At 45.3% G+C, this 288,358-nt stretch overlaps 1 protein-coding gene across 2 annotated transcripts; it reads right to left on the reverse strand.

Moving 5' to 3' along the window:
- Nucleotides 1-42,809: 42,809 nt before the first annotated feature.
- Nucleotides 42,810-227,108, reverse strand: trpc4b (transient receptor potential cation channel, subfamily C, member 4b). Of its 2 annotated transcripts, none has more exons than XM_070892375.1 (11): nt 226,487-227,108; nt 149,162-149,566; nt 137,776-138,294; nt 74,386-74,722; nt 65,816-65,955; nt 63,605-63,927; nt 60,910-61,105; nt 57,803-58,009; nt 57,629-57,670; nt 52,586-52,675; nt 42,810-45,912 (listed from the first exon to the last, which is right to left on the reverse strand). In XM_070892375.1, the coding sequence occupies exons 2-11, from the start codon at nt 149,537-149,539 to the stop codon at nt 45,154-45,156; spliced, it is 2,991 nt and encodes a 996-aa protein (XP_070748476.1). In that variant the 5' UTR covers nt 149,540-149,566; nt 226,487-227,108; the 3' UTR covers nt 42,810-45,153. The 2 variants fall into 2 exon arrangements, with proteins under 2 accessions (XP_070748476.1, XP_070748477.1); XM_070892376.1 differs by lacking the exon at nt 226,487-227,108 and adding an exon at nt 180,137-180,164.
- Nucleotides 227,109-288,358: the final 61,250 nt, after the last annotated feature.

The following is a 288,358-nucleotide window of genomic DNA, read 5'->3' on the forward strand; positions in this document are numbered from 1 at the left end:
GCGTGTGTTAACGCTAACCTTGTTTGAGTCTAACCGTTATTCGATCTAACTAACATTTTATTGGATTTGAATCCAATGCATTTTTTTCAGCAGACTAACTTGTTCATCCAACCCCACATTCCAGCTGTTTTTCCCCCCACTTCTGTTCCACTTCATTAACGAATGTTGATTAATTTCAGGAACGCGATACTTTATGATCGGCTCTATATGTGTAAATAACCGTCCCCCGTGTTAACACAAACAATTCAATACAAGTTTAACAGTGAATCTAAAAGTCATCAAATTAATGTCCAAATTATACTATGCGAAGAATGTCAGTGCTTTGGAATGGTTCCTTTTTGCCCAGCATTCCCGGGGTTAGAAGTATTATGAATGTAAAAGTAACATATGTTGCAGTAAAAACGGATGAGATATTTCTGTCGGGTTTTTTTGTTTGTTGTACAAATATTACAATTTATTTTACATTTTCCAAAGTATCGCCTCTGCGAAGCATTTTGGAAGTTTTACCTGTATTACATTTTATGACATGCTAAATAAGTGTAACTTTAGATATTATTTTCAATAATGATGTTACTGGAATGTCGTCGTTTTCCTTGTCACAGCCTAAACTTGGTTGTAACTGTGCGACCCTTCATCTTCACTCCCTGATGGGAAGATGCGGCACCACCATCTCCAGACAGTTTGAATCTGCCTCCCTCTACTGGCTGAAATCTGTGCTTAAAACCTGCTCCCAGGCAACGATTACATTCCACACTGTAGTTGTAAGTCTAGTTTACCAAAAATGTATTCCTGTTTCCAATTAAATTCCACATTTTAAGTTATATTGATGTCTGCTCTTAGTTTAAATTAAAACCTTCTCTTAGAGCAGAAATGTGGAAAAAAATACTGTAGCAATTTCCTAACATTCCAAATATGTAGCTGTAAGTGCACTTGTTGGTGTCTTCCTGCCAAGGAGCTGATGTTGCAAATTCAGAGAACCAGCATTCAAATCCACCACCACAGTGAGTGGGAAGGCATTTTCTGTATGCTGATATCTATGATAAAATGGTATGTCTGGTACAAATTTTTATGTCACATTCCAACCATCACGCTTCAGGTGTCACACATGAATATTTGGCCTTCTCCTCTCTCACCTTCGAATGATCAGTCCTCAGCAAAGGCCTGAGCTTCATTCTTATACGCTCCCACCTCAATGAATTTCGAGTTCAGTGCAACGCTGAGCTCTTTTTCTGTCACCTGCATCTCTGTGCCCACTTCTTTGGCCAGGAGTCTTCCTCCGAACGAGGAACACCTCCATTCAGTCCGCAAGTGTAGACCCTGAGCTTCCGGTCACCTGTCACTTTAATTCTCCGTTCCACTCCCACTCTGACCTCTCAGTCCTCGCCTCTTACACTGTTCCAATGAAGCTTTATGTAAGCTCGAGGAATAACACCTCATCTTTCTATTAGGCACTTCGCAGCCTTCTAGAGGCAACATTGGATTCAACAATTTCAGACCATAACCTCTGCCCCCAGTTTTTTCAGATGGCAGTTGTTGATGATGCTTTCCCATTAACACCTCTTCCAGACCCATCTTTTGTCTCTTGACTTGTCCTATTATCTCCTTTTGTCATTTAATCTCTCCTGCCTTCCACCCTATCACAGACCTTCCCTTTTGTTCTTTCCTCCCCTCCCACCTTTCCCTGCACTTGCTTAAAATCTGCTATATCTCTAACTTTTTCCAGTTCTGACGAAGGGTCATCGACTTGTAACGTTAACTCTGTTTCTCTCTCCACAGATGCTGCCTGACCTGCTGAGTATTTTCTGAATATATGCAAATGTCTTACAATTGATTGGCTCAAATTTTATATTCATAAGTCACAACAAATCACAACTGAAGAGGTAGAAAACATACAATTAGTCAGTAGCAAGCAAGAATGGAAACCACGAAAATACAGCCTTAAATAAAAGAAGGCGGCAAACCAAATTGCTCAATATATTTTTTGAAAATCTTCTTGGCCACCACATTGGACTCCTACTAACTGAGAATCTTAGTACAGTACTGGAAATATGATTCGTAACATAATAAATATATACAACTTTTCCAAAAAATGTTATATCTATCTATTCTATAGCATTTTCTGTATTTAAAATATGTATAGCAATGTTTGTCATCAGATGCCTAAACATCTCAGAGTCTGAGGCTTGTCGGAACTATCATCGGCAACTCACGAGATTTAACAATACAATTGTCAATAAGGAGCAATGCTTACAATTAGAAGCATACTGAAGTCTGAATGTATACACTGTGGAGCAAACACTGAATGTATACACTGTGGAGCAAACACTAACTGTATACATGTAGAGCAAATACTAAATGTATACACTGTGGAGCAAACACTAACTGTATACATGTAGAGCAAATACTAAATGTATACACTGTGGAGCAAACACTGAATGTATACACTGTGGAGCAAACACTGAATGTATACACTGTGGAGCAAACACTAAATGTATACACTGTGGAGCAAACACTGAATGTATACACTGTGGAGCAAACACTGAATGTATACACTGTGGAGCAAACACTAAATGTATACACTGTGGAGCAAACATTCAGCATGTATCAGAAAATCTACAGTATAAGTAAAGCATGAGCAAAGGCACATTATAAACAGCAATTAAGAGTTTGTTTTTCTCAAAACATTCAATACAAGGTAAAGCATAAATATTGGAACTTTCTGAGCTAAGTTTTGACAGAAACTATTTTCTATGAGTTTTTTATTGACTGATAGAGGGAATGACGGAGAAATGAAGAGAAAGAAACAGAGATAGACCAACAGTCAGTGATAGAGAGAGAAACTGACAAAGAGCCAGACAGAGATAGATAGAGACAATAACAAATACAAAGAAACACGGGCTGCAACTTTGCTCTCCTTATCACCCTATTTTTGCTCAAAATGGGGTGATTATGGGAGAAAAATAGTCTATTCTTCCTTTATTGCTGATCTTGCAAGTGGCCTGATATTTCGGATAACATTTCTGGTGGCCACCGAACTCCCATCTAAAACATTCAGGAACCAGGGGATTACAAAGATGCAGAAGATGAGAGATGGCATCATGTTCTTTTCCCCTTGCTTGATTGCACATGGTGCCTGGCTGTGACTCAGCACTCCTACTCATTTTCAGGAGAACAGAGTCTAGACCTATGATACGAATGAAGTCCGTATTTAGTTACACTCCCAGCCTATCTAAGGTGGAGGATGTGTGCGAGCCTGGAGCCTGCATGGGTCGAGTTCATTTCCAAGTCATAAACCATCCTTAATTTGAGACATATATAATCCTTCCTTCATTGCCACGGGATCGAGATTCTGGAATTCAACACCTAACACCATTGTGGGAATACAGGACTGCAGGAAAAGACCCACCATCATCACCTTTCAGTGCAACTAGAGATGGGCAATAAATGCAGCTTTTCCAAGAACAATTTTTTAAAAATTAAAATAAAAACATTTACAACTTCATAGCTAATGTGCAAACAGGAACCTCACAATTGTGTGTTTTCAAGTCTGGCTGCAAATGTTCCTTGATGTAGGTGGAAATGCCACCAATGAATTGTTAGCTTGTGGCTTGTTAGCTTTTGTGTGGCAGAAGGGGAAATTTAAAAGCGAAAGGATCAAAAGAACTAAGCAATTGATTGCAAAGTGAGCAATAGAATACACTATGGTGTCTTTTTTGAAACAGTATTGAAGCTACCAAACTACTTGAACCCAGAAAATCAGCTGGTGTTAAGAGTGCATTGTGGTGAGCAGAATGCCTACCATTCCAAAGATCTGCTAGGATGCCACATTCGCATGACATCAGGGCCACAGTGTCTGCAACACAGAAAATTACTTTCTCCATGAAAATGAACGCAGCCATTTCCAGTATTTGCATTCCTAACAGTGCACTTACATAAAATATGATCCAAAGAGAGATCATGGCATTTATTGCAATTCACACTAACTGAGTGTAATTCATCAGTTTTAGCACATGTCTCTACACCCATCAATTCTGTGCGCATGCTCATTTTAACTGACTCATTCTATTAAGAAAAGCTCTGTATTGTACTGACTTTAATGTTCTCAATCTGTTATGTGGATTAAGAACTGGTCCAAAATCCAAAATCTAATAGGGCACACCCTCACCACAACCTTTGATGCCTTTGTCCCTATTAAAAAGATTACTCTCTCCCATGCTAGCTATTTCCCCTGGTACAGCTCTCATCTTCGCTCCCTCAAGTCCAAGGGACGCAGACTTGAATGGATGTGGCGAACAATTGGTTTAGCCATTCACCATCAGATCTGGCTCGAACACATAAAACATTATTGGTTCCTACTCTTGTCTTCAAAAACTGCTCACTATTCCAGGATCATTCTGGATTGCAAAAATAACCCTCGGCTACTATTCTCTACTGCTAAACGTCTCTTAAACCCCTCTCCCATATCTCCATCACACTCACCTCCAACAACAATTGTGAGGAGCTCAAGAACTTCTTTGTCTCAAAGATTGAGACCGTCTGATCAGCTGCCTCTGCGAGTTCCCTTCCTTCACCTAGTCCTCAGGGCCAAACTTCATCTGATGCTCCCACCTGCCCTAGTCCCAAACTCACATCTTTCTCTAGTTTCTCTTTGACCTCTCCATACTCATCTTGTCCATGAGACCCACTTCCTGCTCCCTTGACCTTATTCCCACTAAACTGCTGGCCACCCAACTTCCTGTTTTGGCTCCCATGTTAGCTGACATTGTTAATGATTCTCTCTCCTCAGGTACTGTTCCACTCTCCTTCAAATCTGCTGTCAGCACTCCTCCCCTCAAAAAACCAACCCTTGACCCCACTTTGCTTGCTAGCTATCGCCCGATCTCCAACCTCCCTTTCCTGTCCAAAGTACTTGAACGTGTTGTCGCCTCCCAAAGCTGTGACCATCTTTTCATGGATTCAGTGTTTGAATCCCTTCAATCTGGTTTTCACCCCTGCCACGGTACCGAAATGGCTCTCATCAAAGTCACAAATGACATCCTTTGTTAGTGTGACAAAGGTAAACTATCTCTCCCCGTCCTCCTGGACCTGTCTGCAGCTTTTGACACAGTTGACCACTCCATCCTCCTCTAACGCCTCTCAACCATCGTCCAGCTGGGTGGGAATGCATTTGCCTGGTTCCATTCTTATCTATCTAATCGTAGCCAGAAAATCTCCTGCAACGGCTTCTCTTCCCACTCCCGCATCGTTACGTCTAATGTCCCCCAAGGATTTGTCCTTGGTCCCCTCTTATTTCTCATCTATATGCTGCCCCTTGGCAATATCATCTGAAAACATGGAGTCAGTTTCCACATGTACACTGACGATACTGAGCTCTACCTCTCCACCACTTCCCTTGACCCCTGCTTGGTATCTAAATTGTCAGATTGCTTATCTGACATCCAGTACTGGATGAGTAGAAATTTTCTACAATTAAATATTGGGAAGACCGAAGCCATTATTTTTGGTCCCCGCCACAAACTGCGTTCCCTAACCACTGACTCCATCCCTCTCCCTAGCATCAATCTGAGGGTGAACATGATTGTTCACAACCTAGGTGTCATATTTGACCCTGAAATGAGTTTGCAGCCACATATCCACGGCATAAGTAAAACTGTCTTTTCCCACCTCCATAACATCGCCCGCCTCTGCCCCGCCTCAGCTTTTCTGCTGCTGAAACCCTCATCCATGCCTTTGTTACCTCTAGATTTGACTAATCCAACTCATTCCTGGCTGGCCTCCCACATTCTACTCTTGAGGTCATCCAAAATTCAGCAGCCTGTGAACTAACTCGCACCAAGTCATGATCACCCATTACCCCTGTGCTTTCTGACCTACATTGGCTCCCGGTTAAACAATGCCTCGATTTCAAAATTCTCATCTTTGTTTACAAATCACTCCATGGCCTCACCTCTCCCTATCTCTGTAATCTTTTTCAGCCTCACAACCCAACAAGATGTCTGTACTCCTCAAATTCTGGCCTCTTGAACATTCCTCATTATAACTGCTCAACCATCGGTGGCCGTGCCTTCAGCTGTTTGGGCCCTAAGCTCAGGAACTCCCTCCCTAAACCTTTCCACCTCTCTATCCTCCTTTAAAATGCTCCTTAAAACCTACCTCTTTTTATCAAGCTTTTGGTCATCTGCCTTAATTTCGTCTTTTGTGGCTCGGTGTCAAATTTATCTGTTTTGTCTTGTAACACTGCTATGAAGTGCCCTGGGACATTCTACTATGTTAAAGGTGCTATATAAATAAAAGTTATTATTCTTTACCGCAGTCAAGTCCACCTACGGCCCAAGCACCCAAGGCCCCACGCCACTGCTGGCCAAGAATGGGGAGACACTCATCAAGGACACCGAGGCAGTCAGGGTCCATTGGAAGGAGCACTTCAAAGATCTCCTTAATCGAGATTCTGCCTTTGACACAAGTGTCCTCGATTCCATCCCGCAGCAAGCTACCCACCACCATCTCAGCAAAACCCCAGCCCTGCATGAGGTAGAAAGGCCATCCGTTAGCTCAAGAACAACAAGGCATCAGGAGCAGATGGAATCCCCGCTGAGGCACTAAAGTATGACGCGAATGCATGACCTTATCTCTCTCATCTGGAAGGAAGAATGCATGCCTGGAGATTTCAGAGATGCCGTAATCGTGAACATCTTTAAAAAAGGAGACAAGTTCGACTGCGGCAACTGCAGAGGAATCTCCCTGTTGTCAGCCACTGGGAAAGTCATCGCTAGAATCCTCCTCAACCGTCTTCTCCCTGTGGCTGAAGAGCTCCTCCGAGAGTTACAATGCGGATTCCATCCACTACAGGGTACAACGGACTTGATCTTCACGGCGCGATAACTGCAGGAGAAATGCAGGGAACAGCACCAACTCTTGTACATGGTCTTCTTTGGCCTCATAAAGGCCTTTGACACTGTTAACTGCGAGGGACTATGGAGCGTCCTCCTCCATTTCGGCTGTCCTCAAAAGTTTGTCACCATTCTCCGCCTGCTCCATGATGACATGCAAGCCGTGATCCTGACCAACGGATCCACCACAGACCCAATCCACGTTCGGATAGGGGTCAAACAGGGCTGCGTCATTGTGCCAACCCTCCTCTTGACCTTCTTTGCTGCAATGCTCCATCTCACACTCAACAAACTCCCTGTTGGAGTCCACTAAACCATAGAACCAGTGGGAACCTGTTCAACCTTCGTTGCCTCCAGGCTAGATCCAAGGTTGTCCCATCCTCTGTCATTGAATTACAGTATGCGGACGATGCTTGCGTCTGTGCACATTCAGAGGCTGAATCCGAAGTCATCGTCAACATCTTCACGAGGCATACGAAAGCATGGGCCTTACATTCGTAAGACAAAGGTCCTCCACCAACCTGACCCCGCCACACAGCACTGCCCCCCGGTCATCAAAATCCACGGCGCGGCCTTGGACAATGTGGACCACTTTCCATACATCGGGAGCCTACTATCAGCAAGGGCAGACATCGACGACGAGGTCCAACACCATCTCCAGTGCACCAACGCAGCCTTCGGTCGCCTGAGGAAGAGAGTGTTCAAAGACCAGGCCCTGAAATCTAGCACCAAGCTTATGGTCTACAGGGCGGCAGTGATACCCACCCTTCTGTATGGTTCAGAGACATGGACCATTTCAGTAGACACCTCAAATCGCTGGAAAAATAACACCAACGATGTCTTCGCAAGATCCTGCAAATCCCTTGGGAGAATAGACACACCAATGTCAGTGTTCTCGATCAGGCCAACATCCCCAGCATCAAAGCACTGACCACACTCGACCAGCTCTGTTGGGCGGGCCCCATCATCCACATGCCCGACACAAGATTCCCAAAGCAAGCACTCTACTCGGAACTCCTAAATGGCAAGTGATCCCCAGGTGGGCAGAGGAAACGTTTCAAGGACACCCTCAAATCATCATCATAGGCAGTCCCTCAAAATCGAGGAAGACTTACTTCCACTCTAAAAGTGAGTTCTTAGATGATTGAACAGACCAATATGGGAATCACAGTCTCTGTCACAGGTGGGACAGACAATCGTTGAAAGAAAGTGTGGGTGGGGAGTCTGATTTGCTGTATGCTCCTTCCGCTGCCTGCGCTTGTTTCCTGCATGCTCTCGGCGATGAGACTCAAGGTGTTCAGTGCCCTCCCAGATGCACTTCCTCCACTTAGGGCGGTCTTTGGCCAGGGACTCCCAGTTGTCGGTGGGTATGTTGCATTTTATCAAGGAGGCTTTGAGGGTGTCCTTGAAACATTTCCTCTGTCCACCTGGGGCTCACTTACCATGTAGGAGTTCCGAGTAGAGCGCTTGCCTTGGGAGTCTTGTGTCGGGCATGCGAACAATGTGGCCCGCCCAACGGAGCTGGTCGAGTGTGGTCAGTGCTTTGATGCTGGGGATGTTGGCCTGATCGAGGATGCTAATGTTGCTGTGTCTGTCCTCCCAGGGATTTTGCACGATCTTGCGGAGACATCGTTGGTGGTATTTCTCCAGTGATTTGAGGTGTCTACTGTACATGGTCCACGTCCCTGAGCCATACAGAAGGGTGGATATCACTACAGCCCTGTAGACCATGAGCTTGGTACCAGATTTCTGGCCTGATCTTCGAAAACTCTCTTCCTCAGGCGGCCGAAGGCTGCGCTGGCGCACTGGAGGCGGTGTTGAACCTCGTCGTCAATGTCTGCTGTTGCTGATAATAGGCTCCCAAGGTATGGAAAGTGGTCCAGCCCTGCACACCTTCAAAGCCTCCTTAATAAAGTGCAACATCCCCACCGACACCTGGGAATCCCTGATCAAAGACCGCCCTAAGTGGAGGAAGAGCATCCAGGAGGGCGCTGAGCACCTCGAATCTCATCACCGAGAGCATGCAGAAACCAAGCGCAGACAACGGAAGGAGCATACAGCAAATCAGACTCCCCACCCACCCTTTCCTTCAATGACTGTCCCACCTGTGACAGATACTGTAATTCCCATATTGGTCTGTACAGTCACCTGAGAACTCATTTTTAGAGTGGAAGCATGTCTGCCTCGATTTAGAGGTATTGCCTATGATGATGATGATGATGATTATTAATAATAATAAATAACTATTCAAAATTTACAGTGGGACTAAAGCTAAGTGTATCCATCCTCAATAATTAGCTAAGTTAATACTTATTAATATTGTAAACCAATGTCAGAATTTGCAAACTGCCATTAACGCTACTCAGCTTTGTTCAATTTTTCATATACCGCAGTAGTAAATTGGTATCGAAATTTTGCTAGTCAGAGAATTACCCCTACATGCCTTGTATATTAGCAATGCGTCATCTAGTACATAATTATATAATTTATCATTAAAGAAAAGAGTAGTAGCCTTCCTAATTTCTTTAGTGGTTACATAATTGTATTTTATGAGAAATGTCTTCATTTCTTTGTATTTTACGTGAAAAATAAAAACCTGTTCTCACATTCTTTGGAAATTATTTCCACTGGTGGCTGCAAAATCACATATGTTTTTAATAGGAATGAGAAATTTCTTTTCCCTGGGATTCCTCTGGTTTGAGTAGAGGGAAGCTTTGGTATTCATGCTCTTCAATCCAAAGATTCAACACTAAATCAATCAATGATCATCCAAATCTCTCTAGACTAAGGATTATAGATACACCCTGTAACAAAAAATGAGTGATTTAACTGTAGTTTATGGACTTCCACTTTGTACTGCACATTTTAACTTAACATATATTATTTTAAAGAAAGGTACCAAACTTAAACATTTTTTTGAAATGGCTTCTATTCTTTTGGCTGTGCATGAAATATACAAGGAAAAAGCCTGCCAAGCTAATACAGTTAATTATTGGCAGATGTAAGTGTCTGGATAAACAGTGATCGAACATCGACAAGTGCTAGACACAACTAACATGATCTAATCAGGATAGTCCGAACACAGTCAGGCCCTGTCAAACTCGACAGGGTACATCACTATGCTTTTGTGTATGTGCTATTCAGCTTCCTGTTCAATGCTCAAGTAAGAAAAATAAATCAGAATCTGAGAATTATAGGTCGGTGAATTTAACACTGGTTGTAGTAAAACGGTTGGGAATCATTACACAGGGTGTGAATTTTGAACACTTGTAAAGTTCTGCTGAAGCATCAGCATTTAGCAAAGTGAATACAAGGATTACTTGAAGTAAGGGCTGGTGACTGCTCGGTCACAGAAGTAATCATTGATGCCTTTACAATCCATCCATCTTACAATTTTTTCTCTGAACTAGAAAATCTAAATAGTTAAAAACATTTTGAAAGAATTATATTTTTGCTGTTATGTGTCAATTTCTTTTGGGGAGAAGCGAGATAGGTCAGTTATTTCACTTTTGATGCCAGCACAGAACAAATTCAGAGCAAAAAGCATCCCTCCTCTGCTCCAATAACTTTGTCAAAAACCAACTGAAAAGCATTCCTATTGCATTGGTGTAATTTCAGTCCTCCTCACTAGTCAGCCTCATGGCATTGGAATGAGCTTGCAATAGATCCAACCACCTTGAGCTGAATAAGGTCCTTCAGTGGAAGGACTCGAGTGAATTCAACATGTGTTCTTTTACTGAACCGGCTTGTGCTGCTCCTTGCAGAGGCTCCTCCTCTTGTAACCCTGACTTGCAGCTTGTGTGCCCCGTAATAGGGGCCCAGGAGAGGCGTGAAATCGGGGCCCAGAAGAGGCGTGGGCCCAGGGGCAGCACGGGCCAGCCCACACTGCGATCTATGGACAGTAGGAGTATGTGGGTGCACTAGGTCTGTGCAGCAGAGCTTGGTCTCCAGTCGTCTTGGTTAACCCTTGCCACTGGACCAAGACCTTGCTCTGTCAAGCCCGTTCAGTGGCTGATGTGCAACGGCCACCCCATGTTAAAAAAAATCCACGCACAGGCATCTTCCACCCTTCAATATGTAGTTCGGGACCTGGAATATCAGGTCCTTCATTGAAACACCTGTGAACTCATCCCTTTTTAGTGTGGAAGCGGGTCATCCTTGATGCGAGGGACTGCCTAAGAGAGAGAAAGTTCTGCTGTTATTTGAGATTCTCTGCAAGGCTTCAGGAAACATAGTTCCTGTATTATCAACTGGGTAGAATTTTTCGAGGAAGTGACTGGTATAGTGAGTGATGGTGCTCCAATTGATGTGTACCTTGATTTCCAGAAAGCATTTGCATGAAGGTCATTCATTAGAGTCATTAGAAAAGGGAATAGTGCTAGAGGACTGGCGGACAGCTAATGTGATTCCTATATATAAAACGGGAGATAAAACAAGTCCAGACAACTGAAGACCAATTAGCTTAATGTTAGTGATAGGAAAAATAATGGAGTCCTCACTCATTCATGTAATATAACAACATCTAGAATTTGAAAATATAATAAAGATTAGTCAACACGGATTCCAAAAGGGAAGGTCAAGCTTGACTCAACCTTATCGAATTCTTTGAAGAAGTAACAGAAAGGGTAGATCAGGGTATTGTAATAGATGTAATATATTGGGTTTCCAAAAAGTCTTCGATAAGTTACTGCATAGTAGACTCGTGACTAAGATCAGAACATGTGAAATCAGGGGACAAGTAGCAGAATGGATAGCAAGCTGGCTACAAAACAGAAAACAGAGAGTTGGGGTTAAAGGTAGTTACTCAGATTGGCAAATGGCGGGAAGTGGTGTTCCACAAGAATCGGTGCTGGAACCACTGTTATTCACCATTTACATGAACGATTTGGACTTGGGTATCCGCAGTACAATTTCAAAATTTGCGGATGACACCAAATTGGGGGGTGTAGGTAATACAGAGGAGGACTGCAACAAAATTCAGGAAGACATTAATAAACTTGCAGAATGGGTGTACAATTGGCAAATGAACTTCAATATAGATAAGTATGAGCTAGTACACTTTAGCAGGGAGAAAAGGAGGCCAAGCAGAGTCAGCATGGTTTTATGAAAGGGGAATCATGTTGGACAAATATGCTGGAGTTCTTTGAGGATGTAACGAGCAGGGTGGATAAGGGGGAACCAGTGGATGTGGTGTATTTAGATTTCCAGAAGGCATTCGATAAGGTGCCACATAAAAGGTTACTGCACAAGATAAAAGATCACAGGGTTGGGGGTAATATATTAGCATGGATAGAGGATTGGCTAACTAACAGAAAACAGAGAGTCGGGATAAATGGGTCATTTTCCGGTTGGCAAACAGTGACTAGTGGGGTGCCGCAGGGATCAGGGCTGGGGTCTCAATTATTTACAATCTATATTAATGACTTGGATGAAGGGACCGAGTGTAATGTAGCCAAGTTTGCTGATGATACAAAGATAGGTGGGAAAGCAAATTGTGAGGAGGACACAACAAATCTGCAAAGGGATATAGACAGGCTAAGTGAATGGGCAAAAATTTGGCAGATGGAATATAATGTGGGAAAATGTGAGGTTATCCACTTTGGCAGAAAAAATAGAAAATCAAATTATAATTTAAATGGAGAAAAATTTCAAAGTGCTGCAGTACAGAGGGATTTGGGGGTCCTTGTGCAGGAAAATTAGTATTCAGGCACAGCAAGTAATCAAGAAGGCAAATGGAATGTTGTCCTTTATTGCAAGGGGGATAGAATATAAAAGCAGAGAAGTCCTGCTACAACTGTACAGGGTATTGGTGAGGCCACACCTAGAGTACTGCGTACAGTTTTGGTCTTCGTATTTAAGGAAGAATATACTTGCATTGGAGGCTGTTCAAAGAAGGTTCACTAGGTTGATTCCGGAGATGAGGGGGTTGACTTATGAAGATAAGTTGAGTAGGTTGGGCCTATACTCATTGGAGTTCAGAAGAATGAGAGGTGATCTTATCAAAACATTTAAGATAATGAGAGGGCTCGACAAGGTGGATGCTGAGAGAATATTTTCACTCATATGAGAAACTAAAACTAGGGGACCTGGGGCTAGATTTTCCATTATTTTTGCATGCATACTCCCACTTAATGTCCATTTTAATGCTGAAATGAGGTGTAACACTCATATGTCGCCCATTTAGCCACAAAATGGAAAGTAACACCCATTTCTCAGTAACTTATCGCCAAGCGTTACTTTCGGCATGTACGTAACGGCGATAAAAAATAATACCACCCGCCCGCTTTTCTTGGGCGGAAAGATCAGAATAGGCGACACCAACGGCCATAATATCGTCCAGCGTTACTTTCGGCAAGTAATTAACGCCGAGATTTAATAATACCGCCCGGCCACTGTTTTTTGTCGTAAAGATCACATTTGTTGAAACTAACTGTTATGTTCAAAATAAATCCACAAGCTGTTGTGACCTTGGTCTCTTTATTCCGACTGCAGAGTGAGAAGCAGCATGGTGAATCATCTTTTATACCTGCTTGGCCCAGGGTGCATAGGTGACCCTTAGGTTTCCCACAGGTGTGCCCCCTAGTGGCAAATCTTACATATTAGTGAGGTTTACATACATACATAAAACGAACGCCCAGAAAATCGCCCATCCTTACTTTCGGCACCGCGCACACATCTCACCGACAATATCGCTCGCTGAAAAAAATGCTGTGCAATAGTTGAACTGACCGGAACTGCTCACAGTGGTATAGACGCCATTTTCTCCGGTCGCATCATTTAAAAGGCTGCTTTGCTTCAACTTCGGGAGTGTTTGGATGTACTCTGGAGGTGTTTTGAGGTGATGTGAACATCTGAACAAACATCATACTGTAGATGATTGGAATTTACTTTAGGTGTCTTTGTGGGGACATTCATTGTTTGTGAACAATCGGTGTGATACAGATAGCCATTGGAATGGGGCCTGTCATTTCTCAGCCTCTCTTGATGACCACGAACATGCTGCTTGAGATGGCAGAAGGTACAGTCGACAGCATCATGTGCCCAATGTAAGACGTGCCAGTCTGATGAGGAGGACCAGACGTTACACCCCACGCCCTTACAGGGAGAAGCAGTCTTACATCAACTTGTCCGACACCACATGTCTTCTGAGATTGTGCTTTCACAAAGAGATATGCCAGCTCATCAGGGGAGATCTTCAGCCTGCCAGTACCATCAGGATTGCACTGTCCGTTGAGATCAAGGTCACCGCAGCACTTTCGTTCTTCGCGTCGGGTTCCTTTCAGGCCTCAGCTGGTGACATTTGCGTTATTTCTCAGCATGTCACACATTGCTGCATTAGACAGGTCACTAAAGTCCTTTACGCATGCAGGATGGACTTTATCAAGTTTCCCTATGACCAGGGAGGCTCAGTCTGAGAGGGCTTTAGGATTCTACCGAATTGCTAACTTCCCCAAGGTGCACGGAGCAATAGACTCTACACACATGCGATGTGGGCACCTTTTCAGGATACAGAGGTTTTTAGGAACCGCAAGGGATTCCACTCCATGAATGTGCAACTCGTTGTCGACCACAAGCAAATTATTATGGCAGTGAATGCTAAATTTCCGGGCAGCATCCATGATGCTCACATCCTGTGTGAGAGTGCTGTATTATCTAACATGTTTACCAATCAGCAACAAGGTCAATGCTGGATGCTTGGTGACAATGGATATGGCCTCGCCACCTGGCTGATGACCCCCTTGCGTGACACCCACACCGAAGCTGAGAAACGATACAACGAGAGCCACAGATCCACTTGCAATATCGTCGAGAAAACCATTGGCGTGCTTAAGCAGCACTTTAGATGCCTGGACCACTCAGGAGGCGAGTTCCAATACCACCCTGAGCAGGTAGCTCAATTTCTGATGGTGTGCTCCATGCTGCACAACTTGGCTATCAGGAGGGGACAAGAATTGACAGAAGGGTCTGATGGTCCACTTCAGGAGAGAGCGGAAGAGGAGAACAAGGAGGTGGATGCTGACCTTGGGCCAGACAATCAGGCTGACGCTGAAACCATGCCCCTGCCCCCCTCTAGACCGCAGGAAAGTGCCCGTGGTGGCTATATAGCTGCAAGACTCTTACATCAGCAGCTCATAAATGAGCACTTTGCTTGAAAGAACGTTGACAAATATTGACAAAGCTGACACACTACTGGGTATGCAGGTCATATATCAATGGTGTGCATCACCTTGGTGACAGTTAAAGTTTAAGTTGATTCAAGTTAAGTGTAATTATGCCCTTTCATATTAAGGAATCACCAGTGTGTAACGGTGCAGCTATCTGAGACAATGCGCTACAAGGTTATGTTAAATAAAAAACATTTAATCCGACCATTTGTCTGAAAACATAAGTATATCTGTAAAAAAACACCCCACCCCATCTCCACCCCACCCCACAACAAATTGATCACATTTACATCATTACAATGGGTCCCAATTTCCTGCAAAACAGAACGCAAATGCAAACCAACAAGGTAGCCCCCTCACCCCTTGCCCCAACCCTCCCACCAAATTAGCAGCAGCAACCTAAAAATATGCCCCAGACAATACCTGCGGCCATGCACCTAATTTTCCTTCCCTGCCTCTACCCCTTCCCTCCTGACTCCAAGCCGCCTGGTCGAGGAGCTCCTCAGGTGATGCTTCATTGGTGGGGGATGACGACAGAACTGTTGCTTGGACAGATACGGGAGAGGACGGTCCCGAGGTGGGAATGTGCTCTGAGCCAGAAGCAAGGTGTTGCTCCTGGCTCTCATGTGTCGCTGGCAATGGGGGTGCGGCACCTTGGGGTGCAGTGCTGCGCTCTGGGACCACTGGGAGCCCTCTGCCACCAGTGTTTCTGGCTAACAGCTCCAGGGCCTACTCCATCCCTTCCATGTTATATATTATTTGTTGGACAAAAACTCGGTGCTAACTGCGTTCTTGGTGCTTAGTAGGCTTTTTGCTGCTGGTGAATCTCCCGCCTGCCTCCCACAACAGCCAAACAAGGATACGCCACAACCACACACAATTTCAGTCCCTCTCTGATCCCTCTCTGTCTCCTCTTCTGCGCATGTAATGATGATCCCTGACCTCGTGAATCGCGGGAAACGAGCATTGCCATGTCGTTGCTAAGGACAGCGACACTTTACGGCAGAAGGTCAGAGAGATTTAACGCTAACGCCCATTTCAGATCACTCACGGTAATGCCCATTTTTTAAAATGGAAGCTAGGGTGTTTGAAAATGGCCGATAATCCGGCGATCTGAAAACCCATATTTACTGCCCACGCTGGAAATAGCGCCTATTTTGGGGCGATTTGCACAAAATTTAAAATCTAGCGCCTGGTCTCAGAATAAGGGGCTGCCCATTTAAAACTGAGATGAGGAGGAATGTCTTCTCTCAGAGGATTGTATATCTATGGAATTCTCTGCATCAGAGAGCTGTGGAGGCTGGGTCATTGAATCTATTTAAGGGGGTGATAGACAGATTTTTGATCGATAAGGGAATAAAGGGTTGTGGGGAGTGGGCAGGGAAGTGGAGCTGAGTCCATGATCAGATCAGCCATGATCTTATTAAATGGCGGAGCAGGCTCGAGGGGCCAGGTGGCCTACTCCTGCTCCTATTTCTTATGTACTCTTTGGAAAGTAAGTGCCTAAATGGGGTAGAGGAACAGAGGGATCTGGAGGTACAGTTACACAGATTACTAAAAGCAGTGATGTAGGTTGATAAGACCAGTTAAAAATCAAACAAAGCACTGGGGTTCACTTGGGGTGCGATGAACAGTTCTGGTCTCCATATTATAAAAAGGATAAAGAGGCACTGGAGAAGGTGCAAAAAAGATTTACTATAATTATACCAGAACTGAGAGATTATAACTGTCAGGAAAGATTGAACAGGTTGGGGCACTTTTCTCTAGAAAAGAAAAGAATGAGGGGTGACCTAATAAGGTCCTTAAGACTATGAAAGGGTCGAAACAATCCAGACAAGTTAGAGGACTGGGCCCATGCTTGGCAGATGGTGTAAAATTAGGGTTGCCAAGCCTTGTGAATTACCTGAGCGTCTCTTGGAATAGGGCATGGATCTCCCGGGCCCCTCTGTTAGTAGCCCAGAAAACCTTTGTGCTTTAAATTTCCCGCCGCTGTATCGGCCTGTTCCCTTGCGTCGCTGGTGCCCACCGCAGAGATGAAGGAATGGCATAAACAATTGAGACTCGGGAGTCAGGGAGGGGGATCGGGAGTCAGGGGAAATCAGGAGTCGGGAGGGATCAGGAGTCGAGGGTGAATCAGGAGTTTGGGGGGATTGGGAGTCAGGGACATTGAGAGTTGGAAGGGGATCAGGAGTCTGAGTCGGGTGGTGTTCGGGAGTCGGGGAGATTGGGAGTTGGAAAGGATGGTGAGAAGGGTGGGCATCAGGATGCGTGATGATTGAGAAGGGATTGGGGGTCGGGTGATCGTCAGTCTTGGGAATTGTGAGATAGGGGGGCATTGGGAGCCAGGAGGACTGGGAAGGGATTGGGAGTCAGTGGGGTCAGGAGTGAGTAAGGGATCGGGAGTGGAGAGGGGATCGGGAGTCGGTGGGGTCAGGATTGGGGAGGGAATTGGGAGTGGGGAGGGGATCGGGAGTGGGGAGGGGATCGAGAGTCGGGGGGAGGGGGGCAGTGGAGACAGGGACTGGGTAATGGAGATGGCCATGGGGACAAGCATTTTCTGCAGAGCTGGGAGCAGCAGACGCACATGGTGAGTGGGAACTGTGTTGAGTGAGAAGCAGTCAGTAAAGGGGTGAGTGAAAGCTGGGCACTTTACTGTGGGTAAGCAATGAAAGATTGTTTCTACTAGTGAGTGAATGGGGAACGAGGAATCAGAGACTGAGGAATCTCATTGGAAGAAGCGAGGAAGAAGGGAGAAGGAAGGTTCTTGAGCTGTTAGACTATGTGATGCTTCACCACAAGTGGCTATTGAGATAGAGTCTAGAACATCATTTAAAAGTGAATGGGATAAATATTTGTAAAGGAGGAATATAAAAAGACCTGTGGGGGGTGGGAAGGGATTAGGGAAACAGAGAGAGCGCCAGCACAGGCAAAGGCACTGGGGGTTGAATTTCTATCATTCAATGAACACTTTTCTTTATTGATTCGGAGCCTAGGGAATGGGTTAGAATTGTTGGTGCTGAACTGAGCAGAGGACGATATGCCCCGTGAGAACTGCCCCAAACACTGAGCCCGCTGCCCTTTGCGCGATCTTTCGGTTTGTTTCAGCTCAGTTTGTGGTGTCCGGTTTTGACATGTGAACCCCAAGTACAAATTGTTTGGGATTGTTTGTCCCAGTTCAGAGTTGTCGTCTTTACACAGAACCTGTCCAAGCCAAAGTCCAAGTAGATAGGGAGAGAGATGGGGCATTAAATGCAGCATTGACTGGGGAGATGCACCTGTGCAGGGGGCTCCAGGCTATAGTTACAGGGTGAATATCAGTGGGTTAAATGATTAATATTAGTTACAGCTAGGATATTGGGGCATTACTCCTACTAGTACTATGACATTTACAAAAAGACTATCAGAAGTGAATTATTGTATTACTGTTGGTTATGAGGGAAATCTAAGTGTTACCAGTATTACTATTAATTATTGGCACAATTTTGGTCAGTTATTAATGTTACTGGTGGATGCAAAGTTCCTCCTACCTTTGGTTTCCCCCTCTGCAAATCACTCCTCCTCTTTGGTTTCCCCTCTTCCCTGCTCTTAGTTTTCCTTCTTTACCTGCTCTCGTGTGGCCTTCCGGTTCTCGGAACTACTTGCACAAAACCACGAGACCCAAGTTTAAGGTAAATGCAATAACATTTGCAGTTGTCACTTGGTCAGGTAGTTAAACCTCCAGGAATCACCAGGTGATTCTGGGATGTCAACCCAGATTTAAATCTGGTTCCCTAGTCTCCACTCTTTGAGACAGTTTGGAGCAGCGTTTCAACTCTTCACTTTTTGACTCAGAGGTGAGAATATAGCCACCAAGCCAAAGGCTCGCTCCATTCCATGGTTACAGGGTATGTCAATGTTATGCGTGGTTACAATGCGTCTGGATGGGGTTGGCTTGATGGTCTTCTTCCTGCTGTTCTTTTTCTATGTTTGTATGTTCATAAAGTACCTCTGTATTACAGACTGATGTCTCACAGGTAAGATTTTATTACAACGGGTTTTATGGATATAAGAATCTGACACCTTTAATATAGCAATCATTTATAAAAAAACACTGCCTTATTCAAAATAGCACTTAAAGTAATCCTCAGAAACAAAGGAAGTACAGAATACCTGTCAGGTACACCGGTCACCATCATCAATTGTACATCAGTACTGGATTGAGTAATTGACCTCACGTGGTCATAAATTCATGAATAGGTAAGATATGATTTGAATTTATATTTATTTAAATAGCGGGGGAAAAATTGCGGTTGGAGGCTTCCTTCGGACGAACGCCTCTGACCTGAAAATATGTTACGAAAGTACCTGGTGGTCCCAGATGCACCTTCGATTCCGGTCGGAGGCCTTCATTTGATGCGCAGCATACATGGAGATAACTTCCCCGTATGTAGGGACATGCTAGAGTCACGTGAGCCTGGACCACCAATCACTTGGTAGTATTCTCATTGATAAAAATGGGAGCTGTTTGTGTATGGTCTCCCAACTAAACTACAGAACCAATGGGAAGCTGTTTAACCTACACCGCCTCCAGGCCAGGTCCAAGATCACCCCAACCTCTGTCGTTGAGTTACAGTACGCGGACGACACCTCCGTCTGTGCACATTCTGAGGCTGAACTCCAGGATATAGTCAATGTATTCACCGAGGCATATGAAAGCATAGGCCTTACGCTTAACATCCGTAAGACAAAGGTCCTCCACCGGCCTGTCCACGCCGCACAGCACTACCCCCCAGTTATCAAGATTTAAGGCGCGGCCCACGTCAACGTGAACCACTTCCCATACCTCAGGAGCCTCTTATCAACAAAGACAGACATTGATGCGGAGATTCAACATAGTCTCCAGTGTACCAGTGCAGCCTTCGGCCGCCCGAGGAAAAGAATGTTCAAAGACCAGGCCCTCAAATCTACCACCAAGCTCATGGTCTACAAGGCTGTAGTAATACCTGCCCTCCTGTATGGATCTGAGGCATGGACGATGTACAAAAGACACCTCAAGTCGCTGAAGATATATCATCAATGATGTCTCCGCAAGATCCTGCAAATCCCCTGGGAGGACAGGCGCACCAACATCAGTGCCCTCGCCCAGGCTAACATCCCCGGCATTGAAGCACTGACCACACTCGATCAGTATCGCTGGGCAGGCCACATATTTTTCATGGCAGACACGAGACTCCCTCGGCAATTGCTCTATGCGGAGCTCGTTCATGGCAAACGAGCCAAAGGTGAGCAGCGGAAACCTTACAAGGACACCCTCAAAGCCTCCCTGGTAAAGTGCGACATCTCCACTGACACCTGGGAGGCCCTGGCCAAAGACCGCCCGAGGTGGAGCAAGTGCATCCGGGAGGGCGCTGAGCTCTTCGAGTCTCAACACCGCGAGCGTGAAGAGGTCAGGCACAGGCAGCGGAAGGAGTGTGTGGCAAACTAGTCCCACCCCCCCCCCTTCCCCCGATGAATGTCTGTCCCACCTGTGACAGAGTCTATGGCTCTCGTATTGGACTGTTCAGCCATCAAAGAACTCACTTTGGGAGTGGAAGCAAGCCTTCCTCGATTCCAAGAGACTGTCTATGATGATGATGATTACTATCAATGAGAAAACCCTCCTAAAACAAGAAACACAACATCATAAATAAAAAAAACACCTCACATATTTAAAATTAATTGAAATTAAATGTAATCAAATGTTTTAGAAAAAATTGGGGAATTTTTTTTTAATAGGGTTAAAAATAAACTTACCTTAATGGACAAGGTTTTTAACATAAAATTAATAATTAAATTTAATTTTTATTTGTTTTAAAACTCTTACATTGGCAAAAGTAAGCTATGCGCCTGCTTTTGCCAGGCGTAAAAGTTTGAAGGACATTTGCTGGGCATGAGTTGGGCAAATAGCCCAATCTCTCCCGCACGAATGTCTTTCTCCCGGGATGCAAAGGATCTTTCAAGAGAAATCTTGACAGATCGGAAAAGCTGGTTTTCGGTGCTTGCGCATCGCGCCCCAAAAACTGGCTTTTGCAAGGCCTTGCCAGGTCCGTGCGCGAGGTCAGAATTTTCGGGCCAGTATTTTCTAATGGTATTTTAAGAGAAACAAGAGAAACAATGGCCTGGATTTTCTGGTGCATCAGCTGCTGTAAGTTCCCTGCAAGTTCCTGGGCTGCACATGCACAAAAACCTGGAACATGCGATCTGTCAAGTTTCAGCTTGACAGCTCCACTACATCCCCAGGAAATGGATATTCGTTGGCGGAGAGTTAGGCTCTTTGTCCAACTACTGCCCAACGAAGGCCTGTGAAACTCTTACGCCTGGTAAAAACAGGTGTAGAGCCTTCTTTTACTAGCATAAGAGTTTAAATAAATATTAAAATAATTTTTAAAAATTATTTAAACGTAAGAAAACTTTTGAATTAGTTACAGATTATTTTTAGCCCCGTTAAAACGTTTACATTTATTTTTCAAAAAATTTACATTTTTGTTTTAAATGTTTAATTTAATTGCATTTTAATTAATTTTAAACATGTATTAATTTATTTTTAATTAACTGGTGTGTAATTGTGTTTTTTTAGGGGATTCCTATTCATGCTTATGGGCATTCGGTGCAAAAATGGAATCCTCATAAGCATTATGGGAATCCGCCATTTTGATTGATTGGCCTGGTGCACATGATCCGGGGGTGCTTGCGAACCGCATGCGCCCCCGAGATACGTGGGCCGTTACGCATGCGTACGCGTAGAGGCCCAGGACCGCGAGTCTATGACCCTCTGGGACCATCAGGTAGGTCCGTACTTTTCTTGCAGTTCGGAGGCATCAGCCCACAGGAAGCCCTCGACTGCAAATTCAGGCCCAATGCGAATTTGTAAGGTTAGTCTTACTTTGTGGAACAATGGTTAGCAACAACGTTGTCAGTTATATACAATATTGGTTGTTGGTTATAAAGGTAAAAGTTACCATAATGCTCTGTCACATTTTAGCTAATCAAGTTAAAGGCTCTTATCTAAAAAAATAATTGTGTTACTTAGAATTTAATATAAGTAATGATTACTCTTATGGGTAGAAATTTCTATTTCTCCATGCACTATTTTTATTGAATTGTTTAATCGGGTGGGTGAAATTCTTGTGTTTTCTATTTTAATGTACTTATTCAAATGGATTAACATCTTTGTTAAAACAGTGAATCTGTTTACCATTCATTAAAAACTGCACATAGAGGATTTAACCTCCTAAGAGCTAATTTTATGAACCTATACGACTGATAGAGAACTTTTCACGCAGGCTGCATACATTGGGACATCACGAACACTGCTTTTCAACTATTTCACAGAGATGGTTCCTCATTGTAATGTTTGTCTACTGCCATCCAGTGTATATTAGCATCCATTACACATGGGGCTTTTTAGTTGTATATTTAGTAGGTTAAAATTTTGTTATATATTTTCTACTATAATTCAGATTTTTTTATAGAAAGGTTGTTTCTCATTCCCACAGGGTGTTAGTTGGGAAGTGCATTATGAGCATACACCTAAACCCTTGCAACTGATTTTGCAGAGTCAGTATTAATTACATAGTGTGATGCTCCAATGTGGCCTGACAATGGAATGTTTCCGGGGTTGGAGATAGAAGCAAATTTTATATAAGCAGCTATTTAAGGGGTGATGGGTAAATATTTTAGTGCATGCTTTAGTCTTTTTAAAGAAATTTTGAGTGACAAAGGTGTCAAGCAGAACCAAATGGTTGGGATTTTAAGGAGAATCTTAAAAGAGGACATGGAGGGACAGGAAGGCCCCAATTCTGGGGCAAAGGAGTAGAGAATGCCCAAGAATAGGCCACCCACTGACATGAAACTAGGTGTGGGCAAAGGAGTTCCAGAAGGTTATTTCAGGAGAGAAGGGGGGAGTCCGGGGGCAGGGAAGACTATATCTTTGCCTCTGGGCCAGAAGGAGCACTTCTGCACCCAATAGTCCCACTAAGGAAAGTATAAAACTTACCTGTTAGTGCCTTTTCATCTTACTGAGACTTCCTCACTCAGGCCCAGGTTAAAATCACAGTTAAAATTAATAGCATCATCGGTCCCCAAACTGCATTTTTAAGGAAGGGCCCTTCTGGCTGTCAGTGGGCAGCTTAGTCACCCATCCAGAAGACTGAGGAAAAATCCCAATCAGCAGGATCTGCGCGATTTCCAGTGGGAAAGTTGTTATGTATGTGAACCTCACTTGTGCGTAAGACTTGCCACCAGAGGGCACACCTGTGGGAAACCTATGCGTTACCTGTGTGTACCCTGGTGCAAGCAGGTATAAAAGGCAGGCCACCACGTTGCTGCCACACTTTGGAGTTATATTAAACAGACCCAAGCTCACAATGGTTTAAGTTCACAACACAGCCTCATGGAGTTACTCTAAACATAACAACTGGCGACAAGTTACAGACCACGAACTTTCATGCGGAAATGGCTACCGTTGGTATTCTTATGAGATTTATTGAGGGTGATGATTGGGAAGCCTTCGTTGAGCGCCTCGACCAGTAATTTGTGGCCAATGAACCAGACACAAGTGAAACAGAGATCAAGTGCAGGGCGATTCTCCTCACCGTATGTGGGTCATCGGTATATGGCCTCCTTAAGAACTTGCTGGCACTGGCCAAACTAACGGACAAATCATACGCAGAGCTGTGCACGCTGGCTAAGGAGCACCTCAAGCCCAAGGAGAGCATCCGGATGGCCAGGTACCGCTTTTACACGCACCGTCGCTCCGAGGGCCAGAACGTGGTGAGTTTCATCGCCGACCTTAGACGCCTTGCAACTTTGCAGGATCCTTGGGAGAAATGTTGCGGGACTTTTTCATGCTTGGAATTGGCCATGAAGGTATCCTTCGCAAGCTGCTGTCTGCCGAATCCCTGGATCTGAGCAAGGCCATCACGATAGCCCAGGCCTTCATATCCACGAGCTACAACACGAAACAGATATCTTCACAGAATTGAGGCACACCGACAAGTACTGTGCTGAAAATAATGCCTTCAGCAGGCAGGACTGCACGCGATAGGGCTCACACAGCCGCAGAGGCCAGGCCCAGGGTGACTCAGAGGCTGCTGGGGCGTGCTAATGTGAATCCATTAATGCCATGCTGGCACTGTGGGGGCAGTCACAGAGCCCATCAATGTCGTTTCTGTTATGTATCTGGACTTGTATATACTGTGTACAGCTACCAGAGGGCTCATTCCCCGGAGTCCCAAAGGATCTCATAATCCCTTGGGAGCGCAGGTATTTAAGAGTGCCTCACAGGTTGGAGATGCATTCTGGAGACCTTCAATAAAAGTCTAAGGTCACACTTTACTTTGAGCTCACAGTATTCAGTCTGACTCTTTCTCCATACACGACAATTGGCGACGAGATACAGATAGCGAACCCAAAGATGCAGAGAACAGTGGGCATCCTCGAGAAATTCTTGGAGGGAGATGATATGGAAACTTTTGTGGAGCGACTCGACCAATACTTCGTGGCCAACGAGCTAGATGGGGAAGAGAGAGCTGCCAAATACAGAGCGATCCTCCTCACTGTCTGTGGGGCAACAATGTATGGCCTCATGAAGGATCTGCTCACTCCAGCGAAACCCACGGAGAAATCGTACGACGATTTTTGCACACTGGTCCGAGAGCATTTGAACCCGAAGGAAAGCATTCTGATGGCGAGGTACCGTTACACTTACAAAAGGTCTGAAGGCAGGAAGTGGCGAGTTATGTCGCCGAGCTAAAATGCCTTGCAGGACATTGCAAATTTAAAGGACATTTGGAGCACATGCTCAGAGACTTTTTCATACTTGGCACTGGCCACAAAACTATACTTCACAATCTTTTGACTGGAGAGACCCCAACCTTGAGTAATAGCCCAGGCATTCATTGCCACCAGTGACAATACGAAGCAAATCTCTCAGCGCGCAAGTGCTGCTACAAGTACTGTGAACAAAGTGATGTTGTTTTCGAATCGTAACGTACAGGGCAGGTCACACATACCTGCAGCTACACATCTGCAGATGTCTCAGAGTCCACCATCAAGGGTGATGAATGCAAGGCCATTAACACCTTGTTGGCGCTGCAGGGATGATCATCATTTCCATTCATGCCGATTCAAAGGATACATTTGCAAGGGCTGTGGAACAATGGGACATCTCCAACGAGTGTGCAGGTGAGCTGCTAGGCCTGCTAAATCTGCAAACCACCATGTTGAAGAGGAGGACAGATCCACAGAGGATCTGATAGAGGTGGCAGAGGTACATGGGGTGCAAACATTCACCACGAATTGTCCCCCGATAATGCTGAAGGTTGAACTAAATGGACTCCCGGTGTCAATGGAGATGGACATGGGCACGAGCCAGTCCATCATGGGTAAAATGACTTTCAAAAGATTGTGGTGCAACAAGAACTCAAGGCCAGTCTTAACTCCAATTCGCACGAAACTAAAAACTTACACTAAAGAACTGATTCCTGTAATCGGCAGCGCTACCGTAAAGATCTCCTACGATAAAGCGGTGCACAAGCTACCACTCTGGGTGGTACCGGGCAATGGTCCCACGCTGCTCGGCAGGAGCTGGCTGGGAAAGATACACTGGAACTGGGACGACATCCGAGCGCTATCGCCCGCTGACGACACTTCATGTGCACAGGTCTTAAACAAATTTCCTTTGCTGTTCAAACCAGGCATCGGGAAATTCCACGGAGCAAAAGTGCAGATCCAGCTAATTCCGGGGGCGTGACCCATCCATCACAAGGCGAGAGCAGTACCGTACATGATGAGAGAAAGGGTAGAAATCGAGCTAGACCGGCTGCAATGAGAGGGCATCATTTCACCGATCGAGTTCAGCAAGTGGGCCAGTCCTATTGTCCCAGTCCTCAAGGGAGATGGCACCGTCAGAATCTGTGGCAATTACAAAGTAACTATCAATCGTTTCTCCCTGCAGGACCAATACCCACTTCCAAAAGCCGACGACCTCTTTGCAATGCTGGCGGGAGGAAAGACGTTCACGAAGCTGGATCTGACCTCAGCCTACATGACGCAGGAACTGGAGGAATCATCGAAGGCCCTCACCTGCATCAATCGCACAAAGGTCTTTGTTTATAACAGATGCCCATTTGGAATCCGATCAGCGGCTGTGATATTCCAGAGAAACATGGAAAGTTTACTGAAGTCGGTCCCGCATACCGTGGTCTTTCAGGACGACATCTTGGTTACAGGTCGGAACACCGTCGAGCATCTGCAGAACCTGGAGGAGGTTCTCAGTCGACTCAACCACGTGGGGCTCAGGTTAAAATGCTCGAAGTGCATTTTCCTGGCGCCTGAAATGGAGTTCCTGGGAAGGAGGATTGCGGCGGACGGCATCAGACCCACCAACACAAAGACGGAGGCAATCGAGAACGCACCGAGGCCACAGAACGTGACGGAGCTGCGTTAGTTTCTGGGACTCTTGAACTACTTCGGCAACTTCTTATCGGGTCTCAGCACCCTGCTAGAACCACGACATGTCTTACTACGGAAAGGGGGCGAATGGGTTTGGGGCAAAAGCCAAGAAATTGCCTTTGTAAAAGCGAGAAAATTGTTATGCTCAAACAAATTGCTTGTGTTGTACGATCCATGTAAGCGTTTGGTACTAGCATGTGATGCGTCGTCATATGGCGTCGGGTGTGTATTGCAACAAGCTAATGATTTCGGGAAACTGCAATCGGTTGCTTATGCATCCAGGAGTCTGTCTAAGGCCAAGAGAGTCTACAGCATGATTGAAAAAGAAGCGTTAGCGTGTGTCTATGGGATAAAAAAAAATGCATCAGTACCTGTTTGGGCTAAAATTTGAATTGGAAACTGACCATAAGCCACTTATATCCCTGTTTTCCGAGAGCAAAGGGATAAATACCAACGCATCGGCCCGCATCCAGAGATGGGCGCTCACGTTGTCCGCGTACAACTACACCATCCGCCACAGGCCAGGCACAGAAAACTGCGCCGATGCTCTCAGTAGGCTGCCATTGCCCACCACCGGGGTGGAAATGGCGCAGCCAGCAGATCTAGCCATGGTTATGGCAGCATTTGAGAGTGAGCAATCACCCGTCACTGCCCGGCAGATCAAAACCTAGACAAGCCAGGACCCCTTATTATCCCGAGTCAAAAGCTGTGTGTTTCACGGGAGCTGCTCCAGTGTCCCAGTGGAAATGCAGGAAGGGTTAAAACCGTTCCAGCGGCGCAAAGATGAAATGTCTATACAGGCAGACTGCCTTCTGTGGGGCAATGGAGTAGTGGTCCCCAAGAAGGGCAGAGACACCTTCATCAATGACCTCCACAGTACCCACCCAGGCATCGTAATGATGAAAGCGATAGCCAGATCCTATGTATGGTGGCCCGGCATCGATGCGAATTTAGAGTCCTGTATTCACAGATGTAATACATGCTCGCAGTTAAGCAATGTACCCAGAGAGGAGCCGTTAAGTTTATGGTCGTGGCCCTCCAAACCATGGTCTAGGATACACGTCGACTATGCAGGCCCGTTCTTGGGCAAAATGTCAAAATGTTCCTTGTGGTTGTAGACGCGTACTCCAAGTGGATTGAATGTGAGATAATGTCGGCTAGCACGTCCACTGAAACCACTGAAAGTCTGCGGGCCATGTTTGCCACACACGGCTTACCCGATGTCCTGTTGAGCAACAACGAACCATGTTTTACCAGTGCTGAGTTCAAAGAATTTATGACCCGTAACGGGATCAAACATGTCACATCTGCCCTGTTTAAACCAGCATCCAATGGTCAGGCAGAGAGAACAGTGCAAACCATCAAGCAAGGCTTGAAGAGGGTAACTAGAGGCTCACTGCAGACTCGTCTCTCCCGAGTCCTGCTTAACCGCACGAGACCCCACTCACTCAATGGGATCCCACCTGCTGAACTGCTCATGAAAAGAGCACTTAAGACAAGGCTCTCGTTAGTTCACCCTGATCTACATGAACAGGTAGCAAGCAGGCGGCTTCAACAAAGTGCATACCATGATAGCACAAATGTGTCACGTGTGATTGAAGTCAATGAACCTGTATTTGTATTAAATTATGGGCAAGTTCCCAAGTGATTTCCAGGCACTGTCGTGGCCAAAGAGGGGAGCAGGGTGTTTCGGGTCAAACTTTCAAATGGACTCATTCACAGGAAACACTTGGACCAAATCAAACTCAGATTCACGGACTATCTTGAGCAACCCACCTTGGAGCCTACCTTTTTTTGATCCACCAACAGACACACCAATGGCAACCGACACCACGGTTGACCACAAAGCAGAACCCATCATCCACAGCAGCCCAGCGAGGGCCCCAAATGGCTCAACAACACCAGCCTTCACACCGAGACGATCAACCAGAGCAAGAAGGGTCCCAGATTGACTCACATTGTAAATAGTTACACTATTGACTTCGGTGGTGGAATGTTGTTGTGCATCTGGACTTGTATATACTCTGTGCAGCCACCAGAGGGCTCATTCCCCGGAGTCCCAAGGGATCTCATAATCCCTTGGGAGCACAGGTATTTAAGAGTGCTTCACAGGTTGGAGAGGCACTCTGGAGACCTGCAATAAAAGACGAAGGTCACACTTTACTTTGAGCGCACAGTGTTCAGTCTGACTCTTTCTCCATACACTACAGTTTCAAGCACTACGTGTACAGGGGCTGTGGAACAATAGGGCACCTCCAGCAATTGTGCAAGCGACCTCGGACTCACCACGTGGCAAATTCAGCAGAGAGCGACCGATCCAGCATGGATCACGCTCAACGAGCAGGAGAGGCAACTCAGCTGGAGGATGAGAAGGAAGTGTAAGGTCAACACACCTTCACCACCAAAAGCCCTCCAATAATGTTAAAAATCAAACTTAACGGCATTTGCAATCTCCATGGAACTGGACATGGGAGCAAGCCAATCGATAATGAGCCAGAAGGCCTCTGAGAAACTGTGGAGTAACAAGGCACAGAGGCCAAAGCTGAGACCGATTCACACTGCACTGCGCACTTACACCAAAGAAATCATACCTGTTATCAGCAGTGCGGCAGTGAAAGTATCGTATGACAGAATGGTGCATGATTTACCACTATGGATTGTACCAGGCGATGGCCCTACAATGTTCGGCAGGAGCTGGCTAGGCAAGATCTGGTGGAAATGGGATGACATCAAAGCCCTGTCATCGGCGGATGACGCCCCGAGAGCCCAGGTGCTAAACAAAGTCCCGGCATTATTTGAGCCAGGCATCGGCAACTTCACAGGTGCCAAAGTGCAGATCCACTTTGTTCCTGGGGCACGGCCCGTTCATCACAAGGCCCAAGCAGTCCCATATATGATGCGAGAGAAAGTCGAAATCGAGCTGGACAGACTTCAATGAGAGGGAATCATATTGCCAGTCGAGTTCAACGAGTGGGCCAGTCCAATCGTGCCGGTGCTAAAGAGCGATGGGACGGTCAGAATCTGCGGGGACTACAAGGTGACGTTCAACCGAGTCTCGTTACAGGACCAGTACCCACTACCCAAAGCAGAGGATTTATTCGCAACGCGAGCAGGGGGGAAGTCATTCACCAAGCTAGTCCTCACCTCTGCTTACATGACGCAGGAGCTGGCTAAACCGTCAAAGAAGTTGACGTGAAAAAACACGCACAAAGGACTGTTCGTGTATCACCTTTGGGATTCGCTCGGCGGTGGCCATCTTCCAGAGGAACATGGAAAGTCTGCTGAAATCGGTTCCATGTACAGTGGTGTTCCAGGACGACATCTTGATCACTGGTCGAAACACCACCGAACACTTGCACAACCTGGAGGAGGTTCTAAAGCAACTGGACAGAGTGGGACTCAGGCAGAATCGCTCCAAGTGTGTTTTCCTGGTGCCAGAGGTCGAATTTCTGGGGAGAAAGATTGCGGCGGACGGCATCAGACCCACGGCCTCCAAGACGGAGGCCATCAAGAATGCACCCAGACCACAAAATGTGACGGAGCTGCCTTCATTCCTGGGACTCCTCAACTACTTTGGTAACTTTCTACCGAGGTTGAGCATTTTGCTGGAACCTTTGCATTTGCTGCTACGTAAGGGTGATGACTGGGTTTGGGGTAAATCTCAAGAAACAGCCTTTAACAAGGCCAGGAACCTGCTATGCTCCAACAAATTACTTGTATTGTATGACTCATGTAAATGTTTGGTACTAGCATGTGATGTGTTGTCGTACGGGGTCAGTTGTGTGTTACAGCAAGCCAATGGGTCAGGCAAACTGCAACCAATTGCATATGCATCCAGAAGTTTATCCAAGGCCGAAACAGCCTACAGTATGGTTGAGAAAGAAGCGCTGGCTTGTGTATATGGGGTTAAGAAAATGCACCATTATCTATTTGGTCTCCGGTTCGAGCTTGAAACCGACCACAAACTGCTTTCATCACTGCTCTCAGAAAGCAAAGGTATCAACACCAATGCTTCGTCCCGCATATGACTATGTAATCTGCCACAGACCAGGCACAGAGAACTGCGCTGATGCCCTCAGTCGGTTGCCATTGCCCACCACCGTGGTGGAAATGGTGCAATCCGCAGACTTGCTTCTGGTAATGGACATCTTTGAGAGCAAGGGGTCGCCCATCACGGCTCACCAGATCAGGTCCTGGACTAGCCCAGACCCACTGCTATCACTAGTAAAAAGATGGATCCTCAATGGGAGCTGGTCGGGGGTTCCCGGGGAAATGCAAAAGGAAATCAAGCCATTTCACTGATGCAAGGATGAACTGTCAGTCCAGTCGGATTGCCTCCTATGGGGGAATCACGTGATTTTGTCCAAAAAGGGCAGGGAAACGTTTAGACGCGACCTACATAGTACCCACCCAGGCATAGTCATGATGAAGGCTATCACCAGGTCGCACGTCTGGTGGCCCGGCATCGACTCCGAATTAGAGTCATGCGTACACCAATGCGATACTTGCTCACAGCTGAGCGACCCACCAAGGGAGGCCCCACTGAGGCTGTGGTCATGGCCCTCCCAACCATGGTCCAGGGTCCACGTAGACTTCGCTGGCCCCTTTCTAGGGAAGATGTTTCTAGTAGCAGTGGACGCTTACTCAAAATGGATTGAATGTATAATAATGTCATCATGTACGTCCACTGCCACCATTGAAAGCCTCAAGGCCTTGTTCGCCACCCATGGGTTACCCGATGTCCTTGTCAGTGACAATGGACCATGTTTCACCAGCTCGGAATTCAACGAATTCATGACTCGCAATGGCATCAAGCATGTCAGGTCTGCCCCATTTAAACCCCACTCCTCGTAACTCTTTATGGCCCTTACGGCTAAAGGGATTAAGGGATATGGAGAGAAAGCAGGAAATGGGTACTGAGGGAATGATCAGTCATGATCTTATTGAATGGTGGTGCAGGCTCGAAGGGCCGAATGGCCTACTCCTGCACCTATTTTCTATGTTTCTATGTTTCTAACCCGCACCCAACGGCCAAGCAGAACGGGCAGTCCAAACTATCAAGCAAAGCTTGAGACGTGTAACGGACGGCTCCCTGCAGACCCGGTTATCCAGGGTTCTGCTCAGCGACTGGACGCGCCCCCACTCGCTTACCAGAGTTCCCCCTGCAGAATTGCTAATGAAGAGAGCACTCAAAACAAGGCTCTCCTTAGTCCACCCGGACCTCGATGATCACATAGAAACCCAGCGGCACAGGTATAACGTGTATCAAGATCGCGCGGCGGCCTCGCGTGACATTGAAGTCAATGATCCGGTGTTTGTTCTAAATTACGGTCACGGTCCCAAGTGGTTTGCTGGCACTGTCTTCACCAAGGAGGGGAACAGAGTGTTTGTTGTGAAATTGTTGAATGGGCAAACGTGCAGAAAGCACTTGGATCAGACCAAACTGCGATTCACGGACTACCAAGAACAGTTTGAGGAAGACCCCACCATCTATGATCCACCAACACACACCCAACCAGCAAATGACCTTGCTGTCAACCACGAGAATGAACCCACCTTGCCCCACAGTCCGACCAGGCCAGCCGACCAACTCCCCCATGCCGGGATGTCAACTCAGGTGATTGACCAGGGAACGCTTCACCCTGTAAATAACTTGTACTCAAGACTTTGGGGGAAATGATGTTATGTATGTGAACCTCACTTGTATGTAAGACTTGTCACCAGAGGGCACACTTGTGGGAGACCTATGGGTCACCTGTGTGTACCCTGCTGCAAGCAGGTATAAAAGGCAGGCCACCACATTGCTGCTGCACTTTGGAGTTATATTAACCAGACCCAAGGTCACAATGGCTTAAGTTCACAACATGGAGTTATTCGAAACATGACATATGTGATCTATTTCTGCCAAGTGGTTAGGGTTAATATTGCTCCTAGCATGCCAAACAAGCAGTATTACAAACACAGAAGCAGTAGAGGGGTCGGGACAGGAGGTGTAGATGTAGAACTGGGTGTTATTAGCTTATATTGGCAAGGAACAGCATGCAGATGAGGAAGAGGAGGGGACCAATCATTGCTGGAGATGGTCTATATAATTTAGAAACATAGACATAGAAACATAGAAAATAGGTGCAGGAGTAGGCCATTTGGCCCTTCTAGCCTGCACCGCCATGCAACTTCAGTACCCCCTTCCTACTTTCTCGCCATACTCCTTGATCCACCGAGTAGTAACGACGTCATCTAACTCCCTTTTGAATATATTTAGTAAATTGGCCTCAACAACTTTCTGTGGTAGAGAATTCCACAGGTTCACCACTCCCTGGGTGAAGAAGTTTCTCCTCATCTTGGTCCTAAATGGCTTACCCCTTATCCTTAGACTGTGACCCCTGGTTCTGGACTTCCCCAACATTGGGAACATTCTTCCTGCATCTAACCTGTCTAAACCCATCAGAATTTTAAACGTTTCTATGAGGTCCCCTCTCATTCTTCTGAACTCCAGTGAATACAAGCCCAGTTGATCCAGTCTCTCTTGATAGGTCAGTCACCAGGATAATCATAACAATAAAAGGGCAAAAGGCTGGGCAGTTGGTAGCTTGAAAGTGCAAATGGAGAAATACATGAGGATGTGGGTGATGACAGATTCAAGGAAATGGTCAGAGATGGCCTTGTCTGTGTTGGACACCATGGGAGCCAAGAGAACATGACAGGCAGATGGCAAGATTAAGGCACTGGCTGTGTATATGGATAGAAACATAGTAACATAGAAAATAAGTGCAGGAGTAGGCCAATCGGCCCTTCGAGCCTGCACCACCATTCAATATGACATGGCTGATCATGCAACTTTAGTACCTCATTCCTGCTTTCTCTCCATACCCCTTGATCCCTTTAGCTGTAAGGGCCACATCTAATTCCCTTTTGAATATATCGAACGAACTGGCCTCAACAACTTTCTGTGGTAGAGAATTCCACAGGTTCACAATTCTCTGAGTGAAGAAGTTTCTCCTCATCTCGGTCCTAACTGGCTTACCCATTATCCTTAGACTGTGACCCCTGATTCTGGACTTCCCCAACATTGGGAACGTTCTTCCTGCATCTAATTTGTCCAATCCCATCAGAATTTTATATGTTTCTATAAGATCCCCTCGCATTCTTCTAAATTCCAGTGAATATAAGCCTAGTCGATCCAGTCTTTCTTCATATGTCAGTCCCGCCATCCTGGGAATCAGTCTGGTGAACCTTCGCTGCACTCCCTCAATAGCAAGAATGTCCTTCCTCAGATTAGGAGACCAAAACTGTACACAATATTCAAGGTGTGGCCTCACCGAGGCCCTGTACAACTGCATTAAGACCTCCATGCTCCTATACTCAAATCCTCTCGCTATGAAGGCCAATATGCCATTTGCCTTTTTCACCGCCTGCTGTACCTGCATGCCAACTTTCAATGACTGATGTACCATGACACCCAGGTCTCATTGCACCTTCCCTTTTCCTAATAGGAGAATTGATATGAAGGGAGAGGTTTAGGTAGGATGTGAGAGCAGTGAAATCAGCAGAGAGAAGGCAAGATGAGTTGGGTCGGTGATTGCAATCACCAAGGATGAGGAGTCCCCTACAGTGCAGAGGCTAAAGGAGCAAAGGAGGGAAGATATCTCAGAACAAGGCATCAGGGAGAGAGTGGTAGAGAATCAGGATTTTGAAGAAGCAGGAAGAATGGAACAAGGTGAGGTGATCGAAGGAAGAAAACGTACCCAAGGAGTTGGGGGAAGAAATCAAGGTGCGATTTGGGGTGATAAAGGCAACACCGATAGTGTGACGGTTTGGACAGGACAGTTGATGGAACGTATAGCCAGGTGGGGTGGCTTGAGTAACAGGCAAAATGTCACCGCTTGGGACCCAAAGGGCTAGACTTTCCATTTAGATCGCGAGTGCCCAAAAAATGGGCGATGTTCCAGTCTTAGTGATGTTTCAGCCTTCATGATCGCTGGAACATTGTCCATTTTTGGCATCACAACTTTCGGCATTTCTTTGGGGCGATAGCCTAGCGATGCGAAACGAGCCTCAGCAATGTGGAAAGCAAGGCTTCCCTAGCAACGGCCTTCTGCGCATGCGTTATTATTATTTTTTTGGTAAACAGGTTTTCCCGTGATTCGGGAGGTCAGGGGTCATTCACGCATGCGCAGAAGGCAAAGGGAGGGGGAGAGAGAGAGAGAATAGAGGAGAGGAAAGCAGAGACAGAAAGCCTCCTCTTCCTCCTCGTCTGCCTCTTCCGCCTCCACTCCTTCCTGAGATGGACCGGCAGCCCCATCTGGCAATTGTTGTCCTCTCCTTTTTGCTAGGTTATGCAACATGCAGCACACCACAATAAACTCAGCGAGCTGGTCAGGGTAGTATTGTAGGCTGCCTCCAGAATGGTCCAGGCATCTGAAGTGCTGCTTCAGGACTCCAATTGTTTTTTCGACGATATTGCGTGTGGCTATGATGCTTTCGTTGTAATGCTTCTCGGCTTCCATCTGGGGATTACGCAGAGGGGTCATGAGCCAGCTGGCAAGGCCATATCCTTTAACCCCAGCATCCAACCATGACCTTGTGGCTGACTGTTAAACAGGTCTGAGACAGAGCTCTCACGCAGGATGTGCGCATCATGGATGCTGCCTGGAAATTTAGCATTTACTGCCATGATTATTTGGTTGTGGTCGACAACGAGCTGCACATTCAGGGAGTGGAATCCCTTTCGGTTATGAAACACCTCCACATCCTGTAAAGGTGTTTTCAGGGCGATGTGCATGCAGTCTATTGCTCCCTGCACCTTAGGGAAGTTTGCTATTCTCGGGAAACCCAAAGCCCTCCCGTTCTGTGCCTCCCTGGTCATAGGGAAGCTTATAAAGTCCTTCAGTCACCTGTCGAATGGAGAAATGTGTGGTGTGCTGAGAGATACCACAGATGTCGCCAGCTGAAGCCTGAAAGGAGCCCAATGCGTAGAAGGATAGTGCCACAGTCACCTTTACCTCAATGGGCAGTGCGGTCCTGATGGTGCTGTTAAGCTGCAGATCTCTCTTGATGAGCTGGCATATCTCATCGATGACCTCCTTTCGGAAGTGCAGCCTCCTAAGGCATGTGTTATCAGACAAGTTGAGGTATGATTGCTTTTCCCTGTAAGTTCATCGCATGTACGTTCTCCTCCTCCGCCTCTACATTAGTCTGCCACCTCTGTGATTGGGTCCTTCACTAAACCCAACTTCAGACTCCAGCATGTGAGCATTTACAAGCAATGGTAGAGAAGTTACAGATCCCATCACTATCACTATAAATGCCTTGTTATTAAAATAAATATAAACATAACTGTGAGTGGATCAATCAGTAACTTAAAGGCCTTAAATAATTCACAAATTATAAGCCCCTTCTTTAAGTAGCCTCTCACTTCCTCCGACATTCAAAATGGCATCCGTATGCCGAGTTCTGTGAGGAATGCCAGGTAAAAAGAGCAGCTTTTCTCCAGCGATCCTCTCGACGAGTGATCAGCCCGGTGATGTGCCGAATGTTGTGCTGGGCGATGTGTGGGCGATCACCTCATTGATGTGACACGAAAGTTGGGCTGGCAATTTTTTGGCGATGTTCCGGCCCAACTTTCCACTTTTTAAGCAAAATAGAAACATAGAAATTAGGTGCAGGAGTAGGCTATTTGGCTCTTCTAGCCTGCACCGCCATTCAATAAGATCATGGCTGATCATTCAACCTCAGTACCCCTTTCCTGCTTTCTCTCCATACCCCTTGATCCCTTTGGCCGAAAGGGCCATATCTAACTCCCTTTTGAATATATCTAACGAACTGGCCTCAATAACTTTCTGCGGTAAGAGAATTCCACAGGTTAACCACTCTCTGAGTGAAGAACTTTCTCCTCATCTCAGTTCTAAATGGCTTACCCCTTATTCTTAGACTGTGACCCCTGGTTCTAGAACTCCCCAGCAACAGGAACATTCTTCCTGCCTCCAACCTGTCCAATCCCATCAGAATTTTATGTTTCTATGAGATCCTCTGTCATTCTTCTAAACTCCAGTGGATACAAGCCCAGTTGATCCAGTCTCTCCTCATATGTCAGTCCTGCCATCCCAGGAATCAGTCTGGTGAACCTTCGCTGTACTCCCGCAATAGCAAGAACGTCCTTCCTCAGATTAGGAGACCAAAACTGAACACAATATTCCAGGTGGGGCCTCACCAAGACCCTGTACAACTGCAGTAAGGCTTCCATGCTCCTATACTCAAAGCCCCTTGCTATGAAGGCCAACATACCATTTGCCTTCTTCACCGCATGCTGTACCTGCATGCCAACCTTCAATGACTGATGAATCATGACACCCAGGTCTCATTGTACCTCCCCTTTTCCTTATCTGCCGCCATTCAGATAATATTCTACCTTCGTGTTTTTGCCCCCAAAGTGGATAACCTCACATTTATCCACATTATACTGCATCTGCCATGTATTTTCCCACTGACCTAACCTGTCCAAATCATTCTGCAGCCTCTTAGCATCCTCCTCACAGCTCACACCGCCACCCAGTTTAGTATCATCTGCAAACTTGGAGATATTACACTCAATTCCATCATCCAAATCATTAATACATATTGTAAAGAGCTGGGGTCCCAGCACCGAGCCCTGCGGCACTCCACTAGTCACTGCCTGTCATTCTGAAAAGGACCCGTTAATCCCGACTCTCTGCTTCCTGTCTGCCAATCAGTTCTCTATCCACGTCAGTACATTACCCCCAATACCATGTGCTTTGATTTTGAACACCAATCTCTTGTGTGGGACCTTGTCAAAAGCCTTTTGAAAGTCCAAATACACCACATCCACTGGTTCTCCCCTGTCCACTCTACTAGTTACATCCTCAAAAAATTCCAGAAGATTTGTCAAGCATTTGATTCCAACATTTTGCTCACTACTGATGTCAGGCTAACCGGTCTATAATTACCCGTTTTCTCTCTCCCTCCTTTTTTAAAAAGTGGTGTTACATTAGCAACCCTCCAGTCCATAGGAACTGATCCAGAGTCAATGGACTGTTGGAAAATTATCACCAATGCATCCACGATTTCTAGGGCCACTTCCCTGAGTACTCTGGGATGTAGACTATCAGGCCCTGGGGATTTATCGGCCTTCAATCCCGTCAATTTCCCGAACACAATTTCCCGCCTAATAAGGATATCCTTCAGTTTCTCCTTCTCACTAGACCTTCGGACCCCTAGTACATCTGGAAGGTTATTTGTGTCTTCCTTTGTGAAGACAGAACCAAAGTACTTGTTCAATTGGTCTGCCATTTCTTTGTTCCCCATTATAAATTCACCCGAATCCGACTGCAAGGGACCTACGTTTGTCTTCACTAATCTTTTTCTCTTCACATATCTATCGAAGCTTTTGCAGTCATTTTTTATGTTTCCGGCAAGCTTCCTCTCGTATTCTATTTTCCTCCTCTTAATTAATCCCTTTGTCCTCCTCTGCTGTATTCTAAGTTTCTCCCAGTCCTCTGGCTTGCTATTTTTTCTGGCTAATTTGTATACCTCTTCCTTGGATTTAACACTATCCTTAATTTCCACGGTTGAGCCACCTTCCCCATTTTATTTTTACTCCAGACAGTGATGTATAATTGTTGGAAGTTCGTCCATATGAATTTTAAAGGTTTGCCATTGCCTATCCACCGTCAACCCTTTAAGTATCATTTGCCAGTCTAATCTAGCCAATTCGCGCCTCATACCATCAAAGTTACCTTTCCTTAAGTTCAGGACCCTAGTTTCTGAATTAACTTTTTCACTCTCCATCTTGATAAAGAATTCTACCATATTATGGTCACTCTTCCCCAAGGGGCCTTACAACAAGATTGCTAATTCGTCCCTTCTCATTACACATCACCCAGTCTAGGATGGCCAGCACTCTGGTTAGTACCAACCAAAGTGGATAACCTCACATTTATCCACATTATACTGCACATGCCATGCATTTGCCACTCACCTAATCTATCCAAGTCACCCTGCAGCCTCTTAGCATCCTCCTCACAGCTCACTCCGCCACCCAGCTTAGTGTCATCTGCAAACTTGGAGATATTACATTCAATTCCTTCATCTAAATCATTGATGCATATTGTAAATAGCTGGGGTCCCAGCACTGAACCCTGCGGCACCCCACTGGTCACTGCGTACCACTCTGAAAAGGACCCGTTTATTCCAACTCTCTGCTTCCTGTCTGCCAACCAGTTTTCTATCCACGTCAATACATTACCCCCAATACCGTGCGCTTTAATTTTGCACACTAATCTCTTGTGTGGGACCTTGTCAAAAGCCTTTTGAAAGTCCAAATACACCACATCCACTGGTTCTTCCTTGTCCACTCTACTAGTTACTTCCTCAAAAAATTCTAGAAGATTTGTCAAGCATGATTTCCCTTTCATAAATCCATGCTGACTTGGACAGATCCTGTCACTGCTTTCCAAATGCGCTGCTATTTCATCTTTAATAATTGATTTGGGTGATATATGGGCAATAGCTTGCCTTTTGGGGCGATATATGGGCTCTAGCCCAGCGATTTCATGTGGAAAGTCTAGTCTTTCAGTCAAAGTCAGGATGTCGATGCATTCATTCAGAGTTCGGCCATGAATAGAAAAGGCCTTCATTGTGAATGAATTGACATTTTGGACAGAAATGTGAAAAGGGACTGCGATTGTTGATCAGAGGGGGCAGTGGTGGGTAGGGTGAGCGGGATGGGATAGTGGTTGACGAGATTACTCCCAGTGAGTGCACTGGGAGGAAAGATTAATGAAAGAGTAGGGTAGGGCAGTTGAGGTTTCTGCTTGTATGGAGTCAGTGAGTAGTGCCTTAATGGGGAGAAAACAGAGAAAGACACACAGGGTAGCTGTGGCCTTATCAATGGGGGATTCAAGCCTGAGACAGCTTTTCCTGTATCCTTTTAAAAAGGAAGAATTTAGAAGGATACCAGGCAATATATGGCAAATGGGGTTAAAGTAAGTTGAAGACCCAGCACCAGTACAGGCACAATGGGCTGAATGGTCACTTTCTGTGTTGTAATTTCTATGATTTAATGACATAAGGTATTTTGCACTTCAAATTTCAACATCCCTTTGTTCAATTATTGTAAGCCAAAAATCTCACATTGCATAATTTAAACATAAGTTTGCCTTTCAAAGTTACATTAGATGTAAAAGCAACTTCAGCATAATACTTCCACCAAATGCCAACATTTATAAACAATTGCATGTCAATCAAGGTCTGTGCTTTTTCAGTATCACAGTATAATTAGGCCACATAACTAGGGGTGTTGCAAAATGTCTCAGGAGACTAGTTTTATTGCTTCCAAGGAGAACAAAGGCAAATTATAGTTCTTATAGCTTTCAAAAGTGTAACAATCAAATTATAGTCGTACATCAAAGTAACTTTCTCTAAACAATGAGTAAAGCATGGAAAGTATTCGTAAAATATATATGTTATGGTGTTATCTTTAGGCTGCTGCAATGAATTTCGAACTCCTTAGTTAAGCACGGTTATTTAGTGTTCACAAAGGCTGTGCTTAGCAAGCCTATTTTCAAAAGGAACCACATCTATTGAGAGAAAATCAGCAGAATTCATGTCTCAAATTTGATGAACATAATGGTTTAATATACTGAGATGATGTCAGTGTTTACAAATATACAGAATGATGCTCTCAGTGTCAAATGTGATCTAGAGTTTGATGAAATATATATGGTAAAATACAATAAAGCTGTATGAAGGTTATGAAGAGGCAAATCAGAATTCATCACAACTTGGGCGATGCACATAAAGTTTTTAGTACTACTATAATTTTTTTTTTTTAAAACATTTTTTTACAGTGATTCAGACAACAAATTAGTGTTCAGAGCTGCAGCCAAACTGTTGAAAAGAACCCAAATATAGCTTGGTGTTTTTTTATAAGTTACTGATTCCAACTTAACAATGTTTAGAAAATCTAGATATTTGCTTACATAACAAGAGTCACTGCACTTCAAAATAATTTATTGTATATGAAGCACTTTGGGATAATTCTGAGAGACGTGATAAGGTGTTACATAAATGCAAGTCTTTCTAAAATACGATATACAGAAAGTTCATAACATGCCCATTTTTATTAGAAACCAGTCTGATGAGTAAAAGTCATTAATGTGGTTTGGTTAAAATCTAATAAAAAGTTTTGTATATTATTGAGCTGACAAGTTAATGCACACAGAGGGGTGGTAGACAGGCAGCATTAGCACTAGTGACACTGGAGATAGGAAAATCTAAACTCTGGAATGAAACAATAAGCCAACATGATAATTACCTTACATTTTTTTAAATCCTCAATGTTTACAGCAAATGTCAAATTGGAATCTTACAACAAGGTATACAACAGAGGGTAGAATTTAAGGCACTTTTAAAATGTTGATAAGAGAGAGAATGCAGACCTTCTAGTGGAAGGTGTCAAAGGGCCGATAGCTGTTATCATTTGCAATATTTGAAAGATGAACCCTTTGGGTTTCTTTGTGCAGAATGTATTTTTTATTTCAGAAAGGCATGCATTTAATATCCACATCTTATACAAATTGATGACTAAGTATTAAAGATGCAATGCATACCTAACCTTTGCAAAATGCAAACATGCATTTTATTGTTTTACTACCAATAAGTATGAAGGAGACTGACATAATGAAGAAACAAATGAAAAGATATGGACATAAAATTAAGCTGTGTGATACTTGCGGCTGAGCACTTAATATGTTCATCTGAAATTCTTCTCTGTGCTATTTTAGTGGAAGTGTTAACCCATTTATTTCAAATTGGTTAATGTGTCCATTAAGATTCTGGAGACAGGGACATTAGACAAGTGCATTGGCATTTCTCCACTGTTTACCCTATGGTGTAACTTCAGAGCCAAAGTATTCCTGTGCACAAAGTTCTGCGCTATTCAAGATTTAACATGAGGTAACTACTTTTCCTCTTGATGCGTCCGTTATCTAGATTTCAGAATAAAACATTAAATCCCAAAGTTATTATAAGATTGTCACAGTAAACCACCGTGTGGCTAAGCTGCTGATCATACATTACAATAAATTATTTATTATAATATTGAGACAGAAATTAGAAAAGGCGTTCTTTGCCAGCAGTAGTGCAATAATTATATATGACAGTTAAAAATAAAGTTTAGAGAGTTTATTTTAATACTTATTTTGAAGGTTTCGTTTTCTCTTTAAATAGCGGCACCTTTGAAGGTACCAAGACTTAACAGTTTTTTGATGTGATCAAGGTGAGGAATGAAAGTACTGGAAAAATAGCTTCTGCAAATTACACCTAGTGATAAACTGAAATAGCTAAAAGTATTAACTTCAGTATGTATCTATCCAACAATTTTAATCAACAACACTGAAAAGCCACCCTGTACCGGATCCTAACTTCTGTTTCATTCTTCTCATTAATAGTTACTGCCTCTCAGATCTAAAACTGCAAAAGATATGCCAATTACAGGACAATTATTTTGTTAAAAATTCATTCACAGAGATTTATAAAGCTAGAGCTCACCAGTTTATATTCGACAGAATTTATGTGAGGGTTCCCAGATCTCCTGCCATAATTTCAGAAAATTGGGAAAACTCCCGTGGAAATTCCAGGTAATGCTGCCTATGTTTAGAGCTATGATATGAAGAAGTTGCGAGAAGTTAATAGTTAATGGTTTTATGGTTACGAGAAGTGTTTTGGCATGACATAATAGAGTCCTTCTCTGACTAGTTTCTTGGACACCATTCAAAATGATTCATTTCTGCAATCTGGACATCATTTAAAATATTACACTGAAGCTGTTGTACATTATAAAATGATTGTATATATCCTTATATACATGTGCACAGCTAATCAGTTAACTTACACTACTATTAGAATATATGAGTATTTAAATACTCATTGATGGTACTATTTGCCATAAAACAAATGATGTTACTTAGTCCAGTAACTCCAGCATAGGTATACTGGGCTCATGTTGAGATGCCCAACATGGAGTTTCACTACAGTTTTGACTGCAAGTTAAACTTGACTACCTTCTATGTCTGAGTTCTCATTATTGTTGGATGGAGGTCTTCTAGTAGCAGAACCTTCAATTTCAGAAGAAGTCAGCAGGAAGTCATATCCTGTCCATCTTTTTATTAGCCATTGAGAAGCAACTTTGACCGAGACCCAAGTTGTGTTGCTCAACAAGTTGATGGAAGAACTGAAAGAGGGCAGCAACTGGGAATAATGCAAGTGGTAATTGAGAAAATCAATGCATTTTTAAGTTTTAAATTTCTACTCATAATTTCAACCGAACCAAACATTCAGGATACAGTTATACTAATTGTTTCTGGTTTGGGACTGGTATCTGCTTCGCTGGACTGTAGTTAGAATGAAACCAAAGTGACGTAAGACTGCCTCATAGAGGCACTTCTTGTGCACTTGATACTTTAACACTGGATTTTCTACACAGAATTCAGGAAACCACTGTTCTGCTATAGCTCAAATTAGGAATCAGACACAAAGGTTTTAGAATTTTTGTTTACTTCAGTATTTTAGCCAGATATGTGGTAGGGTGGGATGAGACCTCTGCCCGCTCATTTGCACTTGCATTAACTCTGTCCCAGATCACAGGGAAAGGGACATTTTGATAACAGGGGCTGGCACTCATACCAATAGCACCAGGAGCACCCGCCCCGAGAGTATGGCATTGTGCGACCTGGGCCTGTACAATAAGTATGCCTGCTCCACCTCAACAGTGATGTTATGATGGGAATGTAGGTTGGGAGGTAGGAAGAAGAAGCGCTGGCCTCACCACCATCAGAAATTGTCTTTGGGAACCGAAAGGAGCGGAAATCCAGTGAAAAAAAGTACTGGTTCAAACTACTGCCCCTCTGCTTCCAGATTCCTGCCCTATCCCCAAATATTTCTACCATGATATGTTTTCATAAACTGAATCCTTAACCACTATATATTTTCAACATACATTTTTGAGGAGACAAAATTACTTAATTTTCACCAAAAGTTCCCGTTGTCTCCTTGGCCTACACAAAGTGTGGCCAAGTATGGTCTTCTATAGGCCTTGCCAATGCCACTCCAAGGTTGGCTGCAAACACATACCAGAGGAGAATGTCACTTGAATTCTGTTTTGCTGCTTTGGGGGAGACACCTGCCATCTTCTTGGCCCCACAAGCAGCAATGCAGCCAAGTCCAGGAGTTCAGTGGGAGTGGGGACTTGAACCTATAGGACACCACTGCATGGTTCAATGCTTCAGTGTGACACATCATTGTGTCACTTCATTTTTAACAATGACACATGCATAACTGCTAATATTTTTGATTGGAAATGTATAAATAATTATTTCCTTTTGATTTTTACTAATGTTGTGGAACACAATATCATAAGGGGAGACTAGACAAGTATATGAGAGAGAAGGGAATAGATGGTTATTTGGATAGATTTAGATGAGGAAAGATGGGAAGAGTCTCGAGTGGAGCATAAACTGGTTTGGCCAAATGGCCTTTTTCTGTGCGGTATATCCTATGTAATCCTATAGTGTTTAAGAATATTATTAGAGGCTTAAACTATGAGGACAAGTTGCATAAACTTGGCTTCTATACCCTTGCGTATAGGAGATTGAAGGGTGATCTGATTGAGGTGTTGAAAATGTTAAAAGGATTTGACAGGGTAGATTGGATAATGTATTTCCTCTAGTGGGGGAATCAAGAACAAGGGGAGATAATCTTAAAATTAGAGCTAGGCCATTTAGGAGCGAAATCAGGAAGCACTTTTTCACACAAAGTGTAGTAGAAATTTGGAATAGTCTTCCCTCAAAAGGCTGTGAATGCTGGGACAATTGGAGCTTTCAAGACTGAAATAGATAGATTTTTGTCAGCTAAGGTTACGAAGCGATATGGAGCAACGGTGTGAAATGGGGTTGGGGTGCAGATCAGCCATGATCTAATTGAATGGCAGAGCAGGCCTGAGGAGCTGAATGGCCTACTCCTGTTCCTAATATTTTGATTACATGTATTGTACTACTGTGGTAATTTTAAGCAAATGTTTGTGCTTAGTTTATACTATGACCTTTAATTAAAATGCTGATGATGTTAACAAAACCTATGCTGCTCCTGATTTGGTATCTGGGCCAAAACATATTAGAAAAGACTTATACATTTCTAGTACTGTCTCCAACTACATACTTACAAGTGGTGTATATGCGTGACTTCAAAAATAATTGATAAAGCTTTATATTGCATTTATTTGTTAAGCTTAGCAATAGAAATGAGACTGAATAGATACTGTACTCCAGATAGCAGTTAGACTTCCACTTTCAATGGCTGCAATATTTCTTAGGAAATATTAACTGTTCCTCCCTGATTTTTACCCATATAAATTATGGATTGTCAATTACATTTTTACAGAGTTCTACAGACTTACTCAGGAACTCAGGTTATTTGCAAAGACATATATGAGCACTGATAGAACAATCAATAACTTAAAAAAAACAAGCATTGCTAATATGAGGGTTTACCATGTCTTCTTAATATAATTCCTTTATTATTATTCTCAAAAGCAATCTGCAAAATAAATACTGTTATAATCTGGTCGTCACATAATCACCCTGTGTCACAGTCCATTGATTCACACTGTCTTCATTCCCTGAATCGTTTGCCAGAGTATCCTCTGTTGTTTCGAATGAGTGAGCACTGGTGATGCCATCTGGAGACTGTCTGTGTGAAAGTACATGAATATTTTCTTCTGTTTCTGGCTTCCATGTGTTACTCATATTTAGGTCTTTTATGTTTGAGTCAGTGTCACTGACCAACATTTGGTCCAAGTCTCCTATGCCCTCACAGTCAGAGCTTTCTCTCTTTTTCAGTAGGCTTTCCTCTTGGGTAATTTCCTCAGAAACTGTGTAAATCCGATTGCAATTCTGCTCCGCATTGCATGGTTTTGTTCTTTTTCGAAAGAATCCTAAATTTTTGAGAGAGTCTTTAACAATGCTTTTATTGTTTTGCTTTCCCTTGGATACGTCAGTTGCTTTAGGCGTGGACCCGTTGCTTAAGGTACTACATGCTGCTGGAGTGTCTGATATTTTAGACATTGGTTTGGGGCAAACTAAAGATGTTAAATCAAAGAAGCTTAGCTTGTTCTTCTGTTCATTTGCACATGTTATTTTCTTTTTTGCAACAGTCATGTGTTCAGTTGCTCGATCTTCAGTCTTGAATACTTCATTTGGATCTGATATTCTGGATGCTGTGCTTAAGCTAGCAGCCTGTACACCTGGAAGCTTGTTCCCTTTTAGAAGACCCAAAACTTCATAGCGGAAGCTGGAAATATCCTGTTTCAGTTCCTATAACCCCAATAAAAATAATTTATTTTTAAATATTCAGTGATGTCAAAACACAGTCAATACACAAATATTTTAGCAAAATGATAAGGAAATATCCATTTGCCAATAATTAATACTTCTCTGTTAACACCTTGCTACCAGAATCAGTAATAATCGGGAAAAGGTCATTTTGCACAACCACACTGGGTATCCAGTGTGCAACTTTTGTTTTTGTGGCTGAACCAGAAAAAGGTAATAATGGCTTGGAATTTACTGTTGGGATGACGGCAAACTGGTAGCATTCACCGTCATTCCGCCTTTGAATCTGACCGCAACTTTGGGATTTGGGTGCGTGCGTAGGCGCATGTGGAAATCCTGACGCTGTGCTCCCACCCAGAGAGCCGGCAGTCTGTGTAATCACCCAAATCAGGGAAACTGTGATGAAAATTCTGGCTCTTCCGCAGTAAGTACACTGTTAAATTCCTATAACCCCAATAAAAAGTTAGACCCAAAGGAATTAGCTGTAATGGGGTTTTGACAACATTATTACTGCTAAACAAATGTTAAGGGCCTGGAAAACTAATTTTGATTTTGTGCAGTGTGAAATTTGTCTATTTTAATAAAAATTTAAATTAAGAATTAAAAAAAAAAATGTTTTTAATATTTTTTGAAGACGTTTGTCCATCTTTATTTCAGGTTTGTCTTTTCCTCATATGGAGCCCCAATCTTTGTTTTGCTCTCTCTAATATTTTTAAAAAGTCATGCGTGGAAATTGGGCCTCCCTGGTGCAAGAGTCAAGGATGTCTCGGAGCGGCTGCAGGGCATTCTGGAGGGGGAGGGTGAACAGCCAGTTGTTGTGGTGCATATAGGTACCAACGATATAGGTAAAAAACAGGATGAGGTCCTACAAGTTGAATTTAGGGAGCTAGGAGTTAAATTAAAAAGTAAGACCTCAAAGGTAGTAATCTCAGGATTGCTACCAGTGCCATGTACTAGTCATGTGCCTTGAAATAGCAGGATAGTTAAGATGAATACGTGGCTTGAGGAATGGTGCAAGAGGGAGGGATTCAAATTTCTGGGACATTGGAACCGGTTCTGGAGGTGGGACCAGTACAAACTGGACTGCCTGCACCTGGGCACGACCAGAACCAACGTCCTAGGGGGAGTGTTTGCTAGTACTGTTGGGGAGGGTTTAAACTAATTGGGGATGGGAATCTATGCAGGGAGACAGATGAAAGTAAAATGGGGGCAAAAGTAAAAGATAGAAAAAAGATAAGGAAAGGTGGAGGGCAGAGAAATCAAAGGCAAAAATCAAAAAGGGACACATTACAACATAATTCTAAAAGGGCAAAGAGTGCAATAAAAAACAAGCCTGAAGGCTCTGAATCTCAATGCGAGAAGCAATCGAAATAAGGTGGATGAATTAACTACGCAGATAGCTGTTAACGGATATGATGCAATTGGGATTATGGAGGCGTGGCTCCATGGAGACCAAGGCTGGGAACTCAACATCCAGGGGTATTCAATATTCATGAAGGATAGACAGAAAGGAAAAGGAGGTGGGGTAGCGTTGCTTGTTAAAGAGGAGATTAACGCAATAGTAAGAAAGGACATTAGCTTGGATGATGTGGAATCTGTATGGGTAGAGCTGCGGAACACCGAAGGGTAGTGGGAGTTGTGTAAAACGCTCGTGGGAGTTGTGTACAGACCACCAAACAGTGATAGTGAGGCTGGGGACGGCATCAAACAGGAAATTAGGGATGCGTGCAATAAAGGTACAGCAGTTATCATGGGTGACTTGAATCTACATATAGATTGGGCTAACCAAACTGGTAGCAATACGCTGGAGGAGGATTTCCTGGAGTGTATAAGGGATGGTTTTCTAGACCAATATGTCGAGGAACCAACTAGAGAGCAGGCAATCCTAGACTGGGTCTTGTGTAATGAGAGAGGATTAATTGGCAATCTTGTTGTGCGAGGCCCCTTGGGGAAGAGTGACCATAATATGGTAGAATTCTTCATTAAGATGGAGAGTGACACAGTTAATTCAGAGACGAAGGTCCTGAACTTAAAGAAAGGTAAATTCGATGGTATGAGACGTGAATTGGCTAGGATAAACTAGCGAATGATACTTAAAGGGTTGAACGTGGATAAACAATGGCAGACATTTAAAGATCACATGGATGAACTTCAACAATTGTACATCCCTGTCTGGCGTTAAAATAAAATGGGGAAGGTGGCTAACAAGGGAAATTAGGGATAGTGTTAAATCCAAGGAAGAGGCATATAAATTGGCCAGAAACAGCAGCAAACGTGAGGACTGGAAGAAATTTAGAAGTCAGCAGAGGAGGTCAAATGGTTTAATTAGGAGGGGGAAAATAGAGTATGAGAGTAAGCTTACAGGGAACATAAAATCTGACTGCAAAAGCTTCTATAGATATGAGAAGACAAAACAATGTGAAGGCAAATGTAGGTCCCTTGGAGTCAGAATCAGGTGACTTTATAATGGGGAACAAAGAAGTGGCAGACCAATTGAACAAATACTTTAGTTCTCTCTTCACTAAGGAAGACACAAATAACCTTCCGGAAATACTAGGGGACCGAGGGTCTAGCGAGAAGGAGGAACGGAAGGAAATCCTTATTAGTCAGGAAATTGTGTTAGGGAAATTGATGGGATTGAAGGCTGATAAATCCCCAGGGCCTGATAGTCTGCATCGCAGAGTATTTAAGGAAGTGATCCTAGAAATAGTGGATGCATTGGTGGTCATTTTCCAACATTCTATAGACTCTGGATCAGTTCCTATGGATTGGAGGGTAGCGAATGTAACCCCACTTTTTAAAAAAGGAGGGAGAGAGAAAGCAGTGAATTATAGACCGGTTAGCCTGACATCGGTAGTGGGGAAAATGTTGGAATCAATTATTAAAGATGAAATAGCAGCGCATTTGAAAAGCAGTGACAGGATCCGTCCAAGTCAGCATGGATTTATGAAAGGGAAATCATGCTTGACAAATCTTCTGGAATTTTTCGAGGATAACTAGATGAGTGGACAAGGGAGAACCAGTGGATGTGGTGTATTTGGACTTTCAAAAGGCTTTTGACAAGGTTCCACACAAGAGATTAGTGTACAAAATTAAAGCACATGGTATTGGGGGTAATGTATTGACGTGGATAGAGAACTGGTTGGCAGACAGGAAGCAAAGAGTAGGAATAAACATGTCCTTTTCAGAATGGCAGGCAGTGACTAGTGGGGTACCGCAAGGTTCAGTGCTGGGCTCCCAGCTATTTACAATATACGTTCATGATTTGGACGAAGGAATTGAGTGTAATATCTCCAAGTTTTCAGATGATACTAAGCTGGGTGGTGGTGTAAGCTGTGCGGAGGATGCTAAGAGGCTGCAGGATGACTTGGACAGGTTAGGTGAGTGGGCAAATGCATGGCAGATGCAGTATAATGTAGATAAATGTGAGGTTATCCACTTTGGTGGCAAAAACAGGGAGGCAGAATATTATCTGAATGGTGACAGATTAGGAAAAGGGGAGCTGCAACGAGACCTGGGTGTCATGGTACATCAGTCATTGAAAGCTGGCATGCAGGTGGTGAAGAAGGCAAATGGCATGTTGGCCTTCATAGCGAGAGGATTTAAGTATAGGAGCAGGGAGGTCTTACTGGAATTGTACAGGGTCTTGGTGAAGCCTCACCTGGAATATTGTGTACAGTTTTGGTCTCCTAATCTGAGGAAGGACATTCTTGCTATTGAGCGAGTGCAGCGAAGGTTCACCAGACTGATTCCCGGGATGGCAGGACTGACATATGAAGAAAGACTGGATCGACTAGGCTTATATTCACTGGAATTTAGAAGAATGAGCGGGGATCTCATAGAAACATATACAATTCTGACGGGATTGGACAGGTTAGATGCAGGAAGAATGTTCCCGATGTTGGGGAAGTCCAGAACCAGGGGTCACAGTCTAAGGATAAGGGGTAAGCCATTTCAGACCGAGATGAGGAGAAACCTCTTCACTCAGAGAATTGTGAACCTGTGGAATTCTCTACCACAGAAAGTTGTTGAGGCTAGTTCGTTAGATATATTCAGAAGGGAGTTAGATATGGTCCAAACGGCTAAAGGGATCAAGGGATATGGAGAGAAAGCAGGAATTGGGTACTGAAGTTGCATGATCAGCCATGATTATATTGAATGGTGGTGCAGGCTCGAAGGGCCGAATGGCCTACTCCTGCACCTATTTTCTATGCTTCTATTTAAATTATCTCTCAACAAGGCAATAATCAGCTTAATTGGGTTTCCTGCTGCTGCCTGTAGGGTCTGGCGTGAGTAAAAAAAAAATTCCCACCCAACCCACCACCGATCCTGCCCGCTGACACCTCGGGAAATTTAGCCCATCGCGCCTGTGCGGCCAAAAAAGAGCCATCTAGCCTAACCCCACTTTCCAGCTCTTGGTCCGTAGCCCTGTCGGTTACGGCACTTCAAGTGCACATCCAAGTATTTTTTAAATGTGATGAGGATTTCTGCCTCTATCACCCTTTCAGACGGTGAGTTCCACACCTCCACCACCGTTTGGATGAAAATATTTCTCTTCAAATCCCCTCTAAACTGCCTACCACATACTTTAAATCTATGCCTCCTGGTTGTTGACCCCTTTGCTAAGGGAAATAGGTCCTTCCTATCCATTCTATCTCGGCCTCTCATAATTTTATAAACCTCAATTAAGTCTCCCCTCAGCCTACTCTGTTCCAAAGAAAACAACCCCAGCTTATCCAATCTTTCCTCATAGCTAAAATTCCCCAGTCCTGGCAACATCCTCGTAAACCTCCTCTGTGCCCTCTCTAGTGCAATCACATCTTTCTGTAATGTGGTGACCAGAACTGCACTCAATACTCTTGCTGTGGTCTAATTAATGTTTAATACTGCTCTAACATAACCTTCCTGCTCTTATATTCTATGCCTCATCTAATAAAGGAAAGTATCCCGAATGCCTTATCTACCTGTCCTGCTACCTTCAGGGATCAGTGGACATGCACTCCAAGGATCCTCTGTTCCTCTACATTTTCCAGTGTCCTACCATTTATTTTGTATTCCCTTGCCTTGTTAGCCCTCCCCAAATACATTACCTCACACTTTTACAGATTGAATTCCATTTGCCATTATTCTGTCCACCTGACCAATCCATTGATATCTTCCTGCAGTCTATAGCTTTCTTCCTCACTATCACCCACACAGCCAAATTTTGTATAATTTGCAAACTTTGTAATCATGCCCCCTACATTGAAGTCTAAATCATTGATATAGTCTTGTAACTACAATTTAAAAAAAATCTCTTGTATACCAACAAAAATCTTAACTGAAAAATCTGGCTGAATTTTCAGAACATTCCAATGCCTTTTTAAATCAAAGCCACGGAACTGAAAAATATCTGTTTCTGTGTAATATTTTGTATGGGAGATCTCTGATGTTGGAGTTCGTACATAATGGGAAGCAGGGGTCGGGGGGGTGGGGGAGCGCGGGGACCAGTAAACATGTTCATAATGAATACTTCTTTACATCTAATGGGGCCAAATTTTTCCCCTTCCATAAGCTTCATTACTGCCTCTAAGAGGCGGGAATGGGGAATGGAGTGGAGAGGCCTTACTGACTGGGGGTGTATGGATGGGCCGCGACGATCAAATCTGCCAAACTGCCACCGGGCCAGAAGCGGCGGGAACGGATTTCCGCTCCGCTCGTTTTCCTGCCGCTTCGGGCAAGCTGCAACCCCCTTTTTGACCCCCGTGGGAGACTGCCGCGCGAGAATGTGCCCCATGCAGAATTGTCCCGCGGGAGCGGCACTGCCGCTGGTCGCTGCCGCTGACAGCTTTCCCCGTCGGGGAGCTATCTGAGGCTGGGCGGCCCGGCTGCCCTTAAAGAGGAGGTCACACGACCACGGTCACTATCTTATTTTTTTATTGTTGCCCTCTTGGGTGCCAGGCCGCTGGCCCAGCCGAAGCCCTCCCTGGTGGCCCCATGGAGCCAACTGAAAACTCTGCAGAGTTCGCAGCGGCCCTCCCTTTCAACTGAAGGGGAGGGATGTGATGACACGTCAGCGCGACACGTCCGAACCGCGTGGCGCTGATGACTGGTTGTGGCGACTGACCCGTTGCAAGGGTACTTCTGCCACGCAGCCACCACAACATCCGTCCCCACCGGAAAAAAAAACCAAAGAAGTGAATTTCTCCCGATTCTCCGCCCCATAGATTGGGGAAGAGAAAAACTTTAAAAATCGGGGCTCAATTCCGGCCCCAGTATATTTAACCATAGTGACTGTTGTATTGCAGGTATAATCTATATACATACTCCCCAGATAAATAATCAAATGTTTTAATAATTATAAATGGTTGATGCAGTGCTGGTCACCTACTTCATCATTTAGGATAGTCAAGGTTAAAAAAGAGCTTCCAACCCTTACAGATAAGTTAGAAGTGGAACAATTGGCAAGAGTGGAAACTGAACAATGTGTGAACTGGCACAGAAGCATTGCTACTCAGAAAAGGATTGAGGTTTTACAAACTGTGTTCATCTTGTCCTATCGCATAATCATTTCCTTGCAACTGGCACTTTCATTGCCAACTATTAAATTAGTGCAACTGTTGCTGTAATTATTTTTCTATGTACTGAATTTGGCAAACAGTAGCCAGAAAATTACCTTGAAATTCTCTTCAGTCAGCCCTTCTTCAGTTTTGGCATTTCTGATCATTGCTGCAACGTATCTTTTCACCAAATTCCTTATAACTTCCTGAATGACAGAAACAGGCAAAAGAAGAATTACTTTATCTTACAGATGATAACACAATAGACCAAGGGGCTGAAATTCAGATGCACCAGAAAGCTGGCGCACCCATGAGTTTTTAGCTGGTGCTCACCACTGGAACTCTTGGTGCGGTGAGTAGATCCATTTTCAGGACTTTGAATTTTTTTCAAAGTCCTACAGGAAATGGATCCTACTGGGGGTGGGCCTTAGACTCAAAGTCAGGCTGACTGGTTGAAAATGGGTCGGTGGGGCCGTCCGCTGATGTCAATCAACGTGGTGACATCACAAAGCGTGGGTCACCATGCTCTCTCCCCTCCATTAAAGGGGAGCGATTCGATCATTTTTTAACTTTGGCCACTGGGCCACCAGGGAGGGTTTCAGCCGGGCCAGTGGCCTGACACCCAACAGGGGGTGACAGGCTGCCATTTGGTGTCCGGCCGAACCCGGGGGCAGTATTTTGCCGGCCGATCAGCAAGTTGGTCGGCAAAATTTTTTGCATTGCGACCGCAGCAGTGGGCCCTCCCTTTAAGGGTGGCCACACTGCCGGCCACACACCGTCTTCAGAGAGTGCATCGGCAGAAAAATCTGCTGGGGGCACCGCGCGGTGGGGGATTGACAGGTCGAGCTGAAATTAGCTAAGTATTTATTTTATTTTAATATGGCCGTGCATCTACTTGGGCGGGATGGGGTCCAGGCCAAAAAATCCCCAACCTGAATTTAGGTTGTGTCGGTCTGTTGACCCCAAAGTGGCGGTCATTCAATTTTTAGGAATGGCCACTGCAAATGGGCATTAGCGGGTCTCTTTGAGACCCTGAACTTTGGCCCCTTGATGTCATATCGTTAGCACTTTTGAACAAAATTTTACGCTAGTGTATCTTTGCCTTTATACAAAATTATCACTTTAAACACATTAATAAAATGTTATCATTATAATGAAAATAACTACTTTGGTGCATACCTATGGCTAACATGTCATCTAGGATAAGAACAGGAGACTGGGAGGAGTTACAGGTTTGTTGAAAAATTCTAACTGGGAAGTTGTGAGGTGATTGAAAATCGATGAAGAATGCAAAATTTCTACTAATTCAAAGAACATGTACCAGCCCTGTGCACTGGAAGTGTCCTCATCGGGTAGGGTTGGAAGAGCATACCAATTTTCTGCTCCCTGTGATTAGCATGAACAAGGTGTTCTCCATGCACAGGTTGAGCACAGCCAAAAATGTCTTCATAATGTATCTGTTTTAAATTTATTTCTCACTACTTTAAATTTATGTCCTAATTTTCAGCCTAAATTTAAAGTAATATTCTGGGTGTATCTAATCTTTATGTTGTATAACATTTGTAAAGCTCAATGAAGCTTCCAATGCTTATAAATCTTTTGTGACATGGTGATCAGAACAGAAGACAAATACTCAATCTCTGGTCTGATGAGTAAATTGTAAATCTTTGCATAATTTCTATGCATGTTATTGTCTCTATATCCCAGCAATCTATTAGCTTGTTAAATTGTTTTGCTATATGGCCTCGTCATTGAAAGTCACGATTGAGCTCTCACTCACTTTCTATAACATCACAGTGTTCCTTATGTTACCACATCAAATTGCATTTATATAGTTCCTTTAATGTAACAAAACATTATAAAGAAGAATTGGACACTGAGCAGGAGTATCTGAGGAGGGCAAGGAGAGGTGACTGAGGTGTAGATGAAGATGTCGTTTTTCAGGAGGACTGATAAAAATGGAGAGATCTGTTGCAAGGCAGAACGTTCCAATGTGAGATCACTGAAGGCTCTGCTACCAACGGTGGAGTGGAAGGAATGGACTAATCACAGAAGGCCAGTTTTGCAAAAATTATTGGTCCATGAAAGAATGTAGGGCTGATGAATGTCCCAGAGGTAGGATGGGGCAAGGGCTATTTATAGACTATTTGGACTTTGACATTGATGTGCTGGGGACAATGAAAGCATTGTAGGTTGGTGAGGACAGGGTTGATAGTTGAGCCGGAGTTAGTGCAAGATAGAATGCCGGTGTTGGGTGAGTTAGAATTGGTGTAAGGTGCAGCTTCGGAAACCAACAAGGGGAAAGTAAGAGAAATTGAGCCTGGAACAAACAAAAGCTTGAATAAAGAGTTTGTTAATGGTGCAAATAAGGTAGGAATGGAAGCAGACCATATTGTGGAGGTCGAAACATAGAAAATAGGTGCAGGAGTAGGCCATTCGGCCCTTCGAGCCTGCACCATCATTCAATAAGATCATGGCTGATCATTCACCTCAGTACCCCTTTCCTGCTTTCTCTCCATACCTCCTGATTCCTTTAGCCATAAGGGTCATATCTAACTCCCTCTTGAATATATCCAATGAACTGGCATCAACAACTCTCTGCAATAGGGAATTCCACAGGTTAACAACTCTCTGAGTGAAGAAGTTTCTCCTCATCTCAGTCTAAATCCTTAGACTGTGTCCCATAGTTCTGGACTTCCCCAACATCGGGAACATTCTTCCTGCATCTAACCTGTCCAGTCCCGTCAGAATTTTATATGTTTCTATGAGATCCCCTCTCATCCTTCTAAACTCCAGTGAACACAGGCCCAGTCAATCCAGTCTCTCCTCATATGTCAGTCCCGCCATCCCGGGAATCAGTCTGGTGAACCTTCGCTGCACTCCCTCAATAGCAAGAACGTCCTTCCTCAGAGTAGGAGACCAAAACTGAACACAATATTCCAGGTGAGGCCTCACTAAGGCCCTGTACAACTGCAGTAAGACTTCCCTGCTCCTATACTCAAATCCCCTATCTATGAAGGCCAACATGCCATTTGCCTTCTTCACCATCTGTTGTACCTGCATGCCAACTTTCAATAACTGATGTACCATGACACCCAGGTCTCGTTGTACCTCCCCTTTTCCTAATCTGCCGCCATTCAGATAATATTCTGCCTTCGTGTTTTTGCCCCCAAAGTGGATAACCTCACATTTATCCACATTATGCTGCCATGCATTTACCCACTCACCTAACCTGTCCGAGTCACCCTGCAGCCTCTTAGCGTCCTCCTCACAGCTCACACCACCACTCAGTTTAGTGTCTTCTGCAAACGTGGAGATATTACACTCAATTCCTTCATCTAAATCATTAATGTATATTGTAAATAGCTGGGGTCCCAGCACTGAGCCCTGCGGCACCCCCCTAGTCACTGCCTGCCATTCTGAAAAGGACCCGTTTTTCCCGACTCTCGGCTTCCTGTCTGCCAACCAGTTCTCTATCCACGTCAGTACATTACCCCCAATACCATGTGCTTTAATTTTGCACGCAATCTCTTGTGTGGGACTTTGTCAAAAGCCTTTTGAAAGTCCAAATATACCACATCCACTGGTTCTCCCTTCTCCACTCTAGTAGTTACATCCTCAAAAAATTCCAGAAGATTTGTCAAGCATGATGATTGTCAGCCATGAAGATGGCTGTCTTGTTGATGGTCTGGACGTGTTTGCTCGGGGTCAGGGATTATGCATTGTCAGGTTCAGTCTGATCAAGGATCTGGGAAAAGAGATGCAGTCAGATGCTAAGGTGTACATTTTCTGCTGGGGCCGGAAAGGGTGGACTGAAAAGATTGCTTCAGTTGAAGGAAGTTTCGGCTACAATATGCTCAATGGTGATGGTGTCTACAGGCCTATAAGGTGTGCCTGGGTCTGTACAGACAGCTGCATGGGGAAAGGGAGAGAAGGCATTCTGACTTTGGTACAAATTAACTTCCTTTGCATCCCTCCTTTTCTTGCCCCTCCAAAAAAAATTACGGACAGAAATGCACAAAGGATATCTGACATTCAGATTTAAAAAATCTTTCTAACAAAAATAGAGGCAAAATAAACAACAGACTAGAATTCAGTGAAAATCAAATCATCAAATCCAGTAGTCTAGAATTTTTTTGGAGTTGCTCCACAGTAAATTTTCCGGAAGAGCACCAGAAACCAAATTTACATGCGTTAACAGGATTCCGCCGCACTTCTGGAAATGTTAAGGTAGCAGAGTGGAAGTAGGTCTTTGGAAATTCCACGGTGTGGAAATTGCCCCACGGCCGGCTTTGGGCACATAATTTAAATTAAAGTTTGGGTCTTAGATCAAAAAAAATGTGTAGGGCGGTAACGGGGCGTGACTCTCAGCGCTACGCTGAGCACATCAATTTGACGCTGATGATGTCAGCGCAACGCTAACGTACCATGCCACGTTGACGTGTCACAACATCCCTCCCCTTCTATTAAAGGGGAGGGCTGCTGTGCACTCTGCAGCCCGTTTAGTGGCACCCACTGGTCGTCCAGGGAGGATGTTGGCCGGGCTACGGGCTGGCACCCAAGAGTCAGCCGACACAGAAAAGATGGCGGCGCGGCACTATTACCTCCCCTTTAAGGGCGGCTGGGGTGCCCCATCCACCACAGCTTCTCGCCCCGCGATGCTGTCGGTGGCATTGCCCCATGCCAACCTCATGTCCCGCGGGGCAGTTTCCCCCACGAAGCGCAAAGGGGTCGGTACAGGGTGATAAGGGGTCGGCGCGCATGGCGGTGACATCATCACAGTGCTTGCGCCGCGCTGCTAATCACGGGGTGCGCGCAAAGTCCTTTTTGTGTGCCGAGCCGCTGGGGCAATTCCGCGGGTAAGGTGCGCGCTGGACACCGCGCACGGGAGAAAACCCTTTAGCGCCTCCTGGAGGCACTAACGGGCCTTTCACAGAGGGTCAATTTTGGCCACTTGTTCTTTAGACCTCACAAGGAACAAACAGGTTTTATTAACAAAACAATGGTTTACACATGTATATGATCTATGGTAGCACTTTATGTGAAAATATTACAGGTAAGAAAGGAAAGGGCGAGATTTCTCAGTCGCAGTGTAATCTTGATGCTTTATTAATTTAGCTGTTGCAGATACCAAAACGTACTTTAAAGATTTCCCTTACCTGGTACTGGTTATTTCGTCTCAGATTGTTAGCTGCACGCCTCTTCAATAAAAGATAAAATATACACATTGAGTAAATAAGTAAAGGAATATGCTTTGAAAATACATTTGAACATTTTAGCTTTTCAGATATTGACATCTGGAAAAATATACAGGAAGAAAATACATTTCTTACCCCAAGGGACCCAAGACTTTCAGGTTTCCTTCGCTCTTGCTTGCAGCAAATTTTGAGGCATACATTTCTTCTAATCCATGTTATTAAGTACCAGACAGACTTTGGACTTGGAATAATATTAAAGGGAGTTGGAAGAGTTCCACCTTCTTCAAAATAACTCATCCAAAGCTTTGTCCTAGCAAATTTCCACTCAATATCAGCATGGTCCTGCATAAATCAATCAAATCAGTATGGTGACACTTGTAAATAGCCTGTTGTAATTTACAAGAATCACAGCTACCCATACAAATTTGTGTTTCACCGTTGAATAGAAACAGGCGTCGGAACTTCTACCATAAATAACTGATAAATCCTTTTTTGTAATGGTTTATTACCACAGTGTCAGCTGTGCGCAGTTGGTATCACTCACAACTCTGAATCAGAAGGTTGTGGATTCTAGTCCCACTCCAGAGACATGTGCACAATAATCTAGGCGGACACTCCAGTGCAGTACTGAGGGAGCACTGCACTGTCGGAGGTGCCTTCTTTTAGGTGAGATGTTAAACCGAGGCCCCACCAGTTCTCTCAGGTGGATGTACAAGATCCCATGGCATTATTTTGAAGAAGAACAGGGGAGTTATCCCCGGTGCCCTGGCGAATATTTATCCCTCAATCAACATCACTAAAACAGGTTATCTGGTCATTATCACATTGCTGTTTGTGGGAACTTGATGTGTGCAAATTGGCTGCCGCGTTTTCCACATTACAATAGTGACTACACTTCAAAAGTACTTCACTGGCTGCAAAGCGCTTTGGGATGACTGGTGATCATGAAAGGTGCTATATAAATGCAAGTCTTTCTTTTTTCCATATTTTTCTGTCACTTGTTTTTAATTTAATTTGCAATCATGTTTAAAGCCTAAATGGTAATTCTATTGTTGCAGCTCCATAATAGCAAATTCAAACCGGTTTAGTTTAAACATAAATAAAATAGAAAATACTGGAAACGTACAGAATTAAGTCAGCATATGAAATAGAAAGATAGCTGAATATTTTGATTACTATCAGAAATGGTCAACTGGGTCACATTTGAAATCCGCCGGGTCTGCCTGTGCTTTACAGACCTGACACTACCCGGCGGATGAGCCAGCTGAGATAGTTAAGAGGGTCTTTAAAGGTAGATGAACAGTATTTTACTACCTATTAACCATTTTTCTAGCTTTTTGATGACAGTCACGGAGCTCGGTGATCACATCAAATAAGTACATCATGTTTTCAATGACTCTCCATTTGTCTGAATAGGAGACAACTGCAAAAGTGGTATAAAAGCTACCATTTCATGGCTGTTCACTTTCCAATGTTAGAGGCTGGAGCCTTCATGATTTGGAATACTCTTTTGACCTTTATATAGTTTGGATGTGTTTAGAGTATGCTGTTTATCCACTGTTACCTCCTTGGAACATCATCATCATAATCAGTCCCTCGAAATCGAGGAAGACTTGCTTCCACTCTAAAAGTGAGTTCTTAGGTGACTGAACAATCCAATACAGGAATTACAGTCTCTGTCACAGGTGGGACAGACAGTCATTGAAGGAAAGGATGGGTGGGACTGGTTTGCTCCTTCCTCTGCCTGCTCTTTGTTTCTGCATGCGCTCGACGATGAGACTCGAGGTGCTCAGCGCCCTCCCGGATGCACATCCTCCACTTAGCGTGGTCTTTGGCTAGGGGCTCCCAGGTGTCGGTGGGAATGTTGCATTTTATCAAGGAGGCTTTGAGGGTGTCCTTGAAACGTTTCCTCTGCCCACCTGGGGCTCGCTTGACAGATAGCTGAATATTCTGAACCTATCTCACGATTGACAGATCGCTTCTGTCATCTCAACTTCAGCTGCCATCTATTCCATCACCATCGGTGCCCTTGAAAAAATCTTACATTGGTCCTCAGAATCTCACCACGATCAGCCCCAACACCAACATCACCAGGCAACACCACCAACCTCTTCCGCAATCAGCACAAGACTATATTTCTGCCCGGGAGGCCAGGAATGGCCTCACCATGGCCAGATTTACCTCACTTGATGCTGTACACTCTGGCTGCCACATGATGCGTCAGGTTGGCACCACCCCACACCAACACCATAAAGCATCCCCACAATGCCCAAGCCATTCCTTCCACACTCATCAACATTGCAGGGGGGGGGGTACCATTATGTCTCACCATTCACTACAACTCACTAAGCCACTTCCAAAGGAGCACACAAATCTGTCTAAGAAGGCAAAGTGTCGAAAATAAAGATTTCAATGTTTGACAAAACATATTAACAGAAACTTGACATCTTGACATGAACATTGGCGAAAACACCCAATTGCCTACCCTTGTGTGTTGTTAGCTGGTATGCTTGCACAATGATGAGGGTGTGTGAGGGGTGGATAGTGAGATGGGGATGTGATACTGTAGATAGAGGGAGAGGGATGGCTGGAGGTGCAAGGTATGTTGGTGTGCAGGAGTGGAGTAGGGAAGGCAGAGTGAAGGGGATGTGATGAATGGCACAGTAGGATGAGGTTGAGTGTGGCTTTGCAGTAACGTTTCATGATCTACTGAGATCATCAAAAGCTTTGTGCTACTGCAGCCAGATCCTCCTGACGACACCCCTGCTGTGCCTATAAGCATATGGAGGGAGTCATGGCAGAGCCTTGGTTCAGCCGTGCACCTTTGTGTTGTGCTTGTCAGTGTTTGCAACACCTCGATGCTGCAGAACAGTGACAGCACAACTGTCAAAATGAATGTGGACATGGTCCCTTTAAGAAAACCTTTAAGGAAATCATCAAATGAAGTCATCAGACCTGCTTCCTTTTAACTGACTAGAAACCTCGTAGAGTGGGCTGAACAAGCCCAATCAGGTGAAAGTCGTAGGGGAAACCGGCATGGAGATAGCAGCGAGATTGGAATCCACATCCGACATCGCCCGCCTCTCTCCTGACCCAGTAGGAAAAATCGAGCCCTCTGTTTTCATTTCAAATTTCCAGTATTTAATTTTTACATCTTGGTTTATGCTTAGTTCTGTGTCTGAGTCTGTGTATAGATAAGATCATGTTTCTTAAACAGTTGGAAATATACAGGAAAAACTCACCGCAATAAGCTGATACGAATTGTTCATCATAGCTATCAGCATGTTGAGCAAAACCACAAGAGAGATAACATTGTATGTTCCAAACATGGTGGCACCTACAAACTCTGTGAATTCATGACGAGCCTTCACATTTGTCACGTATAGGTTAATGAGACCAAATATTGACCAGAAAAGTGATTGGAGAGTTTCAAATAACCTGCAAAATTAAAGAGTTGACCATCTAGTCAGTGTACATTTTACTTTTCAAAAAATGTAAGATCCTGAACACTTGGCACGTTTCATCAGTTTATAAAATAAACAAAACAGCAAGTAATTTTAATTTATCAAAGCTGCTGTAGAAGAACAGCTGTAAGGCTGGCGGCCAAACAATTAGCAGATTGTTCTGTTACTCATACAGTTTGAAACATAGAACAAAATCAGCTAATTATGGCTATCCATTAAATTATGAAGATTCAACATCAAACGATTGCTGTTCCAGACCTTGAAACTCATTCATAGAATCGTACAGCACAGAAGGAGGCCATTCAGGCTCTTTGAAAGCTGTCCAAATAGTCCCACTCCCTTGATCTTTCCCCTGCAAATGTTTCCTTTTCAAGTATATATCTAATTCCCTTTTGAAAGTTACTACTGAATCTGCATCCACCATCCTTTCAAACAATGAATTCTAGATTATAACAACTTGCTATTTAGAGAAATCTCCCCCTGTGGTTCTTTTGCCATAGCAGGGGATTTCTACATAAATCCCATGCTCCAGGTTGCTTTTAATTATCAAGTATAAAGCATAAATCATGACAAGGGTTGACACCCTTATCTCTTTTCTCCTGAAGGCAGTGACTCATGAATATGAATTCACAGACAGCCAGTAGCACTCGGCAACCTCACCCTATTAGCCATTCTCCCTGCAATGTTGCAATTCAAACAAAGCCAAAATTCAAAACTGAAAAAAAGTCAAAAACAAATGAATAAATTAAATGTACTCAACAAAGTCCAAAAAATAAACCCAAAAACAACAACAACTTGTATTTATATAGCGCCTTTAACGTAGTAAAATGTCCCAAGGCACTTCACAGGAGCATGATAAGACAAATCATACAATTTAAAAAAAAATCCAAGACATTAAAAAGTTTGAAGTGTTAAGAAAAATATAATTGCAGGGCAGAAACATTTGAATACTGTTTGGGGGCTTAATGAGGCTCTCATATATCATCACTGCGAGGTTCCAGAAAACCTAGCGCAGCCAGGCTGTGAATCAACAAAAGAACTGTATGATCCTGATGCCAGGTAGGCACAAGGCCTATTTCTTTTCTATTCATTCATGGGAGGTGGGCGTCGCTGATATTGCCCATTCCTAATCGCCCTCGAGAAGGTGGTGGTGAACTGCCTTCTTGAACTGCTGCAGTCCGTGTGGGGAAGGTACTTCCACAGTGCTGTTAGGGAGGGAGTTTGGAATTTTGACCCAGCGACAATTAAGGAACAGCGATATATTTCAAAATAAGGATGGTGTATAACTTGGTGGTGCTGGTGCTCCCATACACCTGCTGCCCTTGTCTTTCTAGGTGGTAGAGGTCCCAGGTTTTGGAGGTGTTGTCAGAGAAGCCTTCACAAGTTGCCGCAGTGCATCTTGTAGATAGTACACAGTGCAGCCACGTTGTGCCGGTGATGGAGGGAGTGAATGTTTAAGGTGGTGAATAGAGTGCCAATCAAGCAGGCTGCTTTGTCCTGGATGGTGTCGTGCTTCTTGAGTGCTGTTGGAGCTGCACTCATCCAGGCAAGTGGAGAGCATTCCATCACACTCCTGACTTGTGCCTTGAAGATGTTGGAAAGCTTTGGGGAGTCAGGAGGTGAGTCACTCATTGCACAATATCCAGTGCCTGACCTGCACTTGTAACCACACTATTTATGTGGCTGGGCCAGTTAAGTTTCTGGTCAATGGTGACTCCAAGGATGCTGATGGTGGGGATTTGGTGATGGTAATGCAGTTGGATGTCTAGGGGCAGTGTTTAGACTCTTTCTTGTTGGAGATAGTCATTGCCTGGCACTTTTGTGGTGCAAATGTTACTTGCCACTTATCAGCCTAAACCTAAATGTCGTCCACATCTTGCTGCATGGGGGCATGAACTCCTTCATTATCTGAGGAGCTGTGAATGGAACTGAACACTGTGCAATCATCAGCGAACATCCCCACTTCTGGCCTTATGATGGAGGGAAGGTCATTAATGAATGGTTAAAGATGGTTGGGCCGAGGACACTGCCCTGAGGATCTCCTGCATTGAGGGCTGAGATGATTGGCCTCTAACAACTACAACCATTTTCCTTTTGCTAGGTATGACTCCAGCCAGTGGAGAGTTTTCCCCCTGGTTCCCATTGACTTCAATTTTACTCGGGCTCCTCGATGCCACACTTGGTCAAATGCTGCATTGACGGGATATTTACATCATTTTCTGCTCCCCCACCATCCTTGCCGCCACCCACCTGCCACTGCAACCCTGATTCAAATATCTGCATAGAACATCCAAATACAACATTTCCCTTTAGTTTCCTTACAAAGTATGTGTAGACATGGGGGTAATTTGCCTAGTTCATGCTCCCTCTGACAACATTGGAAATTTGGGCATGAACTCGGAAAATTACCCCATGTGCTTAATGGATACCTGAAATTACATTTTGCAATTTAAAAGAAAACAAAAGTGCTTACGTTGAAAAGGCATTGTTCTGTTTTTCACACCTTATCCCTTTGCAGTTATTTGGTTCCTCTGATGCATTTGTCTCATAGTAGAAGTATAACTGATTTAGGCCATTTGCAAAGGCTAGCAACACCAGACAGTATATGAACAAGAACTTTAGAATATCCAACAGCATACGTCCAAGAGATATTTGCAGAGGTCCCAGGTGAGAGTTAGCAGTGAATAGTGAGATTAGACGAAGGGAACTGAAGATGTTTGCAATAGCAAATAATGCCTCAGCAACTAAGGTGGGATGCCACATTTCCCAGTCCTCGCGTTGGCGTGAACCACTGTACTGTAAACAGAATAATAGTGTCAGTATAAAAGATGCATCAACTTTGCTTGATAAAGGTCGATGACAATTTATTTGTCCCGAAAATAAAACATTTCATTGTATAAATCAGAAAATGATAATAATCCTGTTTAAAGAAAAAATGTTTGTTTTGTCTCAATATAAAATCTACAGTTATTAGCATATATCAGATATCAATTTCAAAATACAGGAACATAATGATTTCCAGTTTAATTATTGTCATCAACATTGTTATCAAACACAGAAAGACAGATCCAATGACTGCCTTTTCTTACTGTTTTACTGATCTATTGGAGCAGATGTTAAGCATAGTAACTGGGTGCTTACAGGTACTGTATATTGTAATAGATTGTATTTTTAGACATTTTTAAATTCAAAGAGATATCTTATCTCTTTGAAAGCCTAATTATTACTGCTGTGAAAACCATTGTGTTTTCAATTGATCTGGAAATGATGCAGAGGGTAATCTTTTCTTCAAACTCCTGGTTAATTACAGGATAATGTTACATTAAAGATAGAACTCAAAACAAAACATTTGATAGATGAGGAGTGTTGACTTCTCAGAAGTATAATTTTATATTTTAATGATTTCCAGTTGACTACATTCATCAAAGACTGTTAAATTTTAAAGATTTTAAAGTAAAATAGTCAATACGAATATACAAATGTGTTTCAAAATCCTTATAAAATACAAATAGCTATAAAAATTGAAAAGCTACACAAAACATTAATTTGTAATTGTAAACATTCTATAGAAGATGTGGTTCATTTTCATTATGTGGAAAAATAAATTTGTGTTAAAATTTCATTAACATAACAATGAAATGTGATCCAGATCCTTATTAAAACTTAGCGAAACAATCTCAGTTCATTATACACTGAAGGTGAGATTTTCTGAGTACTTGCATGTGGTGAGGTACCTCACATATTGCGAGCAAGCATCACTGCTGCGAGGTACCTAGTCCCAGGCAAGAACTCGGAAAGTCAATCCTCAGATGTTCGAACTTTAGTTGTGGTACAAGGTTAGAAATCTGGATGTTAAAATTACAGTTCTCCCATTTTGTGCCTGAATCCCACTAGAACTTTTTCATAGTTTTGATCTTGTTGAATGGCGGAGCAGGCTCGAGGGGCTAGATGGCCTACTCCTGTTCCTAATTCTTATGTTTTTATGCATGTTCTTATAGCCTATTGAGTGTGATGAGTTATTGATGCTGCTATCAGGTCTGCTAAAGAAAAGTCTGCAAAGGTCTCGCTGTTGTCCTTTGCTTTTTCTTCTTTTGACTTCTATTTTTCTGTCTTTGTCTTATCCTGTTTCTATCACTAGCTTCTTTCCTCTCACTCTTCACTTGTTTCTCTTTATCCCCTTGTCATTCTTTTAGTCTTCTATAGTTTATTCTCCCCTTCACTTATTCATTTTCATTTGTTCCTCTCTCACCTTTCAGTTGTTTCCTTTCTCTGTCCTTTCAGTTCCGTTTCTCTCCCCTTCTTAATCTTAAAAGTATAATCCTTGTTGCTCTACCTCTCCTCCTTCAGCCCTGTTTTTTCCCACTCTCTATTTAATAGTTTTCCCTTTCACCCCTCTATTTCTTTCTTCTTACTTTATTTCACTTTCCTTGTCCTCTCTCTTCATATCATTTCTTTGTTGGCACCTATCACCTAATGCTCCTTGAGCAAACCAAAATCATACTTGAGCAGTTTTGTTGCTTTGAATTTTTCACGTCCCATTTTGCCATTGTAAACCTTGCGAGAAACAGTATTTTCATTCAATGGCAGCGGTGTACTGCAAGAAGCTATTTGTCCATTGAGGTTGCAATACTCAGTTGCAATGTTCTGGTGCTGAGAAGAATGGCGGGAGTAGAAAAGGAATTACCTTAACAAAAGCAACAATTTTAAGAGAAATTGTTGCTAGGTATAAAGAATTCATTACAAAATCCATCAGGTTCCACCAGTCGTGTATGTAATCCTGAAGTCCACCGTCCCACATTTGCTTTATTTCACCCCAAATGAAACCTGTTGCCAGAAAAAGAAAGGCAGAAAAGGTACTCATAAATATTCTTAAAAATAAAAAATATCACTATTAATATATTTGTAGTTACTCCAGCAAAATAAGAAATTCAGAATTGGGAAAAGACCCTGCAATTTGCCCCTTTTCAATTGATTCAAACTCGTATTTCTGCCTTCTCACTTCATCTTTTTAACTGCTTGAAATTTCTCAAATGATCAGAAAAGACAACAAAATCCTATTCACAGTAATTTATTTAAGAAGCAGTTTTACAGCCAGTGCAATATTATGAGCAGACTCAGTAAATCTAAAATTGTGGACTGATTAAAAAAAACATCAAACACGCATGAACCTATTGTGATAGGACATGATGGATGAAAACGTTTGCTATTAATTTTAAGAACCGGGGGTGGATTTTGGTTTGCAATGTTTGTTGGTAATGTGGTGGAGCAGATTGCCTGCCAATTATAAAACCCTTCTGATTTTTGTTCCACTGATATCAATGAAATGAAAATCAGTTGGGTTCCTTAACAGATGGACGGTCTGCTCCGACAGGTGGCGAAGGAGAAAATCTATTCTAATGTATTTTCAGCATCCCTTGCTAAAATTTTACCATGTGTTATATTGAAGCATTTTAGTTAGATTGATTTGCAAAAATATAATAAATCATTTTAAAATTAATTTTATAACTGCCATTTTTATAATCATGTCAATAAAGCACATTTTGTTTTGTGAATAGTCTCCACTATTATAATGGAAGTGTTCCCACACAACCGAGAGGTTCCCAGCCATTTAATCTGCATATTAGAGAAAGTGTACCTGTGTGTCTTTAAATATACCCCTCAACAGTTCTGTATTTTACATTATTTTGAAAGAAAATTTAGTAACCAAATTTGGTCTGAAAGAAAAAGAAAGGCGCCTTTCACAATCTCAGAACATCCCAAAGTTCTTTGCAGCTAATGAAGTACTTTATAAAAAAAGTGTAGTCACTGTTGTAATGTAGGAAATGTGGCAGCAATTTGCGCACAGCAAGCTCCCACACACAGCAATGAGATAATGACCAGAAATAATCTGTTTTTAGTGATATTGGTTTAGGGATAAATATTGGCCAGGACACCAGGGAGAACTCCCCTGCTCTTCTTTAAATAATGCCATGGGATCTTTTATGCCCATTTGAGAGAGCAGATTGGCATCTCAGTTTAACATCTCGCTTGACAGTGCAGATCTCCCTCAGTACTGCATTGAAGTGTCAGCCTAAATGTTTGTGCTCCAGTCTCTGGAGTGGGACAAAAACCCACAACCTTCTTATTCAAAGGCCCACTGAGCCACAGCTAACACTAGAATACAATGCAGCCATTAAATTCATTGATAAGATGCATCAACATATCTTCAGTTCACACATCAGTTTAAGTTTGGTGTCTTACATTGCATTTAAAGCAATGTATCTAACCCAACTCTTTATCATGTAGATGAGGCAGGAGATGGAGTGGGGTATAATATGTGGCCAGTCTTCTTCATCCAACTATAGGCCTGTGACAATACCAGTTTAGCTATATAATGGTCTTGACACGATGGGGTAATTTTTCCAAGTGCACATCGGCAGTGAACATGCATTGAAGTCAATGGACGGAAAGCATGATTTTCTTGATATGTGCTGGCAAAGGAAATGAGCCAAAAAAATTTCACTATGTATAAATGTTACAGTTGTCAAGAGAGAAGAAACAAGTATAAAAATTGCTTTGGATAACAGAGACATCCTGATAATAGTTATGTAATGTGGGATGTGTAATTAGGGAGATCGGGGAAGCATGAAGCAGCAACGATACGGTTATAATTGGAGATTTACATTTCCACATAGCCTGGGAGAAGCAGAACAGCTCAATCAGCAAAGGTTTTGAATTTCTATAGGCAGCTTTTTAGAAAAATATATTTTAGAACCGCCAAGGGAACAAGCCATACTAGATTTAGTGATGAGAAACAAACCAGAATTAGTTAACAATCGACTGTAAGGTGCATCTTTCAAATGGTGACCATAATATGATTACATTTGATATTAGTATTGAGAGGGAAAAGGGAGAATCACAAACCAAGATTTTGAATTTAAGGCAAACTTCAGTGGGATGAGAAATGAATTAACCGCAGTAAACTGGGATGAACTCTTAATGGGTAAATCTACATACAATCAGTGGGAAGTATTCAAAGAAGTTTTTGCAAAACCAGTGCATACCCCTAAGAGGCAAAGGCTCCACTTGTGTAGTTAAGCAACCATGGCAAACAAATATCAAGCTCAAAGAAAAGGCTCACACAAATGCAAGGAAAAGTGGAAATCTAACTGACTGGAACAGCTATAAAAAAAGCAACAATGAAATACAGAGAAATTACTAAGTGTTACAAAAAGAAAATATAAAAAAAACTTGCAAGGGCTATCAAAGCTAACAGCAAAATATTTTATATTAAGAGAAAGAGAGTGGTAAAGGGGAATGTGAGCCCATTGAAGGCAGATGCAGGCAAGACTATAAAGGATAATATGGAAATGGCAGATTTGTTAAATGAGTACCTTGTATCCGTTTTCACAGTGAAGGAAGAGGACAAAATACCAGCAGTACAAGGGAACCTAAAAATAAGTCAAGGGGAGGAACTTAGTGGATTTAATATAAGTAAATAAACGGTAATGTAGAAAGTAATGGGACTTAAGATAGACAAATCTCCAGGACCTGATGGTTTCCACCCCACAGAGTATTAAAAGAAATAGGTGAGGAAATTGCAGGTGTGTCAATCATAATTTTCCAATGCTCTCTTGCTTCAGGAATTGTGCCTTTGAGTTGGAAAATTGCAAATGTCAATCCATATCTAAGAAGGGAGGGATGGAAAAACCAAGTAATGACAAACCCATCACTTTAACATCAGTTGTGGGGTAGTTACTGGAATCTATAATCAGAAATGAGTGACTGAGCACTTGGATAATGATGAGCTAATCGAAGAGAATCAGCATGGATTTGTGAAGAGTAGGTCATGTTTGACTGATCTAGCTGAATTTCGTGATGTCACTGGCATGGTGGGTAGGGGAATGTCAATGGATGTTGTTTATATCGACTTCCAGAAGGCATTTAATAAGCCAAGAGATTATTAGCAAAAATGAAAGCGCACAGAACTGGAGGCAACTTTGTGACATGGGTTGGTAATTGGTTGGAAGGTAGGAGACAGAGAGTAGGGATAAAGGGAATGCACTCTGATTGGTAGGATGTGACAAGTGGTGTTCACTAGGGATGTGCACTGGGGCATTGGCTTTTCACTGTATATATCAATGACTTAGATAAAGAAAAAGAGTTCTATATCCAAGTTTGCAGTTGGTACAAAGTTAGGTGACACAGTAAGTTGTGTGGATGGGAGGAGGAAGTTACAAAGGGACATAGAGAGACTAAGTGACAGGGCAAAACTGGAGAATCTGTAAACAGATAATTACTATTGATTAATTTGTTACAAAGCTTAATGGTTAAACATGACTGGTATTTAAAGATTGGAAATGACACAGTAGTAGTAGTATATGAACACTTAACATGGCCATTTCAAATTTTGATCTGCTATTTTAGTACGGCACTATTACATTCAAAACACGCAGGTTAACGCCTCCAGGAAAATAGCAGACAAAGGAATTTCATATGAAAATGATAAGCTTTGTGCACTAATATTTCCCAGAGTTATTTCTAGACTTGTATAATTAATGATTGTTTTAAACAACCATCAAGAAATATCAGGGCCTATAAATTTGGCTGCATGGTGCACATTTTTCGGGTGCAAACTGTCCTACCAAGTCCCCAATATGGCAGTCAGGAAGTGCACACACATTTATGGCCAGAAGTGTGCCACTCAGCATATTGGGAGAGGAAAAAAAGAGACGTCCAGGGCTCATGCCTGAAAGAGATGTTGGGGCATTTGCATATGCAAATAAGGAGCCGAACTCCTATTTGGGGCCCTTACTTCAAGATTGGCTTCCCTGAGGCAGCCCACACCCAGTCCAGCTGCACTCAGTAAAATCAGACCTTGGGAATGCCTGCCATCGACAAGGTTAGTTTTTTACCTTTACTTACCTGAATGTGGAGCCGAGTGGAGGACCCCTGCCCCTCCCGACCTCACATTCAAAGAATGCCCGCCACCACTCCCGCCCGATTGTCACCACTCCTGATCTCACCACTCCCACCCCGGCTGTCGATCCCGACCCCCGATCCTCCCCCTTGCCTCAGATCCTTCTCCTGTGGCTCCCGTTTCCCATCCTGGGCACCGATCCTTCCCCGCCTCCTCCACTCCACCCAGATCTCGATCCTTTGTAGAATTTACCAATATTTCGCAAAGATTCCTGGTACCTTTTCCCTGCAGAGGAGAAGAATCCCTTTCTGGACTTTTAAAATGAGTTTAAAGGGGAGATGGAGCCAGCAGGGGATTAAAAGGCGATGCATTCATGGAGACCCCCCCCGGCCCCCAGTGTTTGGATTCATAGGAAAGGGAATTTAATTTGGAACTATCTACCAGAAAGTCTGAAATCCGAAAGTGCACATGGAAGAAACTACGAACTTTAATCAAATTTGGGATTTTTAAAAGATGAATGTTGGGTCGGCAAGAAAAGGGGTGGGGTCCATCGCTAAAGGGCCAGTTTGGACATTGGAGCTAATCAAATTGTCTGGGAATTGTTTACTCTTGAAAACTTGCCCCTAGAAAACATTAGCATTCAAACAATCGACCATGGAAGAAACAGTATCGCCCCACCCAGAGGACCCAAATGTCACATACATATTCCAACACCTTTTCAACAGGCATAGAAATATCTGGCTCAGGCCAGACTAGCACAATGGACGAGAGCTCACCAACTTCGAAAAGCCTATTAACACCAGATTAAAATCACTTAATCAAGTTTCAGTTAGCTGGGCTGCACAATCGAAACAAAGAGCTGAGCTAGATTTGATGGGAGATAAGGAAGCCTTTTTGGGGTATATCTATCCCCCAGTTTTACAAGGAGGTACTAACAGAACACAGACTCGAACAGAACACAGACTTGAACTCACACAGACTCGAACAAAGACACAGACTGGAACACAGACACAAGCAGCCTGCTTCCTTTACAGTGAAGAAATGTAGTAGTGGAGGAAACTACAAGAAGTCATCAAGGACCGACCGAGTACGAGGCAATACGAAATGGAAGGTTGTCAGCAACCAAATTGACAAACCCTGGCCACCATAACCAGCGAAACGACAACTGAAACCAACTCAGCAAAAACCGAAGAATCGACATTTATTTCCACTCTACAATCTACTTCTGAATGACCAATGGGTGAGAAATTACCAAAAAGGACTAAGTCAAACTATTCCTAACCAAAGAAAGTGGGTACTTATCCCATATATCCAAAACGCAATTTACCGCATCAACAGACGCACCCCAACTGAAGACTACGCAGTCCGAAGTCCTCTCCTCCGTCTGGTGGTACGGCTCGCCTAGAAGGCCAAGTGCAGCAAACCCCGAAACCGCGATTCACCGGCAACTGTCTAAAGGGATTGGTGAGCATAGCCCCTGAACCCCCAGAGCTATAACTTAGTTAGTTAGGGGAATTGGGAGGGGGGAGGCTGGGATAACTTGTGTAAATGTATCTGCATTCTCCTCTTTACCCCAATTAGAGTTTAAGCTGTATTCTTTTCCCCACAGGCTGTAATTTGACATTTTATTCAATGTGTTGTACCCCTCAGTGTGTATTGGTATTATTATTCTGTGTGTGTTATTAAAGATGTGCCTTTTACTTCTTTTTCGACACAATAAAGCCATACCTGCTTCCTACCTTGAAACCGATTGTCTGTCCAAGTCTGTCATAACCTTCATAATTCCAGTGTCTAGAACCAAGGGTGTGGGAGCGATTCGGAACCGCTCATATAAGGTCAGAAGGGAAAGCTGACCCCCTGAAAACCACCCCTTACATCTTCTCCTCAGGCTTTCGACCCCATCTGCCCTCCTATCCTTCCTTCCCGGTTTCACTTACCTGAGGGCTGCAACACAACAGCAGCCTGATCTTGGTCTTGTTTGCGCTGGCTGGCTGTTCTCGCCACACCAGCTCCATTGTAATGAGGCCAGAGGCCCAATATCGGGTGCGCCTCGTGCCTCACCATTCAGGCGCAGGGCCTAAAAATGGGCGCCCATGAACTTCTAGGCCCAGTTTTTATACAGAGGTCAGCTCATACTGTGTGTGACAATAAATTGTTGAAATGAAATGAAAAATAACTATAAACAAAAGTACATCTGGCTCAGCCTCATCTTATTGGCATGAAAAGGGTAAATTTTAATTGGGTGCTCCTGGCAATGATGCTTCATGCTCGGAACATGAATTCATAAAATTTAGCATAAAGCCCCAGTTTGTACCCATCATTGCAGCTAATTTTCCTTAATTCCATTGTAGCCTTCAATAATAATGTCCTTCAGCATAATCCAGATGCAGGTCAATGTTACCTGCACTGAGCCCATTGTGTGATTGATAATGTTTTAAAATCTGTCCCCCATAATGTTTACATCCTGCAGTAAATCAGTATAATAAAACTTCAGCTTTCCAAGCTTCTTATTCAACCAGTTGATTTTTTCTAATGAATTACATAGAAAGTTGAAGCAGGCTGCATTGGTGTGCATTCTCCAGACATGCCAGTAGTCTTAATCCCAAGTGCTCACCCTGTTTCCATACCCCTGTATCCCCTTTCCTTTTACCACATAGCTAACCTAACTAATCTAACTTTCCAGCTCCATTTTTATATATTTTCCTATTATCTCCTTTCATCTCCTAGAATTTATAATTTGCTAAATTGGGTATTCTTCATGCGTGAGCCTGAGCAATGTCTGTGACTGTACATGTTTGCAGGCTTTTCAATCTTGGAGAGAAATCACAGTTGAGGTAATTGGATAGTGATCAGTTGCAAGGACTCTGGCTAATTTAGCCTCACCTTAACCCAGGGCACTGAGGTTACGTGTATTGTGCCCAATCTCCGCATGGCTGCGATCAGCTAACTCACCAAAGGCCTGAAAATCCGTGGCCCAATCATCCCAGAATAAATGCTGGGACGCGCTCATCCCTGATCTCTGGCACCGCCAAAGTTGGCAAAGTAAGTGGAAAATCATATAATTTAATGGATGGGTGCCCACTCCAATTAAGGTATATCTCGGGCTCCTGCCAAAGGAAAACCCAGGAATTCTGGCATAAGCTGGCTGCACCAGGTTGTGAGAATACCCCATCAATCTGCTTTATGAGGGACCAAATGATGAAATAATACATTTTAACCTATTCAGGGCCAAATCCAGGCCTGGGTTCCCAGCTGGACCCCATTTCTACCATTTGGCAAACTTTCATTTGTTATACTGCTGACCAATATTCCACCAGGCCAGGAACACAGGAATTCTGGGTTTCCAGGACTCGTCCCCTCCCATGCTATTGATCTTGCTTGGGGTGGTCACAGACTCTGCCATTTACAAGGCAGAGAAGGCCAGGATATATACTCCATGGACTCCTGTTATGGGGTTATGGGTTATGGGGAGCGGGTGGGTAAGTGGAGCTGAGTCCACGGCCAGATCAGCCATAATGTTGAATGGCGGAGCAGGCTCGAGGGGCTAGATGGCCTACTCCTGTTCCTAATTTGTTTGTTCTTATGTTCTTATGTTCTGCGAAAGTATAGATCCACAAGTGCTTTTTACTCTCTTGTACCTCACCCAAAAGGCCATTCTTCATGTGTAAACCTAGTTGGTTTTGGCATGATATTCAACTGTGGTCCACATCACAAGTCACCAAGATTCTGTACTCATCTGAGGCTCACACATTGAAACTTTCCAACAGGAGTCACAAGGTTGTGATCAAGAGTAGGGAATTCTTGCTGATTTACCCCACTCTACCCCAGGCTGATGACACCATTCACCGCTCATTGGCAGTCTGGCTGAGATAACGAACTGAGCATACAGCAGTAATTGAACCTGGGACTTTTTGATCTGCATGATATAGTTTACTTACACTCTGTCTAACACTCAACTGAGCCATCAGGTATTCTATATTTCAACTTGGTCTTAAAATTTGAATAAACTTATGCAGTAAATGCTGTACATGCATTCTTGTGTCCTTGATAAAATCTTTTTTTTAAGTCAGTTCTCTGGTTCATCTAAAGTATTAATTTAAGCATAATGCAGTTTATAGATTATTTTAAATACACAAACAAAAATGCAATACAATTCTACAGCTCCCAAACTCTGACTCCCCAAGTGTTTTCAAATTGCTTGTGTATCTGGCAAACATTACTAGCAATGAGCAGGTTCCACAAAAACTGCAAAAAAAAACTATTACATGCACAATAATTACATTTAAGCAACTATTTCATTGTGGTCATTATAGTGTTTGCATTTACATATTAATTGTCACATACAAATAAGTTACCTAGCACCCAGGGCAGTATCATCCATTCAACAATGGTTGGTGGAGGGCCTTGCATGTTTAAATCTGTCCGATCAATGTGTTGAGATGCCAACAACAGCATCAAAAGGAAAGTCAAGTAGGATGCAGTATGACAGATAAACTTAATAAATGGTTTACGAATAAAAAGGCCTAATGTGCTTTTTGGTGCTATCAGGTAGCACACAGAAAAGATTGGAAATAGTAGTCCGATGCTGATGCAGGTTATGAATTTAACAATACAGTGTCGCCGTCTCCAGCCAGGAAATTCATCGTACCAGCGGGAAGCAAGGAGCTGCTGACAGTTTGGCTGGGCAACAAACTGGAAGACAAGACAAGAATTATAAATGTTTTATAAAATGCAGAGAAAATGAATGCACAAGAAAAAGTACTGAGAAGGATAATTCATTAAAAAATCTACTTCCTTCAGCACAAGTCGGTTAATGTGTAAACCAGCATACAATGATAATTGTACCATATATTTCACAATTTAAAATATGCATTTTAATATCTAAAATAGAATTTTACAATTAATCAGTTTCACCCCTTCCCCCCCAATATATTCCCCATCTCTCTTGAAGGCAGTGACTCATGCTAGGATACAGTTCCACTGGCACTAGTATCCCTGCAATAAGTGGCTATTCTTAATGTGAGATTCCAGCCAATGAGTATCAGCACTCTATTCAATCATGGAGGCGTTCACAGCTAAGTCCAGTCCTGTCTTTATCTGAAATCCATCCACATGTAACTTCCTGCATTGGATTGTGATCACCTGTGAGGTGATACTTGTAAAATTCACATTGCTGTCTTGGTTAAAACCAATTCAGCAGAGACTAGGTACCGAACCTAAGACCATACTGGACCATGTGGCTCCATACCACACCAGAAAATGTATATACCCACTGGTGCATTAGGTGAGCTGCAATGAACCAAACTTTTTACAGGTGAAGTGAGAATTCCACTGGTCAATATGTGTAACAATATTGCAAATGTTTAAGTAAAAGTTGCCCATTTGGTATTTTTTCTCAAAATGTAATTTGGATAGAAATACTAAATAGAGGATATCTCTATATGCTCATTTGCAATATTGCTACATATAGTGACCAGAGGAATATCCATCTTAATAGGACAGCATAGCTATATAAGGTGTATCGAGGTTTTAAGCAACACGTGTCAGTCTTAGGTAGGGTGTTTTAGTGGCAGTGCAGCACAGAGGTCATGAGTTCAAATCTCACCAAGATAAGCTAAGAAACTGAATGGCAATGTATGGGCTAACACCTAGAAAAAATGAATAACAGATTGCCCAAGTGAATGGTTCACTATTATCCTTCAAGGAGGCTGCCGCTTTGGACCCAAGCCTTTAACCTCTTTTTACACTTCCTTCTCATGCTTTTTCTCTCTTTCCCTCAATGGTCAATATCTAACGTGTTATAAAATTGTTGTGAAGCGCTTTGGAATGTTTTACTACGTTAAAGGCGTTATATAAATAAAAATTATTATTGTTATTAAGGAAGGAAACCTATCATTCCACCTAGTCTGGCCTATATGTGATGCCTTCTGAAGAACAGATAAAATAAAAACTACTACTCAGTTTCCGCCAAGCCAAAAATGGTTCCAGATTAAAGTTGATATTGGTAGTGTTAACATCCGTCCCATTTTCAAAAATGGATTTAAGATACTGATAAACATTTGCCTCTGATGGAACATAATATAATTTAATCAATTGTTAGGGGACCATTCCAATTATTTTAATAAGTCTATAATTTCCTGACATTTGGAATAGGTTACACTACCTGTCTTAAATAATTGAATCACATTGTGATTCCAAACACACGCTTGTGTCAATACATTCCTTTATTGTAGAAAAATCTTTCTCATGTAAAATGAGTGCTGAAAACATATCAACATTATTTTACATTATGAAACAATACTAAAGGTTGCTGCAACATTGTTGGTTTATCCGATCTGTAGAACATTACATTATGAAATATTCTGAATAGGCACAAAAATAGTTTGCAACGGCAACATTTTTATATCAGGCGATGAAATTCAAACCACCTTCTACATGAACATATTAAGAAATGTCGGACATGAAAGATAAAAGAGCTTTAAGTGTGAGCAAAAATTCCCAGAAGATGTAAATATTTCACAAGCAAGGATTAACAAGTGGGAAATTTGACAGATAAATAAACATTTTTGAGTTCAATTCATTTGCACTTAATCGTCTTCTCTGGAGTTTTGAAGAATGAGAGGGGATCTTATTGAATCATATAAAATTCTTAGTGGGCTTGACAGGGTAGATGCAAGGAGGATCTTCCCTTCCCTTCCTCGACTTCTCTGTCTCCATTTCTGGGGATAAGCTTTCAACCAGTATCCACTATAAGCCCACTGACTCCTACCACTACCTGGACTACACTCCCTCCCACCCCGCAGCCTATAAGGACTCCATTCCATTCTCCCACTTTCTCCGTCTCTGTTGCATCTGTTCTGACGACGCCACCTTTCACACGAGTGCTTCTGACTTGTCTTCCTTTTTCCTCAACCAAGGATTCCCCTCCGCTGTGGTTAATATTGCCCTTGACCATGTCCGTTCTATTTCACGTACCTCTGCTCTCACCCCTTCCCCTCCCTCTCAGAACCATGAGAGGGTTCCCCTTGTCCTCACCATTCACTCCACCAGCCTCCACGTTCAACGGATCATCCTCCGCCATTTCCGCCACTTCCAGCGTGATCACACCACCAATCACATCTTCCTTCCCCTCCCCTCTCAGCGTTCCAAAAGGACCACTCCCTCCGCGACATCCTGGTCCATTCCACAGTCACCCCCAGCACCCCCTCCCCTTCCCACGGCACCCTCCCGTGCAAGCGCAGGAGATGCAACACCTGCCCTTTTACCTCCTCCCCCCCCGATACGTCCTTACTACACAGTATAAATGCACACGAGGCCCATGCTTGAGAGAAGGTCAGTCTGTGACCTGTCCTTTATTCCTTAGCACTCAAGTCATGAAGGTGGATGGAGCTTCCCCTTTTATACCTGAAGGTCCAGGTTAGGAGTGTCTCCCACCTAGTGGTCAGTGTTCTCACGGTGTACAACTTAGGTCAGTTTATACATGGGTTACAATGCTGGTTGAATACATGACATCACCTCCCCCCCGAAAGTCTTATTGGGATCACAGGTTGAGTCTCTCTGGTGGTTTACGCTCCCTTGTAGAGCGCCTGAGTTGGGGCTCCGGTTGTTGGGCGCTGGCCTGAGTGTCTGCTGTTTGCAGTGCCTCAGGCCTGTCCGGACTGCCCACAGTGACTGGGCTCTCCTCCCTTTGGTTCCGGTGTTCGGTCACCTGTGGTGGATTGAACTCTATATCGTGTTCTTCCTCTGCTTCTTCTATGGGGTTGCTGAACCTCCTTTTTGTTTGATCCACATGTTTGCGGCAGATTTGTCCATTGGTAAGTTTAACTACCAGAATCCTATTTCCCTCTTTGGCAACCACATTGCCTGTGAGCCATTTGGGCCCTGCAGCGTAGTTGAGGACAAAAACAGGATCTTTTACATCAATACATCGCGCCCTCGCATTCCTGTCAAGGCAGTGATATTGTGACTGGCGCCTGCTCTCGACAATTTCTTTCATGGTGGGGTGTATAAGGGATAAACGGGTTTTGAGCATCCTTTTCATTAGTAGCTCTGCGGGTGGAACCCCTGTGAGCGAGTGTGGTCGGGATCTATAGGCCAACAGGAGGCGTGATAAGCGGGTTTGTAGAGAACCCCCTTGGAATCTGAGCATCCCCTGTTTGATTATCTGCACTGCTCGTTCTGCCTGGCCGTTTGAGGCCGGCTTGAACGGTGCCGTTCTAACATGGTTAATTCCATTGCCTGCCATGAAGTCCTGGAATTCAGTGCTTGTGAAGCACGGGCCATTGTCGCTGGCCAAGATGTCCGGTAGACCGTGGGCGACTTTCTACCGTGGCAGAGGATGTGCTTGAATTTAAAATGTCACACTTGATCCATTTGGAGTAGGCATCTACTACAACCAAAAATATTTTCCCCATGAAAGGATCTGCGTAGTCCACATGGATGCGTGACCAAGGCTTGGCGGGCCATGGCCAGGGGCTAAGGGGCGCTTCCCTGAGTGCATGGCCCAGCTGGGCACACATGTTGCACCTGCGAACACAAAGTTCCAGATCTGCGTCTATCCCTGGCCACCAAACGTGTGACCTGGCAATTGCCTTCATCGTGACAATGCTCGGGTGTCCATTGTGGAGTTCTCTGATGAACACCTCTCTGCCCATCTGGGGCATGACTACGTGGTTTCCCCACAGTAGGCAATCGGCCTGAATCGAGAGTTCATCCTTGCGCCTGTGAAATGGTTTAAATTTCTCAGGGCATGCCCTGTACGTGGCTGCCCAGTCCCCATTCAGGACACATTTCTTGACTAGAGACAATAGCGGGTCTCTATTTGTCCAGACTTTAATCTGACGGGCTGTCACGGATGAGCCTTCGCTTCCGAAAGCTTCAACAGCCATGACCTTCTCAGCACCATGCTCGGTAGCCCCCTCAGTGGTGGCTAGTAGGAGCTTGCTGAGTGCATCGGCGCAGTTTTCGGCGCCCGGTCTGTGCCGAATTGTGTAGTCATAGGCGGCTAACGTGAGTGCCCACCTCTGTATGCGGGCTGATGCGTTTGCATTGATGGCCTTGTTGTCGGCCAAAAGGGACGTTAGGGGTTTGTGATCTGTCTCCAGCTCAAATTTCCTGCCAAACAGGTACTGGTGCATTTTCTTTACCGCATATACACATGCGAGCGCCTCCTTTTCCACCATCCCGTAGCCCCTTTCTGCCTGGGACAGACTCCTGGAGGCATAAGCTACCGGCTGTAACTGACCCTTGGCATTGACATGCTGCAACACACACCCGACACCATAGGACGACGCATCGCACGTTAACACAAGTTTCTTACATGGGTCATATAGCGTTAACAGATTGTTGGAACATAACAAATTGCGTGCTCTATTAAAAGCCCTTTCCTGGCTGTCCCCCCCAAACCCATTCGCGACCTTTGCATAGGAGCACGTGTAGCGGCTCTAGCAGCGTGCTCAATTTGGGAAGAAAGTTACCAAAATAGTTCAGGAGCCCCAGGAACGAACGCAGCTCCGTCGTGTTACGGGGTCTGGGTGCTCTCTGGATCGCTTCCGTCTTGGATGCAGTAGGGCTGATCCCGTCTGCTGCTACCCTCATCCCCAGGAATTCTACTTCTGGAGCTAGGAAGACGCACTTCGCCTTTTTCAGTCGTAGACCTACCCGGTCCAGTCTGCGTAGCACCTCCTCCGGGTTGTGGAGGTGTTCTTCAGTATCGTAACCCGCAATGAGGATGTCGTCCTGAAAAACCACCGTCCCTGGAATCGACTTGAGGAGGCTTTCCATATTTCGTTGGAAGATTGCGGCGGCCGAGCGAATCCCGAACGGACATCTGTTGTACTCAAACAACCCCTTGTGTGTTGTGATGGTGGTCAGCTTCTTCAACTCACTCGCCAGCTCCTGGGTCATGTAAGCTGAGGTCAGGTCCAATTTTGAAAAAAGTTTGCCACCGGATAGCGTCGCAAAGAGGTCCTCCGCTCTCGGTAGCGGGTACTGGTCTTGGAGTGACACCCGATTGATGGTGGCCTTGTAATCACCACATATCCTGACCGACCCATCCGCCTTGAGCACCGGCACAATCGGGCTCGCCCAGTCACTGAATTCGACTGGCGAGATGATGCCTTCCCTCAACAGGCGGTCCAATTCGCCTTCTATCTTTTCCCGCATCACATACGGCACCGCTCTGGCCTTGTGGTGTACTGATCTGGCGTCCGGGTTTATGTGAATCACTACCTTGGCCCCCATGAAAGTGCCAATGCCGGGTTGAAATAATGAGTCAAATTTATCCAGGACCTGTGAGCATGATACTCGCTCCACAGAGGAAATTGCATTAACATCGCCCCATTTCCAGTTCATGACAGCAAGCCAACTCCTCCCCAGTAGTGCGGGACCGTCCCCTGGGACAATCCAGAGTGGCAACCTGTTCTCCAAATCTTTGTGATTCACAACTACCGTGGCGCTGCCTAGCACCGGAATGATCTGCTTTGTGTAAGTACATAGCTGTGCGTCAATCGGCGATAATTTTGGTCTCCTGGCCTTGGATGCCCACAACTTTTCGAACTGTTTGATACCCATCAGGGACTGGCTGGCACCCGTGTCTAACTCCATTGATACTGGGATGCCATTGAGGAGCACTTTCATCATTATCGGTGGCGTCCTGGTGTATGAACTGTATATGTGCTCCACATGAACTCGCTGAACTTCAGCTTCCAGCGATTTCCCCCAGTGTCCATTTCTGCAATTTCTGCAGGTATTTTTCTCATCTCTGCAAACTCCGGCTGAATGTATGCCTCCACGCCTCCAGCATGAGTTGCGGTTTGAAACAAAAGGTCCCTTGCCAGTCGATCATCCCTGATGGCCCCTGTTATTGTCCTTGAGTGCACCATTAACAGGTGTTGATGGCCCCATTACTGGCCGCATTGTCCCTTGCAATGGCGTGAATCGCTGTTCAGCTTGCCATTGTCTCTGTCGAACTCCCCCTCTGTGTTCGACTACATGTTGGGGCATGCCTGACTGCCCTTGTCTGCCTGGAGAACTGTGTGCTGCTTTAACAATGTTGAATCTCTGTCCCAACCATTCCTTAACACAGTACCTCTCGTCTGTTCTGCTCGTGGCCATGCTCGCGTGGTTTAAATCCCAGTTTCTTGTCGCCATTGATACGTCCTTACTACACAGTATAAATGCACACGAGGCCCATGCTTGAGAGAAGGTCAGTCTGTGACCTGTCCTTTATTCCTTAGCACTCAAGTCATGAAGGTGGGTGGAGCTTCCCCTTTTATACCTGAAGGTCCAGGTTAGGAGTGTCTTCCACCTAGTGGTCAGTGTTCTCACGGTGTACAACTTAGGTCAGTTTATACATGGGTTACAATGCTGGTTGAATACATGACACCCCCCACTATCCAGGGCCCGAAATACTCCTTCCAAACAGCAATTTACTTGTACTTCTATCAACAGTATACTGTATTCACTGCTCACAATGTTGTCTCTTCTACATTGCGGACACCAAGCGTAGATTGGGTGTCGCTTTGCTGTGAGAATGTGAATAGAAGAGTTGTGAATGTGTCAGTTGAAAAGGATCATGGGAAGATAGCTTTTGTGAATGTGTCAGTTGAAAAGGATCATGGGAAGATAGCTGAAAGAAAATGTCAAGCTGTGATATTTGCAATGTCGACACAAAAAGGGGTTACTCAGAGTTGTGGTCAAACACGAGTTACGCGAAAAGCAAAGTCAGGCATGAGTCAGACGAGAGGCTGCTATAACCAGCCGTAAAATAGGGAAATACTATGTAAAACGAAACTATAAACACATCCCTGGAGCCCGCCCTATTTGGAGAGTTGTTAGCCTGCAATTGGGTATGCTATGGGGGAAGTCGACCAATGATTGTATAAACTGAGTGTCACTCAAATATGTTCTGCTGTAACAATGTATAAATATTGAGCTTTTGTACTGTTACTGGACTTGTCAAGAGAGAAGTGGACAGGCTCAAATCGAGGGTGTTCCCTTTATCTTAACAGGTCCCGGCCGGAGAATCTCTAATAAAGGTCTTATGTTGCTAAGACTAAAAGTGTTCGTGTGTCAGTGAATTCGCTGAAACAGATTGAAGGGAAAAGAATCCAGTATCTGCATTTGGTGTCAGAAGTAGGATCTCAACGGACAACTGCCGAAATAAGAGCTAGACTAGCCTTGGACGAGACGAGAGGAAAATGGCCACTGGAGTAAGTATAATTTCAATACTGCTCCAGTTTCCTCCAGTTTCAAAAGTCTGAGGAAAGTTTAGCCACTCGCTGGTTCTCAGGTGGTGTCTGAACGAGATCCAGGTCAATCTGGTGAACACTTTCTAAACTTAGGAAATAAGTGTCCAAGTCAGGTGTGACGTCGACCTTGTATATCACTTGGCCCGTCTAGGCACTGATTGGATTTAAATCTGGAACCTAGAACAAATTAAGTAAGGATTATCGTGCGGCCACACGAACAGGAAAACCGTGCGGCGACACGGAGGGATAGAGAATCGCGCGAACCGCGTAGGGAAACGCGGAGGTTAGGGAATTACATAAAATTAAGCTGCGGGACTACGCAGGACTGTGTAAATTTTAAATTTTACTTACGCCAGGTATGGTGTCGATCTTGTATATCACTTGGTCCGCCTAGGCTCTGGGTAAGATAACTAAAACCACCACGGGGCGACGTGGAGACAATCAGGACTAATCAGGACCCTGATCCAATGTGCGGCAACACAAGGATGGGTAATTTAGATAAAACTACGAATTCCCTGAAAGGTCATGGATCCAAAAATAGAGCCAGCCAAAACAATTAATAGGAAAGAAGAGAGACTCTTGTGAACGTCTGTTTTAAATGAGAAATGGTTGTATGATTTTTACTGTGGATAAGGAAGCTTGTGTGGGGAAACCGCGGAGTTGTGGTTTGTTTTAGCTCCACCCACTTTTTCAAACAGTAAAAGTTTTTTTAACCCTTCGTAGTGTTGTCCTGTATGTGGGAAGTTTAAGAGTGTGAACCTTATTGAATTACGTATATTCGGATGATAAGTTACGGAGCCAGGAAATGCACAAAGGATAGGTTTGTTGAGTAAAAAAAAATACATGGTCCCGGTGGTTAAAAAAGGATTTAATAGCCAAATGGAGACAGTACTGTCAAAAGCTGAAAGATGAGTCCCTTCTGTCAAGCTGGCAGGAAAACGCCACTAAACTAGGACTATCCTTGACAGAAGAAGGACATGTTAAAACTGTAGACGTCTTAAAGAAAGAGTGCGCGCATGAGAAACGTACTAAGAGTTCCCCTGGGACCTCTGAGAAGGGTACCGATAGACTACGTAGTCGAATGGTTGGCTTTGCGTTGACCGAGGCTGATGATGAAATTGATGAATGGACACAGCCGCGCCCAACGGCGCCTCCTGCAGCCTCTGACCCTTTGTCACAGCCTCCTTCCCATCCCCCTCCACCTTACACTCCCGGCGAGAGGAGTTAAAGATAAATGTAACCCCACACCAACGAAGCGACAAGCCCAAACGGACTCCTCATCCTCTGATAGCGATTCAGATCCCCAGTTCACAGGCAATATAGCTGAGAGGACCAGATCTCACACTCGAAAGGGTAGAACTATATCTCGACATCACAGACAGTCCCATAAATCCTCTAGTCAAACTACCAGTCCCGGTTGTGAAAGGCATAGCAGACACTCCCGTCGATCGAGACGCGGAGGTGCCGAGCAGTCAGACAGCTCCGAACCATCTTCCGACCTAGAAATGCCTTCCAAGATTGATACCCCCATCCCAAAGCCCTGACACCAATTCCCAGTCCGACCAATGCCATACCCTGATGCACAACAAGCTGCAGACCACCCCACCATAGATGTCTATGTGCCCTGGAAACAGAACGAAATTATGGCCCTTCTGGCCACCATACCAGATCAAAAAAAAAAGAACCTGTCGAGTTTATAGATCATCTTCGAACTACTATTTCAGTTTATAATGCAGAATCAAGGGACTTGTGGTCCTTAGTGCAGCAGACCCTGAGCCCGACTGAACACGTCCGGTTCTTAGAAAATTTGGGGCGAGCCACCCATGATGCATTAGTGACTGCTCACCCTAATAATGCCCAGGATCGCCTAAACGCTATCTTTAATGCTCGCAGCAAGACCCTTCAGAAGCCCATCAGTATGGCAGCAGTATTAGAAACTAAACCCAAACGAGAAGAAACTGCCGACGAATTCATGGAAAGATTTATTGAAATGTACGGCGGTCAATCAGGAGATAATGTCTTCAGGGCAGGGGATAATTCACCTCAATTCTGCGCTATCCTACTTCAGTGCCTACCCCATCCGATTGCTCACACTATCCGGACAAATAATATGAATTGGGCAGATAACAGTAAAGCCCAGGTGGAAAGGGCGGTTAAATATTATTGGCAGGAAAAGAAAGGAAAGGGGGGAGGTGCACCCACAACCTGGGTCAAGACTGAATACGTGACTAGAAAGGAAGAGCCGCCTCGGGTGGAAGGACCAAAACCCGACTCAAGAGGATACCAGATGGAACCGCAGTATTGCGTGCAGGGTTGGGTGGATAAACAGGGATACGGTTATACCAAACACCCAAATGGCCCGGGCCCTGCTAATTACGGACCGCCCTACTGTCCCCGGCCTGGTATGGGAAGAGGTCGGGGCTGGGAAAGACGAGATGGATGCTTTAATTGTGGGCAAGAAGGACATTGGAGTAGAGAGTGTCCCTCCCGTCGGCACGAAAGAGGAAGAGGAGGAAGAGGAGGGGGGCAAGGGGGGAGAGGACGGGGATCTTACACTAACTTCTCCCAGAACAACCCCTTTGGCCAACCGTCCCCCGATTATGTAGCTTGATTGTACAGAGAACCTCCCCGGATGACGAACCAATTTGCCAGTTTTCAGTTCCTAGCACGGCTAAACAGATGCAGCAGTGGTTGGGAATGATCAATTACTGCAGATCCTGGATTCCGAACGTTGCCCTGATGACTAAGCACCTCACCCCGTATACAAATAAGGAAGGCAGCTTTGAAATAAAAACCGCAGACATCCAAGCCTTTAAGGAACTAAAGACAGCCCTGCTGCAAGCTCCAGCTTTGGGCCGGCCCCTCTATGACCGGCCCTTTCAACTGTATTGTACAATCCTGAAAGACTGTGCTACTGCTGTCTTAACACCTCTCACTCCGTAGCTGCCCCACTGAGCCAACTGCAGACTCAACACCTTACCATGGCCAGACAAAGCAGATATGAGATCTACTTACTGAATAATCCTAAACTGACCTTTCGGCACTGTACTGCCATTAATCCGGCCTGTTTTTTTACTGAGCCACCCCAAGATGAGGAAGAACCCAGTCATGATTGTTTATTTTTAATTCAAGAGGCCTCATCAGTCAGGGAAGATTTAGTTGACGTACCAATGGAAGACCCAGACTGTATTATGTATGTTGACGGAAGTTCTTCTATTAATCCAGAAGGTGCACGAATCTCAGGATATGCCATAGTAAACCAGGAGAATCAGGTCCTGGAATCTGCTGCCTTTGAAACCGCCTATTCTGTCCAACAAGCTGAACTATTCGCCCTCACCCGAGCCTGTATCTTGGCCAAAGACCTCAAAGTCAATATCTATACCGACTCTAGGTATGCCTTTGGGGTAGCCCATGATTTCGGACAATTATGGAAAAATGGGGGATTCCTAACCTCACAGGGGAATGAGATATCCCATAGGCAACTAGTATCTGATTTGTTGCAAGCCCTCATGCTCCCCAAGCGTATTGCCATTGTCAAGTGTACCGCCCACACTACCGGAAAGTCTCCGGTTGACATAGGAAACCGCTGTGCTGACAGAGAGGCTAAACAGGCCTCTTGCGGACAACAAATGGTGGTGCCTAGAATGATGAGTCAAACTAAAAATCCTGCCAAGGATAAGTTAGCCTCGGAAAAACCAATGCCAACCATCCAAGATGTCATTAAAGCACAGGAGGACGCTCCTGAAAAAGATAAACTGTTGTGGAAAGATTATGGATGTACTTATGACAATGTTTCTAAACTCTGGACCACTCCCGCGGAACAGACTTGCATGCCTGATGAGTTGGCTCTTTGGGTTATTGAATGTATGCACTTTGCTACTCATTGTGGAGCAAGGACAACAAGTGACACGCTTCTGGCCACTTGGTGGCACCCTAGACTCCAGATGCTAGCCCAGAACATCAGTAGTCGCTGCCTTGTTTGCCAACAGCATAATCCAGGGAAGGGAGTCCCCTGTGATTGGGGTAAGACGCCCCTACCAGAAGGTCCCTTTGAGACCTTGCAGTTGGACTACATTGAGTTGCAAAGAGTTCAGTGTTACAAATATGTGTTAGTAATAGTAGATGTGTTTAGTAAATGGATCGAAGCCTATCCTACCCTGGACAATAAGGCTCAAACTGTTGTTAAGGTGTTAATGAGGGAAATTGTTCCCAGATATGGTATCCCAGCTCGATTGAGTTCCGATAATGGCCCTCACTTTATTGGCCAAGTTAACAAAAAATTCTGTTCCCAGATGCGCATTAACCAGCAGCTGCATTGTGCCTACCGACCCCAAGCTGCGGGACTAGTTGAACGTACTAATCAAACTCTTAAAACCAAGCTTGCAAAACTGGTAGCATCAACCGGACTCAATTGGCTTAAACTCCTTCCCATAGCTCTATTCCAGATCCGAATTACTCCCACCGGTAAGGCTAGACTGACCCCCGCTGAGGTCATTTATGGTAGGCCCCTTAGAACCCCATGGAATCAGAATGTCCCCTCCACTGTCCAATTTCACCACATGACTGAGGAAATGACTACCTACATTCTTGCCTTGACTCAGGCTCTGCGAATAGCCCACAACCAGGTTCGAGATGCTCACCTTGACCTCCCAGTGTTACCCGAATCATCTCTCGCGCGACCAGGAAAGTATGTCCTGATTAAGAAATGGATTCGAAAGGGACTAGAGCCACGATGGGAGGGGCCTTTTCAGGTGTTACTTACTACCCCCACTGCAGCTAAGGTTGAGGGGAGAAGCGCCTGGGTTCACCTGCACCACTATAAACTTATTACTTCATAATGAGCCTATCTCACTGGTCGTCCTAACCCTTGTTTCTGTTCCAGACTTCCTCTCCTCCATAGCTGAATAAACCACATCCTTGGGGCAGGAAGAAAAACGCCAAGAACACGGCAGGAGAAAGGAACAAGCAGACTTAGCTGTTTTCTGATCTTTCCTTATCTTATTGTTAACTAATGTGTAGTATCGTCTAAAATTATTTAAACATGTGTAAGCTAGCAGGTATAATTGTGCTATCTTGTGCTATCCTAGCAGAACTAGAAGGGCTACAGGATAACTTATTTTATCAGACCCATACCCGATTGCATGGCAATCGAAATGTGTGTTATCCACTAGCCCAATCAGTAGAGGCCCTGTTCGTGGCTACCCCTGGGTGGACCCCCCCGCGACTTATATACGGCGGATACCTCGGACGCACCCTGTGAGGGACAAATGAGCGAATATAGAAGGGGTATACCGGGAAGATGTGTGGAATTAATAGACTCCATGAATCCTGAGTGCAGGGGATCCCAGGGAAAGAACGGAGCGGTGTTCTCAGACATTGCAAGCTACCCGCTTTGCTTCTCAGGACAAGGGTGGGGTTGTGTATATGCCCTGGTCCCCGGGAACGCCACCTGTGTGCAGATGCAGTGTGCCCATCAGCACTGTCGAGTGCGTAAGGGCCAGTTTACCTGTACCTGTATCGAGCAAAGATGCCTGAACGTGACCGCAGGAAGGCAAGTTATCTGCGGTCAGTGTTACGGAACTCATGTCAGCTCAGAAACATGGGCATACCCGTTTGGTGCTTACCAATTAGTAGGATCGGGCTCAAATTCAAGGGAATCTAGCAATTGGTGGTATAAGCAGTTCACGAGTGTTAGCAACACTGACATAAAGTGCTACAGGGCTAAGGAAGGATTTGTGTTCCTCCTTAATGGTACCTTTAAGACAGCCAGACCGACCCTCCCCGTCCTCTTTGCAGTAGGGACTATCGGGCCACTTAATGTTCCATGCCCTCAGAGAGGACATGTGCAACGAAGAATAGTGACCCGAGCTGTTAGCAAGGAATTCTGTGTGGATTGGGAAGACTCTATCACGCTTGGATCGTCGCTCGGCTATGGGTTCCTTGGGGCCCTGTCTGTAGGTGGATCGGCAGGGGTAAATAGTGCCAAAAATAGGAACTACCTTATTTGCGGATTGACCATTTTGGGAAATAGCATGTCTAAGGGACTGGATGCCATCAACAGAGAGCTGTCTGAACTAAGATTGTATACGCAGCAAACCCACTATGCCGTGGATTATCAGCTGGCCCAACAAGGAGGAGTGTGCACAATTATAGGGGACAAATGTATAACACATGTCACGGATGAATCATACAATATCACCCAAGCCATTGATGCCATAAAAAAGCAGCTGGATGAGTTTAGGCAGGGCCCAGAGAAAGGAAATAGTTGGTTGGATTGGTTATTTGGAGGATCCTGGGGATCTTATTTAATGCATGGAGCAGTTATTCTCGTTATGATAATAGTTACCTGTTGTCTGATTATTGGTTGCTTTAATGTCTGTTGTAAAGTAATGATGGCAAAATTGGAGCAAACTCTTACAGTCACGAGCTCCCGGAATCTGGTTCAACAGACTAAAAGTTTACTCGAGGATCAAGAAGAGTATGAGAAACAAGAATGCGAACAGCTGAATGCGATACTCCTGGAATAATCACCAGGGTTATCATGGAATGATAAAAGGGGGGAATGAGAATGTGAATAGAAGAGTTGTGAATGTGTCAGTTGAAAAGGATCATGGGAAGATAGCTTTTGTGAATGTGTCAGTTGAAAAGGATCATGGGAAGATAGCTAAAAGAAAATGTCAAGCTGCGATATTTGCAATGTCGACACAAAAAGGGGTTACTCAGAGTTGTGGTCAAACACGAGTTACGCGAAAAGCAAAGTCAGGCATGAGTCAGACGAGAGGCTGCTATAACCAGCCGTAAAATAGGGAAATGCTATGTAAAACGAAACTATAAACACATCCCTGGAGCCCGCCCTATTTGGAGAGTTGTTAGCCTGCAATTGGGTATGCTATGGGGGAAGTCGACCAATGATTGTATAAACTGTGTGTCACTCAAATATGTTCTGCTGTAACAATGTATAAATATTGAGCTTTTGTATTGTTACAGGACTTGTCAAGAGAGAGGTGGACAGGCTCAAATCGAGGGTGTTCCCTTTATCTTAACAGGTCCCGGCCGGAGAATCTCTAATAAAGGTCTTATGTTGCTAAGACTAAAAGTGTTCGTGTGTCAGTGAATTCGCTGAAACAGATTGAAGGGAAAATAATCCAGTATCTACAGCTGAACCCTCCGTTCAGTCCGTAAGTGTGACCCTGAGCTTCCGGTCGCCTGTCACTTTAATTCTCCGCTCCACTCCCACTGTGATATCTCCATCCTTGGACTCCTCCACTGTTCCAATGAAGCTCAACGCAAGCTCGAGGAATAGTACCTCACCTTTCGTTTAGGTACCTTACAGCCTTCTGGACTCAACATCGAGTTCAACAATTTCAGACCATAACCTCTGGCCACCTTTGGCTCCCTTTCCCATTCTCCCCCTCCCCACCCCAACCCACCCCACCTTATGTTTTTTTAATTCTTTCTTCTCTCTCCTTTTTTTTATCTTTGTCTATAATGGCAGCTGGTCATTATTACGCCATTTACACCCTATCTAGATTAACCTTTTTCTAACTTCTGTCATTACCATTTCAATTTGGCTCATCATTCCTTTTGTCTCTCTAATCTCTCCTGCCTTCCACCCTATCACAGACCTTCCCTTCTGTTCTTTCTTCCCCTTCCCCTTTCAGTGCTTAAGAATGTGCTCTTTTCAAACATTCAGCAGTTCTGACGAAGGGTCGGCAACCTGAAACGTTAACTCTGTTTTTCTCTTTGCAGATACTGCCTGACCCGTTGAGATTTCCAGCATTCTCTGTTTTTATTTCGTATTCCAGCATCCACAGTATTTTGCTTTTGTGTAGGATGTTTCCCCTGTCTGGAGAGTCTAAAACTAGGGGCTATAGTCTCAAGGTAAGGGGTCGGCCATTTAGCACTTAGATGAGGAAAACATTTCTTCACTCAGAGGGTTGTGAATCTTTGGAATTTTGTATCCCAGAGAGCTATGAATGCTCAGTTGTTGACTATATTCAAGACTGAGATTTTTGAACATTAAGGGAATCATGGGATACGGGGATAAGGTGGGAAAATGGAGCTGAGGTAGAAGATCAGCCATGATCTTGGTGAATGACAGAGCAGGCTCGAGGAGCCATATGGCCTAATACTGCTCCCATTTTTTATGTTATGCTCATGTAAGGTATTCATCACCTCACAACATTAGTATCAACAATAATGTATTTTGTCACAATGTTTGAAATTGTACTCAATACTTTTAAGTACAAAGTTAAAAATTGTTGACACCACATTCAATGAATGCATGCTGGTCGCTGGTACCCTCCCCCCTGTTAATCTCTGGGCCAATTTTCTACATCTGTGGGGCATATTTCTATGGGGGCTTTCCTGCTGTGCACAATACCCTACCAAGCACTGTTGTCACATACAGCCTTTGCACGCATGTTCAAGGCTCATTTAGGTCCCAATTTGTTTATTAACGAGGGAAAAACCCCATATTGTGCCTGGAATGTCCAAGCAATGGTTTAGATGCTCACTGTCCATTGCAAATGGGTATTTCAAGGAAGGACTTTAAACAGTTTTATTTTATGACTTGTTAGGTGGTCCTCTGTTCCATATAATGCCACCCCTCATAATTGGATCTCCATGGCTACCAATATTTAATTAGCATATCAGAAATTTCTTATGGAAGTCATTGATGGGCCCAAAAAAACCCAGCATGGGTTAAATTTTCCTTTGATTTACCGCCTACCTTCGGCTGGTTCTAAGACATAAAATTCAGTAAAATGGAGTGCAAGTGTCCATTGGTTCAAAAACATCAGTAAAAACTTGAATAATAATTGTTCTATAGAAATAGCACCTTGCCCCTTTAACGCCAACCAGCTAACCTCCTGCTCCTGCTCGAAATTTCTGCCCCAAACCCAGCCCAGTTATAATGTCACATATATAATGGTGGTATGAGCTTAGGTCGGGGTCCCTGAGGCAGATACTGAATCAAGGTGGTCATCCTCATTTCAGTATCTGAACGTCGGTTCCACTATGCCAGCTATTTCAATTTTAATTGTTTGGTGCTCTGAAGTGTCTGTCAGGACTTTTACTGCCCTGTTAGGTCAGCTCTGCAGAAAATACATTTTTGGACTGGAGAAATAGATTGCCCAATGTGAATTCCTCTCTTTCTGTGTAATGAAAAGAAGGACGATGAAGAAATGGAAGAGAATAGATTGAAATCTCTCAAAGTGAAGCATCACAGAAGGTGTCTGCTCCCTACATACAGATACCCACTCATTAGGGTCTTTAGACTTCTGAAGGTCTTACTTAGATTTATCTGCACTTCACTGTCTCAGAAGTCTACACTTCTCTCCAAAGGCTATTGGGGAGACATGCTTACTGCCTGAAGACCTAGAACTTATATCCACCAGAAGAACAGCATTCTCTGTACTAGTATCTCCATCAAGAGAGTCAAACCCCCACCCCCCAGCCCCCAACCACTTCACCTTGACATTCAACAGCATTACTATCGCCGAATCCCCCACCATCAACATCCTGGGGGGGGTCACCATTGACCAGAAACGTAACTGGATCAGCCACATAAATACAAGAGCACGTCAGAGGCTTAAAACTCTGCAGCATGTGTCTCACCTCCTGACTCACCAAAGCCTTTCAACCATCTACACGGAACAAATCAGGAGTGTGATGGAATACTCTCCACTTGCCTGGATCGGTGCAGCTCCAACAACACTCAAGAAACTCAACACCATCCAGGACAAAGCAGCCCATTTGATCGGCACCCCATCCACCACCTTAAACATTCACTCCCTCCACCACCAGCGTACCGTGGCTGCAGTGTGTACCATCTACAAGATGCACTGCAGCAACTCGCCAAGGCTTCTTCGACAGCAACTCCCAAACCCATGACCTCTACCAACTAGAAGGACAAGGGCAGCAGGCGCATGGGAGCACCATCACCTTCAAGTTCCCCTCCAAGTCACACACCATCCTGACTTGGAAATGTATCGCCGTTCCTTCATCGTCGCTGGGTCAAAATCCTGGAACTCCCTTCCTAATAGTATTGTAGGAGTAACTTCACCGCATGGACTGCAGTAGTTCAAGAAGGCTCACCACCACCATCTCAAGGGCAATTAGGGATGGGCAATAAATGCTGCCCTTGCCAGCGACACCCACTTCTCAGGAATGAATAAAAAAGTTTCTTCCAGGCACCTTTGCTACATCAGGTAGCAGTTCACCACTGCATAAGAAGGTGCCAAGATTCCCAAATGCTCCCTGGAAGTGTTCATCCAGGGAGTAAGAGCAGGCAGGCAGTTACGTCCTCTTCCCTGCGGATGGCAGAAAAAGACCAGCCAGAGACATTGCGGTCATGGCTAGAGATCGCAGAGCAGGTCAGCAGCAGGGATATGGTCAGGAGGACGTGGATCCAGTGCTGCAAAAGATTCAATTATCTCATGAAGTCAGGAAAGGTGGGTGCAATGTCACACTCACCTACATCCTGATGTGCCTGTCACTCCAACCCCATCACTCTGCCGTCCCAAGCCTACCCCTGCACATCACTCCTCACACCAACCTACCTTGCAGGTCACCCATCCCTCTCTGTCTATGCACCTACTCACATCCACATCTGACTATCCAGCACTGACACTCACCCTTATCCTAATGCAACCATAGCAAGTAACACCAAAGAGTGGCAATGTCATGCCACTCCCTCATAGTTGGCCTCTACATATGTAGCCCATCAATTAGATACACTCAATTCATCAATCTCACTCAAACTTCTCCTTTTCTTTCCCTCCTTGAAGGAGAAGAGCTCCCACAGCAACATGGAGAGACAGAGAACTGGAGGTGGCCCTCCAATATTCACAAATTTGACTCCAGCAGAGGAGGTAGCCCTAGAAATCTCTGGAGTTGCAGAGCTGCTGGTGGTGGGAGGCAGAGAGAGGGGGACCTCCCAGCAACCTGGTGACAGAATTAAATCTCATACAGCCACATGGCAGACAACAGTCAATCACTCATATGGTGACTGATGTCTGTAGCCAGTGAAATGCCACCATGTGCATAATGGTAATTTTACCCATTCTTATCATAACATTTCTAATTCATTTCTTTACTCTCCTACAGGTCCATCGAGTACCCCGCCCAGCCCCCCCCCCCGCCCCCACCCCACTGTCCAGCCGGAGGAGGAGGAAGACGACTCCTCAGAGGAAACTCCAGTTTATGAGGGTGCACCGTTAGCAGACCCAAGTGCACCCAGCACCAGCGCAGATGCATGCACCTCGATGGGTCCTGTGTGAGATAGAGTAGTGTTGTCTTTGGCATGGCCCTCAGGCTCCAAAATCCAGAGGATGTCTGGCAAAAGTATCTAAGCAGTCGAAGCAGGGAAGTGAGCAGCCTGCCTCTACCTCTGCTAAAGCCACAGGGGTTGTACCTTGCAGAAGCATGCGTAAATAAAAAAAAACACAATCTTAGATACACAAGGGGATGCACATGGGTGTATGAAAACATTTTAATGTTAAGTTTCAGTTATATTTATGATGTACATAAATTTATTTATTTGTACAACTTTTCCATCTTGTCCATTTTTGCCTTCTACCTGGGAAGTGGCTTTATCACTTGGAGTAAATGGTGAGACATTACTTAACCTCGAGCAATGGGGAGTTTGGTTAACAGGAATGGCTTGGTCATTGTAGGACTGCTTTGTAGTGTTGTTGGGGGCGGGGAGCGGGGGGCGGGGAGTTAGTACAGCATCTGGGAGCCATATGGGTGCACTCGTGCAAGTTAAGTAAATCTGGCCATTATGAGACCATCCCGGGCCTCTAGGACAGCAATGTGCACTGCTGCTGGTGCCATCTCCACCTCAGGTTCCTCCTCCTCCTCGTGTATCACCTGTTCCTCCTCCTCCGAAGAGGCTGTGCACTCTGCTCCTCCTGCAGCTCCAATCCTCGCTGCTGCACTATGTTGTGCAGCGTGCAGAATACATTGATTCTGGAGATCCTGGCTGGTGCGTACCGAAGGGCTCCTCCAGATCGTTCAAGGCATCTGAAGCGCATCTTCATAGAAACATAGAAAATAGGTGCAGTAGGCCATTCGGCCCTTCGAGCCTGCACCACCATTCAATATGATCATGGCTGATCATGCATTTCAGTACCCCATTCCTGCTTTCTCTCCATACCCCTTGATCCCTTTAGCTGAAAGGGCCACATCTAACTCCCTTTTGAATATATCTAATGAACTGGCCCCAACAACTCTCTGTGGTAGAGAATTCCACATGCCCACAACTCTCTAAGTGAAGAAGTTTCTCCTCCTCTCGGTCCTAAATGGCTTACCCCTTATCCTTAGACTGTGACCCCTGGTTCTGGACTTCCCCAACATCAGGAACATTCTTCCTGCATCTAATCCCGTCAGAATTTTATATGTTTCTATGAGATCCTCTCTCATTCTTCTAAATTCCATGTCGATTACTTGCTTTATGACACATCTTGTGGACATGTGGCTGCCATTATAACACTCCTCAGCCTCATTGCTTGGCCTCTTCAAGGGTGTTCCATGCCTTTGTCTCTAAGCAGTCAGCCGGTAAGTTTGTTTGGAGATGTGAAGAGCTGAGGGAGGGTGGACTGTCGCAGCATGGAAAGGTCATGACAGCTGCCAGGGAATCTGGTGCACACATGCATTATGATCTTTTATGGTTGCAGATGAGCAAACACTCCTGGGTGATGTGAGGTTGTCTTGATGGCCACATGTGTGCAGTCGATGATGTCCTGCACCTGTGGGAAGCCAGCCAGAGCCGCAAAGCTGACTACCCACTCAGTAATACTGACTTCATCAGTGGCAAAATTTAGATAATTGGCTGAAACAGGGCATCGGTGACCAGGGTGATGCATCTGTGGGCGGCTGACTGAGAGATCCTACAAATGTCTGCAGCAGATCCCTGTAAGGAGTCTAAGGCTGTAATATAGAGCTCCACCTCTTGGACTACAGTGGTAATGCAACTGCTGATGTAAATATAATAGAAGTCACGTGATGTATTGGAGCCATCTTGTAAAGTCTGTGGGCAAGATTTTACACTTTTGTGCATATCACCCAAAAATGGGCATTATTTCCAGCGTGGGCAGAAAAATAGGTTTTCAGATCGTTGGCTTCTCGCCCATTCTCAAAGCGCCGAGTCTCCATATTTGAAATTGGGCGTTACCGAGAGCAATATGAAATGGGCGGTAGTGTTAAATCTCTCTGACCTCCTGCCGTAAAGTGTCGCCGTCCTTAGCAATGGCATGGCAATGCTCAATTCCCGCGATTCAGGAGGTCAAGGGTCATCACGACATGTGCAGAAGAGAAGACAGAGAAAGAGGGAGCTGAGAGGAACTGAAGGCGTGTGTGGATGTGGTGTGGCTGCTTTGGGAGTAAGGAGGGAGAGTTTAGAGTTTTAGAGCAAATAGGGAAACAAAAATTAGCTGTAACCAGCCACATATTTATGCGAATTTGGTCTATAATGGAGCGAGAGAAGGAGGCGACACAGCATGCTGTGGAGACTGACACTGGCAAGAGCAGTGAGGTGGGAGAGGAGCACATTGGAGGGCGCAAAAGAGCGAGGCAAATGCCTCCCTCCTGCAGGAGGTCAAGTTACGCTGGGGTGATTTGACACAGGGAGGCCCACCCCAAAGGCCTACCAGAAGATATGGACTGAGATAGCAAAAGTGGTCTCGTTCATCTCTTGTGGGATCCGCAAGAGTGAGTATTACATTTATTTATATGTACTTATATATTTATATAATTTGATTGGTAACAGTCATGAGTCACTATTAGCAGATGTGAGGTCTTTCACTTTTACCAGGAATGCTGTACTCAAAGCCTGCAGTCACGGTGTACGTCTTTAGGTAAAGAATGATAATAATCCTAATAATCATGATTACATCTGTCGGTTATGTGTTGTATCAGTCTCTGTGACAGTGCCTGGCAATGATATCATGCAATGATCTCATACCATGTCGTCCTGTCACTTTTTACAGAAGAAGCTATCGACGATGAGGTCCTTGCAGAGGCAAACGGGTGGGGGGCCACCAGTCCCCAGCAACATCACTGAGATGGAGGAGCGAGTGCTCGCACTCGTGGGGAGGCACACCGGATAGTCAAGGAAGCATCTGCAGACTCTGAAGTGATGCCACGTGAGTAAAGCTTACACCATTGCGTTATGTAAAGTCAATAGATGCCAAGCAACTTATATCCGAACAACCATACATAGTAGATGATTTCTAAAATTGTCAAAGAAATAATGCTGGCCTAATGATAATTATTGCAATGCAAATATGTTGATGGTCATGAAATGTGATGTCTGTGATGATTTTGATAGCGGTAGTGCTTTTGTTGTGCATATGCTGTGTGTAGCGTTAGACTCACCTTGTGACCCTAGCACCCCCTTCTCCTCTAATAACCTCATTTGTGTTTTGCAGCTCAGCCAGCAGTGCGGCCCCAGGCAAGATCATAGAGGCCAGAAAGCGGGGGGGGCGGGGCCCGACTCTCCGGACGATCCTATATCTGGTGCTGAGGAGCTCCGATTTTCGCCCGTCAATCCGCTGGGTCTGTTCTCTACGGATGCGCAGATAGCAGTTATGATGTAATTGGCATCACTGAGACGTGGCTCCAGGGTGACCAAGGCTGGGACCTCAACATCCAGGAGTATTCAACATTTAGGAAGGATAGACAGAAAGCAAAAGGAGGTGGGGTGGCATTGCTGGTTAAAGAGGAAATTAATGCAATAGTAAGAAAGGACATTAGTTTGGATGATGTGGAATCGGTATGGATGGAGCTACGGAATACCAAGGGGCAGAAAACGCTAATGGGAGTTGTGTACAGACCACCAAACAGTATTAGTAAGGTTGGGGACAGCATCAACAAGAAATTAGGGATGCATGCAGTAAAAGTACAGCAATTATCATGGGTGACTTTAATCTACATATTGATTGGGCTAACCACCAAACTGGTAGCAATGCGGTGGAGGAGGATTTCGTGGAGTGCATTAGGGATGGTTTTCTAGATCAATATGTCGAGGAACCAACTAGGGAGCTGGCCATCCTAGACTGGGTGATGCATAATGAGAAAGGACTAATTAGCAATCTTGTTGTGCGAGGCCCCTTGGGGAAGCGTGACCATAACATGGTAGAATTCTTCACTAAGATGGAGAGTGACACAGTTAATTCAGAAACTAAAGGAAAGGTAACTTCGATGGTTTGAAGTATGAATTGGCTAGAATAGACTGGCAAATGATACTTAAAGGGTTGACAGTGGATGGGTAATGGCAAACATTTAAAGATCACATGGATGAACTTCAGCAATTGTACATCCCTGTCTGGAGTAAAAATAAAACGGGAAAGGTGGCTCAACCGTGGCTAACAAGGGAAATTAAGGATAGTGGTAAATCCAAGGAAGAGGCATATAAATTGGCCAGAAAAAGCAACAAACCTGAGGACTGGGAGAAATTTAGAATTCAGCAGAGGAGGACAAAGGGTTTAATTAAGAGGTGGAAAATAGGGTACGAGAAGAAGCTTGCTGGGACTGCAAAAGCTTCTATAGATATGTGAAGAGAAAAAGATTAGTGAAGACAAACGTAGGTCCTTTGTAGTTGGATTCAGGTGAATTTATAATGGGGAACAAAGAAATGGCAGACCAATTGAACAAATACTTTGGTTCTGTCTTCACGAAGGAAGACACAAATAACCTTCCGGAAGTACTAGGGGACCGAGGGTCGAGTGAGAAGGAGGAACTGAAGGATATCCTTATTAGGCGGGAAATTGTGTTAGGGAAATTGATGGGATTGAAGACCAATAAATACCCGGGGCCTGATAGTCTGCATCCCAGAGTACTTAAGGAAGTGGCCCTAGAAATAGTGGATGCATTGGATTGGTGATCATTTTCCAACAGTCTATCGACTGGATCAGTTCCTATGGACTGGAGGGTAGCTAATGTAACAATGTAACACCACTTTTTAAAAAGGGAGGGAGAAAGAAAGCGGGTAATTATAGACCGGTTAGCCTGACATCAGTTGTGGGGAAAATGTTGGAATCAATTATTAAGGATGAAATAGCAGCGCATTTGGAAAGCAGTGACAGGATCGGTCCAAGTCAGCATGGATTTATGAAGGGAAAATCATGCTTGACAAATCTTCTGGAATTTTTTGAGGATATAACCTGCTCATCGAAGCATTGGGGGGTATATCATGACTGAGTGCATTCCATGGATGGCAGAGGCCCAGGATGTGATAAAAAGGATCACTGCTGGCACAGGCCTCCCAGTGGTCCCAGAGTGCAGCACTCCACCCGTAGGTTCCGCACAACCACTGCAAACAAACGAGAGATGAGAGGAAGGATCAAGATCCTGCTTCTGCAGCAGAGAATGTTGCCCCCTCGGCACTCCCCGCTCCCGTACCCGTGCAACCACTGCCTCTGCCTTCATCCCCTCCAATGAGGCACCACCTGAGGAGCGCCTTGGCCAGGCGACATGGAGCGAGGAGGGGAAGGGGTAGAGGTGGGGAGTAGAAGGGGAGCGGGGGGGGTGGGGGGGAAGGAAAGTGAGGTGCATGTCCGCTGATGATGGCTGTGTTATATCTTCATCTGGGTGTATGCAATTTGTTGCAATGTATGGGGGCTGGGGACAAAGCTCCTGCTTTGCCTTTGTATTCTGTGTTGCTGGATATGTTGAACATTTGATTGATGTCAATGGTGGTAAAAGTGGTGTGTGGGCGGGGGGTGGATGTTTTTGGTCGTGATACTTATGATTTCAAATCAATGTTGGTATAAAAATGTTTTTATTCCACATAACCTTGTTGTGCATTGTCCCAGATAGCTGGACTGTTACACACTGGTGATTCCTTAACATGAAAGGGTTAAATAAAACGTAACTTCAATCAATGTAATCTTTAACTGGCACCAAGCTGATGGGCATAATTGATGTCTGAGCTGCACACACACAGCAGTGTGTCAGCATTGTCACTCACAGCAATGTTCTTTCAGACAAATCGTTTAGATATCAGCTCCTCACCTAAGAGTCTTGCAGCTATGTAGCCACCACGGACCCTTTCCTGCGGTCTGGAGGGGGTCGTGGGCATGGTTGCATAGCCAGCCTGATTGCCTGGCCCTAGGTCAGCATCCAGCCCCTTGTCATCCTCTTCCTCTCTCTCCTGAGGTGGAGCATCAGTCCCTTCTGGCAATTCTTGGCTCCACCTGATAGCCAGGTTGTGCAGCATAGAGCACATGACCACGAATTTACCTACTCAGGGTTGTATTGTAGCTCCCCTCCTGAGTGGTCCAGACATCTGAAGCGCTGCTTAAGTACAGTTATTGTTTTCTGGACCACATTGCGTGTCTCTGTGGCTCCAGTTGTATCGCTTCTCGGCCTCGGTGTGGGTGTCACGCAAGTGGCTAGGCCATATCGGTTATCACCAAGCATCCAGCATTATCCTTGTGGCCGATTCTTAAAGATGTCAGAGACAGTGCTCTCACGCAGGATGTGAGCCTCATCGAAGGTGCCCGGACATTTGGCATTCACTGCCATGATGATCTGGTTGTGGTCGACAACTAGTTGGACCTTCAGGGAGTGAAATCCTTTTCTGTTATGAAAATGCTCCGGGTCCTGAGAAGGTGGCCGCATGGCGATGTGAGTGCATTGTATTGCTCCCTACACTCTGGGGAATTGAGCAATGCACCCTGTCAGTCTGAGCCTCCGTGGTCATGTGGAAGCTGAGAAAGTCCATCCTTCTCACGTACAGGGCTTTCGTGACCTGTCTAATGCAGCGATGGGTTGCATGGTGAGACAGAGGGCAAATCTCGACTGCGGAGGCCCGAAAGGAACAGGACACGTAGAAAGACAGTGCTGCGGTGACCTTGACCTCGACCGACACTGATGTCCCGATGGCAGGCTGCATATGTGGCCTGATGAGCACACATATTTCATTGATCACCACCTTGTGGAAATGCAGTCTCCGAAGGCAGGTGTGGTCGGGCACGTCGAGGTAAGAGCTCTTTTCCCTGTACGTGTGGGGTGTGTATGGTCTGGCCCTCCTCCTCATTCTTGCATATCTTAAATTGGGGACATAATGATGTGCATCACACATTGAGCCATCTGCACTCTGCCGCATCTGCGTATTAATCAATACAGGCTGAGAAATGGCTGGCCCCATTGCAATGCAGGTATAATGGCGATTGATCAGAAGCAATAATTTCCTCACTAAAATACACCTACAGTAAACCTCCAATCGTCCAGAATCTGAAAATCTGTCTGTTGAGATGGTCACTTCACCTGAGAAGATCTCCAGAATCAATCCCAACTCTCCCGAAGTTGAAGCAGCCTTTTGAATGAGTAACAACATGATTATTTAAATCCGGGTGTACCAGAGATAGCTTGGTCATAAGACCTTTTTTCATCCTGAGCTCAGCAGGCGAGACCCCTGTGAGTGTGTGGGGTCTTGTCCTGTAACTCAGCAGTATGCAGGACATGCGGTCTGCAGTGACCCTTGGGGTTACTCTCCTCATCTTTGCTTGATCATTTTTACTGCACGCTCAGCTTGCCCGTTGGACACAGGCTTGAACGGTGCTGACCTTAAATGTTTTATGCTATTAAGTTTCATAAACTCCTGAAACTCCTGACTGGTGAAGCACGACCCATTGTCGCTCACCACTATGTCAGGCAGACCATGTGTCTCCAACATGACACTGAGATTCTCTATGGTTGCTGTGGACGTGCTGGATGACATGATTATGCATTCTATTCACTTCGAATAAGCATCCAACAGCACTCAAAACATCTTGGCCAGGAAGGGACCTGCAAAATCTACATGGATCCTGGACCAAGGTCTGGATGGCCACGACCACAAACTCAGCGGCGATTCTGCTGATGCTTTGCTAAGCTGCATGCAAGTGTTGCACTGATGCATGCATACTTCCAGCTCAGAATCAATTCCTGGCCACCATACATGGGACCTGCCGATGACCTTCATCATCACTATACCCGGATGTGTGCTGTGTAACTCACGCATGAACTTCTCTCTCCCTTTCTTGGGCATTACAACATGATTGCCCCACAATATACAATCTGCTTGAATAGACAGTTCGTCTTTGCGACAAATGTATGTGGTTTGGCCTCCTCGTACATTTGCTTTGGTATGGCAGACCAATCCCCTTTGAGCCTGCAACCCTTTACCACCGATAAAATTAGGTCCTGGCTGGTCCAGGTCCTAACTTGTTGAGCCGTGACAGGGGTTCCTTCACTCTCAAAAGCATTCATGATTAACATTAGATCCGCCAGTTGTGGCGTTTCCACCTCCGGTGTGGGCAATGGCAACCGGCTCAAAGCATCGGCACAATTCTCTGTGCCAGGTCTGTGGCGAATGACATAATCATAGGCAGATAATGTCAGCGCCCACCTTTGGATGCGGGATGAAGTGTTGGTATGAGTTGTGTATGTATATATCCTGTACACTCAATGTACAGTTACATAAGACCAATGAATGTATCTTTACACTGTATACAATATGCCTGTACCACCAGAGGGTGCAACTGGTGGAGACCTAGAGGTCACCTGCACACCGCAGGTAACCAGGTATAAAAGGGAGCCCACCTTACTGTAACCTCATTGAGGAGCTGCAATAAATGGACTAAGGTCACAACAGTTCAAGTGCAAAATGAAGGCCAAGAAATTGCAAAATATGCTGCAGACTTGAGACGGCTGGCTGCACCGTGTGATTTTGGCGACCACCTCACCGAAACACTGAGGGACATCTTTGTTATTGGAATCGGCCACGAAGGTCTCCTCCACAGGCTGCTCTCTGAAGACACCACCGTCAACCTGAAGAAGGCAATTAATGAGTGAAGCGTTCATGGCCTCGGCCTGCGATTCCAGAAGCATGGTGACTCAACCCCAGGACTCCAACACGGCAAGTACAGTGAACCAAATGGCGCCTTTCAGAGGCAAGACTGTGACCCCGAGCCTCGCAACCCTGAGTCCGCCGCAGGGAGCCAACTGGCCAGCCCCATACTGGCGCTGTGGAGGAAATCACAGAGCCCACTAATGCCGATACAGAAACTATACTTGCAAAGGCTGTAACACTAAAGGCCATCTACAGTGAATGTGTAAAATAAATTTTACTCACCGAGTCGCTGAAGAGTTGGCCGATCACCCGGGCTCCAGTGTTGATGAAGATGAAGAGAGAGTCCAGGAGGCAGCTCAGCCCCAGGAAGAGGTGTACGGAGTGTTTACCTGCTCCACCGAGAGCTCCCCATTGAAAATTTAAGTTGAAATCAACGGTGTTCCAGACTCGATGGAGGTCGGCACAGGGGCGGGCCAATCGCTGATGAACCAGGTGGCCTTCGATAGGATTGTCCCAGAGTTTCTCGAACAACCCAAAATGCTACCAATCCAAGTGAAGCTGCTCACTTACACAAACTACACCATCCTGGTCATTGGCAGCGCGGATGTCCAGGTGTCCTACGGCAGCGCGATGCACAGCCACCTTTGTGGATCGTTGCTGGTGATGGTCCAACGCTGCTAGGAAGAAGTTGGATGAAGCAAATCCAAATCTGTTGGAACTGGGAAAGCCTCCAGGCCCCGGCGATCGATGTCTTAGGTGGCCCCAAATTTGGATTCATCACAGCACCTGAAGATCCTACCGTCCAACTCAACTGTGCGGCGACGACACAGACCGCACTACCCAACGGCGAGATGATCCAATCTGAACGACCAGATCTCACCTGCCAGGCCGTGGCAGGACTCCGAAGGGAGAAGATCGTTGCAGAAGGTAAATCCCCGGCTTCAGTGGCAGAACCTGGGGAGAAAAAGATCACCGCAGCCTACCTCGTGGAGAGAAAAGATGGTGCCCGCACCACGAGGTGAAACGCCTGAAATCAAGATGGCTGCGACCATGTCGAGGATATAACGAGCATGGTGGAGAGAGGTGTACCGATGGATGTGGTGTATTTAGATTTCCAAAAGGCATTCGATAAGGTGCCACACAAAAGGTTACCGCAGAAGATAAAGGTATGCGGAGTCAGAGGAAATGTATTAGCATGGATAGAGAATTGGCTGGCTAACAGAAAGCAGAGAGTCGGGATAAATGGGTCCTTTTCGGGTTGGAAATCGGTGGTTAGTGGTGTGCCACAGGGATCGGTGCTGGGACCACAACTGTTTACAATATACATAGATGACCTGGAAGAGGGGACAGAGTGTAGTGTAACAAAATTTGCAGATGTCACAAAGATTAGTGGGAAAGCGGGTTGTGTAGAGGACACAGAGAGGCTGCAAAGAGATTCAGATAGGTTAAGCGAATGGGCTAAGGTTTGGCAGATGGAATACAATGTCGGAAAGTTTGAGGTCATCCACCTTGGGGAAAAAAAACAGTAAAAGGGAATATTATTTGAATGGGGAGAAATTACAACATGCTGTGGTGCAGAGGGACCTGGGGGTCCTTGTGCATGAAACTCTTTTGGAGTTTACCTGAAAAAACATAAACATTAAACCGTGCCACCCGCCCTGGATGACACATCCTTGTGCATGAATCCCAAAAAAGTTAGTTTGCAGTTGCAGCAGGTAATCAGGAAGGTGAATGGAATGTTGGCCTTCATTGCGAGAGGGATGGAGTACAAATGCAGGGAGGTCCTTCTGCAACTGTATAGGGTATTGGTGAGGCCGCACCTGGAGTACTGGTCACCTTACTTAAGGAAAGACATACTCGCTTTGGAGGGGGTACAGAGACGATTCACTAGGCTGATTCCGGGGATGAGGGGGTTACCTTATGATGATAGATTGAGTAGACTGGGTCTTTGCTCGTTGGAGTTCAGAAGGATGAGGGGTGATCTTATAGAAACATTTAAAATAATGAAAGGGATAGACAAGATAGAGGCAGAGAGGTTGTCTCCACTGGTCGGGGAGACTAGAACTAGGTGGCACAGCCATGTGAAAGGGAAATCATGCTTGACAAATCTTCTGGAATTTTTTGAGGATGTTTCCAGTAAAGTGGACAAAGGAGAACCAGTTGATGTGGTATATTTGGACTTTCAGATGGCTTTCGACAAGGTCCCACACAAGAGATTAATGTGCAAAGTTAAAGCACATGGGATTGGGGGTAGTGTGCTGACGTGGATTGAGAACTGGTTGTCAGACAGGAAGCAAAGAGTAGGAGTAAACGGGTACTTTTCAGAATGGCAGGCAGTGACTAGTGGGGTGCCGCAAGGTTCTGTGCTGGGGCCCCAGCTGTTTACATTGTACATTAATGATTTAGACGAGGGGATTAAATGCAGTATCTCCAAATTTGCGGATGACACTAAGTTGGATGGCAGTGTGAGCTGCGAGAAGGATGCTATGAGGCTGCAGAGTGACTTGGATAGGTTCGGTGAGTGGGCAAATGCATGACAGATGAAGTATAATGTGGATAAATGTGAGGTTATCCACTTTGGTGGTAAAAACCGAGAGACAGACTATTATCTGAATGGTGACAGATTAGGAAAAGGGAAGGTGCAACGAGACCTGGGTGTCATGGTACATTAGTCATTGAAGGTTAGCATGCAGGTACAGCAGGCGGTAAAGAAAGCAATTGGCATGTTGGCCTTCATAGCGAGGGGATTTGAATACAGGGGCAGGGAGGTGTTGCTACAGTTGTACAGGGCCTTGGTGAGGCCACACCTGGAGTATTGTGTACAGTTTTGGTCTCCTAACTTGAGGAAGGACATTCTTGCTATTGAGGGAGTGCAGCGAAGATTCACCAGACTGATTCCCGGGATGGCGGGACTGACCTATCAAGAAAGACTGGATCAACTGGGCTTGTATTCACTGGAGTTCAGAAGAATGAGAGGGGACCTCATGGAAACGTTTAAAATTCTGACGGGTTTAGACAGGTTAGATGCAGGAAGAATGTTCCCAATGTTGGGGAAGTCCAGAACCAGGGGTCACAGTCTGAGGATAAGGGGTAAGCCATTTAGGACCAAGATGAGGAGAAACTTCTTCACCCAGAGAGTGGTGAACCTGTGGAATTCTCTACCACAGAAAGTAGTTGAGGCCAATTCACTAAATATATTCAAAAGGGAGTTAGATGAAGTCCTTACTACTCAGGGGATCAAGGGTTATGGCGAGAAAGCAGGAAGGGGGTACTGAAGTTTCATGTTCAGCCATGAACTCATTAAATGGTGGTGCAGGCTAGAAGGGCTGAATGGCCTGCTCCTGCACCTATTTTCTATGTTTCTATGTTTCTAAAATACGGGGGAGCCAATTTAAAACCGAGTTGAGAAGGAATTTCTTCTCCCAGAGGGTTGTGAATCTGTGGAATTCTCTGCCCAAGGAAGCAGTTGAGGCTAGCTCATTGAATGTATTCAAGTCACAGATAGATAGATTTTTAACCAATAAGGGAATTAAGGGTTATGGGGAATGGACGGGTAAGTGGAGCTGAGTCCACGGCCAGATCAGCCATGATCTTGTTGAATGGCAGAGCAGGCTCGAGGGGCTAGATGGCCTCCTCCTGTTCCTAATTCTTATGTTCTTATGTTCAGACCACGAGGGACAGCGTTGAGGCAGCAACACGTGATGCCGAGCAGTGAACCGGATCGGCATAAAGATTGCAAGGCCCTCTTAAAGGGGACCGGCAACCCAGAACAATTAAAGGGACAGTTCCACTTTTTGTACAGTGATGCCGGTGATAAGAACATAAGAACAGAAGAATTAGGAACAGGAGTAGGCCATCTAGCCCCTCGAGCCTGCTCCGCCATTCAATAAGATCATGGCTGATCTGGTCGTGGACTCAGCTCCACTTACCCGCCCTCTCCCCATAACCCTTAATTCCCTTATTGGTTAAAAATCTATCTATCTTTGACTTGAAAACATTCAATGAGCTAGCCTCAACTGCTTCCTTGGGCAGAGAATTCCACAGATTCACAACCCTCTGGGAGAAGAAATTCTTTCTCAACTCAGTTTTAAATTGGCTCCTCTGTATTTTGAGGCTGTGCCCCCTAGTTCTAGTCTCCCCTACCAGTGGAAACAACCTCTCTGCCTCTATCTTGTCTATCCCTTTCATGATTTTAAATGTTTCTATAAGATCACCCCTCATCCTTCTGAACTCCAACGAGTAAAGACCCAGTCTACTCAATCTATCATCATAAGGTAACCCCCTCATTTCTGGAATCAGCCTAGTGAATCGTCTCTGTACCCCTTCCAAAGCCAGTATATCCTTCCTTAAGTAAGGTGACCAAAACTGCACGCACTACTCCAGGTGCGGCCTTACCAATACCTTATACAGTTGCAGCAAGACCTCCCTGCTTTTGTACTCCATCCCTCTCGCAATGAAGGCCAACATTCCATTCGCCTTCCTGATTACCTGCTGCACCTGTAAACCAACCTTAAAAGAGTTTCATGCACAAGGACCCCCAGGTCCCTCTGCACCTCAGCATGTTGTAATTTCTCCCCATTCAAATAATATTCCCTTTTACTGTTTTTTTCCCCCAAGGTGGATGACCTCACACTTTCCAACATTGTATTCCATCTGCCAAACCTTAGCCCATTCGCTTAACCTATCCAAATCTCCTTGCAGCCTCTCTGAGTCCTCTACACAACCCGCTTTCCCACTAATCTTAGTGTCATCTGCAAATTTTGTTGCACGACACTCTGTCCCCTCTTCTAAGTCATCTATGTATATTGTAAACAGTTGTGGTCCCAGCACTGATCCCCATGGCACACCACTAACCACTGATTTCCAACCGGAAAAGGACCCATTTATCCCGACTCTCTGCTTTCTGTTCGCCAACCAATTCTCTATCCATGCTAATACATTTCCTCTGACTCCGCGTACCTTTATCTTCTGCAGTAACCTTTTGTGTGGCACCTTATCGAATGCTTTTTGGAAATCTAAAGTGAGAGATGTAATTAACAAATGCAAGTATTTGAATGTTCCGTTGAACAGCGATGCTGATAGGATATATGGAAAAAATGTAATTGATGAATACAAGTATCTAAATGTAACATTGTACAGCGATGCCGGTAATATACAGGGGAAATATGTAATTGAGGGAAAAGATGTAATTGACAAATGTGAACTAGTACCTGAGTGCGATCGGAGCCAATGTATCATGAATGTAAACGACGGAATAATGTGTGATGTCGGGTTCAATATGCACGCCGACAAAACCAAGGGCAACCTCCCATTTGAAGCACCCAGGTCCAGCGGGCTACCTGATCATGTAGCCTGCACCTCCGGGATCAATGTGATGCCCCAGGGAGCGTGGCCACACACAGTGAGTGCTTACCCACTGCAGGGCCAGCGATCAGCGGACGGCACAGGCACCACTACTGGCACCCTGCCCCAGATTGGCCCTACCTCTCTGGCCACCAGGGCCAGCACTGGGAGTAAGAGGCCAGCACCCTCCAGCCTTCCCGATGGGACCTGAGATGACCAGGCTCTCACTACCACTGAAGGGCAGCAGGGAGACCATGCAGCCCTCAAAGGAGGACAGGGAGGCCACACATTCCTGTGGCTCTACCCACCACTAGGCAATGGCAAAGGCCCTGAGACCCAGCCAAGTGAGTGACTCGAGCTCACTCTGGAACTAGCGTCCTCACCCACCTGCACCTGCACCCCAGGGGCAAGACTGTTATACCACGTATGTACCTTACCTGTAAAATGTTCTTGTTCCACTACTGCTAAACCCAAACAGTGATGTAACCAATCCTGCACTTTTTTTCCCCATTCTCTGTACGTGCAAATATCGAGCCACACACATGGTCTATGTATGGGGGTGGGGGGGGGGGGAGATATGGGGGTATGTAGCCATGGACACACATGGATCACACCCAGAACCCACTCAAACCCCACTGCAACCTCCAACCGTCCACTGGTGACCATTTCCCAATGTTGTGGCAATAAGGACTTGGGGGTCCACAGGGAGAGAGCCATTCTCAAGCACAGACAAAGTGCAAAAGCTTTAGGCACTCAAGTCGAGGGCCAGAGCACCCAGTGCAAAGGTCAGTGGCACAAGATTTCGGGGGGAGTGATATTGTGTATGTATATACCCTGTACACTCAATGTACAGTTACATAAGACCAATGAATGTATCTTTACACTGTATACAATATGCCTGTACCACCAGAGGGTGCAACTGGTGGAGACCTAGAAGTCACCTGCACACCGCAGGTAACCAAGTATAAAAGGGAGCCCACCTTACTGTAACCTCATTGAGGAGCTGCAATAAATGGACTAAGGTCACAACAGTTCAAGTGCAATACCTTACCGCGTGGTGTCATTACGAGAGTGCTTACAGATACCACAGTATTGATACCCTTACTCTCGGAAAACAATTAAATGAGTGGCCTGTGATCAGTCTCTAATTCGAACCTCAGACCAAACAGGTATTGATGCATCTTTTTAACACTGTACATACAAGATAAAGCTTCTTTTTCTACCATGCTGTAGGCTCTTTCTGCTTTAGACAAACTTTTGGATGTATACACGACAGGTTGAAGTTTCCCCGACTCATTGGCTTATTAAGAGTACGCAACCAATTCCACATGACAATGTGTCACAGGTCAAAGCTAAATGTTTACATGGGTCATAATGTACCAGCAGCTTGTTCGAGCAAAGCTTTCTCGAAAGCTCTGTCTTGTGATGCGCCCCACACCCAGTTGTCGCTTTTTCTCAATAGCATGTGCAGTAGTTCCAGTAAGGTGCTCAATTTAGGTAGGAAGTTACCAAAGTAGTTGAGTAGACCCAGGAACGAACACAGCTCCGTCATATTCTGCGACTTCGGTGCATTCTTGATGGCCTTGGTTTTCACATCAGTAGGTCTGATACGATCAGCGGCGGAATTCGACCTCTGGTGCCATGAAGACGCACTTCGAGCTGAGTTTCAGTCTGAGTTCCTCTCTATCCAAATGCTGTAGAACCTCTTCCAGGTTGTTCAGGTGTTTCTTGGAGTCACAACCGGTGACATCTTGGAACACATCGGTTCTGTGAATGGACTTCAGTAGACTTTCCATATTCCTCTGAAATATTGCTGCAGCTGAGTGAATTCCGAAAGGGCACCTGTGGTAAATAAACAGTCCTTTGTGCGTGTTAATGCACGTAAGTCTCTTCGACGTCTCAACCAACTCGTGTGTCATATAGGTCTATGTCAAGTCCAGTTTTGTGAACGATTTCCCTCCGGCTAGCGTCGCAAACAAGTCATCAGCCTTCGGTTAAGGGTACTGCTCTTGTTTCAAAACTCTGTTGATTCTGACTGTGCCATCACTTTTCAGCACAGGAACAATGGGCTGGCCCATTCATTAAATTCGACCAGTGATATGATCCCTTCATGCTGGAGTCTGGCCAGTTCAATTTCGACCTCCCCCCTCATCATATACAGCACCTCCCGAGCTTTATGATGGATGGGTCTTGCATCTGAGTCCACATGGATCTGCACCTTGGCTCCCATGAAGTTGCCGATACCCGGTTCGAACAGCGAGGGGAATTTGCTCAATACTTGGGCACATGTATCATCCTCCGATGACAACGCCTTTATGTCGTTCCAGTTGCATCTGATTTTCTCCAACCGGCTCCTGCCAAGCAGTGTTGGGCCATTGCCTGGAACAATCCACAGTGATAACTCGTGAACCGCACCGTTATATGACACATTAATTTGTGCACTGCCAATCACCTTTATCAGTTCTTTGGTGTACGTGCGCAGCTTGGCGTTAACAGGGCTCAGACTGGGCCTCACAGTCTTTGTATCCCACAGCTTATAAAATGTCCTCTCGTTCATGATCGACTGACTCTCCCCCGTGTCCAGTGCCATCGATATCGGTATCGCTTTAAATTTCACATTAATCAAAATTGGTTTACTCTTGGTTATGAAGTAATACAGTCCATATATTTCCTCCTCTGATATCTCGGATTGCGTATCCGGATCCACGCTAGTCTGACTCTCATCCTCCACGTGGTGTGTTGCAGCTCGCTTGCTCATCTGCGGACACTTGCGCTGGAGATGCCCCACTCTCAGACAGCCTTTGCAACTATATTGCTTAAATCGCCACTGCTGGTGCCGATGATTTCCACCACAACGCCAACACAGAGAAGTTGGATACATTCCCACTGGCGGACTTTGGGCAGCCACAGGTTTCGCGAACACAGCCGGATAGGCCCTGCCATGTGCCACTCTGCCGAACGCCGAATCAATTGCATTTACAGTACTTGCCGAGGTTCGGTTCTTCACCGATATTTGCTTTAGACTCCTGTCCATCGTCATACATGATTGAGCGATCTGGATGTCCCTTTTTAAATCCAACTCCTCCACGGCCAGAAGTTTGCGCAGGATTACCTCGTGGTTGATACCGATAACAAAGAAATCCCGCAGCATATCTGCCTATACGCTCCCGAACTTGCACGGTCCCGCTAGACGTCTCAGGTCGGCAACGAATTCCGCAAAGCTCTGGCCCTCCGATCGAATGGATGTATAAAACCTGTATCTCAAGATGATGATGCCGTCGTCGGGCTTGAGGTGCTCCCGTACCAATGTACACAACTCCTCATATATTTTCTCTGTTGGATCTCTAGGCATGAGTAGATTCTTTATCAGACCGTAGATCTTTGAACCGCACACAGTGAGGAACACGGCCCGGCGCCGATCTGCATCGTCGACCCCCTTCATTTTGTCGGCCACGAAATACTGGTTCAAACGGCTCACAAATGCTGCCCCATCTTCTCCCTCCACGAATCGTTCTAAAAGTCCAATCGTGCTCATTTTGCAAACAAAGGTTCTTGTATTCTTGTCGCCAAACGGTATGTATGCAATAAAGGTTGAAACTGAGTACTGGTTAAGTAAGCAAAGTATAACATTGACTCTGCTCTATTTAGGCCCAAGTGCCTGACTCTCAAAATGGCTGGCCTTCTCTACCTGAGCAGCACCATGTGCATGCTGCTCAGTGGCCTCCAACAATGACGCCATCTGGTGGCTACAAACAGAATGTACATACATGACACTGAGGTTGCAGAAATGACTTGCTAATAACAGCTAAATCTCTGCACAAAATGGAGTCAGCAACAGCCTTTTCATTAGGCAAGGAAACAGGTGTAATGTGGGAGTTTTTGTGTGTTTTTTCCAGCTGTCATATAATGGACTCGCACAAAAGCCATTGAGCTTCCGTCTCCCCTTCACAAGCGAGGTTCCCAAGGTGCGTCAATTGTGTGCGCAATAAGTCAAAGCCGTAATCCGATATTACATTCAGGAAGGATAGACAGAAAGAAAAGGAGGTGGGGTAGCATTGCTGGTTAAAGAGGAAATTAACGCAATAGTAAGGAAGGACATTAGCTTGGATGATGTGGAATCTGTATGGATGGAGCTGCAGAATACCAAAGGGCTAGTGGGAGTTGTGTACAGACCACCAAACAGTAGAAGTGAGGTTGGGGACAGCATCAAACAAGAAATTAGGGATGCGTGTAATAAAGGTACAGCAGTTATCATGGGCGACTTTAATCTACATATAGATTGGGCTAACCAAACTGACAGCAATACGGTGGAGGAGGATTTCCTGGAGTGTATTCGGGATGGTTTTCTGGACCAGTGTGTCGAGGAACAAACTAGAGGGCTGGCCATCCTAGACTGGGTGATGTGCAATGAGAAAGGACAAATTAGCAATCTTGTTGTGCGAGGCCCCTTGGGGAAGACTGACCATAATATGGTAGAATTCCTTATTAAAATGGAGAGTGACAAAGTTAATTCAGAGACTAGGATCCTGAACTTAAGAAAAGGTAACTTCGATGGTATGAGACGTGAATTGGCTAGAATAGACTGACAAATGATACTTAGAGGGTTGACGGTGGATAGGCAATAGCAAACATTTAAAGATCACATGAATGAACTTCAACAATTGTACATCCCTGTCTGGGGTAAAAATAAAACGGGGAAGGTGGCTAACAAGCGAAATTAAGGATAGTGTTAAATCCAAGGAAGAGGCATATAAATTGGCCAGAAAAAGCAACAAACCTGAGGACTGGGAAAAATTTAGAATTCAGCAGAGGAGGACAAAGCGTTTAATTCGGAGGGGGAAAATAGAGTATGAGAGGAAGCTTGCCGGGAACATAAAAACTGACTGTAAAAGCTTCTATAGATATGTGGAGAGAAAAAGATTAGTGAAGACAAATGTAGGTCCCTTGTAGTCAGATTCAGATGAATTTATAATGGGGAACAAAGAAATGGCAGACCAGTTGAACAAATACTTTGGTTCTGTCTTCACAAAGGAAGACACAAATAACCTTCCGGAAATACTAGGGCACCGAGAGTCTAGTGAGAAGGAGGAACTGAAGAATATCCTTATTAGGAAGGAAATTGTGTTTGGGAAATTAAATGGATTGAAGGCCGATAAATCCCCGGGGCCTGATAGTCTGCATCCCCGAGTACTTAAGGAAGTGGTACTTGAACTGGTGGATGCACTGATGATCATTTTCCAACAGTCTATTGACTCTGGATCGGTTCCTATGGACTAGAGGGTAGATAATGTAACACCACTTTTTAAAAAAGGTGGGAGAGAGAAAACAGGGAATTATAAACCGGTTAGCCTGACATCAGTCATGGGGAAAATGTTGGAATCAATTATTAAAGATGAAATAATAGCGCATTTGGAAAGCAGTGACAGGATAGGTCCAAGTCAGCATGGATTTATGAAGGGGAAATCAGGCTTGACAAATCTTCTGGAATTTTTTGAGGATGTAACTAGTAGAGTGGACAAGGGAGAACCAGTGGATGTGGTGTATTTGGACTTTCAAAAGGCTTTTGACAAGGTTCCACACAAGAGATTAGTGTGTAAAATTAAAGCACATGGTATTGAGGGTAATGTACTGATGTGGACAGAGAGCTGGTTGGCAGACAGGAAGCAGAGAGTCGGGATAAACGGGTCCTTTTCAGAATGGCAGGCAGTGACTAGTGGGGTGCCGCAGGGCTCAGTGCTGGGACCCCAGCTATTTACAATATACATTAATGATTTAGATGAAGGAATTGAGTGTAATATCTCCAAGTTTGCAGACGACACTAAACTGGGTGGTGGTGTGAGCTGTGAGGAGGACGCTAAGAGGCTGCAGGGTGAATTGGACAGGTTAGGTGAGTGGGTAAATGCGTGGCAGATGCAATATAATGTGGATAAATGTGATATTATCCACTTTGGGGGGAAAAAACACGAAGGCAGAATATTATCTGAATGGCGACTGATTAGGAAAAGGGGAGGTGCAACGCGACCTGGGTGTCAAGGTACATCAATGAAAGTTGGCATACAGATGCAGCAGGCGGAGAATAAGGCAAATGGTATGTTGACCTTCATAGCTAGGGGTTTTGAGTATAGGAACAGGGGGGTCTTACTGCAGTTGTACAGGGCCTTGGTGAGGCCTCACCTGGAATATTGTGTTCAGTTTTGGCCTCCTTATCTGAGGAAGGACGTTGTTGCTTTTGAGGGAGTGCAGCGAAGGTTCACCAGACTGATTCCCGGGGTGGCTGGACTGACATATAAGGAGAGACTGGATAGACTGGGCCTTTATTCACTGGAGTTTAGAATGTTGAGAGGGGATCGCATAGAAACATATAAAATTCTGACGGGACTGGACAGATTAGATGCAGGAAGAATGTTCCTGATATTGGGGAAGTCTAGAACCAGGGGACACAGTCTAAGGATAAGGGGTAAGCCATTTACGACTGAGATGAGGAGAAATTTCTTCACTCAGAGAGTTGTTAACCTGCGGAATTCCCTACCGCAGAGAATTGTTGATTCCAGTTCGTTGGATATATTCAAGAGGGAGTTAGATGTGGTCCTTACGGCTAAAGGGATCAAGGGGTATGGAGAGAAAGCAGGAAAGGGGAGGGGTATTGAGGTGAATGATCAGCCATGATCTTATTGAATGGTAGTGCAGGTCGAAGAGACGAATGGCCTACTCCTGCACCTATTTTCTATGTTTCTATGTTTCTATTAAAAAGGCAGTTACAGGTCTCTCAACGAGCAGTTAACTACCTCAATGAGGTTATCCGCCTCTTGTGAGCGGGTCCATGGCCACCTCGAAATGTGCCTGAGTTAAAGGCGGCATGACGGCGGGTTCCCGATACGCTGTCAATTTCCATGCTTTTAACTGCCGACATGTCCCCAAACACGCATGCTCAGCAATGGGAAAATTCCAGCCAGACATTGTACTGGTCGGTGTTAGTCTCAATCCGGGATGCCCTGTGAAAGTATAGGAGCGTAGAACCTTGGTGATCTGCAACCTAATTCCATACATCTGCCTTTAATCCATATCCCTTAATACGTTTTGTTAACAAAAATCTATCAATCTTTGAGTTAAAATTCACAATTGATCTTGCCATTTGCTGAAGAGAGTTCCAAACTTCTACAACCATTTGGCCGGAATCTTACCAGCCCTGCCAGTGCAAGTTTGGAGGCGGGTCTGCTGTCATAATGGCCGTGATTGACAACAGACGGAAATCCACTCTGAACCCATCTCCTGCTGAAATTCCAAAGTGCTGGCTCTGCCTGTGAATTGCAGACCAGCAATGTGTCAATTAAGAAGCTACTTAAACCTATTCAAACAGTATTTTACCAGGTCCAAAGGATTGTTCCAAAATCTTTACACGGTTCCTGTCCCTCGAGGTATGTCGGATTTTCAACAACTCTGGATTGGTTTGACTAGTTGACAGCTGCAGAAGTGGTATAAAAGCTACCATTTCACAGCTGTTCACTTTCCAATCAAAGAAGCTGGAGCCTTCAGGATTTGGAATACATTTATCAACTTTATGAACTCTCTATACATTGTCACCTCCTTGTAGCAACCTCTCTCACCATTGACAGATTGTTTCTGGCATCTCAACTTCAGTTGCCATCTAGTCCATCAGCACTGGTGCCCTTGAAATAATATCACCTTAGTCCTCCGAATCCCTCTACCATCAGCATCAACATCACCAGGAACACCAGCTTCACCAACAACAACACCAACCTTCTCCGCAATCATCTAATGCTGCACAGGATACAGGGCATCAGTACCCAAACACATTGCTGCCCAGGACGCCAGGGTTGGCCTCACCATTTACGTCACTTCACGCTGTACACCCTGGCTGCTACATGGTGCGCCACCCCACACCAAGACCATAAAGCATCCCGACAATGCCCAAGCCATTCCTTTCACATCATTACCATTGGGCAGGGGGGTGAGGCGGGGTGTGGAGCGAGGAATAGTTATGTCTCACCATTCACTTCAACTCACTCAGCCACTTCCAAAGGTGCACACAGATCTGTCCAAGAATGCAAAGTGTTGAAATTATAAATGTCAATGTTTGACAACACACATCAGCATTGGCGATAATACCCAAGTGGCTACCCTTGTGTGTTGTTAGTTGATATGATTGGACAAGAATGAGGTTGAGTGTGAGGGGTGGTTAGTGAGATGGGGATGTGATAAGGTAGATAGAGAGGGATGGGTGGAGGTGCAAGATAAGTTGGTGTAAGTAAGGAGTAGGGAAGGCAGAGTGATAGGGATGCGATGAGTGGCACAGCAGGATGAGGTTGAGTGTGGCTTTGCAGTAATGTTTCGTGATCCACTGGGATCATTGAAAGGTTTGCGCCACTGCAGCCAGGTCCTCCTGACAACATCCCTGTCCGTGTCCCTCCTGTACAACGTGCAACCAGGCTGCGTTAGTGTCCTGGTGAGATCTCTTCTGCCCATTGGAAGGGAAGAGAACCTCCACCTGTGCAGAGCTTGTCAGTGTTTGCAGCAACTCAATGCTGTAGAATACTGACAGCACAAATGTCAAAATGTATGTGGGCACGGTCCCTTTAAGGAAACCAGCTGATGACGCATCATCAGATGACATCATCAGACCCGCTTCCTTTTAATTGGCCTGGTTTAACAAGCCCCATCAAGGGAAAATCATGTCGGAGGCTTGGACCAACACAGCTGCAGGATTGGCACTCGCCAAGGATGTCGCCCGCCCTGGACCGGCTGAAGTTGGTAAAATCTAGCCTTTTGTGTGTAGAAGTGTTTCCTAATTTCACTCCTGAAAGGTCTGGCTCTAATTTTTAGACCATGCCCCCTAGTCCTAGAGTCCCCAACCAGCAGAAATAGTTTTTCTACCCTATCGGTTCCCTTTAATATCTTGAAAACATCAAACAAATCGGCCCTTAACCGTCTAAATTCCAGGGAATACAACCCTAGTTTCTGTAATTTCTCCTCGTAATTTAACCCCTGGAGTCCGGTTATCATTCTGGTAAACCTACGCTGCACTCCTTCCAAGGCCAGTATATCCTTCCTACGGTGTGGTGCCCAGAACTGCTCTAGCTGTGGTCAATCTCGATTTGTATAACCTACCCCCTTGTACTCCCGTCCTCTAAATATAAAGGTCAGCAATCAATTAGTCTTTTTGATTATTTTCTGTACCTATTCATGACATTTTAATGATCTTTGTATCTGGACCCCCAAGTCTCTTTAGACCTCCACTTTTTTCACCATTTAGAAAGTATCCTTTTTAAGTCCAAAGTGGATGATCTCACATTTGCCTACATTGAAATCAATTAGCCACAGTTTTGTCCATTCACTTAAACTATCAATGTCCCTTTGTAATTTTATGCTTTCATCCACACTGCCTACAATGCTGTCTATCTTTGCATCATTTGCAAAGTTGGATATGTGGCTTTCTATCCCATTATCCAAGTCGTTATTAAATACAGTGAATAGTTGAGGTCCCAAGACAGATCTCTGGCATACACCACTAGTCACATCCTGTCAATTAGGGTACCTGCCCATTATCCCGACTCTCTGTCTCCTGCCGCTCAGTTAATTTTCTAAGTAGGTCAATAATTTGCCTTCAATTCCATGCACTTCAACCTTAGTTAACAACCTCTTATGGGGGACTTTATGAAATGCCTTCTGGAAGTCCATATAAATAACATCCATAGACCACTACTTTAGTCACCTCTTCAAAAAATGCAATCAGGTTCGTCAGGCATGACCTGCCTTTTACAAATCCATGTTGGCTCTCTCTGATCAACTGAAACGTTTAAAGTGTTCAGTTGCTATATCCTAGAATTATAGAATGGTTACAGCACAGAAGGAGGCCATTCGGCTCGTCGAGCCTGTGCCGACTCTCTGCAAGAGCACTTCAGCTAGTCCCACTCCCCCTGTAGCCCTGAAATTTTTCTTCCTTCAGGTATTTAGCCAATTTCCTTTTGAAAGCCACAATTGAATCTGCCCCCACAACCCTTTCAGGCAGTGCATTCCAGATCCTAAACACTCGCTGCGTAAAAAAGATTTTCCTCATGTCACCTTTGGTTCTTCTGCAAATCACTTTAAATCTGTAATCTCTGGTTCTCGACCCTTCCGCCAATGGGAACTATCTCTCTATCTACTCTGCGTATATAGCGTATGTAGGCGCCTTTAGTAATGACTCCACGAGGCAGGGTATGATACTTAAACTGTGTAGACCTATAGTCCTTTAGGTCCTGAGTGCAGACAATACCTGTGTGTTCCTTTTTATACTGGGTTACCTGCAGTGTGCAGGTAACCCTAAGGTCTCCAGCAGCAGCACCCTCTAGTGTACTGGCAAGGTGTGTCCGGTGTAAGGGTACATTCAGTGTTGCATAACAGTGTTACAAACATCACACAGTAAACAGGCATGCATACACAACAACACTTCACCTCCCCTGGGCATGAAAAATGCTTAGAGGGGATCAGTGTTGGGCTATGGGAGGTTGTGGTGAGGGTTGTGTGGTTGCCAGCTGTGGCCCCTGTGCTTGAGGCTGGCCTCGTACGTTTCCCCTCCCTCACACACAGACCATGTGGGTGTTACTGTTGTGGGATCCCTCGGGGGGGTAGCCACAGCAACAGTGGGTGATGTGTATACACTGTGATGTGGGTAGTTGTGGGCAGTGCCACAAGACTGGGTGGGCTCCTTGTCCACTGTTGTTGTGGGGTGGTGGGCAGGGCCACAAGACTGGGTGGGCTCCTTGTCCACCAATTGGGATGAGGGTCAGGTCATCCCAGGGTTTGCCAGGGAAGCTGGAGGGTTTGGCCTCTTGCTCCTGCTGTTAGCCCTGGTGGCCAGGGGCTGTAGGGCTGGTCTGGTGCCGGTTGCCATTGGTGGTGGCTGGCCTGCCCATTGACCATTGTCCCTGTAGTGGGTCTGCTCCCACTGCCTGTGTGTCCTGCAAGGGGCATCACATTCATTCCAAAGGTCCAGGCTACATGGTCAGGTAGCCTGTTGGACCTGGGGATCTCCCACAGGGGGATTCCATTGTCATCAGCATGGTCCCTGTAGGACCCAATGTCCTTTGACAGTGTTCTACCGGTATACATGACACCTTGGCTCTGATCACACATAGTCGAGCCTGCATTATACATTCTAGCATTTGCATCACTTTTGGGTGTCCTGGTTTCAACAGACATGGTTACATTCGGCATTTCACAATCTCTATCATAATTGTTAAGCATAATGAACTTGTTCTTAACCTCACTTGACACCTGCATTCATCTCATTAGTCACATTAGTTAAATCAGCATCACAATTCATGGTTACATTGCATACATTTTCAAACTTGCACCCTTTAATTGCATCTTTAGCTTTAAAGTCCGTGTACTCAAATAGTTGGAACTTCCCCTTTAAATATTTTTGGTTACCGGTCTCCTTTAAGGGAGCCTTCAAATCCGATTGGCCGCTCGATGTCACATGATGCTCCTCCATGTTCACTCATGGCATGGCGGAGGCCATTTTGATTACAGGTTCTGCTGCTTGTGGTGCTGCAGCCATTTTCTGGTCTTGCTGCAGGTAGGCTGTGGTGGTCTTTTCTTCCACAGGTTCGACCCTGGATGTTGGGAATCCATTTCTTTCGTCGATGTTCACCTATTGGGAGTGCTGCCCCGGCCCGGAAAGTGGAGTTTGGATCCTCGGTCTCGGAGATTTTGCCGGGGTGCTGTGGGCAGTCGAGCTGGACAGTGGAACCTCTGGATACTGCGATGGATCCATGTTTGAGGTTGATTGCCGGAGCCCGGAGGCCTGGGAGCAGCTTCGCTTGGGCAGGATGCCGTTGTAGTCGATTGGCGGGATTCATCCAAAGTTCTTCAAAGGTCGCTTGGCTCATCACAGACTGGCTCGCCCCTGTGTCGCTCTCCATAGAAACTGGGACTTCGTCAACGCCTACTTTCATTGCCCACGGAGAAGTTTCGGTGGAGCAGGTATGAGTTCCATACTCTTCTTCCAGGGGTTGAGCAACTTCACCTTTCTCTGTGTCAGAGCCCCGGTGATCAGCCAACTCATCAGAGATGCGGTGAGTAAAGCTTTTTCTGCACATCCTTTGAAGGTGCCTTTTCTCTTTGCATGCATGGTCTTTGTAGCGGCACTGGTGGGCCCTGTGGTTTCCTTCACAGCGCCAGCACAGGGCTAGCCGGTTTTCCCCATCTGGCGTACTCAGGGTTGCGGGACTCGGGGCAGCGTTTCTGCCTTTAGAAGTATCAATGCGGTGCATTGCACTCGTCAGTTTAGAGTCCCTTAGTGCTTCATTTAGGTGGTCGCCAAAGTCGCACAGTGCAGCCAGTCTCCTTAAGTGTTCCAATCTTTCTACAAGAGTGTCTCAATCTTCCCCTTCGGTAAATTGCTGAAAGTTGTTGAGATTCGACATGTAGAGCGTGTGGTTCGTGACCTCGTATTCCCGTCGCCAGTTGTAGCGTATGTTGGCACCTTTAGTAATGACTCCACGAGACAGGGTATGATATTTAAACTGTGTAGACCTGTAGTCCTTTATTTGCAGCTCCTGAGTGCAGACAACAAGCTGTGTGTTCCTTTTTATACTGGGTTACCTGCAGTGTGCAGGTAACCCTTAGGTCTCCAGCAGCAGCACCCTCTGGTGTACAGGCAAGGTGTGTACAGTGTAAGGGTACATTCAGTGTTGCATAACAGTGTTACAGACATTACACAGTAAACAGGCATGCATACACAACACCTTGTAATTTTTGAACACCTCTATCAAATCTCTTCTCAATCTTCTCTGCTCTAAGGAGAACAACCTGTAAGGTCACTAATCTTTAGAAAATACACAGACCACGAAATAATAAAACTGATACAACTGTGGAATTAAACTGGACAATGAAGAACACTCTGAACAGAAAAAAACTGACTTCATGAATAACTTCATGCATAACAACAATGGAATGTTACATGAAGTCCCAAACTCGATTTAACCAGGGTGGGGAAGATGCCTTTGGAGACGTTGAGTCTGTAACAACAAAGGACCCCCTCACAAGGTGAAAGTTTTTGGGCCAACAGCATTTCAGCATATGGAAATATCTTTTACATACAAATCAGGAGCAATTCAACCTCATCACCCAAACAGTTAAATGGATCATTACATCGAATCTCGTCATAGTAGGAAGCTTATTCAAAAGCTGAATATATATACTGACAAGCAAGAAAAACAGAAAGAAAGCAGAGAACAGGAAGAAAGCAGAGAACACAGAAAAAAAGAAGTGACAGAAAAGCAGAAGCAGGAGGAAGAGACAGAAGGACAAGGAAAGAAACCGAAGCTGCAGTTAACTATCAGAAAAGAACCATGAACCTAGAATGGTGATTGTATGTCTAAAGTCAAATTTCTCTCAGCAGTCTAGTCCTGTAGTTTATAGTCGGGTTTTCGTTGCATAATAAAACTGAACACTGGGTTAAGCCTCAAATTGTGTGTCACGTATTGTCCTTTTCCCACTATAAGTTCCGAGGTCTAAGAATCAGAGTAGAATGTAAAAAAACAAACACCCTACAAACCCCAGCTGCTTCAGTCTAGCCATGTAACAGAAGTCCCTCATCCCTGGAACCATTCTTGTAAATCTTTTCTGCACCTTCTCGAAGGCCTTCACATGCCTCCTATGATGTGGTGCCCAGAATTGGACACGATACTCCAGTTGAGGCCGGACCAGTGTTTTATAAAGGTTCATCATAACTTCCTTGCTTTTGTACTCTATGTGGCAATTTATGAAGCCCAGGGTCAGGTATGCTTTTTTAACCACTTTCTTAAGCCACCTTCAGTGATTTGTGCACATATACTCTCAGGTCTCTCTATTCATGCATTCCTGTTTAGAATTGTAGCCTTTAGTTTATATTGTCTCTCCTTGTTCTTCCGACCAAAATGCATCACTTTGCACTTTTGTGTTAAATTTCATCTGCCACGTGTCTGCCCATTCCACCAGCCTGTCTATGTCCTCCTCAAGTCTATCACTTTCCTCCTCACAATTCACTATACTTCCAAATTTTGTGTCATCTGAAAATGTTGAAATTGTAGCCTGTATACCCAAGTCCAAATCATTGATATATATCAAGAAAAGCAATGGTCCGAGTACCGACCCCTGAGGAACACCACAGTACCGTCCTCCAGTTTGCAAAACAACTGTTCACCACTACTCTCTGTTTCCTGTCGCTTAACCAATTTTGTATCCATGCTGCCACTGTCCTTTTTATTCCATGGGCTTCAGCTTTGCTGGCAAGCCTATTATTGGCACTTTATTAAACGCCTTTTGAAAGTCCATGTACACCGCATCAACGCTATCTGTTACCTCATCAAAAAACTCCAAAAATAAATAGACGCTAGTAGTTTCCCTGACAATTAAATGTAAACTCCAGTAAATTAGAAACATACAAAATAGGTGCAGGAGTAGGCCATTCGGCCCTTCGAGCCTGCACCGCCATTCAATGAGTTCATGGCTGAACATGCAACTTCAGTACCCCATTCCTGCTTTCTCGCCATACCCCTTGATCCCACGATTAGTAAGGACTACATCGAACTCCTTCTTGAATATATTTAGTGAATTGGCCTCAACAACTTTCTGTGGTAGAGAATTCCACAGGTTCACCACTCTCTGGGTGAAGAAGTTTCTCCTCATCTCAGTCCTAAATGGCTTACCCCTTATCCTTAGACTGTGACCCCTGGTTCTGGACTTCCCCAACATTAGGAGCATTCTTCCTGCATCTAACCAGTCTAAACCCGTCAGAATTTTAAACATTTCTATGAGATCCCCTCTCATTCTTCTGAATTCCAGTGAATACAAGCCCAGTTGATCCAATCTTTCTTAATATGTCAGTCCCGCCATCCCGGGAATCAGTCTGGCCAACTCCCTGAATAGCAAGAATGTCCTTCCTCAAGTTAGGAGACCAAAACTGTACACAATACTCCAGGTGTGGCCTCACCAAGGCCCTGTACAACTGTGGTAACACCTCCCTGCCCCTGTACTCAAATCCCCTCGCTATGAAGGCCAACATGCTATTTGCTTGGATGATGTGGAATCAGTATGGGTGGAGCTACGGAATACCAAGGGGCAGAAAACGCTAGTGGGAGTTGTGTACAGACCTCCAAACAGTAGTAGTGATGTTGGGGAGGGCATCAAACAGGAAATTAGGGGTGCATGCAATAAAGGTGCAGCAGTTATCATGGATGACTTTAATATGCATATAGATTGGGCTAACCAAACTGGAAATAATACTGTGGAGGAGTATTTTCTGGAGTGCATAAGGGATGGTTTTCGAGACCAATATGTCGAGGAACCAACTAGAGGGGAGGCCATCTTAGACTGAGTGTTGTGTAATGAGAGAGGATTAATTAGCAATCTCATTGTGCGAGGCCCCTTGAGGAAGAGTGACCATAATATGGTGGAATTCTACATTAGGATGGAGAATGAAACAATTAATTCAGAGACCATGGTCCAGAACTTAAAGAAGGGTAACTTTGAAGGTATGAGGCGTGAATTGGCTAGGATAGATTGGCAAATGATACTTAAGGGGTTGACAGTGGATGGGCAATGGCAAACATTTAGAGACTGCATGGATGAACTACAACAATTGTACATCCCTGTCAGGCGTAAAAATAAAAAAGGGAAGGTGGCTCAACCGTGGCTATCAAGGGAAATCAGGGATAGTATTAAAGCCAAGGAAGTGGCATACAAATTGGCCAGAAATAGCAGCAAACCCGGGGACTGGGAGAAATTTAGAACTCAGCAGAGGAGGACAAAGGGTTTGATTAGGGCAGGGAAAATAGAGTCGAGACGAAGCTTGCAGGGAACATTAAAACGGACTGCAAAAGCTTCTATAGATATGTGAAGAGAAAAAGGTTAGTAAAGACAAATGTAGGTCCCCTGCAGTCAGAATCAGTAGAAGTCACAACTGGGAACAAGGAAATGGCAGACCAATTGAACAAGTACTTTGGTTCGGTAGTCACTAAGGAGGACAGAAACAACCTTCCGGATATAAAAGGGGTCAGAGGGTCGAGTAAGAAGGAGGAACTGAGGGAAATTGTGTTGGGGAAATTGATGGGATAGAAGGCCAATAAATCTCCAGGGCCTGATGGTCTGTATCCCAAATGACTTAAGGAGCTGGCCTTGGAAATAGCGGATGCTTTGACATTCATTTTCCAACATTCCATAGACTCTGGATCAGTTCGTATGGAGTGGAGAGTAGCCAATGTAACCCCACTTTTTAAAAGGAGGGAGAGAGAAAACAGGGAATTATAGACCGGTCAGCCTGACATCGGTAGTGGGTAAAATGATGGAATCAATTATTAAGGATGTCATAACAGCGCATTTGGAAAGAGGTGACATGATAGGTCCAAGTCAGCATGGATTTGTGAAAGGGAAATCATGCTTGACAAATCTTCTGGAATTTTTTGAGGATGTTTCCAGTAGAGTGGACAAGGGAGAACCAGTTGATGTGGTGTATTTGGACTTTCAGAAGGCTTTCGACAAGGTCCCACACAAGAGATTAATGTGCAAAGTGAAAGCTCATGGGATTGGGGGTAGTGTGCTGACGTGGATTGAGAACTGGTTGTCAGACAGGAAGCAAAGAGTAGGAGTAAATGGGTACTTTTCAGAATGGCAGGCAGTGACTAGTGGAGTACCACAAGATTCTGTGCTGGGGCCCCAGCTGTTTACATTGTACATTAATGATTTAGATGAGGGGATTAAATGTAATATCTCCAAATTTGCGGATGACACTAAGTTGGATGGCAGTGTGAGCTGCGAGGAGGATGCTATGAGGCTGCAGAGTGACTTGGATAGGTTAGGTGAGTGGGCAAATGCATGGCAGATAAAGTATAATGTGGATAAATGTGAGGTTATCCACTTTGGTGGTAAAAACAGAGAGACAGACTATTATCTGAATGGCGACAGATTAGGAAAAGGGGATGTGCAACGAGACCTGGGTGTCATGGTACATCAGTCATTGAAAGTTGGCATGCAGGTACAGCAGGCGGTTAAGAAAGCAAATGGCATGTTAGCCTTCATAGCGAGGGGATTTGAGTACAGGGGCAGGGAGGTGTTACTACAGTTGTACAGGGCCTTGGTGAGGCCACACCTGGAGTATTGTGTACAGTTTTGGTCTCCTAACTTGAGGAAGGACATTCTTGCTATTCAGGGAGTGCAGCGAAGGTTCACCAGACTGATTCCTGGGATGGCGGGACTGACTTATCAAGAAAGACTGGATCAACTGGGCTTGTATTCACTGGAATTCAGAAGAATGAGGGGATCTCATAGAAACATTTAAAATGCTGACGGGTTTAGACAGGTTAGATGCAGGAAGAATGTTCCCAATGTTGGGGAAGTCCAGAACCAGGGGTCACAGTCTAAGGATAAGGGGTAAGCCATTTAATACCGAGATGAGGAGAAACTTCTTCACCCAGAGAGTGGTGAACCTGTGGAATTCCCTACTAAAAAAAGTTGTTGAGGCCAATTCACTAAATATATTCAAAAAGGAGTTAGATGTAGTCCTTACTAATCGTGGGATCAAGGGGAATGGCGAGAAAGCAGGAATGGGGTACTGAAGTTGCATGTTCAGCCATGAACTCATTGAATGGCGGTGCAAGCTCGAAGGGCTGAATGGCCTACTCCTGCACCTATTTTCTATGTTTCTATGTTTCTAACCGCCTGCTGTACCTGCATGCCAACCTTCAATGACTGATGTACCATGAGACCCAGGTCTCGTTGCACCTCCCCCTTTCCTAATCTATCACCATTCAACTAATAGTTTGTCTCTGTTTTTACCACCAAAGTGGATAACCTCACATTTATCCACATTATACTTCATCTGCCATGCATTTGCCCACTCACCTAACCTATCCAAGTCACTCTACAGCCTCATAGCATCCTCCTCGTCGCTCACACTGCCACCCAACTTAGTGTCATCTGCAAATTTGGAGATACATTTAATCCCCTCGTCTAAATCATTAATGTACAATGTAAACAGCTGGGGCCCCAGCACAGAACCTTGCGGTACACCACTAGTCACTGCCTGCCATTCTGAAAAGTACCCATTTACTCCTACTCTTTGCTTCCTGTCTGCCAACCAGTTCTCAATTCACGTCAGCACACTACCCCCAATCCCATGTGCTTTCACTTTGCACATTAATCTCTTGTGTGGGACCTTGTCGAAAGCCTTCTGAAAGTCCAAATACACCACATCAACTGGTTCTCCCTTGTCCACTCTACTGGAAACATCCTCAAAAAATTCCAGAAGATTTGTCAAGCATGATTTCCCTTTCACAAATCCATGCTGACTTGGACCTATCATGTCACCTCTTTCCAAATGCGCTGCTATGACATCCTTAATAATTGATTCCATCATTTTTCCCACTACCGATGTCAGGCTGACTGGTCTATAATTCCCTGTTTTCTCTCTCCTTCCTTTTTTAAAAAGTGGGGTTACATTGGCTACCCTCCACTCCATAGGAACTGATCCAGAGACTATGGAATATTGGAAAATGACTGTTAATGCATCCGCTATTTCCTTGGCCACCTCCTTAATTACTCTGGGATGCAGACCATCAGGCCCTGGGGATTTATAGGCCTTCAATTCCATCAATTTCCCCAACACAATTTCCCGGCTAATAAGGATTTCCCTCAGTTCCTCCTTCTTACTAGACCCTCTGACCCCTTTTATATCCGGAAGGTTGTTTGTGTTCTCCTTAGTGAATACCGAACCAAAGTACTTGTTCAATTGGTCTGCCAATTCCCCGACAACAGATGTTAGGCTAACTGTTCTTTTATTCCCTGGTCTCCCTCTCTCCCCATTCTTAAATAGCGGAGTGACCAATCTAAAGGAATGGTTCCTGAATCAAGAGAACTTTGGAAGATTTTTGCTTAGGGCATCTGCAATGTGCTCACCTACTTCCTTTAAAACCATGTGTTGGAAAAAACCCAGTATGGCATTCAGTGTGATTCTCAAGGCATCTACTGACGGAGTGACAGCTGCCACACCAGAAACCACCAATGTCTTTACTATCTACTCCTTGTGTTTTGTTGTTCAGAAATCTCTTGGACTGCTACTCTCTGCAGGTTGTTCTGTATATTATTAGAGACTTCTTAAAATGTGTTGCAGATGTACATTGTGGTCTCTTCTCCATCATCTCAATCACAGGCATCAAAAACATTTCCATTGCCGCCACATGGGATTAATGCTCCCCAATCATAGTTCTTTCTTTTGAACACTGGGCCTCTAAGATCTGAGTCTCCTGGCTCCACTCTCGAAGACAGATGAGGTTGTTTCCATTCCCGGCTCTTCATGCTCACTGGTGCTCAGTGTTTCACCTGGTAAAAACCCTTCTGACTCACTAGCTACTTCCTCCCATGTTGCTGTCTCTATGTTGGTGCTCCTGCAGCTAAGATACCATGATGGAGTGGATGAACATCATGGTCACCCTGCCCACCTGGGGCCAATTCAACATCCCAAGTTAAAATTGACCCCAAGGCCTGAAATAAATTGGAAGCCTAATGTCCAGTAGTCTTTTCTGGTAAGGCATTTAATACAATCATAAAAATTGCAGCACAGATGGAGGCCATTTGGCTATAATATTAGATACAGTGAGTACATTTTTCAATTAAATGCTAATAAAGAAATCATAAATATTGAGTGCCAACAAAACTGGAACAAAAGTTTACATTCCTACAGGGAATACTAAAGAGGAACAAAGTCATCTTAACTGCTGATTTTTGACCAACTAACAGTAAGATTCCCAAATAATTCATCTATGAAAAGATTGCTTCAGTAGCAGTATTGTTAGCTGTCCCTTTTTTTTTAAACAATCATGATCGAACAGAGGAAAGTAGGAATTATGGGCTCAAGTTTCGGCGCGAGTTGCTCCTATTTTTTTGGAGCAACTAGTTTAGAATGGAGTATCTTAGAAATTGCAATTCTTGGCATTTAGTTTGCTTATATTCCAGTTAGAATAGTTTCGTTTTAGAACAGTTTTTTTTCAAAAGGGGGCGTTACCAGCCACTTACGCCTGTTTTGCAAATTTAGGCAGCGAAAACTTACTCCAAACTAACTTAGAATGGAGTATGTGTAGATTTTTGTACGCTCAGAAAAACCTTGCCTACACTTATAAATTAGGCGCAGGGAGCGAGAGGTAGGGGAGGAAGGGAAGTTTACAAGCTTTAAACACTTCACTTTTACAAATAAAGAGCCATCATGAATAATAAATAAAAAATAAATCAATGGGCCCAAGTTTCCACACGCGCCTAGAACGGCGCAGTCCCGACCTGGACGCCCGTTTTTCGCGCCACAAAGTGCGCCTAAAAAAATCCTCGGTATTCTCCACCTACCTGCAGGTCCTCTGGCCCTCGGCGCAGCACAGCAGGAGCTGTGGGGGGGCGGAGCCAGGTCCCTGCGCTGAAAACAGTGCCGGGACCTCTGCACATGCGCGTTACAGTGGGCACGCAAGTGCAGTAGCTCCAGGCGCCAAACTGTGTGGGAGGGGCCCGAAGCACGCAGCCCCTAGCCCTGGCCCAATGGCCTCACTGGGGCTGCGTGAATAAGGCTCCTCCCACGGCCAGCTCCTGCTCCCCCCCCCCCGACCAGACCCGACACTCGCTCCCCGCCCCCCCCCTGCCTCCGGACCAGACCCGACACCCGCTCCCCGCCCCCCCCCTGCCTCCGGACCAGACCCGACACCCGCTCCCCCCGCACCCCCCCTCGCCTCCGGACCAGACCCGACACCCGCTCCCCCCCCCCCGCCTCCGGACCAGACTCGACACCCGCGCCCCCCCACCCCCGACCTGCGCTCCTGTTCCCGCTCCCCGACTGGACCCGACCCGACCCGCGCTCCTGTTCCCGCTCCGCCCCACCCCCCGACTGGACCCGACCCGACCCGACTCCCGCTCCCGCTCCCGGACTGGATCCGACCTGACCTCCGCCCCCCTCTCTCTCTCTCCCTCCCTCCCCCTCTCTCTCTCCCTCCCTCCCCCTCTCTCTCTCTCCCTCCCTCCCCCTCTCTCTCCCTCCTCCCTCTCTCTCCCTCCCCTCTCTCTCTCTCTCTCTCCCTCTCCCTCCCCCTCCCCCTCTCTCCCTCCTTCCCCCCCCGCCCCCCGACCCGAACCGAACCTCCCCGACCCAACCCAACGCCACCTACCTGTAAATCTGGTGCTGGGGACGGGCCCTGCCCGAAGTCTCGGGCCGGCCCATTCAGCCTTCAGTCCCGAAAGGCCTGCCTGAAGCACTTTCACACAGGTAGGAAGATGGTTTATTTATTTTCTTTGCTTATAAATGTTTATTCAGGTTGGATTTATTTGTATAATATTTGTAGAAGTATAAATAAGGATTTATTATAGAATTTAATGACTTCCTTTTCCCCCCCCCCCCCACCTCATTCTGGACGCCTAATTTGTAACCTGCGCCTGATTTTTTAATGTGTAGAACAGGTTTTTTCAGTTCTACAAAAATCTTCACTTGCTCCATTCTACTTTAGTTTGGAGTACGTTTTCACTGTGGAAACTTTGAAATCAGGCGTCAGTGGCCGGACACGCCCCCTTTTGAAGAAAAAATTCTGTTCCAAAGTGGAACTGTTCTACCTGACTAGAACTGCAGAAAAAAAAATGTGGAGAATTGCGATTTCTAAGATAGTCCGTTCTCCACCAGTTGCTCCTAAAAATCAGGCGCAAATCATGTGGAAACTTGGGCCCCAAAAATCAACCAATAAATCAATCAAAAACATTTTTTAAAAAATAAAAAATTAATCAATAAATAAAAAATCTAAAGTTTCTACTCACCTACTGCAGCACCGGGAGCCCTCCAACTGCGTGCTGGGACGGGTCCCCCCAGGAGCTGCCGGTCGGGCAGGCCCCGCCGGCGACCAGGACTTCGGGAGGGCCCCGCTGGCGACCAGGACTTCGGGAGGGCCCCGCTGGCCACGCCCGCCCCCAGCAGACGACGGACCCCGACCAGGACTTCGGGCGGGCCCTGCCGCCGACGCCGAGGGCTTCAGGCGGGGCCCACCCCCAGCAGACGACGGACCCCGATCAGGACTTCGGGCGGGCCCTGCCGCCGATGCCACTTCGGGCGGGACCCATACCCAACGAGATGCTGGGCGGGTGGGCCCCGCCGACGACGGAGTTCGGGCAGGGCCTGCCCCCAGGAGATGCCGGGCGGGCCTCCGCGGAAGAGGTAAGTACTGTCAGGCCACTCAGCCTGGGATAGGGACGGCGTCCCTCCAGCCAGGGATAGGGTCGTCGTCTGGAGACAGGACGCGCTGGGAGGGCCAGGAGCTACTGCGCACGTGTGCAGCCTCCACTGCGCACGCGCTCAGCCTCCGGCACTGCTCTTGGCGCAGGGCCGTAGCTCCGCCCCCAGCAGCTCCTGCTGCGCCATGCCGAGCTGGAAACGGCCCTACAGATATCGGTGAATCGCGAGGTAAGTATTTGCCGCTTTATCAGTTCTGCAAATTCGCCTCTCCGATGTGCGCCGTTCTAGTGGGGGTCCGAAACTTGAGCCCTATATATTAAAGGCTTGATGGACCAAATGGCAAATTTCAAATTACAAACCTTCTTGAAGTTTGTTGGTTATTAATCTTGTCTCATTTTAGATTACTCTTATCTAAAATGCACGGACTTGTGCATTATTTGCATAATCATCCTACTTGTATTACTATATTTACAAACCCCTGCTCCTGGCATGTGTTCCTGCTATTGACAAGTGCAGTAGCAGAGATGGGGCTAAAATACTGTGGCCCGTACTTTCACTACCCTGGGAGAAGAGCCTTGCAAAATCACTCTGAATATGCTAGCATCATTCCACTCACCTTATCAGTGTAAACCTTGGCGAATTTGGTAAGTTATTCTGAATATCGACAGAGCTTATAATGATTGTGTATTTACAAAAATATTTTAAAACAAATGTAGAATTGTGTAATGACTCAAGAGTCTGGTTACTGTAAACTCACTCAGGTGCAGCAACCTGATCCATCTTTATTCCACCCAAAGAATGCCTGCGTGACAAAAACACCCAGCTTATATACAGGTGACCAAGCACACATGCCACATGCGAAGAGCCCGATGACCTCCGATTGCGGCGCCCTCTTGTGTCTGGTGACCCCCAAGCATTAATACATAACACCTCCTTTTAAAATCTTAACAACAGTCTTTTTACAAATTAAGATGGTCTGGGGCTTTCCTCTCACAAGTTGATCGTCTCAATTCAACTTTGGCTCTGGGCGAGTGTTCTGAGTCCGTTGAGACTGAGGGCTGAGTAACCGATCTGATGGGAGTGGTCATGACCACATCAGAGACTGAAGGTTCAGAATCAGTAATGTCAGCAGAGTCCTCTGATGAGTGAACAATGGTTGGTTGGTCACTGACTGCATCTTCCTCACTCGGTTCCAGTTCATCCGTGTGCCGCAGTTTAACCTGGTCAAGGTGTTTCCTGCATTTTTGCCCATTCTTGAGCACGACAATAAACACTCTGTTACCCTCCTTGGCTGTAACAGTTTCGGCGATCCACTTTGGACCTTGACCATAGTTCAGTACATAAATTGGATCGCTGACCAAGATGTCATGCAACACAGCAACACGATCATGACACCATTGCTGACTTTGACGTCTGTTTTCAACAGGATCATTCAAATCAGGATGATCAAGAGAAAGCCTGGTCTTGAGATTTCTCTTCATCAGTAGTTCAGCAGGAGGAGCCCCAGTAAGCGTATGAGGTCTTGACCTGTAACTGAGCAATGTACATGACAACCGTCTCTGCAGTGAGCCCCGAGTTACACATTTCATACTTTGCTTGATCGTTTGAAGGGCACGCTCCGCTTGACCATTAGAAGCAGGCTTGAATGGAGCTGATCTCACATGTCTGATGCTGTTGAGTTTCATGAATTCCTGGAATTCAAGACTTGTGAAGCAAGGTCTGTAGTCGCTCACAACAATGTCAGGCAAACCATGAGTAGCAAACGTGATATGAAGGCTCTCAATGGTAGCTGTAGACATGCTGAATGACATAATAACCACTATCCATTTAGAATATGCATCTACTATGACAAAAAACATCTTTCCCAGCAAAGGGCCCGCAAAATCAATGTGGATCCTCGACCATGGTTTGGATGGCCACGACCAAAGATGCAGCAAAGATTCCACTGGTGCTTTACTTAGCTGCATGCAAGTATTGCACTGATGCACACATGATTCCAGATCAGAGTCAATTCCAGGCCACCATACATGAGACCTAGCAATGGACTTCACCATGACAATACCAGGGTGAGTGCTATGAAGTTCATGTACAAATTTTTCTCGACCTTTCTTCGGCATGATTACACGATTACCCCACAGTAAACACTCTGACTAAATGGACAGCTCATTCTTGCAACGGTTGTAAGGTTTGGTTTCCTCACGCATCTCCATAGGTATGGCAGACCAATCACCACTGAGTACACACCGTTTCACAACCGATAAAATAGGGTTATGGCTGGTCCAGATCCTAACTTGTTGAGCAGTGACAGGGGTTCCTTCACTCTCAAAAGCATCCATTACTAACAGTAGATCTGAAGGTTGACGTGTCTCCATCTCAGTTGTGGGTAAGGGCAGACGACTCAGTGCATCGGCACAATTCTCAGTGCCAGGTCTATGACGGATAACATAAACATAGGCAGACATTGTCAGCGCCCACCTTTGAATGCAGGATGATTTTTGTTTTCCGCAAAAAATGAAATGAGTGGCTTGTGATCCGTTTCTAGTTCAAAACGAAGACCAAACAGGTACTGGTGCATTTTTTTTTAACCCCATACACACAGGCCAAAGCTTCTTTCTCTAACATACTGTAAGCTCTTTCCGCTTTAGACAGACTTCTCGAAGCATACGCAACAGGTTGTAGCTTGCCCGATTCATTTGCTTGTTGGAGTACGCAGCCAACCCCATATGATGAAACATCACAGGCCAATACAAGACACTTACACGGATCATAATGAACAAGCAACTTGATTGAACATAGCAGATGCTTGGCTCTCTCAAAGGCTCTATCTTGAGATGGACCCCAGATCCAGTTGTCGCCTTTTCTTAGTAACACATGCAGTGGCTCTCGTAAAGTGCTCAATCTGGGTAAGAAATTACAAAGTAGTTGAGTAGCCCAAGGAACAAATGCAGCTCCATCACATTCTGAGGCCTGGGTGCATTTTTGATGGCCTCGGTTTTCGAATCAGTGGGCCTGATGCCATCAGCAGCAATCTTCCTCCCAAGGAATTCGACTTCAGGTGCCATGAAAACACACTTCGAGCATTTCAGCTGTAGGACTTCTTCAAGATTGTTTAGATGTTCAGCAGTGTCACGACCTGTGACCAGAATATCATCTTGAAATACGACAGTTCTAGGAACGGACTTCAGTAAACTCTCCATTTTCCTCTGAAATATGGTTGCAGCCGAACGAATCCCAAACGGACACTCGTTGTAGACAAACAGTCCTTTATGGGTGTTAATGCAGGTGAGTTTCTTCGAAGTGTCGACAAGCTCCTGGGTCATATAGGCCGACGTCAGACCCAGTTTCGTGAACGACTTTCCACCAGCTAGCATGGCGAACAGGTCATCATCCCTCTGTAACGGATACTGATCCTGTTTCGAAAGTCGGTTAATCGTAACCTTGTAGTCTCCACAAATCCTGACAGTGCCATCACTCTTCAACACAGGAACAATGGGACTAGCCCATTTGTTAAACTCGACCGGTGATATGATCCCTTCACGCTGGAGTCTGTTAAGCTCAATTTCAACCTTCTCCCTCATCATGTATGGAACAGATCGAGCTTTGTGATAGACAGGCCTTGCAGTGGGGTCCAGGTGAATCTTCACCTTGGCTCCTGTAAAATAACCAATGCCCGGTTCAAACAAAGAAGGAAACTTTTTCAATACTTGAGCACACGAAGTATCATCCACCAAGGACAACATCTTGACATCATTCCAGTTCAGCTTGATTTTCTCTAGCCAATTCCTGCCAAACAGCATTGGACCATTACTTGGAATGATCCATAATGGTAGCTCGTGAACCACACCGTCATATGACACCTTGATTGCTGCACTGCCGAGCACCGGTATGGGTTCCTTAGTGTAAGTACGCAACCTGGCATTGACGGGACTCAGCTTCGGTTTCGCAGCCTTAATGCCCCACAGCTTATCGAATGTCCTTTGGCTCATTATCAACTGGCTCACACCCGTTGATACAGGCATGCCATTCAGCTTCACATTAACAACTATCAACTGGGTCTTGCTCTGGAATGAAGAGAGTCCATTCAGTTCCTCCTCGGGTTGCGTATCCGGGCCATCACTGAACTGGTCCTCATTAATCACATGGTGAGCCGCACCACGCTTGCTCCATTGTGGACACATCCTGTGAAGATGTCCCATTTTCGAACATCCATTGCATGAGTATTGTCTAAACTGACACTGATGAAGCCGATGATTGCCCCCACAACACCAACATGGTGAAATCTGATTCGAACCAGTTGGCGGGCTCTGAGCAGCGGCAGGTTTCGTGTAAGCAGCTCTGTCCGAAGACGACGCCATCTTGTTTACATTACTTGCCATGGAACTCCGACTCGTCGCTGATATCTGCCTCAAATTATTATCCGTCGTCATGCATGCTTGGCAGTCGTGATGGCCTTTTTCAAATCCAGCATCTCTGCAGCCAACAGCTTCCTGAGGATCGCATCATGGCTGATGCCTATCATGAAGACATCACGCAGCATGTCTTCCAGCATGTTCCCAAACTTACATGGCTCAGCAAGATGTTGTAGATCAGCGACAAACCCTGACACGACCTGGTCCACAGCACGAACATGCGTGTAGAAATGGTAGTGTGATATGATGATCCCCTCTTTTGGCTTCAGATGGTTACCCAGCAATGTACACAATTCCTCATACCCTTTTTCCGCCAGATGTACCGGCGAGAGAAGATTCTTTATAAGGCCATATATTTTCGGACCACAAGCGGTGAGGAGAACTGCCCTGCACTTAACTGTGTAGGCCTCTGCCTCCATGCCGTTGGCCACAAAATACTGATCCAGGCGGTCGACAAAATCCGCCCAATCCTTGCCTCCCACGATCGCTCCAGGATTCCAACAGTGCCCATTGTGTATGTGAAGATTCTTAAATTACCTCATGGCCAATTGTAATGATTCAAGAGTCTGGTTACTGTAAACTCACTCAGGTGCAACCTGATCCATCTTTATTCCAGCCCAAGAGTGCCTGCGTGACAAAGACACCCAGCTTATATACAGGTGACCAAGCACACATGCCACATGCGTACAGCCTGATGACCTCCGACCGCGGCGCCCTCTTGTGTCTGGTGACCCCCAAGCATTAATACATAACAAATTAGAAGTAACAACAGGCATAAATGTGACCACTCGAGGCACTAGGGAGGAGAAATTCGGCTAATGTGTGCCTCTCGTTAGCGCCTGTGGAGGCGATTACCGACCTGGCACGCTGAATTCACCGACACCTGCAGACTTTCCTGGCGGTTTTGCGCTGGCGCTAACACTTGCCGCCTCGATCACTTGGCCCCCGTAGATCATGACGTTACCACCCCAGATGTGATATTCGCTCCCGTCACATCGCTGGACGTCAACAATGGCAGCAACAAGGGGCGTTGTCACCTTGGCTGGCTGCTTGGGGAGCGATAATTAAAAGCAGCGGTGGTCAGGTAGGGAAAACTTTATTCTTCTGGTGCCTGCTGAATATTTTTGACGGTTCATTGCTATGCAGTGCCTCAGCCTTCCACTCACAGAGTGATTGGGGCTGTAAGGGAGGTACTGAGGTTGCATGATCAGCCATGATCATACTGAATGGTGGTGCAGGCTCGAATGTCCGAATGGCCTACTCCTGCACCTATTTTCTATGTTTCTATGTAATGGAAGTCGTGCAGCTCCCCTGGCCCCACAGAAGAAGAATGTTGCAAAACAGCATTGGCCCTTCCCTTTAAGTGAAGGAAGGAGTCTCTGATGCTGGCAGCACTGCACCGAACATTGTTCAGCGTTCTGCCCCTCACACACTTTAGCGCCCTAAGAGAAGTGGTAGTGCTTGATTTAGCGAATGACTTTCCTCTTGGAGCGCTAAAGCTCAAATTTCTGGGATGAAAAAAGGATTAGTACCGTTTTTCACTTTTCTATGCAGGGCGCAATGGAATTTCTAGCCCTAGGAACCTAAATTTTCAACTCTAAAAATGCGCAGGCATTCCTGCCATTATTCCAGCCGGAGTTCAGCAGGATGCCCACAAAGCAGACCATGAGCCAGTCTCAGTGGGATGCAGCTTAAGGGTGGAGGCCAGTGCACCCTGTGAGATGAGGCATACCAGCCTCATGATGGTGCAAGTGGGCCCCTAAGGTAAGGCATCTTCTAATAATTTATTATCAGCCTTATTTATAAATGGCGTGGGGTGAAGGGGCCAGCAAATAATATTTCCAGTGGTGGTGGGGAAGGGGGAAATCCCCTCAGATAGCAGCAAAGCGCCACAGCTTCCACTCAAGATGCGCTCGTAGTGGCTTGAGCACCTGCTAGGTCCAAGAAGATTTGGTGCCCTCACCCTACATACTCCAGCAGGTTCAGAGTTGGAGGGTACTGGTAGTCACGATCCCAGTGTAACTCCTGGGATCACGTCCCTATGCAAATTCAAGGTCAGCTGAGCTTGCGCTGCAGTGCTTTGCATGCTGGGAAAACACATCAGGGATTTTGTGTGTGTTCATTTTATAAACAGAAATTAATGGGAGGCACATTCCCAAACTCCTGATATGTACTTCCAGCGGCAGACTTCTGCATTACTTGAGGCATTAAGGTATTTTTGTCATAGAATTATATAGCACAGAGGGGGGCTATTCGGCCCATCGTGCCTGTGCCGACTCTGAAATTAGTTATCCAATCAGTCCCACTCTCCTGCTCTTTCCCCATGCCATGCAAATTTTTCCCTTTCAAGTATATATCAAATTCCATTTTGAATCTGCTTCTACCGTGCTATCATACAGTACATTCCAGAACTAAATATCTATTCCTATATAGAATAATCGAGGAAGAGCATGGCCTGGAGTTTCCTCTGCATTTGCGCCCAGATACATCCATAATCTGGGTGGAAACCAATTATGTGGCTTAAAGATCACAGAATTTTGGGTGTAAGTGAGTTATCCACATAACTGCAATATGTCCCATCTCCTCCATCTTTTATGCCCATCCATCAAACACTCCAGCTGAACGAATCTCCACCCACAAAACTGGGCATGACCCCAACTCTCAAATACAATTATTCTCCAATTACGCTGGTTGTAGTGGGTTCTCTCACTATTGCGTCCAGATTTTCAGGCAGGACCTGCTCTGTATATTTCATTTTTTTTTAATGCATTCTTATGGCAAAGTATATTCATGTTAAAAATGGAGAAGATTCCCCGAGTGAAGTAGCTTGAACATGCTGTGCCTGATGTGCATGAATGATGATTAAATAAGTTGAAACTTAGATTTTAAGACTCAAAGAAGAAATATACTGGTGTGGGTTGAGTGTTTCTTTGGGCTCCGATTGTTTACATTGATTTAGGTTCATTTTAAGTCGGGTGTATCTTAAACAAATTGGGAAGATACTTGGGTGTAACCTGACATCTTCAAAATAAGGGCAACATTGGATCCATTTTCGGGTCTAACTTCCGGGTTGTGCCCCAGGAGGAAGCTTCAGACCTACAGGTTTTAGATACAGTTCAATAGAGATAATTGTTTATAGATAAAGGGTAGATATCAATAGTGATCATTAGAAATGCTGCTGGAGCAATTCCAAGTGAATGATAACAGTTCAGTGGACCAAATGTTCCTTTTCTCATCTGTGTCCTATTACTGATTTGTATCAGGAGAAATAATGCATCCAGGATTTTAATCATAATATTCTCCTAATTATATAATTCAGAACCACAAAGGCTTACAACTATCCAATTTATAGATTGTTTTGTACAAAATAATATTTTTTCTCTTGTGGCTATTTTGATCATTTATATTAATTACTCTAAGCAAAAATAACATCTTAATTTCAATACAGTACCTTTGTCATTCATTCATGCTTCTCCCTAAACAATGCCAATTTAATAGGCATTATTCATGAAGGTGGAAAAAGTTAAGAAAATATCTGCAATATAATTTTACATAAATCCACACTTTATTAAATCTTGAAAGATGCTGACCCATCTACTTAGTTATTTCTAGCACACTCATTCTTCTGATCATGGTACCACAAGTCAAAGATTAATAACATACAAAAGTCTTACCTCTTTCTGATGATACTTAATTGCCAACTTTAATCTGGAAAGATCATTAGCAGCCTGCACTTCCAGAATGCTATTATCATCCCTATAATTAAGTATAATTTCTAATTCCTTGGAGCTTCTTGTCTGGTCCAATAAATCTTTTGCAAATGATTCGCATTGATGAGATAATTCCTCGTATTCTGATTTAAATTCATTTTCCACTTTACTTAGTTCCTGAAGCTCCCAGCTCAAATGAAATGCAGTAAGAAAGGGGTCTTCACTGGACAAAGCAATTAAAGATGGACTTGCTAAGGCTCTGTATATGTTCAACCTCGATCGAGAATGACGTAGACTGTCAACATCTGAACTGGAAACGCACTCAACACAGTTACAACGAACTTCATGAGGCTGTGGTATAGAAACTCCTCTTTGCACAAGGAGTTTTATTATTTCATAATTGTTGGTGTGAGCAGCAAGGATTATTGGTGTAATATCTGGTGTAAATTCTGAAAACTGTTTATCCAGTAGTATTGGTGGAACCTGTGGAACAAAACATGGAAATGTATCATTTTTCAGCAGAACATGTTGGGGTCGAGTTTCCCGCTTGTTATATCAGCGCAATCCGGTGGCATCGGCCGAACTAGCACAAAACATTGGGGAATTTTAATTGTGAGTTACGCCCAAAGCCACTTACGTTGTGTTTTCCGCGATCATTTACACTGGTTCAAGATTCAATTTGCCAGAATCAGGCTCCGCCCACAACTGGCCCTGCCTCCAGGTCAAAATGATGAGACTTCGCCGATTGTGCTGGTTCAGGCACATGCCTCAAATTACATTCATTTTCCTAGGCTTGTCCATTTAGTAGAAACTGACTCGTGTAGGCCAATGAAACTATTAAATGGTTCACTATCATTTTTTTTTAAAGTCATTTTCAATGATTTTAAATCAGGTTACTCACAGGTGGAGAACTGGATGCCCTTATTAAAAATGCTTATTTATAGTGATAAACCCATTTTCAGCTGTATTAATAAAACTGCACCAGGTTATCACTCTTAAAAAACATTAAGGAATACTTTTATAATGGAAAGGGAAAAAAGAAGAAACAATTACAATCTATTACGCTGCTTGATTGTGTTGGTTCATGGAAGATTACGTTTGTGATTATGCAAATTAACTTTAGCAGAAACTTGAACTGTAACCTAACCAGCGCGATTTCCTGATTGCAAGCCTGTTACAACATTCAATTAGATCATGGCTAAATCTATATCTTAACTCCATTTACATGCACTTGATCTATATCCCTTGATACCGTTATCTAATAAAAACCTGTCAATCTCAGTCTTAAAATTTCAACTGACCCAGCAGTCACCGTCTATTGGGGAGAGAATTCCAGATTTCCGCTACCCTTTGTGTGAAAAGGTGCTTTTCAATTTCACTCCTGAATGGCTTAGCTTGAATGTCTGGATGTACAGTCAATCTTCTCTCACTTACTGAAGAATAGGGCTTTAATAGTTCCACTCTATTTTTGCCTGGTGCCACTCTTACATATTCTGTAAAATGTAATTAATTGCATCACACACAAAAGGACACATAGTAGACAGGGCTTTAAACTAATGAAGAGGGGTGGGAGAGGATTCAGGAAAGGGTAAATTTAAAAGCAGCAAGAGAAATGTCAGGACTCTAGAGCAGAGCAGAGTTTTGGATAAAAATAAGCAGAGTGGGTCAGGAAAGGACAGAGAGAGTAACAAAGATAATAGGGCATCAATGACTAAGGTGACATCAGGGAAAAATAGAAAATAGTCAAAGCTAACGGCACAATATCTGAATGCGCGAAGCATTCGTAACAAAATAGATGAATTAATCGCGCAGATAGAAATTAATAAGATTGATCTAATAGCTGTTACAGAGACATGGTTGCAAAGTGACCAAGGTTGGCAACTAAATATTCAAGGATAACTTAACTTTTAGAAGAGATAGGCAAAATGGAAAAGGAGGAGGGGTAGCCCTGATAATACAAGATGGGATAAAGACAGTAGAGAGAAAGGATTTTAGCTCGGAAAGTCAAGAAGTAGAATCAGTTTGGGTGGAGCTAAGAAACAGCAAGGAGACATTGATGGGAGTTATTTAAAGGCCCTCAAACAATAGTACTAATGTAGGATACAGTATGAATCAGGCAATTAGAGGTGCATGTAACAAGGGTAATACAATAATCATGGGGGGCTTTAATAGACTGGGCAAACCAAATATGCAGTAATAATGTAGAGGACGAATTCATGGAATGTATATAAGATGATTTTCGCGATCAATATGTTGAGGAAACAACTAAGAAACAGGCTATTTTAGATCTAGCACTGTGCAATGAGAAAGCGTTAATTAATAACCTTGTAGTAAAGGGGCCTTTAGGGAAGAGTGACCAAAATATGATAGAATTTTATATCGAGTTTGAAAGTGATTTAGTTAAATCTAAAACTAGAGTCTTAAATCTAAACAAAGCAAACTACGTAAATATGAGGGGCAAGTTGGCTAAGGTAGTTTGGGAAACTACATTAAAAGGTATGATGGTAGACAAGCAATGGATAACATTTAAAGAATGAATACATAATTTACAACAAATATACATTCCTTTAAGGCATAAAAACCCCACAGGAAAAGTGGTCCAACTGTGGCTAACAAGAGTAGTTAAAGATAGTATTAGATCAAAGGAAGAGGCTAATAATGTTGCCATAAAGAGCAGTAAACCTGAGGATTGGCAGGATTTTAGAATTCAGCAAAGGAGGACCAAGAAATTGATCAATTGATAAAGAAAGGGAAAATAGAAGATGTGAGTAAACTAGCGAGAGACATAAAAACAGACTGTAAAAGGTTCTATAGGTATGTAAAAAGGAAAAGATTAGCGAAAGTAAATGTGGGTCCTATATATTCACGGAAGAAGACACAAAAAAACTCGCGGAAATAGTGGAGAATTAAGGAACTAGCGAGAATGTGGAACTGAAAGAAATTAGTATTAATAAAAAAATAGCATTGGAAAAATTACTGGTACTGAAAGCTGATAAATCCTCTGGACCTGATGGCCTACATCCTCGGGTTTTGAAAGAGGTGGCTATAGAGATAGCGGATGCACTGGTTGCCATCTTCCAAAATTCCATAGATTCTCGAGCGGTTCCCACAGATTGAAAGGTAGCTAATGTAACCCCGCTATTTAAGAAATGAGGGAAAGAGAAAACGGGGAACTACAGTCCAGCTAGCCTGATATCAGTCGTAGGAAAAATGCTAGAATCTATTATTAAGGACATGGTAACAGGGCACTTAGAAACTAATAATAGGATTGGGCAGAGTCAACACTGATTTCTGAAAGGGAAATCATGTTTGACAAATCTGTTACACAGAGTCTTTTGATATTGTAACTAGTAGAATAGATAAGGGGGAACCAGTGGATGTGGTGTATTTGGATTTTCGGAAGGCATTCGATAAGGTGCCACATAAGAGGTTATTAAACAAAATTAGGGCTCATGGGATTGGGGGTAATACACTAGCATGGATTGAGGATTGATTAATGGACAGAAAACAAAGAGTAGGAATAAATGGGTCATTTTCGGATTGGCAGACTGTAACTAATGGGGTGCCGCAAGGATTGGTGCTTGGGCCCCAGCTATTCACAATCTATATCAATAATTTGGATGAGGGGACCAAATATAATATATCCAAGTTTTTTGATGATACAAAGCTAGGTGGGAATGTAAGTTGTGAGGACGATGCAAAGATGCTTCAAGGGGATGTGGACAGGTTAAGTGAAGGGCAAGAACATGGGAAATTGAATATAATGTGGAGAACTGTGAAGTTATCCACTTTGGTAGGAAAAATAGAAAAGCAGAGTATTTTTTAAAATGATTAGAGATTGGGAAATGTTGGTGTTCAAAGGGGCCTGGGTGTCCTTGTTCACAAATCACTGAAAGTTAACATGCAGGTACAGCAAGCAAATAGGAGAGCAAATACACGGTTAAACCTCCCTTATCCAGAACTTCCTTATCCAGAACCACCTCTCGTCCAGAACCATTCCTGGCCACTGGGTGACGCATGCGCAGAACTCCGACATGAACAAATTGAAGTCCTTCCTCACTGCCAACTCCTGCAAATCGCTGGCCTGATCCTGCGATCCACTCCCCCCCCCCCCCACAGCCTGATGATCTCTTTGCCGCATTCCCAGCCCCAAGCCAGCCAGCCCTGATATCCCCTTGCTCAATACCTGAACCATCCAATTTAACGTGACCACTCCTCGTCCAGAAAAATCCTTTATCCAGAACAGGCCAGGTCCTGAGGGTTCTGGATAAGGGAGGTTCAACTTGTAGTATGTTGGCCGTTATTACAAGAGGATATAAGTATAAAAGTAAAGACATATTATTGTAAATATATAGGGCCCTGATGAGACCGCACCTGGAGTATTGTGTACAATTTTGGTCTCCTTACCTAAGGAAGGATATACTTGCCATAGAGGGAGTGCAACGATGGTTCACCAGATTGATTCCTAGGATTGTTCTATGAGGAGAGATTGTGTAGACTAGGCCAATATTCTCTAGAGTTTAGAAGAATGAGAGGTGATCTCATTGAAACATACAAAATTCTTACAAATTGACAGGGTAGATACAAAGAGGATGTTTTCTCTGGCTGGGGAGTCTAGAACCAGGGGTCACCATCTCAGAATAAGGGGTCGGCCATTTAGGACTGAGATGAGGGGGAACTTTTTTCACTCAGAGGGTGGTGAATTTTTGGAATTCTCTACCCCAGAGGGTTGTAGAGGCTCACTCTTTGAATATATTCAAGATAGAGATCGATAGATTTTTGAATATTAAGGGAATCAAGGGATATGGGGATAGTGCAGGAAAGTGGAGTTGAGATAGATCAGCCATGATCTTATTGAATGGCAGAGCAAGCTCGAGGAGCCGAATGGACTACTCCTGCTCCTAATTCTTATAGCTATCAGCCACTAAAGGTGGGAGTCCCGGTGAGATCACTTTGGTATTCTCTTAATGAGGCGGCATTTAAATTTAAAGTGGCTACAATGCTTACCATCTATGAAATCCCATAAAGAAATATTGCAAGCTGGAGTCATTTATGACTTGAAGCATAACCGATTCCAATACATCATGTCTATGAATGCAATTATAATCATAGAGGTTTACAGTAGGCGGCCATCTGGCCCATTGCGCCTGTGTTGGTATTCTAAAGGTGCGATCAATTTAGTTCCGTTCCACTTCACTTTCCTCAAATATCACACAACATTTTTCTTTTATCAAATATATATTCACTTCCCTTATAAAAACTTCAATGGATTCTGTTTCCAACATTATTTCCACATCTTAACTATCTTAGAAACATAGAAAACAGGTGCAGGAGTAGGTCATTCAGCCCTTCGAGCCTACAGCACCATTCAATAAGATCATGGCTGATCATTCACCTCAGTACCCATTTCCTGCTTTCGCTCCATACCCCTTGATCCCTTTAGCCGTAAGGGCCATATCTAACTCCCTCTTGAATATATCCAATGAACTGGCATCAACAACTCTCTGCGGTAGGGAATTCCACAGGTTAACAACTCTCTGAGTGAAGAAGTTTCTCCTCATCTCAGTCCTAAATGGCTTACCCCTTATCCTTAGACTGTGTCCCCTGGTTCTGGACTTCCCAACTTCGGGAACATTCTTCCTGCATCTAATCTGTCCAGTCCCGTCAGAATTTTATATGTTTCTATGAGATCCCCTCTCATCCTTCTAAACTCCAGTGAACACAGGCCCAGTCGATCCAGGCTCTCCTCATATGTCAGTCCTGCCATCCCGGGAATCAATCTGGTGAACCTTCGCTGCACTCCCTCAATAGCAAGATCATCCTTCCTCAGATTAGGAGACCAAATCTGAACACAATATTCCAGGTGAGGCCTCACCAAGGCCCTGTACAACTGCAGTAAGTACTCCCTGCTCCTATACTCAAATCTCCTAGCTATGAAGGCCAACATACCATTTGCCTTCTTTACCACCTGCTGTACCTGCATGCCAACTTTCAGTGACTGATGTACCATGACACCCAGGTCTTGTGCACCTCCCCTTTTCCTAATCTGCCGCCATTCAGATAATATTTTGCATTTGTGTTTTTGCCCCCAAAATGGATAACCTCACATTATACTGCATCTGCCATGCATTTGTCCACTCACCTAACCTGTCCAAGTCACCTTGCAGCCTTTTAGCGTCCTCCTCACAGCTCACACCGCCACCCAGATTAGTGTCATCTGCAAACTTGGAGATGTTACACTCAATTCCTTCATCTAAATCATTAATGTATATTGTAAATAGCTGGAGTCCCAGCACTGAGCCCTGCGGCACCCCACTAGTCACTGCCTGCCATTCTGAAAAGGACCCGTTTATCCCGACTCTCTGCTTCCTGTCTTCCAACCAGTTCGCTATCCACGTCAGTACATTACCCTCAATACCATGTGCTTTAATTTTGCACACCAATCTCTTGTGTGGGACCTTGTTAAAAGCCTTTTGAAGGTCCAAATACACCACATCCACTAGTTCTCCCCTGTCCACTCTACTGGTTACATCCTGAAAAAATTCGAGAAGATTCGTCAAGCATGATTTCCCTTTCATACTGACTTGGACCGATCCTGTCACTGCTTTCCAAATGCGCTGCTATTTCATCCTTAATAATTGATTCCAACATTTTCCTCACTACTGATGGCAGGCTATCCTCTGGAGAACTCCTAACTTCTCCCTTCTTTTTATTCATGGCAATCTAGTTGCCAACTCACCAATCAGTTGAAAGAATTTATTCCCTATGTACCTTATCAAAATCCTTTATAACTTTGTATATCTCAGATCTCATTTTAACCTTTTTTGTTCTAGTGCAAAGTGCCCCAGTTTCTCTAGAAATAAAATCAGAATATGTTGGAAACGCTCAGCAGATCAGGCAGCATCTGTAGAGAAAAAAACATCTTTCATCAAAGAAGGGTCATCGACCTAAAATGTTGACCCCAATATTAACGGGGAGGCGGGGGCCAACAATGGAGGGGGGACAGTTTTGCAGTTGGGAAAACTGGAAGAAAGGGGTTTCTCTAAGGTGCTGCCGAATTTAACAGCAGGACCTGATTACCAATTTTTGAAATCTGTTTCCTGGCCATAGGTAGGTCGGGAGGGAGTGATTGGTGGGAGGGAATCGATGGGGGGCTGGAGTGATCGGGAATTGTGAATTGGAGGGGGGGAGGGAATTATTGATGTGGGGGCGAAGAGATCTGGAAGGACATTGATGGGAGGGGGTGAAGAGATTAGGAATCGGGGGGGGGAATACATCGCTGGGGGGGGGGGCAGAGGCGGAGAGATTGGGAATCGGGGGGGGGCATCGATGTGGCGGCTGGAGAGATCTGGGGGGACATCGATGCGGGGGGGGGGGAGAAATTGTGGATTGGGAGGGGACAACAATGGTGGGATGGACAGACTGGGGGTCAAGGGGGAGGGGAACAATGATTGAGAGGGGGTTGCGGAGAGATCGTGGTGTACATTGATGTGGAGTCTGGAGAGCTCGTGGGTTGGGGGACATCGATGAGGGGTGCGGAGAGATCGGGGGTCATCGATAGAGGTGCCCGGAGATATTGGGGGAGGAGGGGAGTAGATGGCAGGGACCTGTGAAAGACATGGGGCGGGAGGGCCGGGAGGAGATTGCGAGACATGGAGGGCATTGGATCATGGGGGATGAAGGGGGAGGTGGGGAAGTTAACAAGTTGCTCGGGAGTCCAGGGGTAAGCACTGCTGCTGGAAAGCTGTGCCGAGAAAGCACTCACTTGCTCCATGCAGCAGTCCTTATCTCTCTTTAGCTGCCAGGTTTCCAGAGTTCCAGGAAACCTGGCCGGCTAGCGATAAAGTTGGAACAGATAAACTCTGAAGCATACAGCCTCATTAAATTATTTAAATGAGCGACACATCTCCTGGGAACGGGCTGGTTGCCTGCACCCCCTGTCCTGACTTTGTTAAAACCGGATGTGGACGGGTTCAGGTTTGAGATTTTTTTACATTTTTACTTCCCACCCGACTCAGATCCACCCTGATTTTGGGGGTTAAAATCCTCCCCCACCTGCCCTCATTAACTCCGTTTGCCTCTCCACAGATGTTGCCTGATTTGGCGGTCCTGCTTGACAATACATTGAAGCTATCACAACAAAGCTTGGTGGCAGTCAGTATTGAGCTGAAACAGTAAGTTATTCCTGTCACTTTAAAAATCATTGATATGACAGCACTTTGAATACTATGTACAGTTCTGGTCGCCGCAGTACAAAAAGGAAATTGCAGCTCTTGAAAGAAGACAAAAGGGAGCAACCAGAATGATTGAGGCGGTGGAGGAGTTGGACTACGACGAGTGATTATGTAATTTGGGCAAGTTTTCCCTGGGAAAGAAATGATTGCGAGATTATATGATTTCTGTTTTTATGATTCTAAATGGACTGGATAATTTAGACAATGACAAGCTGTTTCACCTTGTCCAAAACAGTAGGACCAGAGGACATGGCCTGCACTTGAAGAATGGTAAATTCGAGACAAATCTGCAGAATGGGTCAGAATTGGCTCGCAAAATAACGATGAATTAAAGGCCTAAGCCATTATTAGTGTGCAAAAGATCGAGCAATTTGTGGTGGGGATGGGTTACGCCGTGAGCTGCGAATCACCACAAATTGCTGGACGATTCGTGCCGCTCCATCGTTGGCCTCACAAAAACTGGAGCTCACGGTCAACCACCCCGAGAGTTTCAAGATTTTGATGCATTTGCACTGAAAATACGAATTTGATGCACCGCAGTTAGGATTAGTATTTCATAATGTAAGGGCCCTTTTAATGACATTTTTGTTCCTGCAATGTCTCTCAACCTTGGTGGCTGAGAAAGGGAGCAACTAAAACTGTGGAGTCTCACTCCTGCAGGTGGTAAACTATTCCTAGAAGTTTTTTTTACATTTTTAAGCCGGAATTTTGCCTACCTGGGCGGGTCCAGTGCGGTGTATGGGGCTGGTCACAACCCCGCTGCCGGTTCCCTCCCACTGCTGAAAATCAAACTACCATAATGGGGCCTATTAACCCCACACAGCACGCTACCTAGCCCAATGAGATAGAGCGGGTCTGGCGATGTAATTCACAACACATTTTCAGGTGGGATCCTTAAAGGGATCATGGCCACATTACATTTGAAGTTTAATCTAACATGTTAGCATTGGAGTGCTGCAAACACTGAGTTAACTAAATCTGGCCATGATGATGCCATCCCTGGCTTCCCAGGCAGCAATGTGCTCGGGTGCTGATGCCCTGTGTCTTGTGCAGCATCAGGTGATTCCGGAGAAGGCTGGTGTTGTTGTTGGTGTGCCTGGTGCTGCTGATGTTTGGGCTCATCGTGGTTCGATTCTGAGGACCAAGGTGAGACAGCATAAATGGCACCCATGTTGATGGAATAGATGACAGGTGAAGTACAGATGACAGAAGCATTCTGTCACTGGTGAGAGAGTTCCTCCAATGAGGTGAGACTGGATGGAGACTTTGCTGGAAACACTTGCAGCCTGCAGAATCTGTGCTGGAAATGGACTGAGCAACAGCTTCTGCTTGAGGAAAGTGATCATCTGTCGGGTGAGAGATTTCATTGAACATTTCATGCCGTCAAGTAAGCAGCTGGAGCAATGGCCACGGAACTCCCGCCTCAGGTTGACAGACATGGTTCTCAAGTTGCGCGAATCCCGTGGCAATGCAGGGAAATTTAAAAGATGAAAAAAAGCTCTTAAGTGTAAACTACCTGATAATCATCTCAACTGGGTCCCCCGCCGCTGCTGGCCAGGTCGTCTCCGTGGTGACAGATGCTCCTGTCAAAATTAACAACTTTCCGACCTGACCCGCTACTTCCATGCCGGAAAATTTCGGCCCTAATTTTAAAATTATTTTTCTTACTTTTCTTTTCTGTCTCTCTAATCTCTCATAATCCAATCTTTCTTTCCCTCTCTGAATTACTCACTCTGTATCTAATTTGCATTGAATTCATCTAACTTCCTTCTCCATTTTTCTTTCCCTAACCATTGCTTTAGGAGATCGACTATTGATCCGTCATTCACCAAGGTCCCAGATCCCCTATTGATGCTGCTGTGCCGTTATCGACTCGCACTTTCAACAATTTGCGATGTAAAATGAATTCAAACTGAAAGATGAGGAAACAATCCAACTCAATTTCTTCTCTCAGAGGGCTGTGAATCTTTGGATTTCTCTACCTCAGAGAGTTGTGGAAGCTGAGTCATTGAATATATTAAAAGCTGAGACAGACAGATTCTTGAACTATAGGGGAGTCAAGGGTTATGGAGAACAGGCAGGAAAGTGGAGTTGAGGCCAAAATCAGATCAGCCATGATCTTTTTGAATGTCAGAGCAGGCTTGAGGGGACGTATGGCATACTTCTTATTTCTTATGTTCTTATGTGACTACCAGGATAATAGATGGTGGACTCAATGTACCTTATTTTTTTTGTTGAGCAATTCCTATGTTTCTAAATGTGCAAAACAGTCAGTTTGAAGACGTTTAACAGTTTCATTTTAGTGAGAGAAATGAAAAATGCAATCTTTGCTGGCCACACATTTCTAACAGTTTACCTCTACCATTGATTAATTCTACCTAGAATGGCTGTGTCTGCCCTTTCCATTATTACAACACCACCGCCTTTCCTCCACCTTTCCAGATATGTGTCCCAGAAACTATGTAAGTCTATATATTAAAACATATTAGCATCAAAACTCTATCAAAACTACTTAGAAACAGATCAAAAAGATTTGATCACAAGAATTTGATGATGTTTACACAATTTACACATTCCTGAAATTCATCTCTGCTCTAAAAACTGAAGTAGCTCTAGAATATATGATAAGAAATTAGAAATAATTGGAAAAATAAAATGCAAATACACTGCAACTATGCATACAGGCTTGGATAAATTTGAATTTTACAGATGGTCTAAAGTAAAAGTCCTTCAAAATAACTCATTACAAACAAATTCATCCTTTATTAAAATGTTAGGTTCAAATCCTTAGAAATATAGCCTTGAATGTAATTATCAAATGTTTATTTTCTCTTTCTGCTTGATTAACTTTTCCATTGCCTATGTGTTGAGTCAGATCTCAACTATGCTCTTTCCATTATCAGTACAACCAGTTCCATCATATGAAATTATAACAGCAAAATAAATTAAGCAATGCAATTTCTAGTGTAGATTTCAAATTCTGAACATCTGAACTGCACTTTATAATGAGAAACCTCCAAGATTAAAAATAATATGCTGTTGGATAAGTGATGGACCATAAGATTGAGTTCAGATATGCCAAACATGCTGTACTTTCCATATTTTATGGTACTTACTTGTTTTTCTCCACTAGGCTTCTTATGATTTAATAGTAGTTCAACCGCTCCAACAACTTCCTTTCTGATGGCATGGAGAAGAGCATCTCCGACATACACATTGAAACTCAGGAGAAGCTCAATGATTTCCAAGTTCTCATTCTCAATGCCGATGAGAAGTGCAGTCCGCCCCAGAGGGTCAATGCAATTGATGTTGATTTTAAAATAAATTTCAGCTTCTTCAAGTGCTTGTTTGACACTTGCGTAATCACCTTTCTCAACTGCAATCAGGTAAGTCTTCTCTGCAGGAGAGAGTTCAGATTCTGCTCTCACAATTCGAAGAGAAATTCGGTCTCTGTATGGTGCATTGTCACTTCTTTTGTAGTACAGCTGAGCCATCGTTCATGCCATATCAAAGTCTTGTCTCTTAAAGAAAGAAAAGCATAAAAATAACTTTTTAATACATTAACTTACCGGGTAATCTTTATCGTAATAGTTTCAATTCATTTTAGAATTCAGTAAAAATTAATCTCCATGTTTTTGAGCAGTCATAATTTAACACTAGTTCTTTAAATTCACTTCATGTGACATCTTGTAGAAAGAATATGAACTGATAAATCTAACGTGCTTGCAATAAATGCACTCTCCAATATTCTCAACTTTTCTTATTTCTTTAACAGTATGCATGTAACTGCAAGGTAAAAGAAAAGCAGTCAGCATTTTTTATTTCAAGTTATTGCTAATATTCAGCAGCAAATGTTTTACTCTGTAGATAGCAAGTATTAAACTGTGCCTCTACAGTCTAAAACATTTCAACAATGTCATATTAAGTATGGCAAGACAACATTATATTTGCAGTACTTTCAGGAGTAAAATGTCCAGTTTTATATGAGACATGACCAAAAGACGGAATTCCCACATCCCAGGCCTTCATTAGACCACTGAGTATTGTTGCTGCAGAGCAGACACACAGGCTGAGAAAGCTACAGATGTCGGGGGGCCCCTCGGGATCATGGCTTGGATCCTCAGAGGCTTGCAAACAAATTTTTCCTTCACAATTTTAATGCATCAAAGGGGACCACATCTGTACTTTGTTTCTGGTGGGTGGGGTTGGGGGGGTGGGTTGGGGTGGGCGCCACCCCTCCAGCCTGGCCAGGCCAGGTCCACCAGACTTTACAGTTTTGATGCAATGGTGTGCGCCACAGATGTGCGGATAGTGACGTAGGTGTCTGCCAATGGTAGGAAAATTAAGGCTCCTTCCCCATGTCCCACAAACTTTGGTGGGGTGAGCATTCGCGGTCCAAGGAAGATGCTTCTTGGTAATTAAGGTAAAATTAAGGCCTGTGGATTTTCAGGGCCTCTATTTTTCATCATTAAAATAAAACTGGCCATTAATTTAATTTGTGCCAATATAAAGGGCTCAATTTTCCACATGGGTGATTTTTGGCACATTTGAAGAGGTACGTACCATTTTTTAGTGGCCTAAATGCACCAAAAAAAAATCCAAGTTTTGCCGGAATTAACTTTGAATTTGGAGCAGCGCAGATTGGCCTTAAGCATTGTGGGTAGAGCTTAAGGCCTGCGCCAAAAACTGATGTTGCTAGGGTAACGAGGGACGCTCAGAAGGGCTGAGGTTAAAAACTGAAAAAGTGCTGAGGCTGGGCTGGAAACTGAAGCCGCTACCTTCTGTCGAAGACACCGATTCAAGGTAAGACTCTTAACACAAGCAGACCGTCAGATTGTTAGTTTATTTTTACTTGTATACAAGAGGAGAGTGCCCTAGTCAAAGGCTTAGGGTACCAACTCCGACAATCTACAGAAATTTTGGAATATTTATACACCCAAGTAAACAACTCCTATCATATGTGATGGTTCCTCTTTTTTTTGTAATAGTGTAGAGTCTAGCAGTTAATTTAATTACCTCATCAGTGTTATCCAATGGCTACTTGTCTTAGCTATCCTTTCCTTATTTTGGGCTAACCTTTCCTTGCCCCCTGTACACATTGTCTGTTTTTTTGGTTTACACATCCTTATTGTGGTTATAATTAGACAGATAAGACAGATGACCTTAGCTGCCATGAGGTAATGCAACCTGTGGTTTCAACTGCTGACAGCTTGTTTGGTATAGTTGCTGAAGTAAGCTCAAATTCTTAGGTTGACCAAATATAATGTCCCAGCAAGCCTTGCAATCTATGGTTGCTCTTTTTCTATCTTTCCACACTTCCCGGGTCGAAAGGACCCCGTACCGGTCTGCTGCCATCCTGGGCCTTAGGCGGTGGGCCGGTGCAGGGTCCTTTCGGCCAGGAAGGCAGTGGGCCGGTGCAGGGTCCTTTCGGCCAGGAAGGCAGTGGGCCGGTGCAGGGTCCTTTCGGCCAGGAAGGCAGTGGCCGGTGCATGCACGGTCCTTTCGGCTCGGCAAGGTAATGGGCTGGTGCGTGTGGGGTCCTTTCGGCCTGGCAAGGCAGTGGGCCGGTGCAGGGTCCTTTCGGCCAGGAAGGCAGTGGGCCGGTGCAGGGTCCTTTTGGCCAGGAAGGCAGTGGGCCGGTGCATGCAGGGTCCTTTCGGCCTGGCAAGGCAGTGGGCCGGTGCGGGGTCCTTTCGGCCCTGGAAGGCAACGGGCCGGCCCGCACCTATTCCGGGCCGAAATGACCACACCCCCCTCCCCCCACAACTACCTGCCCTGTCTTCAGCCTCCCGGTCTGCTCCCCCGCCCCTAGCCCTGGTTGCTGGTGCGTTCTCCCGTCCCTAGCCCAGGACGAGTGGTCTCCTTCCTCCTGGACAAAGGCTTTCCCCCAACCCCTCTCCCTCCCCCCAAGTATCTCTTCCTTCCCCACCTCTCTCTCCCCCTCTCTCTTACCTTTACTGCTGCTGCTGTCCGGGCATCTACTGCACTTACCTGTGCCGATTTCCTTACCTGATTTCTTTAACTGTCCGCAAGAGTTTTCTCGAGTGGTCTTATACGCTGGCCTAAGTAGAACTGGAGTAACTATTAGCTGGCCAAAGTTGCCTAAATGGCCAGAATTGGCGTAGGTGGCTGGTAACGCCCCTTTTTGAGAAAAAAAACGTACCTAAAAAAAACGTAACTAAGTCAGTTACGCTGGTGCAAATTGATTGGGGAAACTGGGGATTTTTAAGTTAGGCCAGAAAAAGCAGCCTGCTCCAAAAAAAATGGAGCAAATACTGGGGAAAATTGAGCCCAAAATATTAACAACTTGCTAAAATGTAATTATTTCAACATTACTTATAATTTTTAATTAAGGATTGCTTCATTACTGTATTATTGCCTCTCCTTTACATGTATCTTCTTCCATTGAGACGTTCAGTTGTGTGTCTGCTCTCAGCAGGTACGACTGCACCAACTATACTGCATGGTCCTTTGAAGACCTGGGATGTGGGAACTCTGCTTGATCATATGATGTGCCATCATTAGCCCGTTCATATTCTTTATCTATATGTTGTAACTTAGTGATATTATCCACAAGCATGGAGTCATCTTTCATATGTATGTCAATGATACTCTGCTTTACCTCTCAGTATCAGTATCCTTCTCAGCCCTGAACTGAGCATCAAACGTCCAAATCCAATCCATCACCAAGACTTCCTACTTTCCCTTCCGAATCCCAACTCACTTTATCCACACCTCTGGAGTTTGATCTCCCTCCCACATGTCCTGTGAATATGTCTCCCCAATAGCAGCACAGGATTACAAATTCACAATTATAACTTATGACCGAGCACAGTGGTTATCACAATTATTTTAAATCCCTTTCTTTGATTATAATTTCATTTAAGTGGCATAATTGAGTGTTTAAACTGCAACATGAGAAGACATGCAATTCAAAACAGAAACGATAACTGGAAATGATGTGTGCATCTTTATATTTTAAGGATTCCCAATCTCAATTCTTCAACAAGATCTACATACACAAGTCAATTTTTCTAGGATTATCCAACATATAATAAGAATGTTGTAAAAAAAACTGACACACAAGTAATAATTTTCCAAGTATGTACCAATGCTGGCACTTATTGGAATATCACTGGTGCACTGCCCATGATTTTTTAATGTACACTGACATCGGATGAGGTCCAGCACCGCCGGTTCATAGTCAGAAAATTACTTCCACAGCGCAGCATAAAAAAGTACGACTTTTGGTGGAATAATGAGATGAAACGTTTTATTTGAGAGATGTGTCAGATTAGGTAACTTAAGGCACATTTATATTGTAGGTTTGGTGTCAGTACAGGTGCAGCGTCCCGAATCTGGAACCCTCAGGACCGAGGCTGTTCTGGATTTTGGGTTTTGCCGGATTTTGGAACTTCTTTCTGACGTCACGAATCCAGAAAAACCCGAGTGCAGGTTCGGGTATTTCCAGATTTCGGAACGTCAGGAGTGGGGGGGCTCATCCTTGAGCTATTCGGGTCGCCGGGCGGGGTCCCACCACCGAGGAGGTGTTCGGGCGGGTCCCGCCGAAGAGATGTTCGGGCAGGGCCCTGCCGAAGAGGAGGAGGTCGGGCGGCCCCGTTGCGGAGGTGGGGTTCGGGCGGGCCGGCGAGGTGAGGCCTGAGGTCGGGTGGCGGTGACGAGGGGCAGTGCGGTGAGGCCCAAGGTCAGGCAGTGGCGAGGGGCGGCGAGGCAAGGCCCGAGGTCGGGCGGCGGCGATGCGGTGAGGAGAGGCCCGAGGTCGGGCGGCGGAGAGGGGCGGCGAGGCGAGGCCCGAGGTCGAGGGGCGGTGAGGAGAGGCCCGAGGTCGGGTAGCAGCAGCGAGGGGCGATGCGGTGAGGCCCGAGGTCGAGGGGCGGTGAGGAGAGGCCCGAGGTCGGGTAGCAGCAGCGAGGGGCGATGCGGTGAGGCCCGAGGTCGAGGGGCGGTGAGGGGCGGCGAGGCGAGGCCCGAGGTCGAGGGGCGGTGCGGCGAGGCCTGAGGTCGAGGGGCGGTGAGGAGAGGCCTGAGGTCGAGGGGCGGTGCGGCGAGGCCTGAGGTCGAGGGGCGGTGAGGAGAGGCCCGAGGTCGGGTAGCAGCAGCGAGGGGCGATGCGGTGAGGAGAGGCCCGAGGTCGGGCAGCGGTGAGGGGCGGCGAGGCGAGGCCGAGGTCGAGGGGCGGTGCGGCGAGGCCTGAGGTCGAGAAGCGGCGAGGCGAGGCCCGAGGTCGAGGGGCGGCGAGGCGAGGCCCGAGGTCGGGTAGCAGCAGCGAGGGGCGGCGAGGCGAGGCCCGAGGTCGGGCAGCGGCGAGGGGCGGCGAGGCGAGGCCCGAGGTCGAGGGGCGGCGAGGCGAGGCCCGAGGTCGAGGGGCGGCGAGGTGAAGCCCGAGGTCGAGGGGCGGCGAGGCGAGGCCCGAGGTCGGGTAGCAGCAGCGAGGGGCGGCGAGGCGAGGCCCGAGGTCGAGGGGCGGCGAGGCGAGGCCCGAGGTCGAGGGGCGGCGAGGTGAAGCCCGAGGTCGAGGGGCGGCGAGGCGAGGCCCGAGGTCGGGCAGCGGCGAGGGGCGGCGAGGCGAGGCCCGAGGTCGAGGGGCGGCGAGGCGAGGCCCGAGGTCGAGGGGCGGCGAGGCGAGGCCCGAGGTCGAGGGGCGGCGAGGTGAAGCCCGAGGTCGAGGGGCGGCGAGGCGAGGCCCGAGGTCGGGCAGCGGCGAGGGGCGGCGAGGCGAGGCCCGAGGTCGAGGGGCGGCGAGGCGAGGCCCGAGGTCGAGAGGCGGCGAGGTGAAGCCCGAGGTCGAGGGGCGGCGAGGCGAGGCCCGAGGTCGGGCAGCGATGAGGGGCGGCGAGGCGAGGCCCGAGGTCGAGGGGCGGTGAGGCGAGGCCCGAGGTCGGGCAGCAGCGAGGCGAGGCCCGAGGTCGGGCAGCGGCAAGGGGTGGCGAGGGAAGGCCCGAGGTCGAGGGGCGGCGAGGCGAGGCCCGAGGTCGAGGGGCGGCGAGGCGAGGCCCGAGGTCAAGGGGCGGTGAGGCGAAGCCCGAGGTCGAGGGGCGGCGAGGCGAAGCCCGAGGTCGGGCAGCGATGAGGGGCGGCGAGGCGAGGCCCGAGGTCGAGGGGCGGCGATGCGAGGCCCGAGGTCGAGGGGCGGCGAGGCGAGGCCCGATGTCGAGGGGCGGCGAGGGAAGGCCCGAGGTCGAGGGGCGACGAGGCGAGGCCCGAGGTCGAGGGGCGGCGAGACGAGGCCCGAGGTCGAGGGGCGGCGATGCGAGGCCCGAGGTCGAGGGGCGGCGAGGCGAGGCCCGAGGTCGAGGGGCGGCGAGGGAAGGCCCGAGGTCGAGGGGCGACGAGGCGAGGCCCGAGGTAGAGGGGCGGCGAGGTGAAGCCCGAGGTCGAGGGGCGGCGAAGCGAGGCCCGAGGTCGAGGGGCGGCGAGGCGAGGCCCGAGGTCAAGGGGCGGCGAGGCGAAGCCCGAGGTCGAGGGGCGGCGAGGCGAGGCCCGAGGTCGAGGGGCGGCGATGCGAGGCCCGAGGTCGAGGGGCGGCGAGGCAAGGCCCGAGGTCGAGGGGCGGCGAGGCGAGGCCCAAGGTCGAGGGGCGGCGAGGCTAAGCCCGAGGTCGAGGGGCGGCGAGGCGAGGCCCGAGGTCAAGGGGCGGCGAGGCGAAGCCCGAGGTCGAGGGGCGGCGAGACGAGGCCCGAGGTCGAGGGGCGGCGAGGCGAGGCCCGAGGTCGAGGGGCGGCGAGGCGAAGCCCGAGGTCGAGGGGCGGCGAGACGAGGCCCGAGGTCGAGGGGCGGCGAGGCGAGGCCCGAGGTCGAGGGGCGGCGAGGCGAAGCCCGAGGTCGAGGGGCGGCGAGGCGAGGCCCGAGGTCAAGGGGCGGCGAGGCAAGGCCCGAGGTCGAGGGGCGGCGAGGCGAAGCCCGAGGTCGAGAGGCGGCGAGGCGAAGCCCGAGGTCGAGGGGCGGCGAGGCAAGGCCCGAGGTCGGGCAGTGGCGAGGGGTGGTGCGGTGAGGCCCGAGGTCGGGCAGTGGCGAGGGGCAGTGAGGAGAGGCCCGAGGCCGAGGGGCGGCGAGGCGAGGCCCGAGGTCGGGTAGCAGCGAGGGGCGGCGAGGCGAGGCCCGAGGTCGAGGGGCGGCGAGGCGAGGCCCGAGGTCGGGTAGCAGCGAGGGGCGGCGAGGCGAGGCCCGAGGTCGAGGGGCGGCGAGGCGAGGCCCGAGGTCGGGTAGCAGCGAGGGGCGGCGAGACGAGGCCCGAGGTCGAGGGGCGGCGAGGCGAGGCCCGAGGTCGGGTAGCAGCGAGGGGCGGCGAGGCGAGGCCCGAGGTCGAGGGGCGGCGAGGCGAGGCCCGAGGTCGGGTAGCAGCGAGGGGCGGCGAGGCGAGGCCCAAGGTCGAGGGGCGGCGAGGCGAGGCCCAAGGTCGAGGGGCGGCGAGGCGAGGCCCAAGGTCGGGCAGCGGCGGCACCTCAAGGTCGGCAGGGTCCGAATTCCGGAACATTTTATGGATCCCCGACGACCCTGCCACCAATCGGTCCAGAGTCCGGATTCCGGAACATTTCTAATTCCAGAACTCCAGATTTTGGACGCTGCACCTGTACAAAGTAATTTTCAATATTCTGCAGGATGACCTCCTAGGAACATTCAGATTCATAACTCCTGCCGCTTCATCCATCATGGCATCTTACCTGCACAAGCACCAGCCGAGAGACACAAAGAAAAAATAGTAAGTAAGCCAGTCGGTCTGTCACTGGGTAAAGCACCGAACACAAGTGAGTATGAAAACCTGGGAATAGAAGAGACAGAGTGTGTTGTTCCTCTACAGAGGGTTAGAAACACTTGTCCTCGGCTGAGGAGCCTAGGGGCTTGGATTTCAAGGTCCAGGCTTCAAATGAGCTATGATTAGGGAGCTTGGATCAGCTGCGGAGGCAGTGGAGATGGTTTCCATGCACATGGTTGAGATGTTGGACAAGTGGGAGCAATCCACTACCCACATCTGCAGTACATTGCAGGACATTTCCCATGACTTGCAGAACACCCTGGAGACAGTGACAGCCCAGGAGATTTCTGCAAAATCAAAATGCCTGTAAGTGTTCTTGTAAGGAGTTTGGTGGCTTCTGGAGTGGCAGCTATCACTGCCCAATAGATACCAGACAAACCTGCTGGCAATACACCGATGGACGATCCTCAGCTCGCGCACCAACCTGCTCCCTCTCCCATCCCCAAAAGTGCTGGTACACTGATCCTACTTTCCCAAAACCTCCTTCAGTGAGAAAATGGGAGCGGTGATTAAGGTCTGAAGTTGATGTCAACGTTAAGGCCAAACGGCTGCACGATCCCGCGTAGAAAGATGAAGTGCTATACATCAAGTTTGTGCTGAACTGGAACTGTTTAGAAAGCCAAGGGCAGAGAGGCCACTAATTTCTACAAATCTCTATCAATGTGTACAACATTTAGGATATTATCCTCAAATTGATAATTTGTCAGGTTCTTTTCCTCAGACAGCTCTGAAACCTTTAGAGAGAAAACAGCAGCATAGTTCAAATCTTTTTTAAATGGTCTATGTTAAAGCCCTTACTCTAGATGGCTTGCAGGTTTAAATTTACCAGGGCACTGAGCAGATCATGACGTCCTGCTATTTGATATAACTTACTCTGTACTTTTCTTTCTCTTACTTACAAATTGGGGATCTCTCTTTTCTGTACAGTTTACAGGACCCTGGACAAAATTATGCAATCAAAACTAAGCAATCTAACAAATGTTCATCCTGACACGAGGGGGCTATATAATTAATGATTCTCCCATCAGCGCATGTCATTTTCCAACATCTGAGTACTCTGCATCTGTTCTTTTTCCTGTATGATCAGTGAAATTAAACACATCCAGAACTTACGCAAATTACATTTTTAGTGAAGAATGAAATTACTTACTACTCAGCTGCCACTACCAATCTGTTGGTGCAGCTTGGTGGCTTCATGGTAATGGATGGTTTCTGCTTTGATACTTCTGTGATTTCCCATCCATTTATCTTAATGGATGGGAAATTGCAGGGTGGGGAGTCACAAGTGTGCAAATTTCCAATATGTGAATCTGGCATGCAGCAGGAGTGCCAAAGTGGAACATGTGCATCTTTAGCCATTAATAGTGGCAACATTTTGTCAACAATGATGAAATGCAGGTGAATTGACAAATTATTAGGACAAAATCACTGATTTTAACTGAGCGAGTGTGGGGCCAGTGTAACGAGATTCAGGTTCTCCACGACTTGTCGATGGGAAACCTGGGCCATTTTAACTCCGGGGCCCCATTTAAATATACCAGGCCCGTCTCCCGCCCGAACCCAGTCAATGGTGTGAGGCCAGCCGGCAGCAGTCAGGTGAGTGTGGCAGGAAGCTGCTTATTGGGACCCACAGGATTAGTCCCCCACAGGTCAGGTAAATGCTGGGGTGTGGGTACGGTCAGGCGATCCCAAGCCCCAATTCAGTAAGAAACTTCTTTACCCAGAGAGTGGTGAGAATGTGGACATACAGAGTAGTTGAGGCGAATAGTCTAGATGCATTTAAAGGGAAACATGATAAGCATATGAGGGAGAAGGGAATAGAGGGTTATGCTGATAGAGTTAGATGAGGAAGGATGGGAGGAGGCTCGAGTGGAGCATAAATGCCGGCATACTGTGCTGTATATTCCTTGTGGTGCCTTACTGCTCATCCTGTCTCATAAGGAAATTGTTTAAGAAATAAATAACTGACCTTGTCGACCCTCTACTGGGCCTGCTGCTCCCTCGTTCCGGCGCTACTGGCAAGATCAGCACTGGGGGATGAACATGGATGTCCAGTGTTACAATATATTCGGGGCTTGCCTGACATCATCAGATCCTGACTTTTGAATTTCAACAAGGCCCTCGCCCACCTAATACGTGTTAAAAGAGCACATGGCGGTAGGCCAGTGAGGATAGGGCGAGTAGTTACTGCGAGGATTTTAACCCCTCACTTATCCCATTCCCGTCGGATGTTGGGGGTGGGGCAGGGAGGTAAAATTAGGGCTTAAAGGCTGTGTTTGATTTTCAGTTTCCTGAAATTAAAAATATTCCCAATTAAACATAAAAATATTGTCCTTGTTGTCTGCTCTATTATAATGTTCTTATGTTCTTTTGTTCTAATGGTGTCAGTGCTCAAATTCAAAGGCCCTAAAAATTGCATTGCAGGTTACTACCACACAAATACTTAACCTGTTTGAATAAAATTCTTCCCTGCATGACTTTAGTGGTATTAAGTCACTTATTTTAACCATCAGAATAAAAATACTGTCAGACTCTATGCTACACAGAACAGATAGAAACATAGGGCCCAAGTTTCCACATGATTTGCGCCTGATTTTTAGGAGCAACTGGTGGAGAATGGACTATCTTAGAAATTGCAATTCTCCACATTTTGTTTTCTGCAGTTCTAGTCAGTTAGAACAGTTTCACTTTGGAACAGAATTTTTTCTTCAAAAGGGGCCACTGACGCCTGATTTGAAAGTTTCCACAGTGAACACGTAACTTAGAATGGAGCAAGTGAAGATTTTTGTAGAACTGAAAAAACCTTGTCTACACATTAAAAAATCAGGCGCAGGTTACAAATTAGGCGTCCAGAACGAGGTGGGGGGGGGGGGGGGGGGGAAGGGAAGTCATTAAATTCTACAATAAATCCTTATTTATACTTATACAAATAAATTCAACCTGAATAAAAATTTATAAGCAAAGAAAAGATTAAATAAACCATCTTCCTACCTGTGTGAAAGTGCTTCACCCAGGGAGAATGCTGCAGGAAGCCTCACAAGTTGAGGCAGCCATTCGTTCCCGCGGGGGGGGGGGAGGAGGAGGAAGCCGTTCGTTCCCGGGGGGGGGGGGAAGGAGACAGTGAGAAGGCTGCAGGAAGCCTCAAGTTCAGCAGCCATTCCCGACGGCAGGGGGGGGAGGCCTGCCTCAACTTTCTGAGACTTCCTGCAGCCTTCTCACTGTGAAAAGAAGCCTCAGTGCTGATGGCAATGTGCTTTTATTAAAAAATGTTCAAAAATTAAACAGTTACAAAGAACTACAAAAATGGCCGAGTGCCAATGTTTTTTTCACACTGCGCGAACGCTCCAACGCGCACACGCAGGGTTGCCGGCAGGAAAAAAACTAATTTAAATGGTACCCGCCCCCTCCCACTTACAAAATCGGCGCGAGTGTAGGCTCCGCCCCCCTGGGCGCCGCGCCAAGCAGACATGGAGCTGCAGGGCGCTCCAGAATTGCGCAGTTTTTTTCCGGCGCCGTTTTCAGCGCGAAAAACGAGCGCCCAGCTGGGAGGGGCACCCGTTTTTTATCGTGTGGAAACTTGGGGCCATATTGTGTACATTGTCAAATCAGGTTTCAGGTTACTGTAGTCTACAGCTCTATTTTTCCAAGTCAGTAAAAATCAGGTTTGCACTTGCACAGAGAGGGCTAGCCTTGCCATATTTTGTAAAGCAAGCCCCTCCCTTACTTTGAATAAGCACCCTGTACATGGAAAACTTGAGTGCCCTTTTTGAAGAAGGACCTGCTTCTGTAAAGACAGAGATGCGAACTGGAGGGAGGTGGCCGAGAGCATGAATTCACACTTTGAACTACATTATATCTAACAATAAATGAAGAAGATGTTTTACAGTATCCAGCAAAGTGTTAAGGTAAGTGTACCCTCCTTTGTGTACATGCTTGCTTTTCATCCATTGAAGGCATGGCTACTTTGGCAATGTTTCTCTTTTGCTACTTTGGCAATGTTTCTCTTTTGCACCCTCAGTGAGAGAGTATGCAGAGAATGTTTATACTGTTTTTCATTGCATTCTTGTGTACAGCACAGCACAAACGTAATGGGGCACAGTAGTGTGATATTTTCACAGAGCACAGCACACACAGCTTCTAACATGGCAGGCAGCTCTGTCGGAAGCCTCCGGAACAGCCTGGTTCTGTTTATCATTAACTCTGCAGTTGCAGTACACAATACGTCCACATCCACAGGGTGGAGCTACAAACATTACAAGCTTATAGACATTGCAAGTAGCACCCTGCATCTAGCAGGTCAAAGTTCTGCTGCTTGCAGAGACACAATGGTAGCTAATTTGCAAAGTCTTGGACCTTGGAGGCAGAAGTTCTGGGCAGAAAGTAATTGTTTCCTGGAGCTCAATGAGTTAGTGCAGCCTAGTGTGTGCACAACTAGAGGTAAAGGACCAAGAAAGGTAGAGCAAGCCATCATGATATAGTAGACACAACATGAGGAGATGGTTCTTACCCTTTTTGGGAGAGAAGCCTTAAAGAACATTAGTGAGGAAAGATTTGCAGGCATGGAGCTAAAGCTCAATAAATGTTCGTCCATTTATAATTATCCTTCAAATCCTGACTCCTTACTTAATCTTCATTGCAGGGCTGCACTAATTAAGCATCTGTATAACATCAAAGGGACTAAATTCTCCTTGCTTTGTTAGAATAGCGGCAGAGAGGGGCTACAACCCGCTCGTATGTCTCAGATGCTAGCCTGCTGAAGTTACCTTCAGAGGACCTTGTATGCTATGCAGAATGGTTTGGAGTAGTAATACCACTCCTGATAGGGGTACCATCTGTGGGGCGATAGAAATTCAGTGTTGCTGAAGCCATAATAAGGATACAGTCAACTAATCAGGGATATCACCTTTTAGGCAGCAGCGAATCCAAGAAGCCTTGGGGTGGCAACAGCAGGAAGGGCTCCTAGATTTTATGATGCAAGCATGGAGGTGTTGCTGGATGAGGTCATAAGAACATAAGAATTAGGAGCAGGAGTAGGCCATTTGGCCCCTCGAGCATGCTCAACCATTCAATATGATCATGGCTGATCTTAGATGTCATTTCGACTGCACTTTCCCACAGATCCCCATATCCCTCGATTCCCCTAGTGTCCAAAGGGGAACAATTCGGGTCGATTCCATTACCCATTTTCTCCCTGGAGCAAAAATTCGGTAATGCCCCGTGAAGCTGCTGCAGGCGATACCGGGCTGTAGGCCGCTCGTGGGGCGGAAGTTAAAGGGGAGGTGCGGCAGTAAAAAAATGAATGGGCGACTTACTAGCCTTTGTATACCGCGGGGTCCGTGCCGCGATTCTGCAGACAGGCATTTCGCTTGTGTGCCACCCTGCTACCACGGCACACCGCTCCTTGGTGGTCCGGCGATGGCCTCATTTCCTGCCCACAGAGTCGGCAGCTTGGCCCTCCCCTTTAATGGAAGGGGAGGGCCCGGTTTACCCGCCAGCGCTATGCGTCCTTCCACGTAGCGCTGAAAACATCGCATGCCTTTGCGCCCCGGTCCCACCCCCGAGAGGAACCACAGCGCGAGATTTTGCACTGCAGTTCTCGGGGGTGGTAAGCCCAATATAGTTCGCGAGGCGGGACTTCCGCAAAAGGGGCAGTACCAAATTTCGGGCCCCCCCAAGAATCTATCTATCTCAGTCTTGAATATTCTCCACGACTCAGTATCCACAGCCCTTTGGGGTAGAGAATTTCAAAGATTCACAACCCTCCGAGTGAAGAAATTCCTCCTCATCTCAGTCTTAAATGGCCGACCTCTTATCCTGAGACTATACCGCCTAGTTCTAGACTCCCCAGCCACGGAAAACAACCTCTCAGCATCTGTCAATCCCCTTCAGAATCTTATATGTTTCAATGAGATCATCTCTCATTCTTCTAAACTCCAGAGAGTGTAGGGCCAATCTACTGAATCTAGGCCCAATCTACTCAATCAGGGCAAGATGGGATATATTGTTCAGCATTCAGGGCAGGAAGCCCCATATATGAACCATATATGGGTGGGTCAGGCTGTATGGAGTGAGTGCAGCTTTCACCACCACAACAACTGCCACACAGTGCCAGAAGGTGCTCAATGAACTCACATGGGCGTCCAAGGTAAATCAAGGCACTGTTGGCAATCACATCTGTTACCACCGATGCAGTCTTCACTCACCACCTTACCGCTCATACTTTTGCTCTGTCAACAGCTGGGTAGCAGGGAAACTCACTTATATAAAAGGGCAATTTCTGAAAAAACTCAGGCACTATCTGAACTCATAACCACACTGTCACCTCACACAGCCTAATACAGGAGCTTTTGCTAGTCTTTAAGGAACTTCATTTAAAGGGAAAATGCACTGTACCTCTATCACCATGGGATGCATGAACTTATAGGGAGATAAACAGGTTCTGGATTATCCTCTAAATTACTGTTATTTTGAGGCAGTAAAATGCTTTCTTAAAGACTATAGCCTCAAACCTGCCACAGAAAACTGCAACTGCATTATTTTCCCAATAAACTGCCAGTTCCATTTAAGGCTGCATCACGTTTAAATAACATCAAAAGAGTGTGGATATCCCCTCCACTCCATTATCCTCCATTGTCACTGCAAACCCATCTCAAATAATTCCCACCACTGTATCAGTGGTTGTTGCTGCAGTATATTCCCGAGGTAGATATGACACGAGCGTGGCCTTTTTGTGTGCTACTACTGATGGTTGGTGTTTCTTTAACAGCATAAGTATATTTTTAGCACTCTGGGGATTATGTCATTACTTTTGTTGCACTTTTATTCAACTCTGCTCAAAGTACTGCTTACCCTCTAAACATGGATTTGTCAAGGAGAATATATTTATTTTGATGTTATGTAGAGGAGAAGAATTAAGACATAGAAAAGGCTATGCTGGAGGCTCTTAAGGTATCCCATTCTGTACGGCTCTCACTCATAGCATGGTGCACAAGAAGGCAATAAAGAAAGAACTTGCATTTATATAACGCCTTTCACGTCCTCGGGATATCGAAAAGTGCTTTACACCTCATAAAGTACTTTTAAAATGTAGTCACTATTGTAGTGTAAAATACGCAGAAGCCAATTTATGCACAACAAGTTCCCACAAACAGCAATATGATAATGACCAGATAATCTGTTTTAGTGATGTCGACTGAGGGATAAATATTGGCCAGGACATCAGGGAGCAATCCACTGCTTTTCTTTGAATAGTGCCATGGGATCTTTTAGATCCAGCTGAGAGGGCAAACAGAACCTCAGTTTTAACGTCTTATCTGAAAGCCCGTACCTCTGACAGTGCAACACACAGTGTCATGTCAATCTAGACTTTGTGCTGAAGTCTCTGGAGTGAGATGAAGGGCATCAGGAGAGGAAAGTAGCCAGGTGCCAGAGCCAGGAGAGCACAACTGACAGCCCAGAACTTTCAATAAATAAAAGTTCGCTATTCAAATAAAGCCACGTTGTACTATCTGTTCTCCTCCAACACCCTCAAAGTCCTTAATAATAGAGGTCGACATTTTCCCCACCATCCAACTCCCAAAAGTTAAAAGCACATGCAGAAATGAACTATTGCACATCCCTCTTCTTTTGCTCTATCAATGCCGAATGTGTGTTAAGCCCTACACTCTGGAATTCCCTCTGGAAATATCTCTGCCTCTCCACCCTCTCTCCTCCTTGAACACCCTCCTTAAAACTCTCTTCTGACCAAGGCTTTAGTCACCCCTCTTAAAATCTCGTTCATTTTTTTTCATCTCAGTGAAGAACTCTGGAACATTCTTGTATGTTAATCATCATCATAGGCAGTCCCTCAAAGTTGAGGATGACTTGCTTCCACATTAAAAATGAGTTCTCAGATGACTGATAAGTCCAATGCGGGAACTACAGTCTGTGTCGCAGGTTGGACAGACAGTGGTTGAAGTGCCGATTGGGTGAAGTGCCGATTGGTTGAAGGGCCGATTGGGTGGAGTGCTTGAGTGGTCATGTGCCCCTTCCGCCGTTTGCACTTGGTCTCCACTTGCTCCCGGCAAAGAGACTCGGGATATTCAGCGCCTTCCCGGATTATTCTCTTCCACTTTGAGCCAGCTTGCGCCAGGAATTCCCAGGTGTCGGTGGGAATATTGAACTTCTTCAAGGAGGCCTTGAGGGTGTCTTTGAAGCATTTCCTCTGCCCACCTGGGGCTCATTTGCCCTGACGGAGCTCTGAGTAGAGCGCTTGCTTTGGGAGTCTCGTATCAGGCATACGGACGGTGTTGCCTGTCCATCTGCTGAGGATGTTGGCCTGGGAGAGAACACTGACATTGGTGCACCTATCCTGTCAATGGATTGGCAAGATTTTCCGGATGCAGCATTGGTGGTACTTCTCTCTAGTGCTTTGATGTGCCTGCTGTATATAGTCCATGTCTCAGAAGCATATATAAGGGCAGGTATCAGTACTGCTCTGTAGATCATGAGCTTGGTGCCGGTTTTAAGGTTCTGGTCTTCAAACACTTTCTTCCTTAGGCGACCAAAGGCTGCACTGGCAAACTGAAGGCGGTCTTGGACCTCGTCATCGATGTCTGCCCTTGTTGACAGGCTCCCGAGGTACGGAAAATGGTCCACGTTGTCCAAGGCCTCATCATGGATTTTGATAATCGGGGGGCAATGCTGTGTGGCGGGGGCAGGTTGATAGAGGACCTTTGTTTTACGGATGTTTAGTGTAAGGCCCATGCTCTTGTACGCAACGGTGAACGTGTTGACGATGGTTTGGAATTCGTCCTCCGAGTCAGCTCAGACACAACCATCATCTGCATATTGTAATTTGATGACAGAGGATGGCACAACCTTGGATCTGGTCTGACGGCAACGGAGGTTGAACAGTTTCCTGTTTGTTCTATAGATTATCTCCACTCGAGCTTGCAGCAGACTCTATATAAATACAGGTTGTTGAAGTAATCTGGTCTTTGACCATGAGGAACTGTATGGGGGTGTGGGGTTAGGGCAAACAGGCAGGTGTTAAGTGACTTTATTTAGTATGACAATTTGTATGTATTTAAGGCAATTAAGCTATCGGTTTCATCCATCCTTCTCTCTGGCTGTTGGCTATTTTGTTCTACAACCTCTTCTTCCTATGCAACCTCCTCATGCTGTGGGGTTAGAGATGCTTTCCCTCCATCTCCCAGTCTTCATCATCATCTTCCTCAGCTTCCTGAAGCACAAAACCTTTATTATTGTGATTATATCTAGTACACATCAAACTAAAATGATTCTGGAGACTCTTGCTGGACTGTTCTGCAGGCTCCATCAGATTTATCCAAGCAATGAAATTCAAAACACTTAATCAGTTCCATGACATTTCTTGTACTGACATCGGCCTCATTATAACTAACTGCATGTGGAAGTCTTAATGGTGCCATAATGCCCTGATCACCAATCAACCATTCTGATACATGAGTCTGCATCATGTGGGCTGGTATAGTGGATTGTTGCACGATGAAAGTGTTATGGTAGATTCCTGAATATCGGGCATTCAGCTGCAGGATAAGGTAATTGACATCGCCCCACTAACTGCAGATCAAGCAGTAAAACTTTTCTGTTCATAAAATTGAGTGGCGTTGTCATGTGGGGCTTTGAGTGGCAAATTGTTCTATCAATTATTCCTTGCAGTCTTAGAACAGAATAATTCTCTTTTTGTTTCTCTGGTTCCACTGGGAAGGATATGAACTTATTGATGCTGCTGTCTGACTAATGTGGCAAAGATCGCATGATAGTACTACTGAAGGATCCAATTGCAAATAAATTAATGGCAATGGTGACTTTGACTCTCCCGGAAAATGCTGTTTGCCTGGTGGAAGTGGGCTGCAGGTATTCAGCAGTTGACATATCCCTCAACAGCCTCCAAAGGGAGGCACAGCTTTTTTAGCCCATTGTCATTTAGAAAATCTAAGTAAGACCTTCTTGGTCTATAAACTCTCTGAGTATCTGCTTGTAGGGAACAAATATCTTCTACAATGTCTCTTTCCAATCTAACAGCTTCCATCTCTTTCTCTTCATAACATAGGGATGGAGTAATGCCGATTGGGAAATCCATGTTCCAGTCCGAAGCTGTACTGTTTGCACAGCTCACTCTAAATAGCAGCAGAATTCCTGACATAACCACCAATATACTGAACAGATCTAAATGCAGGAAAACTAACACCAAACTTCAATAGCAGCATACAAAATGGTCACCTCAATGCAGTATCCACCTCAGAGATACCTTAATGGTCCTCGTACATCACTTATTTTCTCTGGCTCGATAGAAAGTGGGACCAATCTGCCTCAGTGATGATTTTAATTTATCTGCCTGGTTTTTTTCACCCAGGGTAAGGCAGAGTGCCAAAAGCTTAACCCACCCCCACTCCCCCACCCCCTCCCCGCCCCTTGCATACTAGTATGAACATGAAATTCCCACCAGATGTCTGCTGATCTGTTGCTGATCTGCTATAAAGAAAATGCATCGGGATGCAAGCTCAACGTCTTTCCAGTGGGGCACGTCATCTGACTATTTTCTGATACCAGCCACTCAATTTACTCCACCACAGGCAGCTAGCATTAGAAATCCACCCTTGTGTGTTGAAAAAGAAAAAGAAAAAAATGTACAAGGAAATAAAAGTAGACAAGGTAGTCAATGAATCAGTAGAGCAAGTAACCAAAAAGCTATGCTTGAACATTCATTGAAGCTAAGCAACATTACTTTATGAGGCACTCCAAAACAGGTCAGGCACATTTCCCTATTATGCACTATTTTATATAGGCAATGAAGCGGCCTACCCCGAAGTTCTGAAATTCAGTGTGGGACCTGATCTGCACAAAATTTCCATTTCAATTGGATTCGTATGTGGCTGGAGCACAGCCTCCATGTTCACCACATTATTTCATCTCGGAAAGTTACATGTGCCACAAATTGGAATGACAAGTTCTGATTTTCCGACTCACGCTCAACACTGGTGACTTTGCTATATTGCTTTAGTAGAAAAGAAACTGAGAACAAAGGACCAAAGCAAAACACTGCGGATACTGGAAATCTGAAATAAAAATAGAAAATAGTGGAAACACTCAGTAGGTCAGGTAGGTCTGTGGAGAAAGAAACAGAGTTAACGGGTTGAATCTTAACTCCTAAAATCAGGTGGGTAGGCGTTGGGCCGGAGAAACCCAACCCGCCTGGAACCTGCCCGCTTCCGGCTTTATGGAAGCGGGACGAGGGGTGGGCGGCCAAACCACTTGCGGGAGGTGGGTTGGTCATTTAAATATTATAATGATGCTGCCTGCCTTCATTTTAACAGTCATTCTATTTTTAACTCATGTCGGCCGGGTTTCCCAGGCCTCAGGAAACCCGACAGGTGAATGGAAGTGAGAAAGGCTGAATCCATAAGGTGCGTGCCTTTACAGCACAGTTTGTGGGACAGGACGAGCAGGAGTGATTCCTCCAGGCCCAAGCTGCCAGTAACTACCCCCCCTCCCCACCACTGGACCCACTCCCAACCACCATCGGACCCCTGACCACCATCAGACAACCTCCCCCTCAACCACCATCACCCCCCCATTCTGCAATTGGGACCCTCCAGCGATCGGGATCCCTGCGATCAGGATTCTCCCTCCCCTCCCAGGATCGGGACACTTCCCTCCTCCCCACAAAGATCTCCCCCATCCCCCCCTCACTATACCTATCTCCTCTCCTCGGCTGTGGCTTTGTGCTGCAGGCTTCCTCGCCAGACAGGCCTCTAGCCTGTTACTCAGGCTGCCTGTGGGTGGGAGAGAAAAAAATTCAAAGGAGCCCTGCAGTTAAAAACTGCAGGACCTTTGGGAAACCCGTTCTTCCAGGTTTCCCAACCATAAAACAGAAATGGGACTGAATGATGTGTTCGATCGCCAATCTGAAGTTAGTCTCCCCAATATAGTGGCAACTGCATTGTGAGCAAGGGACATTGCTTTTAAATTGAAAATACAGTCTACTAAGTTAAAAGAAGTACAAGTACATCGCTGTTTCACCTGGACGGTGGGGAGGGAAGAAGTGAAAGGGCAGGTGTTGCATCTTCTGTGCTTGCATGGGAAGGTGCTGGAGGAAGGGGAGGGTGTGTTAGGGGTGATGAAAACATGGACAAGAGTGTCATGGAAGGAACAGTCCCTTCGGAATGCCGAGAGGGGGAGGAGAAGACGTGTTTGGTGGTGGAATTGCGCTGGAGGTGGTGGAAATAGTGGAGGATGATTCTTTGACTATGGAGGCTGGTGGGGTGGTAGGTGAGGACAAGGGGAACACTATTGTGGTTCTGGGAGGGAGAGGAAGTGGTGAGGGCAGAAGTGCAGGAAATGGGACAGACACGGTTAAGGGCCCCATCAACCATCATCATCATAGGCAGTCCCTCGGAATCGAGGAAGACTTGCTTCCAATCTAAAAATGAGTCCTTAGGTGGCTGAACAGTCCAATACGAGAACCACAGTCCCTGTCACAGGTGGGACAGATAGTCGTTGAAAGGGTGGGTGGGACTGGTTTGCCGTACGCTCTTTCCACTACCTTCAACCAGGGTGGAAGGGAATCCTCGGTTGAGGAAAAAGGAAGACATATCGGAAGCACTGGTGTGGAAGGTGGCGTCGTCAGAACAGATGCAACGGAGACAGAGAAACTGGGAGAATGGAATAGAGTCCTTACACGAAGTGGGGTGGGAGGAAGTGTAATCAAAGTAGTTGTGGGAGTCAGTTGGCTTATAGTAGATATTGGTGGACAGCCTTTCCCCAGGAATGGATATAGAGAAGTCAAGGAAAGAAAGGGAAGAGTTGGAAATGGACCATGTAAAAGCAAGGGAGGGTGGAAATTGGAAGCAAAGTTGATTATATTTTCCAGTTCAGGGTGAGAACAGGAAGCAGCAACCCCACTTTTCCCTGGTTCTGTACTTGGTTATAAACTAATAAATCTCTAACTTCTTCCAGTTCTGATGAAATGTCATCGACCTGAAATGTTAACTCTGTTGCTCTCTCCACAGGTGCTGTCTGAGTATTTTCACCATTTTATGAGAGTACAAAGGACATTGCTTTTAAATTGAAAATCTAGTAGGCTCTTTCAACTGATATAATGATGCACAGAACCTAGCCACAGATCCAAACTCCTGGGATAGCAGAGCTTGGGCACTGAAAATCTGTTCTTGGTCTTTTATTAAATGAATGTCAGGTTTATGCTGTCATTCTTAGCTAGAACTTGGTGGAGGAGGATTTCCTGGCGTGCATAAGGGATGGTTTTTTAGACCAATATGTCGAGGAACCAACTAGGGGGGAGGCCATCTTAGACTGGGTGTTGTGTAATGAGAGAGGATTAATTAGCAATCTCGTTGTGCGAGGCCCCTTGGGGAAGAGTGACCATAATATGGTGGAATTCTGCATTAGGATGGAGAATGAAACAGTTAATTCAGAGACCATGGTCCAGAACTTAAAGAAGGCTAACTTTGAAGGTATGAGGCGTGAATTGGCTGGGATGGATTGGCGAATGATACTTAAGGGGTTGACTGTGGATGGGCAATGGCAGACATTTAGATACCGCATGGATGAACTACAACAATTGTACATTCCTGTCTGACATAAAAATAAAAAAGGGAAGGTGGCTCAACCGTGGCTATCAAGGGAAATCAGGGATAGTATTAAAGCCAAGGAAGTGGCATACAAATTGGCCAGAAATAGCAGCGAACCTGGGGACTGGGAGAAATTTAGAACTCAGCAGAGGAGGACAAAGGGTTTGATTAGGGCAGGGAAAATGGAGTATGAGAAGAAGCTTGCAGGGAACATTAAGACGGATTGCAAAACTTTCTATAGATATGTAAAGAGAAAAAGGTTAGTAAAGACAAACGTAGGTCCCCTGCAGTCAGAATCAGGGGAAGTCATAACGGGGAACAAAGAAATGGCGGACCAATTGAACAAGTACTTTGGTTCGGTATTCACAAAGGAGGACACAAACAACCTTCCGGTTATAAAAGGGGTCGGGGGGTCTAGTAAGGAGGAGGAACTGAGGGAAATCCTTATTAGCCGGGAAATTGTGTTGGGGAAATTGATGGGATTGAAGGCCGATAAATCCCCAGGGCCTGATGGACTGCATCCCAGAGTACTTAAGGAGGTGGCCTTGGAAATAGTGGATGCATTGACAGTCATTTTCCAACATTCCATTGACTCTGGATCAGTTCCTATAGAGTGGAGGGTAGCCAATGTAACCCCACTTTTTAAAAAAGGAGGGAGAGAGAAAACAGGGAATTATAGACCGGTCAGCCTGACATCGGTAGTGGGTAAAATGATGGAATCAATTCTTAAGGATGTCATAGCAGTGCATTTGGAAAATGGTGACATGATAGGTCCAAGTCAGCATGGATTTGTGAAAGGGAAATCATGCTTGACAGATCTTCTGGAATTTTTTGAGGATGTTTCCAGTAGAGTGGACAAGGGAGAACCAGTTGATGTGGTATATTTGGACTTTCAGAAGGCGTTCGACAAGGTCCCACACAAGAGATTGATGTGCAAAGTTAGAGCACATGGGATTGGGGGTAGTGTGCTGACATGGATTGAGAACTGGTTGTCAGACAGGAAGCAAAGAGTAGGAGTAAATGGGTACTTTTCAGAATGGCAGGCAGTGACTAGTGGGGTACCGCAAGGTTCTGTGCTGGGGCCCCAGCTGTTTACACTGTACATTAATGATTTAGATGAGGGGATTAAATGTAGTATCTCCAAATTTGCGGATGACACTAAGTTGGGTGGCAGTGTGAGCTGCGAGGAGGATGCTGTGAGGCTGCAGAGCGACTTGGATAGGTTAGGTGAGTGGGCAAATGCATGGCAGATGAAGTATAATGTGGATAAATGTGAGGTTATCCACTTTGGTGGTAAAAACAGAGAGACAGACTATTATCTGAATGGTGACAGATTAGGAAAAGGGGAGGTGCAAAGAGACCTGGGTGTCGTGGTACATCAGTCATTGAAGGTTGGCATGCAGGTGCAGCAGGCGGTTAAGAAAGCAAATGGCATGTTGGCCTTCATAGCAAGGGGATTTGAGTACAGGGGCAGGGAGGTGTTGCTACAGTTGTACAGGGCATTGGTGAGGCCACACCTGGAGTATTGTGTACAGTTTTGGTCTCCTAACTTGAGGAAGGACATTCTTGCTATTGAGGGAGTGCAGCGAAGGTTCACCAGACTGATTCCCGGGATGGCGGGACTGACCTATCAAGAAAGACTGGATCAACTGGGCTTGTATTCACTGGAGTTCAGAAGAATGAGAGGGGACCTCATAGAAACATTTAAAATTCTGACGGGGTTAGACAGGTTAGATGCAGGAAGAATGTTCCCAATGTTGGGGAAGTCCAGAACCAGAGGTCACAGTCTAAGGATAAGGGGTAAGCCATTTAGGACCGAGATGCGGAGGAACTTCTTCATCCAGAGAGTGGTGAACCTGTGGAATTCTCTACCACAGAAAGTTGTTGAGGCCAATTCACTAAATATATTCAAAAAGGAGTTAGATGAGGTCCTTACTACTAGGGGGAATCAAGGGGTATGGCGAGAAAGCAGGAATGGGGTACTGAAGTTGAATGTTCAGCCATGAACTCATTGAATGGCGGTGCAGGCTAGAAGGGCCGAATGGCCTACTTCTGCACCTATTTTCTATGTTTCTATGTTTCTATTCCCTATTTTCAAAATGAACAGCAGGATGTCAGAAAGCTTCTTCCTGAATTTATCAAGGTCAAAATGCAATGAAGGGTTGGATAATTTTCCATTTAAATTAGTAATAATAATGTTTTTCAAAAGCAATGAATCTTTATAAAAATTATAATGGTTCTCTTAATAGTTTTACCATCATATTTCTTTTTCTTATTGATAACATAAGTTGAATTTGATAGGCCAGTTGCGCTAGACAGCTTTTTTCAATGAAATAAAGTTTTTGCTTCAGATCAACACAGATGCATGGTGGTATAGTGTGATACTGATGTGAAGGCGCCCAAAATACACTAAGTGAGGTTTTTCAACTTTGGCCCAAAATAAGCGCGAATTTAGTGGTGCGCCTACGGCACCCGCCACAGTCTGGAGACCTGAACCATTTTAAGGTATGGGTTTTGTTTGAATATTACTGGCAAGCTGCAGGCACCAAATGGATGATTCTCTGCAGCTTACCCATTTTGGATGGCAGAAAGCCTGTGGTTTCTGCAATGAGCCAGCTGGTAAGTAGGATCTTTTGGGAGTGAGAGCGGATTCTGGGAGGTGAGAATTGGCCGGCAGCTGACCGGAAGATGTTTTTTAAATAAAGTCAAAAAAACTTCTCTTTTCTTGCAGCTGTCCCATAGGGACTATTGGTCAGTTCACTCAATGACCAGTACAATTCGGGCTAACATGCACGGCGCAAGTCAGTCCACATTAAAGTTGCAATGGGGGGGGGGGCGGTCCTACAACCAGTGTATAAAAGATAATAAAGGATCAATCACACTAATAGGTGTAGTCTACAGACCACCCAATAGTGAGAGGGAGGTCGAGGAAGAAATATGCAGACAAATTAGGGAAATTAATAAAAAATCATGGAGGATTTCACTACCCCAATATTAATTGGACAGAAGAGGTATGTAAAGGGGATAAGGGAATGGAGTTCTGACAATGTGTACAGGACACCTTTCAAACCCAATATGCAAAAAACTCAAAAAGGGAAGATTCGCTATTGGTCTAGTAATGGGAAATGAACCAGAGCAGATAAGAGAAGTAAAAGTAGGAGGGTATCTAGGCAATAGTGACCAACATGGTTTTCTGAAAGGGAAATTGTGGTTGACAAATTTATTAAGAGTTCTTAGAAGATGAAATGAGCTGGGTGGATCAGGGGGAACCAGTCGATGTAGTGTATTTGGATTTCCAAAAAGCATTTGATAAGGTGCCACAAAAAAAATTACTGCACAAGAGATCATGGTGTTGGGGGTAATATATATCAGCATGGATAGAGGATTGTCTAACTAACAGAAAACAGAGAGTCGGGATAAATGGGTCATTTTCAGGTTGGCAATCAGTAACCAGTGGGATCAGTGCTGGGGCCTCAACTATTTACAATCTATATTAATGACTTGGATGAAGGGACAGAGTGTATTGTAGCCAAATTTGCCCATGATACAAAGATGAAATGAGCTGGGTGGATCAAGAGGAACCAGTAGATGTAGTGTATTTGGATTTCCAAAAGGCATTTGATAAGGAAAGCAAGTTGTGAGGAAGGCACAAAGGGGCTAAAATTGCCCACCCCTTGAAACGGGGCACTAGCACGCCGTTTCTAGTGTTTTTACTGCTGCGGTGGTGGAGATGGCCTCTTGAGCGAAATTCCGCTCTTTGGCTTTTTTTCAGGTGGACCGAAAGTCGCTCATAATGGGGGCGGTAGTGCGGCAGTGAGCACACTAGGGTGGCGGAAGTTAGGGCGGGGTGTAGTCTCTGCCGCTGTCAGTCACCAGTGTAGCGCTGATGACGTCATCACGGCGCTACATCATCACTGCTCGCCCCTTCACTTAAAGGGGAGAGCTTGCGCGATTTAAAAAGTTCGGCCTACTGGGTTTCGGCCGGGCCTCCAACAGACAGCTTGGTACCCTCTCTTGGGGGCATCGTTGTCAGCCCGACATGGCAAACATGGTGAAAAAAGAAAAACATGGTGGCAGCCGCATCGCCATTTCAGAAGGCTACAGCTTCGCTGCACCATCTCAAAATAGCAGGCTTTGGCACTGCCCAGCGGGAGGAAGATTTTCTCGGCGTAATTTCACCGTTGGGGTGCGGGGCGGGGGGGGGGGGGGGGGGAAACGATACACCGGCGGTGCACACTCTAATGACGCACTTAGGATGGCTCGGCAGCAGCGGAGCGATAGCAGGGAGAACGGGTCACTGCAGGATTGGAATTTTGATAATGGCGGCCATTACACGAAAAATCAGCGGCCATTGCACTCCGCAGCATGGCCACCGATTTCCGATGGTAACAGGCTTTAAGAAAGCAGTAATTTTGGCCCCATAGAGCTTGCAAAGGGATATAGATAGGTTAAGTGAGTGGGCCAAAATTTGACATATGGAGTATAAAGTGGGAACATGTGAGGCTATCCACTTTGGTGGGAAGAATAGAAAAGCAGAATATTATTTAAATAGAGAGCGACTACAGACTGCTGCGGTACAGAAGGATATGAGTGTCCATGTACATGAAACACAAAAAGTTAGCATGCAGGTACAGCATGTAATTAGGAAGGCAAATGGAATGTTGGTCTTTAATGCAAGGGGGAACAAAATTTCAAAGCAGGGAAGTCTTGCTACAACTGTACAGGACGTTGATGAGACCACATCTAGAGTACTGCATACAGTTTGGTCTCCTTACTTAAGGAAGAATATACTTGCATTGGAGGCAGTTCAGAGAAGGTTCACGAGGTTGATTCCTGAGATAATAGGAGTTGTCATGAGGAAAAATTGAGCAGGTTGGACCTATATTCCTTGGAGTTTAGAAGAATGAGAGGTTATCTTATTGAAACATACAAGATTCTGAGGGGGTTTGACAGGATAGATGCTGAGAGGATGTTTCCCCTCGTGGGGGAATCTTGAACTGGGGGCATAATTTCAGAAGGGTTCACCCATATAAGATGGCGATAAGGAGGAATTTCTTCTCTCAGAGGGTCATGAATCTTTGGAATTCTCTACCCGAGAGAGCTGTGATGGCTGAGTCATTGAATATATTCAATGTGGAGATAGACAGATTTTTGAAATACAGGGGAGTCAAGGACTAGTTTCTGAACTACAGGGGAGTCAAGGATTATTAACAGGCAGGAAAGTGGAGTTGAGGCCAAGATCAGATTAGCCATGATCTTATTGAATGGCAGAGCAGGCTTGAGGGGCCAACTGGTCTACTCCTGCTCCTATTTCTCATGTTCTTAATATAATACGCTTTATGATAATTTAGAAGGATATAAGTATGACGAAAACCAGGGTAATAGATTGGAGAAAAGCTGATTTTGAAGGGCTGAGAATAGAACTTGGGTAAATAAAATGGGAAACATTATTGGCAAACAATGTTGAACAGCAATGGGAAACATTTAAAACGGTGCTCAATAGAGTGCAGGAACAATATATTCCGCTAAAAGGAGAGATAAAACTAAACAAGAATGAGACTCCATGGATTAATAAAGCTATAAGGGAACAGAAAGCAAAAAGAGTAGGGGTAAAAGGTGGCAGAAGGAGGATAGTGGTGTTTCACAAGGATCAGTGCTGGGACCACTGTTGTTCACAATTTATATTAATGATTTAGGGACTGAACTTGGTGAAGGCCATCTCCCGCCCAAAAGGCCGCCGAGAGACTGGGTGGCACTTTGGGCGGGAAAGTGATGAAAAATAATTTAAAAGTTGGGCCGGCAGCAAACGAGCACCGTACGCCATCAAACTGGGCGGAAGCTCCCAACCTCGGCGGCAACAGCTCTTGCCGCTGAGGATGGAGTCAGGCCCATGGAGGGTCGAAAACATTCCAATAAAAATGATTGTAAAAGAAAATTACCCGGAAGACCTTCAGGGAAACCCATTAAGGTAAGTCGCAGTGAAAAAAAATGTATTAAAAAGTTCACTAACATTTTTTTTCAGTTTTTTAAAAAACTTACCTTAGGGGTTAGGCCAGCCTCCTTGCGACGGTCCTTCCCCCTGCTAGCGCGACTCCCGCCCGCACCAATCTGGCATCTCGGCGGCACTTGCGCCACTTGGCCGTTCGCTGATGTCAGCGGGCAGTTCCCAGCGGTTCTCCCCTCCCGCTCGCTCCAGCCCAAGTGCAAACTGGCACTGGGCGCAACCCGGAAAGGAATGTCGGTGGATCTTGGTGGCAGTGGGCAATAAGGCCATCAATTTCGACCTCTTAGAATTTGGAATCAAAAACAGAGGCGCCGAAATTGCCCTGCGGCCCGTCAAGGGCTGGTAACCTTTCGGGCTCGGGTCAGTTAACACCCGGGACAAAAGTCCCACCCCCAGCGTGGAATTGCCCTTTAACACCCCTCAAATGAGACGGAGCACTGTCTCAGACGCTCCGCTTCATTGGAGGGGCACTCCCATGGCATTAGTGTGGCGCTGAGGTCAGTGCTACGAGGCTTCTCCGCAAAGCTCTGGTGCGCCACAGCACCCCCTCTTCATTTAAAGGGGAGGGACGTTGCGCACTCTGTAAGGCCCTTTTGGTGGCTACCACTGGGCCACCAGGGATAATGTTGACCGGACCAGCGGCCCGGCTCGCAAAGAGCAGTGCTGGGCTGTATGATGGCGGCCCGGTCTAGATGAGGGCTGCCATTGTTGGGCCGATGAAAAAGTCAGCCGACAAAAAAAATGGCGGCCTGAGGAGCACACGGCCTCCCCTTTCAAGGGACGGCCCAGGCGGATGTCAGCGCCCCGTAATGCAGGCACGGAAACATAGAAACATAGTTAATAGGTGCAGGAGTAGGCCATTCGGCCCTTCGAGCCTACACCACCATTCAATAAGATCATGGCTGATCATTCCCTCAGTACCCCTTTCCTGCTTTCTCTCCATACCCCTTGATCCCTTTAGCCGTAAGGGCCATATCTAACTCACTCTTGAATATATCCAATGAACTAACATCAACAACTTTCTGCGGCAGGGAATTCCACAGGTTAACAACTCTCTGAGTGAAGAAGTTTCTCCTCATCTCAGTCCTAAATGGCCTACCCCTTATCCTAAGACTGCGTCCCCTGGTTCTGAACTTCCCCAATATCGGGAACATTCTTCCTGCATCTGACCTGTCCCGTCCCGTCAGAATCTTATATGTTTCTATGAGATCCCCTCTCATCCTTCTAAACTCCAGTGTATAAAGGCCCAGTTGATCCAGTCTCTCCTCATACGTCAGTCCAGCCTCGGCCGGCGCCAGCCTTGCATACCGCGGGACAAATTCCCCTCCCGACGCAAAGGGGTCGGCGCAGGTCGGTGAGGGGTCGGTGTGCACGCCGATGATGTAATGTGCTGGCCCAGGGTACAAATCACGGCACAAACTGCAAATCGTCCCCAAAATTTCAAGGGCATTTTCGCCCCCGGACGAAAAGGCAAATGCGCCCCGTTAGCGCTTACCGGCAGCGCTGACTGGGCACAATAAATGACCCTTTCACTTCTAAATATGCGGATGACACAAATTCGGGGGCATAGTCAATACTGAGGGGGACATGCAACAAATTACAGGAGGATATTAATAAACTTGTAGAATGGGCATATAATTGGCAAATGAAGTTCAATACATATAATTGAGGTATTATATTTTAGTATGAAGAATAAGGAGGACACATTATTACTTGAGGGCACGAGTCTAGATGGGGTAGAGGAACAAAGGGATCTCAGAGTACAAATACACAAATCACTAAATGGTGCAACACAGATTAGCAAGGCCATAAAAAAAGCAAACCAAGCTCTAGGGTTTATCTTCTAGAGGTTTGGAATTGAAAAGTAGGGAAGTTATGCTGTATCAAATCTTGGTTAGACCACACTTAAGAGTACTGCGTACAGTTCTGGTTGCCATACTATAAAATGGATATAGCAGCACCGGAGATGGTGCAGGAAGGATTTACAAGAATGATACCTGAAATGCGAGTATATACATATCAGGAAAGAATGAACAGGCTGGATTTCTTTTCTCTTGAAAAAAGAAGGCTGAGGGGTGACCTAATAGAGGTCTTTAAAATTATGAAAGGCTTTGGCAGAGTGGATACAGAGAGAATGTTTCCACTTGTGTGGAAGAGCATAACGAGAGGCCATCAATATAAGATAGTCACCAAGATATTCAATAGGGAATTCAGAAGAAATGTCTTTCCCCAAATAGCTATGAGAATGTGGAACTTGCTATCACAGGGAGTGGTTGAAGCGATTAGTATAGATGCATTTAAGGGGAGGCTAGACAAGCACATGAAGGAGAAGGGAATAGAGGGTTATGTTGATAGATTTAGATGAGGAAAGACGGGAGGAGGCTCGAGTGGAGCAGAAACACTGACATGGACTGGTTGGGCCGAATGGCCTGCTTCTGTGCCGTGTATCCTATGCACTAAGAGTCGATTTTAACCCACTCCCTGAGGCAGGAACAGGGCCTTTAAAGTGGAGTGTTGTGATTTACCATCCCGTTATCGCTGGCCAGCATTTTAACTACTCACTAGCAGGCAGGAACCTCATAAATTTATACAAATCAGGGTCCTAATACATCAATGGGGCATTGATTGCATTTTAACCTGGGCCTGACTGGGGAAGTCGCTATGACTTTCCCACCAAGTGAAAGCAGGTCGGCAACTGTTGAGAAAGGCAAAGAAGTTTTCTAAGTGAAAAATCTTTCTTTGTGGGTCCAGGAGGATCAGGAATACTGCTCTGGGTACCGCAATGAAAGTCACCACATACCCTGCTCCAGATTACTCCCCGTTCCTCACGCGAGACCCTCCTAAACTCTACTCCTCACGACTTACCTACTTGCCTTCCATCATGGAGTATTATAAAGATACTCAACACAAGTCTGTTTTGGAGAAAAGAATTGTTTATTATAAAATACTCGATCGAGGGAGAAACAGCTTCTACATGAGTTCAATAACTCGGTGACCCAAACTAGTTGTTCTCGCCAAACAATCTTGGGTTACTGGTTTTCATACAATCAAAATACATACAAAATCATAAAGTTCCATGCGGAGGCTTTCCATTTGCTGTTTCCCTGCTGCGTCACAAACTTTTCACCTAACAACTATAATTAATTGGTTAATACAATTATATTGCAGCAAATTTCGTTACATCCCCTGTGCGCCGTTTTTCTGATAAGTTACGTGGTCACATCATTCTGCAGTTCCTTGAACTGTTGTCTTCTTCAATTGTCCTTTGTTTCCCATAATCACTTACCACCCCAATTCAGCTAGCCTTGGAATGTATTCTTCCCAACTATCTGGTTTTATACTGTGCTATCTTCGTTGACTTCAGTCTCAACTCATTCTAACGACGCAGTTAGCTGGATTTTATAACTTCTTTGTTTTAGTTTTTGATAACAGCAAAACACATTTTGTGAGAATTGTTTCAGTTCAATGAGACTGAACTGCAAAGCTCAAGATTGCTTAAGATTTTAACTTTACTGAATTTATTTTCCCCGACTAATTTGTTTCTACTACAATCCCCCATTTGATCAGGTGGTTACCCAAAATACCCACCATGAAATGTCATGTATGTAACCACAATGTAACGCCATTGTATTACTGTATACACACAACCTAGATGCACATCTTGACCACAAGGGGTGAACTTGTGGGAGACATTCCTTACCTGATCTCCCAGGTATATAAAGGAGGTCCCACGCAGGGTCATCACTTGTGGAGTGCTGTAAATAAAGAGTTGAGGTCAGAGAGTGTCCTTGTCCCTAGAATGTGCCTTGTGTGGTTTCATGCAGTAGAGTAAGGACTTTACATTGGCGACGAGAAATGGGAAATCACGAACCATGAGAATGGCCACCGGTAGCACAGAGGAACGGTACTGTGTTGGGGAAGACTGGGACAATTTTGTCGAGAGGCTTCAGCAAAGCTCCGTTGCGAAAGAATGGCTGGGGGATGCAGCGGCCGACAAGCGAAGGGCTCATCTCTTGACCAGCTGCGGACCAAAGACTTACGCACTCATGAAGGACTTACTAGCGCCTGAGAAGCTGTCAAAAAAAACCTTTGAAGAACTTACCAAACTGAACGGGGAGCACCTCAAACCGGCGAGTAGCATACATATGGCCCAATACAGATTATGCACCCACCGACATCATGAAGGACAGAGCATACCGGACTTCGTAGCGGACCTCCGGCGTTTGGCCAGCCTCTAAGTTCACAGACGCCTGCAGGGGGGAGATGCTAAGGGACTTCTTTATCGAGGGCATCGGTCATGCGGGAATTTTCCGCAAATTAATTGAGACCAAGGATTTGACCTTGGAAGCGGCGGCATTGTGAGCTCAAACTTTCATGACGGGGGAGGAGGAGACGAAAATAATATACGCACGCAATTCTGCCTCTAACGTGGCGATGGGTCAGGGAGTCAATATCATCAATGCGACTCAGAGCCTCGCAGGCTGGCAGGGGCTGTCCGACATTCCCCAGATCCCAGAGTAGTACTCCAACAGAGACAATGGCAGACTGAACAGACATTTACGCCATCACAGCGGACAATGCGGCCCGGGATGGGGCCATTGACACCCACTAATAGGGTACTTAAGAGCAGTCAAAGGGACAGTCAGCGCAGAATGCCTGGCCATAGTCCCTTTGTCCCCAACAATGGAAACTTTAACTCGTGCTGGAGGTGTGGGGGAAAACACCCAGCCAGATCTTGCAGATTTCAACTGTTTGTCTGCAGAAATTGCAATCTCAGTGGCCATTTTGCTCAAATGTGCAGGAAGCCTGCAACCAGACTAATATATGAGGCAGATGGACCAGAAGAGGGTCCTTTGAGGCAGGATGACTTTTGGGGCAAATCGATGGACACCGAGGTTCAGCGGGTCCATGTGGTGAATATTCACAATTCATACACCAAAACGCCACCAATAATGATGAGGGTTTTATTAAATGGCATCTCAGTACCCACGGAGCTGGACACTGGAGCCAGCCAGTCACTCATGGGCGTTCAGCAATTTGAGAAGCTATGGCCACTTAAAGCCAGTAGACCCAAATTAGAACGTATTGAGGCACAATTACAGACTTACACCAAAGAAATCATTCCGGTACGAGGCAGTGCAATGTTGGCTGTCACACACAACGGGTTAGTGAATCGGCTGCCACTCTGGATTGTCCCGGGTAATGGACCCACACAGCTGGGGAGGAGCTGGTTAGCCGAGATGAACTGGAAATGAGGGGATGTTCACGCAATGACATCTGTGGAGTGAAGTTCATGCTCACAAGTCCTTCAGCAATTTGTTCACTATTCCAACCTGGCGTTGGGACTTTCAAAGACACCAAAGCAGTAATACACATCACCCCAGACGCCAGGCCAGTCCACCACAAAGCCAGAGCGGGAAAAGATCGAGAGCGAATTGGACCGGCTGTTGAGAGAGAGCATCATCTCGCCTGTTGAATTCAGTGACTGGGCGAGCCCCTTCGTTCCCGTCTTAAAAGCGGATGGCTCTGTCAGGATCTGTGGCGACTACAAGGCCACCATAAATCGGGTGTCCCTGCAAGATCAATACCCGCTCCCGAAAGCGGAGGACCTTTTCGCCACGTTGGCAGACGGCAAGCTGTTCACCAAGTTGGACCTCACCTCAGCCTATATGACCCAGGAACTGGCCGACGAATCTAAACTACTGACCACCATTACCACGCACAAGGGACTGTTCGTTTATAACAGATGCCCGTTTGGCATTCGATCAGCGGCCACGATCTTTCAAAGAAACATGGAAAACCTGCTTAAATGCATTCTTGGAACGATCATATTCCAGGACGACATCCTCATCACGGGTCGAGACACCGAGGAACACCTCCACAATCTGGAGGAGGTGCTACGCCGACTGGACCGGGTAGGCCTGTGACTCAAGAAGTCTAAATGTGTGTTTTTAGCTCCTGAGGTTGAGTTTCTGGGCAGGAGGGTTGCTGCAGATGGGATTCGGCCCACCGAATCCAAAACAGAAGCGATTCGACGAGCACCCAAGCCCTGTAACACATCGGAGTTGAGTTAATTTTTGGGACTGTTGAACTATTGCAGGAACTTTCTGCCGAACTTGTTGGAGCCGCTGCATGTGCTCCTGCGTAAGGGTTGCGATTGGTTTTGGGGGGACTGTCAGGAACGGGCTTTTGATTGGGCGCGAAATCTACTTTGTTCAAACAAGTTGTTGACCCTGTACGACCCCCGTAAAAAAATTGGTTCTGACTTGTGATGTATCGTCCTATGGGGTTGGGTGCTTGTTGCAGCAGAGCAATGCTGAGGGTCAACTACAACCTGTGGCTTATGCCTCTAGGTCGCTCTCTCAAGCAGAACGGGGATATGGGATGGTCGAGAAAGAATCGCTCGCATGAGTCTACGGTGTAAAAAAAATGCATCAGTACCTCTTTGGTAGGAAGTTCGAATTAGAGACAGACCTCAAGCCATTAACATCCCTGTTGTCAGACAGCAAGGCTATCAATGCCAACGCATCAGCCTGCATACAGCATGACTACTCCATCCGGCACCGGCCCGGCACTGAAAATTGCGCCGACCGCTCAGCAGACTTCCACTGGCCACCACTGAGAGGGCAGCGGAGCAAAGCGCCGAGATGGTCATGGCTGTCAATGCCTTTCACAGCGCAGGCTCCCCCATCACAGCCCGCCAAATCAAAATCTGGACAGAGATCGTCTCCTATCCCTGATTAAGAAATGTGTCCTAACTGGGGATTAGGCGCCCGCACACGAGGAGGTCAGACCGTTCCACAAACGGATGGATGAGCTTTCCTTCCAAGCCGACTGCCTACTATGGGGCAGCCGGGTAGTTATGCCCCAGAAGGGCAGGGAGGCATTCATCCGGGAACTCCACAGCAAGCACCTAGGCATTGTGCTGATGAAGGCCATTGCCCGGTCACACGTTTGGTGGCCTGGAATTGATTCAGGCCTGGAACACTGTGTTCGCAGGTGCACGACACGACGTGTGCCCAGCTGGGTAATGCCCCAGGGAGGCCCCACTCAGCCCGTGGCCCTGGTCCACCAAGCCATGGTCACGCATTCATGTTGACTACGCGGGCCCGTTCATGGGAAAAATATTCCTTATTGTGGTAGATGCATACTCGAAATGAATTGAGTGCATCATTCTGAATTCATGCATGTCATCCACCACCGTGGAAAGCCTACGTGCAATCTTTGCAACCCATGGCTTGCCGGACATCCTGGTTAGTGATAATGGCCCATGTTTCACAAGCTACGAATTCCGAGAGTTTATGAAGGGTAATGGCATTAACCACGTCAGGACTGTGCCGTTCAAGCCGGCCTCCAATGGCCAGGTGGAACGTGCGGTCCAAATCATTAAGCAAGGTATGCTCATGCTCAGGATTCTAGGACCCTCCCTGCAATGCCGCCTATCGCGCCTCCTACTGGCCTATAGATCCCGACCGCACTCGCCCACGGGAGTCCCGCCCGCAGAGCTACTAATGAAACGGACACTCAAAACCCGGTTATCCCTCATTCACCCAGTCCTAACCGACATAGTTGAGGGCAAGCGCAAGTCTCAAAATGAGTACCATGACCGCAATTCGAGGGGAAATGTATTGAAATAAATTATCCTGTATTCATCCTCAATCACACCATGGGGACCAAATGGCTTGAGGGTACTGTAATTGACAGAGAGGGGAATAGGGTCCTCGTGGTAAAACTTAATGGTCAGATATGCCGTAAGCACCTGGACCAAGTAAAAAAAAGGTTCAGCATCGACACGGAGGAATCTGAAGAAGACCATGAGATGGAGCTCACACCATCGCCAGTGAACGAGCAACAAGAGCAATCAGAAGAATGCACAGTCCCTGAGGTCAGCCCGGACAGGCCGGAATCACCACAGGTGACAGACACTCACGTCAGTGTCCAACAACCAGAGCCCCAACTGCGGCGCTCCACAAGGGAACGTAGACCACCTGAAAGACTAAACCTATGATCCCAGTAAGACTTTAGGGGGGGGGAGATGATGTCATGTATGTAACCACAATGTAACGCCACTGTATTACTGTATACACACAACCTAGATGCACACCTTGACCACAAGGGGTGAACTTGTGGGAGACACTCATTACCTGATCTCCCAGGTATATAAAGGGAGATCCCACACAGGGTTATCACTTGTGGAGTGCTGTAAATAAAGAGTTGAGGTCAGAGAGTGACCTTGTCCCTAGAATGTGCCTCGTGTGGCTTCATGCAGTAGAGTAAGGACTTTACATGAACAATAGCTTTCTTTTCTCTTACCTTGATTCATGTGTCTCCCGCCCCGGTTTCGTTGATCAGGCGATAGGATTGGGACACTCACGACTCATCAGGTACTCGTGCCATTGTTGTGGTTGCTCCCCATTATGTGGCCCTACCAAAGGCTTTGTGTGTTCATGGTTATTGGCCCTAACCAAGGTTTTTTTTCCTGAGTCTCTTGTATCTGCCTGCACATTCTGCCAGGAGTATCAGTACCACGACCAACTGCACTATGACCAACACATGGGATATAATTCTGATCCCTAGCTTGTAGCTTTGCTCGGGTATACCTCTTCTGTCTTTTGCACTTGTTACATAACAACACCAACCAACTCAAGGCTATTACTATCTGTACTGCCACTAGGGTATGTGAAAGGATCCTTATCCACGGATGTATTTCAACGTTCATAATCTCAAGTACCAAGGCGGGTTTTTCAGGTTATCCTTTATTTCACTGTCCAGTTCTTTGCCTTTATCCTTTAGCTCATAATTTCTTAATGGTCAGTCCTTTGAGCTCAGTTAAATCTTCAAGTAACAGGGGAATTGGTGGTGCTTGCTCTTCTATGTAATCATCAATACTTTGCTTAATCTCATCACTTCTTCCCACTGCCACCAACACTCTGGGAGTAAAGCAAAAGTTAGGCATTGTAACGTTACAAGTCAAGCCTCCGTAATTGTAAGTTCCCAGGCTAGTTACCATACAATATTCTCCTCGTCCTTGATAGGCATAATGTGTGGGTTCGGTTCGGGCAGGGCTTATGTCAATAACACATCCTTCCATAGTATTGTCAAACTCGCAGCAATCCTTGCTCCCATTTCCCACTGGGTGAGGGCATATAGTTAGGCTTCCTTCTCTCTGGCACCCGGATTAAGATATTCCTCTTATCTTTCCATTCTTTTTGATCGCATACTGGTCCATCGGGTATTGGTGGATGTACTCTTTCCCTCATATTATCCTTATGTTTTCAACTTCATATTGAGGATACGGGTATGATCCTTGGTTTGTTACGGGGATCACTAGTATTGTCCCTACCATAGGGGTTTGTTTCCCCTTACATCCTCCTGTAACCGCATACACCCTAGTCATTCCTCTCAGGGTGCAGGCGTCTAATGGTCCAGTGTGCTGTGCCATTTCTTTCAATTGGGTCCTATTTTTCCAATCTGAGACTCGTCCGGTTTGTATCTGATTCATATTATGTCTCACCTGACCAATCATCCATCCTCCATAGACATGATATGTGCCTCTTTTACTGTCCTCGGCATCATCTTCTCGTTCCTGCTTAATTTGTTTCTACTACACCTTCCTATTGTACCGGCTGGAGGCTTCTGGCCACCTAGATTTTCTCTTCCACCCGCTGGCCAGCTGCCGATTTCCATGTATTTCAGGCGGACAGCTGACCGGTGACATGCTGATGAGGTTTTGGGGTTATAATACCTCTGCCTCAAACTTAGGCCTGTAAGTGCATTCTGCCTCACATGTCCAATACAGGCTGGAGGGTGGGGGGGAGGGGGTCGTTAAAATCAACTTTATTATTGTTGATATGATTCCTTTTGGATACAGTATTAGCTTTCTATTGGAGAACAGGAATTATGGGTTAAATCAAGGCCACATATCTATGAAATGCTTACTTTCAGTTTGCAATCTCAGAATTATTAAGGTGAATGAATATGTTTGTGACTAATCAGACATAAAAACATAAGAAATAGGAACAGGAGTAGGCCGTTTGGCCCCAAGAGCTGCCACTAGGGTATGTGAAAGGATCCTTATCCATGGATGTATTTCAACGTTCATAATCTCAAGTACCAAGGCGGATTTTTCAGGTTATCCTTTATTTCACTGTCCAGTTCTTTGCCTTTATCCTTTAGCTCATAATTAATAAGATCATAGCTGATCTGATCATGGACTCAGCTCCACTTAAATTATAATTTGCTTTTCTATTTTTTCTGCCAAAGTAGATAACCACACATTTTCCCACATTATACTCCATCTGCCAAATTTTTGCCCACTCACTTAGCCTGTCTATATCCCTTTGCAGATTTATTGTGTCTTCCTCACAATTTGCTCTCCTACCCATCTTTGTATCATCAGCAAACTTGGCTGCATTACACTCGATCCCTTCATCCAAGTCATTAATATAGACTGTAAATAGTTGAGGCCCCAGCAACGATTCCTGTGACACCCCACTAGTCACTGTTTGCCGACTAGAAAATGACCCCGTTATACCAACTCTCTGTTTTCTGTTAGTTCGCTAATCCTCTATGCATGCTAATATATTACCCCCAATCCCGTGAACTTTTATTTCGTGCAGTAACCTTTTATGTGGCACCTTATCGAATGCCTTCTGGAAATCCAAATACACCACATCCACTGGTTGCCCCTTATCCACTCTGCTCGTTCCATCTTCAAAGAACTCCAGCAAATTTGTCAAACATGATTTCCCTTTCATAAAACCATGTTGACTCTGCTTGATTGAATCATGCTTTTCCAAATGACCTGCTACTGCTTCTTTAATAATGGACTCCAGCATTTTCCCAACAACAGATGTTAGACTAACTGGTCTATAGTTTCCTGCTTTCTGTCTGCCTCCTTTTTTAAATAAGGGCATTACATTTGCGGTTTTCCAATCCGCTGAGAACTCCTCAGACTCTAGTGAATTTTGGTAGATTACAATCAATACATCCACTATCTCTGCAGCCACTTCTTTTAAGATCCTCGGATGTAGGCCATCAGGTCCAGGGGACTTGCCCGCCTTTAGTCCCATTATTTTACCGAGTACTACTTCTTTAGTGATAGTGATTGTATTAAGTTCCTCCCTATAGCCCCTTGATAATCCACTATTGGGATGTTTTTAATGTCTTCTACCGTGAAGACCGATACAAAATATTTGTTCAAAGTCCCTGCCATTTCCCTGTTCGCCATTATTAATTCCCCTGTCTCATCCTCTAAGGGACCAACAGCTGGTTTAGCCACTCTTTTCCTTTTTATGTACCTGCAGAAACTCTGTCTGCTGCCTCTGTTATGTATCTGTTATGTATCTGTTTTTATATTTCGTGCTAGTTTGCTTTCATAATCTATCTTCCCTCTCTTTATTACTGTTTTAGTCATTCTTTGCTGGCTTTTAAAATTTTCCCAATCCTCTGGCCTCCCACTAGTCTTGGCCACTTTGTATGTCCTTATTTTCAATTTGATACCATCCCCTATTTCCTTAGTTAGCCACAGATGATTAGCCCTTCTCTTACAGTCTTTCCTTCTCATTGGAATATATTTTTGTTGAGGTGATTTCTTTGCATCTGACCATAGCCACTGCAAATAGAAAAAGCTAAGATCCCAAGCCAGTTACAAGGAAAGGTTTTATCTTAATCATCATAATACAGGTATAAGCATGCAGTCATAAAATTAGCCCGACTGATCTTACTGCTTGTTCTATTTATTAACTTACAATTCATTAGCTATTCAATTACACATAGCCATCTATATATATACTTTTATCAGGAGTCAAATAATTTTACATATATGTGTATATTCCTACTGCAAGAAAACTACTTAAGAGTTAAAAAAAGAGAAAAATGAATCTTAGAATAAAATCACAAAGACTTATTCAAAGCTGCCAGCTTTATACCAATATCATCTTTCAATTCTAAAGACCTGCAGCTGGAAATACTGATAATCAGTATGGTTCACTAGTTATGGTAATAAGTATTCCAATGCTTCAACTCTGCATCAATATTAGCATTATGCACTCAATATATTATTTATAGAATTTTCATGGCCACATTCTTTATAAACTATCAAAAATGTGTTGTAGTTTTAGTTGTCAATTTTATAAATACAGATATAGTTTTAATGTGGGCAACAATTCAATCTGCATTTCTAAGAATCTTCAAGCATGTGGAGATCAGATTAGTTTATATCAAAATTGAAAGTATGTAGAAAAATGCTCACTTTCAAAGAATTTTGAATTTTTGTATATTTTTACATACCAACAATGTTAGAACTTATAACATCCACTTTAACTTTCTTTTGCCATGGGAGCATTGTTGAGTAACTTTTCTTCTGTTATACCTTTCTTTATTTGTATGGTCTAACTCTTCAGTGTAACTGAAAAGATGAGCACTGTCACCACCAATACTTCTTGTGACCTCCTGCTGGATACATGCCAAGGACTACCCAGGTGTGCGAACCTGTTTTATTCTCCCTGAGTCATGCTAGGGGATGCCACAACATTAGCTTGAAGTTTCTTCCTCATGCAGCTCATTACTCATGACATTTTTGTCCCCTAAAATAATTTTAGTTGCTATATATTTACAGGCATTTTGCTGTTAATGTAATGGGATTACATTCAAATTTAGAAAAAACTGAAAGGCTCTGTTAAATTGTCCATGCTGATGAAGAGTAAAACCCAAAATATTGTTGCTAACAAGAGAAATAAAAACAGGAATTGTAAAGAAATTCAGATTGTTAATGGCCACACGAATAGGTTTTAGAGTATGGAACTTTTCAAATTCCTTTGTTCCACCTTATATTCCAGTGCTCATGTATCCTTTCTGACCTCTTTGACTTGCCCATGTAATTGGTGACAGCACCATTAACCTCTTTCACATCCTCCACTCCATCATTCATACCAACTTCTTTTAACATCCACGAGTCATTTGATGTTCATACTGCTTTCTCTCCACACACCATGCATTACATCCAGCAGCTGGATAATCCTGCCAAATCTCTAAGAAATACTGCCTCCCATTACTGTTATCGTGATGCCTATAATATAATCTTTGTACTAGTTTAGAACTTTAGAAAATTGTTTGGAGCATCAGAAAAATAGAGCGAACATAAAATAACAAGTATCTTAAAGTTTCCTACACAATCGGCTAGAAATTCGGTTTTGGGTCAAAGCGGATTTTTGGACGGAAGAAAAACGCTATAGAAACATAGAAAATAGGTGCAGGAGCAGGCCATTCGGACCTTCGAGCCTGCACCACCATTCAGTATGATCATAGCTGATCATTCCCTCAGTACCCGACCCCTGCCTTCTCTCCGTACCCCCTGATCCCTTTAGCCATAAGGGCCACATCTAACTCCCTTTTGAGTATATCCAACGAACTAGACTCAACAACTTTTTGTGGTAGAGAATTCCACAGGTTCACAATTCTCTGGGTGAAAAAGTTTTTCTTCATCTCGGTCCTATAAGGCTTACCCCTTATTCTTAGACTGTGACCTCTGGTTCTGGACTTCCCCAACATCGAGAACATTCTTCCTGCATGTAACCTGTCCAGTCCCGTCAGAATTTTATAAGTTTCTATGAGATCCCCTCTCATTCTTCTAAATTTCAGTGAGTATAAGCCTAGCCGATCCAGTGTTTCCTCATATGTCAGTCCTGCCATCCCGGGAATCAGTCTGGTGATCTTCGCTGCACTCTCTCAATAGCAAGAACATCCTTCCTCAGATTAGGAGACCAAAACTGCACACAATACTCAAGGTGTGGTCTCACCAAGGCCCTGTACAACTGCAGTAAGACCTCCCTGCTCCTATACTCAAATCCCCTCGCTATGGAGGCCAGCATGCCATTTGCTTTCTTTACTGCCTGCCGTACCTGCATGCCTACCTTCAATGACTGATGTACCATGACACCCAGGTCTCTTTGCACCTCCCCTTTTCCTAATCTGTCACCATTCAGATAATATTCTGCCTTCCTGTTTTTGCCACCAAAGTGGATAACCTCACATTTATCCACATTATACTGCATCTGCCATGCATTTGCCCACTCACATAACCTGTCCAAGTCCCCCCTGCAGCCTCTTGGCATCCTCCTCACAGCTCGCACTGGCACCCAGCTTAGTGTCATCTGCAAACTTGGAGATATTACAGTCAATTCCTTCGTCCAAATCATGAACATATATTGTGAATACATTGACTTTATCCTGCAGTTCAGCCTTCAGCCGTCTGAGGAAAAGAGTGTTTGAAGACCAGGCCCTCAAATCTACCACCAAGCTCATGGTCTACAGGGCTGTAGTAATATCCGCCCTCCTGTATGGATCTGAGGCATGGGCAATGTATCGAAGGCACCTCAAGTCCCTGGAGATATATCACCAACGATGTCTCCGCAAGATCCTGCAAATCCCCTGGGAGGACAGGCGCAACAACATCAGTGTCCTCGTCCAGGCTAATATCCCCAGTATTGAAGCACTAACCACACTCGATCAGCTTCGCTGGGCAGGCCACATAGTTCGCATTCCAGATACGAAACTCCCAAAGCAAATGCTTTATGCGGAGCTCCTTCATGGTAAAGGAGCCAAAGGTGGGCAGTGGAAATGTTACAAGGACACCCTCAAAGCTTCCCCAGTAAAGTGCGTCATCACCACTGACACCTGAGAGACCCTGGCCGAAGACCGCCCGAGGTGGAGAAAGTGCATCCGGGAGGGCATTGAGCTCTTCGAGTCTCAACGCAAAGAGCGTGAAGAGGTCAAGCGCAGGCAGTGGAAGGACCGCGCGGCAAACCAGCTCCACCCACCCCTTCCTCAACGAATGTCTGTCCCACCTGTAACAGGGTCTGTGGCTCTTGTATCGGACTGTTCAGCCATCAAAGAACTCACTTTGGGAGTGGAAACAAGTCTTCCTCGATTCCGAGGGACTGCCTATGATGATGATTGTAAATAGCTGGGGTCCCAGCAGTGAACCCTGCGGCACCCCACGAGTCACTGCCTGCCATTCTGAATAGGACCCCTTTATTCCCACTCTTTGCTTCGTGTCTGCCAACCAGTTCTCTATCCACGTCAATACATTACCCCAATACCATGTGCCTTAATTTTGCACACCAATCTCTTGTGTGGCACCTTGTCAAAAGACTTTTGAAAGTCCAAATACACCACATCCACTGGTTCTCCCTTATCCACTCCATGAGTTACATCCTCAAAAAACTCTAGAAGATTTGTCAAGAATGATTTTCCTTTCATAAATCCATGCTGACTTGGACCGGTCCTGTCACTGCTTTCCAGATGCGCTGCTATTACATCTTTAATAATTGATTCCAACATTTTCCTCACCACCGATGTCAGGCTAACTGGTCTATAATTCCCTGTTTTCTCTTTTTTAAAAAGTGGGGTTACATTAGCTACCCTCCAATCCATAGGAACTGACCCAGTGTCCATGGAATGTGGGAACATTACCACCAATGCATCTACTATTTCTCGGGCCACTTCCTTAAGTACTCTGAGATGCAGACTATCAGGCCCTGGGGATTTATCGGCCTTCAATCCCTTCAATTTCCCTAACACCATTTCATAGAAACATAGAAACATAGATGCAGGAGTAGGCCATTCGGCCCTTCGAGCCTGCACCACCATTCAATAAGACCATGGCTGATCATTCCCTCAGTACCCCTTTCCTGCTTTCTCTCCATACCCCTTGATCCCTTTAGCCGTAAGGGCCATATCTAACTCACTCTTGAATATATCCAATGAACTAACATCAACAACTTTCTGCGGCAGGGAATTCCACAGGTTAACAACTCTCTGAGTGAAGAAGTTTCTCCTCATCTCAGTCCTAAATGGCCTACCCTTATCCTAAGACTGTATCCCGTGGTTCTGGACTTTCCCAACATCGGGAACATTCTTCCCGCATCTAACCTGTCCAGTCCCATCAGAGTCTTATACGTTTCTATGAGATCCCCTCTCATTCTTCTAAACTTCAGTGTATAAAGGCCCAGTTGATCCAGTCTCTCCTCATATGTCAGTACAGCCATCCTTGGAATCAGTCTGGTGAACCTTTGCTGCACTCCCTCAATAGCAAGAACGTCCTTCCTCAGATTAGGAGACCAAAACTGAACACAATATTCCAGGTGAGGTCTCACCAAGGCCCTGTACAACTGCAGCAAGACCTCCCTGCTCCTATACTCAAATCCTCTAGCTATGAAGGCCAACATACCATTTGTCTTCTTCACCGCCTGCTGTACCTGCATGCCAACTTTCAATGACTGATGAACCATGACACCCAGGTCTCGTTACACCTCCCCTTTTCCTAATCTGCCACCATTCAGATAACATACTGCCTTCGTGTTTTTGCCCCCAAAGTGGATAACCTCACATTTATCCATATTATACTGCATCTGCCATGCATTTGCCCACTCACCTAACCTGTCCAAGACACCCTGCAGCCTCTTAGCATCTTCCTCACAGCTCACACCGCCACCCAGTTTAATGTCATCTGCAAACTTGGAGATATTACACTCAATTCCTTCATTTAAATCATTAATGTATATTGTAAAGAGCTGGGGTCCTAGCTCTGAGGTCTGCGGCACTCCACTAGTCACTGCCTGCCATTCTGAAAAGGACCCGTTTATCACGGCACTCTGCTTCCTGTCTGCCAACCAGTTCTCAATGCACATCAGTACATTACCCCCAATACCATGTGCTTTGATTTTGCACACCAATCTCTTGTGTGGGACCTTGTCAAAAGCCTTTTGAAAGTCCAAATACACCACATCCATTGGTTCTCCCTTGTCCACTCTGCTAGTTACATTCTCAAAAAATTCCAGAAGATTCGTCAAGCATGATTTCCCTTTCATAAATCCATGCTGACTTGGACCGATCCTGTCACTGCTTTCCAAATGCGCTGCTATTTCATCCTTAATGATTGATTGCAACATTTTCCCCACTGCTGATGTCGGTCTATAATTATCCGTTTTCTCTCTCCCTCCTTTTTTAAAAAGTGGTATTACATTAACTACCCTCCAGTCCATGGGAACTGATCCAAAGTCGATAGACTGTTGGAAAATGATCACCAATGCATCCACTATTTCTAGGATCACTTCCTTAAGTACTCTGGGATGCAGACTATCAGGCCCCGGTTATTTATCGGTCTTTAATCCCATCAATTTCCCTAACACAATTTCCTGACTAATAAGGATATCCTTCAGTTCCTCCTTCTCACTAGACCCTCGGTCACCTAGTACATCTGGAAGGTTATTTGTGTCTTCCTTCATGAAGATAGAACCAAAGTATTTGTTCAATTGGTCTGCCATTTCTTTGTTCCTCATTATAAATTCACCTGAATCCGACTGCAATGGACCTATGTTTGTCTTCACTAATCTTTTTCTCTTCACATATCTAAAAGCTTTTGCAGTTTTTATGTTCCCGGCAAACTTCCTCTCGTACTCCATTTTCCCCTCTTAATTAAATGCTTTGTCCTCCTCTGCTGAATTCTAAATTTCTCCCAGTCCTCAGATTTGCTGCTTTTTCTGGCCAATTTATATGCCTCTTCCTTGTATTTAACACTATCCTTAATTTCCCTTGTTAGCCACGGTTGAGCCACCTTCCCCGTTATATTTTTACTCCAGACAGGGATTGTTGAAGTTCATCCATGTGATCTTTAAATGTTTGCCATTGCCTATTCACCGTCAAACCCTTCAAGTATCATTTGCCAGTCTATTCTAGCCAATTCACGCCTCATACCATCGAAATTACCTTTCCCCAAGTTCAGGACCCTAGTTTCTGAATTAACTGTGTCACTCTCCATCTTAATAAAGAATTCTACCATATTATGGTCACTCTTCCCCAAGGGGCCTCACACAACAAGATTGCCAATTAGTCCTTTCTCATTACCCAGCTAGGATGGCCAGTTCTCTAGTTGGTTCCTTGACATATTGGTCGAGAAAACCATCCCTAATACACTCCAGGAAATCCTCTTCCACTGCATTGCTACCAGTTTGGTTGGCCCAATCAAAAGTAGATTAAAGTCGCCCATGATAACTGCTGTACCTTTATTGCACACATCTCTTATTTCTTGTTTGATGCTGTCCCCAACCTCACTACTACTGTTTGGTGGTCTGTACACAACTCCCACTAGCGTTTTCTGCCCTTTGGTATTCCGCAGCTCCACCCATACCGATTCCACATCATCCAAGCTAATGTCCTTCCTTACTATTGCATTAATTTCCTCTTTAACCAGCAACGCCACCCCGCCTCCTTTTCCTTTCTGTCTATCCTTCCTAAATGTTGAATACCCCTGGATGTTGAGTTCCCAGCCTTGGTCACCCTGAGCCATGTCTCCATGATGCCAATTACATCATATCCGTTAACTGCTGTCTGCGCAGTTAATTCGTCCACCTTATTCCGAATACTCCTCGCATTGAGGCACAGAGCCTTCAGGCTTTCCTTTTTAACAGACTTTGCCCCTTTAGAATTTTGCTGTAATGTGGCCCTTTTTGTTTTTTGCCTTGGGTTTCTCTGCTCTCCACTTTTACTATTCTCCTTTCTATCTTTTGCTTCTGCTTCCATTTTATTTCCCTCTGTCTCCCTGCATAGGTTCCCATCCCCCTGCCATATTAGTTTAACTCCTCCCCAACAGCACTAGCAAACACTCCCCCTCGGACATTGGTTCCGGTCCTGCCCAGGTGCAGACCGTCCGGTTTGTACTGGTCCCACCTCCCCCAGAACCGGTTCCAATGTCCCAGGAATTTGAATCCCTCCCTTCTGCACCACTCCTCAAGCCACGTATTCATCTGAGCTATCCTGCAATTCCTACTCTGACTAGCACGTGGCACTGGTAGCAATCCTGAGATTACTACTTTTGAGGCCCTACTTTTTAATTTAGCTCCTAGCTCCCTAAATTCGTTTCATAGAACCTCATCCCGTTTTTTACCTTTTTCGTTGGTACCTATATGCACCATGACAACTGGCTGTTCACCCTCCCTTTCCTGACTGATAAGGATTTCCCTCAGTTCCTCCTTCTCGCTCGACCCTCGGTCTCCTCGTATTTTCAGGAGGTTATTTGTGTCTTCCTTAGTGAAGATAGAACCAAAGTATTTGTTCAATTTGTTTGCCATTTCCTTGTTCCCCATTATGAATTCACCTGATTCTGACTGCAAGGGACCTACATTAGTCTTCACTAATCTTTTTCTCTTCACATATCTATAAAAGCTTGCAGTCAGTTTTTATGTTCCCTGCAAGCTTCCTCTCATACTCTATTTTCCCCCTGCTAATTAAACCCTTAGTCCTCCTCTGTTGAATTCTAAATTTCTCCCAGTCCTTGGCTTTTTCTGGCCAATTCATATGCCTCTTCCTTGGATTTTAACACTTTCCCTTGTTAGCTACGGTTGAGCCACCTTCCCTTTTGTATTCTTATGCCACACAGGGATGTACAATTGTTGCATGACTTCTCTATGATTTCAAGTCGAACATTCGGGAAAAATGGAAAAAAATGTGCCCACCGGGAAAAATCGGCGTTGCACAAAGAATCGTGGCACAAACTGAATTTTCTGCAACTTTTCTCCGAAGCCGATACCGCTGCGAGTTGGGCCTAGGGAGGGGGAAAACAATTTTTTTTCCCAAAAAAATTTTTTAAAAATCACAAAACATTCTCAAGACCCTTTTCTAGCGAATCGCTGCAAAAGAATTTTAAAATAAAAACTTTAACTTACCTTTTTGCAGGGTTTTATACCTGCCGCCGTTCCAAGAGCTGCTCCAACAGGTTTATCCTCTGTGGTTTTATTCTCCCATCTATGGGTGCGGCGCCAGCCAAATATCGGGCGAAAGTACTTTTTCCAATCTTGCATGCCAGCAGTCCGCTCCCCAGCGGTCTTTCAAAACCGCCGGCGCAAGACTTCAGGGAATATCCCATCGCACCGTTTTCTGCCCAAAATGCCGAAATACTGCCGAAAAACCCGGCGCAAGGTTGCGGAATTTCCAGCCCAATGAATTGCTCATTGCAGTGCAGTGACTGCTGCATAGGAAAATACACATGTCTAAATAGGTATTTACTGCATATTCCATTATTGATAGATTTGTGCAAAAAGCAGTGCCATGCAATGCCATATGGATCTGAGGTCTATGCAGAACTAGCTGATCCCAGCCAGAGCATATTTTGGGCTGCCAGGATTGGTCTCAATGTAGTTGGGCTGAAGAGAGGAAAATCATTCAAGGGCCTCTGTTGGAACTTGCACACGATGTTGTCGGAGGAGAAATACCCTATCTATATTCACAGGTTAGGCTCACATATGAAGAATGACTACTTGGATAAGGTGCCAGAGGGGTGGTGGCATTCATGGAAGCCCAACAAGGGTCAACACTTTCAAGAGAAGAGATAAGGGGAGAACTTTGGGGAAAAAAAATGTTTAACATATTATCCTGTAATTAAAATGATTCATGGAATATTCATTAAAATTGAAGTACAATAAAAGTGAATTAAAATTAGTTCATGAACCGTGTCAAAATATAAATGTCAGAAACACTATGCCGACTTATTGGGTCACTCAGTGACAGTTAAATTAATTATTTAATTTGCAAAAGGTTAGTGGACTAGAGATCAAAATTATACTGATCATTCAAAAAATTGGCTTCAGTGAGGGTTAGTCCCTAGCACTGTTAACAGTCCTATCAGTGTTTATTTCAACATGGGGTGTGGTACAACTGATGCACAGCAGATGAGTCAATCATAACTCACCTGCCATAATACTGTGTAGAGTCACTTGTTAGTAATCTAACAGTGCTGTTAAACATGGTAAGGGACAGGACTAGATTATCCAATGGTTATTATTTTAACGCTGACATTTAAAATGAATGGGGCAACACCAGCGTTAAGATAATGCAGATAAGAAAATTTAAGCTACAGAATCTAATTGTAATTAACGAGAATTATTCCAAATAAACCAACGGAAGTATAATGAGCCCTATTGACTCTTGCAGATATAGTGCCGGGACAGCAAATTAGTTTTGGGAGTGGGGGTGAAAGCACGGAAGCCATAAACAGTGAGTATGTCTGGCATAGGAGAAAAGGGGAGAGTGTTAATGCAATGTCATGTATCTAGTGCACTTAGAATAAAATCAAGAAGAAGGTGTCTGACTTGAGGAGGTGGATAGGCAATGAAGATTACTGTGAATTTCTCTATTACAGAAAGTCACAACAGGCACAGATCTCAGCATACATAATGCTACACTGACAATTCTACAGAAGCTTACTATTTGTACTGTTCAATGTGAAATTTTGTAAAGAAAAATAAAGCAGATTATGGGGCTGATATTTTTGGAAGCGGTGTTGCAGGAGGTCTTGCAAAGAAAGGTGGTCCTTTTTTCCAGCTGGGAGCTAACCTTCAGTGAAGAGCAGTGCCAGAGCAGCCGAGATGTAAGTGGCTGGATGGGTAAATGCAGTGCCAGCTGTACCTGGAAGCATGTCAGGTAGACATTTCCTGATCTCAAAGAAGGTGGCAATGTAAGTGCTGCTCACATATGGCCTCCTAAGATGTCAGCCTGCCTCAGTGATAGCACTTGTCTTTGAGTCAGAAGATAATGTATTCAAAGTCCAGACACCTGAACACATGGGGCTCAATTTTCCCCAGTGATTTGCAACGTTTTTTTGGAGCAGGCTGTTTTTTTGGCCTAAGTTAAAAAACCAGTTTCCCAAATCAATTTGCGCCAGTGTAATTCAGTTAGTTACAATTTTTTTTAGGTAAGCTTTTTTTTCAGCCAAAGGGGGCATAACATAAGAACATAAGAAATAAGAACTGGAGTAGGCCATATGGCCCCTCGAGCCTGCACCGCCATTCAATAAGATCATGGCTGATCTGATCATGGACTCAGCTCCACTTCTCCACCCGCTCCCCATAACCCCTTATCCCCTTATCGTTTAAGAAACTGTCTATTTCTAAAATTAATTTATTAATTTACAGCTCTCTGTGGCAGCGAATTCCACAGATTTACAACCCCCTGAGAGAAAAAATTTCTCCTCATCTCAGTTTTAAATGGGCGGCTCCTTATTATAAGATCATGCCCTCTAGTTCTAGTCTCGCTCATCAGTGGAAACATCCTCTCTGCATCCACCTTGTCAAGCCCCCTCATAATCTTATACATTTCATTAAGATCACCTCTCATTCTTCTGAATTCTAATGAGTAGAGGCCCAACCTACTCAACCTTTCTTCATAAGTCAACCCCCTCATCTCCAGAATCAACTTTGTGAACCTTCTCTGAACTGCCTCCAAAGCAAGTATATCCTTTCGTGAATATGGAAACCAAAACTGCACGCAGTATTCCAGGTGTGGCCTCACCAATACCCTGTAATAGCTGTAGCAAGACTTCCCTGCTTTTATACTCCATCCCCTTTGCAATAAAGGCCAAGATTCCATTGGCCTTCCTGATCACTTGCTGTACCTGCATACTATCCTTTTGTGTTTCATGCACAAGTACCCCCAGGTCCCACTGTACTGCAGCACTTTGCAATCTTTCTCCATTTAAATAATAACTTGCTCTTTGATTTTTTCTGCCAAAGTGCATGACCTCTCACTTTCCAACATTATACTCCATCTACCAAATTTTTGCCCACTCACTTAGCCTGTCTATGTCCTTTTGCAGATTTTGTGTGACCTCCTCACACATTGCTTTTCCTCCCATCTTTGTGTCGTCAGCAAACTTGGCTACGTTACACTCAGTCCCTTGTTCCAAGTCGTTAATATAGATTGCAAATAGATGGAATCCCAGCACTGATCCCTGCGGCACCTCACTAGTTACTGGTTGCCAACCAGAGAATGAACCATTTATCCCGACTCTCTGTTTTCTGTTAGTTAGCCAATCCTCTATCCATGCTAATATATTACCCCCAACCCTGTGAACTTTTTTTATCTTGTGCAGTAACCTTTTATGTGGCACCTTGTCAAATGCCTCCTGGAAGTCCAAATACACCACATCCACTGGTTCCCCTTTATCCACCCTTTTCATTACATCCTCAAAGAATTCCAGCAAATTTGTCCCTTCATAAATCCTGACTCTGCCAGACCGAATTTTGCTTTTCCAAATGTCCTGCTACTGCTTCTTTAATAAAGAACTCCAATATTTTCCCAACCACAGATGTTAGGCGAACTGGTCTATAGTTTCCTGCTTTTTGTCTGCCTCCTTTTTTATCCGCGCCAATTCTGGCCATTTAGGCAAGTTTGGCTAGCTGAGAGTTACTCCAGTTCTGCTTAGGCCAGCGCATGTGGCCTACATGTGGCCAACATTCCATTGACTCTGGATCAGCTCCTATGGAGTGGAGGGTAGCCAATGTAACCCCACTTTTTAAAAAAGGAGGGAGAGAGAAAACAGGGAATTATAGACCGGTCAGCCTGACATCGGTAGTGGGTAAAATGATGGAATCAATTATTAAGGATGTCATAGCAGTGCATTTGGAAAGAGGTGACATGATAGGTCCAAGTCAGCATGGATTTGTGAAAGGGAAATCATGCTTGACAAATCTTCTGGAATTTTTTGAGGATGTTTCTAGTAGAGTGGACAAGGGAGAACCAGTTGATGTGGTATATTTGGACTTTCAGAAGGCTTTCGACAAGGTCCCACACAAGAGATTAATGTGCAAAGTTAAAGCACATGGGATTGGGGGTAGTGTGCTGACATGGATTGAGAACTGGTTGTCAGACAGGAAGCAAAGAGTAGGAGTAAATGGGTACTTTTCAGAATGGCAGGCAGTGATTAGTGGGGTACCGCAAGGTTCTGTGCTGGGGCCCAGCTGTTTACATTGTACATTAATGATTTAGATGGGGGGATTAAATGTAGTATCTCCAAATTTGCAGATGACACTAAGTTGGGTGGCAGTGTGAGCTGCGAGGAGGATGCTATGAGGCTGCAGAGCGACTTGGATAGGTTAGGTGAGTGGGCAAATGCATGGCAGATGAAGTATAATGTGGATAAATGTGAGGTTATCCACTTTGGTGGTAAAAACAGAGAGACAGACTATTATCTGAACAGTGACAGATTAGGTAAAGGGGAGGTGCAACAAGACCTGGGTGTCATGGTACATCAGTCATTGAAGGTTGGCATGCAGGTACAGCAGGCGGTTAAGAAAGCAAATGGCATGTTGGCCTTCATAGTGAGGGGATTTGAGTACAGGGGCAGGGAGGTGTTGCTATAATTGTACAGGGCCTTGGTGAGGCCACACCTGGAGTATTGTGTACAGTTTTGGTCTCCTAACCTGAGGAAGGACATTCTTGCTATTGAGGGAGTGCAGCGAAGGTTCACCAGAATGATTCCCGGTATGGCGGGACTGACCTATCAAGAAAGACTGGATCAACTGGGCTTGTATTCACTGGAGTTCAGAAGAATGAGAGGGGACCTCATAGAAACGTTTAAAATTCTGATGGGTTTAGACAGGTTAGATGCAGGAAGAATGTTCCCAATGTTGGGGAAGTCCAGAACCAGGGGTCACAGTCTCAGGATAAGGGGTAAGCCATTTAGGACCGAGATGAGGAGAAACTTCTTCACCCAGAGAATGGTGAACCTGTGGAATTATCTACCACAGAAAGTTGTTGAGGCCAATTCACTAAATATATTCAAAAAGGAGTTAGATGAAGTCCTTACTACTAGGGGGATCAAAGGGTATGGCGAGAAAGCAGGAATGGAGTACTGAAGTTGCATGTTCAGCCATGAACTCATTGAATGGCGGTGCAGGCTCAAAGTGCCGAATGGCCTACTCCTGCATCTATTTTCTATGTTTCTATGATTCTGCAGAAAAACCTTCTGGAGAGTTAAAGAAATCAGTGTGGGTAATGAAATTGGCGCAGGTAAGTGCAGCAGATGCCCAGACAGCAGCAGCAGGAGAGGTAAGAGGGGGACGGGCAGAGGGGGGGTGGGGGGGCGGAAGAGAGTGGGTGGGGGGGGGGGGAAGCCTTTCAGGTGTAGTTAGGTGTGGGGACCGGGAGGGAGGAGTCCATTCGACCTGAGATACGGGCAGGGGAGCGGACCGGGAGTCCATTCGGCCAAGGCTAGGGACAGGTGAGCGGCCCAACAAGGCACTCGGGGCCAGGGTCGGATGAGGGATCAGACCAGCAAGCCCTTCGGCCAGGGCTAGGGGCGGGGAAGCGGGACTGGCAAGGCACTTGGTGCTGGGGGTGGGGTGGAGGCGGGGGTGGGGGGGGGGAGCTGGACCGGCACCAGCAAGGGGCGGGCTCGGCAAGCAGACCGGCAAGCCTTTCGGCCAGGGCTCGGTGCGGGGAGCGGGACCGGCTTTAATAATTGGAGGTAAGTTGCTGCAATATATTTTAATGTGTTTTTAAGTTGATGCAATATGTTTTAATGTGTTGGGAGTGGGCTGTATGTTTCACTTTGCAGCCTCAGCTCACTTTGTGTCCCTGGTTACCGTGGCAACCCGATCTTTTTGACGCAGATCAAGGCTCCACCCCTAAAACTCAAGGACAGGATAGGCCACGCCAAAATGAAGAAATCCAATGGGGAAACTTAGAACATTTATTTTTGGCGTAATTGGGCCACGCAAAAACGGGCGTAACTCTTCAAATACGCAAAAAAAAGCTTTGGGGAAAATTGAGCCCATAATTTAGGCTGATATTTTAATGAAGTACTGAAGGAATGCTGCACTGTTGGAGGTGCCATTTTCAGATGAGATGCTAAACCAACATGCATCTCTCAGGTGGATGTAAAAGATCATGTGACACTCTTTGAAGAAGAGCAGAAAAGTATTCCTAGTATCCTGGCCAACATTTATCCCTCAAGCAACATCACACAAAAAAAATTATCTGGTAATTTATTTCATCGCTGAACTTTGCTGCGCACAAATTGTTTGCCACGTGTCTACATTATGACAATGACTACATTTCAAAAGTACTTCATTGACTCCCTGAGGTTATGAAAGGTACTTTATGGGCCCAAATTTCCCCAGCCGCTTAGAGCGGCGTAGTTAGCCGTGGTACACCGACTTCGTGGAGGAAAAAACACGGTGAAAATTTACCGGGATAATCTGGCTGTTCCAGGATCCCTGTGGTCCCGTGGCGTGGCGCTGAGAAACCTGCGGGGGACAGAGCTTTGGCCGCGCTTGCTCAGCGCAGCCGGCAGGGGGTGCGGGGCTTGGGCCCAGCGTGTCCTCGAGTGCCGGCAGGGGGACGCATTTCCGTTTCAGTGTGCGCACACTGCGCATTTTAGCGTGCGTGCATGCGCAATGTGGCAGGAAGCTTGGCAATCGGCCAATTAAAGGGAGAGCGTCCTCAGTGCCTCAGCAGCATTGGCAATGGACCATATATAAAGGTAAGGTGTGAATAGTGATTTTTGGGTGGCTGAGAGAGTGGAAAGGAGTGCTGCATAGGTGGAAGAAAGGTGAGAATTGTGATTTCAAGATTACCTGAGTGTAAGTCCAATACACCAATGACGCAAGAGCGTGCAACAAGAACAAAGAATTTCCTCCATGAGGAAGTGGAGAAACTAGTCACTGTCACTGAGGAGAGATGGCTGGAGCTGGATATCACTAAGAGTGGTCCCACAAAAGTTCCACCAAAAGAAATGAGAAGACGATGGAACCTAGTTGCAGAAGAATACTCCACAGGGGTGAATACTGCAAGATCTGGAGCCAGTGCAAAAAGAAATGGCAGGACATTGGTGAAGTAGCGAGTGTAAGTAATATCTTCATCTTTAAATGGGATCGCAATTGTAAATGTGACCATCTGTATATGTCCCACCCATCAGAAGCGCACCATGTGTGAAAAGTTATATTTTCATCTTTGCAGAAGAAATTGGCCCACAACAAAAGGGAAAGACTTAGAACAGGAGGAGGGCCGCCAAAACTGCACCAACTATCACCCCTGGAACAGAGGGTTGTTGCCTTGCTGAATCGAACCTGCAGAAAAAGAATCAGCTCTGCACAAGCTGGACCCACACGCAAGGGTGAGGGTGCATCATTAAAATGCATGTTCGCCCTTCAAATCAAACTGCTGACTGGCCTGCTACACATGAGACTACTCATGCCACCCATCCTGCCCCCTCCTGCGCTGCTAACCATTTCTGCAAAATACAACCGAAGACAATCCTGAACATCCTGAAGATCCACCAGAAGATCCAGATGCGTGCGCTCCAGACCAATGCGGGTGGGGGGGGAGGAGGAGTCCATGGAAATGTGTTCAGTCCATAGTACAGGGCATCACACTGCCAGAAACCTCCATGAGCTCTGCGGCGACATTCCATGGTTTCACACCTTCTGAGGCTGCGGGTCCCAATGGCGGCGATGAAATGCATGTTGGAACACCCAGTGCCCCACCGTCCCAGCCTGCGCCTCGCACTGGAGGGGTGCCACTAGGCAGATCCACGGTGAGGGGAAGGAGAAGCCGACCAGCCTCTCCTGAGACGTCGCCTTCATCAGGTGTACATGAGGAGACCAATGCCCTTACAAGATCACTCGTGGCGACCATCAGTGAGGTGCATGATGAGGTAGCAGCATTGTCGGGAGAAATATCAGCACTGAGACGGGAACTGAGGGCAGGCATTTCAGAGGGTGAGAAAACGATGGCAGATGCCATGAGGAAGCTAGCTGCTGCAATAAGGGCACAAAGGCCGGATACTCAAATGCCACTCCCATTTCAATCCACGCACCAGCCACCGGTGAAACCCAACCCGCCCCCACCACCATCACTGACCCTATGAGGAAGTGCACTTTCCCCGAGATGTGGGTGAGGGATGGGTGCAGCCTTTCTTTGCTGTTGTTGTTGTTGTCGTTGAAGTGCATTGTAAAATATCCAATAAAAGATATTTTGCATTAAAACTGAATCATGTTCCATTAGGACTACACATCATTTAGGAACAACTGTAAAAAGTAAAAATCCGTCACCCCTAGTCATGTGTGCCTGCCGCCCCTAGCCTTGGCGGGAGGGCTAGCCGATGTGTTCTGCAGTCGGCAAGGTAGGACTGCTCTATTTTTAGTAGCTGATTTATCTTTCATTTATTTTTGATGATGTTGTGCAGCTGTTGTGCTGAAGATGTTATGATGTTGTGAAGGTATTTAGTGCTTTAGAATCCTCTAACTCACCTTCCCCTTCCCCCCCCCCCCCCCCCCTATCTCTGGCTACCTGCGCCGATTTCTTAAATGTAGGTAAGGTTTTTATGTGCCTGCAAAAGTGGCCACATACACTGGCCTAAGTTAGTTTGGAGTAACTTTTAGCTGACCAAATTTGCTTCTATGGCCAAAAGAGGCATAAGTGGCTTTGTTACGCCCCCTTTTGGAGAGAAAAAACTAAACTAGAAAAAAACCTAACTAACTGACTTACACTGGAGCAAGTTAAATGGGGAAATTTGCGATTTTTAAGTTACTCCAAAAAAAGCTACTTACTCCAAAAAAAAAAACGGGTAACTCCTGGGGAAATTGGAGCCCAAAATATGTACATTCACTTTTTCTTTTTCTTCCAAAATGTTGCCGTACCATGCATCGTAACAGCACTTAAGTATAAGCTTGTTGCTGCATCATAGACAAACACTCTAACAACTGCTCACACACTTTCCAAATGCTCACCTTTTCCCATGACATTCTGCATTGCCAGTAAGACAAGGCTGTTGCCCTGCTTCACTACAGTACAACAGGGACTATGCTTCAAAAGTATTTCATTAGCTGTGAAGCACTTAGGGATGTCCTAAGGTCATGAAAGGTGCCATATAAATGTAAGTTATCTCTCTATTTTTCTCTCCCATTAAGTGAGGCACACAATCACCGAGCACACTGCCCAAACCAGATACCTGCATAATGCATGTTCACACAGTCACGTAATGTGTATACTGGCCTGAGCACTCAGGTTAAATGCATCCTTCCTCATAACAACATTTCTTCATTTTATGCGCTTGCAGTAGATAGCCGCACATAACCGGCACCAATATCTACAGACAGGTAGGGTTACCCCAGCACTGCATTCCTTGGCTCTTCTGAGGAGAGGTCCTTTGCGATTCTGAAAGTGGAGGTAACGGAGGAACTGAAGGTGGGGAAGGCAGCTGACTTCTCCAAACTAGTGGCTAGTATCATGTTTTGCTTTTCATTCCTTATCTTCTTATTCACGCACTCATTCAGTCCTTCAACGTCAACTTACATTTATATACATGACAATATATTCCGATGTAAGGTTCTGTTTCAAGGCCGGTCTTCCTGTCAGCATTCCAAAATATCATCTTCTTCTCTCTAGGTGCCAAACAGGAGATGTTTAGTCTGTCCAAATTATCAGCTTCAAACAAGCAGCTCATCACACCTTATGCCAGCTCTGCATTATCAAGCACCCTCAGAGATATATGTACTCTGGGAGTCAGGTAGTGAGTTGCTAGAGGGAGCACTTAGTGAAGCACAGAGCAAGAGTGAGGAGAAAAAAGAAACTGCAACCTGCTGGCCAGAGAACCAAGTTCAGGGCTCCTTCAATTAGTGAGCCAAGAGATTGGATTTCACAGCGCATGCTTCCCACTGCAGTTTGTAAGCAATTATCAGCAATTCATGTAGTCATCTGAGAGTGTGCTAAGCAGCCTGTATAGTTTGGAGTGTCTATGGAATCCAAAAATCACATCTGCTACGTAACTGTATGACTGAATTGCAGATAACTGCAGAAAGCATGGCCACTCCACAGCCCTCTGCAGTAGAACCCAGCTTGGTCAAGATGCCAATCATTGTATTAGCATCCCCTATATATATATATTAAAATATCTCTGCACAGCAGTTTATACACTTTATTTCATCAAGTGCTACATGAAGAAGACAGGCAAACGATGTAGATTGTTGCATTAACTATACAATCCATCGATGGACATGCCTAGAAGTTGCACTTGAAAGGGATGTATGTATAAATAGCTGTTGCCAGAGCAAAAACTATCAGGAAGAACGTGACATGAGTTCAGCTCGAATATTTATGAAAATTGCACTGCAGCAGCTATCTTAGCAGGTATTATGTGCATATAACTATCTCCATGTGAGTGCAATCAATCATACCGAGGACCCTGCGGAAGTCACGGATAGCATGAAATTGTGTTGTCGCCAAATGATTTGCTGAACCTTTATAGAAATAGATAAGCTAGTGGCTCTGCAAGGATAGCATACTTCTTGGATGCAGGTAAATGCACTGCCTTGACTAATACCAGAGAAATCTCACCCAGGTGATTGGAATGACTCAGTAACAAAACATTCAAAAATAGCTGCAACACTTTGCAGATGCAGGCAGAACAGTTTGAATCACAAAGGACACCCTTAAGTTACATATTATTGTCTAATATTTCTATGAGTAGCTCCTTAGAGAGCCTCAGTCATCAATACATTGCTGCTCTCTTAGGCCTATGTAAGATATTCTGGTGCTATAAATTCTACTCTTCCTCTTAAAGGCAGCCACAAAAGGAACAAATGGCTATTCTCTAGTTGGATTTGCTGCCTACTCCTGTGATCTACAATGCTTCATTCAAATTACTGGATAATATGAATTTGAATTGTGCTGAAAAAACTGCTATTTTATTACAGTTATTTAATTCAATGTACTGGGTAATTCAGCACAATAAATGACCGAATTATCAGAAACAGACTGTAGTGCTGCTGAGAGTGACTTAATCCAACATTACAGCATTGCTAAAATTGATTGTATTTAACCATTTATCACAAATATGTAACTGTGCTCATCATTTTTGATGAAAAGGTTAAACAGTAGCTTCCAATCAATAGTTTCAAGTAGTTAATTTCCAGGATTAATAGATTAACGGGGAATGGGTTTGTTGGTACCTCTGCAGACACGTTTGCAGAACATGATATCCTAGAGATGGGTTTGTAAAATTTAACAACAGGATCATAAAAAGTTTTTCAAGCTCTACTTAAAATACAGATTTATTCAAGCATATACTGTATAAGCATTGCTAATTGTATCTGCAGATGTAACCTTATAAAGTTTTGCCTGATTTACAACTTCTTAAGGATCAAGTAAAAGAGGACTCTGAATAAATACTAGAAAGGTTGGTGGTCAGTTGAAAGAATCATGTGATGTAGAGAAAGAAAGGAGCTGCTATCGCAGAGCATTATTACGGGCACTGCACGACAATACACCGGCACAGGCATGATGGGCTAAATTACCTCCTTTTGTGCTGTATGATTCTATGTATATGAAGAGACACTTTCAATGCTACAGGTTAAGTAATTGAAAAGGATAAATTAGCCTGTTACAGATCTTGCTCAATACAAGGTAGATCTCCTCTGGCCATTATGTGTTAGAAACTTCATAAATATGGTTCAAAGGTTTCCAATGTATGCTGTTTCGAGCAAAATTGAGAAAGTATTTTAAAAGAACGCTTTTATAATTTTGCTATATATAGCAATCAGATGAAATAGTTATGCTGTTACATTGCACTAAAACATTGGCGGAGGTGCGGTGAATGAGGGTACGGGGCCCAGAAGAGCCGAGGGCCCAGGGGCAGCATGGACCTGCCCACACTGCCATATGTGTGCGCACTAGGTCCGTGCAGCAGAGCAGGTCTCCAGTCATCCTAGTTAATCCTTGCCACTGGATAAAGGCCTAGCTCTGTCAAGCCCATGTGGTAGCTGATGTGCAACGGTCACCACACGTTAAAAAAATTCACGCACAGGCATCTTCCACCCCCTCAACTGGAGTTCAGGACTGGAACATCGGGTCCTTCATTGAAACATCTGTGAACTCTCGTGGAAGCAAGTCATCCTCGTTCAAGGGACCGCCTATGATGATGAAAACATAGCAAGACTACATTTATTTTTGGTTTTTATACTTGATAACAACTGTTGTATTATGTTACGCTTTATTTTCAATGGATATTTTAATCGCTTTAGCCGATTAAAAAAAATCCTCTCATCATTTAGTCAATTTGATGGTCTAATGCAAGACTACAGTTAATCCAGTTTTCAGATTACTGCAAAAAGGGTAATTGTTAATCCTATGGGCATGTATTTCTGCAACGGAAGATTAGAGAAAAGTTACAGCTTCTGAATCATTGGGTGCAAGATCCAGTGAGCAAGAAATTATATTATTTAAAACCTTAAATTATAATGCCCTGATGGGGTTAATTGTGTTTCCCACCCACTGGTAGAACATCATTACCACCAAACTCCCCTTTTAAACCAATGGTTGGAAATAGAAATGAGTATTCACAGTATCCAGCTGCAACCTTACATGTATTTGCCACATGTGGACTGGTGTCAATATTCTTACCAGACAGAAAAGCAGCCAAAAAGACAATTGGGCCAGATGGGATACAACCTAGAATCCTCAAGGAAATAATGGAGCTGCATCTGACAACTGAAGGATGGCAACTGTTATCCCAGTGTTCAGAAAAGTGAGCCTACAAATCAAGTTAACCCAGTATCCATTCTGGGGAACTTGTGTGAGAGCATTGTACTGCACATTATGAATCCTCATCTGAAGGGTAGATGCCGTAAGAAGTAATTTTATGAACTTAGAATCACTAGGTCATGCCTTATTAATCATGTGGAATTATCTGTGGGGTTAACTAAACTACTGGATGAGGACTAGTCAGTGAATGGATTCCCCAAATACATCTGATAATGTTCCATAAGTGATATTTTTAAAAATCTTAAGGATCATGAAACTAATGGTAAATTGACAATAAAGAGCCAAAAGTAATAATAAATGGAAAACATTCTGCCTGGGTCAGTGACTATTTCAGCTCGACAAGAGTCTGTTCTGGGTTCGCTGCTGTTCACACTATCCCTAACCTATCTGAAGGAGAAAACTTCTTGTAATATTATAAAAGTTGTTGATGTGAGTAGGTGACAATTATATCAACAGCATTCACGAGATTGGGACCAATGAAGCAGATTGGTTAAGGAATGGGAGATGGATATACATGTATGTGTTTAATGATGAATACAGGTACAAGAAATAACAAACAAATGCCTATGATAAATTGATAACCTCCAGCTAATGTTTAAAGGGACATTCATTTGGGGTTGATTGGAAATTTCAATAAAATGCAGTCAATGTGAAGCTCTTATCAAGAAAACTAATAAATTGCTGGAATATATTTTTACACCGAGGGGTGATCAGAATGTGCAATTCTCTACCACAAATATTGAAGCAGCGCCAATAAATGATTTAAAAAGAGAATTAGAGAGTTTCTTGAAAAAGAGGACTATTAAAAGGTATGGGGAGTGAGTAGGAGAGTGCAAATAGACAAGGTGGCTTATGTGGGAAAACTACCAACACAGACTTGATGGGTGAAATAGCCTGTTTCTGTGCTGTAACATATGATTCTATGATGTATCAAGGGCATTTTTTTAAATAAGGTTAGAGACGTTATTCCAAGCTTGTTAAATCACTAATGAGACCATATCTGAAATATTTTATACAATTTGGAGCAACTTATTTCCTAAAGGACATTGATGCATTGGAAAGTGTTCAAAGAAAAGTAGTCAGGCCAACTCAAGTTACGTTAAAGTTATGAAGATCGACATGCAGAACTGAACTTGTTTTCATTGGAGACATGAAGATTGAGAGGGAAGTGATGCAAGTATTTAAAGTGCTGACAAGGATAGATGATGCACATGTAATAAAATTATATGGTTTGAATGCAAGACTGGAGGAAGCAGGTTATAAAAATAAACAAGCATCATTGTGACAAGAAACCAGAGTGCCTCCCCCCCTTATACAGCTGTGGATATAAAGAACCCGCTATGAAAAACGATAATAAGTATAAAAGCGGATACCACCCAGTATCAAGCTAGGCATCAGAGTCAGACATGACAAAGATAAATCCAGCCCAGTTAACCATGCAAAGTCCGCAGAGCAGTCCCACCGACTAGTCAAGCAACAACTCAGTCATACAGAATCATATCTTTTAGCCAACGTCCCAGACTACTAGTATGTACTGTCCCACCGGCAGGGCAGACCCACCACAGGTGGTGGCACAGTGCTACACAGTCAGGAAGGAGTGGCTCTAAGAGTCCTCAACATTGACTCTGGACCACATGAAGTCTTATGGCATCAGGTCACACATGGACAACGGAACCCTCGTGCTGTTTACCACCTATGCTCTCCCTTAGCCAATGAGTCAGTACTCCTCTATGTTGAACACCACTTGGAAGAAGCACTGAGCGTAGCAAGGGCATAGACTGCACTGTGGCTGGGGTACTTCAAAGTCCATCACCAAGAGTGACTCGGTAACACCACTATGGACCACTCTGTCCGAATCCTGAAGGACATAGCTGCCAGACATGGCCTGTAGCAAGTGGTGAGAGAACCAGCATGAGGGAAAACCTATTTGACCTCGTCCTCACCAATCTACCTCTCCGAGGCATCTTTCCATGACAGTATTGATAGCAGTAACCACCGTGTCTCATTGCACATTACCAGATCTAAAATAGACAATTCCCTTGTAGGTCTCTTGACATACTGATCTAAAAAACTATCTTGAATGCATTCCATGAACTCTTCCTCTGCACTATTTTTGCAAATTTAGTTTGCCCAGTCTATATGAAAGTTAAAGTTCCCTGTTTATTCCTGATCTTTATTTTCTGTCTGTTAACCAATCCTCAATCCATACTAGCATATTACCCCCAATGCCATGAGCACCAATTTTATTTAATCATAGAAATTTACAGAATGGAAGGAGGCCATTTCGGCCCATCGTGTTTGTGTCGGCCAACAAAGAGCTATCCAGCCTAAACCCATTTCCAGCTCTTGGTCCATAGCCCTGTAGGTTAGGACACTTCAAGTGCACATCCAAGTACTTTTTAAATGTGGTGAGGGTTTCTGTCTACTACCCTTTCAGGCAGTGAGTTCCAGACCCCCACCACCCTCTGGGTGAAGAAATTTCCCCTTAAATCCCCTCTAAACCTCCTACCAAATACTTTAAATCTATGCCTCCTGATTGTTGACCCCTCTGCTAAGGGAAATAGGTCCTTCCTATCCACTCGATCTAGGCCCCTCATAATTTTATACACCTCAATAAGGTCTCTCCTCAGCTTCCTCTGTTCCAAAGGAAACACCCCTAGCCTATCCAATCTTTCCTTATTGCTAAAATTCTCCAGTCCAGGCAACATTCTCGTAAATCTCCTCTGTACCCTCTCTAGTGCAATCACATATTTCCTGTAATTTGGTGCCCAGAACTGCACTTAGTACTCTAGCTGTGGCCTAACTGGTGTTTTATACAGTTCAAGCATAGCCTTCCTGCTCTTGTATTCTATACCTCGGCTAATAAAGGCAAGTATTCCATATGTCTTCTTAACCACCTTATCTACCTGGCCTGCTGCCTTCTCTTTCTCTCTTAGGCAGTCACTCAGAGTTGAGGATGACTTGCTTCCACACTAAAAATCAGTTTTCATGTGGCTGATAAGTCCTATGCGGGATCTACAGTTTCTGTCACTGATGGGGCACATGACCTTCAGGGATCTATGGACATGCACTCCAAGGTCCCTTTGTTCCTCTACACTTCTCAATGTCCTACCATTTAATGTGTATTCCCTTGCCTTGTTACCCCAAATGCATTACCTCACACTCCGGATTGAATTTCATTTGCCACTGTTCTGCCCACCTGACCAGTTCATTGATATCTTCCTGCAGTCCTTTCTTCATGAAACACAAAAAGTTAGTATGCAGGTGCAACAAGTAATCAGGAAGGCAAATGGAATGTTGGTCTGTATTGCAAGGGGGATAGAGTATAAAAGCAGAGAAGTCCTGCTGCAACTGTACAAGGCATTGGTGAGGCAACACTTGGAGTACTGCGTACAGTTTTGGTCTCCGTATTTAAGGAAGGATATACTTGCATTGGAGGCTGTTCAGAGAAGGTTCACTAGGTTGAGCCTATACACATTGGAGTTCAGAAGAATGAGAGGTGATCTTATTGAAATATATAAGATAATGAGGGGGCTCGACAAGGTGGATGCAGAGAGGATATTTCCACTCATAGGGGAAACTAAAGCTAGGGGACATAGTCTTCGAATGAGGGGCCGCCCATTTAAAATGGAGATGTGGAGAAATTTATTCTCTCAGAGGGTTGTAAATCTATGGAATTCTCTGCCCCAGAGAGCTGTGGAGGCTGGGTCATTGAATATATTTAAGGCGGAGATAGACAGATCTTTGAGCGATAAGGGAGTAAAGGGTTATGGGGAGCGGGCAGGGAAGTGGAGCTGGGTGGAGAAGGCATTTTATAAGCTGTGGGATACTAAGACTGTGAGGCCCAGGCTGAGCCCTGTTAACGCCAAGCTGCGCACGTACACCAAAGAACTGATAAAGGTGGTTGGCAGTGCACAAATTAACTGTCGTATAAAGGTGCAGTTCACGAGTTACTGCTGTGGATTGTTCCAGGCAAGGCCCAATGATGCTCGGCAGGAACTGGTTGGAGAAAATCAGATGCTACTGGAATGACATAAAGGCGTTGTCGTCGGAGGAAGATACACGTGCCCAAGTATTGAACAAATTCCCCTCGCTGTTCGAACCGGGTATTGGCAACTTCACGGGAGCCAAGATGTTGATCCACGTGAACTCAGATGCAAGACCCGTCCATCATAAAGATCGGACAGTGCCATATATAATGAGGGAGGTCAGAATTAAACTGGACAGACTCCACCGTGAAGGGATCATATCACCGGTTGAATTTAATGAATGAGCCAGCCCTATTGTTCCTGTGCTGAAAAGTGATGGCACAGTCAGAATCTGTGGAGACTACAAGGCTATAGAAACTTGGAAAATTGGTGCCGGAGTAGGCCATTCGGCCCTTCGAGCCCGCACCGCCATTCAATAAGATCATGGCTGATCATTCCCTCAGTACCCCTTTCCTGCTTTCTCTCCGTACCCCTTGATCCCTTTAGCCGTAAGGGCCAATTCGAATATATCCAATGAACTGGCCTCAACGACTGTCTGCGGCAGGGGGAATTCCAGGGCCGGGTAAAAAAGGTGACCGCGCCTGGCCCGCCGCGGTGGTGGAATCTCGCGGCGGGGAAGCTTATGCCAAGAGCTGTCCGCCCTCCTGCATAGGTACGTCTCCCCAATCTCCACGGTCACCTCTTGCTCCCTGTTGCTGGTGTTTTTGTTGTTGTAGCTGTTGTTGTTGTTGTTGCAGTGCTGGCAGGCGGTGTCTCGGCGCCGCGGCGCTGCTGGGACGATGATGGCAGCGGCAGCGGCGCCTGCAGCGGAGGCTGAAGCGCCGCCGCCAACGGTTCTTCGAGTTCCGCCTCCCGCTTGACCTCCGCCAGCGTCCCGGGGCCATCGCTCGCCTTCGCCCCGGCGCGCAGGGCGGCGGCGGTGGGCTCGGCCTCCGTCTCCATCTGCTCTGTCTTGATCGGCGTCTGCGTCAGGGCGACCGCCGCCATGACAGTTGCTGCCGGCGGGAGGGAAGGAATGGAGCCGCACCCGTGACGTCGGTCTATATGACACAGGAGTTGGTCGAGTCATCAAAGAGACTTATGTGCATTAACACGCACAAAGGACTGTTTATTTACCACAGGTGCCCGTTTGGAATTCGCTTGGCTACAGCAATATTCCAGAGGAATATGTAAAGTCTACTGAAGTCTGTTCCCAGAACCGTCGTGTTCCAAGATGACATACTGATCACCGGTCGTGACTTCAAGGAACATCTGAACAACCTGGAAGAGGTTCTACTGCGTTTGGACAGAGTGGGACTCAGACTTAAACTCTCGAAGTGCGTCTTCATGGCACCGGAGGTCGAATTCCTCAGGAGGAAAATCGCCGCTGATGGCATCAGACATACTGACGTGAAAACCAAAGCCATCAAGCATGCACCCAAGCCGAAGAACATGACGGAGTTGCGTTTGTTCCTGGATCTACTCAACTACTTTGGTAACTTCCTAACTAAATTGAGCACCTTACGAGCCACTGCACATGCTATTGAGATGGTGTCATTGTTGGAGGCCACTGAGCAGCATGCACATGGTGCTGCTCTGGTATAAAAGGCCAGCCAATTTGTGAGTCAGGCACTTTGGGCCTGAATAAAGCAGAAGCAAGGCTGTACCTTGCTTAGTTAAACACTACTCAGTTTGAACCTTTATTGCATACATAACGTTACCGTCTCGAAAAATTCAATCAAGTTAGTAAGACACGACCTTCCCTTAACAAATCTATGCTCACTATCCTTGATTAATCCATGTCTTTCTAAATGAAGATTTATCTTAGAAACATAGAAACATAGAGAATAGGTGCAGGAGTAGGCCATTCAGCCCTTCGAGCCTGCACCACCATACAATAAGATCATGGCTGATCATTCACCTCAGTACCCCTTTCCTACTTTCTCTCCATACCCCTTGATCCCTTTAGCTGTAAGGGCCATATCCAACACCCTCTTGAACATATCCAATGAATTGGCATCAACAACTCTCTGCGATAGGGAATTCTACAGGTTAACAGCTCTCTGAATAAAGAAGTTTCTCCTCATCTCAGTCCTAAATGGCTTGCCCCTTATCTTTAGACTATGTCCCCTGGTTCTGGACTTCCCCAACCTCGGGAACATTCTTCCTGCATCTAACCTGTCCAGTCCCGTCAGAATTTTATATGTTTCTATGAGATCCCCTCTCATCCTTCTAAACTCCAGTGAATACAGGTCCAGTCGATCCAGTCTCTCCTCATATGTTAGTCCTGCCATCCCAGGAATCAGTCTGGTGAACCTTCGCTACACTCCCTCAATAGCAAGAATGTCCTTCCTCAGATTAGGAGACCAAAACTGAACACAATACTCAAGGTGTGGTCTCACCAAGGCCCTGTACAACTGCAGTAAGACCTCCCTACTCCTATATTCAAATCCTCTCGCTATGAAGGCCAGCATGCCATTTGCTTTCTTTACTGCCTGCTGTACCTGCATGCCTACTTTCAGTGACTGATGTATCATGACACCCAGGTCTCTTTGCACCTCCCCTTTTACTAATTTGTCACCATTCAGGTAATAATCTGACCTTCCTGTTTTTGCCACCAAAGTGTATAACCTCACATTTATCCACATTATATTGCATCTGCCATGCATTTGCCCATTCACCTAACCTGTCCAAGTCACCCTGCAGCCTCTTAGCATCCTCCTCACAGCTCACACTGCCACCCAGCTTAGTGTTATCTGCAAACTTGGAGATATTACATTCAATTCCTTTGTCTAAATCATTAATGTATATTGTAAATAGCTGGGGTCCCAGCACTGAGCCCTGCGGCACCCCACTAGTCACTGCCTGCCATTCTGAAAAGGACCCGTTTATTCCCACTCTTTGCTTCCTGTCTGCCAACCAGTTCTCTATCCATGGCAATATATTACCCCCAATACCATGTGCCTTAATTTTGCACACTAATCTCTTGTGTGGGACCTTGTCAAAAGCCTTTGGAAAGTCCAAATACACCACATCCACTGGTTCTCCCTTATCCACTCTACTAGTTACATCCTCAAAAAACTCTAGAAGATTTGTCAAGTGTGATTTCCCTTTCATAAAGCCATGCTGACTTGAACCGATCCTGTCACTGCTTTCCAAATGCGCTGCTATTACATCTTTAATAATTGATTCCAGCATTTTCCATATTCCCCACCACCGATGTCAGGCTAACCGGTCTATAATTCCGTTTTCTCTCTCCCTCCTTTTTTATAAAGTGGGGTTACATTAGCTACCCTCCAATTCCTAGGTACTGATCCAGAGTCCATGGAATTTTGGAAAATGACCACCAATGCATCTACTATTTCTAGGGCCACTTCCTTAAGTACTCTGGGATACAGACTATCAGGTCCTGGGGATTTATCGGCCTTCAGTCCCATCTGTTTCCCTCACACCATTTCCTGACTAATAAGGATTTCCCTCAGCTCCTCCTTCTAGCTAGACCCTCGGTCCCCTAGTATTTTCAGGAAGTTATTCGTGTATTCCTTAGTGAAGACAGAACTAAAGATTTTGATCAATTGGTCTTCCATTTCCTTGTTTCCCATTATGAATTCACCGGATTCTGACTGCAAGAGACCTACATTAGTCTTCACTAATCTTTTTCTCTTCACATATCTATAGAAGCTTTTGCAGTCAGTTTTTATGTTCCCTGCAAGCTTCCTCTCATACTCTATTTTCCCCTTCCTAATTAAACCCTTTGTCCTCCTCTGCTGAATTCTAAATTTCTCCTCGTCCTCAGTTTTTCTGCTTTCTCTGGCCAATTTATATGTCTCTTCCTTGGATTTAACACTATCCCTAATTTCCCTTGTTAGCCTTGGTTGAGCCACCTTTCCAGTTTTATTTTTATGCCAGGCAGGGATGTACAATTGTTATAATTCATCCATGTGATCTTTAAATATCTGCCATTGCCTATCCACCATCAACCCTTTAAGTATCATTCTCCAGTCTATCCTAGCCAATTCACGTCTCATACCATCGAAGTTTCCTTTCTTTAAGTTCAGGACCCCAGTCTCTGAATTAAACTGTGTCGCTCTCCATCTTAATGAAGAATTCTACCATATTATGGTCACTCTTCCCCAAGGGGCCCCGGATGACCAAATTGCTAATTAATCCTCTCATTACACAACACCCAGTCTAGGATGGCCAGCTCTCTAGTTGGTTCCTCAACATATTCGTTGAGAAAACCATCCCTTATACACTCCAGGAAATCCTCCTCCACAGTATTGCTACTAGTTTGGTTGGCCCAATCTATATGTAGGTTAAAGTCATCCATGATAACTGCTGTACCTTTATTGCACACATCCCAATTTCCTTTTTGATGCCATCCCCAACCTCCCTACTACTGTTTGGTGGTCTGTACACAACCCCCACTAATGTTTTCTACCCTTTGGTGTTTCGCAGCTCTACCCATATAGATTCTACATCATCCACGCTAATGTCCTTCCTTACTATTGCGTTAACCTCCCCTTTAACCATTAACTCTACCCCACCTCCTTTTCCTTCCTGTCTATCCTTCCTGAATATTGAATACCTCTGGATGTTGAGTTCCCAGCCTTGGTTAGCCTGGAGCCTTGTCTCCTCAATCCCAATTACATCATATCCGTTAACAGCTATCTGCGCAGTTAATTCGTCCACCTTATTATGAATGCTCCTCGCATTGAGACTCAGAGCCTTCAGGCTTGTTTTTTTAACACTCTTTGTCCTTTTAGAATTATGTTGTAATGTGGCCCTTTTTGATTTTTGCCCTTGATTTCTCTGCCCTCCACTCTTGTTTTTCTCCTTCCTACCTTTTGCTTCTTGCCTCTTTTTACTTCCCTCTGCCTCCCTGCATAGAGTCCCATCCCCCTGCCATATTAGTTTAACCCCTCCCCAACAGCACTACCAAACACTCTGCCTGGGACTTAGGTTCCGGTCCTGCCCAGGTGCAGACCATCCGGTTTGTACCGGTCCCACCTCCCCCAGAACCGGTTCCAATGCCCCAGGAATCTGAATCCCTCCTCCCTGCACCATTCCTCAAGCTACTCTTTCTTTAGTTATCCTCTTGCTCTTAATGTAGGTATAAAACATCTTTTGGTTTTCCTTGATTTTACTTGCCAAAATGTTTTCATGCTCTCTCTTTGCTTTCCTAATTTCCTTTTTAATTTCACCCCTGCACTTTCTATACTCCTCTAGAGTTTCTGCAGTATTGAGTCCTAGGTATCTTTATCCTTCCCTGTATGTTACTTAACATCCAAGGGGCTCTAGATTTGCTAGACTCACCCTTTTTCTTTGAGGGAACATACTTACTATGAACCCTCACTATCTCTTCCTTGAATACCTCCCACTGCTCCGACATTGATTTACCTTCAAGTAGCTGTTCCACTCCACTTTGGCTAAATCACCTCTCAGCTTATCAAAATTGGCTTTTCCCCAATTGAGAACTTTTAGTTCTGGTCTATCTTTGTCCTTTTCCATAACTACCCTAAATCTAATTGAATTATGATCACTAGCACCAAAATGTTCTCCCACTGATACCCCTTCCAGCTGCCCAACTCCATTCCCTAAAGTCCAGAACCGCCCCCTCTCTTGCTGGGCTTGCTACATACTGGCTAAAAAAGTTCTCTTGAATGCATTTTAAGAATTCCACACCCTCTATACATTTCACACTAATTTTATCTCAGTTAATATTAGGGTAGTTGAAATCCCCTACTATTACTGCCCTATGGTTTTTGCAATTCTCAGAAATGTGCCTATATATTTGCTCTTCTATTTCCCTCTGACTGTTTGGGGGTCTATAGTACATGCCCAGCAGTATGATCGCCCCTTTTTTATTCTTTAATTCAACCCATATGGCCTCATTTGATGATCCTTCCAACATATCATCCCTCCTCACAGCTGTAATTGTTTCTTTGAGCCCCCCCATCCTTTTTTACCGCCCTCTCTATCCCGTCTGAAAGCCCTGTAACCAGGAATGTTGAGCTGCCATACCTGCCCTTCTTTCAGCCATGTCTCAGTAATAGCTATAATATCATTCTCCCAAGTGTCTATCTGTGCTTTTCAACTCATCTGCCTTATTCCCTATACTCCTTGCATTGAAGTATATGCAATTTAGCATTGCCAAATTTCCTTGTTGTCTGTTTTCTAGTTCCCCCCTTGTTTCCTCTCTCTCCTCCAAATTCACTTTCCACTTTCTACTAGGTTCCCACCCCCTGACAAACTAGTTTAAACCCTCCCCAACAGCACGAGCAGCACCCCCCCCACCCCCGTGTGACGATATTGGTCCTGATTCTGTTGAGGTGCAACCCGTCCAGCTTGTACAGATCCCACCACCCCCAGAAACAGTCCCAATGACTCAGAATTCTAAAGCCCTCCCTCCTGCACCATCCTTCCAGCCAGGCATTTATCTGTCCTATCTGTTTAATAACCTTATGTGACACCTTATCAAATGCCTTCTGAAAAATCCAAATACAACACATCCACTGGTTCCTGCTAGTTTGCTCTCATATTCTATTTTCCCTTTCTTAATCAATTCCTTGGTCCTCCTTTGCTGAATTCTAAAATCCTCCCAATTCTCAGGCTTACTGCTTTTTTTGGCACCATAATAAGCCTCTTCCTTTAATCAATACTATCTTTAATTTATCTTGTTAGCCACGGTTGAACCATTTTTCCCGTGCTGTTTTTATTTCTTAAGGGAATGTATATTTGTTGCAAATTATGAATTATTTCTTTATATGTTTGCCATTGCTTTTCTACTGTCATATCTTTTAATCTAGTTTCACAACCTACCTTAGCCAACTCGCCTCTCATACCTACATAGTTTGCTTTGTTCAGGTTTAGGACCCTAGTTTCGGATTTAACTAAATCACTCTCAAACTCAACATAAAATTCTATCACATTATGATCACATTTCCCCAGAGGCTCCTTTACTACAAGGTTATTAATTAACCCTGTCTCACTACACAGTACTGGATCTAAAATAGCCAATTCCCTCGTAGGTTCCTTGACATACTGATCTAGAAAACTATCTTGAATACATTTCATTAACTCTTCCTCTGCACTATTTCTGCAAATTCATTTTGCCCAGTCGATATGAAAGTTAAAGTCCCCCATGATTACTGTATTACCCTTGTTACATGCATCTCTAATTTCCTGATTTATTCTCTGCCCGACATAACAACCACTGTTAGGGGGCCTATAGACTTCTCCCACTAATGTTTTCTTCCCCTTGTTGTTTTCATAGCTCCACTCAAACTGATTCTACATTTTGTTTTTCCGAGCCAAGATCCTTTCTCTTTACTGTCTTTATTCCTTCCATTATCATCTGGGCTACTCCTCCTCCTTTTCCATTCTGCCTGTCTCTTCTATCAAGAAACCACTAAGTGCACTGGATACAGCAAAGGCAACGGGCCACAACAACATCCTGGCTGTAGTGCTGAAGACTTGTGCTCCAGAAATAGCCTTGTCTCTAGCCAAGCTGTTCCAGTACAGCTACAACACTGTGTAGGGGAGGACGAAAACCCTCTCATTTTACCCAGAAGGAAAGGGCTGTGGGATCAGTCTGTGCTGTGAATTGAAACCGATGGAAGGAAAACTTTGGGACACAAATGAATTTTATAGGGGCAGACAAGGCCTGCAGGGGATAAAAGGGGGTGCATTCATGGAGACCCCAACCCCCCCAGTGTTTGGACTCATAGGAAAGGGAATTTAATTTGGAACTATCTACCAGAAAGTTTGAAATCCTAAAGTGCACATGGAAGAAACTACGAACTTTAATCGAATTTGGGATTTTTAAAAGGTGTATGTTGGGTCTGCAAGAAAAGGGGTGGGGTCAATATCAAAAGGGCCAGTTTGGACATTGGAACTAATCAAATTGTCTGGGAACTGTATACCCTCGAAACTTGCCCCTTGAAAACATTAGCATTTAAACAATGCCACATACATATTCCAACACCTTTTTCATCAGGCATAGAAATATCTGGCTCAGGCCAGACTAGCACAATGGCTACAGGAGGCCAATGCAATCAACACCCACTCAAACCTTGAGTAGGTTTACATCAGTGGAAAAAAAAAACAATCTAAAACTGCTGCATTTTTCAAAATCAAAAAATCCACCAATGAGAAGAATCGACTTCAGCAGGAGAGGCGGACTGGATAATCTGGCTATAAAAAAGGGGTTTCTGACGTAGTGAAAAAGGAGTGATGGTTTTCCCTGCCCTTGTCATCCAACAACCACAACCAGCAAGCCTCTCGACACTGAAGGAAAACCAGTGTCCGAAGACACCGAAGATAGAAGAAACAAACCACCAGACTGCGGAAGGCACAGTAGTGAGTATAACCTCTGGTCCCCAGAACTCCCAACTCAGTTCGGCCAGGAAAGGTGGGAGGTTGGGCATTGTACTGCTAAACTGTTGTAAAGATTTTCGTTGGGTCCGTTTTAGTGGGATTTAGGGGGATTGTTTTGTTGGTGTATTGCTGTTTGTTGAGTTACACCTTGTCAAATAAATTGGAAGCCTAAAGATCCTCTTGGAATCACCTTGTCTCAGTTCTATTGTATTACATCTCCTGATCGTGAGTCTTATGTCAGAGCCGTGTAAGGGAAGCTAGGAGCGCCTCGAAAACGCTCAACTGTGTGTCACAGGCTAGGGAAGAAGGGGTTAGGAGTGTTTGACACTCACAGGTGGCTCACAGGCTACGCATAAGCTGTGGGAACGCACGAGTCTCAAAACCCCCTTCATAAGCTATGGACACAGTCTCTCCAGGGGTGCTCTTGCAGCACTCAGGATACCTCACAGGCCAGGCATAAGCTGTGAGGGCAGAAGCCCAGAGAGAGACACCCAAGGCACAACAACCCTGTGAAAACCCCTTACAACTGGCATCTACCCGACAGATATGTCCTGTCCACAAAAAGCAGGACAAATCCAATCCAACCAATTATCACCCCATAAATCTACTCTTAATCATCAGCAAAGTGGCTTCATCGACAGTGCTATCAAGTGGGGAGAGTGACTGCCCTTGACATCAAAGCAGCATTTGATCGAGTGTGGCATCAAGGAGCCCTAGTAAAATTTAAGTCAATAGGAATCAGGAGAAAAACTCTCCACTGGCTGGAGTCACACCTAGCACAAAGGAAAATAGTTGTGGTTGTTGGAGGCCAATCATCTCAGGACATCGCTGCAGGAGTTCCTCAGGGCAATGTACTAGGCCCAGCCATATTCAGCTGCTTCATCAATAACCTTCCCTCCATCATAAGGTTAGTAGTGAGGAGGTTTGCTGATAATCGCACAGTGTTCTGTTCCATTCGCAACTCTTCAGAAAATGAAGCAGTCCGTGTCAGCATGCAGGAAAACCTGAACAATATTCAGGCTTGGTCTAATAAGTGGCAAGTAACATTCGCGCCACACAAGTGTTGGGCAATGATCATCTCCAACAAGCGAGAGTGTAATCACCTGCCTTGACATGCAATGGCATTATTATCATCTAATCCCTCTTCATCAACATCCTGGGGGTCACCAGTGGCCAGAAACAGGAATGCTGTGGCTACATCAACAGGTCAGAGGTTAGGTATTCTGTGATGAGTGACTCACCAAACCCTTTCCACCATCTGCAACACATAGGTCAGGAATGTGATGGAATACTGGATGAGTGCAGCTCCAACAACTCTCAAGAAGCTCGATACCATCCAGGCCAAAGCAAACCTCTTAATTGGCACCACATCCCCCACCTTAAACATTCACCCCCTCTACCACTAGTGCACCATGGCTGCAGTGTGTACCATGTATAAGATGCACTGCAGAAACTCACCAAGGCTTCATCGAAAGCGCCTCCCAAACTTGCGACCTCTACCACCTTGAAAGTAGAAGGGCAGCAGGCACTTGGGAATACCACCACCTCCAAGTTCCCCTGCAAGTCACACACCAGCCTGACTTGGAAATATATCGTCGTTCCTTCATCGTCGCTGGGTCAAGATCCTGGAACTCCCTTCCTAACTACACTTTGGGAGTATCTTCACTATACGGACTGCAGCGATTTAAGGTGGTGGCTCACCACCATCTTCTCAAGGGCAATTAGGGATGGGCAATAAATGCTGGCCTTGCCAGTGGAACCCACATCCTGTGAATGATTAAAAAAGGGGGCAGGCTAAGCAATGCAGAACAGTGCAATTAGAATCAAAAGGTTCTACATTTTATAATTAACTGGACTGATGAGTGACAAATTTAATTTAATGTGGGCAACTGATAAATAATTGGTACTAGTTGACCGCTCTTGCAGTAAGTCAGAGAAAATGCCCTCTCTCTTACCTAGCCTCAACTCCATTTGTTTTGCTGTTTCTCTCTCTGTCTTGTGTCTCTTTCTGTCTTTCCATTTCACTTCTCTTCTGCTTTTTGTTTCTCTTTAGACTTCTGCTTCTCATTTTTTATTTTCTTCGTTCTTTTTGGATATAGCTGGTGGGCCCTTATACCTCCCTCTCCATCCCCACCCCCCCAGTCATCATGCTTTTCTTCACTTCCATCAAATCCCCTATTCCTTCAGCTTCCCACTATCTACTCCCTTTTGAACTATTTGCTTAAACATTGCATCCTTCAATCCCCCCTGCTCCATGATGGGACTGCATCTCCTTCAACCAATTGCCCTCCAGTCTTCCTCATGATTTCTTATCCTTCCTTTTACTCTGTTTTCTTCACTTGATTTGCTTTCAAAATGCAACTTACTCGTTTCAAGAAATTAGGCAAGACACAATCTGCTTTTCTCTATCTCTGTCTCCTAGGTGTTAACAATTAGCAAACATGTCTCATAGGTGTAAGCAATAATTAGCAATTATTTTTTTCTAACTGTCAACAAAACACAGGTGGATAATTAGGCAGCTTCAAAATTAAATTTGTTTCTTTAAACATTTTTTTTCCTCTGTATTCTTTCTCTCCCTCCCCTTCGCTCTGACCTCAGTCTCTCTCACCTTCAGCTTAATACACTTTCCAAAGTTCATAGAACACAATAGCCACAACAGTTGTGTAATTAGAATTATATAATTTTATTTCTCTCTCACAAACATGAAAGCAGCCTTTTTTTTTTAAATTCAATATAAATGTTATCTCCATAAGGTTTTTGGAATGTGTACTCATGTTTAACAAAATTATATGCAGAAAAGTTACTGAGTAAAAGTTACTGCTTGAAATTAAAGAAAAATATTCAATCCGACTCGATAAATGAATGGCATTGATGCATTCTAGTCAATTGGCCACACTGCACATGCTCAGATTGCACAATGCAAATTCAGCAGTCACAAATATCAAGTCCACAACTAGGTTTTTGAGAGAGGCTAAAAACTTAAAGTAAAAATGTTAATGAAGACATTAAATGACACAAAAGACAATTCAGTGGATAAATTGAATTATATTATTGTTTAAAACATTTTTGACGTTAGAAATTTCAGTTAATTGAAAAAAGAATGATAAAATAAATCAGAAGGCATTTTGAAAAAGTTATGGAAACCCAGTGGCCAGATTGCACAATCATTGGATGAGAAACTTTCACTATAAAATAGCAGCTATTGTCCATCATATAGTGTGATACTGTTAGCATTATAATGGGTATTTTCAATGTTATCAATAGACATAACAGGTACTGCAGTAACTTCGAATGAGTTTTCAATTATACACATGCTCCTCGCAACAAATTTAATACAAAAAATGTCCTCAATGAATTAAAGAAGAAATAATATATTAAATGTCCTCAATGAATTAAAGAAGAAATAATATATTAAATGGAACAGTGATGCAGCATGCTGATCATAAAAAATATCTAGACGTTTACAGACTCGGCCACAATTAGGAATGGTCTTTTTCTGGGAGTTTGTATGCAAGGAGACGGGGTTTAGAATGCTGTTGAACTATTTAAATTTAAGCACAGGTATTTTCCTGTGGCAGCAAGCTGAGTTATTGGACAAGTTAATAGACCCTCGTCTGAATTCTCAATATACTCTTAGAAATTGGCGAACCTCCAAGTATTCGTAAAATGTATCACTAAATCCTATCAGCTCGTGCAATTAGTGGGGAGCCATTAAAATTATGGGAAATTATTTGTAAAAGTCCATGTGCAGCGCATATAAACCTCGAATTACACTAGCAAACGAATGCAAGTGTTATATGCATCCGAATACAGAACTCTGTTCGCTATATTTTTTTAATTGTTAAAATAAAATGGGTTAATCCGTCCCTCGAACTATCTAAGTGTTCGTCCATTATTATTTGCAGCAGGAATGTTGACCCTGCAGTTGCTACAAAATCTGATTCTCATTGGTCAGTACAGGTATCAGGGAATTTTGAGACTGGAGACTCCAAAATGCAATCCTCTCTGGATGTGCTCCTAACCTAATAGTAAAATTCCTTCAATTTTCAGATAAAATAAGTGTTAAAACACTTATATTTAATGTTCAACACATGTGTTTAATGTCCTTTAAATTTCTGATGCCTGGTTGATATGTAAACTCATCAGATTAAGTAATGATCTCTCTGTTAACTCTTAATGAGCACTGTCTTCATGCTTCGGTGTTCGGCAAAGGAAAAGATCCAAATGAACAGTGGCATCACGTTTTTTTTAAACCACGTCTTGTACATGTGACACAATTTACTTTATTACATTGCGTGTTTTATTTTAAAAATGAACGGCGTGCCATACTTTTTTTTCGTGAAGGCGATGCCCCTTTATAGTTCCTGAGTAAACCTGCTTTGTTGTGATGAATGTTCTCGGTGGAAATGAGTTATTGCATGGAACTGCGTTGTGTCTCTGCAAAATATTTCACTCGCAGCCCCATGTCGACATTGTTTAGGAAACAGATATACAATAATGAATTAGCAAGGACCCGGCTGCTCACAAAGTTGACTTGTACATAGCTTTAGCTGTGCATTCCTCGTTCACTCTGCATCTGGCTTACCAAAGACTGACGCAGTCAGTAAGTACCCGTAAAAAAAGTGCTGTTCCCTTGTCTGACAAAATCATGTTTATCCTGAGTAGATCATCATTTAAAAAACTAAATAATTGACAACTTAACGTGCAGACAGCTCTACATTTCTTCTGTTGATTCACAACTTTCTAAACTGATTCATAAAATATACAAGGTTAGAAATGGTCATTTAATTTTTAATGGATTAATTTACAAATAATTCTTTAAAAAAATAAGTATTTAATTAAACTATTGGAACTACTGAGCGGAATCCCCAAAATGACAGGGATTATTGTGCGGACGAAAAACCAATGTTGCTGTGGCGATGGCGGCCACTGGTGGCGCCCTTCACCGACAATAAAGCTGGGTCACTCACTGACGCACTGATTTAATAGTTCAACTGTCTCCAAAATATCGAAATAAAGTCAACAACGGGCGTTTATTAATCAGGTAAACTGTTCATTTCGAATGACTGGGAGCTGTGATAAAGTAACGCCAACATTTACGGCTGAACTAGTTGATAGTAACGCATTTCAGAATTAAATACAGCCATCAAATGTAATAGAAACAATCTGTTGGTATCGCTTTCAGTCTGCGGACACATGTATTAAAAATACTAAAAGGTGGAATGAAGAGAACAAAATCGGACAGCTTCCAACAGTTGCCGCCCATCTCTCTGCTATTTTGCGATCACAGTAAATACACAAACGACAACCTGAGGATCTCCACTTACTTGGTATTCTAAAACCGCGTCGTGTGGGGTCCACAGAAATGTTATTATTCAGTATTTCACATTTTGATATCGACTATCTCTTCAGGAAACGTAAAATACACTTTAGTGACCGGCTATTTTTTTCATGCCTTAAAACATGTTTTTTCCCCAGTAACTCCTTATTGGTGGCTTAAATTGGTGGCTCGAGGTTCAGATCCACAACAGTCTCCAAGAGGCGACGGTAGCAAATTCTCATTTGGATCAGAGAGAGTTCAATTTTGAACAATAATAGAGCTTTGTAATTCCAAACCCAATGAACCGAGGCACAAAGTGGCAATTTCTTCGATCTCTTCATCTGCACTTTGGCCAAAGAGGGGGAAAAAAATAACAATGAGTTTGAAGAAAACCACAACCGAAAGCGCTAAGATAGTCTCCTCAAAGCCTCGAGCTGCCCTCAACTGTTCACCCAATGTTGCTGTGTGGGTTCTCAGACTGCAAGGTGAATCAGCGGCTGTCGTCTCCTCCTTGAGCCTCCCCGCGGACAGCTCGCTCTCTTCCCGCCTTCCATCAGCACCGGCTTCTCTCCCTCCAGCGCCGCCACTGCGCACGTCGCTGACAGCGCCGGCAGGACCAGGGAACTCCCCTCCGCCCGATTGTCCTGTGAGCGGCGTTTCCACTCAAGGAAGCCTTGCACCAAGAAGGCAAGAATTGTTCTGCCTGGTTTGGAATAAGTGCATAATATATTAAATCTTTTTAAAAAAAAAAAGAAAATGCAGAGTTTCACTGGAATATAACTATAATCGGAAGATTGCCAATGTTACAAAAAGGGGAGAGGGATAAACCCAGCAACTGCAGGGCAGTCAACTTAACGTCTTTGGTGGGGAAACTTTAATCCCTGACAAAATTAATTGGCATTTGGAAAAGTATAGGCTAATAAATGAAAGTCAACACCGATTTGTTAAAGGCAAATCGTGTTTGACTAACGGAGAGGGTTGAGGGTAGTGCACTTGATGTATATATGGACTTTCAAGATGCGTTTAAGAAAGTATAACATAATAGACGTTAGCACAAGTAAAGCCCATGGGATTAAAGGCACAGTGGCAGCATGGATGCAACATTGGCTAAGGGAGAGAAAGTAGACAATAGTGGTGAATGGTTGTTTTTTAAACTGAAAGTGTTATATATGTGGACTTGTATTTACTCTGTACAGCCACCAAAGGGCTCATTCCCGGAGTCCCAAGGGATCCCACAATCCCTTGGGAGCACAGGTATTTAAGAAGGCTTCACAGGTTGGAGAGGCATTCTGGAAACCTACAAAAGACTAAGATCACACTTTACTTTGAGCTCACAGTGTTCAGTCTGACTCTTTCTCCATACACAACAACTGGCGACGAGATACAGATAGCAAACCCAAAGATGCAGAGAACAGTGGGCATCCTGGAGAAATTTTCAGAGGGAGGTGATTGGGAAACTTTTGTGGAGCGACTCGACCAATACTTCGTGGCCAACAAGCTAGATGGAGAAGAGAGCGCTGCCAAACATAGAGCGATCCTCCTCACCGTCTCTGGGGCACCAACGTATAGCCTCATTAAGAATCTGCTCACTCCAGCGAAACCCACGGAGAAATTGTATGACGATTTGTGCACACTGGTCCGAGAGCAGTTGAACCCGAAGGAAAGCGTTCTGATGTTGAGGTACCGGTTCCATGCCTACAAGTGGTCTGAAGGCCAGGAAGTGGTGAGTTATGTCGCCGAGCTGAGACGCCTTGCAGGACATTGCAAATTTGAAGGACATTTGGAGCACATGCTCAGAGACTTTTTCATACTTGGCCTTGGCCACGAAACTATACTGCGTAAACTTTTGACTGTAGAGACCCCAACCTTGAGTAAGGCCATAGCGATAGCCCAGGTGTTCATTGCCACCAGTGACAATACTAAGCAAAACTCTCATCACACAAGTGCTGCTACAAGTACTGTGAACAAAGTGATGTTGTTTTCGAATTGTAACATACAGGGCAGGTCACACATACCTGCAGCTACACGTCCGCAGATGTCTCAGAGTCCACCATCAAGAGTGATGAATGCAAGGCCATTAACACCTTGTTAGCACTGCGGGGGTGATCATTGTTTCCATTCATGCCGATTCAAAGGATATGTTTGCAAGGGCTATGAAACAATGGGACATCTCCAACAAGTGTGTAGGTGAGCTGCTAAGCCTGTTAAACCTGCAAACCAGCACATTGCAGAGGAGGACAGATCCACGGAGGATCACTGTGAACCAGAGCCTCAGATAGCGAGCTAGCGGTACATGGGGTGCACACATTCACCACGAATGGTCCCCCATAATGTTGAATGTTGAATAAATGGACTCCCGGTGTCAATGGAGCTGGACACAGGTGTGAGCCAGTCTATCATGGGCAAAAAGACTTTCGAAAGGTTGTGATGCAACAAGGCCACAAAAGGCCAGTCTTAACTCCAGTTCGCACAAGACTAAGAACTTATACTAAAGAACTGATTCCTGTAATCAGCAGTGCTACCATGAAGGTCTCCTACGATGGAGCGGTGCACAAGCTATCACTCTGGGTGGTACCGGGCGATGGTCTCACGCTGCTTGACACGAGCTTGTTGGGAAAGATACACTGGAGCTGGAACGACGTCCGAGCACTATCGCCCGCTGACGACACTTCATGTACCCAGGTCTTAAACAAATTTCCTTCGCTGTTCGAACCAAACATCGGGAAATTCCAAGGAGCAAAAGTGCAGATTCACCTAATTCCGAGGGCGCGACCCATCCATCACAAGGCGAGAGCAGTACTGTACATGATGAGAGAAAGGGTATAGATTGAGCAAGACCGGCTGCAACAAGAGGGCATCATTTCACCGATCGAGTTCAGCGAGTGGACCAGTCCTATTGTCCCAGTCCTCAAGGGAGATGGCACCATCAGAATCTGTGGCGATTACAAAGTATTTATCAATTGTTTCTCCCGGCAGGAACAATACCCACTATCAAAAGCTGACGACCTTTTTGCAACGCTGGCGGGAGGAAAGACGTTCACGAAGCTGGATCTGACTTCAGCCTACATGGCGCAGGGATTGGAGGAATCATCGAAGGTCCTCACCTGCATCAACACGCACAAAGGTATTTTTGTTTATAACAGATGCCCGTTTGGAATCCGATCAGCGGCGGCAATATTCCAGAGAAATATGGAAAGTTTACTGAAGTCGGTCCCGCACACCGTGGTCTTCCAGGACGACATCTTGGTCACAGGTCGGAGCACAGTTGAGCACCTGCAGAACGTGGAGGAGGTTCTTAGTCGACTCAACGGCGTGGGGCTCAGGTTAAAATGCTCGAAGTGCGTTTTCCTGCCGCCTGAAGAGGAGTTCCTGGGAAGGAGGATTGCGGCGGACGGCATCAGGCCCACCAACGCGAAGACTAAGGCAATCGAGAATGCACCAAGGCCACAGAACGTGATGGAGCTGCGGTTGTTTCTGGGACTCTTGAACTACTTTGGTAACTTCTTACCGGGTCTCAGCACCCTGCTAGAACCACTACATGTCTTACTACGAAAAGGGGGCGAATGGGTTTGGGGTAAAAGCCAAGAAAATGCCTTTGTAAAAGCGAGAAAATTGTTATGGTCAAACAAATTGCTTGTGTTGTATGATCCATGTAAGCGTTTGGTACTCGTATGTGATGTGACGTCATATGGCGTCGGGTGTGTATTGCAACAAGCTAATGATTTTGGGAAACTGCAACCGGCTGCTTATGCATCCAGGAGTCTGTCTAAGGCCGAGAGAGCCTGAAGCATGATTAAAAAAGAACCGTTAGCGTGTGTCTATGGGGTAAAGAAAATGCATCGATATCTGTTTGGGCTAAAATTTGAATTGGAAACTGACCATAAGCCACTTACATCCCGGTTTTCCAAGAGTAAAGGGATATATACCAACGCACCAGCCCGCATCCAGAGATGGGTGCTCACGTTGTCCGCATACAACGATGCCATCCGCCACAGGCCAGGCACAGAAAACTGCGCCGATGCTCTCAGTACGCTGCCATTGCCCACCACGGGGGTGGAAATGGCGCAGCCCGCAGATCTAGCCATGGTTATGGAAATATTTGAGAGTGAGCAATCACCTGTCACTGCCCGGCAGATCAAAACCTGGACAAGCCGGGTCCCCTTAGGGGGCCCAAGTTTCCACATGATTTGCGCCTGATTTTTAGGAGCAACTGGTGGAGAACGGACTATCTTAGAAATCGCAATTCTCCACATTTTTTTTCCTGCAGTTCTAGTCAGGTAGAACAGTTCTACTTTGGAACAGAATTTTTTCTTCAAAAGGGGGCGTGTCCGGCCACTGACGCCTGATTCCAAAGTTTCCACAGTGAAAACGTACTCCAAACTAACTTAGAATGGAGCAAGTGAAGATTTTTGTAGAACTGAAAAAACCTGTTCTACACATTAAAAAATCAGGCGCAGGTTACAAATTAGGCGTCCAGAACGAGGTGGGGGGGGGGGGGGGAGAGGGGGGAAGGGAAGTCATTAAATTCTACAATAAATCTTTAGTTATACTTATACAAATATTATACAAATAAATCCAACCTGAATAAACATTTATAAGCAAAGAAAAGATTAAATAAACCATGTTCCTACCTGTGTGAAAGTTCTTCAGGCAGGCCTTTAGGAAGCGGTTTGCCGTCGGGACCGAAGGCTGAATGGGCCGGGCCCGAGATTTCGGGCAGGGCCCGTCCCCAGCACCAGAGGTAGGTGGCGTTGGGTCGGGTCGGGGAGAGAGGTTCGGTTCGGGTCAGCGGGGGAGGGAGGGAGAGAAAGGGAGGGAGGAAGAGGGGGAGGGAGGGAGGGAGGGAGAGAGGGAGGGAGTGAGGTCAGGTCGGGGAGGGGGAGGTCAGGTCGGATCCAGTCCGGGGGCGAGAGTAGAGTCGGGTCGAGTCGGGTGGGAGCGGCAGCGACAGGCGGGTCGAGTCGGGTCGGGTCCGGTCCGGGCGGGGGGCGGGGGGGGCGGAAGCAGGAGCAGCGGGGAAGCAGGAGCGGCAGCGACAGGCGGGTCGAGTCGGGTCCGGTCCGGTCGGGGGGTGGGGGAAAGCAGGAGCGGGAGTCGGCAGGAAGCAGGAGCTGGCCATGGGAGGAGCCTTATTCACGCAGCCCCAGTGAGGCCATTCGGCCAGGGCTAGGGGCTGCGTGCTTCGGGGCCCCTCCCACACAGTTTCGGGCACCTGGAGCTACTGCACTTGCGTGCCCACTGTAGCGCGCATGTGCAGAGCTCCCGGCACTGTTTTCAGCGCAGGGTCCTAGCTCCGCCCCCTACAGCTCCTGCTGCGCCGCGCTGAGGGCCAGAGGACCTGCAGGGAGGTGGAAAATACGGAGGTTTTTTTTAGGTGCACTTTGTGGCGCGGAGGGGCGCCCGTTTTTTATCGTGTGGAAACTTGGGCCCATGATCTCTAGCCAAAAGCTGTGTGCTTCACGGGAGCTAGTCCAGTGTCCCAGTGGAAATGCAGGAAGCGGTGCAAAGATGAAATGTCTATACAGGCAGACTGCCTTCTTTGGGGCAATTGAATAGTGGTCCCCAAGAAGGGCAGAGACACCTTCATCAAAGACCTCCACAGTACCCACCCAGGCATCGTAATGATGAAAGCAATAGCCAGATCCCACGTGTGGTGGCCCAGTATCGATGCGGACTTAGAGTCCTGAGTTCACAGATGTAATACATGCTCGCAGTTAAGCAATGTATCCAGGGAAGCGCCGCTAAGTTTATGGTCTTGGCCCTCCAAACCATGATCGAGGCTACACATCGACTATGCAGGCCCGTTCTTGAGTAAAATGTTCCTTGTGGTTGTAGACGCGTACTCCAAGTGGATTGAATGTGAGATAATGTCGGCTAGCACGTCCGCTGCCACCCTTGAAAGCCTGCGGGCCATGTTTGCCATACACGGCTTACCCAATGTCCTGGTGAGCGACATGGGCCATGTTTTACCAGTGCTGAGTTCAAAGAATTCATGACCCGTAACAGGATTAAACATGTCACATCTGCCCCATTTAAACCAGCGTCCAGTGGTCAGGCAGAGAGAGCATCAAGCAAGGCTTGAAGAGGGTAACTGAAGGTTCACTGCAGACTCGCCTATCCCGAGTCCTGCTTAGCTACCGTACGAGACCACACTCACTCAATGGGATCCCACCTGCTGAACTGCTCATGAAAAGAGCACTTGAGACAAGGCTCTCGTTAGTTCACCCTGATCTACATGAACAGGTAGAGAGTAGGCAGCTTGAACAAAGTGCATATCATGATAGCGCACATGTGTCATGTGTGATTGAAGTTAATGATCCTGTATTTGTATTAAATTATGGACAAGGTCCCAAGTGGCTTCCCGGCACTGTCGTGGCCAAACCAAAGAGGGGAGCAGGGTGTTTTGCGTCAAACTTTCAAATGGACTCATTCACCGGAAACACTTGAACCAAATCAAACTCAGATTCACGGACTACCCTGAGCAACCCTACCTTTTTTGATCCCCCAACAGACACACACCAGTGGTAACCGACACGACGGTTGACCACGAAGCAGAACCCATCCACAGCAGCCCTGCAGGGCCCAACACACCAGGCAGCCCAGCAAGGCCAACTGCACAGCAGCCCAGCGAGGGCCCAACAAATGATTCAACAACACCAGCTTTCACACCGAGACGATCAACCAGGGCAAGAAGGGCCTCAGATCGACTCACATTGTAAATAGTTACACTGTTGACTTTGGGCGGGGGGGAATGTTGTTATATATGTGGACTTGTATTTATCTCATAATCCCTTGGGAGCACAGGTGTTGGGGGAAAACCCTGAGGTAGAAATAAATCTACTCCGAGACTACGTTAGAGAGTTGAAAACACACACAGTTTATTAATACAAGGTACCAGGGGGGTTGTATGTAGATCCCTCAACCAGGCAACAACTCAATTTGGTGTTGCACATACAGCTATTTTATAGTCGTGTTTGTCCAGCTCACTTCCTTATCTTTGGCCAGCAGTTGACCTCTTTCCTCTAGCTGGCAGTTGGTTTCCATTTTGCTCAGCGTCTTGTGACCTTCTCGCAATTGCTTATTGCATCCTGTCCTTCAGTACATGTTAAGTCAACTGTTTTGTTTTCTCAAGCACAGCATCCTGTCCTTCAGTACATGCTAAGTCAACTGTTTTGTTTTGTCAAGCACAGCAATTTCGCACTAACCCTATTAATACCTTCAATTCCCCCATTTGGCCAAAATTTTTCATATACATAATTCTAGGCCAACGTATACCCGGTCTTTATGCAGAAATTGGTGATGTGATGTACTGATTCCTGAGCCCCGGGGTCTCCACTCCGGGGGCCAGGTTCCCATCTCCTGTCGCACTTCATTCTGCTGCTTGTAAGACCTCAACACATAGGTGTTTCGGGCTGTGTACGCCACCTTCTGAGAGACTACCGGGTTCTCGTAGTTTGAGGGTGGTTGGGTTACAGGTCTGCTCGATAGTAAAGATGACAGTGCTTTGATGATACAACATTTAAGTAACATACATAGGCAATACAGCATTATTACCATCACCACAAAGGTAACCAGGCCTTGGATTAGTGATGTTTGCATAGATCCTAACTACCCTGAGAACCAGCCCCACAACTGGAGGCTGGTGGTTGCTTAAGCTTTTGAACCTCTTCTTGGATATGCTCTGCCAGATTGGTAATTTCTTCCGAGCTATCCGGGATGTATGTACAACATTCGGCCCCGATGAGGGCACAGATTCCCCCTTTTTCTGCCAACACATAGTCAAGGGCCATCCGATTTTGCAGAGCTACTGTGCGGAGGGCTACCATCTCTGCATTAACCTTAACTAGGGCTTCAACTGTATCGTTGGCCACCTGTTCCAGGACGGAAGCCATGTTAATAGATTCCTTTGCCAACTTACCCACTCCATACCAGGGAAACACAATGGCCCAGAATCTTTCCGTCTCCGTGATTGTTTCTCTGGCTCTCCGGTGGAGGTCCTTCAGAGAACCCAGCTGATATATGTAGGGTACGATATAAGCCAGATAACAAGAACCATCCATTCTCGGGGCAACCAGGGGTAGGCCCTGTGACCGTACACAAAATGAGTCCCGTTGTAGGGCGAATATCTATTTATCGCTGGGGGGTCTGATTGGACCGAAAAGTCACCGCTTCCGTTTAATGATGGGAGTGTCACCCTACCCCCTTCGGCAGGTAAGGTAAGGCCAAAAGTGCAGTTACTGTACCTCACTTTAGGATCTTCCGGTCGTCCCTGCCTTGTGAGACATAGCCCCCCTCCCTGTCCCTTCTTACACCTTGTTCTCAGGAACGGTGGTAGATCGGAATTGTTACAGGTTGACCGTCTCCACCCACTACACTGTTCTGGATTATACCCATGACTTTTAAGTTTTATTATGGTGCTGCCGTTTGCTTCTATGGCATAAGAGCCAACGCGTGTGGATCCTGTTCTAACGCCAAACACCCAGCTAGCCGTCTCATTATCACTAAGTGAGATTGGTTGTAGGGGAATTCCTTCCTCCGAGTGTGTGGGGACATAGGCACAGACCCAACAGCTGGCAACATTGGCTTTCTTGGCATAGGTGTATGACATGTACAAAAAGGTGTTCACATGTAACTCTTGGTCCGTGGAGGTACTCTGGCCTGAGTCCTCCCGAGGCTACATATTACAATTACACAAAAAAGCAAACTGCACATAATATCGCGTAACACATTCATCTTGGATCGTCTTTATTTCTTCTGGCGTTTTCTGCTGATGAGTCCGCCTTCAGTTTCCTAGAATGTGTATGAAGGCAGGGTTATTTGTTTTGTTTGCTTGTGCTGGGGTCGTTAGATTCATATTCTTTGAGCTGAGACCAATGTTTCCATCGGCCAACCCCACCCATATCTATGCAGGCGCACGTATCTCCGCTAATTAGGACTTCAAATGGACCAGACCAACAGGGAACAAACCCCGTTCGTCCTGGTAGACATTTTACCATTACCTTCGTGCCTACCTATGGGACCTCTCCCTGGTCCTCCAATTCCTTCATCCCTGCCTGCTTGCCGTTCCCTCACTTCCTTCCTCAATTCCTTAAGTTGCTTACTCAGTTCCAAGACGTACTTTCTAATCCGATCCCTCAGGGGTCCTACGTCGGATCCCCCAGTTATGATTCCTTCCAGCAGGCGCATCGCCCTGCCTGTCATCAACTCATATGGAGTTAATCCCGTCACTCGGTTAGGAATTGCCCTTTGTCTCCTCAAGATTGTGGGTAGTAAATCCGCCCAAGCTTGTCGTGCCTTGGATGGCCTTTGCTAGGGCTGTTTTAAGTGTCCTGTTCATCCGTTCTACCATCCCAGAGCTTTGCGGGTGGTAGGGGATATGAAACTTCTGTCTAATACCCAACATAGCACACGCCTCCTTCATTATTTGTCCAGTAAAATGGGTTCCCTGGTCGGAATCGATTTGGATAGGGACGCCCCAACGTGGGATTATTTCCTCTGCCAATATTCGGGCCATCGTGATTGCGGTGCAGTTTCGCGTGGCGAAAGCTTCTACCCACTGCGTAAACTGATCTATTATTTCCAGACAGTATTTCTTGCCCCTTGAGGATGGTAAAGGTCCCGTGAAGTCTATCTGTATACACTCCCACGGCCCCCTTGGTCATGGTTGGTGAGCCATTCTAACCTTAACGGCCTTTCCTGGGTTGTGCTGGGCATACCTGACACATTGCTGACAGTATTTAGCTACGTCACTTCCCATTCCAGGCCACCACCAATTCCCAGTTATGTTTGTTATCATGACATTCCGTCCGACATGACTGATGCCGTGGTGTAGTTCCATGAACATTTGTCTAATACAAGCCGGGGCTATCCCCTTCCCATCTTTCCTCCATACGAAGTCGTCACCCTGGCTCCCTCTTGTGCCCCAATCTTTCTTTTCTTCATCACTTACATCGGCATGTAATCTCACAATGTCTATATATTCCCTGGTAATGATACTACAGACAACTTCTTCCTGTACTTCTAAGGATATACTTGCTTCCTGTGTCGTTTTATCCGCTACTTCATTGTCCCGTTGGATATTGTTTACTACTTCTGGTGAGCCTTAACCTTGATCACTGCTGCCTCTGCGGGTTTACTGGCAGTGTCGAATAGTAGTCTGATTCAGCCTGCATATTTGATAGCCTCCCCGCCCGAAGTGACGAACCCTCTCCTGGCCCAGGCAGTCATCTAGTCATGGACTACCCCAAAGGCATAGCAGCTATCCGTATATATATTTCCCCTCCGGCCTTCAGCCAGTTGGAGGGCTTCAGTCAGGGCATTGAGTTCAGCTACTTGAGCCGACAGTCCTCTGTCTAACCTTCCCTTTCGGACATTGTTTAGTGTTTCGTTTACCACCGCCCATCCCGTATGCGGGGTCCCCTGAATATATTTCCGGGACCCATCCACATACAGGATCAGCTCGGTGTTTTCAAGGGGAATCTCACATGTGTCCTGGTGAGTCCTCCCATTCCTGTGCCTGGCACTCATGAGGCTCACCCACGGATAAGAGGCCCTCTGCCGGGTTCTCCCCCATGTCTTGTACAATGTTTACGGACCCATTTAAGGGAAGTAATACTGCTTCCCATTTGACCCGGCGGACATTGGTCATGGAGCGCAATTTCCCGGTGTTGAGCATTTCCACCAAGGTATGCTTGGTATGTAGTATAACCTCCCCTGTCATTACTACTGGCACACTAACTTTCACCGCCCATGTTGCGCAGTCCAAGGCTGCTACACATCTTGACAGACCTCCTGCCACGGGCGACTGTTGGGTGGAATAATAAGCTACTGGGCGGGCTCAGTCTCCATGCATTTGAGTAACTACTTCTCCGTAAAACCCGCCCTCATTTTCACAATGAATGTGAAACGGTGTGTTCATATTTGGCAGTCCTAGGCCTGGTGCTGACATCAGGGTTTACTTTATCTGGCCGTATGCTGTTTCTTGTTCTGGGGCCCACTCCACACTTTCTAGAGCTGGTTTTCCTCCCTTAACTAGTCTCTGTATTGGTTCCGCGATTGCCGCGAAGTTGGCTATAAAGTTCCTACAGTAGTTTAAGAGTCCTAATATTTTACGCACTCCTCGGACCGTTTTCGGTCAGGGCACAATGCGAATTGCTTTCTTTCTGTCGTGGGACATTGTTTTTGTCCCCTGCGACAGTTGGTGTCCCAAGTACTGTACCTCCTTCAATCCGATCTGAGCTTTCTTGGGGTTTACTGTAAATTCCGCTTTCTTTAAGGCTTCTAGGGTTTCTATTAGAGCCCCCATATGTCCTCTCTCGTCCTCCGAGGCAATCAAGAGATCGTCCACATATTGGAGGATGGTACTTCGGTCAGGGGCTAAATCTATGGTCTCCAAGGCTCGACTCATAGTTCGGTGAAATATGGCTGGACTATTGTGAAAACCCTGGGGCACTCGTGTCCAAGTGTACTGCCTATCCCCTACTGTGAATGCGAATTTATCTTGGGACTCTTGGGCTAATGGTATGGACCAAAATCCATTAGCTATATCTAAGACCGTGAATATTTTATGTTCTGGTTTCAGTCCATTAAATATGGTCGTTGGGCTTGCTACGATGGGGTGCTGGCAGGGAGTTACTCTTTTTAACGCCGTATAGTCTATGGTCAATCGGTATGACCCAGCTGGTTTCTTTACAGGCCAGGTTGGCAAGTTCGTAGTGCTTTCGGCTTCTCAAAGGACGCTGCTCCGCAAGAGGTCCTACACTATTTGTTTTACGGCCTCTCGGGCTTCAGGTTTAATTGGGTATTGCTTATGAGGAGTGTGTTCGGGCCCAGGAATGACCACTGGCTTGATCTTTACCTGTCCAAAATCCTGCTTTGATTGAGCCCACACTTCCCTCATTTGTTCGCATAATGGGCCGTAGTCTCCTGCTATATCCCAATCTCGGGTGAGAAGTTGCACACTTCCTACCTTTGCGTGATCGTGCAAATTAGTCTGTTCCCCGTACATCATGAATTTGTGTCCTCCCTTATTTCTCCAAACTATTCTCTTATTCTGTGGATCCTTTAGTGCCCCTAACTGTTCCAGGAGGTCGATCCCCAATATGTTCCCTTCTTCATTTGGGCATACATAAAATTGTGCCGGGATCAGAATACCGGCTATCTCCTATAGAATTACTTCACTCTGGTGGGCTGTGGTGGCAAATTCTCCCACGCCAGTTATATGGACTACATATTCAGTTGTGGGTAAAGGAATATCTGTCATAGATACCGATGCTCCGGTATCCACTAACATATCACACTGCCGGACCCCTAACAGCGCTGTTATGTGAACACGCGGATCCTCTCCCTGCCTTCAGTCCCTTCCTAAGTACCTCAAACGCTGTGATTACCTGCTGTTGGTTCATCTCCTCTACTCTAAGGCCTGACTATTTCTTTTCTCCCAACATTTATCAGTGGCATGTCCCTTTTTCCCGCAATTGTCACATCGGACGGTTGGTCTTTGGGGCCCCTACAGTCGGCAGCAAAATGACCCATCTTGTCACAATTGTAGCATTCCCCTCGGACTGCACTCTTACTACTCTTAGCCGCGGCCACTTCTTGTTTTATTCCCCCAGAGTTAATGTGCCATGCCCACCGGACAGCTTGGTCATAGGTGTCCGCGACTACCACCCCCATTTTTAAGATCTTTTGATGGTCGGCCGAAAGGCCGTCCTTAAAGATTTTCACGAACGTGGGTCATCTCTGTTTGGGGCCGCCTGTCCCGAGGATTCTTGGTATTGGAACCATAACCTCTCTCCGTAGTCTTTGGCGTTTTCTCCCTTTTTCTGGCGGGTATGCATTATCAATCCCCAATTTGGAGTGGATGCTCCCATTAAGGCCTGTACATCCTGGACAAACCCCGCTCTGGCAGTGTCCCATTGTGCCCTTGTGGCACACATGGCAGGTATCCATGTGCCGTCACTGTGAGGGGGTGCTAGCCCTGTCCACCGGTCCTTTGGACACTTAGCCCGAACTATTTGGTGGACATCTCGCTCATGCATATCGTGGGTCTCATACAATTCTTTTAACTTTTGCCAAAATTCTACATTTCTCTTCCATGGTTGTAGACTCCCCAAATCCTGATTCATCATTTGTTTTTCTGTGGGGGTGAAAGCGTAGTATTGATATCGGGGGTTCCCTCCCTGTACACCCTGGATTACTGGAAGAGGGGCTGCCCTTTCTGTATTTACTGAATTTGACCCTTCCATCTCGGTCTCCTCATCAAAGGGAGGAGCCGAGGTCGCTACTGCGGCAACATAAGTCGGAGGGAGGTCATAATCTGATCCCCCCCATTTGCCAGTTTGTTCATACCGCTCGCTCCATTTTTTATTCTCTGCTTCTGTTTCCTTACTTTTCTCCACTAATTGTTTGGTTTTACTTTGTAACACACATAACTGATATACTAAAAGTACTCTGGCTTTCTTTGCCTTTTTCTGTTTCTGTTTCTCCCACCAATTCGTTTGCTCCTTGGGGACAGCCGAGGGATCCCACCTGTCTTTAATCATTTATCTATTAAGCCTTTCTGATCGTCTGCATAGAACCTACTAAGAGACCCTCCTGGCCCCCATTCAAGGTCTTCTCCCGACGCCATTATGTGATCTGACCTTCCCTCGCTTCCTCTGCGAATGAGTCTCTTCATGCGGGCCTACTTCTATTCCGTCACTTATTTATTGTGATGGGATTATCCCTCAACTCTCACACCAGTTCATGCGTATCACACAGTCACTCACAGGTTTCCGCCGTCACTTTGTCCTCCCGGTGTTCCCTTCGACCGTAATCCTTGGCCATCACGTGGGGCATTTGCCCTCTTAATTCCGGCTCAAGTTAGGTGATTGAGATAGTTTGTGACAATTGAAGTGACGGGGACATTCGTTTCTCTTACACACCACTTATCTTACTTATATTCTACTTTATCTTAATTTCTACTCACTGTGTCTGTTATCAAACCTCCCCGAGTCTCACTTGTTCATTGGGTGTCCAGCGGCCTCACCCCTGCCGATTTAACGTTCCAATTTCTGAGATGTCATGAAATCTGACCTTATCCCCATACGTTCGAGTCTCGGTCAGGAGGGCTTACCGGTACACCCTGCTCGCAGCGCCAAAACTGTTGGGGGAAAACCCTGAGGTAGAAATAAATCTACTCCGAGACGACGTTAGAGAGTAGACACACACAGTTTATTAATACAAGGTACCAGGGGAGTTGTTTGTAGGTCCCTCAACCAGGCAACAACTCAATTTGGTGTTACACATACAGCAATTTTATAGTCGTGTTTGTCCAGCTCACATCCTTATCTTTGGCCAGCATCTGGTGTGCAGTTGACCTTTTTCCTCTAGCTGGCAGTTGGTTTCCATGTTGCTCAGCGTCTTGTGACCTTCTCGCAATTGCTTTTCACATCCTGTCCTTCAGTACATGCTAAGCCAACTGTTTTGTTTTCACAAGCACAGCATCCTATCCTTCAGTACATGTTAAGTCAACTGTTTTGTTTTGTCAAGCACAGCAATTTCACACTAACCCTTTTAACCCCTTCAACAGGTATTTAAGAAGGCTTCACAGGTTGGAGAGGCACTCTGGAGACCTGCAATAAAAGACTAATGTCACACTTTACTTTGAGCTCACAGTGTTCAGTCTGACTTTTTTTCCATACACAACAGAAAGGAGGTGCACAATGGTTTCCCCAGGGATAGGTATTAGGACCACTACTCTTTTTGATATATATTAATGACCTGGACTTGGGTATACATGGCATAATTTTAAAGTTTACAGACGACACAAAACTCGGAACTGTAGTGAACAATAAGGAGGATACTAAAAAACTTCAGGAGTACATAGACAGACAAGTTAAATGGGTAGACAGATGACAGTTTAATACAGAGAAATGTGAAATGATATATTTTGGTAGGAAGAATAATGAGGCAAAATGAACTAAATTGTACAATTTTAAAGGGGGTGCAGGAACAGAGAGACCTGGGAATGTATGTACACAAATGTTTGAAGGTGGCATGACAACTTGAGAAGACTGTTAAAAAGCATATTGCATCCTTGGCTTTATTAGAGGAAGAGAGTACAAGAGCAAGGATGTTCTGCTAAATCTGTATAAAAGACTGGTTAGGCCTCAGCTGGAGTACTGTGTTCAATTCTTGGGCACCACACTTTAGGAAGGATGTCAAAGCCTTAGAGAGGGTGCAGAAGAGATTTACTAGAAAGATACCAGGGATGAGCAACTTCATTTAGGTGGAGAGACTGCAGAAGCTGGGTTTGTTCTCCATAGAGCAGAGAAAGTTAAGAGGGAATTTTTGATAGAGATGTTCAAAATCATGAACGATTTTGATAGAGTAAATAAGGATAAACTGTTTCCAGTGGCAGATGGTTAGTAACCAAAGGACATAGATTTAAGGTGATTGGCAAAAGAACCAGAGGTGACACGAGGAAACATTTGTTTACACAGTGAGTTATTGAGATCTGGAATGCACTGAGTGAAAGGATGGTGGAAACAAATTCAATAGTAACATTCAAAAGCGAATTGGATAAATATTTGAAGGTAAACAATGACAGGACTATGGGGAAAGAGCAGGGGAGTGGGACTAATTATATAGCTCTACCAAATAGCCAGCACAGGTATGATGGGCCGAATGGCCCCTTTCTGTGTTGTATGATTCTATGAATTTTACCATGAATAGAACAGTAGTCTACTATGTCGAACGTCATGCTGAGGAAGGCAAATCGCCATGGTTTGATGTTGTGGGGCTTTTCACCATGACCTTTGGGAAGCAGGCTGGACTTTATGAAACCTTACGGACACGAAATGAGATGGGTTGTGGCAAGGATAAGGCAGACTGGGCTAGACTTTCCCCAAAGCCCTCACTGCCCGATTGCCACCCAGAAAAGACCACTAAGCTTCATCAATTAACGCCGGTGAAATTTTCCATTAATGAGGTAAGTAAAACTGCCCGGCGAGAAAATGGTGGTGACACCAAGATTCTCGGTGGTTTTTGGACGGTTACAGCTGAAACTAGCGAGAACGCGTGGTTCTTAAAAATGTTTTTTAAACTTAGTCCGAGGCTACGGTTGGGCCTAGGGAGGGGGGATAACTTTAAAAAAACTTTTTCACTTAAAAAAAAAGGTTAAAAATCATTAACAAGACAGTTTTAAAGCTAATCGGCGTTTTACAATTTAAAAAAAGAACCTTTAACTTACCTTTCTTTGCAGAGTACTCACCTACTGCCCTGTTTCAGGCTGCTTCCCATAGGCGGTTCCCTCGGCGATCTGGACGGGCTCCCGTTGAGGCCAAACTTACGCCCTGGCGCTTCTCTCGGCGGTGCACACACGTGCACATCGGCAGTTTTGCTCCCGGCGGTCATTTCGCGATGTGGGCGGTCCCATTCAAAAGGTAAGGGGGAAACTTTCGCCGGGCGGTTCCTCTCAGAGAAAACCACCGAAAATGAAGGCGAAAGTTGTTCCTTGTGTATAGAAGAGAAGGGATTCTTAGGCTTTTAATGATTCCATGCTTTCTTGTGCTTTTACCATATCCAATTAATCGGTAGAGGATTTATCATGGGAATTATACAATAAGTCTGAACTTTTGAGTGGTGGTTTATATACAATGCTTGCCTCTGCTTTCCACAGGTGGCAACTTTTTAATATCATATAGTCAGTCATGTGATAGCCAAACCTATTAAAAATGATAACAGCATTATTAACAATATGGTAACCACCTTTTACCCAGGCCAAAAGAGAGGGTGGCAGAATTCCTAATTTCATCTGGCCTGTCTGACATATTTTTTATGGCCAACATCATTCCTTACCAACAAAAACAAGAGAAAATTGACAAAGGGTCCATACCTAAAGCATTAATTCCTTTGTTATCTCCACTGATACTGCTATTTCACACTGACTAACAAAATATACAAGCACAGGGTACGATCTGGGTACGGTAGTGTATCTGGATATGGTAGTGTAGTGGTTGCGCTACTGGTCTAGTAATCCAGAGGCCTGCATTAATAATCCAGAGAATGTGAGTTCAAATCACATCATGAAATTTTAAATTCTGCAATAAAAAGTAAATGTAATCATAAAGCTGTTGGATTGTTGTACAAACCCAACTGGTTCATTAGTGTCCTTTAGGGAAGGAAACCTGCTGTCCTGACCTGGTCTGGCCTATATATGACTCCAAACCCACAGCAATGTGGTTGACTCTTAACTGCCCTCTGAAGTAGCCTAGCAAGCCACTCAGTTGTAACAAACTGCTACAAGAAATACGAATAAGAATGAAACCGGCACCGGCTTCGGACACGACAACGGCACACCTAGCCTAGTCAACCCTGTAAACTCCTCCTCACTAACCTCTGGGGATGAGGGAAAAATCTACTTGACCTCGTCCTCACCAATCTACCTGTCGCAGATGCATCTGTCCAGGGCAGCAGTGGTAGCAGTGATCACAACCCCCGTGCTAAATGGGATAGATTCAGAACAGATCTGGAAGCTCAAAACTGGACATCCATGAGGTGCTGTGGGCCACCAGCAGCAACAGAATTGTATTCCACCACAATCTGTGACCTCATGGCCCAGCATATCCCTCACTCTACCATTACCATCAAGCCAGGGGACCAACCCTGGTTCAATGAGGAGTGCAGAAGAACATGCCAGGAGCAGAACCAGGCATACCTAAAAATGAGATACCAACAAGGAAGCTGCAACACAGGACTTCATGCATGCTAAACAGCGGAACCAACATGCTATAAACTGAGCTAAGAAATTTCACAATCAACAGATCAGATCAAAGCTCTGCAGTCCTGCCACATCCAGTCATGAATGGTGGTGGACAATTAAACAACTAATGGGAGGAGGAGGCTCAATGAATATCCCCATCCTCAATGATGGCGGAGCCCAGCACACAAGTGCAAAAGACAAGGCTGATGCGTTTGCAACCATCTTCAGCCAGAAGTGCCGAATGGATGATCCATATCGACCTCCTCCTGAGGTCATCGCCATCACAGAAGCTAGGCTTCAGCCAATTTGATTCACTCCAGATAGCACACTGGATACACCAAAGGCCATGGGCTCCGACAACACCCCGGTTGTCGTGCTGAAGACTTGTGCTCCAGAATGAGCTGCGCCTCTCGCCAAACTGTTCCAGTACAGCTACAATACTGTTTTACCTGATCATGTGGAAAACTGCCCACAAAAAGCAGGACAAATCCAATCCGGCCAATGACAGCCCCATCAGTGTACTCTCAATCATCAGCAAAGTGATAGCGCCGTCAACAGCGCTATCAAGCGATACTTATCAATAACCTACTCACCAATGCTCAGTTTGAGTTCCGTCAGGACCACTCGGCTCCAGACCTCATTACAGCCTTGGTCCAAACATGAACAAAAGTGCTGAATATCAGATGTGAGGTGAGAGTGACTGCCCTTGACATCAAGGCAGCATTTGACTGAGTGTGGCATCAAGGAGCCCTAGTAAAACTGAAATCAGGGGGAAAACTCTCCACTGGCTGGAGTCATACCTAGCACAAAGGAAGGTGGTTGTGGTTGTTGGAGGTCTATCATCCCAGCCCCAGGACATTGCTGCAGGAGTTCCATAGGGCAGTGTCCTAGGCCCAACCATCTTCAACTGCTTTAAGGATGACCTTCCCTCCATCATAAGGTCAGAAGTGGGGATGTTTGCTGATGATTGCACTGTGTCCAGTTCCATTCGCAACTCCGCAGTCCATGCCTGCATGCAGCAAGACCTGGACGACATTCAGGCTCGGGCTGATAAGTGGCAAGTAACATTCACGCCACACAAGCGACAGGCAATGACTATCTCCAACAAGTGAGAGTCTAAACACCTCCCCTTGATATTCAACAGCATTACCATCGCCGAATTCCCAACCATTAATATCCGTGGGTCACCATCGACCAGAAACTTAACTGGTCTAGCCAGATAAATACTGTGGCAACAAGAGCGGGTCGGAGGCTGGGTATTCTGTGGCAAATGACTCACCTCCTGACTCCCTAAAGCCTTTCCATCATCTATAAGGCAAAAGTCAGGAGTGTGATGGAATACTCTCCACTTGCCTGGGTGAGTGCAGCTCCAGCAACACTCAAGAAGCTCGACACCATCCAGAACAAAGCAGCCCACTTGATTGGCACCCCATCCACCACCTTCAACATTCACTCCCTCCACCACTTGCCAGCGATGACCACATCCCAGAATGAATTTAAAAAAAAGAATTCCCCCACCCCCCTCTTCGGCTGCGATCTCCCAGGCACTCCGGTGCTTCCGTTGCCATCTCGTCCCGTGCAGGCTGCTAACATAGCAAATTCCAGGATCAGGCTATCCTCCCTCAGTGGAAAAGGATTCCAGGATGGTAATGAATTGGGAAACCCATCAAACAGAAAATAGAACTGGAATCACATCCAGCTGACAGTGATCCAGAATTAGCCACGATCCCAGATGAGAGAGATAAAAAGAAAAAAATGCTGTAGGAGATACAGCCAGTCCCAGGATATTTGGTTCATACGGTTTACTGTACACACAATGACCATTTTGAAAATAAGGACACCTGATGTAAGTAATTTAGGTGTCACTAATTTACAGGTTTCGCTGTATATCCACCGCTAGCCTCTAGAGGGAGATACATGAATGTTTCGTGGGAATGGTCATTTGCATGTCTTTTGTGCAAGTATGAGTGTAAGTCCTGTGTAAAATGGGTGTAAACAGCTGAGGATACCCCAGGAAATTTCTGTGCAGCCTTTCAAGAACGATTGTACAGCCTGTACCCTTCAGCAGCACTCTGAAACACATGTGGAATGCACTGCCTGATAAGGTGGGGATACAGATTCAATAGTAGCCTTCAAAAGAGAATTGGATAAATACTTGAAGGAGAAAAACTTACAGGGATATTGGGGAAAGAGTAGGGGAGAGGAAATAACTGGATTGCTCTTTGAAAGAGCCGATGCAGATTCGATGGAGCAAATGGCCTCCTTCTGTGCTGTATTATTCTATGATTCTATGAATCTAAGAAATAGGAAGTCACAATCACTGCCTCCCTTTATTTCTCTCTCATTATTTCAATGCATTTCTCGTTGACAGAATGATTATATTTTGGCAGCATTATGACTAGTCAAATGCTATTCTGTACCAAGAAAGCCGCAGAGCTGGACTACAAACAGGAAAAGGGTCCAGAACTTCTCTGAAGACCTCCAAGCATTCCCGGATGAGATTGAAGTCAGGAGGAACAGACGCCTGGGTCTACAATCCACCAAGTTAGCCAAGATTGTCAGTTGTATTGCCTGGGGACTGCCAACTCCTTCGCTCCCAAGACTACAGAATAGTGCCAAAAGAAATTCAATGACTTAACTAGTCATTGCAGGTTAACACACTTGCCACACTGTCCCTTTCATCCTTGCTCACCCTGGGCACCCTCTTAACTCAACACTTACACAACTAATCCTGCACACTGCTAAGAGCACTTTTGTTTCCCTCTCCTGCACGATGGCTGCACAGCCTTCACCTCCATGGAAGCACAATCTGGACTTCACAAAACGTGCCATTGGTCGATTCTGCAATGACCTAAAGCCCCCACATGCAGCAGAGCTTTAACTGCAGAAATTAAGGTCACCATGGCCCTGAACGTTTCCTGGATGTTCCCAGGCATCCATAGTGGATCGCTGCAGGATTGGTCAAGGGCAGTGAGGGCCTACATTCGGTAAGTGACTAACGCCTTTTCCCACAGGTATAGGGAATTCATCAGATTTGGCATGTCCGTGATGGAGCAAAGGCAGAGGGCATTACATCACAACAGAATTGCTGGCTGCCACAGAATGGAGGGGCGATTAATGGAGTACATGTTGCACTAAAGTCTCCCTGATACGTCCTTATTATACAGTATAAATGCACACGAGACCCAAACTTGAGAGAAGGTCAGTCTGTGACCTGTCCTTTATTCCACAGCACTCAAGTGCAGGAAGTGGGTGGAGCTTCCCCTTTTATATCTGAAGGTCCAGGTTAGGAGTGTCTCCCACAAGTTCACCACCTAGTGGTCAGTGTTCTCACGGTGTACAACTAAGGTCAGTTTATACATGGGTTACAATGCTGGTTGAACACATAACATCACCTCCCCCCCCAAAGTCTTATTGGGATCACAGGTTGAGTCTCTCTGGTGGTTTACGCTCCCTTGTAGAGCGCCTGAGTTGGGGCTCCGGTTGTTGGGCGCTGGCCTGAGTGTCTGCTGTTTGCGGTGCCTCAGGCCTGTCCGGACTGCCCACAGTGACTGGGCTCTCCTCCCTTTGGTTCCTGTGTTCGGTCACCTGTTGTGGAGTGAACTCTACATCGTGTTCTTCCTCTGCTTCTTCTATGGAGTTGCTGAACCTTCTTTTTGTTTAATCCACATGTTTGCGGCAGATTTGTCCATTGGTAAGTTTAACTACCAGAATCCTATTTCCCTCTTTGGCAACCACAGTGCTTGCGAGCCATTTGGGCCCTGCAGCGTAGTTGAGGACAAAAACAGGATCATTTACATCAATACATCGCGCCCTCGCATTCCTGTCATGGTAGTCATATTGTGACTGGCGCCTGCTCTCGACAATTTCATGGTGGGGTGTATAAGGGATAACCGGGTTTTGAGCGTCCTTTTCATTAGCAGCTCTGCGGGTGGAATCCCTGTGAGCGAGTGTGGTCGGGATCTATAGGCCAACAGGAGGCGAGATAAACGGGTTTGTAGGGAACCCCCTTGGATTCTGAGCATCCCCTGTTTGATTATCTGCACTGCTCGTTCTGCCTGGCCATTTGAGGCCGGCTTGAACGGTGCCGTTCTAACATGGTTAATTCCATTGCCTGCCATGAAGTCCTGGAATTCAGTGCTTGTGAAGCACGGGCCATTGTCGCTGACCAAGATGTCCGGTAGACCGTGGGTGGCGAACATTGCCCGTAGACTTTCTACCGTGGCAGAAGATGTGCTTGAATTTAAAATGTCACACTCGATCCATTTGGAGTAGGCGTCTACTACAACCAAAAACATTTTCCCCATGAAAGGACCTGCGTAGTCCACATGGAGGCGTGACCAAGGCTTGGCGGGCCATGGCCAGGGGCTGAGGGGGGCTTCCCTGGGCGCATTGCCCAGCTGGGCACATGTGTTGCACCTGCGAACACAAAGTTCCAGATCTGCGTCTATCCCTGGCCACAAAACGTGTGACCTGGCAATTGCCTTCATCGTGACAATGCCCGGGTGCCCATTGTGGAGTTCTCTGATGAACACCTCTCTGCCCATCTGGGGCATGACTACGCGGTTTCCCCACAATAGGCAATCGGCCTGAATCGAGAGTTCATCCTTGCGTCTGTGAAATGGTTTAAATTTCTCAGGGCATGCCCTGTATGTGGCTGCCCAGTCCCCATTCTGGACACATTTCTTGACTAGAGACAATAGCGGGTCTCTATTTGTCCAGACTTTAATCTGACGGGCTGACACGGGTGAGCCTTCGCTTCCGAAAGCTTCAACAGCCATGACCATCTCAGCAGCATGCTCGGTAGCCCCCTCAGTGGTGGCTCATGGGAGCCTGCTGAGTGCATCGGCGCAGTTTTCGATGCCCGGTCTGTGCCAAATTGTGTAGTCATAGGCGGCTATCGTGAGTGCCCACCTCTATATGCGGGCCGATGCATTTGCATTTATGGCCTTGTTGTCAGCCAAATGGGACGTTAGGGGTTTGTGATCTGTCTCCAGCTCAAATTTCCTGCCAAACAGGTACTGGTGGATTTTATTTACCGCATATACACATGCGAACGCTTCCTTTTCTACCATCCCGTAGCCCCTTTCTGCCTGGGACAGACTTTTGGAGGCATAAGCTATCGGCTGTAACTGACCCTTGGCATTGACATGCTGCAACACACACCCGACACCATAGGACGACGCATCGCACGTTAACACAAGTTTCTTACATGGGTCATATAGCGTTAACAGATTGTTGGAACATAACAAATTGCGTGCTCTATTAAAAGCCCTTTCATGGCTGTCCCCCCAGACCCATTCGCGACCTTTGCGTAGGAGCACGTGTAGCGGCTCTATCAGCGTGCTCAATTTGGGAAGAAAGTTACCAAAATAGTTCAGGAGCCCCAGGAATGACCGCAGCTCCATCGTGTTATGGGGTCTGGGTGCTCTCTGGATCGCTTCCGTCTTGGACGCAGTAAGGCTGATCCCGTCTGCTGCTACCCTCATCCCCAGGAATTCTACCTCTGGAGCTAGGAAGACGCACTTCGCCTTTTTCAGTCGCAGCCCTACCCGGTCCAGTCTGCATAGCATCTCCTCCAGGTTGTGGAGGTGTTCTTCAGTATCGTAACCCATAATGAGGATGTCGTCCTGAAAAACCACCGTCCCTGGAATCGACTTGAGGAGGCTTTCCATATTTCATTGGAAGATCGCGGCGGCCGAACGAATCCCAAACGGACATCTGTTGTACTCAAACAACCCCTTGTGTGTCGTGATGGTGGTCAGCTCCTTCAACTCACTCGCCAGCTCCTGGGTCATGTAAGCTGAGGTCAGGTCCAATTTTGAAAAATGTTTGCTACCGGATAGCATCGCAAAGAGGTCCTCCGCTCTCGGTAGCGGGTATTGGTCTTGGAGTGACACCCGATTGATGGTGGCCTTGTAATCACCACATATCCTGACCGACCCATCCGCCTTGAGCACCGGCACAATCGGGCTTGCCCAGTCACTGAATTCGACTGGCGAGATGATGCCTTCCCACAGCAGGCGGTCCAATTCGCCTTCTATCTTTTTCCGCATCACGTACGGCACCGCTTTAGCCTTGTGGTGTACTGGCCTGGTATCCGGGTTTATGTGAATCACTACCTTGGCCCCCGTGAAAGTGCCAATGCCGGGTTGAAATAATGAGTCAAATTTGTCCAGGATCTGTGGGCATGATACTCGCTCCACAGAGGAAATTGCATTGACATCGCTCCATTTCCAGTTCATGACAGCAAGCCAACTCCTCCCCAGTGGTGCGGGACCATCCCCTGGGATAATCCCGAGTGGCAGTCTGTTCTCCGAATCTTTGTGGGTCACGACTACCGTGGCGCTGCCCAGCACCGGAATGATCTGCTTTGTGTAAGTCTGTAGCTGTGCGTTAATCGGCGATAATTTTGGCCTCCTGGCCTTGGACGCCCACAACCTTTTGAACTGTTTGATACCCATCAGGGACTGGCTGGCCCCCTTGTCTAACTCCATTGATACTGGGATGCCATTGAGGAGCACTTTCATCATTATCGGTGGTGTCCTGCTGTATGAACTGTATACATGCTCCACATGAACTCGCTGAACTTCAGCTTCCAGCGATTTCCCCCAGCGTTCATTTCTGCAATTTCTGCAGGTATTTTGCTCACTTCTGCAAACTCCGACTGAGTGTGTGCCTCCACGCCTCCAGCATGAACTGCAGTTTGAAACAAAAAGTCCCTTGCCAGTTGATCGTCCCTGACTGCCCCTGTTATTGCCCTTGAGTGCACCATTAACAGGTGTTGATGGCCCCATTACTGGCTGCATTGTCCCTTGCAATGGCGTGAATCGCTGTTCAGCTTGCCATTGTCTCTGTCGAACTCCCCCTCTGGGCTTGACTACATGTTGGGGCATGCCCGACTGCCCTTGTCTGCCTGGAGAACTGTGTGATGCTTTAACAATGTTGAATCTCTGTCCCAACCATTCCTTAACACAGTACCTCTCATCTGTTCTGCTAGTGGCCACGCTCGCGTGGTTTAAATCCCAGTTTCTTGTCGCCATTGATACGTCATTACTACACAGTATAAATGCACACGAGGCCCAAGCTTGAGAGAAGGTCAGTCTGTGACCTGTCCTTTATTCCATAGCACTCAAGTGCAGGAAGTGGGTGGAGCTTCCCCTTTTAAACCTGAAGGTCCAGGTTAGGAGTGTCTCCCACAAGTTCACCACCTAGTGGTCAGTGTTCTCACGGTGTACAACTTAGGTCAGTTTATACATGGGTTACAATGCTGGTTGAATACATGACACTCCCCATCAGAACTTGCAAAGCTATATAAACGGATGGTCTGCGATGCTAGGCTGCACATCTTGCATGTGAACTTGGAGCACATATGGGAGTGTTGTTATGCATTCGTTGCTCGCAATCAATCATCGCACATATGCTTGGGAACTTGGGAGTGAGTGGAAGGATGAATCCTTGGTGATAAGGCTGAACCCTTGCTGCCATGGCTGATGATGCCAATTCACGTCACATAGTCAGAAGCTGAGGAGAGATACAACTCAGTCCATGGGCCCACCAAGTAGGTGGTTGATGATGGGGCAGGTTTTTGACAGTGTTCTCCAATACTCCCCAGAGGGTGTAGAGAGAATAGTCATTGTATGTTGTGTCCTACACAACCATGGCACGATGGAAGGCCTGGACCTAGACATGCCAGGGAAGGAGGCAGTCGAAGCAGATGATCCTGGACTGTGGGAGCCCGAGCCATGGGATGTGATGCATCCACGGAAGATGTCCACAGAAGGCATTGCTTTGAAAGTGCAAGCTTTTACCCAGTGAGTGTCCCTGCAGATGTCACATCCAGAAGAAGGGTCAAACACACCTCTCTTTAACTTCAAATATTGTTTTATTAAAAAACTTTCATGCAATCAGTGAACTTTAAATGCAAATTTTAAGAAATGACTACAAATGTTTCCTTAAAAAGAAACGATACGGGCCAGATTTTTGAGAAGTTTGCGACCGGGTTTTCGCCGGGATTTGACCCTCCGCAGCGAAAACTCGGTTGCAAAGCCCGGGCGGGATCCTCGGGTACCAATTTGCGGTGGCGCTTCCATGTACAGTGATGTGGATTGCGTTTGCGTCGGACTTTCGACTCTCTCCCGACCTGTACGCCCAGAATAGCCACAGGTCAAACCTGTTGGTGCAGCCCTGCCAACGAAAACCTGCAAAAAGTTAAGTTGAAGTGTTTATTTTTTACTTTTTTTTCAGCGATTCAATCGATAGGGTCTTGTAAATGCTTTTGGAATGTTTTTTGGATTTTTTTTCCCCTCCCAAGGCTTCTCTCGCATCGCTCCCGGCCCAGACTAAATTTGGCGAAACTCGCATTTTTGCGCCGTGATTGCTTGTGCAACGCCTTCCTTACCGATTGTAAAGGATGAAAGTTCGGGCTAAAAATGGTAGCGCAGCGCAAACGGTAAGTATCGCGTATCGCTGCCATTTTCGCCAAAATACCCTGAAAGCCGAAAATCCGGCCCTAAATAGATCTTTGAATAAATTCCTATAGGAAATCCAATAAACTAACTAGTCCCAGAGGAACATAGTTTAATTACAAGCAGTGTTTTATGGCATGTTAAGCTATTTTTAATGATTTTGAAAAACTATTTACAACAATAAACCTTTACTGAACATGCTAACACATGTTTCAGAGATATTTTGTTTGTATTAGATGGATTTTTTTTCTATTTGAATGTTTTTAAAGTGGTTGTCATGGTTGTACAACATTTTGAACTCTTAAGCGACTTCTGGCGATACACACTTTTTTTCATGGGGATCCTTCTGGTATTTGCAATCTGGCGAGAGGATGATGAGGAGGAGAAGCTGCAGGTGGTGGCGGGACATTTCCTTGAACTGCTGCAGTTTTTGTAGTGGTAGTGCTCCCACATGGTGTTTGGTAGGGAATTCCATGATATTAACTGAGCAATGATGAAAGAAAAATGACATATGACCAAGTCAGAATACTGTGTGATTTGGAGGGGAGCTTACATGTAATGGTGTTCCTATGATGTTGCTGCTCTTGTCCTGCACAATGGTAGAAGTTGCACAGGAAGGAGATGCTGCCAATGTAAGTTTGGTGAGTTGTGGCATTGCATCCTTTAGATCACACATACTGGAGTGCTGGAGGGGTGTATATGGAGTCCAGGGTCAGGGGCATCAATCAAGCCAGTGGCTGTGTCCTGGATGGTATTGAGCTTCTTGAGTGTTGTTTGTGACTGCACCTATTAGGGTGAATGGTAAGTATTCCATCTACAGATGCAATGCAACAACTCACCAAGACGCACGACATCCTGACTTGGTCATATATCGACATTCCTTCATAATTGCTGACTCAAAGTCTTGGAATTTTTTTAACTGACACCATCATGGCAGCACCGTCACTATAAGGACTTCTGTGAATCAAGAAGGCAGCGCACCACCACCTTTACAGGGCAATGAGGGATGGGTAATAAATGTAGCCTTGCCAGCCTCGCCCACATCCAGAGAACACATAAAGTACAAGAACTGATGAAAACAAAAAATTGTACTTATATAGTTATCTTTAGTATAAATTGTCCCAACGCTATTCATAAACTGTTTGAAATGTCAGTGAACCCCAACACTGAAAATTGCAACTCTGTGCAGGAATTCCTCTAGTGATGATTTTAGTGCTTCAAGTGTATGTTTATTTACCCAGCTAACTAGGTGGTTAAATTGAAATACGAAGCATGTGAACTGACCTTTTAAAGGAAAATAACTTACAAAATATGAGTGCAACCAGAGTGCACAAGATCAGATTTTGAATCTTGGAGCAGCTTGTAACCTTTTATAAGTGAACCACAGAAGCAGTGAAAAGGTGAACAGAAACGAGGGACGAGAAAGCAGCAACTACACAAGTTGTATCCTTGTTGCAATCCCCATTGCCACCCAAGTAGTGGCAAAGATTAGAAAAGAACATGGAGCACCTTTTGCAGTTCAGATACTTCTAATTCTCATGTTATTTCGTACAAAGAGACTTTTGCCACTTCTGAAACTGTATATAGTCCTATTAAATATTTCAACACTGTGCCTGCGGCAATCCATTCCAACACGGATGAAAGTTACATTCCTGTTAACTAGAAATGCCACTGCAGTCTTCAACAATTGTACCATCATTTCCACAGTCTTTATTCTGGCCCAAATGCTGGGAAAAAATGTAACAATCTTTATTGTTTTAGTGAAAATACTTCTTTTGGCGGGTTCCAAAAACAACAAAGGCCCTGAATTTCCTCAATGTCCGCTGCACTGGAAATGTACACTGTTCACCAGCAGGGCGGGTTGCACAAGAATTTCCCGGCAAGTTAATTTGTGTATGAAGTGGTGTAAGTTCTAGTGTAATTGCATTCTAAAAGCATGTGAGCCGCTTAGGCCCCAGGAAACTTCAGTGCAGAAATGGTGTAGCCTCTATAAAGGCTGCTGTCTTCATTAGACCGCTTGGGGACAGCAAGGTGAGACTGCGGAGATTCTTTCCTCAACTCCTTTGCAGTCTAGCCACTCAGGCCATCTACCACCCACATCTGAAGTAGCTCTTGCCGGAGCCATGAGCAGTCAAAGGCCAGCCATGACAGGGCAGTATCTTGCCAAAGGGTTGTTAATTTTTCACAGGAAGACCTGCAAGCCCTCCTGGAAGAGGTGGAAAATATTTGGAATTGACTCCTGGGTGAAACTGCACTGATCTCCTGTGGCATCTTGAAAGGATCCGGTGATAAACAAATTCGGGGCAGTAGTCAGTTTAATCGTGACAGACAGCGCCATTCTGGCATTGGAGTGAGGCTGAAGCTCATCACACAGGTGGTTGCACAGATGTGCAATGGCAGCCTTGGACAATCACACCTATCAAACACAGAGCTCCTGGAGGGTAATACCTGGGTGGGCCATTAGTCTTCTGCCATGATATCTTACTCTCTTTTCTACATGGCGCTGTTCTGCCTCTTTTATAAGGATGGCATAGAGAGATAAGCCCAAGGGGAATCCCATACCTGCTGAAAAGTTGTCAGTGGGTTGGGAGAGTCAAAAATATTGGGGTGGAGTGAGACTGTAGCACTATAGAGGGAGGGGGTAAATCACAAGTCGCAGTGAGCAAAACTGGAAAAAGCAGAATGAGATACCTGTACACATCCGTGAAGTCAGAAATCAGCAAGTCTACGTTATATGCTGTTGCTATTTTTGGACAGTGAATGAAGATACAACAATGTATATTATATTTTTAAAAATTCCAGAGTTTCAGGACTCAGTAAGGATAATATTCACTCTCAGAGCGGGCGATAAACCAGTGGTTGTAGATCAGTCGCCTGTTACATGCCTTGTCTGATTTTCCATTCCAATGGAAGTCAATGGAAAGCAAAATCGGGTGAGGCGTATCTAAATCGCCAGCTAACTGCCCAGGCTGAAGTGAAAATTACTCCAAACTGACTGCATGGGGGGCTCTTCAAAGCTCTCAAGCTCTTAAGTTCTACCTAAATCAGTGACTGAGGAAGCAGCAACACCTGTTTTATATGGGCCTAGGTTTTGCAAAGTGGCAAAAGCAGGACATTTTCAGGAACAGCGTCACCAGGTGACTAGAACTTCTATGCAAATACTGGGCTTAGGCAGGTGATCGTCAAAGGTGTACAGATCGAGGAAACTTACCTCTAGCGCATTAACAGTGCATATGTGGTATAATGTGCTAAATGGGAGCTTCCTCCATCTTTTATAGACCATTAGCAGCATAATAATGGCGTAAGTGCAAGGAAATTTAGGGCCCTGCCCTTATTTGCATGCAACATGAGCACAGGAGCAGCTGATTTTCACTTTTGGTGCAGACAGCAAACTGGTAGTTGCGCCTCAGTCACCCATTAAATACCCCGTCTGATTTTCAGTTACATTGCAGTCAATCGGGAGTAATTTTCATTGCAGCCTGGGCAGTTAGCTGGCGATTTAGATACGCCTCACCCGATTTTGCTTTCCATTGACTTCCATTGGAATGGAAAATCAGACAAGGCATGTAACAGGCGACTGATCTACAACCACTGGTTTATCGCCCGCTCTGAGAGTGCAAATTATCCTTACTGAGTCCTGAAACTCTGGAATTTTATTTTATTTTTTATACATTGTCGTATCATTATTCACTGTCCTAAAATAGCAACAGCATATAATGTAGACTAGGATATTTGTATCCCATAAGGTTTTGAAAGCATACATGTAATTCAGTGTTGCAGAGCAGTCTTTATCCTGATTCCTTGGAAATAGGTGTTATCATCAAGTCTGAGGAGGAGGTTGAAACCAGGGGAAAATAGCAGCGGAAGGAGTATTGATATCTATTTTGGAAGGGTATAGTATAATATTACAAAAGTGATACCTCATTTGCAGAATCCTCCTTTGAGTTATATTGTTAAAGCAAGAAATAAATCGTCATTGCAGTTTTGAAGGGCTGTTCAGTCAGCAGTTATCATATCATCCCCTCCCTACACTACACTTTGGGACAGTTACTGAACATATTTTTCATGCTGTATCGATTGACCACAACCAACTACATTGGGACTATAGCTCTCAACCTGCAAAGTGTTGATAGGATGGAAATTGGATTAGCATTGAAGGTGGCAGTATGGTTTTCTGTAGAACTGTTAAATCAGCAAAGTTTACCAGGTTGAGGTTGTTGTGCACTGCACTACTTTTCTCAGCAGGGCTGTTTAAAATGGAATGGTTGACTGGAAAATTATCTTCTTGTACTACAATATAAAAAGTTGCTGTGTTAGGGTTAGCCAAGCATGTTCCTAAAATATAATGTATTAACATTACTGCAATACTGTTGGTGCATCGCCTATAAAGATCATAGGCTACTAAATTAAAATATTTTTTCTGAGATGCCTGCCATTTGAATTTGCCTCCCTCAGTGGGATATGCTTCATCAGTTCTTTCTGCATTAGTAGATTGTACATTACATAGAATTAATGTGTTCTATCACAGTGGACACAAAACTATATTTACTGTCTTACTTGAATAGTCAAGTCTGCAGAATACATAGCAGAATCAATGCCACTCAGTGAAAAATCTGCATCTATCACTCCCTCTTGGCTAACAATAAAACCACTCTATAGGTTTATTTAACGACCTGAAACTTTATATGCCTATGTTTTACATTAAAGTTTTCTTTAAGATTGATTACTCAAAACCACTTACAGTTGATGGGGCTGGTTTCTCCTTTTCTCAAACAATTATTGAGAACAGTAACCATAGTAATTTAATTATTGCTTAGCTAGTTGCTTACACATTAGTTTAAGTGCTTTCATCAGAATTTTGAGGAGAGCTTTCTACTTTACATTCTTTTCAAGAATCTGTAATCAGCAATGTAAGATGCTGTAAAACAACAAGCATCTGTTTCTGTTAGAATAAAATCTAATAATTTAACAAGATTGTACAATTTTGTTTAAGCCTACCTACCTGTTTTAAAACTAATTATACAAACTATTAACTCCTGTCTTTCTCCGTTTTGCAAATCACTTTATCAGAATGGGGATGGGGAACATAACAAGTATCAAGATTATTAGTTCAATAAATGTGCATTTCTAAATTATTTTTGATTAAAGATACTGCAACATTAGCAATGCTAACTGTTCTTAGTTATTGTTCGTTGCATTTATAGCCAAATCGTCGATTATTTATTAATGTCAGTGTATTTTCCAAATACCAAGTACCTCTTTGAGTTTGTCAGCTGTCAACAACTTCATGGTAAGTGCTAAAATCTTAGTTGCAATATCATATAAGCTTACTTATCCTTCCTGTCACCGAGGCATCACATAATGTGACGTTGCTCTACTTTTCATTCATCAGACCAGGGGCCGATTGTATGAACTTGCTAGAACCATTTAAAGCAATAAATCGAAAGTCAGGCAGATTTTATAAAGGTTTTATATGTGTGTTGTGCCTTGCCTATCCAATTCTGTCGATTATGCTACACTTTAAACTTTAGGAGACCACAGTGGTGTGACTGATGTAGACTCCACTGTACTGAGTTTAGAATATAAGAGATGCTGCTTTGGGAGTTACCAAGCATGCTCTCAAATGAGAGAAGGAAAATCAGATCAGGATTCTCAAATGCCCAGCACTATTGGACCAGATACCAGCACAGAATTTAAACTACTTGCACCATCACAAATTAGTGGATCACCAGCATATGAGCACTCACCAAACATGGAGGATAAAGCACCTTCCCACTGATGGTACATCCTCCAACACCTTTTCCTGTTGTCTAACTCTGTAGGACAGCCATTGTTTGATTCTACTCTAACTTGTTGAAATGCAGCAGATCTACAGCAATGGCTTCTCTCTACACTATCACACAGTCACCTCTGGAGTTCCCAAGGATTTATCCTCCTTCTCATCAACATGCTGCTCCTCAGTGACATTTTTCGCAGGCACGTTAACTTTCAAGTGTTTGATGATGAGACCCAGCTCTCTATCACTTCCTTTAACTCTACACTCTACAGCCATCACTGTGCTGTTAGACTCTCTGTCGATGTCAGTGGCTCAGTGGTAGCCCTTTCACCTCTGAGCTTGAAAATTCTCATCCTTGTTTTCAAATCCCTCCACATGGCCTCGCCCCTCCCTATCTCTGGAATCTCCTCCAGCCCTACAACCTACCGAGATCTCTGCACTCCTAAAATTCTGCCCTTTTGCATCCCCGATTTTAATCGCTCCAGTATTGGTGGCCGTGCCTTCAGCCTCCTGGGCTCTAAGCTCTAGAATTCATTCTCTAAGCCTCTCTGTCTCTCTACCACTCTCTCCACCTTTAAGACACTCCCTAAAATTTACCTCTTTCATCTGTCCTAATAGCTCCTTATGTGGCTCGGTGTCAAATTTTGTTTGCTAACAAGCCTGTGAAATGTCTTGGGATGTTAAAAGTGCTATATAAATGCAAGTTGCTTTTGTTGAATCAGAATGTCATGGGTTAAAGTTGCACTCCAGAGATTTGAGCACATAGTCCAGGCTGACACTCTCAGTGGCATGACAGGGAAGCAACATAACAAGTATCAAGATTATTAGTTCAATAAATATGCATTTCTCAATTATTTTTGACTAAAGATGCTGCAACATTAGCAATGCTAACTGTTCTTACAGTTATTGTTTGTTGCATTTATTTGTTTGCTGCATTGTTGCAGGTGCCATCTTTCAGATTAGATATGAAACCGAGGCCCTTCTGCCCTTTCAGGTGAATATTAAAGATCCCATGGCACTATTCGAAGAAGAGCAGGGAGTTCTCTGTGTCCTGGCCAATATTTATCCCTCAACCAACATCACTAACATGGAATACCTGGTCATTTATCTCATTGCGGTTTGTGGGGCCTTGCTGTGCACAAATTGGGTATCGTGTTTCCGATGTTACATCAGTGACTGCACTTCAAAAGTATTTCATTGGCTTTGGGATGTCCTAAGGTCATGAAAAATTATTTCTTTCTATCTTTCTTTCTCTCATCCTTTCTTTCTTTCATTGTTTCTTTGACTGTGGTTCTTTGACAGACTGTGGAAACCTTGACATTTTGTTTGACCCTGAAATTATTTCAAACTCCACATTCCATCACTGAGATTGACTACTTCCATTTCCACAGCATTGCTCACCTCCATCCTGTACCTCATTTGATGATGCAAACATGGCAATGTCAGCCTGAATCACTCATTCCAGACTCTAAACTAAAGAATTCTATCTCAATTTCTTCTTGTTGTATGTGTACTTTGAGTACCTGGAGCCCATCACCAATGGTTTACTTTGTCTGACAGTTGAAGGCCTTTATTTGGTTTTTTGCTTTCTGCATACCCTGGAAATATTTCCTGACAGCCTAGCTGATTCAGTGGGTGACAGATATTGGATTGGCATTATTGGTGATCTCCCAAACTTGTGTTCTAGTTTGTGGATTGGGGTAGACGCCTGAGATTAAACATCGTCACTCTTACACAGGCAAGTAGCTCTTACACAGTGAATGACATGTCAATGTTCCTGAAACAAATGTTTCACAATAATCTTTGGGCTATTGTATGACATTTCTCATTGCATTGGGAGTTAATTTAACTGAGTAGCCAAGAAGCTCATTTCCTGCTTATTACGTTGCTAAATTGCGATAATCATGGCCATGCTGTGATTACCTGCTTTGATTACTGAAACAACAGACATTAAAGGAAAGTGCTGTGTGTCCAGCTGTTCACTTTGCATGGACAATTGCTCCATTATATGCCCTCCTGGACTACATCCGGAAGATCGGCATCATTTTTAAAATTTGTTCATGGGATATGGACATCGCTGGCAAGACCAGCATTTATTGCCCATCCCTAATTTCCCGTCTTCAACCGCTGTAGTCCGTGTGGTGAAGGTACTCCCACAGTGCTGTTAGGGAAGGAGTTCCAGGACTTTGACCCAACGACGATGAAGAACCGGTGATATATTTCCAAGTCAGGATGGTGCGTAACTTGAAGAGGAACTTGCAGGTGATGGTGCTCCCATGTGCCTGCTGCGCTTGTCCTTCTAGGTGTTAGAGGTCACGGGTTTGGGAGGTGCTGCCAAAGAAGCATTGGTGAGTTGCTGCTGTGCATCTTATAGATAGTACACACTGCAGTCATGGTGTGCCGGTGGTGGAGGGAGTGAATGTTGAAGGTGGTGGATGTGCCAATTAAGTAGGCTGCTTTGTCCTGGATGGTGTCGAACTTCTTGAGTGTTGTTGGAGCTGCACTCATCCAGGAAAATCAAGTCATTCCTGACTTTTGCCTTGTAGATGGTGGAAAGGCTCTGGAAAGGCTTTGGAGAGAATACCCAACCTCTGACTCGCTCTTGTAGACACAGTATTTATGTGACTGGTCCAGTTAAGTTTCTGGTCAATGGTGACCCCCAGGATGTTGATGATGGGGGATTCTGCGATAGTAATGCCATTGAATATCAAGGGGTGGTGGTTAGACTCTCACTTGTTGGAGATGGTCATTGCCTGGCACTTGTGTGGTGCGAATCTTACTTGCTACTTATCAGCCCAAGCCTTTAGGCTTAGGCTGATAAGTAGCAAGAAAGAGTACCTGGCATGGACTGCTTCATTTTCTGAGGAGTTGCGAATGGAACTGAACACTGCAGTCATCAACGAACATCCCCACTTCTGACTTTATGATGGAAGGAGGGTCATTGATGAAGCAGCTGACGATGGTTGGGCCTAGGACAGCGCATCTTGTAAATGGTACACACTGGTCAATGATGACCCCCAGAATGTTCATTGTCGGAGATGGTAATGATGTTGAATGTGGTTAAACTCTCGCTTGTTGGAGATAGTCATAATAATGGTTATTCATTGGCATTTCCCCCACCACTTTTCTCGCTTTTGATTAGCTTGTTCCCTAACTTTTCAGTTCTGATTAGCTGCTGATGTAGTTTGAATCAATTAACAAGTGTGATGGGAAAAAAGAGTAAAAATGTGACATTATAGGAAATAGGTGACAATTAGGAAGTGCACGATAGATGCAAAATGTTTTTATATTACTAATGTCACACCAAGCACCTACAAGTATATCTTCCTCCCCCCTTGTGACATGTATTGACTATTACTGGCCCATCATAAAGGTTATCCAAAATTCTTCTTTCGGCATATAAATAGTAAACGAGTAGTAAGAGGAGGAGTGGGACCGATTAGGGACCTAAAAGGAGAGCTATGCATGGAGACAGAGGATATGGCTGAGGTATTAAATGAGTACTTTGCATCTGTCTTCACCAAGGAAGAAAATGCTGCCATAGACATAGTAAAGGCAGAAGTAGAGGAGATACTGCATGGGATAAGAATTGATAAAAATTAGGTACAAGAAATGCTCGCTGTACTTAAAGCAGGTCAGGGCCTTAAAAGGAGTGGCGAGCAGCGGCCTGGGAGCAGCCTGGCGGCATACGACTCCAGGGATTAGTGTGAGCTGGTGCAGGAGGGCGACGGCTGTGAAAAGAGCGACTGAATTGGATGTCACCATAACCCAGGTCGGTGATTGGAGCATGGGCAGGTACAGCAGGAGCGGCGAGGTCAGGGCGAAGGAGCGGTGAGAGATTGCAGAGTGATGTGATCATGGCCCAGGAGAGGCGTGAGTTCGGGGCATAGAAGAGTTGTGACCCAGGGGCAGCACGGGCCAGCCCACACTGCGATATGTGTGCGCACTAGGTCTGTGCAGCAGAGCTGGTCTCCAGTTGTCTTGGTTAAACCTTGCCACTGGACCAAGACCAAGCTCTGTCAAGCCCATGTGGTGGCTGGTGTGCAACGGCCACCGCACATTAAAAAAATCCACACACAGGCATCTTCCACCTTTCAATATGCAGTTCAGGACCTGGACTATTAGGTCCTTCATTGAAACACCTGTGAACTCATTGAACATCTCTTTTTGGCGTGGAAACAAGTCATCCTCGATTCAAGGGACTGCTTAAGAAGAAGAAGACTTAAAGTAGATAAGTCACTAGGACCGGATGGGATGCATCCTAAGATGCTGAGGGAAGTGAAGGAAGAAATCGTGGAGGTACTAGCCATAATTTTTCAATTCTCTTGAGAAACGGGGTGGTGCCAGAAGACTGGAGAATTGCAAATGTTACACCCTTGTTCAAAAAAGGGTGTAAAGGTAAACCCAGCAAATACAGGCTGGTCAGTTTAACATTGGTCGTAGGGAAGCTTTCATAAACAATAAATCAGGAACAAAATTAACAGTCACTTGGACAAGTGTGGATTAATTAAGGAAAGCCAGCACGGATTTGTTAAAGGCAAATCGTGTTTAACCAACTTGATCGAGTTTTTTGATGAGGTAACAGAGAGGGTTGATGAGGGCAATGCAGTTGACGTGGTGTACATGGATTTCCAAAAGGCGTTCAAAAAAATTGCCACATAATAAGCTTGCCAGCAAAGTTGAAGCCAATGGAATAAAGGGGGCAGTGGCAGAATGGATAAGAAATTGGCTAAGTGACAGGAAACAGAGAGTCGTGCTGAATGGTTGTTTTTCTGACTGAAGGAAGGTATACAGTGGTGGTCGGTACTTGGACTTTCTTGATGTGGGTGTACAGGGCACAATTTCAAAATTTGCAGATGACACAAAACTTGGAAGTATAGTGAACAGTGAGGTGGATAGTTACAGACTTCAGGAGGACATAGACAGACTGGTGGAATGGATGGACACGTGGCAGATGAAATTTAATGCAGAAAAATGCAAAGTGATATATTTTGGTAGAAAAAATGAGGAGAGGAAGTATAAACTAAAGGCTACAATGCTAAACAGAGAGATCTAGGGGTCTATGTGCACAAATCATTGAAGGTGGCAGGGCAGGTTGAGAAAGCGGTTAAAAAAAGCTTACGGGATCCTGGGCTTCATGAATAGAGGTATAGAGTACAAATGTATGCAAATTATGACGAACCTGTATAAAACACTGGTTCGGTCTCAACTGGAGTATTGTGTCCAATTCTGGGCACTGCAGTTTAGGAAGGATGTGAAGATCTTGGAGAGGGTGCAGAAAAGATTTATGAGAATGATTCCAGGGATGAGGGATTTCAGTTACGTGGATAGACTGGAGAAGCTGCGGTTGTCTTAGAGCAGAGAAGGTTGAGAGGAGATTTGATGGAGGTGTTCAAAATCATGAGGGGTCTGGACTGAGTAGATCGAGTGAAACTGTTCCCATTGGTAGAATGGTCGAGAACCAGAGGACACAGATTTAAGGTGATTGGCAAAAGAACCAAAGACAACTTAAGAAAAAACCTTTTTACACAGGTTATGATCTGGAATGCACTGTCTGAAAGGGTGGTGGAGGCAGACTCAATCACTGCTTTCAAAAGGGAGTTGGATAAGTATCTGAAAGAAAAACATTTCAAGTCTATGGGGAAATGGCGGGGGAGTGGGACTTGCTGAGGAGCTCTTACAGAGAGCCAGCACAATTCGACGGGCCGAATTGCCTTTTTCCAAGCTATAACTGTTATATATGTAAACTTGTATTTACTCTGTACAGCCACCAGAGGGCTCATCCCCTGGAGTCCCAAGGGATCCCATAATCTCTTGGGTGCACAGGTATTTAAGGAGGCTTCACAGGTTGGAGAGGCATTCTGGAGACCTGCAGTAAAAGACTAAGATCACACTTTACTTTGAGCTCACAGTGTTCAGCCTGACTCTTTCTCCATGCACAAAAATAACCATTCTATGATTCTATGATCTTTTCACTCCCACTTCCACCCATCATCTCACTACCATTTTCCTCTGTACCTGATCCCCCCCAATGCACCTTCCCTTCCCTCACTAACAAATTTTCCCCCACACCCTTCTATTTAACCTCCTATACTCCTCACTCCTTTTCACCGCACATGTGCTTCCTGTCCTCTTTCACCACCTATATCATGTATGTTACCTTTCCCCTTCTGGCTTCTAAGCCCTCTTCCTGCCTCACATCTTCCTTTGTTTTCTATGCTTATGCTTATTGCGCTGTACAGTAATTACAGCATACTAAGTGCTTTTGAGATGGGAGAAAACCAAGGCTAAGGTGGCAGAGATGACAGGAGCATACGACATGTAGTCATCATGATAGCATTGGAGTGGGAGTTGTGAGACTGGAAATGGGAGGGTAGGTTGATGCAGATGAAGAATCAGCAAACAACGGAGGCTTGGGATGAGGCTGGAACCAGGAAGAGAGAGAGGCACTGCAGATTTATGTATAAGGGAGGGCTGGGAAGAGGCAAACTTGACTGAGGTTGAGGATTTTTCCATTTTAAAAATAAAATTTGCCCAAGGGAGTAGATGAGGCAAATGAGGTGAAGTATAACAGTTATTTTATCAGGAGATATAACATTACCTATCAAAAGTAATGTAAGCAAATGCCACAAAGAGTGAGAAAATCGTGATACAATAAGTGATAAAGTGTGACAGCAGTAAGTGCATGCAGTTGCAAGAGTTTTTATTGATGTCAAGTCGATCTCCTGTGGCTTTGCCCATGGTTAGTCAGATGATATAGTCTGTACTTTACATGCAACTGATATCCTGTTGGAGCCTTCTACACTATTCCTGTGTAGTACATCATCTGCCACCTGCTGTTACCGTGCTGTCTCTCCAGTGCACCATTCCAGTATTATGACGCCAAATCACCTATTATTGCGCGCCGATTGTGTGGCTTGCCAAGTACCAGTGGCGACATATACTGCCCTGCTGCCCGCAGTGTTACCCTCCATTGACTATTGAGTAAAATAATAAAATCTAATTTTAATATTAAAATATAACATTTTAGTAAAATGATGATTGTTTGTATTTTACTTAGGGAAATATTGAAGTCTTTGGTTGCGTAATTACATTTAACTAAAGATTGAAAAATATACTTAAAGCATTCAAAATCTAAAAATAATAGACAGGAGGACATAACTTGGAGACCCGATCTGGGGGACCAGTGGGAGATGGGAAGGGAAGCTGGTGGAAGTAAGGAACATAGGAACGTAGGAACAGGAGTAGGCCATTTGACCCCTTCGAACCTGTTCCACCAATCAATGAGATCATGACTGATCTATGACCTAACACCATATCCCTAAATACCTTTGGTTAATAAAAACCTATCAATCTCACAATTGATCCAGCATCAATTGGCGTTTATGAAAGAGAGTTCCAAACTTCTACCACCCTTTGGGCTGAATTTTTGCCACCATTCTGCACTGTTTCTTTGACCTATGCTGTTTTTTTGGAGCAGACTAAAACCTGCAAGTTTTGCCAAAGTTTCTGCGCCATTCTAAACTACTTGCGTCTGATTTTTTAATTTCCCGATTTTTGATGTCACTGGGGCGAAACCTGTCAGTTGCGCCATTTCTGGCTATTTGAGCGAGTTTAGCCGAGTAGGATTTTTTCAAAAATGGCGCAGTGCACCGTTCTGAAAAACATTACCTGAAGTTAAGAAAATCGCGCAGACAAGATGCCATTGTTTTAGTGGAGCTGAAGGCACGGCACCGGGGGCGGGGGGGAGGGCCTTTTGGCCTGGGATAACAGCGACACTGGCACCGGGGGCAGGGGGGTTTTTGGCCCAGGATAGCAGCGGCATCGTCACCTGGGGCTGGGGACCCTTTCGGTGCGAGATAGGAGCAGCACCGTAACACTTGGGGTGGTGGGCCTATTGGCCCGGGATAGGAGCAGCGTTTGTTTCACTTTCCAGCCGAAGCCCTTCGTATGTTTCACTTTCCAGCCTCAGCCCTTCAATGCATCCCTTGTTAACCAGTTTGGCGCAGACCGTAAGCTCCACCCACAGAGCTTAAGAACTATCTGCGCCGCTCCTAATTCAAAGTTTATTCCGGTGAAACTTGGAACTTTTTTTTGACGCAGTCGGGCCACGAAAAAATCGGACGTACCTCTACAACTGTGCCAAAAATCGGCCATGTGGAAAATTGGCCCCTTAGTGTGTAGAAGTGTTTCTCAACTTCACTTCCGCAAGGCCTGGCTCTAATGCTTAGCCTATGCCCCCTAGTCCTAGTCTCCAGGGGAAATAGTTTCTCTCAAAAGAAGTAGAAAGAAATCGAAAGGTGACGTCACAGCCAAGGGGGTAAGTGATTGGCTGGTGATTGGTGAGTAGTTTATCTTTTTCTTTTCTATATTAGTAATTAACCTTTGAGCATTGTTGTTCCAATTTAAGTTTATCGAGGGATTTAGTCATGGCTGGACAGCTTGGACACGTGCTATGCTCCTCCTGTACTATGTGGGAAGTCAGGGACGCTTCCGATGAACCTGACGACTATGTGTGCGGGGAGTGTATCCGGCTGCAGCTCCTGACGGACCGCTTTGCAGCACTGGAGCTGTGGGTGGATTCACTCTGGAGCATAGACGCTGCTGAGAATGACGTGAATAGCACGTTTAGTGAGTTGGTCTTACCGCAGGAAACGGTTACTCAGGAAGATAGGGATTGGATGACCAACAGGAAGAGTAGTGGAAGGAAGGTAGTGCAGGGGTCCCCTGCGGTCATCCCCCTGCAAAACAGATACACTGCTTTGGGTGCTTTTGAGGGGGATGACTCACCAGGGGAGGGCAGCAGCAGCCAAATTCATGGCACCGTGGGTGGCTCTGCTGCACAGGAGGGCAGGAAAAAGAGTGGGAGAGCTATCGTGATAGGGGATTCAATTGTAAGGGGAATAGATAGGCGTTTTTGCGACCACAACTGAGACTCCAGGATGGTATGTTGCCTCCCTGGTGCAAGGTTCAAGGATCTCTCAGAGCAGGTGCAGGGCATTCTGAAAAGGGAGTGTGAACAGCCAGTTGTCGTGGTGCATATAGGTACCAACGATATAGGTAAAAAATGGGATGAGGTCCTACAAGACGAGTTTAGGGAGCTAGGAGCTAAATTAAAAAGTAGGACCTCAAAAGTAATGATCTCAGGATTGCTACCAGTGCCACGTGCTAGTCAGAGTAGGAATCGCAGGATAGCTCAGATGAATACGTGGCTTGAGGACTGGTGCAGCAGGGAGGGATTCAAATTCCTGGGACATTGGAACCGGTTCTGGGGGAGGTGAAAGCAGTGGAATCAGGATGGTCTATACTTGTGCAGGACCGGAATCAATATCCGACGGGGAGTGTTTGCTAGTGCTGTTGGGGAGGAGTTAAACTAATATGGCAGGGGGATGGGAACCAATGCAGGGAGACAGAGGGAAGTAGAATGGGGGCAGAAGCAAAAGATAGAAAGAAGAAAAGTAAAAGTGGAGGGCAGAGAAACCAAAGGCAAAAAGCATAAAGGGCCACATTACTGCAAAATTCTAAAGGGGCAAAGTGTTAGAAAGACAAGCCTGAAGGCTCAGTGCCTCAATGCGAGGAGTATTCGGAATAAGGTGGATGAATTAACAGCGGAGATAGCAGTTAACGGGTATGATGTAATTGGCATCACGGAGACATGGCTCCAAGGCTGGGAACTCAACATCCAGGGGTATTCAACATTTAGTAAGGATAGACAGAAAGGAAAAGGAGGCGGGTGGCATTGCTGGTTAAAGAGGAAATTAATGCAACAGTAAGAAAGGACATTTGCTTGGATGATGTGGAATCGGTATTGGTGGAGCTGCGGAATACCAAGGGGCCGAAAACATAAGAATTAGGAACAGGAGTAGGCCATCTAGCCCCTTGAGCCTGCACCGCCATTCAACAAGATCATGGCTGATCTGGCCATGGACTCAGCTCCATTTACCCGCCCGCTCCCCATAACCCTTAATTCCCTTATTGGTTAAAAATCTATCAGTGATTTGAATACATTCAATGAGCTAGCCTCAACTGCTTCCTTGGGCAGAGAATTCCACAGATTCACAACCCTCTAGGAGAAGAAATTCCTTCTCAACTCGGTTTTAAATTGGCTCCCCCGTATTTTGAGGCTGTGCCCCCTAGTTCTCGTCTCCCCGACCAGTGGAAACAACTTCTCTGCCTCTATCTTGTCTATCCCTTTCATTATTTTAAATGTTTCGATAAGATCACCCCTCATCCTTCTGAACTCCAACGAGTAAAGACCCAGTCTACTCAATCTATCACAATAAGGTAACCCCTTCATCTCCGGAATCAGCCTAGTGAATCGTCTCTGTACCCCCTCCAATGCTAGTATGTCCTTCTTTAAGTAAGGTGATCAAAACTGCATGCAGTACTCCAGGTGCGGCCTCACCAATACCCTGTACAGTTGCAGCAGGACCTCCCTGCTTTTGTACTGCATCCCTCTCGCAATAAAGGCCAACATTCCATTCGCCTTCCTGATTACCTGCTGCACCTGCAAACTTACTTTTTGGGATTCATGCACAAGGACCCCCAGGTCCCTCTGCACTGCAGCATGTTGTAATTTCTCCCCATTCAAATAATATTTCCTTTTACTGTTTTTTTCCACAAGGTGGATGACCTCACATTTTCCAACATTGTATTCCATCTGCCAAACCTTAGCCCATTCGCTTAACCTATCTAAATCTCTTTGCAGCCTCTCTGTGTCCTCTACACAACCCGCTTTCCCACTAATCTTTGTGTCATCTGCAAATTTTGTTACACTACACTCTGTCCCCTCTTCCAGGTCATCTATGTATATTGTAAACAATTGTGGTCCCAGCACCGATCTCTGTGGCACCGATTTCCAACCCGAAAAGGACTCATTTATCCTGACTCTCTGCTTTCTGTTAGCCAGCCAATTCTCTATCCATGCTAATATATTTCCTCTGACTCCGCGTACCTCTATCTTCTGTAGTAACCTTTTGTGTGGCACCTTATCGAATGCCTTTTGGAAATCTAAATACACCACATCCAGCGGTACACCTCTATCCACCATGCTCATTATATCCTCAAAGAATTCCAGTAAATTAGTTAAACACGATTTCCCCTTCATGAATCCATGTTGCGTCTGCTTGATTGCACTATTCCTATCTAGATGTCCCGCTATTTCTTCCTTAATGATAGCTTCAAGCATTTTCCCCACTACAGATGTTAAACTAACCGTCCTATAGTTACCTGCCTTTTGTCTGCCCCCTTTTTTAAACAGAGGCATTACATTAGCTGCTTTCCAATCCGCTGGTACCTCCCCAGAGTCCAGAGAATTTTGATAGATTATAACGAATGCATCTGCTATAACTTCCGCCATCTCTTTTAATACCCTGGGATGCATTTCATCAGGACCAGGGGACTTGTCTACCTTGAGTCCCATTAGCCTGTCCAGCACTACCCCGCTAGTGATAGTGATTATCTCAAGGTCCTCCCTTCCCACATTCCCGTGAACCGCAATTTTTGGCATGGCTTTTGTGTCTTCCACTGTGAAGACCGAAGCAAAATAATTATTTAAGGTCTCAGCTATTTCCACATTTCCCATTATTAAATCCCCCTTCTCATCTTCCAAGGGACCAACATTTACTTTAGTCACTCTTTTCCGTTTTATATATCGGTAAAAGCTTTAATATCTGTTTTTATGTTTTGCGCAAGTTTACTTTATAATCTATCTTTCCTTTCTTTATTGCTTTCTTAGTCATTCTTTGCTGTCGTTTAAAATTTGCCCAATCTTCTAGTTTCCCACTAGCCTTGGCCACCTTATACGCATTGGTTTTTAATTTGATACTCTCCTTTATTTCCTTGTTTATCCACGGCTGGTTATCCCTTCTCTTACCGCCCTTCTTTTTCAATGGAATATATTTTTGTTGAGCACTATGAAAGAGCTCCTTAAAAGTCTTCCACTGTTCCTCAATTGTGCCACCGTTTAGTATGTGTTTCCAGTCTACTTTAGCCAACTCTGCCCTCATCCCACTGTAGTCCCCTTTGTTTAAGCATAGTCTGCTCGTTTGAGACACTACTTCCTCATCCTCAATCTGTGTTACAAATTCAACAATACTATGATCACTCATTCCGAGAGAATCTTTTACTTGGAGATCGTTTCTTATTCCTGTCTCATTACAGAGGACCAGATCTAAGATAGCTTTCTCCCTTGTAGGTTCTGTAACATACTGTTCTAAGAAACAATCCCGTATGCATTCTATGAATTCCTCCTCAAGGCTACCCCGTGCGATTTGATTTGACCAATCGATATGTAGGTTAAAATCCCCCATGATTACTGCCGTTCCTTTTTCACATGCCTCCATTATTCCCTTGATTATTGCCCGCCCCACCGTGAAGTTATTATTTGGGGGCCTATAAACTACGCCCACCAGTGACTTTTTCCCCTTACTATCTCTAATCTCCACCCACACTGATTCAACATTTTGTTCATTAGAGCCAATATCGTCTCTCAAAACTGCCCTGATATCATCCTTTATTAACAGAGCTACCCCACCTCCTTTCCCTTCTTGTCTATCTTTCCGAATTGTCAGGTACCCCTGTATGTTTAATTCCCAGTCTTGGCCACCCTGCAACCACGTTTCTGTAATGGCCACCAAATCATACCCATTTGTAATGATTTGTGCGTCAACTCATTTACTTTATTTCGAATGCTAGTGGGAGTTTTGTATAGACCACCAAACGGTAGTAGTAAGGTTGGGGACAGCATCAAACAAGAAATAAAGGATGCGTGCAATAAAGATACAGCAGTTATCATGGGTGACTTTAACCTACATATTGATTGAGCTAACCAAACTGGGAGCAATGCGGTGGAGGAGGATTTCCTGGAGTGTATTTGGTGGTTTTCTAGACCAATATGTCAAGGAACCAACCAAGGAGCTGGCCATCCTAGACTGGGTGATGTGTAATGAGAAAGGACTAACTAGCAATCTTGTTGTGCGAGACCCATGGGGAAGAGTGACCATAACATGGTAGAATTCTTTATTTGGATGGAAAGTGACACACTTAATTCAGAAACTAGGGTCCTGAACTTAAGGAAAGGTAACTTCAATGGTTTGAGGCGTGAATTGGCTAGAGTAGACTGGCAAATGATACTTAAAGGGTTGACGGTGGATAGGAATGGCAAACATTTAAAGATCACATGAATGAACTTCAACAATTGTACATACCTGTCTGGAGTAAAAATAAAACGGGGAAGGTGGCTCAACCGTGGCTAACAAGGGAAATTAAGGATTGTGTTAAATCCAAGGAAGAGGCATATAAATTGGCCAGAAAATGCAGCAAACCTGAGGACTGGGAGAAATTTAGAATTCAGCAGAGGAGGACAAAGAGTTTTAATTAAGCGGGGGAAAATAGATTACAAGAAGAAGCTTGCCGGGAACATAAAAACTGACTGCAAAAGCTTCTATAAATATGTGAAGAGAAAAAGATTAGTGAAGACAAACGTAGGTCCCTTGCAGTCGGATTCAGGTGAATTTATAATTGGGAACAAAGAAATGGCAGACCAATTGAACAAATACTTTGGTTCTTTCTTCACAAAGGAAGACACAAATAACCGTCCGAATGTACTGGGGGACCGAGGGTCGAGTGAGAAGGAGGAACTGAAGGATATCCTTATTAGGCGGGAAATTGTGTAGGGAAATTGATGGGATTGAAGACAGATAAATCCTCGGGGTCTGATAGTCTGCACCCCAGAGTACTTAAGGAAGTGGCCCTAGAAATAGGGATGCATTGGTGATCATTTTCCAACAGTCTATCGATTCGGGATCAGTTCCTATGGACTGGAGGGTAGCTAATGTAACACCACTTTTTAAAAAGGGAGGGAGAGAGAAAGTGGGTAATTATAGGCTGGTTAACCTGACATCAGTGATGGGGAAAATGTTGGAATCAATTATTAAGGTTGAAATAGCAGCGCATTTGGAAAGCAGTGACAGGATCGGTCCAAGTCAGCATGGATTTATGAAGGGGAAATCATGCTTCACAAATCTTCTGGAATTTTTTGAGGATGTAACTCGTAGAGTGGACAAGGGAGAACCAGTGGATGTGGTGTATTTGGACTTTCAAAAGGCTTTTGACCAGGTCCCACACAAGAGATTGGCGTGCAAAATCAAAGCACATGGTATTGGGGGTAATATACTGATGTGGATAGAGAACTGGTTGGCAGACAGGAAGCAGAGAGTCGGGATAAAATGGGTCCTTTTCGAATGGCAGGCAGTGACCAGTGGGGTGCCGCAGCGTTCAGTGCTGGGACCCCAGCTATTTACAATATACATTAATGATTTGCATGAAGGAATTGAGTGTAATATCTGCAAGTTTGCAGATGACACTAAACTGGGTGGCGGTGTGAACTGTGAGGGGGACGCTAAGAGGCTGCAGGGTGACTTAGACAGGTTAGGTGAGTGGGCAAATGCATGGCAGATGCAGTATAATGTGGATAAATATGAGGTTATCCACTTTGGGGGCAAAAACGGGAAGACAGAATATTATCTGAATGGTGGCAGATTAGGAAAGGGTGAGCTGCAACGAGACCTGGGTGTCATGGTTCAACAGTCCTTGAATGTTGGCATACAGGTGCAGCAGGCGGTAAAGAAGGCAAATGGTATGTTGGCCTTCATAGCAAGGGGATTTGAGTATAGGAGCAGGGAGGTCTTACTGCAGCTGTACAGGGCCTTGCTGAGGCCTCACCTGGAATATTGTGTTCAATTTTGTTCTCCTCATCTGAGGAAGGACATTCTAACTATTGAGGGAGTGCAGCGAAGGTTCACCAGGCTGATTCCCGGGATGGCCGGACTGACATATGAGGAGAGACTGGATCAACTGGGCCTATATACATTGGAGTTTAGAAGGATGAAAGGGGATCTTATAGAAACATACAAGATTCTGACAGGACTGGACAGGTTAGGTGCGGGTAGATTGTTCCCGATGTTGGGGAGGTCCAGAACCAGGGGACACAGTCTTAGGATAAGGGGTAGGCCATTTCGGACTGAGATGAGGAGAAACCTCTTCACTCAGAGAGTTGTTAACCTGTGGAATTCCCGACCACAGAGAGTTGTTGATGCCAGTTCATTGGATATATTCAAGAATGAGTTAGATATGGCCCCTACGGCTAAAGCGGGGGGTCAGCATACCTGTCCCTCCTCCTCCTCACGCCATCTCCCTCATGGCCAGCCTCTCGACATTGATGTCTGTGGCCATCTGCAGGCCCTTTTTCATGTTGTGCAGCCAAGGCTGCTGCCTCCTTTGCCCGTTGCCTCTGGACCTATTGCTGATGGTGCCGCCTTCTCCTGCGTGCCTCCCTGCCTCTCACAATATGTACAAGGCATTTCTCTGCCAACACTGAGCCCATTAAGTTTACAGGCTGGACCCTCACTAGGAGGCCTCTGTGGAGCAGAGAATGTGGCCCACAGGCCATGACTAATCACAGAGTGAAAAACTTTCCCAAACTCTCCAAAGGTTCTGAGAGGTCCGCTGCTGTTTTTGCAAATCCCGACAAAGAATTCAGCAAAATTTTCGTCAAAAAAAACCCCATCCCAACACACCTCTCTTTGGCGATCTCGAGTAGCACGACAAAGTGCACTGACTCAAAAAGCTGGTATGGGCACTGTCAGAAAACAGGCAGCCTTTACGGCTAAAGGGATCAAGGGGTATGGAGAGAAAGCAGGAAAGGGGTACTGAGGGAATGATCAGCCATGATCTTATCGAATGATGATGCAGGCTCGAAGGGCCGAATGGCCTACTCCTGTACCTATTTTCTATGTTTCTATGTTTACCCTATCAGTTCCCTTTAACATCTTGAAGAGTTTGATCAAGTCACCTCTTAACCTTCTAAATTCCAGGGAATACAACCCTAGTGTGTGTGGTCTCTCCCCGTAATTTAACTCCAGGTATTATTCTGTTAAATCTGTGCTGCACTCCCTCCATACCCAATATATCCTTCCAAAGGTGTGGTGCTCACAGTACTCCGGGTATGGTCTAACCAGGGATGGGCTTGGAGGCCTGAGATCACAGCTATAATGTATTAAAATGTATATTTTTCAACTTAGGTTTTATAAAACAAGGAAAAAAATACAATGTAGATTATAGTGCAGTGGATCAGCAGTGTAAAATATTATTGAGGGAACACGTAGCTGAGCGGGGGCTAGAATTTCCCAAAAATCCACCGGTGCCGGATTGCCGCCCAAAATACCGCGAAGATTTTAAAATTACCGCGGGCAAAAAATTCCACAAAAAAAGGAAAAAATTTCACTCGGTGGAAAAAATGGACCTCACATCCCAATTCTTGGTGCAAAACACGATCTTGGGCCAATTGGGCGGTTCTTAAACAAAATGGGCGGTAATTACTATCATTTAGATCGAGGCTGTGGTCTAGGAGGGGGGAAAACACAAAAAACATATAATAAAAAAAATCAGAAAACATGCTCAGGACCTTTTTCAACTTAATTGCTATAAAAGAATTTTAAAATCATTATTCAACACCCTTTAACTTTTTTTTAATTGAGTTACTTACCTTCCGCCCGGCTCCCGCTGCTTTTTGTGGGCGTTTTTTTCAATCTTACCTGTGAGTCAAAACTCTGGCGGTGGCGGCTTGTAGATGGTGCACGCCGGCGGTCCGCTCCCCAGCGGTACCTCGAAGCCACCGGCGGAACTCTTTCTGGAAATTTCCGCCAGGTGGTTCTCCGCCCAAAATGACCAAGACCGCCGAGAAACCGGGCAGAGATGCAGTGGGAAATCCAGCCCACGGAATGGTAACAGGCAACGGTAAACTTTTTAACATGGCAGAAGTCCATAGGAGGTATTTAACTATCTGTAAAATGGAGCTGACAACACCCATGCTGATTTTAATATATTGCAGATAATAGGAAATATAAGCATACCCACCTCCAGATGGTCACAAGTGGGCCCCACTGGAGAGGGGGAGGTTCAGGGCAGGAGAGCCACCTGGAGCCCTGAACTCTTGCACAGCTAAGGGAGAGCAAAATAGTGATTTGTGGGTGGGGTGCCTTGGAAATCCCCACCCAATGGCGGGTCGGGGCTTGATATTCCAATTGCATAGGACAAGTAGATACCAGGGACATATTCATAATGGCAGACACTTGCCAGTCCCATGTAAATTAGGTCTCCGCCTACCACTCCTGCAAAATCCAGTGGGATTGAGGACCACAGAATTTCAGGGCCAGAAAATATTTTAATGGGTATTAAAGAAACATTGGGCATGCTGGCAGTGGGCAATATAATGCGGTGGGGCTCATATGTATTTGTGCTGCTGGAAAACTTCTTTACACAAGCTTCCTTTCATCAAAAAAATGTTCTGTACAGAGGGAATTGATGCTATATGCCGTTTGGTACAAGGTGATATCCAATCGTACAGCTGCCACCTACACATTTGGGAAAAAACGCTCTTATGAGCTGCGACGTCAAAGCTAAAATTAGACACTTTATTTACCTTTCATCTGGAGCTAGCTCTCGTACTCAAACGTCAAGCTTATTGGCATGCAGATTCACCCCATGTTTTCCAACTGTCTGCAGTAAAAATAGTTACCTTCGTACCACCTTTGAGGCAAGCTAATGTTCCCTTACAAGATTCTATAAACTTACCATTCCATTAGGGACATCACTCTGCATTTGTTGCAGTTTGGTTTTTAAATAGAGAAGACAGGCTGGTCATCTGCCCATTCCATTTAGAGTCCGATTGAGCCAAACTCAGGACAACAGCTAGCAGATTTCAGTTAGCTGTTATTATATGGTTAGAAACAATTTCAAGAATCATTGGCCCAGAAATTAGATCACGCCTGAATCCCAGCACAGCCCCTGCTCCTCCGGGTTTTACAATGTGCTAAATAAATAAGTTGAAACTGACCTTTCCGGTGGCAGCCTCCAGCGGTCCCTTTAACAACTGATGGTTTGAGTGCTAAGCACCTTGTTATGTATGGAGAAAGAGTCAGACTGAACACTGTGAGCCCAAAGTAAAGTGTGACCTTCGTCTTTTATTGCAGATCTCCAGAATGCCTCTCCAATCTGTGAGGCCTCCCTAAATACCTGTGCTCCCAAGGGATTATGGGATCCCTTGGGACTCCAGGGAATGAGCCCTCTGGTGGCTGTACAGAGTAAATACAAGTTTACATATAAAACAACACTCCCCCCCCCCCCCCCGCCGCCCCCCCCCCCAAAGTCAATAGTGTAACTATTTACAATGTGAGTCGATCTGGGGCCCTTCTTGCCCTGGTTGATCATCTTGGTGTGAAAGCTGGTATTGTTGAATCATTTGTTGGGCCCTCGCTGGGCTGTTGTGCAGCTGGCCTTGCTGGGCTGCCTGGTGTGTTGGGCCCTGCTGGGCTGCTGTGGATGATGGGTTCTGCTTCGTGGTCAACCGTGGTGCCAGTTGCCACTGATGTGTATGTTGAGGAATCAAAAAAGGTAGGGTCCAAGGTGGGTTGCTCAGGATAATCTGTGAATCTGAGTTTGATTTGGTCCAAATGTTTCTGGTGAATGAGTCCATTTGAAAGTTTGACCCGAAACACCATGCTCCTCTCTTTGGCCATGACAGTGCCGGGAAGCCACTTGGGACCTTGTCCATAATTTAATACAAATACAGGATCATTGATTTCAATCTCGCGTGACACATTTGCGCTATCATGCTATGCACTTTGTTGAAGCTGCCTGCTCTCTACCTGTTCATGCAGATCAGGGTGAACTAACGAGAGCCTTGTCTTAAGTGCTCTTTTCATGAGCAGTTCAGCAGGTGGGATCCCATTGAGCAAGTGGGGTCTCGTACGGTAGCTAAGCAGGACTCGGGATAGACAAGTCTGCAGTGAACCCTCAGTTACCCTCTTCAAGCCTTACTTGATGGTTTGCACAGATCTCTCTGCCTGACCATTGGATGCTGGTTTAAACGGGGCAGATGTGACATGTTTGATCCTGTTATGGATCATGAATTCTTTGAACTCAGCACTGGTAAAACCTGGCCCGTTGTCGCTCACCAGGACATCGGGTAAGCCATGAGTGGCAAACATGGCCCGCAGGCTTTCAGTAGTGGCAGCGGACGTGCTGGTCGACATTATCTGACATTCAATCCACTTGGAATACACGTCTACAACTACAAGGAACATTTTACCCAAGAACGGGCCTGCATAGTTGACGTGTACCCTAGACCACGGTTTGGAGGGCCAAGACCATAAACTTAGCGGCGCCTCCCAGGGTACATTGCTTAACTGCAAGCATATATTACATCTGTGAACGCAGGACTCTAAGTCCGCATCGATACCGGGCCACCACACGTGGGATCAGGCTATTGCTTTCATCATTACGATGCCTGGGTGGGTACTGTGGCGGTCATTGATGAAGGTGTCCCTGCCCTTCTTGGGAACCACTACACGATTGCCCCACAGAAGGCAGTCTGCTTGTATAGACATTTCATCTTTGCGTCGCTGGAACAGCTTTATCTCTTCCTGCATTTCTACTGGGACACTGGACCAGCTCCCGTGGAGCACACAGCTTTTGACTAGGGATAATAAGGGGTCCTGGCTTGTCCAGGTTTTGATCTGCCGGGTAGTGATGGGTGATTGCTCACTCTCAAATGCTTCCACAACCATGGCTAGATCTGCGGGCTGCGCCATTTCCACCCCTGTGGTGGGCATTGGCAGTCAACTGAGGGCATTGGTGCAGTTTTCTGTGCCTGGCCTGTGGCGGATGGCATAGTTGTATGTGGACAACGTGAGCGCCCATCTCTGGATGCGGGCCAATGCGTTGGTATTTATCCCTTTATTCTCGGAAAATAGGAATATGAGTGGCTTATGGTCAGTTTCCAATTTGAATTTTAGCCCAAACAGGTATTGATGCATTTTCTTTACCCCATAGACACACGCTAACGCTTCTTTCCCAATCATGCTGTAGGCTCTCTCAGCCTTAGACAGACTCCTGGATGCATAAGCAACCGGTTGCAGTTTCGCGAAATCATTAGCTTGTTGCAATACACACCCGCCGCCATATGACGACGCATCACATGCTAGTACCAAACGCTTACATGGATCATACAACACAAGCAATTTGTTTGAACATTACAATTTTTTTGCTTTTACAAAGGCATTTTCTTGGCTTTTGCCCCAAATCCATTCATCCCCTTTTCATAGTAAGACATGCAATGGTTCTAACACCGTGCTGAGACCCGGTAAGAAATTATCAAAGTAATTCAAGAGTCCCAGAAACAACCACAGCTCCGACACGTTCTGTGGCCACGGTGCATTATCGATTACCTCCGATTTCGCGTTGGTGGGCCTGATGCCGTCTGCCGTAATCCTCCTTCCCAAGAACTCCAATTCAGGCACCAGGAAAACGCACTTCGAGCGTTTTAACCTGAGCCCAATGCGGTTGAGTCGGCTAAGAACCTCCTCCAAGTGCTGCAGATGCTCGACAGTGTTCCGACCTATCAAGATGTCGTCCTGGAAGACCACAGTGTGTGGGACCGACTTCAGTAAGCTTTCCATGTTTCTCTGGAATATCGGCGCCATTGATCGGATTCCAAGCGGGCTTCTGTTATAAACAAAAAGACCTTTGTGCGTGTTGATACAAGTGAGGGCCTTCGATGATTCCTCCAGTTCCTACATCATGTAGGCTGAAGTCAGATTCAGCTTCGTGAACGTCTTTCCTCCTGCCAACATTGCAAAGAGGTCATCAGCCTTTGGTAGTGGGTATTGGTCCTGCAGGGAGAAACGATTGATAGTTACTTTGTAATCACCACAGATTCTGACAGTGCTGTCTCCCTTGAGGACTGGGACAATAGGACTGGCCCACTCGCTGAACTCGATTGGTGAAATGATGCCCTCTCTTTGCAGCCGGTCTAGCTCTATCTCTACCCTTTCTCTCATCATGTACAGTACTGCTCTCGCCTTGTGATGGATGGGTCGCGCCCTCGGAATTAGGTGAATCTGCACTTTTGCTCCTTGGAATTTCCCGATGTTTGGTTCGAACAGCGAAGGAAATTTGTTTAAGACCTGGGTACATGAAGTGTCGTCAGTGGGTGATAGCGCTCAGACGTCATCCCAGTTCCAGCGTATCTTTCTCAGCCAGCCCCTGTCGAGCAGCGTGGGACCATCGCCCGGTACCACCCAGAGTGGTAGCTTGTGCACTGCTCCATCGTAGGAGACCTTTATGGTAGCACTGCCGATTACGGGAATCAGTTCTTTTGTGTAAGTTCTTAGTTTTGTGAGAACTGGAGTTCTCCTTGAGTTACTTATGATATATACATATTATATGTTATTCGTTTATGATCCATTACAGTAATATCTAAATAGCCATGGTAAATTGAATCAATTGAGGCCTTGTTGCACCACAATCTTTCGAAAGTCTTTTTGCCCACGATGGACTGGCTAGAGCCCGTTTCCAGCTCCATTGACACCGGGAGTTCATTTAGTTCAACATTCAGCATCATCGGGGGACAATTCATGGTGAATGTGTGCACCCTATGTACCTCTGCCTCCTTGGTCTGAGGCTCTGGTTCGTCGTGATCCTCCGTGGATCTGTCCTCCTCTGCAACATGGTGGTTTGCAGGATTTGCAGCTTGCCTGCACACTCGTTGGAGGTGTCCCATTGTTCCACAGCCCTTGCAAACGTAACCTTTGAATCGGCATGAATGGAAACGATGATCACCCCGCAGCGCCAACACGGTATTAATGACCTTGCATTCATCACCTTTGATGGTGCACTCTGAGACATCTGCGGACGTGCAGCTGCAGGTATGTGTGACCTGCCCTGTACGTTACGATTCAAAAACAACATCATTTTGTTCACAGTACTTGCAGCAGCACTTGTAGGCTGAAAGGTTTTCTTCGTATTGTCACTGGTGGCAATGAGTGCCTGGGCTATTGCTATGGCCTTACTCAAGGTTGGGGTCTCTACAGTCAAAAGTTTGCGAAGTGTGATTTTGTGGCCAGTGCCAAGCATGAAAAGGTCTCTGAGCATGTGCTCCAAATGTCCTTCAAATTTGCAATGTCCTGCAAGGCGTCTTAGCTCAGTGACATAACTCACCACCTCCTGGCCTTCAGAGCTTTTGTAGGTGTAGAACTGGTACCTCGCCATCAGAACGCTTTCCTTCGGGTTCAAATATTCTCGGACCAGTGTGCACAAATCGTCGTACGATTTCTCCGTGGTTTTTGCTGGAGTGAGCAGATTCTTCATGAGGCCATACGTTGGTACCCCAGAGACAGGATCGTCCTTCGTTTGGTAGCGTTCTCTTCCCCATCTAGCTCGTTGGCCACGAAGTATTGGTCGAGTCGCTCAACAAAAGTTTCCCAATCATCTTACTCCAAGAATTTCTCCGGGATGCCCACTGTTCTCTGTATCTTTGGGTTCGCTATCTGTATCTCATCACCAGTTGTTATGTATGGAGAAGGAGTCAGATTGAACACTGTGAGCTCAAGGAAAGTTTGACCTTAGTCTTTTATTGCAGGTCTCCAGAGTGCCTCTCCAACCTGTGAAGCTTCCTTAAATACCTGTGCTCCCAAAGGATTATAAGATCTCTTAGGACTCCAGGGGATGAGCCCTCTGGTGGCTGTACAGAATAAATACAAGTTTACATTTATAACACATCTGAAGAGACTTACCGCAGCATGGACGGAGCATGCACGGTGCGTGCTGCCGTCATGCACAATCGAATTTTGGAAAGCCAGTTGAAAACAGGCATTAGGCTCCCCCTAGATTTGCATATGGAAATGGTGCTTGTCTTTAAAAAGTGCTGACCACACACACATTGATTGAATCATATTATTTCGAAGAAGAAAACAGAATGTCAGTTTAGTTCCTTGGAGAAATGGGTTTCCCTCTTCAAGTATGGCTCATGACTCCCTTGCAGAAACTTCAAGGGAAGGCCTACAATAATATGCATCCGTAAAGCAGAAATATAATATAGCTAACCTTCGAGTTATTAAAGCAATACTTTCAAAGTTTAGATCACTCCGGTGGGACCTGGATGGCTAAAAGAATGGACACCAATGATGAGGCAGAAAATGGGGGATAGGACTCCGTAGTTTGTAGGCAATACGCTGATGATTCCTGAGGCCCAATTGCGGGCGAGTCTTTGGTCTCTAGCTTCTGGCACACACTGCCTGTTGCAGGACCGGAAATGAGCCTCGACCAATTTCTAGCCCAGCATAATTGTCTCCAACATTGGAAGGGGCCATAGATTGCCTTTAATTTTCTGGAAAAGATGGGCTCTCAAAATGCAAAGGAAAATGACACGACTGCGTTCATGAAAGGAGAAAGTTGGGAAAACTCAAATCTGAAATATATGTTGGCTTTCATGGTCAAATCTATTTTCATTTCTATAAGATCTGTAAAACTAAATTTGCAAATATTCCTACTTCTGCATATTCCAAAGCAGAATTAGCGAAATGTATAGAAATAAGAAACATGTGATTTACTATAACCTCAGAGCAAACAAATATTTTGATTATGAAGTAGAAATGTTACAGTCATTGTAATTGACAGATATGCTGAGAAATTGTGATGGCTCTCTACTTATGAGATATAAATGGAAATTAAAAAGAAATATTCAGATAACTCTGAAAGTCCCTGGGCCATAAAAGCTCATGTGCAATAAATCTTTAAACCTCATGAAAAGTTTATTACCCATATTCTCATATGTGCACGCACTAACCCTTTGGGTAGGGAAACAATTTGGAGTTGCACGGCTTAAATTGCATTCACAAAGTTAATTAGTCAACTAGAACTCATTTGGAAAATCCTCCTGTACTGATTCATTGCTTAAGATTCAGCTGTTTAAGAATTCCTCCTTTGAATAAAAAGAATTAGGAGTTTTATTTTCCGCTTAATTGTTAAATAGAAAGTATACAAATGTTAGAAGCCTGAAATAAAACGATTAAATGCTGGAAACACAAATTAGATCTGCTCCTGCTCTTAATTATTATGTTCTTATGATCTATTTGAATCAGCAATTTGCAAACAAATGCATGGGAGTGTGGGTTTAAACGTTACGCGCAATCCTCGGGCCTGCAGAGTGCACATTTGTGTGACTTACAAAAAAATGCTTGAAAACCCTGGCATAAAGGATTTGTGCACTAAAACTTGCAATTAAACATCACTTTTAACATGCTAAACATCTGAAGGCAGTATAATAAGAGGTCAGCTCATTTAGTGAATTTTCAGCATGTTCGGTCACAGTGTTAGGGGCAAATTATCTTGTTATCTTAAAGAATTGCTGGTCACCCTTGATTAAAAATATAAAATGTGGCAGAAGCAAATCGCAGACACAGAACAATACTATTTCTAATATGCTGCTTTGGAGATATTATTGCATTACCTGCTACAGGGACAAGTGGATCTTTTGGCATGAAAAGCTACCAATCAGTCAAGAGACCATCAGAGCAGCCAGGATTTTTTTTTATTTGTTCATGGGATGTAGGCGTCGCTGGCAAGGCCAGCATTTACTGCCCATCCTTAATTGCCTTTGAGAAGGTGGTAGTAAGTTACCTTATTGAACCACTGCAGTCCGTGTGGTGAAGGTACTCCCACAGTGCTGTTAGGGAGGGAGTTCTAGGATTTTGGCCCAGCGACGATGAAGGAACGGCGATAGTCAGTATGGGTTGTGACTTGGAGGGTGACTTGGAGGTGGTGGTGTTCCCATGTGCCTGCTGCCCTTGTCCTTCTAGGTGGTAGAGGTCTTGAGTTTGGAAGGTGCTGCTGAAGAAGTCTTACCGAGTTGCTGCAATGCATCTTGTAGATGGTACACACTGCAGTCACAGTGCGCTGGTGGTGAAGCGAATAAATGTTTAAGGTGGTGGATGGGGTGCCAATCAAGCGGGCTGCTTTGTCCAGGATGGTGAGACACTCACCGCAGGATACCCAGCCTCTGACCTGCTATTGTTGCCACAATATTTATATGGCTGGTCCAGTTAAGTTTCTGGTCAATGATGACCCCCAGGATGTTGATGGTGGGGGATTCAGTGATGGTAATGCAATTGAATGTCATGGGGTGGTGGTTAGATTCTCGCTTGTTGGAAATAGTCATTGCCTGGCACTTGTGTGATGCAACTGTTACTTGCTACTTATCAGCCAAAGCCTGAATGTCGTCCAGGTCTTGTTACATGCGGGCATGAATTGCTTCATTATCTGAGGAGTTGCGAATGGCACTGAACACTGTGCGGTCATCATAGAACATCCCACTTCTGACCTTATGATGGAGGGAAGGTCATGATGAAGCAGCTGAAGATGGTTGGGCCTCGGACACTGCCCTGAGGAACTCCTGCAGCAATGTCTTGGGGCTGTGATGATTGACCTCCAACTACCACAACCATCTTCCTTTGTGCTAGGTATGATTCCAGCCAGCGGAGAGATTTACCCCTGATTCCTATTGACTTCAGTTTTACCAGGGATCCTTGATGCCACACTCTGTCAAATGCTGCCTTGATATCAAGGGCAGTCACTCTCACCTCATCTCTGGAATTCAGCTCTTTTGTCCATGTTTGAACCAAGGCTGTAATGAGGTCTGGAGCCGAGTGGTCTGGGCGGAACCCAAACTTAGCATCAATGAGCAGGTTATTGGTGAGCAAGTGTCACTTGATAGCACTGTCGATGACACTTTTCATCACTTTGCTGATGTTTGAGAGTAGACTGATGGGATGGTAATTGCCCGGATTGGATTTGTCCAGCTTTTTGTGGACAGGGCATACTTGGGTAGTTTTACATAGAGGCCAGTGCCTTTCCTATATCCAATGCGCTCAGCCATTTCTTGATATCATGTGGAGTAAATCGAATTGGCTAAAGTCTGGCTTCTGTGATGTTGGGATCTAAGGAGGAGGCCGATATGTATCATCCGCTCAACACTTCTGGCTGAAGATGGTTGCAATCTTCTACCTTGTCTTTTGCACTCACATGTTGGGCTCTGCCATCATTGAAGATAGGGATATTCAAGGAGCTTCCTCCTCCCGTTAGTTGTTTGATGGTTCACCACCATTCACGACTGGATGTGGCATGTCTGCAGAGCATTGATCGGATCGTTTGATTGAGGGATTGCTTAGCCCTGTATATAGTATGCTGTGTCTGCCTTTTAGCATTGACGTAGTCCTCTATTGCAGCTTCCCCAGGTTGGCACCTTATTTTTAGGTACGCCTAGTGCAGCTCCTGGCATGCCCTTCTACACTCCTCATTGAACCAGGATTGGTTCCCTGGCTTAAGGGCTATTCGTGAACCAGATGCGTTTTTACAACAACCCACTAGTATTTCACAGTCAACATTACTGACACTCGCTTTTTATTCCAGATTTTTATTTAATTTACTAAACTTAAATTCCTAGCATAGTGAGATTTGAATTCATGTTTCTGGATCATTAGTCCAAGCCTTTGGTTACTAGCCTAGCAACATAACCACTATGCTAAAATTGAAGTGACATGGAGAGTTAATGCTGACTCATTTGTTGGCCAAACCTGGAAGCAGATGAAGAAGAAATCTGAGCAATGTAGGATTGTTAATGTAAAATGTTGTCATACAATATATTGTGATAAGACATCAGTGTAAGCATGATGCATCACACAGAAGAACGATGGCCAGCTTTCTAACAGCTGTTAAGGACTAATTTTCCTCTTGTGGCCTCATTGCACCCAGCTGGAGCAGCATATTTGAGCTATGCAGTGCCTGTGAGGAGAGAAGTAACATAGAAACATAGAAAATAGGTGCAGGAGTCGGCCATTTGGCCCTTCGAGTCTGCACCACCATTCAATAAGATCATGGCTGATCATTCCCTCAGTACCCCTTTCCTGCTTTCTCTCCATACCCATTGATCCCTTTAGCCATAAAGGCTGCCTGTTTTCTGACAGTGCCCATACCAGCTTTTTGAGTCAGTGCACTTTGTCGTGCTACTCGACATCGCCAAAGGGAGGTGTGTTGGGATGGGGTTTTTTTTGCCGAATATTTTGCTGAATTCTTTGTAGGGATTTGCAAAAACAGCAGTGGACCTCTCAGAACCTTTGGAGAGTTTGGGAAAGTTTTTCACTCTGTGATTCGTCATGGCCTGTGGGCCTCATTCTCTGCTCCACAGAGGCCACCTAGTGAGGGTCCAGCCTGTAAACTTAATGGGCTCAGTGTTGGCAGAGAAATGCCTTGTACATATTGTGAGAGGCAGGGAGGCACGCAGGAGAAGGCGGCACCATCAGCAACAGGTCCAGAGGCAGCGGGCAAAGGGGGCAGCAGCCTTGGCTGCACAACATGGAAAAGGGCCTACAGATGGCCGCAGACATCAACGTCGAGAGGCTGGCCAGGAGAGAGATGGCGTGAGGAGGAGGAGGGACAGGTATACTGACACCCCCGTACCAGATAGTGGGTGAGGAGCCTTGCCAACAGCAGCCTGCAGAGGCTCAGGGACATCAGCAGAAGAGGGAGTAGGCACTCAGCCAGCTGCCATTGGAGGAGCCTAGCACAGACCTGTGGCAAGGAGGCCCCACCGTGCAATGGAGTACCGACGTCAGTTTTCCTTCCTGGAGCTCAGCGATGAGCAACGTGTGCGAGGGCTCTGATTTAGGAAGGACATGCTGAGAGAGCTGAGCAATGCCCTGTGGCCAGATCTGGAGCCTCATACAAGGCTGAGGACAGCCTTGAAACAAAAGTGACCATAGCTCTCAACTTCTACACTACTAGCTCTTTCTAGTCGGCAACTGCAGACATTTCTAATATATCACAATTCTCCGCCCATCGCTGCATCTGGCAGGTGACCGATGCTCTCTATAAGAGAAGACTGCAATATATCTCCTTCCCAATGAATAGGGAGAAGCAGGTGGAGTGGTCGGCTGGATTTGTCCGCATTGCAGGATTCCCCAGAGTGTAGGGGGCCATCGACTGCACACACGTTGGACTGAGGATGCCACAAAACCATCCAGAGATATTCATTAACGGAAAGGGATACCACTCCCTGAATGTTCAGCTGGTGTGCGACCACCAGCACAGGAGCCTGGCAGTCGATGCCACGTATCCAGGCAGCAGCCACGATTCCTTCATCCTGCCCCAGTGCAGTGTGCCCGCCTTCTTCACTGGGCCAAACCAGGATTGTGAAAGACTGCTTGGGGACAAGGGATAGCCCCCTATCCACTTGGCTGCTGACTCCAATTCGGAATTCCAGGACTACGGGCGAGCATGCCTACAACGACGCTCATTCTACCACCATCATTGAGCACTGCATCGGGATCCTCAGTTACCTGGACCGCTCTGGTGGCGCATTGCAGTAGAATCATAGAATCATAGAAATTTACAGCACGGAAGGAGGCCATTTTGACCCATCGTGTCCGCGACGGCCAACCAAGAGCTATCCAGCCTAATCCCACTATCCAGCTCTTGGTCCGTAGCCCTGTAGGTTACAGCACTTTAAGTGCACATCCAAGCATCTTTTAAATGTGGTGAGGGTTTCTGCCTCTAACACTCTTTTAGGCAGTGAGTTCCAGACCCCCACCATCATCATAGGCAGTTCTTAGGTGATTGAACAGTCCAATATGGGAAATATAGTCTTTGTCACAGGTGAGACAGACAGTCGTTGAAGGAAAGGGTGGGTGGGATTAATTTGCCGCACACTCCTTCCGCTGTCTACGCTTAGCTTCTGCATGCTCTTGTTGATGAGACTCGAGGTGCACTTCCTGCACTTAGAACGGTTTTTGACCAGGGACTCCCAGGTATCGGTGGGGTTGTTGCATTTTATCAAGGAGGCTTTGAGGGTGTCCTTGTAACGTTTCCTCTACCCACCTTGGGCTCGCTTGCCGTGTAGGAGTTTCGAGTATAGCGCTTGCTTTGGGAGTCTTGTGTCAGGCATGCGGACAATGTGGCCTGCCCAGCGGAGCAGGTCGAATGTGGTCAGTGCTTCGATGCTGGGGATGGTGGCCTGGCTGAGGACGCGAACGTTGATGCGTCTGTCCTCCCAGGGGATTTGCAGGATCTTGCGGAGACATTGTTGGTGGTATTTCTCCAGCGATTTGAGGTGCCTACTGTATATGGTCCACGTCTCTGAGCCATACAGGAGGGCGGGTATCACTACAGCCCTGTAGACCATGAGCTTGGTGGCAGATTTGAGGGCTTGATCTTCGAACACTTATTTCCTCAAGCGGCCGAATGCTGCGCTGGCGCACTGAAGGCAGTGTTGAGTCTCGTCGTCGATCTCTGCCCTTGTTGATAATAGGGTCTACGACGACATGCAAGCCAAGATCCTGACCAACGGATCCATTACAGACCCAATCCACGTCTGAACCGGGGTCAAGCAGGGCTGCGTCATCGCGCCAACACTCTTCTCAATCTTTCTCACTGCAATGATCCACCTCACACTCAACAAGCTCCCCCGACTGGAGTGGAACTAAACTACAGAACCAGTGGGAATCTGTTCAACCTCCGTCATCTCCAGGCCAGATCCAAGAACGTCCCAACCTCTGTCGTCGAACTACAGTACACGGACAACGCATGCGTCTGCACACATTCAGAGACTGAATTCCAAGTCATAATCAACATCTTCATTGAGGTGTATGAAAGCATGGGCCTTACACTAAACATCCGTAAGACAAAGATTCTCCACCAACCTGACCCCGTCACACAGCACTACCCCCCCCAGTCATCAAGATCCAAGGGGTGGCCCTGGACAACATGGACCACTTCCCATACCTCAGGAGCCTATTATCAACCCCCACCACCCTCTGGGTGAAGAAATTTCCCCTCATATCCCCTCTAAACCTCCCGCCAATTACTTTAAATCTATTCCCGATGGTTGTTGACCCCTCTGCCAAGGGAAACAGGTCCTTCCTATCCACTCTATCCAGGTCCTTCATAATTTTATACACCTCAATCAGGTCTCCCCTTAGCCTCCTCTGTTCCAAAGAA

This window comes from Pristiophorus japonicus, chromosome 10 (genome assembly GCF_044704955.1).
Source record: "Pristiophorus japonicus isolate sPriJap1 chromosome 10, sPriJap1.hap1, whole genome shotgun sequence".
In the NCBI taxonomy this organism is placed as follows: domain Eukaryota; kingdom Metazoa; phylum Chordata; class Chondrichthyes; family Pristiophoridae; genus Pristiophorus; species Pristiophorus japonicus.

Coding starts and splice junctions, on each gene's coding strand:
- trpc4b (XM_070892375.1), bottom strand. CDS start 149,539: ATGGCTCAGCTGTACTACAAAAGAAGTGACAATGCACCATACAGAGAC. Junction 58,010..60,909: donor ATTCGTATCAGCTTATTGCG/GTGAGTTTTTCC, acceptor TGATTTATGCAG/GACCATGCTGATATTGAGTG. Junction 45,913..52,585: donor TGACTGAAGAGAATTTCAAG/GTAATTTTCTGG, acceptor TTGGGGTTATAG/GAACTGAAACAGGATATTTC.